This window comes from Mytilus edulis, chromosome 5, assembly GCF_963676685.1.
Source record: "Mytilus edulis chromosome 5, xbMytEdul2.2, whole genome shotgun sequence".
In the NCBI taxonomy this organism is placed as follows: Eukaryota; Metazoa; Mollusca; class Bivalvia; order Mytilida; family Mytilidae; genus Mytilus; species Mytilus edulis.
Window position 1 is genome coordinate 5,940,968 of NC_092348.1, and position 288,358 is coordinate 6,229,325.

General features: G+C 34.1%; 4 protein-coding genes across 4 annotated transcripts; 1 reads left to right on the top strand and 3 right to left on the bottom strand.

Moving 5' to 3' along the window:
• Nucleotides 1–1,731: 1,731 nt before the first annotated feature.
• Nucleotides 1,732–6,963, top strand: LOC139522673 (uncharacterized). The gene is made up of 2 exons (XM_071316141.1): nucleotides 1,732–3,114; nucleotides 3,472–6,963. The coding sequence occupies exons 1-2, from the start codon at nucleotides 1,732–1,734 to the stop codon at nucleotides 6,961–6,963; spliced, it is 4,875 nt and encodes a 1,624-aa protein (XP_071172242.1).
• Nucleotides 6,964–19,871: 12,908 nt separating this feature from the next.
• Nucleotides 19,872–39,996, bottom strand: LOC139525366 (E3 ubiquitin-protein ligase RNF213-like). Its single transcript, XM_071320598.1, has 9 exons — nucleotides 39,909–39,996; nucleotides 38,126–38,226; nucleotides 37,673–37,930; nucleotides 35,099–35,222; nucleotides 31,458–31,729; nucleotides 26,515–26,638; nucleotides 24,639–24,755; nucleotides 21,333–21,434; nucleotides 19,872–20,251 (listed from the first exon to the last, which is right to left on the bottom strand). Exons 1-9 carry the CDS (start codon nucleotides 39,963–39,965, stop codon nucleotides 20,183–20,185), a joined length of 1,224 nt encoding a protein of 407 aa, XP_071176699.1. The 5' UTR covers nucleotides 39,966–39,996; the 3' UTR covers nucleotides 19,872–20,182.
• A 2,647-nt stretch (nucleotides 39,997–42,643) lies between these two features.
• On the bottom strand, nucleotides 42,644–237,597 carry LOC139522674 (E3 ubiquitin-protein ligase RNF213-like). Its single transcript, XM_071316142.1, has 38 exons — nucleotides 237,483–237,597; nucleotides 236,075–236,267; nucleotides 235,065–235,296; nucleotides 234,046–234,198; nucleotides 232,855–233,285; nucleotides 232,232–232,400; nucleotides 231,214–231,341; nucleotides 230,208–230,405; nucleotides 229,271–229,393; nucleotides 227,891–228,011; nucleotides 225,442–225,680; nucleotides 225,021–225,103; nucleotides 222,327–222,460; nucleotides 221,556–221,648; nucleotides 81,033–81,212; nucleotides 80,090–80,247; nucleotides 77,428–77,650; nucleotides 75,965–76,135; nucleotides 73,421–73,483; nucleotides 72,514–72,623; nucleotides 72,010–72,147; nucleotides 71,480–71,636; nucleotides 69,584–69,660; nucleotides 66,753–66,885; nucleotides 65,725–65,832; nucleotides 65,230–65,315; nucleotides 62,468–62,665; nucleotides 61,911–62,037; nucleotides 61,113–61,286; nucleotides 58,631–58,770; nucleotides 52,524–52,728; nucleotides 50,092–50,544; nucleotides 47,872–48,301; nucleotides 46,998–47,142; nucleotides 45,526–45,860; nucleotides 44,822–44,988; nucleotides 43,830–44,051; nucleotides 42,644–42,859 (listed from the first exon to the last, which is right to left on the bottom strand). The coding sequence occupies exons 1-38, from the start codon at nucleotides 237,595–237,597 to the stop codon at nucleotides 42,644–42,646; spliced, it is 6,828 nt and encodes a 2,275-aa protein (XP_071172243.1).
• A 14,189-nt stretch (nucleotides 237,598–251,786) lies between these two features.
• On the bottom strand, nucleotides 251,787–278,276 carry LOC139522675 (E3 ubiquitin-protein ligase RNF213-like). The gene is made up of 22 exons (XM_071316143.1): nucleotides 278,106–278,276; nucleotides 276,527–276,668; nucleotides 275,203–275,240; nucleotides 274,534–274,686; nucleotides 274,111–274,301; nucleotides 273,479–273,786; nucleotides 270,717–270,967; nucleotides 269,278–269,511; nucleotides 268,705–268,894; nucleotides 266,092–266,153; nucleotides 265,184–265,457; nucleotides 263,594–263,695; nucleotides 262,298–262,390; nucleotides 261,627–261,813; nucleotides 260,886–261,173; nucleotides 259,499–260,091; nucleotides 257,778–257,931; nucleotides 256,990–257,210; nucleotides 255,603–255,755; nucleotides 255,004–255,168; nucleotides 252,857–253,355; nucleotides 251,787–251,902 (listed from the first exon to the last, which is right to left on the bottom strand). Exons 2-22 carry the CDS (start codon nucleotides 276,590–276,592, stop codon nucleotides 251,787–251,789), a joined length of 4,338 nt encoding a protein of 1,445 aa, XP_071172244.1. The 5' UTR covers nucleotides 276,593–276,668; nucleotides 278,106–278,276.
• Nucleotides 278,277–288,358: the final 10,082 nt, after the last annotated feature.

The window sequence follows — 288,358 nt, forward strand, 5'->3', positions numbered from 1 at the left end:
AATAAATATTATTATTTATTCTAACTGTCTTTCTGCTTTAAGCCAGTATGATTTGCTGAGACTATGTTTTGGTTTACACACAGAAACCCCTTATATTTGCCTTGTTTGCATTTTGTTTTGGAGCAGTTATTTGGTCTTTTTTGCTCATTTATGTGGGCTAGCTATCAAATTGCCATGCTGACTTTAATTGAGATTTGCTATATCAGGATCCCTCAACAGTTACACAAACAAAAGATTACACAACCTCCTACTGAAACTACAGAAATAATATTCCCACTATGAGACTACAAGAAATATATAATAGAACATTACAAGAAACTACAATATGAGACCACAAGAAAATACAATATGAGATAGCAGAATACAAACACCTTTGAAGTTTTGTATAAACCACGTGCTTGCCAAATTTAAATGGATTAGCCACGGAAGGTAGGGTTACATAATAATCTTGTTCTCATGAAGTCTTGAGCATAATTTGCATATCTTATGTATAATCTAAAGTTACAGTTTATAGATTAGGGGAAATAGTACATTTGTACTTTCACTTTCAAAACTCATTGAAAAAAACCATCTATCAAACAATTTAAGTACAAGGAGTTCTGTAAATTACACATAATATTGCAATATTGACAAACACGCTCTCAAATATAAGAGTATATCTTTTCTAGCATATTTCATAATAATGTTCATCATTAATTTTATATCCCCAGAGTAGATTTTTTCTCAGTGAGAATGTGTCTACCAATCGTAACTAATTCAAGTATCTTATATATTTTTCCCCAAAACTCATCTAAAAAGTGGCATGTTACAAAAAATGTTTATAGTCTTCTGTAACATTACAGAAATTACAACTAGAGGCTTATTCTCCATTGTTTTAATAATACTTTGTTTGGAAGAATATAGTTTAATAATTTCCAACTGCACATTTTAAGTTTATCATCTTTTAAGTAATTGTGAATAAATTTTGCACATATTGAGCTTCAATTAGAATGTTTTCACATTTTAAAATTCTATTCCACTTATGATATCCTATTGGAACTTCTTTATCATAGTCTATCAAAATTGAATAAATTTTCTTTGAATCTAATTTTTCTAGTTTATGTTGACAATTATTTTTTTCACTTATATATAGTGAGTTATTTATTAATAAACTAGTATTTATTGAACATTCTTCATTTAAAATTTTTAACCATTCTTTTGGAATTGCTTTTCTTAATCTTGAGAATTCAGCTATCCAGTTTGATTTATTTTTTAACTTTAAACTTTAAATTTTTTCTGAAAAGACTCCGTTTTCATCAATGATATTGTTGTGAATTAGTTTAAGTTTAGCACTTTATCACTTTTATTTGTTTAACGTTTTACCGCCATTTACGTAACAATAGGCCCGCAACGTCGTCACTTGCCAACGTCTCTCTTATATATTATAGACTAGTAAAGCATACGAAACATTGAAGACGCTTTTGTGTTTACTTATATCGATACGTCCAAAACATTGGTGCCGTGACCAGGAATGTTTTGGACGTATCGATATAAGTAAACACAAAAGCGTCTTCAATGTTTCGTATGCTTTACTAGTCTATAATATACAAGAGAGACGTTGGCAAGTGACGACGTTGCGGGTCTATTGTTACGTAAATGGCGGTAAAACGTTAAACAAATAAAAGTGATAAATAACATTGGTGCCGTGACAAAAACAGAAGAATACGAATTTAAAAGATGAGTACCGCGAAGATGAAGACCAGACGAGCTGGACATCGGGGAGTTCTTACAAAGTTACTGAAGAAAGTGGAACCGAGTTCCGAGGAACTTTTGCAGGAATTTGACGTTAGTGAACTTTCAACCATTCGAGGACTTATTGTGAAGAAGCAGGAAACGATCGATCAACTGAACGAGAAGATTGTGGAGGAACAATCGGAAGAGGAAGTGAGCGAAGAAATAGAGGAAGCCGACAGATACACATATGACACATATGACATAGAAATGAGTGTAACTAAACTTTCAAAAATCATTAAGGAATCGGAAATCACAGTCAAACAGTCAAGTAAGTCATTGCTAAACCCAAATGCACACGAGTTTATTAATTACACAAATCATCAAGAAAGTCAGCCACAACCCAGTTTCATGCACGCAAATACATCAGCGTCCGTTTTTTCAAACTCCAGCATGTACCACAAACTTCCCAAATTAAATTTACCAACGTTCGGTGGGAATATGTTAGAATGGCAACCCTTTTGGGATTCGTTTAGTGCTGCCGTACACGATAACCTGTCTTTAAACGATGTGCAGAAATTTAATTACTTGAAATCTCAACTGTTCGGAGAAGCCACCCAATGCATAGCAGGTCTACAAATAACTAACACAAATTACGGACAAGCATTACATGTACTGAAACAAAGATTCGGTCAACCACATAAGATAGTACAAACATACATGCAGAGTTTAATCAGCCTTCCTAGTCCAACGTCAAATATTACAAATTTGAAAAAATTCTACGACAGTATGGAAAACTACATCCGTGGCCTTGGAAGTATAGGGGAGTCTCACGAGTCGTTCGGAAGCCTTTTAGTGCCCATAATATTAAATAAATTACCTGGGAATATACGAGAAAACATGGTACGTGCCCACGGAGGTGACCACTGGAACTTGCCGTCGTTACGGCAAGCTATTCAACATGAGATAACGATTAAGGAAGCGGGTCAGTCGGTAAACGGTGATGATATGGAGCCAAATTACACACCCACATCAGCATTCTTTATGGGTACAAATCGCAACTACGCAAATCAGAAAGGGAAAAGAGACATAACCAAGAAGCCGTGCATCTTTTGTCAAGGAGTTCACGCCCCATTAGCTTGTAAAGCTGTTACGGAAATTGAAGCTCGAAAACGCATTGTTAAGGAGAAACAGGCATGTTTCAATTGCTTAGGAAATCACAGAGTTGCAGATTGCAAATCCGATAAAACTTGTAAAAATTGTAATAAACGACACCATACCAGTATTTGTTCAAAGAATGAATCACACCTGTATACCAAGTCTAAAGATAGCAGTACATCAAAACCAGATACCGATGCCGCAGTCGCAAGTATGCATTCATCCACATCATCAGTTAGATCGCAGGTATTGTTGAAAACCGCGATAGCGCCTATCACGTATGACAAGACACATTTTAAAACCGCCAATATACTATTCGACGAAGGAGCCCAGCGAAGCTTTATCACTCAAGAGATAGCCGATTTATTGAACCTGAGACCACATAGGAAAGAAGCGATAACGATATCCGGTTTCGGTGAATCCAACAAGAAGGTTAGAAATTTACAAATTGCTACTATATATATAAAAGGTCTAACGAATACGCTTATCCCTATTGAAGTTCTTATAGTACCACAGATTGCTTATCCAATACATACTTACGCAAGGAACCAGTCGAGCTTTCAGCATTTAAATGGATTGAAGTAAGCCCACCCAGCTTTACAGGACGAGGATTTTGAGATATCAGTCTTAGTTGGCGCCGATTATTATTGGGATATAGTTGGAGACAGAGTAATTAGAGGTTCCGGACCAACCGCTGTACAGTCCAAAGTTGGATACTTGCTATCAGGACCTATACAATTGAACACTAACAGTAATAATCAATCAACGTCATCGATTATGAACATTTTGATCCCACACAGACTAGAAGAATGTGAAATACATAAATTTTGGGAAATCGAATCCATAGGAACAGAAACAGACAGCGAAGTGAAAGCGAAAACGGACTTACAAGAAATGACCACTTACCAAGAGAATAACATTCATTTGAAAGACAATAGGTACATCGCCAAGTTTCCATGGAAACCAGAACATCCGGAGTTGCCTAGCAACGAGATGATCGCCAGAAAGAGAGCATACAACGTGATAAACCGACTTGCTAAAGAACCAGAGATGCTTAAGATATACGGTAACATTATCAACGACCAAGAAAATCGAGGTTTTATAGAGAAGGTTGAGACCCCGGATGAGACTACTAATCGAGTACACTATATTCCGCACCACCCAGTGAAAAAAGATTCATCGACTACACCGATACGTATAGTATATGATTGCAGTTGTCGTCAAGATTCAGAATCACCCAGCTTAAATGATTGCCTTTCTTCTACACCGCCGCAGCTTAATAAGCTAACAGATATACTGACAAGATTCCGCTACGGGAAATACGCCTTAACAACTGATATTGAGAAAGCATTCCTCCAGATTCGACTAGACGAAGAAGACCGCGATTCCACCCGATTTTTCTGGCTTAGAGACCCAAGCAACCCCAAGAGTGAACTTGAGACTTACAGATTCAAGGTAATTTTATTCGGAGCGACATGTTCGCCATTTATTCTTAACGCTACATTATTGAAACATTTATCAACGGTTACAAGTACCACAGCTGAAATACTCAAGCGAGATTTGTATGTAGACAACGTACTTACAAGTTTTAATACGGAAGAAGCCGCCTTAAATTTCTTTGAAAAATCTAGAGAACTCATGACAAATGCAGGATTTAATTTGAGAACATGGAAATCAAATAGCAATCAACTTAGCAACGAAGCTACAAAGGCAAACATACTTGATACAGATAGCGAGACGAAAATTCTTGGAATGCGATGGGATGCGAAGTCAGACATATTTACATTTGCGAAATTAAATGAAGATCGTAAAGATATTGATAATTCACAAGCGACAAAGAGAGAAATATTGAGTAAATCATCGTCAATTTACGACCCACTCGGAATTATTGGACCAGTGACCGTAAGAGCTAAGCTACTGGTACAAACGTTATGGAAAGAAGGATACGATTGGGACCAGGTGTTGCCTAGCAACATAGTTAAATCATGGTATGAAATTTTAGATGACATCCGAGATGTAACAGTTAATACGAAAATCGCACGACATTATTTCAACGATCAAAATGAGAACGAAAGCAACGAGAAAATCACTTTACATGTCTTTGTTGATGCCAGCCAACGCGCTTATGGAGCCAGTGCCTACTTATGTAAAGGAAACACTTCTTCACTCGTGATTGCAAAAAACCGGATCGCTCCGCTCGCAAAGATGACATTACCAAAGCTAGAATTGATGGCTGCAGTAATAGGAGCTCGAATGGCTAAAAACCTCACGAAAACCCTAAAACCACAACGCACAGTACTATGGAGTGACAGTCAGATCGTTCTGCACTGGATTTCGTCTTTAAAATCATTTGGAAGATTTGTTCAGACTCGTGGGATAGAAATTAAAGAATCGACACAAAATTACGACTGGAAATACGTACCAACAGACTCAAATCCAGCCGACCCTCAAACTAGAGAAATATCATCAACGCAATTCAAAGAATCGACTTTGTGGATGCAAGGACCGTCGTGGATATCGGATGAGAACAGTTGGCCTACATGGACCCCACAAGTTAAACAAGAGACTCTTTTGTTAACGACAACAGATGACAGCGAAAAGACAAAACCGTGTGAATTAAATGGAATTTCGAAAAAAATTGATCTATCGCGATTCTCGTCATTAAAGAAGTTACTACGAGTTACATGCTACGTGTTTAAATTCGTGAATATATGTAAAAGTAAGCGATCGTATAACTTGAGGAAATATGCTAGACACGGAAAAGATATTACGAAAGATGAAATCGACCGCGCAACTAGTACATGGATTACAGATATTCAAAATGTAAAATTCAGTAGTGAAAAGGAGCAACTCGTAAACCCGTCACGTGACAAGAATCTACCGTTAGTAAGACAATTGCGCTTATTCATAGATATAGAAGGTGTCATTCGATGCGCCGGGCGCATACACAATTCACAGTTAGACGACTCCGCGAAGTTTCCAGTGTTACTACCGAAGAAAAATCAATTTACGGACTTAGTTATATTGAACGCGCACCTGCAGATGTTACATTCTGGTGCTGGACAGACAATTACGCAAATCCGCCAATCATATTGGATACCTTCCATTAGACAATGCGTTAACCACATCGTACAGAAATGTGTAAAGTGCCGAAAAGTGACCGGAAAAGCATTTCCACAGCAAATTTCACCTCCGCTACCAAAGGATAGAGTCACCGATATGATACCGTTTACGACAACTGGTGTTGATTTCGCTGGACCACTATTCGTTAAAGATAATGAACTTGTTGCAAAATCGTATATTTGCCTATTCACATGTGCTTGTATTCGTGCCGTACACCTAGAACTTGTTACAAATATGACAATCGAATCATTCAAATTAGCGTTTAGACGATTCGTAAGTAGGAGAGGAATTCCGAGTACTGTGTATTCCGATAATGCACCAACCTTTGTTTCCGCCTCACATGACATTCCTAAGGAAATGAACATTCAAATTAATTGGAAATTTATTCCGAAAGCAGCACCGTGGTACGGTGGATGGTGGGAGAGACTAGTTGGAATTACGAAAACGACATTAAAAAAAGTGCTCGGAAAATCACAAGTAAATTCTGACCTATTACGAACAACTTTGATAGAAATCGAACGGGTAATCAACGATCGTCCGATTACGTATGTGTCGTCCGACATTCGAGATCCAGAGCCGCTAACACCGTCACATCTACTGCAGGGAAGAAGATTATCGCAAGACAACAATTCTGATTCAGAGGACAATAATTTAAATGTAGATTTCACAGAAGCAAACAAACGTTACAACCATAAAGTAACTTTAATTGAACACTTTGCAAAACGATGGAGAATGGAATACCTCACCGGATTAAGAGAATTTCATCGCGTCGCCGGAGACCAAAGCGCACATGTGAAAATCGGTTCCGTCGTACAAATCATGGACAATTCACCTAGAATGATGTGGAAACTAGCTGTTATAGAAGATTTGATCACCGGGAAAGATGAAGTCGTAAGAGCAGTCAAACTTCGGACATCAAATGGACTGATTACCACGAGACCAATTGTGAAACTGGTGCCACTGGAAATATGAACTTTAATTGTTAAAAGTGTTTTTTCAATACCCTTTTTATGACCAATACATGAACAGTAATTGCATTTTGCGGCCCCCAGAATGTTGTGAATTAGTTTTAGTTTCAGTTTAGCACTTTATCACTTTTATTTGTTTAACGTTTTACCGCCATTTACGTAACAATAGGCCCGCAACGTCGTCACTTGCCAACGTCTCTCTTGTATATTATAGACTAGTAAAGCATACGAAATATTGAAGACGCTTTTGTGTTTACTTATATCGATACGTCCAAAACAGATATCATTTATATGAATGATATCACTGTCTATTCAATTTTTGAAAAAGAAGTGTTTTCTTCTGAAATTTAATTAATTGATTTCCCCAAATAACTTCATGGCGGATAAGTCTGTAATTATTTGCATTTTTAGTTTTATTATTTTTATTTTTTAACCATACTTTAATCATATCAAGATAAAATTCTGGAAGCTCTTTAGTACCAGGTATAGAATATATATTATTAGTATTCATTCTTAAGATAAGTAGATTGCTACCAAATTTATTTAGATAAAATTTTGGTATTACTATTCAATTAAGTAATTTATCAGCAGTTAATCTTTTGATCCAACCTATCTTTATAGATTCTATATATTTATCTATATTTACCATTTTTAATCCACCATCTAGTTGGTTATAGCTTAATACGGTGCGTCTAACTTTTTCTGTCTTATTGTTCCATACAAATTTATATGATTTTTTTAAATTTGTCCAAGTATTTTTTGCCTAAGGTTGACACTGTAGCCAAATAAGTGATTATAGGAATAATTAAGGATTGAATAACTGTTATTCTTCCTATCATGGTTAAGTTTCTTTTATTCCAGTTTGATATTATTTTTACAGACTTTTCTAGCTGTTTATCAAAATTTAGTTTTTGACACTCTCTTTTATTATGCCCAAAATATATCCCTAGACTTTTAATTGTTTTTTTGTAAAGTTAATATTTTCATATTTTTCTTTACAATGTTTTTCTTCCCTAGCCAAAAACCCACTGTTTTAGATCTGTTAAGCTTTAATCCTTAAAGTGATCCAAATTTTTCAATCATGTTAAGAGCTTTTGAAATATCTTGTCAAGTTTTCTTTGATATGCCGAAAATCGATGAACCGATTGGCACGTGCTATATTACATTACAACTGAAAAAACAATCATTATCTTTTTATTTTAGATAATCAAAAAATTATCGAAAAGATTAATGCATTATTATTTATATTTAAATATGTTGTTCTAATTTAAAAAATTATCGAAAAGATTAATGCATTATTATTTATATTTAAATAATAACTTTTTACTTATTTCTCGACAAAGCTATTTGCCATTTGTACACGACTTTGACGTACGCAAACTTGTGTGGTCAGCTTGTTAAAAAAGAGGGACGAAAGATATCAAAAAGACAGTCAAACTCAAAAATCTAAAACAAACTGACAATACAATAGCTAAAAATGAAAAAGACAAACAGACAAACAATAGTACACATGACACAACATAGAAACCCAAAGAATAAACAACACGAACCCCACCAAAAACTAGGGGTGATCTCAGTTGCTCCGAAAGGGTAAGCCGATTCTGCTCCACATGTGGCACCCGTCGTGTTGCTTATGTGATAACAAATCCGGTAAAAAATCTAATTCGGTAGGTCATATTCATGAAGGGAAGGGGATTGTAGTTACGATGTAAGGAACATATCCGATATCATTTGTGAAACGGTTATTCCATACTCAACCAACTTGTGATGGCGTCCGTAAAATTTACGAGGGAATGATTTCAACTTCTCATTTGAAACTCTTGGTTTAATAGCTTCCTTGTGAGCAGCAACCCTCTATCAAGAAAATCATGATAGCCAATGCAAGCGCGGGAATATCGTATCAATTGGGAGATATATCCCCGCATGCAGGTGCTGCTGAAATGTTGCTACTTAGGAATGGAAATTTCACAATTGGAAAGCTGAAATCATCTCTTTTGTCGAACAGTTTCGTTTCCAACCGACCCTCATTGTCCATTTCTAGATGTAAGTCAAAATATGAAGCCGACTTAACTGTATCTGTAGGACCCTTTATCTCTAGTTCAATGGGATAGATGCGTTCCACATAGTCACCAAATATTGAATTATTTAGTGAAAGAACATCATCTATATAGCGGAAACCAGAGTTAAATGATATTGTTAACTTCTTATCATTCTTCTTAAGAAGTTCCTGCATGAAGACAGCCTCATTATAATAAAGAAATAAGTCGGCAAGTAGAGGGGCACAGTTTGTTCCCATTGAAATGGCGATAGTCTGTTGAAAAAAACGTCCCCCGAACGTAACAAATATGTTGTTAATAAAAAAAATCAAGCATCTTGATAATATCAGTTTCAGAGAATATTTTGTTTGAATCAGAGTGATCCTTTACAAAGTAGGATTTATTCCTTCCTAAGACAAGATACTGGTATCTACGTTGGCCATTTTTTTATGAAGCAAAGCAATACCAACTCTTTCAATTGTCTTTTAGTTTTGAACGTGGAATACTTGTGTAAAGAGGAGAAAGGTCAAATATTATAATACTGTTACAAGATGAAAGAGAGTTAGGTTGTATGTACTCTAAAAGATCTTTGGATTTTTTAAGTATCCACATCTGATTCACGCCACCTCTAGAATATGCAGTTTCACAATAACTTTGAAGCCGTCTTTGATTGCTGATAAAATAGATGTTAAAAATTTAGAAAGAGGTTTCGTGGAGCACTTGGAAGACCCAGCATTATACCGTTGTTTGTAAGGACACTTATGTAGTTTAGGTATCCAATACAGTGATGGAAGATCCAGTTCTTCATTTTTGGTTGAAATTCCAAAAGAACAAAGAACAGACCTATGATTATCCAGGATTTCCTCTTTGGTAAGTGTCATGAGAGTATATGTTGAGTTTCCAAGTGAATTGTCAATACCTAATTCGTTTAACAAGTAGTTAATGTATTGACTTTTACACGAAAAAAACGATGTTGTTTGGGGCTTTGTCTGCGGGGACAACAACATATTTATCATGGAGGTCAGATAGGTGTTTAGCAACATTTGGATCTTTGAAGATTGACGTAGCATGGGCATTGATGGACCCATTCAGTTTTTTTAATTCTGATTTGTATTAACGACCTCACTGCCTTAATCCATTCGGATAGAGTGTCTACGTCTTCCTACTCGCGCTTAGCCCATTATCTTGCATAATCCTCGACTGAATCCATTAAAATTTATAACTTTCCAATTGATGGATTTAGCACACGATATTTCGGACCTTTCGATAACACAATTCGTAAAGAAGTTGTATCAATAATGTTAAGGTTACCGATAATAACGAGGCCAGCAGGATTATATGTGAATTGGGAACTAGCACAAGTGCAATCAGGAGGTTTAAACTTGAAGTCGTCATGATCGAGATCCTGCAAAACGTGTTTTAATTGAATATTTTAGTTGCAATATGTTTGGTATAGGTATAAGAAATGATTGGTACAGACTGGTCTTTGAAATAAGGAGATATTTTCGATTGAACTAATTTATAATGAAGGATATTACCTAAGTTGACGCCATCGAGACCTTTGTTGGCAAAGGGGAGATTTAGGAAAGATCTTTTCGGACTGGCTTGAAAAGTCTGTGACTTGCAATATCCGAAATTATAGCTTCAAGTTTGAATTGGTTTGAATAAGGGTTTGTAACAGTGGATTCCATACATAAATTGAACAGAAAATGAAGTTTTGTAAGGGGTAATGAATAACGTTTCGTGCGAATGTGATAAATACCTAACGGCTTTTGTATAAATGGCAGCAGGTCATTAAAAGAGACATCATTCAGAGATAACGGTCAACCAGCAATTTTCAGGTCTTTGACTGTCCCTTTGGTGCGTTTGTTAACATGTAGCTTGCATTAAATAAGTTTTGTGTTACGTAGTTGATATTTTTTATCATATTGAATTCGTTGTTGTTCAGAAAAGTATTGCTCAAATGAATGAACCATAGCTAACGCATAAAATAAACTCTGGCCAAGCAGGTCATATATAAAATTAGTGTGGTTTCATGTAGTAAAGATTTATCATATAATTGTTAAATGTTATGTAATAGTCCGAAGTCATATTAAGAGATACCAAGACAAAAGGAATACATATATTTATAAGTCTTTTTTTGTTTTTATTTTAATACCGACAAAGATATGTATTTCATTAAAAATTTTGAGTAAATTATAAAAAATACCTGGTGTTGGCCTTCCCATTTTCTATTACTGCTTCAAACTTAGTACGAATTACGATTGAATTGAAAAAAAAATCATGTGACGTCCTTGATGATATGATCTTTCTAGTGTTTATATCAAATTAAAGTGTTGGCCCTAATTGCATAAAAAATTATAGTGCGAGGTTTAGGTTAAAGTTTTGGTTCAAGTCTTTGATCAAGGTTGTTTTTGATGAAGTTGAAGTCCATTCAACTTGAAACTTAGTACACATTCAAATATATAAAAGAGACATGTTGTTTTTTCTCATTGTTCCAGTTAAGCACATTATTTACAAAAACTATCCCGTATGTTAAGAGCTTTATTTTTATTTGTTTGACATAAAAAGGTTATGCCTCGTACGAATACGCTTTTTCGTGATGTGAAAATATGCTTTTTCCTATATAATACTTTATAGCTGACTATTTCTTACAGATATATAAATACGTCTGTTGACATGTAGCTTGCATTAAATGAGTTTGGTGTTACGTAGTTTATATTTTTTATCATATTGAATTCGTTGTTGTTCAGAAAAGTTTTGCTCAAACGTTTTCTTCAAATAATATATTTATATACTTTTTTAAATGAACCATAGCTAACGCATAAAATAATCGCTGCCCAAGCAGGTCATATATGAAATTTGTATGGTTGCATGTAGTAGTTTTTGTCTAGTAATACAACGTCTTCATATAAGAAAAATAAATTAAGATATATTGCTTTGGAAAAAAATTAATATTTGTTAAAATGATAACAAACTAGTATCTCAATTGTTTGTAAAACAATTGGAAGGTCTTTCCTGTGTAAGTGTTGTTTTTGTTATGTACTCTTTACGTACTTTCAATAAATATACGACAAGCATACCTTCTGACTTTTTTACATTTAATAACCTCTAACTTTTCTGAGATTCAAAGTATGAAATTTGTTATGTAGACTTGATTACCGTTCATTTGATATACGACAACACCATATTCCAGAAAGCTTGATTTTTTGCACTTAATCACCCCACCCCTCCTCATTTTGGAGGTCAGGAATTTGATATTTCAAATGTACACATCCTCACCTTTGTATTTGATATACAACAATCCTATCTTATTTTTATTTGCACTCGATGACCCAACCAAACCAATTTTCTGGGACGTCAATTTGAAATTTGAAATGTACGCTTTATTTTCTTTGATTTGATATGTGACAACCTTAGCGTATTTGGCACAACTTTTTTGAATTTTGAATTCTCAACGCTCTTTGTACTTGTTTGGTTTATAAGTTTTCTCGTTTGAATTGTTTTACATTGTCTTATCGGGGCCTTTTATAGCTGACTATGCAGTATGGGCTTTGCTCATTGTGAAGGCCGTACGTTGACCTATAGTTGTTAATGTTTGTTTCATTTTGGTTTTTTGTGGATAGTTGTCTCATTGGCAATCATACCATATCTTCTTTCTTCTATTATTAAAATATTTTGATATGAGCGTCACTGATGTGTCTTATCTAGACAAAACGCTTGTAATTCTGGTACTTTTGAAAACTATCATTATCATCAGAGAAATTTGAAAATTTGCACTAAATGACTCCACCCTTACCCCTGGGATGAAAAAGGGGTTTAAAATTTTAATTTCTAAGTAGAGTTTTTTTTAAAAGACCATCAATTTGATATATTAGATGACCTTATTTGATAAAGAGCAACTAATGATGCAATATCAGTTATATAAATAGAAGTTATGAAACTTACAAAGTCAATGCTGAACTTGAAAATTTCAAATTAATTCTTTGGTTTTTTTTTACCATGAAATGTTTTTGGCATTTAGCCAAACAAATAACTATGATAACCTCTTCAATTTCTTAAATAGTTTAAGTGGTAAAGCTTTCATTGATTTACAAAATGCATGCCTCCGCTCGCAAAATTTCAAACTGCATTATCTCTTTTAAATGATAAATGATCTGCAGTTGAAGGTCAACATTGTAGAAAAAAATGGGACAATTTCGAAATTCATCAAGGTCAAAATGAATCATCAAATATATCATGAAATACCAAATTTAAGAACCGGAAGTCGTAGAGACATGGGACTACCACCATTCAACTCAGGACCAATTGATATTTCAAGTATCACAAGGTCAAAGTCATAGTATACTGTGAGGGTAAAGGTGAAATTTAATCATGACCTGATATTGACCTCACATTGAAGGTCTTAAAGTGCTGATCGTTTTTGATACCAAAGAAGACCTGTTGGTAATCTTGTGCTGTTGTCTGTTCTTCTAAGGTCGGGTTGTTGTCTCTTTGACACATACCCCATTTTAATTCTCAATTTTATGATAAACGTTACCGTTTTTATGATATACACACAAAACTATATTTTTAAGAATGATCTCGTCGTAACTTTTAAATAGACGGTCGGACATATTTTAGCTTCATGTATAAAATGTACAGCTTGTCAAGAGAAACACTTCACACGCAGTTTGTATGCAGCAAACTTTTATCGTTTTCTTTATATGCAAGCTTGAAATTGCAGCGTAATATTTTTCCACTCGGTTATTGGCGAAGGTCTCAAGTCTCTACGACTTCCGATTCTCAAAATACAAATGAGAATTTAAATTGTGTATAATTTTTCCAGGGCATTAATTCTTAAAAAGGGTTGATAAAATAATGGATTATGTTTAATAACATTGCCATCTGTTCTTGTACATGCTGCCATTTTGAAATCGATTCTATTTTAAAAACTTTTTAAAGAAAAATGCAAATAAAAGAAATTTCTACAGGGGGATATAACTCTCAGAATGGATGATGAAATCCTACGCAAACTCATACGGTAATTATATTATAATGAAAGTTCCCTATCTTCCTAATAAGGTAATGATATTTTCAAAAACAATGAGAGGGGGCCATGTTTAAAAAAAATAATTGAAGGGAGATAACTTGTAAAAGGGATGATGAAATCCTTAACATGGTCATCTAGTAATACCTCATGATAAGGTCTATCGATGGTCCATATTTGGTCCTGATAACTTCGAAAGAAACACAGGGAGGCCATGTAAAAATAAAACATAAGAAAAACAATAAGGTTTTTCCTAAAGTAGTGGAAAGACCTTAAAAATCATTAAAAAGCAATATTGTCTGTCCTTACGTAGTGGAAAGACCTTAAATACTCTCGAGAATCTTAAATACATCATGAATAAAATTTCACAACTTATTTAGTGCGAATTTAAAAAATAAAAAATCATTTATTAGTAACTTACGTTTCCAATATTGTCAATAAAACACCTCAGATAACAGGATACCCGTGTAATCAGTTAAATAATTTGACCGAACTAACAGTTCATTGATTTCTGGCATATCAAAGAAAAACAGGCACATGTCTTAACAATGTTGAATAACCAATTTAATTGTTATTAATTTTCTATAAAGATTTTTAATTTATGTATTAAATATCAATATCTACCATAATATGACAAGACATAACCTGTATTGGCAACCATCTAGTCCTTAGTGGCATACCATATATCCTTAGTGAACTAAGGACTCCTTAACGGTGTTTAGAGGCACCCAATTTTTCTTAAAATGTCCCGTGCCAAGTAAGGAATATGACAATTATTATCGAACAGTTCATTTATATGTATGTTGGCGTTTGCTAGTGTTGCATTTAAGTGTTCATGTTCTTCTGTTGTGTTTCTCTCGGTTTGAGTTTGTAGCCCGGTTTTCTCTCAATCGACGTATGACTTATGAAGATCGCTATATTACTGTTAGCTTTATTGGACAGATGCAAACTCATGTAGTGGTTTTAAACGTTTTAACAAGTGACAACCCTCACCCTTACCTTACGTAGTAGTGTTATATAACAACATTTAAAGACACTCTATAAAATATCGACTGAAATGAATTTACTCTTTCAAAAGACATATCAATAAAAACAAGTAAACATACATTGAACAATTACGATTAATCTATCACTGGTGTAAAGCTGATGACCGTAACTGCATTCACGGTCATCCCAAGATGTCGGATGAAAAATTAGGTCAGTATTTGTATTGTCTGTTTAAGTGTTTTTATATTATTTTCTTTACAAAGAATACATTGATACGATGTAAAATTATAAAAGATTCACACGGAAATCGCAAATGACTACAGAGATATGTGTTTTTAACAGGAATAAAATCAACGGTACCAATTTTGTTGCACCAGATGCGCATTTCGACAAAACATGTCTCTTCAGTGATGCTCGTGGCCAAAATATTTGAAATCCAAAGCATATATAAACGATGAAGAGCTATAATCCAAAAGGTCCAAAAAGTATAGCCAAATTCGTAAAAGGAATCAGAGCTTTGCATGATGGAGATACATTCCTTAATTTATAATAATTCCTAATATTTTGTAACAGCAAATTTCAATAACACAAAAAATCCGTATTTTCATGCCAGTACCGAAGTACTGGCTACTGGGCTGGTGATACCCTCGGGGACTAATAGTCCACCAGCAGAGGTATCGACCCAGTGGTAGTAATAAAATCAACGGTACCAATTTTGTTGCACCAGATGCGTATTTCGACAATACATGTCTCTTCAGTGATGCTCGTGGCCAAAATATTTGAAATCCAAAGCATATATAAAAGATGAAGAGCTATAATCCAAAAGGTCCAAAAAGTATAGCCAAATTCGTAAAAGGAATCAGAGCTTTGCATGATGGAGATACATTTCTTAATTTATAATAATTCCTAATATTTTGTAACAGCAAATTTCAATAACACAAAAAATCCGTATTTTCATGCCAGTACCGAAGTACTGGCTACTGGGCTGGTGATACCCTCGGGGACTAATAGTCCACCAGCAGAGGTTTCGACCCAGTGGTAGTAATAAAATCAACGGTACCAATTTTGTTGCACCATATGCGCATTTCGAGAATACATGTCTCTTCAGTGATGCTCGTGGCCAAAATATTTGAAATCCAAAGCATATATAAAAGATGAAGAGCTATAATCCAAAAGGTCCAAAAAGTATAGCCAAATTCGTAAAAGGAATCAGAGCTTTGCATGAGGGAGATACATTCATTAATTTATAATAATTCCTAATATTTTGTAACAGCAAATTTCAATAACACAAAAAATCCAATTTTTTAATAACACAAGAAATTGGCTTTGAAAAAATCGCTAAAATGACCGTAAATCGCGATTAAAATACTTTCAAGATGATCGTTACATATAACAAGGATGACCGTGATTGGTAAATAAATGACCGTAATTTGTAAAAGGATGACCGTAATTTATAAAAGATTACCGTAACATTCGTATCTGTATTACATTTTTTGTATTAAATAGTAAAAAGTGTTGGTATAAAACGTATTTATAAGACTGCACTATCCTATAGGTAGAAGAAAAAATACATAGCTCACCATATGTAGCCCCAAAGTACGCGAACAAAGATTTTTTTTTATTTCTTGGATTCTTATTGAGGTAATATAAAAATGCCAAAGCCAAAGCATGTATACACTCATTGACATTATTACGTTTCAACTACCATTGCAAATGTTCTTTGTTTCAGATGAGGTACATGTCATAAAACCACCCCCAAATTCGCGTCATTTAATGTAGACAGCAATTTGATACACGTACACTATAGACAATCACGTTTGTTCACACACATTTAGCTGGCACTACGGTATGAACTTTGATCATTGTTGAAGACCGTACGTTGACCTTTAGTTGTTTATTTCTATGCCATTTTGGTCTCTTGTGGAGAGTTGTCTCATTGGCAATCATACCACATCTTCTTGTTTTATATTAATGAACTATTGCAAATATTGAGGCAATACTAAAAGAGATAGAGCGATACGAAGACTTCCTTTCCGTATTGCAATCCATTTATAATGGAATATATATTAACTGAACATATTGATTTTCAATTGTAACTGGATGTAGGAAGGTTTTATTCCCAGTAAACAATATACTCTACAAGATATGTTCCAGAAACGCTGGCATTCTGGATTACCATTAAGAAACTGTTCAAGGGTAAAAGGGTTAATTTTTTAGATGTTATAAAGCAAAAGGTCTGTCAGCTGAAAATGGCATACCAGTAAAACCAACTAAATGCAGAATAAATTTTGCAGTTCCATTGGATCCGGTGTTGTCAAGGGAATGTTGGTTTTTTTTGGCAGATTATATGATTTTATTATGCTTTCTCTGGAACCATACACATGGGTTCTATTACTGTATATTCATATGTTTAATTAATGGTGTTTTTTTCTTCAACTTTTCGTCGTATCGCTGTTAATGTGTATTCAAGTTTTACTGTCGTTATCAATAAATATTTAATTATTAGAAATATGCAATTTACTATCATTGTTATAACCTCCGGCAAAATACGGCAAATAGTTTAAAAAATTGATTAAAAATATTTATATCCGCTAATCGAGCCACTATTGAGACAAGCTAAACAAAAAGCTATGAATACAAGTATATTTTTCAGATTAAAGGGTCATCCTTTAAAAGTTACTGTCATCTTTTACAAATTACGGTCATCTTTTAGCCAATTACGGTCAACCTTGTTATGAATCGCTGATCCTGTTACGGTCATCTCGATTATGATTTATGGTCTTCTTAGCGATTTTATCAAATCCAATTTCCAGTTTAATACACATTTTTCGGTAATAATTTGTGATTTCCGTGTAAATCTTTTATAAATTTACATCGTACCAATGTATGCTTTGTAAAGAAAATAATATAGAAACACTTAAATAGAAAATACAAATACTGACCTAATTTTTCATCCGACATTTGGGATGACCGTGAATGAAGTTACGGTCATCAACTTTACCCCAGTGAATCTATGTTAACGCAATAGTATTTTTTTAAACTAGAGGCTCTAAAGAGCCTGTGTCGTTCACCTTGGTCTATGTGAATATTCAAAAAAGGACACAGATGGATTCATGACAAAATTGTGTCTTGGTGATTGTGATTTGTTTGTAGATCTTACCTTACTGAACATTCTTGCTGTGTACAATTGTCCCTATCTATAATGATTGGCCTAGTATTTTCAGTGAAAAATGTAAGTAAAAATTTACAAATTTTATGAAAATTGTTAAAAATTGACTATAAAGGGCAGTAACTCAGTAGGGGGTCAATTGACCATTTTGGTCATGTTGACTTACTTTTAGGTCTTACTTTGCTGTAAATTATTGCTGATTACAGTTTATCTCTGTCTATAATAATATTCAAGATAATAACAAAAACGACAAAATGTTCTTAAATTTTCCAATTCAGGGGCAGCAACCTAAAAACCATTTGTCCAATTCATCTGAAAATATTAGAGCAGATTGATCTTGACCTGATAAACAATTTCAACCCCAATCATATTTGCTCTAAATGCTTTGGTTTTTGAATTTTAAGCCAAAAACTGCATTTACCCCTATGTTCTATTTTTAGCCATGGTGGCCATCTTAGTTGGTTAACCGGGTCACCGGACACAATTTCTAAACTAAATACCCGAATAACACTTGTGGCCAAGTTTGATTTTATTTGGCCCAGTAGTTTCAGAGGTGACGATTTTTGTAAAAGATAACTAAGATTTACGAAAAATGGTTTAAAATTGACTATAAAGGGCAATAACTCCTAAAGGGGTCAACGGACCGTTTTGGCCATGTTGACTTATATGTAGGTCTTAATTTGCTGAACATTTTTGAGATTATAATTTATCTCTATCTGTAATAATATTCGAGATAATAACCAAAAACAGTAGAATTTCCTTAAAATTACCAGTTCAGGGGCAGCAACCTAACAGCCAGTTGTCCAATTCATCTGAAAATGTCAGGGCAATTAAATCTTGACCTGATAAACATTCTTTTACCTTGTCAGATTTGCTTTAAATGCTTTGGTTTTGGAGTTATAAGCCAAAAACTGCATTTTACCCCTATGTTCTATTTTTAGCCATGGCGGCCATCTTGGTTGGTTGGCCAGGTCATCGAACACAATTTTTAAACTACATACCCCAAAGATGATTATGGTATAGTTTGAATTAATTTTTAAGCATAGGTAGTATCAGAGGAGAAGATTTTTGTAAAAGATTATAAGATTTACGAAAAATGGTTAAAAAATTACTATAAAGGGCAATAACTCTTAAAGGGGTCATCTGACCATTTCGGTCATGTTGACTTTTTTTGTAAATCTGACTTTGCTGAACATTATTGCTGTTTACAGTTTATCTTTATCTATAATAATATTCAAGATAATAACCAAAACAGCAAAATTTCCTTCAAATTACAAATTCAGGGGCAGCAACCCAACAACTGGTTGTCTGATTCATCTGAAAATTTATGGGCAGCTAGATTTTGACCTGATTAACAATTTACCCCACTTTAGATTTGCTCTAAGGGCTATAGTTTTTGAGTTATAAGCCAAAAACTGCATTTTACCCATATGTTATATTTTTAGCCATGGCGGCCATCTTGGTTGGTTGGTCAGGTCACCGGACACAATTTGAAACTAAATACCCCAATGATGATTGTGACCAAGTTTGGTTTAATTTGGCCCAGTAGTTTCAGAGGAGAAGATTTTTGTAAAAGTTAACGCCGGACGCAGGACGACGACGACGGACGACGGACGTCAAGTGATGAGAAAAGCTCACTTGGCACTTCGGGCCAGGTGAGCTAAAAGAAATGAAATGTAAAACCTATCACCTTGCACAACATGGTGTTTAATAAACTTCAAACTAAGTTACTTCTTTATAACACAATATGATAAGTTATTTTTTTGAATCTGTTAACACAGTCCATTAACACGGGAGAACTGTATAAATATTACCTTTTTAAAACCTAAATTCACGCTGATGGTTGAACTATCAAGTATAACTAAACTTTAGGCTTAGGTTTTTCAAGTTCAAGTTTAAATCTTGTGTACCAGTCTTTGTGAACCTTTTATGCTAGTAGCTTGGCTTAGTTTCCTCTTTTTGCCGAATAATTTATTATATTTGTATATTTTACGTAAAATACTTAGACGTAATATACCTTATTCTTCATTATGGCATGATTTCTCAAATATCCTCTCAGAAACGATGTACCCTGAAAAATATATGATTATCATTCATTGCACAGATTTCCAAAGCCGAATTTGGCACAACTTTATTTTTTGGATCATCAATACTCTTCAACTTTGTACTTGTGTAGCTTTTTAACTATTTTTGATTTGAGCGTCAGTGATGTGTCCTATATAGACGAGGCACGCGCCTGGCATATTAAATCATAATCTTGGTACTTTCCATAATTATTTACACTACTTGGTAGATGCCACTCCTGGTGGAATTTTCGTCCCCGAGGCTATCACAAGCCCAGTAGCCAGCACTCTGGTGTTGACATGCATATCAATTATATGATCATTTTGTTTTATAAACTTCCTGTTACAAAACTTTTGTTTCGGATAACTAAGGATTTTCTTTCTCGAGTGATATATGACCTAGTCGTATTTGGCACAATTTTTTTGGAATATTGAATCCACAATAATCTTCAACTTTGTTCATGTTTGGCTTTATAAATATATTTTGATCTGAGCGTCGCTGATGAGTCTTATGTAGACGAAACCCGCGTTTGGCGATTTAATTATAACCCTGGTACCTTCAATTACTATTTGCACCACTGGGTTGATGGCACTGCAGGTGGACTTTTCGTTCCCGAGGATATCACCAGCCCAGTAGTCAGCACTTCGGAGTTATACATTATATGATCACTTTTTTATATAAATTTCCTGTTTACAAAACTTTTATTTTTTCGGGAAACTACGGATTTTCTAATTCCAGGAAAAAGATACGCCAAGTCATATTTGGCACAAATTCTGGAATTTTGTTTCCCCAATGCTCTTCAACTTCGTACTCGTTGGCTTATAATTTTTTTAAACTTAGCGTCACTGGTGATTCTGATGTAGCCGAAATGCGCGTTTGGCGTATGGCGTATTAAATTATAGTCACGGTACCTTTGATAACTTTCTATGAATAAATAATGCTGAAATTATGAATAAAGAATATTTCTTTAACTTAAAGATTACCGATGCAGATAGATAACCATAGATTTTGGTTTAGAAGTAAAAAATCAAAATCATATAAACTTGAAAAAGGTAATGAATCTATATGAAGACTATATTTTCACTAACCTTTTCTGAAAAAACCTGTTCACCTTTAATATTCTTGAGGCATATCTCTCTATGCAAGGCAAGAAGTAATTGTATTCTTTTCTGCCATCCGCAGTTCTCCTTCTGCAAATTTGTTGGGATTTTAATTATGTGTTTGATCATATTTATATGAAAATGATAATTTCATAAAAGGTTTATATATTCGATGCGCTTTTCTTGATTAGCCTTCATAAAAAAGTCACGTATTTGAACGGTTACAGAAACAGTTGAAGAGATAAATTACAAAAAATTACCAAAAACAATAGCATAAAATAAAATTGTGAATGGAAATAGGGAATGGGTCAAAGAAATGACAATCTGACCATTGAACAGACAACAGAAAAATGTCATCAACAGGTCTTCAATTAGAGAAAATGCCCCGCACCCGGAGGCCATCTAAAATCAACTTTGCCTGACTTGACGATACGACATCACAAAAGATAACATCCCTAATATAGTATTACTAAGAGGAACATTTCTTAGAGGAACTTGAATTCTAAACAATATTTTTGTTCTGCAATTGACAAAATCAAAAGCTCAAACACATCAAACGACAGAAAACCAACTGCCATACTCTGACTTAGTACATGCATTCTTTTCGTATGTAGAAAAGGATGTATTAAACCTGGTTTTATAGCTAGCTTATCTTTAACATGTAGTACAGTTTCATACAATTCATTATATTGACAACGAAGTTTAAATGATATTAAACAGAATTATATTTTTTTTTTTATTGTTTAATTCGTATTAATCTGAATCGTAGCATGTATATTTATATCGTGGGATATAATGAAGTGCAATTAAAATATTTTGTTGCATGTGTGGCTACAAGAAGACCCGTTGATGACCTTGAGCTTTTTTCTTAAATTGAAAATACTTTAAAACTAGAGGCTCTAAAGAGCCTGTGTCGCTCACCTTGGTCTATGTAAATATTAAACAAAGGACGCAGATGGATTCATTACAACTTTGTGTTTTGGTGATGGTAATGTGTTTGTACATCTTACTTTACTGTACATTCTTGCTGCTAACAATGATCTCTATCTATAATGACACGGCCCACTAGTTTTAGTGGAAAATGTTAGTAAAAAGTTACAAATTTTATGAAAATTGTTAAAAGTTGACTACAAAGGACACTAACTCCTTAGGGGGTCAATTGACCATTTTGGTCATGTTAACTTATTTTAAAGTATCACTTTGCTGTACATTATTGCTGTTTACAGTTTATCTCTATCTATAATAGTATTCAAAATAATAACCAAAAACGGCAAAATTTCCTTTCAAATTACCAATTCAGGGGCAGCAGCCTAACAACATATATCCATCCGAAAATTCCACGGCAGATAGATCTTCACCTGATAAACAATTTTCCTCAGCCAGATTTGCTCTAAATGCTTTGGTTTTGAGTTATAAGCCAAAAACCGCATTTTACACCTATGTTCTATTTTAAGCCGTGGCGGCCATCTTGATTGGATTGCCGGGTCATCGGACACATTTTCTAACTAGATACCCCAAAGATGATTATGGCTAAGTTTGAATTTATTTGGCCAAGTAGTTTCAGAGGAGAAGATTTTTGCAAAAGATTACTAATATTTACGAAAAATGGTTAAAAATTGACTATAAAGGGCAATAACTCCTAAAGGGGTCAACTGACCATTTTGGACATATTGACTTATTTGTAAATCTTACTTCGCTGAACATTATTGCTGTTTACCGTTTATCTCTATCTATAATAATATTCCAGATAATAACCAAAAACAGCAAAATTTCCTTAAAATTACCGAATCAGGGGCAGCAACCCAATAACAGGTTGTCCGATTCATCTGAAAATGTCAGGGCAGATAGATTTTGACCTGATAAACAATTGTTCTCAGTCAGATTTGCTCTAAATGCTTTGGGTTTTGAGTAATAAGCCAAAAACTGCATTTACCCCTATGTTCTATGTTTAGCCATTGCTGCCATCTTGGATGGTTGGCCAGGTCACCGGACACATTTTTTAAACTAGATACCCCAATGATGATTGTGGTCAAGTTTGGTTTAATTTGGCCCAGTAGTTTCAGAGGTGAAAATTTTTGTAAAAGCTAATGACGGACGACGACGACGACAGAAGACGGACGACGGACGCCAAGTGATGAGAAAAGCTCACTTGGCCCTTTGAGCCAGGTGAGCTAAAAAATAAGATTGTGTTGTGAGTGTGTATGTGCATGTGTGTATGTATATGCTCGAATTGGTTCGTTAGTCGGAATATCTTATATCTGAAGATATCCAACTATGGATAATTTTCAATGACATTTAATGCAAAGTTTTAAAAAAAAGACTGAACACAACATCTATATTTCTAATTTGGTACGGAAATGATGCTAAATTTTCTGATTCCAAATTCACCTTAATGCGTTGGTTAGTGAAACTTTTATTCAAATTAGAATGTATTCAAAGTCTACATTTCCCCCTTTGTATAATGAATCTGCTCCAAAGCAACAACACTTGTTCAACACCTCATTAGGAACATTCATGCCATTTTTCAATCATTCCATTCATTAGTTCTCTATAAGAAGACATATCTATGTGTTTCCCATAAGATCCTACGCTAAAACTCAGCCCCCGTTGGCGGCCATATTAAATGATGGATCTCATTCAAAGTAACAACACTTGGTCGGCACCTCATAAGGAACATTCATGCTATGTTTGATACAATTCCATTTAGTGGTTCTCTAGAAGAAGATCAAATGTAAAAAGGTTAACAAAGACGATGGACGACGGACGCGTACGCCAAGGGATGAGAATAGCTCACTTGGTCCATCGTTCATTGTGAGCTATTAAGGGAGACAAAACAGATATTCAAATTTGAAAACTAAAACGCAAACTGTCAAAATTATTGTAAAAACCGCAAAACGACGAAAAGACAAACAAAACACAAAACACTTTATAAAAAGAATTAGTAAAATAAGAACCATATAAACAACTGAGGTTATCTTAGGTCCGCCAGCAATGTATACAAATCATCCATTGGATTTTACACCCACAGAGCTAAAGCATCATTCTGGTGATAAAATAATAGACGTGTTTGCATGTCCTCCTCTTCAAAATATATCGATCATGTCGTAAGGTTATATGATTTCCAAACCTCATACAACAATTTGAAAAATCAAAATTTAGATTTGCAATGGATCTGATAAAAAAAAAATGTTAAATTTGTGACAACAATAAGTGATACCGGCCTCGTTACAAAACAGTTTTTGTCTTTTCGTCGTTTTTCGGTTTTTGCAACGTGCATGACCTAAAATAACATACTTGAAGCATCTGTTCTAATATTGCACTATTTTCAGTAAAAATTGTTTCACCAACAGCGTCTCTAAGCTCCTTGTAATCTTCGCCAAACATAATGTATCTGTCATTACATTCTTTTATCTTAAAAAAAAAAAAACAGTTGTGAACTTTTTTAATTCCGTAGCCTACTGAGATATATATCAACCATTAAATGTGTAAAGCCTTATTACTTGAAATGGCTCATAAAAAAAAGCATATGATATATAAAAAAAAGACGTAGTTTGAATGGCATGACAACCGTTCACATGACACAGAAAATAACATCTATGGATCAACATTTGGCCTTCAAAAACGTGCACAGAAAACGTAAACAGTAGTATACCGATGTTTAAAACTCATAAATCGATAGAAAAAACAAATCCGGGTCACAAATCAAAACCAAGGGAAACGCATTTAATATAAGAGAAGGATAAAGACACAACATTAAAATGTAACACATAAACGAACTTAGCATTAGATAAAATCCGATGAGAATAACAAATATAAAAAGTAAACTAAAAACATGAATTTGGGATAAAAAGTACCGTGACTTGTTACCTAAACGCTTATCATTATTTTAATCAGTTTTTCAAATTTTAACTATCCTAATTAATTTTACAATTTCCTCATAGACTTCAACAGTAAACCCGTCTTTCTTTTCAAGCCATGAAGACCATGTTGGTTGGATGACAGGATCTTCGGATAAATTTTACAATCCAGATACCCTATTGTGAAAATTGTTGCTAAGTTTAATTCTATTTCACTCAGTAGATTGAGTGTAGAAAATTTTTTCTTAAAGCTTACAAAAATTTACGAAAAATTGTCCGAAATCAACCTTAAGGGAAAATAACGTCTGAAGGGGTCTATTGACAATTTCGATCATTTGACTGATTTGTAAAGCTTACTTTGCTGACAATGTTCTCTGTTTCATTTTATCTCTATCTATTCAATGCATCAATTTGAAGATATTAATTTAAAACGGCAATAGCTCCTCAAAATTTAAAATCTATATGCAGCAACCTCACAACGTCTGAAATTTTTTAGGCAGATAGATCTTCACTTGATTAACATTTGTTCACTTTAAAAGTTTTTCTCTAAATGTGTATAAGCCCCATTGGTTATAAGCGGGGTCATTGGAAACATTTATTAAACTTATTATACCAAAAGAATGGTTGAGACCAAGTTTGGTTTTATTTGGCCTGACAGTTTCAGAGAAAATTTTTGTAAAAAAATTACGGGCGACGAAGACGGAAGACGGACGCAGAGAAGTGAGAAAAAAACACTGGTATCTCTTTGACCAGTTGAGCAAAAAATGAAAGAAAAACAATTATGTAATCGAACGTCACTGATGAGTTGAAAGTAGACGGAACGCGCGTCTGGCGTAAATATGCAATTTCAATCCTGGTATCTATGATGAGTTAATATAACACATCAACAAACAACAACCACTGAATTACATGCTACTGACTTGGGACAGGCACATACATACAGCGGAATTAAATATGTTAGCAGGATCCCAACCCACCCCTTACCTGGTTGTAATTAGCTCATTAGATGGATACAAATAGAAATGCATTTTACAAAAACACCAGATTACAAAATAATTGGCAATTTAAACGTAAAAATTTCTAATAACCTTATAAAGGTGGACTTTTTAACCATTTGAAACAACGAAACATTGAGTTCAATGTACGTCAAGGAACGTCATTTACTAATTGAAGTCAAAGATAAATTTCTTGATAGATGCTGGGTCCCTTTACAAATTGATGTATACCATTTATATAGTTACAAAAGTTAAATTAGATGATAGATATTTATACAAATGAAACAACAAAAAGTTGACTTTAATCCATAGATATACCTGAAGATAGTCTCCTCTAAGCTCTGGTAAACAAACCCAGTGGAAAGAAGTATCATCACTTTTCACAATAGCATGATACATATCAATGCCATGACATCTACATAACTGTTTCACCAGGAATTTTCTTGCGAAGATGAAATCAAATAGAAATAAAGCTACAGTTTACATAAACAAAGTATGGCAGGAGATTTATTTTTAACTAGTACTTGATCACGCCGTATAACCCCGATACAAATGAATCTGGACGTTGACGCGTTCGAAGCGATAATCAGGACAACATTTGGGATGACAACAATTTCGAATGCCTTTCTGGAACTTATTTGAGAATATATAAATATGTCAATGTGCATGTTAGTTTACTTATTCAATTATACAGTTGTTGTAAGTTTTAGATATTGTATAAAACGTTTGATAAAACTGCTAGATGCAAAACGCACAGACATGGTGCAATTTTATACGGTTTATGATATAAACAATGCTGAATATCTTTTCGTGCATACATCTTTGCGTATTGATATCTTAAGCAATACTAAGCAACTATACATTGAATAACTACGTGCCTTCAATTGTGCCTTAGAATTTAGAATAAACGCGATATTATACAAAATAACTTTTTTTCGTACTGTATTATTCGTTCCACCAAATGTGTCGCGTTCGTTGTGCGCTTTGAAATAATCACTGTACAGTTCGTTGACAAAAACCGTCACAAATCACTTTTTTGTCAAGGTTTTCGAGATGGTATCGGCGACCCATTTTCTGTATTTTATTGTAAATGTTTATCTGTTAACTTAGTCAAAGTAGTTGAACTTAAAATATATGTCAAACAAAGCCAAAATTGTAATATTTAACCAGCGTACATCTGCTGGGTATGTTTTTATTGGAAATTGAGACTTCCAATGTTATTCCAGATGAAATAAACAGTAAACAAATATATTCCAAAGGAAATAAAGTTTCAAAAAGTATAGTCATTAAAACTTTAATGACTTCCTTTTCACAATTTGAGGCTCTTCCAAATGCCGATGTTGGTCCAATTTTCCCTAGACGAAGGCAGACATACATGTAGGAGCTCGTTTAACTTAATTTGCCGAATGCCATGGATGGCATTCCAACTGCTATCTTTTAATTATTTTGTTTTTACATATAAAGCTTCGTAGATGTGGTATGATGGCCAGTGAGACAACTTTCCACCCAAGTTTAAATGAAGTGGGTGTATAAAGCAATCTTTATAGTCCAATGTACAACATTTAAAATGAGGAAAACCTATACCATACAGTTGGCTAAAAAAGGCCCCGATATAAAAAAAAAGAAGGAAAAATTAAAACGATAAAACTAACGGTTATTTATTTATCACTTATGAATTGTGTATTAAAGAAGAAAAATTACAAATCTATATAAGCAATGTACTATAGGATCATGACGTTGGACCGACGAAAAGGTGCGGCGGGATTAAACATGTAATCCCCAACCCTCTCCTTAACCTAGAAAACTGGTGTAACAGCACAACATGATAAAAAATATATCAGTTGCAATTGGCTAAACTCAAAATGTCGGTACAAGACACGTAGACCATATACATCAACTATCGACAAACGAGTAACTGTAGTACAAAAAAAATGTAACTGATAGTTATTTTAAAACTAATTACAACTAAGAAGTAAATCATGTATCTAAAGTGTTTTAAGGTAGATTCATGGTATACCGCCATCTTGGATTTGTACAATCATAGTACAAAATCGGTCTGGTTATTTTCTTAAATCAGCAAATTTGGAAACAGATTTGCAATTTAATGGTTAGACTGTTTATTAATATAAAGAAAACTTGTTGATTTATTGTATTATTTAAAATATTTTAACAATTATATACCATTTTTGTTTTTAAAATAATTTTTTTCTAATGAGCCATTTAAGGGGAGATAACTCTTTTAGTAGAAAATTTATACTAGGCTAATTGGGAATTTTTTAATTTTTACTCGTGGCAAGAAAACAAGCTCGGTGACACCATGTTTTCTTTTTATTTTCTTGAAAGATATTATGAACCCTATCTTCTCACAATTTATTTCAAATTTCTATTTCAAAGAATTTTTTTTATGCACTCTTATGTGTTTTTTCATGAACAAACTAACCAAAAATAGGCAATTTTCAATGACTCAAAGCTTTAAAAATAGCACAGTGACCCATAAGGTTTATTATATTTTTGAAAAAAGCATAGTGAAAACTTCATTTTGGAAACTTTTAAGAAAATTCTGTCTCAAAAAACATTTGTGTATGATCTACCTTAAATCAGTATATCCTACGCTTTTGGGTAAAGTGACGTAATAAAACGCATGAACTTGTGTAATGCCAAATATAAACAGTCTCGAGTGGGTGTTCGGTATTATGAGTCCTTATAAGTGTGCATATATTGTTATAATGCTAAGTGATGTTTTGATTTAACAGGTACAGCAAAACTCTCTTTATTGTGGCCAATTTTTTTTTATTTATGAAAGAATTTGGTGTAGGGTGACTGGGATTTAAGAGAGGTAAAGAAATAGCATGTTGAAATGCAACATTTGTGTCATTATTATGTGTTGCTACTTTGTGTTTATCCTGAACATGCATGACATATATGCAAGTGAGCGTTTAACAACCAACAATCAGCCATTACGTACGCGTGTCATAACCAAAAAAAAGGGTCCATAAATTGTTCAGTACCAACATGAAAGACGAAACACAGCAAATGTCTAAGGTTAGGTTAATGATTGATGCTTTGCTCAACCCATAATTTACCGATGACGCGAAGGGTAACTGGGGAATATAAATATGGTCCCTGTGGTCTTCTGTGAAATAAATCAAAATTTTGAATGAAATTCATATGGGTGGGTATGGACTTTAAGGTGCTTTTAATAACCAGAATTACCTGACCAATCATTTAGATTTTTGCACCACAGTAGAAAGACTGTAGAGTTCGAGGAATTTAAGTATAATCTTTATACCTTAAAAATTAAACAAACACAAAAACATAATTGAAGAAGGCAAACCAGTTAATATTAAGAATTGTCTCTTCGTCTTTATATCTATCTTCACATTAAAGTAACTAGATTACTATTGATGGCTATCAGTTACATGTTCATTCAATCTAATTAAAAACCGAGATCGGTTTTTAATTAGATTGATGTTTATTGTATACACATATTTATCATATTAGCCTTAATGCAACTCTATGGTAATCTATGACCCCCTAGGACCCGCCTCGGAGATTCAGGCCAAAAGGCTTAAACTATAATCCATTGATTGTTTTTCTATATCTTTCTATATAAAAAAAGAAAATGTGGTATTGAAACAGCTCTTCGCAAGAGACCATACAAAACAAATATGAACAACTATAGGTCACCGTACGGCCTTTAACAATGAACAAAGCCCACACCGCTATAAAACACACCGTAATGACAAATGCAGTAAAATTCATACGAGAAAACTAACGGCTAAATTTATGCACAAAATAGTGAACAAAAAATATATATAACTACTGAATAACACGCTCCTGGCTTTGGACAGGCACATACAGAATATGGCAGGATTAAACATGTTAGCGGGCACCAAACCCACCACCTAACTGTACATTGACCATCGTATGGTAAACACTTTCAAAAATGCTATCAAATTAGAAATCGGACCTGTGTATCTGTAAAAAGCACAGCCATAGTTGCATCTGTCCAGTTATTGTATTTTCCTACCAATCTACACTTTAGTTTAATCATATTTATTTAGAGTGGATTGGGACACATACATGAGGATATGTTTACATGTAAAAAATTTCCTCAAAGAGTTTTTCGACAATACAACGAACATTATGGATTGCTGTCTGCGTGTTATGGTGTTAAATTGTTATTTTCAAACATGCATATTGGTGTTAATCATATCAAAGCATAATATAATACATGCAAAATTCATTGTCAAACGCAATATTGTGTCAACGAAGCGTACAGTATAAAAAGGTGTAATGACAACGAAGCGTACACAACATGAAAATAAAGACACTTTAAAACGTGTATTTTTGTTTTGTTTCTAGATACAACATAAACAAACGACTTTTACAAGTTTGTTAATTTATACTATGAAGTTTTCAAAAATGTATGTTTTAAAAACTATGAGGAACGAGAAACATTAAGTTTTGAAAGTTTAAAAAATACCAAGCACGTTTTATTATTGATATCGTCGTACGTTTTTGATGTTTGTATATAAATATGTCACATTTTTGAAAAACCTTTTAGTAATTAATGAGTATTATGGCAAATAATATATTGGAGCAAAATATCCGAAGAATAGATATTGGATTGTCTTTAAAAGAATGAATTTCTTACTGTCTGAACTCAGTGTTACACGGTGCGTTCGATTCGAACGCGTCAACGTCCGGTTTCATCTGTATCGGGGTTATACGGGGTGTTGATGTGCGATCTTTAATATTTCTATACTTTTCTATCTCAATTTTTTATTATCTTTATTTCATTTTAATGGCAGTTGTCTTTCGTATTAGAGTGTTGTCAGTAATTTTTATTAAAGTCATCTGTCAAAACATTTGAATAAAAAAACAACTCATATTGTAACATAAATTGGTCTTCAAATAGAAATACACTAAACGATTAATAAATTTGTTTCTTCTTGTATTATTTCGACCACCACGAAAGGATGAAAACTAGAAGATATAATTTCTATAGCTTTTGTCTGTGTATTTAATGTATGAATGGGTCTGAATAACAAAGCGTTATGTTTTTTGCAGACTTAGATCTGTAGAAACAGGAATGGTATTGACATCTGTATATTTGTAAGGAAGAATTATTCCTTAATCCAAAATTTAGTAGAGTGAGCTTCTTTTCGTTATCCCTACGTTTTGTTTGCATGTATAACAGTGTATTAAATACGTTCTTTCAATAGCGATATATGGACTTCATTTTCAACAACTGTTACCTTGGCCATAGTGATTTACTATTTTCACATATGCATGAGGCTGCTTCTAACAGTCGTTTCTTCGTCTCATCAAGGGTTTTAAAATGTGACGTTGTGTAATTCATTTCATGTATCAGCTGTGCTACACAGACTAATGCAAACTTAACATTTGCAATATATTTTATCTTCTCTAAAATATTGATATCCATGCTTATTTTTTGAAGTGCGTCTGTCAACATCTGAGTTGCAATGTGTGTCTTGTCATTTCCTGTATGCCTTTGATGTAACGAATCCTGAAATAATTCAACTATATGCGTAGTAAAGATATTTATTCTTGAAAAGTATTTACAAAACAAACAAAAATAACATTGACAGTCTTACATTTCTACCTTAAAAAAGCGCTCTTTTTCAATATTACAAACCATCGCAACGGACTTAGACGTCGGAAATCACAGTTTCTTAGAAATTTTCCAACATCTACTTCTTTTAAAATAATTTTGTAAAAAAATATTTAAGGAATGACTGTAATATTTTTTTCTGTCTTTTAAGAAATAACATAAAAAAATTGGTGCACACTGAATAACGAGCGTAGCGGGTTTTTTAACAGTGTGCACCACATTTTTATGTTATTTCGAATAGACAGAAAAAAAAATAATACAGTCATTTCTTATAATTTAATTATAAATTCTATTTTTAACCGTAGAAAACCATGAAAAAACGTTGATAACGTCACGCTCACATGACTAAATTATGTGTATGGACTCATAACAAAATAACCGTCAGCCAATCAGAAGACGCTTTACATCCAAAATTAAATTATTAAAAGTTAATATCAATGATTTACAATAATTAATCTAGTCTCTAAACGATCAACATTTTATTTTAATTTCTGTGAACATTAATGTCACGTTTTCATTGTCCTTTAAAAAGAAATACTCAAGCATTGCCATAAAACCACGTTCAAACCACTATTTTTGTCTTTAGATATCCTTTACTAAACAGGAATATGGCATTGGTAATAATATAGACCGTTTCTATGTATGTTTGCGTTCGATTTTGTTACGCGGTAATGTTTTCCTTCTACAATTAATTATAGTTCGTTTCAATTTATGATTACGTTTGTTTTTGTTACACGGTGATGTTTTCCTTTTATAATTAATTTCCCTCAGTTTTAGTTTCTTCCCTGTGTTTGTACTCTTACAATCGATTTATGACTTCTTAGCAGCAAATGTAAGACTGTTGTCTTAATTTGAAATCGTGTATCAGGCAGAGATGGGTCCGATTACTTTCAATGTAATTGATTAAATTACAATTACTTTGTCATTTGTACGATTAAAAAGTAAAATCACAAAAATACTGAACTTAGAGGAAGACCAATTGGGAAAGTCCATAATCACATGGCAAAATCAAATAACAAAACGCATCAAAAACGAATGGACAAATTAAATTAATGATTACATCATTTCTGAAAGTGTCTGATTAAATTAATGATTTCATTGGCAAAATAATCATGATTACATCCGATTACAATGAATTAAAAAAACAACAAAAAATTATTTTGAATGATTTGAATGAATAAACGTTTAATACATGTAAATAAATCTATATTTATTTTTAGAAAGGATTTTGTTTATAAACTTCAAACTTCATCTATTTGATAAACCACAAAAGTTCACTAAATACATACATGAACATTGTGTCACCAATTACACTTTAACATCATTAATCACTGAATTATTTTGACCTCATGATCAATTGAATATGGCTTTATAAAGAGTATGCTGTTTGTCTTCTGACCTCTTTAAGACTTTATATGTATTTCAAGGGGAAGTTTTTGGAAGTTAAGATATGGATAAAGTAAAGTTACCAGATAAAAATTATGTGAAAATTTAATAGAAATTGTAAACAAAATACAAGTACTATCATGACTAAAAGTCAATGCATTTTACATGTCCAGTCCAATTACATACACACATTTGCTTATTTTAAACAAGATATTTGTCCAACTTTTAATTTAGTTTGTGCTAATTAGATAAACTTTCACATGTCTGTTTAATCTTTTATCGTGTATAATGTCCTACAGCTATCAAGCTATACTCAATTGGAAATTGTAATAAAAACAACCCTTAATTGATTTCCTACCTGTCAATTCAAAGTTAGCAATAATCACATTGTTAACAAAAGATTATAATTCAGAGTTAAAGAAAAGTATAATATTGCTTAAATATAACAGTTTATTTTTAACAAATATATATGTACATCTTTTAATTGTGAAAATATGTACAATAGTTTTTACTAAGGCCTTCTTAGGCTAATGATGACTTTTTAATATTGTAACATTCTATTTTTTACTGAAGTATATAAATCAATTAACATGCTTTTTAAAGTAAAACAAGCTATGTTAACTGTGAATTATTTATTAAATAAGAAAAAAAAAGGTTCATTTATTGACCATAAACACAGTTCAAGATTTTTTTCATTGTAATCAGAATGTAATCAAAATGTTATCAGGATTACAGGGCATTTTGAAAAGTAGTTGATTAAATCAAATTACATGTAACCAGATTTTTGGCTGATTAATGATTACAATGATTACTTGAATAACTGTAATCAATTACAGCTGACTAACGATTACAATTACAATTACCCCAAGTCTGGTAGCAGGCATAGAAGTAACAATTACAAATGAGCACATACTTATACATAGCGCATATAAATAAGGGAGTATTTCCCCTTCAAGCACTAAAGATAGGTACAAAACGCAAAATAAATAATATACGACACATTTCACAATGCAAATTCAAAACGTGAAGTCCCTTTTAAAATGGGAAAATATATAACGCATCAAAGAAATCAACGAGTCGATGTACAGCAAATGTTGCCTTTCACAAATATTTGTCGATTTTTCCATATAGACTAATCTTTACAGGAATTGATAAAATCATTTTTGTTTTACTTTCCTAATTGTTATTGAATAATTTCTTTGTTGTCTCAAAATCATCAAAAGGTCAATTACCAATGCAAAGGATTTTCCAACACCACCAAATGTTTTTAAATACAATTGATGAAACATAAGCCCAAAACTGAATGTTTAAGTGAGAGGTTTAGCGCTATAAACCACCGTTTTCTATATTGGAACAAGCCCGTTCCAAGTCAGGATTTAGACAGTTGTTGTCTATTCGTTTGATGTGCTTTATCAATCGGTTTAGACATTCGATTATCGACTTTCCGTTATGATTTTTTATTTTTTTAAGTTTCAGAGAAGAAGATGTTTGTAATGTAATTGGACGACAGACGTGATTAGACAAGCTCACTTGCCCCTTTGGACAAGGTAGTGTAAAAAGTATATGGAGCTGTCAGATTGACAGCAAACCGGTTGGATTGTCAAGCATGAAAAGGATATTCGAAAATATTGACACCTATACAGGACAACTGCAAAAAGTGATTATTTGTAAGTTTCGGAATAGAGATTTAGTCATAGGAGACACTTGGTCTAACAGATGTTGTCAAAGCGTTTCCAATGTATGTCATTGACACTGTTTGACAACCACCCGCCGTGCTACCGTCTTGCCTCCCGCGTTACATCAACAAATTAATAATCGAATATATTCCTTTGTAAATCAAGTAAATAAAAGTTATACAAATTAAAAATAATCACTTACTTCCAAACAATGGAGAAGAAGAATGCATAGTTCGATATACTGGTCAGGTTGTTTAGCTGTATTTAACAATTCTTTAGCATGTGTGAAGTATACAGACAAATATTCTTGCACGTCCTTGTCACTGCTATTAAATAAAAACATAATCTGTAATAATGGATAATTAAACTAGAGGCTCTTAAGAGCCTGTGTGGCTCACCTTGGGCTATGTGAATATTAAACAAAGGAAGCAGATGGATTCATGACAAAATGTGTTTTGGTGATGGTGATATGTTTGTACATCTTACTTTACTGAAATTCTTACTGCTTACAATTATCTTAACTATAATAAACTTGGCCCAGTAGTTTCTGTGAAATGTTACCGGTAGTAAAAATTTACAAATTTTATGAAAATTGTTTAAAATTGACTATATAGGACAATAACTCCTTAGGTGGTCAATAGACCATTTTGGTCATGTTGACTTATTTGTAAATCTTACTTTGCTGAACATTATTGCTGTTTACAGTTTATCTCTATCTATAATAATATTCAAGATAATAACCAAAAACAGCAAAATTTCCTTAAAATTACCAATTCAGGAACAGCAACCCAACAACGGGTTCTCTGATTCATCTGAAAATTTGAGGGCAGATAGATCTTATCCTGATTAACAATTTTACCCCCATGTCAGATTTGCTCTTAATGCTTTGGTTTTTGAGTTATAAGCCAAAAGCTGCATTTCACCCCTATGCTCTATTTTTAGCCATGGCGGCCATCTTGGTTGGTTTGGCGGATCACGCCATACATCTATTAAACAAGATACCTTAGAGATGATTGTGGCCAAGTTTGGATTTATTTGGCCTAGCAGTTTCAGTGAAGAAGATTTTTGTAACAGATATATAAAATTTACGAAAAATGGTTAAAAATTGACTATAAAGGTCAATACCTCCTAAAGGGGTCAACTGACCGTTTGGGTCATGTGGATTTATTTGTAAATCTTACTTTGCTGAACATTATTGCTGTTTACAGTTTATCTCTATCTATAATAATATTCAAGATAATGACCAAAAACAGCAAAAAAAAACCAAAATTACCAATTCAGGGGCAGCAACCCAACAACGGATTGTCGAATTCATCTGAAAATTTGAGGGCAGATAGATCTTGACCTGATAAACAATTTTACCCCTTTCAGATTTGCTTTAAATGCTTCAGTTTTTGAGTTATTAGCCAAAAAATGCATTTTACCCTATGTTCTATTTTTAGCCATGGAAGCCATCTTGGTTGGTTGGCCAGGTCACGCCACACATTTTTTAAACTAAATACCCAATAGATGATCGTGGCCAAGTTTGGATTAATTTGGCCAAGTAGTTTCAGAGGAAAAGATTTTTGTAAAAGATTACTAAGATTTACGAAAAATTGTTAAAAATTGACTATAAAGGTCAATACCTCCTAAAGGGGTCAACTGACCATTTTGATCATAAACCTTATTTGTAAATTTTACTTTGCTGAACATTATTGCTGTTTACAGTTTATCTCTATCTATAATAATATTCAAGAGAATGACCAAAAACAGCAAAAAATCCCTAAAATTACCAATTCAGGGGCAGCAACACAATAACGGGTTTTCTAATTCATCTGAAAATGTGAGGGCAGATAGATCTTGACCTGATCAACAATTTTACCCCATGTCAGATTTGCTCTAAATGCTATTGTTTTTGAGTTATAAGCCAAAAACTGCATTTTACCCCTATGTTCTATTTTTAGCCATGGCGGCCATCTTGGTTGGTTGGCCAGGTCACGCCACACATTTTTTAAACTAGATACCCAAATGATAATTGTGGCCAAGTTTGGTTCAGTTTGGCCCAGTAGTTTTAAAGGAGAAGATTTTTGTAAAAGTTAACGACGACGACGACGGACGACTGACGACGGACGCCAAGTGATGAGAAAAACTCATTTAGCCCTTTGGGCCAGGTGAGCTAAAAACACAAGAATTTTTAAGCTTTATACTTAATTTTACCTCTTTCTAAGAAAGGTCATGTACTAAATCAGGAAAATGGCAGTTGTTATCTTATAGTTCGTTTCTCTATGTGTGTTATAAAAATAAGAATGAAAATTGAGAATATGTGTAAAAATCAACAACCCGACCAAAGAACAGACAACACCCGAAGGCCACCAATTGGTCTTCAACACAGAGAGAACATCCCGCACCGGAGGTATCAGCTAGCCTCTAAATAAAATTTTGAATTATTCTAGTGAAACTGGACGTCACACCAAACTCCTACACATAAAAATGAAATATAATTAAAAAAATAACGATTTAAAAAGGCCAGAGCCTTCAGATCGAGACAGGCGAAAAAAAATCGTTTTATCCTGTTAAAGTTTGTGTGTTTCCCTCGATTTAAGTTTTTCACCCGGATTTTTTTTTTTCTATCGATATAGAACTTTTGAACACCGGTATACTAATGTTGTCTTTAATATTTAAACTCTACTTATATGACAACATCTCTCGCACTTAAATGCAGTGGTTGACATCATGTTTTACTATTTTCCATATGAAGCCATGGATTTTAACAAATGAGGTATTTGTTTTGTCTCACCATGAAGCAATTATTTGTTGCAACAAAAATGACCGTATAACCGGTGATTGATCCATAGAAGCATCAAATATAGTCAACTTCTTTGATCCGACTTTTTTGGCTCGTTCAGATTGATCAGGACCTGTTATGTATGTAAAAAGTTTATCAATGACTTCCACAGAAGGCGGTGTTCCAGTTCCAAAACAGAGCAGAGATATAACTTCCATAAAGAAACTGTTACATCTTCTTCTGAAATCTTGGGCTTCTTCGTTGTCTTTTCTTAAAAATGAAAAAAAAATAGATTTAAATGGAAATCAATTGAATACAATAAAATAAAAACGCAATATTTCATAATTTATCATAAAATTGTTTTAAAACAAATTGTGTTACATCTAGTGTTATCAGTTAAAAAATTTAAATACAACTAGTATTTAACCATTTCTTATTTGCAATACAAAGGATTTCAGAACTTACCCAGAGCACTGAGTAATTATATCTTGGTTGCAGTCTTTTAAATATTTCTCAATTTTCTCCAGGGATTTTACCTCGGTCATATTTGGTCCGTCTGATAAAGCCTGAAAATTACGTTTTTATATTACTTCCATTAAATATACCTGCTGCATGCACTTTTCTGGAGACTCGATTCACAAAACATAATTTTTCATTGCATCAACATTTACTCCAAATTATACAAGAAACTAAAATTTAAAATCATGCAAGATTTACAAAGGATAGAGGCTTCTGACTTGGCACAGGCAAAAATTTGCGGCAAGGTCAAACATGTTCTTTTTAATCTCAACCCCTCCCCTAATATGCACAGTTAAACTTAGTTTAAGAGAGGTCCGAGCACGATGTCAGTATATGAAACAAAAGACGATAAACCAAATGACAATAATATATAAACAACATCAGACTGCTAGCAGTTAATGACATGCAATCTCCAGACCTCAATTAAACTAATTGAAAGATTACGTCTTCATCATATGAATATCAGCAATCTCTATTGTTATGGTTTGTGTATTATACCATCATGAAATATATGAGAGGAATATAACCCGTGTCATGACAACAACTGATTTTATAATAAATGTGTTTATTTCCGATGCAAAAACCCTATAATTGAATCAATATTAAAGACCCAAAAAAAAGCAATCTTAATAAATGACATCGCAACAGTTTTGTAACTATATCCCTTCTTAATAAATATGTTTAACGGTTTTGCTAGCTTTTGAGGTGAATACTGACATTTGCGTGCTTTGTAAAGAATATTTTCATAGAAAATTGGATGTGAAATTCCTGAAAGTAGAAGATGTTTTCAAGAATAAACGTGTTATATAAAATACGAATAAAAGCTGTGGAAATTTTGACCATCTATTTGCGACGTCTGTCTTTTTATAAAGAAGTTAAAATCTTGTGTGTCAAAGAAAAAAATGCACCATATTAAAACAGACAACACTGCCGTGATCTAATTAATCCACAAGTTACAAATATCTATTGACTAGGATGTTTAATCAAACAACATGTTAGCGTTGCAGACCAACAGCTTTGTTAAATTTGAACAAAACAATATTTAAAAAAAAGTTTAAGTAGGTTGTGCTTGGACAAAACAACTTTAAAGAAACATTAATACTACGTAAGGCTTTAATTAACAGAAATTGAAAACCGGAATGTATGCAACGGATTAATTAGAAGCGAGTAGAAACAATTTAAATGTCCTTACAAATATACGATAAAATTACAGGGATTGAGAGTCTATTTAAATATTTAAATAGCAGAAGTCATATTCATGATTTCAGTATTTTTGTTAATAGAAATATAAGATGAGTGCAGAAAATAATATTTTGAGTGAGAATAATTCACGGTATCAAATTTGGTCAACAATTGAAGGTTACACAACCTAAATAAACGTAGAAATGACAAAACAAAATAATATAAAAAATACAAACAGCAAACTGCCTCAAGTATCCACAACTGCATACATTTTACCTAGACATTGATCAATCACTAATTCAATTTATAATGGAATTGCAGCCGATAACATTCGAAATTTGTGAGTAATTTTAATCATTTCTATAATAACAATTCACCATTTTTTGATTCGTCTACTAAAAATTCGATATCATTTTACACGATGAGATACTCTTTGAAGTGCAATAATTTTAGTGATTAGGAAAATAACAAAAAAAAATCTAACTAAAAAAATCACAATTGAAAGTTACTTATTGAATAAAATAATTTTAAGCTCAAACATACTTACACTCCATAGAAGCATAATATTAGTTGTGGAATTTGAATTTGTGCAGACATGGTCCATAAAAATCTTCACTATAAAGGCTCTATTCCACTTGAATCTAAAATCAAATACAAAAAAACATGAATAGTAAAATGAAATAAAAATAGTTTACCCAAATATAAAATTCAGATATCACAGAGTACGATTAAAAGAGAAGGTATACAGGCATGTATTACAGTTATTGTTTTATGAACAAATGAATTGAGGTCCAAATGGCCTAAAAGAGGGACGAAAGATACCAAAGGGACAGTCAAACTCATAAATCTAAAACAAACTGACAACGCCATGGCTAATAATGAAAAAAAAGACAAACAATATTACACATGACACAACATAGAAAACTAATGAATAATCAACACAAACCCCACCAAAAACTAGGGGTGATCTCAGGTGCTCTGGAAGGTTAAGCAGATCATGCTCCACATATGGCAACCGTCGTGTTGCTTATGTGATAACAAATCCGTTAAATATTCTAATTAGGTAGTTCACATTTATGAAAGGGAAGGGGATTGTAGTTACGACGTAAGTAACATATCCGATAATTATGATAGAAAATACAAGCACGGGAATATCGTTGCTGAACTGAAGCTGAATTATAAACAAAGTTCCCTAGAAAAGAGGTCTCAAATGCAATAAAGAATTTGACGGGCAAAGCAGGCGAGTGTTGCAATGCCCTGTGAACACATTTCGCAATGATACAAGCTTCAGCACATGCTCATTGATATACTTATTTTTCGTTATTGGATGGATATGAATTCTCCTCAATTTAAAATTAACATCATGTTTTTTTTGTGAACTGAACCTTACGAGGAAAAATGTGACTAAAAATATTTTTCAATTGTTATCTGTTCATGTCTATGTAACGAAATTTTCAATGGCATGTTCAAACAATGTATTATAAAAAAATACTTATATATATATGTAGGACTCTAAAGTGCGATGGGGACACTAAAGTACGATGGTCACGCTTAAGTGCGATGGTCTACGCTAAAGTCCGATGCCTCCATACGCTAAAGTGCGATGGTCCGGGAAAATATAGACGTAAGAAATGTAGTTTGATTATGACGTTAACAGTCAAATATACAAACCAAAAAATGGTCATGCCGGAAGATGAAATAAATAATGGAAGCGAACAGATGCATATTAATGTTTGCGTTTACGTTAAAAGATTTTCGATTTTTTTTAAGAGTATAAACGTTGGTAAAATAAAGGTACACGTGTTTACGCGTAAATTATAAATTAATTATCAGTGTGTACATTGTAGTAAAATATAACATGTATTAATACTCGCTACCAAAAAGGGGAAATCTCGAACAACAACCCCTTTCTAAAAGTTTCTCTTTTGTACCCTCGCACTTTAGCAAACAAACAACCATCGTACTTTAGCGTGAGACGCCATCGTACTTTATCGTAGACCATCGCACTTTAGCGTGACCATCGCACTTTAGAGTAACATCGCACTTTAGATTCCTACATATATATACATTGCCTAACAATGTAATTTTAACACACTATTTAGTATGTAAATATAAGAATGTTTAAAATATTTACAAAATGATTAAAATAAACGCAATATTTCGCTAGACCAACTAGCTTTATCAAGCGTGCATCTATCCAGGTGAAATCGGATGTAGATGATAAGAAACTTTTGCAGCTCAATGTATATGTTGAACTTAGCTGCCTTGAAAATAAGAACATTTTGCAGCTCAATGTCTATGTTGAATTTGGATTGAGCTGCCTTAAAAATAAAAAAAATATTTTAAACATTCTTATATTTACATACTAAATAGTGTGTTAAAATTACATTGTAAGGCAATCTATAATTTTATTTGTGTAATTGAATTAATCTCTGTACTGATTAATCCACACTCCCATAGATTTGTATGTCATGTGCTGCTATTTATAGCCACTTTCACTGTGTCTATTTCTCTAGACCTCGCAATCACCTAAACTGAACTAATAATTCAGCTTTCGGTGGTCTAGTGTTACATTTTCACGTCAGTAGAAAAGATAGGTGATACAACAAAATAATGTAAATTTATGAATCGAAAACAAACTGACAATGTAAGGTCATGTGATCTAGAAGGGTACATAAACTCTGCTCAACTAGAAACACATGTCGTGGTAAGTTCCTGACAATGACAAATACAAACTACAAATTATGTGACGAGTCTTATATGATGTTTCCACAAAATGATAAAATAAAACATCTAAATACCTAGGTGCCTTGTGACTTCAATAATTGTCGTTTGTTTATGCGACATTGGCTTTGCCATACGGTAACCTATAATTGTTAATTTCCGTGTCATTTTGGTCTCTTTTGGACATTTGTTTCATTGGCAATCATATCACATCTTCTTTTTCGTTTCACCTATTTTGGAATTAAATGAACATGCACTCATTATTCCAGTGAAAAAGTTATAAAAAAGGAGAAAAAGGATGGCAGATGATAGTATGCAACACTGGCAACAGATCACAATTTACTTGATTCATGAATTTTGTATATTTTCCTGATACTTTGATGAAATTTTGGTGATATTTCGTTTACAAACGTTATTAAATCAGAAAAGTATAATCATAAACAATCAAGAGATGAATTCTAAGAATTCAAAAAAACATATTTGATATGATATTATAAAAGCATTTTCAAATAGTGTTTATGCATTTTGACGTTCGCTTCTACCTTTTTGTTATAACATCTACCTAATTTCTTCTATTCCTTTTTGACTCCGCGGACCATAATTTTTCTCCTTCTTCTTCAAACCCTGCTGAAAATGTCCGAATATCCTTTCAACGACCGGTCTGTACTCACATACCTCTCGCAGCCATATCATTCTATTTTCTATGACTTCAAATGTACTTTTGCCTGGATCTAATTGTTCAACCAACATATGTAACGCAAAAATGTCTACTGTCTGCAAAAATAATAACAGTTTTAGTTAAAAATAAATTCTATCAATTCATATTTTATCATACTGCTAATTAATGAACGATAACAAAGGTAAATATCATGTTACATCATTTGTTTGATATAGACGACATTCAGAATGTTAAGAAAGGTCTTGTCAAATGCTCCATTAATTCTCTTTCTAATAGCTATTGTGTGATTTATTCAAAGCGGACTTTAGAATTACCATTATACTACCTTGTGGTTTTAAAAATTAGAAAGGTTTGTTCAAGTCAACTGACCAATTTACCAATAAAACTGACACCTGCATTAACATAAAACTATTGCATTTTCATCAGAAGAAGCACCTGTCATGCGTATCAACATTCAGTCGAAGAGTTGATGTACAATCTTATAGTATCAAATGTAAAATCCTTAAAAATAACAGGCTTATAATTTGGTATGCTAGACGAGCATTTGGTTTACTTAACAATCTAAGTAGAGCTAGAAACAAAGAAGTATGAAGGTAAACTCAAACCCATAAACGAGAACCGAAAATTTCTTCCAAAAAAACTAAGAGTAATTATGAATGAAAACCGTTGTGTTTGTTAAATCAATATTTTATTTTTCTTCAGAAAATAAAAGATTCAATGGAATTGCATGTCAACTCAAGATGCATATAAATAGCTAGTGACAAGCTTGCATTATCAATATGGAAAATAAATAACACTGTTGGTACTTTCTTGCGATTTATTTCATGTCTTGTCAATTCAATGTCTTTTATAGCTTAGTATATAGTACGGGTTATGTTCTTTTATAGAAGGTCGTATGGCAAAATGAAGTTATCCATATCTATGTGGTTTTGTCTTTGTTGGAAAGAAATTTCACTGGCATTCCACATCACCTTATTCTGAATAAATTCCATATTTGCTGCAATTGTTTCGACTAAATATGGTACATTAATAAATCATAGATACCCGGTGGTATAACAAACTTACAATTTCTTCATCAGTAATTAGATGAGAACTTGAATAATTCTGTTGCATATTCATTATTTCCTGTCCACGTTCGTGCAGTATACGAATAATGTGTGAAAAATGTTTCAACCGCACAGCATGACGAATAAAAGTCAAATGACATCCAAACATTGAAGGAACCAATTGTCCAAATTCTTCCTGAACTAGAGTTCTGCATCCGTTTATAACCTGTTCACTCAAAAGCTACAATAGTCAAATAAATTTTAGACTACATTTAAATTATATCTATTCATCATTTATAAAGAAGCTACCAAAGTGTTTGTGCCATGCAGGATCTTTACCACAATTATTAATACACATTTGTTTATTAACTGACAAAGTTGGAAGTTAACGAAATTGACTATATTAATATTTGATAACATGTGAATAAAATTTTGTCTTCGGTTTTTTTTCCATATTATAATTTTATGAATAAAGCTTTAAATTTTATTCTGAAACGATATTTGTATAAAATCTTTTTGTTTGATTTATCGTCGTTTTTGTAGGTTCAATGGCGATCATGCTAGTTCATGCAAGTAAACACAGATAGGAAAGACGTTAAACCTGGTAACTTTCGTTAGCTATTATTTGTGTGTGGTTCTCTGTCCGATATGTTCTTTCATTTGTTTGTATTGTAGATCTGACATGTAATGTTGTTATTTTATTGTTAGATTTGACGTGGCAATAAAAGCGAGAGGTTTGGCATGCCAAAAAACAGGTTAAATCCACCATTTGTTTTTCTTAAAATGTCCTGTTCCAGGTCAGAAAAATGGCCATTGTTTTATTATAGTTCTATTTTGTGTGTGATACATTTTGATGTTGTGTTTCGTTTGCCCTTAAACATGTTAAATTTGATACGTTTCCCTCAGCTTTAGTTTGTAACCAGCATTTGGTTTTTTTTCTTAATCGATTAATGAATTGCCTTATTCAAACTCAATTATATTAATACACTAATCTTCATTTGAATATTTTACTTTGCATTCTGTATCTGACGTCACAGGATGGACCATGCAAATCAAATCTTTAATGAAAGCTTGGAGTACTTCTTGGCGATATTTTTCACTGTAGGTTGTCAAAAGTTCACCCAATGGTAAAGACTGGAATATATCCGAGGACTTCATCACTATGTCAAAGTCATTGTCTGTAACAAATCATAAAACATTTGTAATGAAATCGTTTAATGAGTTATATGAACAAAGTAATCCCAACATCTATGTCGTTTATGTCTTCTTTCCAGCATTGAGTTGTCTGTGTGTTGTCTCTTTTGAGTTTCAATTCCCTGTTGATTCTATCAAATTTCTATTCAAGGTTTAAATTCAATCTTATAAAGAGATTGGAATCAATTACCACTTTTCATTTAAACTATATTTTTCAACTTTAAGGAAATCCCCTTTAATTTTTATTTTTCAAAACAAGTGTTGAAGGTGATGAAAAATTCCACACAATAGTATACATGTTCTTATTCTGGAATATTTTGTCGATTTAATGTTTTCGATTTCCAATTTATGATTCAGTTACTGGATGCTAAGAGAGGAAACTTAATGTTTGCGTTTCATAGGTTTACCTATTATATCACTTATGAATCGACTCAGGATGAGTTTCTAATTTCTAATCGTGAGTTAACAAAAGCTAAATTATATTTTTCCTAACGATAAGCACTTAAACCGTTTCAAGTTACCTTCTGCTTGACTAATATCCATAGTTTTTCGTAGAATGTCATCTACCTGCCGAAAAATCAACCAGGAAAAAGGCATGCAAGCTGTGAACATTTTTCCATCTAACGCTGTAGACTTGACAGGAATATCACCCATGTCCTGCTTCAAACTTGGCGGGACAATTGCAGAGTATTTCAGTTGCGTCAAAAATGGATTATTCATTATTCGTAACCAAAGGTCCGTCTTCCAAGTATCATCATGAGACAACATATCAAGATTATTATTTGTGTCTATAAAAGCGATGATACCAGCTAATACAGGAACAATCTTTGCCTCTAAACATCGAACAGCAAACTTTCTGTATGATTTAGATGTAATTTATAGGCAATACGTTCAATTAATTACGTTAAAACTTACTGTGTTCTTTTTAAAAACAAAATTATTGTAATAATATGTCTGATCCACCTGATGGAATCCCTTATGTTTTGAAATTCCATTATTTTAAATAAACCATAATAAGAATAAAAGTTTTCATTCACATGACGTCATGTAGTTTCATGAAATAAAATCATAATAATTATGTACAAAATCGTTAGAAACTTTTTTGATTTTTAACAATTTGAAAGGTCAATAGATTTTTTTACATAATGCAACAATGAAAAATCATTATTGCATTCTTATACTCAACGAAAATATACTAGACACGTTTTCCCTCTAAAGTAGTCTAATCATGAACTACCAAATAAAATAATACGAAGTTTAAGAGCTTTGAAAACCACAAATTGCAAAAGGTTTGCCAAAGATATGAGGGAAAATATTCCTGGGAAATGATATCGAAATAAACCCAAATATTAATAGGTTATGGCTTCTATTTTGCTTGCGGGAAAATGCTGACACTGACCTGACTCATAATAATATGTTCGAAAAAGTTAAAATTACTTTAAATACTAAGGATGTTCTTATCCCGGGAAGATTACCTTAGCTGTATTTGGCACATTTTTTTTTAAATTTTCGGCCCTGGTTGCGTTTCGAACTTTTTATTTGAGTGTCACTTTTGTGTCTTTTGAAGAAGAAACGCTCGTCTGGAGTATCAAATTATAAGCCTGATACCTTTTGATAGCTTTTTTTATGTGATTATCTGTCTTGTATGTTCTACAATTTATTTGTATTAAAGTCCTGTCATGAAATTTTGGCATTTCAATGTTACATTTAACATTGCTATAAAATCGGGAAGTTTAGCTAGCCACACAACCCGGTTCAACCAACCATTGTTTCTAAAAATGGCTTGTACCGAGTCAAGAAAATGACCATTGTTCGTATCTCTGTGTGTTGTGTTTTAGTGTTATGTTTCTGTTGTGTCATTGTTCTCCTCTTATAATTGATGTGTTTCCCCTCAGTTTTTCGTTTGTAGCCCGGATTTGGTTTTTTTTCTGAATCGATTTCTGAATTTCGAACATCGGTATACTACCGTTGCCTTTATCCGGAATATACAAACCTAAATGTCCCCGGTCTGTTAACGTTCTGGGGTCTTCTAGCTTCCTGTGTTAGCCAGTTTGTACTTAATGTACCTATTACCTGCTCTCTCTGCTTTAAGAGAATGGACAGATGTTTGTTTATTCCAGATAAAAGTGATAAGTCATCTGAAAAATAGAAATAATTAATCGGAAATTAAAAGTATACCGATATAGTGTGATGGGAGTATGCATTGCGCAGGCGCAGTTATAACGCCAATTATATAATGCATTAAAGTACGAAGATTTCACGTGAAACAAAATATAAAAGTATGACAGGAAAAAAACTCATGAAAAGAACCATTTGAATTTTCAGTAAGCTACCAGGTAGTCACTCAATTCATATTAGAATAGTTTGAGTCAAAACTAATTACAATTTGAACCATATAAAAACCAAAGCATAACAACACGTAGTTGATCATGCCAGGCGATTGATTAATCTTAGTTATTCAATGATATACATTTCAGCAGTTTCATGATGCGATATAAACATGTTGTGTAGTTCCTATGATGTTTAATTGACATTTTTTTTTCTTAAAATAGAGGTATAAACTGATTTGTAGAAAGACGTCGTTTCAAAAAGATTCAAACAAAACATTGTAAAACATTTAAAAGTAATCTCTAATGAATAATGATATAAAAAAAGCTCTCAATACTTGATTATGAAATTACTTTGAAGTATTTAAAAATTGTTCAATAAACAACTCATCAAAGATACTTGCATTTCATGATGGACTCAACCCGCTCATTTCGTCCACAAACTACTCATCAGTTATGCTTGTATGTAACATTCAAAGGCTATATCAAATACGAAATAAAAGGTCATTGCTATATTTAAACATATCTTTTCAGAAATACCTTCTTTTTTCTGTAGCCAATTCATGAGAATCTTCAACCTGTATAAAGCTTTAGGAGGATTAGATTGGGTGTCTTTCACAAAGCGAAGAGCAGGTTGAATACAGTTTTTTATAAGATTATTCATTTTAAAATGTTTTTTGAGGTTTTGAATTTTATCTCTGGCATAATCATTTTTTTCTGAATTTTGATCCTTCCGTTTTGGATTATCAATAATCTTTGTTGGTCTGACAGTCAATGAAGATTCCACAGTATGATTGTTTCCCTCTTGTAGTAAAATATCGGTGGTATCCCTCTTAAAATCAACATGCATTAACACTGAATGCTCTCTGGCGTCTTCGTGTTCATCCAAAGTGCTATAACCGTGATGGCTCAGATCAAGAAAATTTCGCTGTTGAACTCTGTTTTTCTTTACAGATCGACTACAACACCACTGAAAATGTTTAAAGACATATATATACACATATATATATATATAAATGACTGAATGAATAGTCAACGATAAATCTTACGGGGCGATGGATCATATAAACATGATGCAGTACACTACAAAATATAATATATAACAAGTCTAAAAGGGTACAACATCACCAAAAACACAATAAAACAAACAATATTCTAGATATTTCGGATAACAGATATCCTTCCTCGGTAATTGCACGATGACAAATGAATCATGTCAATGTATACATTCTTCAGTGTCGATGTGGCATGCAGTATGTTGGCGAGACAGAACAGCCATTTAACAAACGCATGAATGGTCATCGTAGTGACTACACCTGCAAGCCCGACCTCCCCGTAAGTCGTCATTTAAGATTTTATATATATATATATATATATATATACGAGTCTAAATTGAAAACTACGTTCAAACCTATGACTGCGTTGGATAAAAACCGCAGTTTTTATACGTGTGCATGTCAAACAAATTTCGTTGTAGAAGGGTCTAAAAACAGCACAAACAACATTTTCCAAAAGACCAAAAGAGTGAAAAAGTATATTTAAACAAAACGCATTTGACTAACAGGTCGAACAACTGATGTTCTTTAACCCTGCTGACTGCCATTGGCGATTGCCAAATAAAATTGATCACAAGATGTAACAAAATGGATCCTAATATAAATTTAATACGTCACAGAAAAAAAAATGTTAACTTGTGGACAGGATGATATATACAACTCGTCTAAACATCAACCCAACAATGTTAGATCTGTAAATTTGCTTTCGCAAATTTTTGGTTCTTCCCTCGCCGGGATTCGAACCCATGCTACTGTGATATCGTGACACCAAAACGCCTGCACTGCAGCCGTCCCGCTAGACCACACGACCACCTGGGCTCTACTAAAATAGAGCTTTCGCTGGCCATATGTTACCTTTCCTCGTCAGTTTAAATCTAGCGGCGTACTACAGTACATGATATATAAGGCATATTCAGAGAGAGAGAGAGAGAGAGAGAGAGAGAGAGAGAGAGAGAGAGATATAGAGAGATAGAGAGAGAGAGTTTACTTAATAAGCTATATAATAAGCTGTGACACAGGGATATGTCTCGACTGTTGGCATACATTCAGATGGATAGCAACATTTTTATTCACTCAGAGGTATCTGGGCTATAAAGGACTGTTGACAGTTTCGAAATGGGTAACACAATGAGATGTACAAACCACAATGTTGATTTTGAACATTTTCATTGTCTTTTGTGAGAATTTCCTTTCAAACTTATTTAAGCAGAAAATAAAACATTAAAAATAGCTAATTCATTAAAAGTTCCTGGACCATGTTCTTGGAAAAAGAGCCACAAATAAGTCAAACTGATACGCATTGATAGTAATGAAACCTCTTACTTTCCCTTCTTACTGAATACAAAATATCATTAATCTATCACAGGTAGTTCTTACCAAACTACCTTAATTTCGCTTTTCACGACTTTCATTGCAGTCGAGACAAACATTGAATGGTGCATTTCACCATATAGTATCACTTTTTTTATCAATGACGTTTTTTTCTGTTTACTACTTTCTGATAACAGACAAGACCCTTGGTTGTTTGTTCAACATCTTTATAATTTTGTCTCGATTCGAGATGTTACCACATCGCATTATCTTATACCAATAGATACGTTGTTCTAAACTAACCGTCTGATATTCGTGTAGGAAACATGTTACTGAAACAAGAATTCTATATTAATTTGATGCACAACATTATAAAGCAGCAACATATTCGTACCAGAAGTCCGTTCCAGCTCCCAGGAACCTCTGTTGTAGGTTTTGCTTCTGTATGTAAATCTCGATCTGCAATGAAATCAAGCACATTACTTCTTTTTTCCCTTTTTAATTGGTCTGTCTCTTGCTCTTCTGTGATGAATGTCTCTTCCTCATCTTTTGAACTATTACTGAACAATCCCTCATCAGCCGGAATGTCTGCATTTTCTTTATTGTCTAATTTTTCTTCAGATTCAATTATGACAGGATTTAAAAGATCACGGACTGAACTGTTACTGGACAATCCCTCACCAGCCTGAATTTCTACATCTTCTGTTTTGTCTGAATTATCCTGATATTCATTTATGACAGGATATAATAGATCACCGACTGATTGTATATGCATTTCTGCCACTGTAGGTATATCGTCGTCTACAGGATGAACATCGTCAATATGGACAGAATGCCAAGCCCCACACTAAAATAAACAACGATAAATATACAAAACAAATGCTTTTTACATTCAACTGTTATATAAAAAAAATCTAAATTATTCTGAACGACAGGCGATAACTACCTCGAATTCATATCAAATTCTTAACCCTTTATCATATAACATATTATGTGAAAACAAGTGTAATTAAATCCTGAACACTAAGGTAAATCCAAAAAAGGGTAAGTCGTTAAAAAAGTTGACACACATCAAACGTTAAACTACGTTTTAATATAAGCCAATGCCTTTTTACACTTCATTTCACTAAATTAGGCGAAGAACATTATCCATTTTTATTCAAAATTTCAGAATTCAAAGTAAAAAATACTCTTTTGGTTTATTTTTAATATATTTGTATCCATCTCATGAGTTAGGTCGTATTCGAATGATTTTTATAGTTCGTTCTTCAGTTGAACTGTAAAAAGTAAAGCACAAAAATACTGTACTCCCAGGAAAATTCAAAACGGAAAGTCCCTTATCAAATGAAAAAATCAAATGACGAAACACACCAAACGAATGGACAAAAATTGTGAACGTTTACGCCAGGTTAGGGAGGGTCGGAATCCTGCTAATGTGATTAACCCCGCCACATTATCTTTATATGTGCCTGTCCCAGGTCAGGAGCCTTTAATGAATGCAGTGTTTGTCGTTTGTAGGTGAGTTACATATTTGTTTTTTCATGTTTTTTTGGTACAAATTATGCCGTTGGTTTCCTCGTTTACATTGTTTTATATTTGTCATTTCGGGGTATTTATAGCTGGCTATTCGGTATGGGATTTGTTCGTCGTTTTTGGCCGTACGTGACCTGTTATTGTTTGGGGGGTTTTTTTTGCGTCATTTTGGTCTATTGCGGAGAGTTGTCTCATTGGAAATCAAACCAAATCTTCTTTTCTATAAGGACTCAAATAATTCCTTGTTCAGTCTTGATTTCTCTCACTTTATTTATTACTTTTGAGAAGCCGTAAACTACTTTCACCTTTGCTTTTTTATTATCTGTGATCTGTTAAGAATTATTTTTTTTGTGTGTCAACTCTTGATATATATCGCCTGATACTATCGGAATAGAATATACATTCCCGTTTCGCATGAAAATGCTTTGGTTAAAGATATCTACATTTAACCTATATGCTCTATTTTAAGCCATTCTAGCCATGTTGGTCGGTAAGCAGGGTCATTGTAAACTTTTTTTTAAACTAGATACCCCAATAGTGATAGTGGTCAAGTTTATTTGAATTTGTCTATGTAAATGAACGTAGTTTCAGAGGAGAAGATTTGTGTAAAAGATAGAATCCATCTGAACTTTCTAGTATTGTATACTTAAGAAATAATTCATGGGGGCTTGAAAATATCGTGATTTTCCCACGGGTTGGCCCATTATGACAAATATTTTACCCTGAGCGATAGCGAGGGGTAAAATATCGGCATAAAGGGACAACACGTGGTAAAATCTAGATATAATCAAGCCCCCATGAATTATTTCGATACTAAAAGGAAAAATACGGGGATTTATTTGGATCGAAGCGCTTTAAGTAGGGGCAAATCTTTGCCGTTCCCATAAATAAACGCACTGTTAAATTGGCGTAAAAGAACGTAGCAAACTGAATAAGTGACACGCTTAAGCTATTCACAATAACGTTATAAGATAGATTTTGATGAATTTAAATGATAATTTACTTAGATGTATTATCTGTATAAAAAATGGATTATACCACATTTTAGCATCGTTTGATTACATTTTCTTGATGTGATGATTTTCATAAGTTCATATTCTTACGTCATCGTTCTATGACATCGGTTACTTCATAAAAAAGCATATGACATGGGAGTACGATCAGAACAGCCCAAACAATATGTTCATATTTATCAACCGGTGTGTACTCAAAGCGTTTGCAGGACGTCATGTTAGAATGGCAAATAACATCGCATTGAATAATTATATAATACTTGTTTTTCAATCACATTACCTGAAATCCAGTGAATCGTCCACATGCTATGCCAGGTACTTGAATCAGTAAAACAACATGAATATTAGATGTCCTTTCAGAAACCTGTTGCAGTTCTCCTTTAATTGTGTACCTTGCACAAGCAATTAACTTGTCATTTTCATCACCAGAATCACATTGGACTATCAGCAGAAGGCCTGCAGTGTTTGTATGTTGAAAAAATGACCTGGGGAAAAAAAGTTAAACATATGGAACGGAATTAAGTAAAGGTAACAGTGAACTACCGAGTTCCAATTCTCATAAATCAATTAGAAATATACCAATCATGGTATATAAAAAAAGAATATGTAAATAAAGGCAACAGTAGTATACCGCTGTTCAAAATTTATAAATCCATGGACAAAAAACAAAATCGGGGTAACAAACTAAAACCGCATTAAATATAAGAGGAGAACAACGACACAACATTGAAATGTAACACCCACAGAAACGGACCAAGCATTAGACAAAGTCCCACGAGAGTAACAAATATAACATCAAAACCAAATACATGAATTTTGGATAGACAAGTACCGTGACACGTCTTATCGCAATTTGAATTTACACTAAAAAATAGGAGAAAACAAACGACACAACGTTAAAATGTAACACACATAGAAACGAACAATAATATAACAATGGCCATATTCCTGACTTCCTGACTTGTGTGGAAGTCTTATGCAATAATCATAAATAGTTTCTGAGAAAGTTATAAGCAATAACTATATATTGTTTTTGAGACACAGTGGGACGTGTGAAACCCTCACCCTGTTTTTTTTTACAAAAAACTAAATATTACTAAAATAATTTTTTTAATCAAAACCAAAAAGTATACAGAACTTTATATTAATATAACAAAGAAGTGTGTAAAGTTTTTGGCATAAATTATTTTTGAGATACGGCGCGACATGTAAAAAAAAACCTCCCCTGTTTAACAAAATACTCAATAACACAAAAAGAAAATTTTGAATCATCACCAAAAAGTATACAGAACTTTATATTAATATAACAAAGAAGTGTGTAAAGTTTTTGGCAATAATCATAAATCGTTTTTGAGATACGGCATTACATGTATAAAAAAAACACCTCCCTCTTTTTTTTTATAAAATACTAATAACTCAAAAATGAAATTTTGAATCATCACCAAAAAGTATACAGATCTTTAGATTAATATAAGATAGACATGTGTAAAGTTTTAAGCAATAATCATAAATTGTTTTTGAGATATGGCGCGACATGTAAAAAAAAACCTCCCCCTTTTTTTTTACAAAATACTCAAACACTCAAAAATGAAATTTTGAATCATCACCAAAAAGTATACAGATCTTAAGATTAATATAACAAAGACATGTGTAAAATTTTAAGCAATAATCATAAATTGTTTTTGAGATATGGCGCGACATGTAAAAAAACCCTCCCCCTTTTTTACAAAATACTCAAAAACTCAAAAATGAAATTTTGAATCATCACCAAAAAGTATACAGATATTGAGATTAATATAACTAAAAAGTGTTTATAGTTATAGTCATAATCAAGAATCTTTTTTGAGATACAGTGCGACATGTGAAAAAAAAACACCCCCCTGTTTTAGTAATAAAGTGCCGTAACTCAAAAAGTTGAAATCTTATTTTCACCAAAAAGTATACAGATCATTTGACCATCATAATAAACAACTATTTCAAGTTTCATGAAATTTGGATAAGTCGTTCTCAAGTAACGGTGCGACATGATTACGCCGGACAGACGGACGGACAGACGGACGGACACCGGTCATTTGTATACCATAACACGTCCCATCAAAATTTTAACGGGCGTATAAAAATGTGAAAAGAAAACTCTTTAGTGAGGAGTGTATATTAAGTAGCATTTGACATATTGAGATTTTGCTGATGATCAGGTTGGGAATCTCCACAGGTATCATTCAGTTGTAATCAAATCAAATAGACAGTTAAATAAACCTTAATAAATTTTGGTTATTATATATGGGTGCATACAGATTAAAATTAAAGATAAATTTTCATCTTTTTATTGTAAAATGAAATATTAAATGTACATAACCGTGGCAGAACAGAAGTCACTTTTTACTGATTTTTTACTGTGTATTCATAATTGGATTTGACATTCATTGTGTATATTATCATTGTGTGAGGATTACATATTCAACTCATTCAAAGGTGTGCCTACATTGGCAGAGTTTATATTGATACAGATACAGACTGCACAATCTCAAACTGAACAGGTAATGAGTAATACTAAATGTTTATGTTCAAGTTCAATATGTATGGAACAGGATTATAATTTAATACGCTAGACGCGCGTTTCGTCTACATAAGTCTTATCAATTAAGCTCATATCAAAATAGTTACCAAGTCACATAAGTCTAAAATTGAAGCGCATTGAGCACCTAAAATTCGGAAATATTTTGCCGAATACGGCTAATGTACTCAATTCCAGGGATAAGAAAATCCTTAGTTTTTCGAGAAAAAGTTTTTTTCAGAGGAAATTTATAAAAAATTACCATAACATTGATATTCATTTCAACAATGAAGTGCTGACAACTGGACTAGTGATACCATCGGGGACTAAACGTCCAACAGCAGTGACGTCGACCCAATTTTGTAAATAGTTATCAAAGGTAGTAGGATTATAATTTAAACGCCAGACGCGCGTTTTGTCTACATTAGAGTCGCCAATTACGCTCATATCAAAATAGTTATAAAGCCAAACAAACAAATACAACGTGAAAGAGCATCGAGGACCCGAAATTCCAAAAAGTTGTACCAAAGATTTTTAAAAAAGACCTTTAAAGAAATTGTGTTTTTTTATCAACAAGAGTTTTAAGCATAACATACAAGCTAAAATTAGTAAAATGAGGATATTATATTCCAACTTTTCACACTGTCATGAGTGATTTAAATTACACCATAGGGTACAGGCGATAAGTTGTTGGTATCCTATATAGTTAGATTGGTGATTCAAAAGAAAATTCGAATCGAGAAATTGCTAGTAAAACGGTCGAAAATACACCTACTTCATGTTATTGCAGTAATTCCGAATATATTTATTGACTCATTTCCCATGTTATAACAGGAGATCTTAACATCGTTCAAGACCGAGTGTTAAAATCATTCCTCAGTAAAGGACCTAAATATCGTCCCTCGTCAATTATTAATTGGAATGAGTGTCGTAATATCATCCACGACTCACTCCATACTTACTGTATGAATTGGATAAAACGGGAAAAAGCTGACAAAAAATCTTTGGACTCTTTTTTTTAATTCAGTAATGAAGATAGTTGATATACGTATTCAACCTTTTAAAGAACATTTTACTATTTACAATAACCACAATAAACCTATTTCTCGTATCAAACATAAACTAAAAGAACTAGCCAGAGAATTTGTTTTTTGTCCCGGCCGATAAAGCTGCTAATAATATTATTATTGTTTGACGTAAATTTTACATTGAGGTTCTGAAAAAGGAAATCACCAATTCACCAACATTCCAACTGACTCCATTTTCAGAAAACGAAATCTGTAACAAACATAAACTATTAGCCACCGCTTTACAAGTAGAGCCAAATACAATAAAAGTCCCAACTATGTATTGGCTTCCGAAGCTACACAAAACCCCTTACAAATATAGATTTATTTCGTCTTCAAGGCATTGTTCAACTACTAAATTGTCTATTCTTCTTACCAGCACACTTGGTACAATTAAAAACCTTATAATAAATTGTTCAAATAAGGCCTTCGAAAATAGCGGAATAAATTACTTTTGGAGTGTCAAGAACTCGTTGGAAGGACTTGATAAATTGCATGCTTATATTGGTGATTTTGAATCTGTTCAAAGTTTTGATTTTTCTACCCTGTATACCACATTGCCCCACATTCATATTAAGAAAAAAATCACACACCTAATTAAATGGCATTCCAAAAATCAGAATGTGAATATATATGTTCAAACTCTTTTAGGTCATTATTTAGTAGCAATAAACAAAAAAACTATGTTAATTGGACATGCTTTGATACTATATATGCCCTTGAATTTTTACTAGATAACATTTTTGTTCGCTTTGGGGATTCCGTATATCGTCATATTATCGGAATTCCATTGGGGACTAACTGTGCACCACTTATTGCGGACCTCTTTTTGTGTTGTTATGAGTTACAATTTATGACAAAAATAAGCAAAGACCCATCAAAACAACATCTGATAAACAAATTTAATAATACTTTTAGATATTTGGATGATATTTTGGCTCTCAATAATGACGACTTCATTATGTATATTAATGAAATTTATCCTGCTGAACTTACTTTAAATAAAGCTAATACTAACAATGACCACTGCCCATTCCTCGATCTTGATATCTATATCTCTAACGGAAAGCTGAATACTAAAATTTATGATAAAAGGGATGATTTTTCATTTCCTATTGTTAATTATAATAAAATTGAGAAAGGAAATGGTGAATATGTCAAAGCGACAACCACCCGACCATAGAGCAAACAACAGCCGAAGGCAACCAATGGGTCTTCAATGTAGCGAGAATTCCCGCACCCGTAGGTGTCCTTCAGCTGGCCCCTAAAATATGCATAATAGTACAGTGATAATGGACGTCATACTAAACTCCGAATTATACACAAGAAACTAAAATTTAAAATCATACAAGACTAACAAAGGCCAGAGGCTCCTGACTTGGGACAGGCGCAAAATTGCGGCGGGGTTAAACATGTTTATGAGATCTCAACCCTCCCCCTATACCTCTAGCCAATGTAGAAAAGTAAAAGAATAATTATCCGTTTTTAGATGGTGACGTTCCCTTGTCACCATCTTACGGTGTTAATATATCTCAACTTGGACGATTCGCTCGTGTATGTAACAATGTTTTAGATTTTAACGAGAGAAATTTATGTATTACTGAAAAATTATTACACCAGGGTTTTCGATATCACAAACTAGTCAAAACATTTACTAAATTTTATCATCGGTATAAAGACATCATTCGTAAATATAGCTCAACATGCAGACTTCTTATACGTTCAGGTATTTCACATCCAATTTTTTATGGAAATATTCTTTATAAAGCACAAAGATGTCATTATTCACCTCATATAATCATATGATTACGATACTGTTGTCAAGTCATTAAAGAATGCATATTTTGGCGTTAATATTGAGTCACTGATAAGGTCTTTGCGTCGGAACTAAACACATTTATTCTAAAAACGGTTGTTGGCATGACACGGGTTATGTTCTTCTCATATATGTTATGATGGGATGATACTAAACCCCTAACGGGAAGGATTGTGCCTGATGTTCATATGATGAAATCATAATCATAATCTTTCAGTCAGTTTAATTGAAGTCTGGAGCTGGCATGTCAGTTAACTGCTAGTAGTCTGTTGTTATTTATGTATTATTGTCATTTTGTTTATTTTCTTTGGTTACATCTTCTGACATCAGACTCGGACTTCTCTTGAACTGAATTTTAATGTGCGTATTGTTATGCGTTTACTTTTCTACATTGGTTAGAGGTATAGGGGAGGCTTGAGATCTCAAAAACATGTTTAACCCCGCCGCATTTTTGCGCCTGTCCCAAGTCAGGAGCCTCTGGCCTTTGTTAGTCTTGTATTATTTTAATTTTAGTTTCTTGTGTACAATTTGGAAATCAATATGGCGTTCATTATCACTGAACTAGTATATATTTGTTTAGGGGCCAGCTGAAGGACGCCTCCGGGTGCGGGAATTTCGCGCTACATTGAAGACCTGTTGGTGACCTTCTGCTGTTGTTTTTTTATTTGGTCGGGTTGTTGTCTCTTTGACACATTCCCCATTTCCATTCTCAATTTTTTCTAATTTATATAACTTAAATAAAAACAATTGTTTTTTCAAATATATTTCGACGTCTATTGAAATTCCTGACAGAATATATATCGAAGACCTATAACAAGCAATAAGTAAAATCAATTTTCTTTTCCTTAATAAAAACATACGTACAAATCAAGTTTCTTTTGTCGCACAATTCATATTCAAATTTTTCCTAAATAGAATTATCAAATAATTATTTGTAAAATTAGAATTACCTAATTTGACTCCTAAACTGTTGTTCTGTATCAAAAGACTGCAATGTCACCAATAACACATTTCTTCTTCGTAAACTAGTCATGGATTTACAAAGCATGTCTATGTCAGCATTTGAAAGCAATTTAGAATGAGTTGTTATCTGAGGAAAATGCAATGATTATTAAAACTAATGTAATTAAATGTTCACTATATATTTGAAAAGATAACGTAAATAAAGCAAAGGAGAATGTCAGGGGATTAAGTAAAGTCTGTTTATGCTAGTTCATAAATTGATAGAAATGAAAAAGTAGTATTTTATTTTGACATAACTTATAAATTAAAATGTTTAAACACCAGCTAGGATTAATATATTTCCTGCTAGGAGTTTACTTCCGTATTTAATGAAAAGAAAAGAAATCAGCATTCAAGCATTCAACTTTGTGTGGACTCAATTGAGTATGTCCTTAGTAACTGATCTCTTTTTCCAAACCAACAGAACGTATAATACTAACAAGTAACACACCTTAATATTTTATACAAATTAATATATTATACTTTGTATAACAGAGTTCAGTTTATTCCTTAGATTTAATCATTGTTGCTGTATATCTTTGGAAATCGAATCGCTAATACTACAATGTCAAATTATGCGAAACAATCGATAACGATAAGTGTATAACTGTTATGTGGAGAAAACTAGAGGCTCTCAAGAGCCTGTGTCGCTCACCTGTTACTGTATTTACTTATGTCGGTCATCTTGGTTGGTAGGTGGGGTCATTAGACACTTTTTTTAAATAGATACCATAGTGATGATTGTGGCCACGTTTAGTTTAATATGGCCCATAGTTTTAGAAAAGAAAATGATGAGTCTTATGTAGACGAAACGCGCGTCTGGCGTATAAAATTATAATCCTGGTACTTATTTACACCACTGGGTCGATGCCACTGCTGGTGGACGTTTCGTCCCCGAGGGTATCACCAGCCCAGTAGTCAGCACTTCGGTGTTGACATGAATATCAATTATATGGTAATTTTTATAAATTTTCTGTTCACAAAACTTTGAATTATTCGAAAAACTAAGGATTTTCTTACCCCAGGAGTAGATTACCTTAGCCGTATTTGGCACAACTTTTTGGAATTTTGGGTCCTCAATGCTCTTCAACTTTGTATTTGTTTGGCTTTTTAACTATTTTGATCTGAGCGTCACTGATGAGTCTTATGTAGACGAAACGCGCGTCTGGCGTATAAAATTATAATCCTGGTACTTTTGATAACTATTTGTACAAGTTACAAAAATGACGAAAATTTGTTCAAAATTGACTATAAAGGGCAATAACTCCTTAAGGGGTACTCTTACAATTTTATCATGTTGACTTATTTGTAGATCCTACTTTGCTAAACAAAATTGCTGTTTACAGTTTATCTCTATCTATAATAGTATTCAAGATAATAACCAAAAACTGCAAAATTTCCTTAAAATTACCAATTTTAGGGCAGCAACCCAACAACGAATTGTCAGATTCATCTGAAAATTTGAGAGGGGATAGATCTTATTCTGATGGACATTTAAATCTTGAAAGATTTGCCCTAAATGTCTTAGTGTTAAAGATATAAATCAAAAACTGCATTTTACCACTATGTTCTAATTTTAGCCATGTCGGCCATTTTGTTTGGTAGGCGATGTCATCGGACTCATTTTTCAAACTATATACCACAATGATAATTATCGCCAAGTTTGGTTTAATTTGGCCATGTAGTTTCAGAGAAGAAGATTTTTGTACAAGTTACAAAAACTGACGAAAATTTGTTAAAAATTGACTATAAAGGGCAATAACTCCTTAAGGGGTTGACTGACAATTTTGGTCATGTTGACTTATTTGTAGGTTTTACTTTTCTGAACATTATTGCTGTTTACAGTTTATCTCTATCTATAATAGTATTCAAGATAATAACCAAAAACTGCAAAATTTCCTTAAAATAACCAATTTAGGGGCAGCAACCTAACAACGGGTTGTCCTATTCATCTGAAAATTCTAGGGCAGATAGATCTCGACCTGATTAACAATTTTACTTCATTTCAGATTTGCTCTAAATGTTTTGGTTTCAAAGATATAAGCCAAAATATACATTTTACCCCTGTGTTCTATTTTTAACCATGGCGGCCATCTTGGTTGGATGGCCAGGTCACCGGACACATTTTTTAAACTAGATACCCTAAGGATGATTGTGGCCAAGTTTGGTAAAATTTGGCCCAGTAGTTTCAGAGGAGAAGATTTTTGTAAAAGTTTACGGACTACGGACGACGGACGACGGACGACGGACGACGGACGCCAAGTGATGAGAAAATCTCACTTGACCTTTCAGGTCAGGTGAGCAAAAAATGAAAAGTGTGTGATCTGAGGGTAAAAAGAATCCAGATAATATAAAATAATTCTTGTAGGTATTTATTGACTGTCAATGCATTTCCGTATTTTTGTAAAAACCACATTTCAATTGCCTTACCTGGACAATAAGATTTGGTTCCTTCAGATCATCCAATTTGAAATGTAGATAGTCGAACAGGTTTTCGTGATGATGATCGAGAAAATATTTAGCAAATATGATTTTGTCTTCCTTCAATAAAATTGCCGAAGGAGATGCACACCACAGTAGAATTTCTTTGGAAAAATCTAGAACCTTAAAATAAATAAATAAATAAAGCTCAGATGAACATATTTACGAAAGATGAAAATTTAATTTCTCAGTAATTGCTTCAGTATTTATTGCAAAATGAAAAATATTTGTTTGAAATTTGTCACTTGACAAAATTATCGTCTATGTTTGGTTATACAACCAGCTTTTATGAAGAACTGTGCTGATGTTTGAAAAGAAACGAAGATAGTAAAGAAACCTATAGTTTGAAATTTCTTTTTAGATATATATTTACAACTGATTACCAAAGGTCTTTTGGATTTTTGTGTCATTGCTTTGGCGCCAATAGTATGTAGACCAAATATCTATAGTTATTTAATAGCATAGAATAGAGATTAAAAAAAAGGTAAGCATTTCTTCAATGTCTTACCTTCCGTTACATGGCCCTTGGTCAAGCTGTCAACTACTGATTTAAACACACCAGGGTTGAATGCAGAATTAAAACAAAGTGGACCTACGACATTTTCATAATATCTTGCCTTTTGAGACAGTAATAATCGACAATTTAGTATTTCAAAATCTATATAGAACAGACAAACGAAATACTAAAAACAATTAACGTTTATTAAAACTCGATTTTGTTTTTTTGTAAGTAAGGGTGGTCAATACCTCTTCCTCCAACTCGAAAATATTTTCATCAGTGCAATTCTTTTTTTGACAAGCATGCAGAATAATGGCTGCACAAGCATCGGCATGATACCCAATAAAAGCTTCATTAATCTTTTTGGCGTCTTGCCTAAAATTAAATACACATATATACACACACTGGTATACAAATAAAAATGTAGTACAAAATGCAGTGTTTTTTCCATTCCGTTTAACAATTCTGTGATAAACATGAGTGAAACAATGGCTATAAGACTTATGGTTTTTGAAAGTCCGAAACATAATGTGATCCTTATATAAGATGCTAATATCTTGTCTATTACAGCTTTTTTTTTATAAACATGTTTTCATTTTTTTATCAGAAACGTTATATATATAAAGTTATAACTACATTTTTTTATATTCAACAATCTTTACATGCTACATGTAAGAACATCTTTTATTTATTAAAACAAATTCTTGCATCAAAATAAATTTACCGTTATGCGTAAGCATTATTTAGAAAACTGTGAAAAAACACCTGGTTAATAGTTTGATTATTGTTTGAAAAACTAACAAACCTTGGTCTAAGATGTCTCATATGCAAAGGTACTTTCACTTCACAAAATGTATGTGCCCATTCCTGTAATTTAAGTGTCAGTTGTAGTTGAGCTGATGTAAGCATAGTCTTGAGTGACAAGAAATGTTTCTCCAAACGATTAATTAGAGGTATTGGAAACTTGTCATACACAATCTGTTTCTCTGCTACGACAATCAGTCTGATAAGGAAAGTGAAAATGGAAGCAATTTAAGATCAGATTAAAGCTAAAGTACATAAGATGAAAACTTACCCTCTCTGTGAAAGGCTAATTAATAGAGATGTAAAACGTACAAATAAAAAAAAACTGATTTTCGCTTTTCATTAGAAAAAGACGATTTTATGAAAACAAAACTCTATCTGTTTTGGTAATTCAAGAGATAATTATCAAACAAAATAATAAAAAAATACCATTCTAAGGTGGTTTGGGTGTCTAAATTAAAAATGATAGAATTTGTTCATACTTTGCCAAAATATACCTTTTATTGATATAAGTTCAAAGATATAATGAAATTGATAGGTCACCGTGCATTTTTTTCAACCTACATTTTGTATGGATTATACAGGAAAAAACATCATTATGTGATTAAAAGCTTAACTAAATGATAGAATTTTAAAAGAAAACGAGAAGATAGCTTTCAGTAAATGCTTTGAGAATATCAAAAGAAAAGATAGGATCACCGTACGGTTTTTCTGGCGTGAATACAAATTTGCAAACTTCCATGTAGATTCCTTCAGAAAATGCACAATTTCAGAGTTATTTCCCCATAAAATACCAATTTCAAAAAATTAAAATCAAGTAAAAATAATCTTTACTTTTACCAATATTCATTTTTAAAAGTTATAACCATTTACATTTGCTCTTTTAAATGAAAATTCACATTTGTTATCTGCTTTTCTTCTTCAAAGTTTGCTAGCTTAATTGAAAATCGGGAACTTAGGTTTTCTGATTTTTACAATTCAAGATGGCGAAAGACACCCATACTTCCTTAATACAGTCAGAAACCAGGTTAAAATAGAACAAAAGAATCGAAGTTCTTTGTTAGAGAAGGCGATATATGTTTACATTAATGTTTACTATAGTGACCAAATTTTTTAAAAAATAATAGAAACAAACAAAACTGCAATGTTCTTCTCAATAACGAGGTGTTTTATTTTAAAAACACCATGTGCATGAGTTTTCAATTTATTTAGTGCATAGTTAAGCAGAACAATTAGATATCAAGTCGACGACATGGGTATTTTTCAAGTTGGTTGAGGAAAATGCATAACCTCCAATTTTTTGGAAAAAAATTAGCACGGACGTAAAACATATCAATCTATTAGTTCAGTAATTTTCGAGTCTGCCCTTCCATAATGTGACTGAAGAAAAAAATTTAAAAAATGGATAACAATTGTACTAAAAAGAGAAAATCGAGTGCACCTTTTTATATTAGGGCGTCTTTGAGTTGAGTATTTTGTCTTGATATCGTACAAAGTAAGAATATTTCATACATTGTCTCGCTTCAGATTCTATCATTTTTATAAATTAAAGCTACAGGTTGACTTTATAACACAAAAAAATCATAGTACTAAAAGATGAAATATATGGGTCAAGTGAAATACCTATCTAATTAGTCACAAAAACAGAGAAGGTGTGTTCGAATAGCTATCATTTTACTGAATACTTGACGACAGTCTTTAAAGTTGGATGATGAAAATGCATATCTTCGAAAAATTATATTTTTTTGTGTGTGTAAATTAGGGTTTATAGTCTTCATACACTTAACAAATCTAGTTTGCCCTTCCACGAAATTTTTAATAAGATTTTTTTTTAAATGTTTATGAATTTTCGAAAATTTCACCTGACAACCGATCAGACAATAATTTTAAGTTAAATCATTGCAGACAAGATTATTAACTGATGCTCATTAGCTAAAATTGAGAATGGAAATGAGGAATATGTCAAAGAGACAACAACCCGACCAAAGAACAAAACAACAGCAGCTGGTCACCAACAGGTATTTAATGTAGCGAGAAATTCCCGCACCCGGAGGCGTCCTCCAGATGGCCCCTAAACAAATATATACTAGTTCAGTGATAATGAACGCCATACTAATTTCCAAATTGTACACAAAAACCAAAATTAAAATAATACCAGACTTATAAAGGCCAGAGGCTCATGACTTGGGACAGGCGCAAAAATAGGGCTGGGTTAAACATATTTGTGAGATCTCAACCCTCCCCCTATACCTCTAGCTAATATAGAAAAGTAAACGCATAACAATACGCACATTAAAATTCAGTTCAAGAGAAGTCTGAATCTGATGTCAGAAGATGTAACCAAAGGAAATAAACAAAATGACAATAATACATAAATAACAACAGACTACTAGCAGTTAACTGACATGCCAGCTCCAGACTTCAATAAAAGTGACTGAAAGATAATGATTTCATCATATGAACATCAGGCACAATCCTCCCGTTAGGGGTTTAGTATCATACCATCATAACATATATGAGAAGATGATAACACGTGTCATGCCAACAACTGTCTGTTGTTGATACGTTTGTCTTTTAAAATACAACTGACATATAAGGATCGTACGGTGCAATGTGGAAAAATTTATCGGTTTCCAAGAGCAAAATTGATAGCGCGTCATCCCTACAATAGCTTCCATTTCTACGATTGTGAAAATGAACTGGCATAATGGGGAGATAATTTTGACGAAGTAGAGTCCTGACTGAAAATCTGTATATGAATACCTGAACTTTTTATGGACTCGACATTTTACCCTGTGTGTACCAAGACCAAGATCAACGTATCGCTCGCCACCAAATTCTACATAATACTGAAAGATAATTTTTAAATAGTAATTAGCACTCACATATATATAAAATCCAAATTTAAAATCTTAATAAAAATATTCACGAATCGTTTGTTTTCGCCATTCAAAAAATTAAAACCGTTTTTGATGTTTATCTATTTTTTTTAAATGTAAGTGAGAGGTTTTACGCTATGAAACAAGGTTCAGTCCACCATTTTCTACATTGAAAATGCTTGTACCGGCTCAGGAATATGACATTTGTTGTCCATTCCGTTTGATGTGTTTTCTCATTTGATTTTGCCATTTGATTGAAGACATTCCGATAAGAATTTTCCTCGGGGTCGGTATTTTTTATGATTTTACTCTTTTGATATTTTTAAGACTTATATTGGTGTTAATATATTAGTTGGTTGTTCTTATTGTGTGATCATACCTGATTCAATGCATCGTAGAGACTTTCATACAGGTTTTCCAGATTGAGCAATATAACTGTGCTACCTGTTTCCATACAAACTTTAATGCTGTTGATATTCCTACATATCTGTTGACATGAATAAAAAATAAAAAATAAGATTTTTATACCATTACAAAGTTTGTTGTTTATAATTTTCAAAAGCTATTGCAAGATATTTGTGAGATCGATTGTTATTTTTTGAACTTTGAAAATCATCAAGTTATTACAGATAGAATATGTTTTGATAAAATATTTTAATGACCTTTACTTTAAAGTCACCTTTTTGTCTTCGTAACATCAATAATGGGATTATGTCATGTATTCTTTTAAGAATGTGTATGCATGACTTGGTGCAATGAGGACGCTGAAGTGCGATAGTCATGTTGAGGTGAGAGCGTCCTCCATTTTGTCTTATACATGTCCAAATATATATGTTGCTTACCGTTTTATTTAATTCTGACTTAGCAAGAAATAAATAAATGGCTATACCGGTTTGAAAAGTACCAGGCTTATAATTTAATATGCCAGACATGGTTAAAATGAAGTTGCCTTAAAATGGTACCTTACACTACACGGAGATTACTCTGTAAATCAGCTAAACGTTTAATTTACGTTGCGTTAATAAGGATTTATTAAGCTTCTCAATGATCAAAATTAGTGTTTGTCAAACTGCTTTACAAGCAGTGTAATTTTTCTGATAAATTGGTTAGTTCAATTTTTTGGAAATTTTTATATTTTTGTCAAAGGGTCCATGTAAATACTTTTTCAAAATGTTATGAAAATTAAACGAGCCAAATTAATTTTGATGAAGGTTTTGGGTACCACCTCAATTTACGATAACAAACGAAATATGTATTGAAGTATAATTATTTACATACAGATGTATAAAACCTTGTTTTTACATTTAATGATAAGCTTGTGTTCAATCAATGTAGAAATTACATTATTTTCTTCTTTTTTATTTTGAATTTATACAATACAACTGTGTGTCTATAGATATAATAAACCTGTGTATATTCCTGGTCACTAGGAAAGCTACTACCAAATATAACCATTACATTCTCCATGGCAAATATTTTCTGCTGTAATATTGTCAGAGCACCATAATTCTCTGTCAGTAATAACAAGTATCTAGTCTCACTAAAATAAAATCTTACGTTTAGAATTTAATCTAAGAATATGTTATTTTCTCCTTCCTATAGATATAGTTAAAACATAAATAAATGACAAAAGGATCAGTCACAAGTATTACAACTTAGTAACGTCTTCTCCAAAACAAAAACAAAATACTTTGGATTCATTATTGTTCGTTGGATACCACCTTTCGTGGATTTCGTGGCAACAGGTAAACCACGAATTTAAATGTTCAACGAACACCGAATTTTTTAAAGGCTTGTATGTAGATTTTGGCAAATAAAGGCAACAGTATTATACCGCTATTCAAAACTCATAAATCCATGGACAAAAAACAAAATCGGGGTAACAAACTAAAACCGAGGGAAACGCATTAAACAACGAAATTAAATATCCACGAACATGTTAATTCTTCGCAATCCACGAAAATTGATACCCACGAAAATAAATGAATTCACAGTATACACATAAATTAATGAACACATCAAATATTTCATACTTACAAATAATTTAAGAATAAAGACATGAAAACAAAATAGATATAGATATAGGAAGGTATAGGAAGATGTATATATACAAATTTATATTAAGATCCATTTTGTTACATCTTGTGATCAGTTTTATTTGGCAATCGCCAATGGCAGTCAGCAAGGTTAAAGAACATCAGTTGTTCGTCAAATGCTTTTGTTTAAGTATACTCTTTCACATTTTTGGTCTTTTGGAAAATGTTGTTTGTGCTGTTTTTAGACCCTTCTACAACGAAATTTGTTTTACATGCACACGTATAAAAATTGCGGTTTTTATCCAACGCAATCATATGTTTGAACGTAGTTTTCAATTTAGACTCGTTTATATTTTTTCGTTTGGGTTCGTATTATATTTTCACTCCGGTTTATATGATCCGTTCATCCTATATTGACTCTTAAAATTTAAGAGTTTATCTAAAAGTTAGGGTACTTTTTATATGGCCTTCCCAATACCGTTTCGATCCCTAACATCACTGAAGAGACATGTCTTGTCGAATACGGATCTGGTGCTGTGAAAACATATTGACACCTTATGTTTGTGGCATAACATCGTGGCCACAAATAAATTTCTGTTAAGTATTAAATTTATATTAAGATCCATTTTGTTACATCTTGTGATCAATTTTATTTGGCAATCGCCAATGGCAGTCAGCAGGGTTAAAGAACATCAGTTGTTCGACCTGTAAGTCAAATGCTTGGTACTAATAAATCTCTAAAACGAATCTCTTGAAAATAGCAATTTTAATTGCTTCATTTTTTTAGGTATGTATAAGTACCAAGCCACGTTCAACTAGTTTACTTTAGTCAAAATTTATTATTATATTTTAACGGCCGTGTGTTATAAACATCACAGACTCTAATGTAACTACACTACCGTTGTAAAATCTGAAATATTTACAAATTTAGACCGTTCAGTGCTGTTAATTTGGAATTCTTATTGATGCAATCTTTCTTGTAACATCATAATTGTCGACATCGTTAAAGCTTTTGAATTGTGCTATTTCATATCGCACATTATTATTTTTATTTAAAGCATACATTTGAACTCTCTGATGTAATTAGTCATATAACCTATGTCGTGTTTAACAAATTTTAAGAATTGTGCAAGCGCCTTACCTGATGTTCGGTTTGACTTTTTTATTGTATAAATTTCAAGATTGTAACATCTTAATCTAAGTAGACTGAAAATTGATTCATTCAACATCACAATCATATATACCGATGAAGGTTATCTGTTATCCGAAATATTTATAAATAATTACATTTATAGTTCCTTTTTATGTTATTGGTGTTGTTATGTACACTTTTTATGCGTTTATATATATCCAGGTGGTCGTGTGGTCTAGCGGGACGGCTGCAGTGCAGGCGATTTGGTGTCACGATATCACAGTAGCATGGGTTCGAATCCCGTCGAGGGAAGAACAAAAAATTGCGAAAGCAAATTTACAGATCTAACATTGTTGGGTTGATGTTAAGACGAGTTGTATATACATAATGTACACAGCCATGTAACACCATCATTGATGGCGATCCGATGGATAAATCTGTTGTAGAGTTGTCACTGACTCAGGCGTACTTATAAATATAATTATTTTCTGTGACTGTATCTTACATTAATATGTAGGATCCTTTACTATAGATAATTGAGCTGATCTGTAACAATAACATTTCCATGCCTTATATATCATGTACTGTAGTACGCCGCTAGATTAAAAACTGGCGAGGAAAGGTAACACACGGCCACTGAAAGTTAAATTATTGAGCCCAGGTGGTCGTGTGGTCTAGCGGGACGGCTGCAGTGCAGGCGATTTAGTGTCACGATATCACAGTAGCATATGTTCGAATCCCGACGAGGGAAGAACAAAAATTTGCGAAAGCAAATTTACAGATCTAACATTGTTGGATTGGTGTTTAGACGAGTTATATATATATATTAAAATCAGTCTAAAGATTTGCACAACGGTACTGATATAAGGTGTTATTAAACGAAAATATTGTTATTAAATCGTGTTGACACACACACATATATATATACGACTCTTGAAAACAATATACAGAAAATATGATACATCTTTCCATTGTTTTATTCTTTTCCTTAAAAAAACTTAAACGTCTTGAGTGAATGTGTCGTGATTAGCAAAATTAAAAAGGTATGTCTATGTTATAATTATGATTACCTATTGGAAATTTTGTCTCCTATAAGACAAGCCTGGATCAGTCCTGGTGGCGAATTGTCAGGATCATCAACTTTTGGCTAGGTATAGAAATTTGATATAAAATTGAGAAAGGAAATGGTGAATATGTCAAAGCGACAACTGGATATACATATTCTATAAGCAGATAATACAATGCTGATGATTTTTTTTCATAAAAAAAAAGTCATGATAGACCCATAACCAATATGATGTCTATCTATAAGAATTGTTCGACAAGATAAATATAAAAAAACATGTGGTGTGATTGCCAATGAGATAACTCTCCACGAAAGACCAAAATGACACAGAAATTAACCACTATAGGTCACTATACAGCCTTCAACAATGAGTAAAGCAGATACCGCATAGTCAGCTTTAAAAGGTTCCCGAAATAACAATCTTAAAAGAGAAAGCTAACGGCCTCATTTATGTACAAAAAATGAACGAAAAACAAATATGTAACACATATACAAACGACAACCACTGAATTACAGGCTCCTGACTTTGGGCAGACACATACGTAGAGAGTGTTGTGGGGTTAAACATGTTAGCTGGATAGCAACACTCCCCTTACCTAGGACAGTGGTATAAACGCAGTTGATAAAGACTGAGCTTATAATACAACAAATAAGAGGTTACTTTAGATGCACAACATACATTCATTAAATATCTGAAAGCACCAGTAAAAAGTAGAATCACAAAAATACTGAACTTAGAGAAAAATCAATTCGGAAAGTCCATAATCACATGGCAAAATCAAATAACAAAACGTATCAAAAAACGAATGGACAAGAACTGTCATACTCCTGACTTGGATATTAATCCTACCAAAAATGCGTTTATCAAACAAATGGACACAACTGTCATATTCATCACATGGTAAATGCATTTTCAAATCTAGAAAAGTACGGATCAAAACTGATTTTAAAGCGCTTAATTTGTATGACAGTCGCATCAAATTCCATTATATTGACAAAGATTTGATAAACGCATTTTTGGTAGGATTATTATCATAGCATTATTTATCACACTTTACCATTTAATTGATTCGAAAATTGTTACACTTTTTTTTTTTTTTTTTTCTCTAATTGATTCTTTATTGCACATATTGCTGTTTAACAATTAAACTTGGTGTACAGCATTTCATCAAGTTTCCCTATTAGATTACAACTGAATACCCAGGGATAATATTCATATAACTTTTTATTGCAATAAGACAATTTAAAAAAGTTAAGTAACAAATAGGTAAAAATGATACAGTAGGTAAAAATGTCGCAAATAGGGGTACAACCGCAACACGAACCCAACTAATAACTGGAGGTGAACTCAGGTGAGAGAATAAGCAGATCCTGTTCAATACGCGACACCCGTCAAGCTCAAGTCTAAATATTAGTTTTGAGAAACTTACGAGTAAAGGCAACAGTAGTATGCCGCTGTTCAAAACTCATAAATCCATTGACAAGAAACAAAATCGGGGTAAGAAAATAAGACTTAGGGAAACGCATTAAATACAAGAGGAGAACAACGATACAACATTAAAATGTAACACACACAGAAACGGACTAAGCATTAGACAAAATCCTATGAGAATAACAAATATAACATCAAAACCAAATACATGGATTAAGGATAGATAATTACCGTGACACGTATTATAGCAATGTTAATTCACACTCAAAAATAAGACAAAACAAACGACACAACAGAAACACAACGTTAAAATGTAACATAAACAGAAACGAACTATAATACAACTATAATATGACAGTTTCGTCCATTCGTTTTTGATGTGTTTTGTTATTTATTTCTCCTCATGTATGAAGACATCCAACTAATCATTTTTACCCTATTATTAGTTAAACATCTATTTTTCTATACCTGTTCATATCTTTCTACAATAACTTTTCTACAAAAAATATCCACAGGTTTGATAGTGTCCAAGCCACCGAAATTTCTCAATATACAATGTTGCAATTCTAGCCATGTTGGTTTCTGTTCCGATTTTGATGCAAATGCATACAACATCTTGATTAAACTGAAAGATATACTAGTAGCATGAAATTTACTACTCAAATATATTCTATATGTTCATTTTCAAATATTGTGTAAGTGTAAGTTTAAAATTTTAGAAGTACAAGGCAAATTAATGTATATATGCTGCACAGTTTTGATATTTAAAAAAATAGTTTTATATTATCCTCTTTAAGATAAGAATTCGAACAGTTTTAGACAAAATAGGAAATCACATTGTCTATATTTACAGAAGTACAACCTATAGTACGTCATATATTATAATGTTATATTAATTACAAATGTCTTTTCATTCGCAACAAATAAACAGCTGATCTGGTGCATAACTGTTATATTTGATTCATTTAATATATCTTTAGAAATGGTAATTATTTTACCTATAAAAATCTCTGAGTCCAAAAAATTCTCTCATTTCCGCTGAGGCCAGCTGAAACAGATCTAAATACGACTCTGCAAGTGGCTGTATAAGTGGTTTTATACAGTTCAATACGTTTCTGTTTGTGCAACAAATCCCCCTGTCAATATAAAAATGCATATAGGAAGAAAATGCTAATTTGTTTCGTTTTCTTTCTTCCGGTTCAACATCTTGTCCTTTATATCACTTTCTTGTGCATTTATATGAAACCAAAACCATGAAGAGATTTCAAATAAAGAATCTGAGAGAATTATTCTTTTTTTTCTTTGGCTCGGGACAAGTTGAATAGCATTCGTTATTCTACTTTCGGCATTATAAATTCTTTATTCATATTGCCTAATGAAAATAAAGAAAACAATCAATGAACTTCATACTTTAATCGAATTTTCAATTTATATCATAGCACCTAATGCAATAAGTACACAAATTAATATCATAAAAACAACAATAAAATAATAAACCTTACTCTGCACTTTCAATCAATTCAGTTATATCAGGAACGTCACGTTGTACAAGTATACCACGGTTCATTTTAGCCGGATCAAGTGACCAATTTGATATACCAATGAAGGCAACCTATAGGAGAAACATTTTATTTTACACGAACGAAGTTATACTATATAGGCTCAGATATGTCTGCTTTAAACAAAATTTGAGACTCTGAATCAGATGTTCTTTTTTAGTAACAATCCAGTGCCAAATATGAAAAGATTGTTGAAGACCTAAACCATGACGACAGAAAATGTAACACTTGTGTATTCTTCCTCACAAACTCAATTTAAGATCGCATTAGAGGAAAAAGAGATATCGTCTTTTAAAAACTGAATGCAACAATGTTAATAATGTAACACGAATCAAAAATCTAGCTGGAACATCTTTTTGCCTGTTTCTTTTAAGTTTAACCAATTATTGGCAGCATCGTCCTCTTGGTTTCAACATCAATATAAGCGACACTTTTCAGGGCATATATATGGTGATATAGTATAATCAAAGATAAAGCCTTATAATGGAATAAATTAATGCAATACCTTCACGTATATATGAGCCATCAAAACATAACAAAATATATCTAAATAACACCAAATCAAATATAAATGACATTTACAAAAAGTTTATTAAAACACTTGACTTTTAAATGTTATATGTTGAGGCCACATAGCCATAATATAAATTAGTTTTTATATGAATACGTGTATACTCAATTGAAACTGAATAAACACCTTTACTTCCGATCAATATAAAGCAAAACTCTGTACAAAGGAATTTTCAAAATAAGAATAAAAAGACGTTAAAGCACAAAAATAATGAACTCCGAGGAAAATTCAAAACGTAAAGTCACTAATCAAATTGTAAAATCAAATGATATGTTTTACCTTTTTATATTTCTCTTGATTTTCGTCATCGATGCATCCATCCTCTAAAAGTGGGTGCAAAGTCTGCAAAAAAAGACATCCCACATTTGATCATTAGCAATGATATAGAGCATGTAATGGACTGGTAATATAATAATCTGTTTTACTAAAAAAAAATCGACATATATTTATTAAAAATGCCAATATTCTGTCAATAATCTGTTTTATCTCGGTAAGGCAAATGGTACAAGTTCTGAAAACTTATCTTTTGTGGTAGTTCATCTGTAACGATCTTTTGATAAACAATGTTTAAGTTTATACAGAGAAATCTCAACTAATATAAAGAGAAGCGTAGCCTTGACATTTCTTTTTTTTAATCTCGGAATGTTGTATACAACTATGCATACATCAGGAGAGACTATCGCTGATATGCAATTAAAAGTACAAGATGATCTCCAATGTGTTGAAAAATGGTGTCATGAAAATAGCAGGTTCATAAATTCGTATAAGACGAAATGTTGGTTATAGGTACAAGACAAAGGTTGCGTTTAAATCAAGCAGAACCAGTTCTAACTATTGAGAATAATATTCTTCAAAAATCATCTATTGAAAAACCGTTAGGTGTTAGAATTGACTCTTATCTGTCCTTGACAGGCCATATTAATTACCTATGTTCATCAATTTCATCTAGACTTTTTTTACTCTCTAAAATCAAGAAATTTCTGAATACTGATCTAAGAACATTATTTTATAATTGGTTATATTCTCCCACTGATAGATTATTGTTGTATTATTTGGAGTGGTTGTGCTAAAAATTAGTTAGTCAGAATAACAAAATTGCAGAAAAAAGCTGCAATAATTATTTAAGATGCTGATCCACTTTCATCATCAGCTCCACTATTTTAACAGCTTGGATGGATGACAGTAGAAAACAGAATCTCATACCACAAATCAGTTTTGATGCAGAAATGCCTGAAAAATGAAGCCCTGTATATCTTACTGAAAAAAATAAAGAAATGCCAGAAATAAACCAATATTGTTTGAGAAATTCCTCTTGCAAAAATTTACATGTTCAAAAGCCAAAACAGAGCTTTATAAGAAATCTTTTATATATTCAGGATCTATCTTATGGAATAATTTACCAATATTCCTGAAAAAATCAACATCAAGTACAAGCTCATTAAAAAAAAACGATTTAAAGAATTACTGGTTGGAATCATTAGAAAATTTGTGTTTTTTATATGTATGATAATTTTCCCACACTTACTCAAACTTGTTACTGTTGATGTTATTACTATATATATGTCATATATGAATTTGTAATTTTTACCTGTTTTAAAAATTTGTATACTTCATGACAATTTTTATTTCATTATTCATGTATGTGTGTCTGTTTGATATTTTGTAGTTGTTTGTTATATTTCATTGTATTTCATGAGGGCCCTCAGGGAAGATTAGCTTTATAGCTAACTGTGTAACCCACTTTAAATAAAGAATTATTAATATTATTATTATAATCAATAAAAAAAAATCATCTGTATAAAATAATATGTCTACAAAAGAGAGAAGAAGTCGAGTTAACAGAATCAGCCCTGAATGACAATGGAAAAACATCGGTTGAGCTTATGGAGTTTTACTAAGTATAGACTTTCTGTGTTGTTATTTTACACATTTGGTTCCTGTCTGGGTGCAGGTTGGTTCCAGTTAAAACATTTGTTTACAGATATCCTAAATCAGGAGCCTATTGTTTCGTGGTTTTCGTTTGTCAATATGATTCATAAGTATTTCTCTTTTTTCGTTTTTTTATATAGATTAAATCATTGTTTTCCTGTTTTATATGTTTTACACTAGTCATTTCGGATCATTCATAACTTTGTGTTTGGTGTGAATAAAGACCTATTAATGTTTACTTTTACATATTGTGATTTGGAAGACAGTTGTCCCATTAACACTTATATCACATTCTTTTAGTGGTTGTCGTTTATTAATGTGGTTCAGAAGTATTTCTCTTTTCTCGTTTTTTTTATTTAGATTAAACAATTGTTTTCCTGTTTCAAATGTTTTACACTAGTCATTTAGGATCCTTTATAGCTTGGTATTTGGTGTGAAAAAATACCTATTAATGTTTACATTCCATATTGTGATATAGAGAGTTGTCGTATAAGCACTTAAACCACATTTTCTTAGTTCTATTTTAACAAAATACGACGAACCACTGGTGTGAACAATAGCAAATAATGTTCTAAAAATATTCAAATTGGATTTTTTAAGAGGGTTTTCTCTATTATATAGTCATTTTATAGAATTAACTTTTTGCAAAACTATGTATTATTCTTAATAATAATGATGTTTTTGTCCCATGCGGATAACCCTGGTCGGTGTTGTGTGTCTGTTGTGTCGTATTTGATGCGTTTCCCTCAGTTTTAGTTTGTAACTCGCATTTGTATTTTTCTGTATCAATTTATGAATTTTGAATACTGTCTTTATTTCCAGATACTTAAATGTAAAATCATGTGCACAAGAATTAATTTAAAGGTGAATAATTTGATTTTATATATTGTTAACCTTCAATGGCATTTTTGGAGAGTCCTCAGCAAGACCAACTTCATCTAATACAACTACTGACACATATCTGTCAAGGTCTTTATCCCTTTGGTAAGATGCACACTGTCGAAATGCACCAATAATTCCTTCTGGTACTGATAAAGGACTGCATTGGTAAGATACCATCTGAACCTGAAAACAAACCAAAGTTTTTAAAATACTGAGTTCACAAATAAATAGATTTAAAAAAGCAAAAGGAAATGTTTATTCGATGCACACTTTTCGTTTTACATGTACTGTAAAGACATTTTATAGAAAAAAAATATATAAATCACTTGCATTAATGATCGATTCTTAAAGCTAGCTAATACGATTTTTACCATAGCTTTTGATAACAGAAACATTCTTCCACTTAAAAGATATTTGTTGCCACATATTCTTTTTTTTTATGATATAAACTAACATTGATTCAGAGAATACAAAAGTAAAAAGTTTGTCTATGACTTATTATGACACTTTTATCCATCTTATAGTTATTATCATTTCTTTGCATACTTTTTGTAAACCGCCATGACTTGTAACTCAATAAAGCTTATCAACTTAGCTTACAAGAGTAACTGTCAGGGTCTCGCATGTAAAACAGAATCTGTTAACCTTTTTTAGCACCTGAGATCACACTTGTGTTTTGTAGGGTTTGTGTTGCTCAGTTTTCTTTTGTTATGTTTTGTTTACTGTTTATCTTTTCATCGTTTGACATAGCATTGTTTTCGACTGAGTTTGAATATCCCTTTTAAATCTGTAGTTGCTCTTTTAACATTGACAATGTATGGATGATAAACCTAAAACATAACTGTAATAGTGGGTTTTGAAGTCATACCCTCATGATTGTATCTTCATGGTACCATCATGTTTCCTATTTAAAAATTACTTGAACCCTTGTTTGTGCCTAACTTTTGTGTTAAATACTCACGGATATGGTGTTCGAAACTGAGTGTCTTTATATTTTCTAAGTTATTTTGACAGAAAAATTTGTGAAAGGAATGTTTATAATCAAGCATAATTATACCCTTTCAATGACTACTAAGTAAATTGAGAGCGACATGTATTTCCAATTCACTGTCGCTTAAACGGTCATAAAGTATCTGGTATTTCTTCATAGTATTTTAAAATGATAGTTGTGATAGATGTGTTAGTTTGATTGACTTGAAACTACAATATAAGAACAAGAATGTGTCCATAGTACACGAATGCCCCACTCGCATTATCATTTTCCATGTTCAATGGACCGTGAAATTGGGTAAAAAATCTAATTTGGCCTAGATAGTAAAATGATCAACGAATAGGCCCCAAAAAAAACTAGTATAAAACTATTCAAACGGGAAAAACATCAGTCTAATCTATATAAAACATGGAAAACGAAACGAGATATGAGAAACACTTATGAACCAAACCAACAAACGACACTACTGAACATCAGATTATACCTGTTTATAGGTTTTGAAGATGTCATCCTGAGCAGCATTTCCCTGCATGGAATCAGAAACTATTGTCTTTGCTAAAGATTTAGAACTTCCAGGTTTACCAACTAAAAACATTGGTATTCTCATTTCAATGCACACTATCATCATAAACACATTCTCCTTTAAAGCCTGATTTCTTGCAATATTCGGAGCAAGCTTTACACTGTCTAAAAATACAGTTTGGCACCTATAAATAGAAATGCAGAAAAATAAAGTAAATAGTGAAAGTTGATTTTGGTAATACATATTGATTGCTTTTGGACCATTTTCAGCTCCAATACATTCATTTCATAAAAAAATCACTAATCTTATGAAAACATTTTTTTGGCATGAATTTTGAAAAAGAGGATTTATTTACTTAAAACAGCTGTTTTACTGCTCTTTGATATGATGTTTTTTCTCTTTGACATATTCCCAATTTCCGTTCCAAATTTTATGTTTTCATTGTAATGACTAATACAACAAGTATGTTAAAGCAGATAAAAACAGACGGTGTTGAAACTCGTCTGGACTGGTCATTTTTTTTTAACTATTGAAAATACAAAGGATTTTGGTATCTCAGACATAGATTACCTGAGCCGTATTTAGCACAACTTTTTAAAGTTAAGGTCTTTAACGCTCTTCACTTTGCACATATCTGGCTTTGACATTATTTTGATCTGCGTGTCACTGATGAGTCTTATAAAGACAAAACGCGCGTTTGGCATATCAAATTATAAACCTGGTACATTTGATAACTGGACACACCAGATAGATGTTTCACTGTGAAGAATAGTATGATAAATAACCAACAGCTGCTGTAACAATCATTATTATTGCCAAACAGATATATACACTGTTCGAACAAGAATGTATCCATAGTACACGGATGCTCCATCGGAACTCTCATTTTCTATGTTTAGTGGAACGTACAAACTGGGGGAAATCTCTAATTTGGCATTGAAATTAGAAAGATCATATCATAGAAATCATGTATACTAAGTTTCAAGTTGCTTGGACTTCAACTTCATCAAAAACTTTCTCGACCCAAAACTTAAACCTGAAGCGGGACAGACGGACAAACGGCCAGACTAACAGACGAACGAACGAATGAACGGACTGACGGTCGGACATACCAGAAAACTTAACGTCCATAAATGGTGCATGAAATGCATTCTAAGAAACCCAAATATCTAAATGTATTTAATTTGTATTAATATGTACTTTTAATAGATTATTTATATTTTCCAGGAAAGATAAAAACCCAGAAGACAATGATTTAACCATTATGAAAGAGCTAAAAAAAACACAGTTCCGACAAAACTACACAGAAAACCATGGTTGGTTTACCAGAACTTTAACAAACAAAAGGTAAAATAGTAAAATAGTGAGGAATGTTACAACCATTAAGACTTAATCAAATGACAAATTAAAAATCTTAAACACATCAAAGGAATGGTTAAGCACCAGTCCCACTAGACAACGATCTCAAATAAATTCAGATCGTGGTGATTGCGGTATACGCGGTATGCAAATGTAATTTTTGTTGCTTTCACGATGTAGCTACTTCTTGTTACGCTTCTACAGCGATCCCGCTACGATTATACACCGTTTTCACGCCGCTTATTCTGCTACCTTACTACGCTTATCAAAATCTTTCTACGTTCATCCGGTTCTCAATACGGTCATACCATATATCCGATTGCAACACGATCTTATCAAGCATCTACTGCGATTACAGAACGTTCTTACCAAGATTATACTAAGTTCATACTGCGATCTTACTACCGAACTCAGCAATAACGTCTACATTGTGTTCCATTTAAATATTGCTATACTCCTTATATTTCTGATTTATTAGTAGTAGAAACAACCCAATCATATTAAAAAAATCTACCATAACACGCGCGCGTGGTGGTAGGAGTAGCTGTAGAGGCAAATGAAGAGTGAACTCTAATAGTAAATAATCCTGACGAGATGTCATACCTACCAATGCATCCAATACAACCTGAATCACAACCTACTGCTGGTCAATCAAGCTCAATGACGATGTTTTAGTGAACGAAAGCAGGGATGACACAGATGTGTCAAGCATGGTTGAGCCGTTGGAGAAAAAGGACAAGAGGTCCAAATTATATACAGACAAAAATGTCAATTTTGCACCCAAGCCAGGAGCCTCTTGCCTTTGTCAGTCTTGTGTGAATTTTAAATTTAGTTTCTCATGTATAAATTGGATTTTAGTATGACTTCCATTTTCACTGAACTAGTATACATATGTGTGTGGTATTGCAATCTTTGGGATCTTACCAAAACCTTACAGCGCTCTAACTACGCTTCTACTACGACATGATTTCGGCACGACCACACCATGATTGGTTTGAAAATGTTCAAAGGTGGCCGCGTTCATCACGTTCTTGAAGACCTCACCACGACCGTAATACGACCTTACTGCGATCTACACGATCGCACTAAGATCGTCAAAATTTGCATTTTTTTTCACATATCGTAGTCTAATCGTGGCCTAGTGAATCTGCGGTATTAAAAAGTGGCACTTTCTTTAATGGTTAATAGTTCCTTAACATGGACACCTTGTCATTAAATTACATCTTAACTCGTATAAAAGCCATTATAAATATATCGTTTTTACTTTAAAATTTCCTGCTCTATTTCATCTGCTCCCTGTTTCAATTTCAGTGGAGATTTGAAATACTTTGCCACAGCTTTTCGATAGCCATCTCTGTTCTTTAAACAAGCGTGGTAACTCACTCCGATCGCAAGAATCAATGCCCTGGTTACATCATCAACCTATAAAATTATAACAGCAGCTGTAATATAATTGATTTTCTTGTTAATGTTAGATAAATAAAAAAATGACAGAAAGCTAAAGAAAAGCTATAGATAGAAGGCAGTAGAAAGATATTGGACATATATTGCGAATGGATAACAACTGGCATGTTAAAAAGGTTTTGACATGGACACCACAAGAGAACATAAAGCCTTGACGACCGAAAGGCACATGGAGAAGAGATATAGCAGCAGACATAAAAAGACATGGTTATACCTGGATTCAAATAGACAAAATCGCAAAAGATTGAACGAGTTAAAGGTCCTTTGTTGATGCCTTATGTGTTCAAGAAGAGGAAAAGGATTTAGTAGAGATAGTTAAAAAACAACAAAATTAAAAGTAAAGTGCATTGACATATAGATTATTGGTCAACCAAAAAAGAGGCGAAAGATACCATAAAATATTAAAACTCATTCGTCGAAAACAACTGACAACTGCCATGTATAAAAACGAAAAACGAGAAAATGCCATTCCAAAACATACATAAATCACGCATATAGAAAAAAGACTAACAGCACGAATCCCACAGCATATCGGAATGGTTCTCAGTCGCGCCAGATGGTTATGCAGACCCGGTCCCAAATATTGTATAGTCGTGGTGTGTGTACGTTCGAAACAAACGACAAGTGATTCAGGAAGTCATATTTGGGGACAATGGTACGTGATTGAGATTTGAAAAATTGGAACATATCCGTCTTCATCTGTAAATCAAACTTAATTTAAGAAATATATCAATAAAGATCACCTCCTGCTGCTGTTTGACTTCTTGTACTTCATCATCAGAATCTGATTCTGGATCAATATTTCCGCTTGTTTGTGTCATCTTACTAAACAGTAAGTTTTGCGTTTGACTTTGTTTTTTGAACCAACTCATCACTTGCAAAGTCCTTTCTACGTCTCGTAGACTAACAAAACTACATTCATCCTACAATGTAACCATATCATATTTGAAATACATGTATTGAACGCAAAACATTTACTATGTTTGGTTATCTAAGTTTTATCTTTTGAATGTCAAAATGAATTTGTGTTTTCTTGAACAAAAAAAATCAGAAAACAATAATGGAAATAATGTATAATAAGTAAAATAACAAAATACCGAACACCAAGGAAAATTCACTTCGAAAAGTCCCTTTTAAAATGGCAAAAATTAAAAAACGCTGAAACCTATTAAACGATGGAAAAAACAAACATCATTTTCCTGTTTAAATTGTGTTTTTTTTTATTATGGCACCCTCAACGGAGTTGGGATGACATATTGTTATTCTACGTTTCTTTTTTTTCCTATTATGGCACCCTAAACGGAGTTTGGGTGACATATTGTTATTCTACGTTTCTTTTTGTTTTTTTTATTATTTTTCTTCCACACATTTTTGTCCAGTCTGGAACTCTCATATGAATGGACCCAAGAAGATGGAACTGTACCATAATGTTAACCACCAAATGAAGATTTGCTTTTTGGGGGTGGCACTTTCAAAATGGCTGCCGTTACCATGGAAAAGAAACAAATGTGAAAAAATCCCGTTTTTTGTTTTGGTGAACTATTTGGATACTATTTAACTCAGAATCATTATATTTTAATACAATGTAGGTGCCCACTATATACAGGTGTTGGATGATTTTGGCACTCATTGGAACTACTATGTTGCCATGGAAACTACTCCAAAAAATTCAAAAATCTCAAAATGTTCCAAACTTAATGAAACTTCACAGTAACGATGAGCAACATCGGAAGATGTGAAATTTGGCGTTGGAATTTCCAAAATCGCTGTTGTTACCATGGAAACAATGCAAAAAGGTCAAAACTTTGAATTTTCACAGAACATTCTAGAACATCAATGTTTAATTTATTCTAGAGACATTAAATGGTATATGATTGTGGAGGGAAAAAATTGCAGCGGGGGTTTGACTTTGGAATATTCAAAATGGCCGCCGTTACCATGGAAACAGCAAAAATACAAAAAACTTCAAAATGCTTCAAATTTATTATAACTTATAACAAATGTTGCCCAGCTAATGTAGACTTGACTTTTGAGTTTGGAATTTCCAAAATGGCCGCCGTTACCAATGCTACCGCTCACCTGGCAATAGGGGAAGGGTGCCATCCGCTAATGCTTGCAATGGCAAATCTAGTTATTATTAAGGTAGATCATAAGTAAATATTTTTTGAGACAGAATTTTCTTATACTTAGCCAAAATGAAGATTTTACTATGCTCTTTTCAAAAATATAATAAAAAGTATGGGTCACCGTGCTATTTTTCAAGCTATATGTCGTTGAAAATTGCTTAAATTTGGTTAGATTGTTCATGGAAAAACACATTTGTGTGCATAAAAAAAATCTATGAGATAGAATTTTGAAATAAATTGTGAAAAGATAGTTTTTGTATTATATTTTAAGAAAAAAAAAAGAAAAAGTGGTGTCACCGAACTTGTTTTCTTGCTACAAGTAAAAAGAAAAAATTTCCCTATCAGTCCAGTATAATTTTTTTACTAAAAGAGTTATCTTCCCTTAAATGGCCCATTTGAAAAAAAATGATTCTAAAAACACAAAAAATGATATTTGTTTAAATATTTTGAATTATACAGAACAATACTAAGTTTTCTTTGTATTATTAAACAGTCTAACCTTTAAATTGCAAATCTGTCTCAAAATTTGCAAATTTAAGCAAATAACTAGACCCATTTTTTACTGTGATTGTACAATCCAAGATGGCGGTATACCATGTATCTACCTTAAGTCACCAAAAAGACTTTATGTTTTTGTCCCGTTTCTTATTAGGTCTTTCCACTTTTCTGTGGAAAGACCTATTGTTTTTCTTCTGATTATTTTTTTTTTTTTTTTTTCTTCCGCCTAATTTTGTTCTTGCGATAAACATTTGTTTCGCAATATGTCGCTTAGATATTTTGTATATGATATAGAACAGTTTATGCGCTTTTGAAATTTACCCTGCGTAAACGAATACTTTTCTTTGTAGGAGTTATCTCCCCAAACACTGTTTTCCTTGTTAGCGCATCTCCTTCGCAACCGTAAAAGATTATGACAAATTTATTTTACAAAATTGCTCGTTATATCCTTCGCATGATTTGTCCTTTTTTGACCGAAGCGATATGACCGCTCCATATGAGAGTTATTTCCCCTTATGCATCTCATATAAGTGATATGAATTTCTATCTTATAAATCATAAGTGATAGAGACCTAGGATCTTTTGATTTGAGGTCCTTGGTCCCAAAAAATGAAAATTAGGTCAAGGTCAAAGGTCAAGGTCATATTCTGATATTTGAATTTGGCTTATTTTCACTTATATCCAAAGACTGTATAAGATATCAACAAATTATTTTTACTAAATTGTTAGTTGTGACATGTCGTAAGATGTAAATTTTGATTGCAAGCGTACGTTGAATGTAAAAGGGAGTTTTCTCCCCTCTTGTATGTAAAAATACGCGTTTGGTGATATAACTCATTAACTAAATATAATTAAGACCTATGGTCTTTTGATTTGAGGTCCTTGGTTTATGACCTTGAAATTGATCTCAAGGTCATAGCTTAATTTGACGTTCTAGATTTTGACCTTTGCTTTTATTCTATATGTTTACATGATAAATATATACAACTTTTAGAAAAAGGTATCAAACCATTTAACCTTGAAAAAAAACAACCGGAAGTGACCTTTTGTTAACCGGAAGTAGCTATTTTTTTGTACTTTATTAATATAAAAGTATATTGAACCAGATATTTTTGGAATCAGTGTCAAGTAAATATTCAAATATAATCGTAAGTAAGATTTTTCAAACCGGAAGTAACAAATCATCTCCCTTATTTAAAAAAAAATGTATGGAAACAATATATTTTTGGAATCAGTTTACTAGGAGCTATCATTTGACGATTGAAATGACATTTTAAACTTAGTTTCACAACTTTTCATATCAAAATACATTGTTTTGATGGAAAGACCTTCAGAGAACAATTGGTTTTTAATTCTTATTAAGGTCTTTCCTTTTACAAAAGGGAAAGACCTTACTGTATTTCTTTTGTTTATTATTAGGTCTTTCCACTTTTCTGTGGAAAGACCTATTGTTTTTCTTCTTCTTTTGTTCTTGCGATAAACATTTGTTTCGCAATATGTCGCTTAGATATTTTGTATATGATATCGAACAGTTTATGCGCTTTTGAAATTTACCCTGCGTAAATGAATACTTTTCTTTGTAGGAGTTATCTCCCCAAACACTGTTTTCCTTGTTATCGCATCTCCTTCGCAACCGTTAAAGATTATGACAAATTTATTTTACAAAATTGCTCGTTATATCCTTCGCATGATTTGTCCTATTTTGACCGAAGCGATATGACCGCTCCATATGAGAGTTATTTCCCCTTATGCATCTGATATAAGTGATATGAATTTCTATCTTATAAACCATAAGTGATAGAGACCTAGGATCTTTTGATTTGAGGTCCTTGGTCCCAAAAAATGAAAATTAGGTCAAGGTCAAAGGTCAAGGTCATATTCTAATATTTGAATTTGGCTTATTTTCACTTATATCCAAAGACTGTATAAGATATCAACAAATTATTTTTACTAAATTGTTAGTTGTGACATGTCGTAAGATGTAAATTTTGATTGCAAGCGTACGTTGAATGTAAAAGGGAGTTTTCTCCCCTCTTGTATTTAAAAATACGCGTTTGGTGATATAATTCATTAACTAAATATAATTAAGGCCTATGGTCTTTTGATTTGAGGTCCTTGGTTTGTGACCTTGAAATTGATCTCAAGGTCATAGCTTAATTTGACGTTCTAGATTTTGACCTTTGCTTTTATTTTATATGTATACATGATAAAGATATAAAACTTTTAGAAAAAGGGATCAAACCATTTAACCTTGAAAAAAACAACCGGAAGTGACTTTTTGTAAACCGGAAGTAGCTATTTTTTGTACTTTATTGATATAAAAGTATATAGAACCAGATATTTTTTGAATCAGTGTCAAGTAAATATTCAAATATAATCGGAAGTAACATTTTTCAAACCGGAACTAACAAATTATCTCCCTTATTTAAAAAAAAAATGTATGGAAACAATATATTTTTGGAATCAGCTTACTAGAAGCTATCATTTGACGATTGAAATGACATTTTAAACTTAGTTTCACAACTTTTCATATCAAAATACATTGTTTTGATGGAAAGACCTTCAATTGTTCTCTGAACAATTGGTTTTTAATTATTATTCTGATTCTTCTTTTTGTGACCCCTTAAACTGTCCCACCTGGAACTAGGAAGCAGTAGAGGATGGAAATTTTATATTTTTTATGGGTATAGGTCTGCATCATGGGGGTTGCAGAACCCAATGTCCGTGATACCAGGGTGTCATCTTGGCATAATTAGGGGGGCTCAAAGATGGGTGGGGTCAAATTTTTTTTACATTTCTTAAATTTCCTACTGTATGTAGAGTAGATGGAATAATGATTACTTCTATGAATATTTACAGACACATGTCTGCTTCAACATGGAACTTTTTTTATTTCAGTAGGGGGTCTCCTGGCATAATTTTAGGGGGGTGAATTTTCATGGAACATTCCAGAACATCAAAGTTAAATTTATTTTAGACACATTTAATGGTATATGATGGTATATGATTATGGAGAGAACAATTTGCAGCAGCAATTTGTCTTTGGAATATTCAAAATGGCCGTCGTTACCATGGAAACAGCAAAAATAAGAAAAAAATCAAAATGCTTCAAATTTCATGAAACTTATAACTTATGTTGACTAACTTGTGTTGAATTGACTTTTGAGTTTGGAATTTTCAAAATGGCCGCCGTTACCATGGAAACAGCAAAAATATGAAAAACTTCAAAATGCTTCAAATTTAATGAAACTTATAACTAATGTTGCCTAACTTATGTAGACTTTACTTTTGAGTTTGGAATTTTCAAAATGGCCGCCGTTGCCATGAAAACAGCAAAAATGTAAAAAAAATAAAAAAATTTCATATTGATTAAAACTTTACACACACCTTATTTGGCATCAATGATACTGCAGAACAATGATGTGGGGTCCGTTTTGGTGACTTTTGTGTTAGCATCCTAACACAGGATTACTTGTTATTATGTCACCCTGACGGAGGTCGGGCTTTTTTTTCTTATTATTATTTTTCTTGCAACAAATTTTGTCCAGGCGATTTCTCGAAATCTAAAGGACCAAAGTTGATGGAACTTTACTATATTAAGGACCCCCATGTGCAGAGTTGCAGGAAGCATGGACTGGTTCAAGATGGCTACCGTTTCCATGGAAACGAAACAAATGTGAAAAAATCCAGTTTTTTGTTTTAGTGAACTGTTTGGATATGCTTTAACTCAGAATCATTATATTTTAATACAATGTAGGTGCCCACTATATACAGGTGTTGGATGATTTTGGTACTCATTGGAACTACTATGTTGCCATGGAAACTGCACCAAAAATTTCAAAAATATCAAAATGCTCCAAACTTAATGAAACTTCACAGTAACGATGAGCAACATTGGAAGATGTGGAATTTGGCGTTGGAATTTCCAAAATATCTGTTGTTACCTTGGAAACAATGCAAAAAGGACAAAACTTTGAATTTTCACAGAACATTCCAGAACATCAATGTTAAATTTAGTCTAGAGACATTAAATGGTATATGATAATGGAGGGCAAAAATTGCAGCGGGGGTTTGACTTTGGAATATTAAAAATGGCCGCCGTTACCATGGAAACAGCAAAAATATGAAAAACTTCAAAATGCTTTAAATTTAATGAAACTTATAACAAATGTTGCCTAGCTTATGAAGACTTGACTTTTGAGTTTGGAATTTTCAAAATGGCCGCCGTTACCATGGAAACAGCAAAATTATCCAAAATTTCAAAATGCTTCAAACTTAATGAAACTTTGCAAAAATGTTACTAGACATCTGTAGATGCACTATTTGACTTTGGAATTTTCAAACTGGCTGCCGCTCACCTGGCAATGGGGGAAGGGTGCCATCCGTTATTGCTAGCAATTACAAATCTAGTTATGGCACCCTCAACGGAGTTGGGGTGACATATTGTTATTCTACGTTTCTTTTTTTTCTTTTTATGGCACCCTAAACGGAGTTTGGGTGACATCTTGTTATTGTTCGTTTCTTTTTTTCTTATTATGGCACCCTCAACGGAGTTGGGGTGACGTATTGTTATTCTACGTTTCTTTTTTTTCTTATTATGGCACCCTCAACGGAGTTGGGGTGACGTATTGTTATTCTACGTTTCTTTTTATGGCACCCTCAACGGAGTTGGGGTGACATATTGTTATTCATCGTTTCTTTTTTTTCTTATTATTTTTATTTTTCTTCCACACATTTTGTCCGCGCGAGTTCTCAGAATTGAACGGACCAATGTTTATGGAACTCAACTATAATGAAGAACCCCATTTGAAGTTGTGCACCTTGCTATGGAATGGTAAAAGATGGCCGCCGTTTCCATGGAAACAGCACAAATGCGAAAAAAATCAAAGTGGTCCAAACTGGAAGAAACTCCACAGGAATGTTAACTGGCATGTGCTGATTTCCAGTTTGACTTTGGAATTTTCAAAATGGCTGCCGTTACCATGGAAACAGCTAAAATATCAAAAATTCTAACTCTTTCGTTATAACATCCAACTGGATGAAACTTTATGAAAATGTTCTCCAGTATGCCAAGATGTCAAGACAATATATGGATAGTTCAAAATGGCCGTCGTTGTCATGGAAACTGGGGCCAAGTTTTGCATTGACCCTATGGAAAAATGCATAAAATCAGCATTTTCTCAGAGAGTAGTGCACCAAAGTCAATGAAACTGTATTGATATAAAACATGACATGTGGCAATGAGATGTACGCTTTTAGAATTTTGGAATTATCTACTGTAACCATGGTTGCAGCACAAATGTTCAAAATTTCCAAAAAAAAATAAAGTGCTGCAAACTGGATGAAACTTTACAGGAATAGTAACTGACATCTGCAGAGTTGCATTTTGAAGTTGGAATTTTCAAAATGGCCGCCGTAACCATGGAAACAGTAAAATTGTCCAAAATTTGAAAATGCTCAAAACTGAATGAAATTTTACAAAAATGATAACTTGCATGTGTAGATGCGCCCTTTGACTTTGGAATTTTTAAAATGGCTGCCGTTACCATGGAAACAGCTAAATTATCAAAAATTCTAACTCTTTCGTTATAAGATCCAACTGGACGAAACTTTATGAAAATGTTCTCCAGTATGCCAAGATGTCAAAACAATATTTGGATAGTTCAAAATGGTCGCCGTTGTCATGGAAACTGGGGCCAAGTTTTGCATTGACCCTATGGAAAAATGCATAAAATCAGCATTTTCTCAGAGAGTAGTGCACGAAAGTAAATGAAACTGTATTGATATATAACATGACATGTGGCAATGAGATGCCTGCTTTTAGAATTTTGGAATTATCTATTGTAACCATGGTTGCAGAACAAATGTTCAAAATTTCCAAAAAAAAATTAACTGCTGCAAACTGGATGAAACCTTACAGGAATAGTGACTGACATGTGCGGAGTTGTATTTTGAGGTTTGAATTTCCAAAATGGCCGCCGTAACCATGGAAACAGTAAATTTGTCCAAAATTTCAAAATACTCAAAACTTTACAAAAACGATAATTTGTATGTATAGATGCACACTTTGACTTTAGAATTTTCAAAATGGCTGCCGTTTCTATGGAATCAGCAAAAATGTCCAAAATTTAAAACCTAATCAATGTACGCAGCCACGTCAGATAAGAAATTGCTTTGATCTTCAATTCAAGGATAGTTATACTCTTACCAATTCAAGGATAGTTATACTCTTACCAATCCAAGGATAGCAAAACTCTTACCCAGCCGAACATTTTAAAACCCATCCATTACGTTTTCGGGTCTGTGCGTCCGTTAGTTCATTCGTTTGTCCGTCTGTCCAGTTGCAGTCCAATCAGTAAGAAACTTACAGCACAAACAAAAAAATAATCCGATAAAATACGTTAATAAGGGTTGAACTATGGTGAGTTTAATAGAACAAAATAATGTCCGATAACTTTTTTTGAATGTAAACGATATCACCCTCCAAAGTCGTATATATTTTAGAACTAACTGTACATTATGCATGATGTAGGAGTACGCAGCCACGCGCACTCAGATTTTCCTCGTTCTCTTTTTCTCAACAGACAGTAACACATTTTTAACAAACCGAAAGCGTACTGCACAGTGTGTGTGTAGGATGTATAAGTACCTAGCCACGTCCAATCAGAAGTTTATTTAATCTTTTTTCAACTCAAAGAACATTACATATCATGTCTCTTGTTAAGAATGTAACAAACTGTGCTGCACAGTATGCATAATGTATAAATACGCAGCCACGCTCACTGAGATGTTCCTCATTCTCTTTTTTCAACAGACAGTTACAAAGTTTTCTCAAACCGAAAGCGTACTGCACTATGTTTGTGTGTGTGTAGGATGTATAAGTACCTAGCCACGTCCAATCAGAAGTTCATTTAATCATTTTTTCAACTCAAAGAACATTACATATCATTTATCTTGTTAAAAGTGTAACAAACTGTGAATAATGTATAAATACGCTGCCAAGTCAGATTATACCCAACCTGATCTTCTTTTCATGGATAGTAATACCCTTAACAAGCCAAGGTTAGTAAAACCCATACCAAGCCGACGAATGTTATGCCCCACCTACGATAGTACAAGGGCATTTTGATGTCTGGTATGTGCGCCAGTTCGTTAGTTCGTTCGTCAGTCCGTCCGTCTGTCCCGCTTCAGTTTAAAGTTTTTTGGTAAAGGTAGGTTTTTAATTTACATTAAATCAAAATCCTCGTGTAAGAAATCTTACAGTCAAATTCTGGTACCCAATCAATGTACACAGCCACGTCAGATAAGAAGTTGCTGTGGTCTTTTGTTTAAGGATAGTAATACTCTCACCAATCCAACATTTTGTTTGCCCTACCTACGATAACAGTGGGGCATGATGTTTTCTGGTCTGAGCGTCCGTTAGTTCGTTCATCATTAGATTTAAGTTTTAAACGAAGTTGCAGTCCAATCAGTTAGAAACTTAGATCACATGTTCCCTTTGATGTGAACTTTCTAATTTAAATGCAAAATTAAAGTTTTGATTAAATTTCACGGTCCAGCAATCACGTAAAATGATAGTACGAGTGGGGCATCCGTGTACTATGAACTCATTCTTGTTTTCAACTATTACTCATGTTGAGAGCTTACTGCACAGTATGCATGATGTATATAAGTACACTGTTGAGCAACGTTCACTCAGAAGTTCCTCACTGTCTTTTTATCAACAGACAGTAACACAGTTTTCTCAAAGTGAAAGCGTACTGCACTGTGTGTGTTGGATGTATAAATACCTAGCAACGTCCAATCAGAAATTTATTTAATCTTTTTTTCATTTCGAAGAACATTACATATCATATCTCTTGTTAACAGTGTAGAAAACTGTATAAATACGCAGCCAAGTCACATTATACGAAACCACGTCAGATAACAGGCTACTCTGACCTTCTGATAAAGAGCAGTATTACGGTATAACCCAGACCTAGCAGACGTAACTTTCACCAATTCAACATGCGAAAGGGCACTGCACTCGTTGCAGGATATAAAAGTAAGCAGCCACAACGACTCAGTAGTTCCTTTTATCTGTTTTCAACAGACAGTAATACGCATGCCATATGCATATAGGTTTGCGCCATGTTTCATGTCAGAGCTCGCCACACTATAAACAAGTCCAAAGCAACGTCCATTCAGAAGTTGCACATTAAATAAGAAGCCTCGTGTAAGAGTCTTCATAGTCAACCCCTTGTACCCAATCCATGTAATTGAAGCTCCACAGTTTGTAATAATACACAGCGAGGCTTAATAAAAAAAACCTTATATTATAAGCCTGGTACCTTTATAAATAATTATATTACATTTAATGCCTAGTGTTTAGAGTGTACCACGCTGTGTAGTATGCATGCAAGCAGCCCTGTCATATTAAAACTTCCTTTGATCACTCGTCAATGTAGAGTTATACCTTCGTCGTCAAGTCGCAGTCGTTTGACTTATTTCTCGTACTGAAAGAGTACTGCGCTGAGTATTAGTAGGATGTATAAGTACCTAGCCACGTCCAATTAGAAGTTCATTTTATATTTTTTTAAACTAAAAAACATTACATATAATGTTTCTTGTTTAGAGTGCACTTCACTGTGTTAAGTGTATAAATTCACAGCTTAGTCATGTCACAAGTCACTGGAACTGTCAATTTGAAGTAAATCTTGAATGTCATACAATTTATATGCCTTATAGTCTCTTTAAGATTTACCACCATTTTAATCTACGTATTTGAACAAAGTACAGCCATTTAACACAATACTCTTACACAAGTTACACGTGTTATTTATCAGTGTCGAAAGATATATAAACTCAACTACAACAGTGAAATTTCTATGATCATAATATTTTATCATGGATTCACACGAACAGCACGTAGACAATTATAAATTGCAAAACGCTGTTTCATCTCTTTTGAATGAAACACGCTACCGGTGCTCTGTTATAAGTGATTTCAATCTTCCATCAGATTATCTAATGGCTGATATCAAATTACCTGCTAAAAAGAAAAAAGGTCGAACTGGTTCTAGTTCTAGATCCAAAAGAAATAAAGACAAAGAGCGCAAAAGAAAGCAGAGAGCACTATTAAAAAACGAAGTATTGAAAGATGATCCAGTGAAAACTTCAGCTACCCGATTTCAAACTTTATATAAAACCAGTTTAACTTACAGAGAGAAGAAATTGGCATATAGCAAAGACAAATACAACATTAATGTACCATATAAAACAGCAAAGAAACTTGCTTTAAAGAAAAAATATAAATCCGATATCCAATTTAAAGAATCACGAAAAGATTGTATTAAGAATAAATACAAATTAAACAGTCTATTTAAACAAGAACACAAAGACAGAATTAATAAGAAATATCATACAAGTGTTCTATATCGAAAAGCACGTACAGACTATATTAAGAATAAATACCAGTCAAACATTTCATTTCGACAATATCAGAAAAATTACATTAAGAACAAATACAAGGCAGACATTTCATTTAAGCAAGGGCAGAAGGATTACAGTACGAATAAATACAGATTGAACAATCAATTCAAATTAGCTATTAAAAAAGCCAGGGCTGAAAGGTATGCTTGTGACATTGACTTTAAACATAAAGTTAAAGCATTAAATCTTCTCAGATATAGACAAAATGTATTAGTCAGAGAGAAGTGCAAGAGAAGGCAGCTTGAACTATACAGACGGGAGTTACAGTATAGAGAAAAGAAAATTTCTCTAGCACAAGCGAGACGTTTAAAAAGTGGAAATAATATTGCTGCATGGTTTAAACAGCAAGTACGAGATGGTCCGATATACATTTGCTCTGTGTGTATCAAGATAAAGTTCAGAAAGCAAGTTGTTCAATTAGACACGCAAAAATATTTAAAGAAGGGCAAAGAAAGTGCTGCATTGGCGAATCGGTGTATCACTTTTGAATTTAAATCTGCTTGTACACCTGATTGTCCAATCAAATGTGAAACAATAAACCACAAACTATGGATATGTTACACTTGTCACCATCATCTCATTAAGAGTGAAGTCCCAGCAGATGCAAGAGCAAATGGCTTACAGCTAACGCCTATTCCAGATGTATTGAAAGCTCTGAATTTATTGGAAAAACAGCTAATTTCTCAACGAATACCGTTTATGAAACTTGTGCAACTGCCAAAAGGGAATCAGAGAGGCATTATTGGCCCATGTGTTTCAATACCAACAGACATTCAAAAGACGGTAAATATACTTCCTCGTTCTGAAGATGAAACACAGCTTGTCCGGTGTAAACTGAAAAGAAAGCAATCATATGTGGGTTATAGTCAGTATGCATTTATCAGTACCAAAAAGATATGCAAAGCTCTGGAATATTTGAAAGAATGCAACCCATTTTACAAGGACACATCAGTAAATAACACATGGCAGGATGGATTTTCTCAAGATTTTGAAGAGTTGACAACGGCCGATGAGGATGATGAAAGTAATCCTCAATTTTTTGAAAGACCGGACATCAAAATGCAACAAAGTGAAGAAGACCCACAAGCTGAAGAAGATCAGAATGTAAAAGACAGAGGCTTTCCATCAGACACGTGTCTACAGCCTGTAGACATAGGACAGGAGATATTGGACCAACACTTTGATGACATTTTTTGTGTTGCTCCAGGTGAAGGTAGTACCCCAGTTAGCATGATGCAAGAAGAAGGCAATGAGGCGATGTCTTTCCCTGCACAGTTTCCAAAAGGATCTTTTGGATCATATGATAACAAAAGACAGGTTCACCTCACAAGATTAAGGTACTTTCATACTAGACTCCTTAGTGGAGACAAGAGATTTTCCAGTGATTCGGCATACATTTTTTATGCACAATACCTCTCCGAACTGGAACAAGTCATCTCCAAAGTGTCCATAGCGCTTCGAAAGAGTACTGTGAAAGATATAACCGGTAATGCCATAACAGCAAGCAGTTTAACCGATAGAAATCAGCTGAAAAGTCTGTTGAGTTCAGATCAAGGGTATAAGTTTTTAACTCCAATTCGAGGAACCCCACCATATTGGCAGAGTGCATTGAAGGATCTATTGGCTACTGTTCGTCAACTTGGGATTCCTACGTGGTTCGCAACATTTTCAGCTGCAGATATGAGATGGACAGAAGTTCTACAATTACTCATTGAGCAACAGAAAAGTGAGCACAAGTTGGAAGATCTTGACTGGACTGGTAAATCAGAAGTATTGAGGAATAATCCCGTAATGAATGCCGTCATGTTTGACCACAGATTTCATACCTTCCTGAAAGATATCATAATTAAACGTAAAATAATTGGAAATGTAAAAGACCATTTCCATAGGATAGAATTTCAACAACGTGGCTCTCCTCACACTCACTGTCTCTTCTGGATTGAGGATGCACCAGTGATTGATACGGATGATGACAAGACAGTGTGTGATTTTGTAGATAAATATGTCACTTGTCAAATACCAGATAAAACAGTTGACCCAGAGCTCCATTCAATAGTAAGCAGTGTTCAGCAGCACAGTAAAAACCACTCAAAGTCTTGTCAAAAAAAGGGAACCACCTGTAGGTTTAATTTTCCCCGCCCCCCTTCAGAAAAAACTTTTATATCTAGACGTCAAAGCCTAACAGATCCATCAATAAAAAAGTCTCCGCAACAAATGAAGGATTATGCCCAATTTATTTTACACAAACTTTGGACCGTTTTACATGACGAGCATTTGGAAAATGTAACAACTCAACATTTGTTTCATGCTGCTGGAATCACACAAGAAGAGTTTGAGGATGCCTCAAATATTCTAACCAAGAGGAACAGTGTCACTTTGGTACGTACCCCGTCTGACTTATGGATAAACCAGTACAATCCTGATCTCCTACGTTGTTGGAATGCTAACATGGATATACAATTCATCACAGATGTTTATGCATGTGTCGTATATATTATTTCGTATATTTCCAAAGCAGAGAGAGAGATGGGAGTAGTTTTGCAAAATGCAAGCAAAGAGGCAGCTGAAGGCAACTGTGATGCACAGCAGGCAATGAAAAAGATCGGGGGAGCGTACTTTAGACAACGTGAAGTCAGTGCACAGGAAGCTGTTTATAGAGTGTGTGGTCTTCATCTAAAAGAATGTTCAAGAAAGGTACAGTTTGTTCCTGTTGGTGACAATCCAATAAAAATGAGTCTTCCGTTACATGTTATTCAAATGAAAGCTAACCAACTTGATGAGAACAATATTTGGATGCCGTCTCTATATGACAGATATAAAGCAAGACCAGCTGAAATTGTCTTTGAAAATGTCTGTTATGCATCATTTTGTTCTGAATACTATGTTCTATCTGCCTCCCAAATACCTAAAAATCCTAAAAAATCTCAAGTTTATAAGTTACAGAATGATTTAGGTTCAATCAAAAAACGTTCCAGGACTGATTCGGCAGTTATTAAATATCCCCGATTTTCATCAGAAAAATACCCCGAATTGTTTTTTCAGTCTAATCTTCAGCTGTTTCTTCCTCACAGAACAGAAGATCAATTAAAACCACTGCAGTTCAAGACATATGAGGAAATGTATTTAAATGGAGCGGTATTAATACCACCAGAAACAGAACTGAAAAATGTTAAATCCATTGTTGATGTGAACAGACAAATGTTTGAAAAAGAGGCTGAAGCCTTGGATGAAGCAGAGGAGATGTTACTAGCTGATGGACCCCAGGAAGATGCGTGGGCTCTGATTGCTCCTGAGACAGAGGCAGAACGATTAGAAGGACAACAGGACAGACAACAGATAAATGAAGAAGACAGTGTTGAAATTCCCGAATTAGACATTGCAACCAAAAAAAGTCAACAAGGCAATGATATTGAAATAAGACAAACCGTATGTCCTGCTCCCCAAATAAAAACTTTCATGCAACAACTTAATAAAGAACAAAAAGACGTGTTTTATAGAACAAGGCAATGGTGTATAGACAAGGTGAATGGCAAAAACCCTGAACCATTCAAAGTCTTTATTAATGGAGGTGCGGGAACAGGAAAGAGTCACTTAATAAAATGCATGTTTTATGAAATGACTAAAATTTTATCGACAATTTCCACCAATCCTGATGATATTGTTGTCCTTTTAACTGCTCCGACAGCAACTGCTGCCTTTAATATTGGAGGTACTACACTACATCAAGCTTTTGCACTGCCACAATCATTACCATTTCCGTATATGTACCTGCGAGATGATTCAGTTAACAAACTTCGTTCAAAGCTGCAAAGTCTGTGCATTTTGATAATTGACGAAATCTCTATGGTTGGTCAGCGAACACTCTTGTATATAAATGAGAGATTGAGACAAATCAAACAGAGCGGAAATTCACCTTTTGGCAATATATGTTTAATTGCAGTGGGAGATTTTTTCCAGTTGCCACCGGTTAAACAGAAATGCCTTTATGATATAAGACCAGAAAGCTCCTTTCCACTTTGGAGTTCTAACTTTTCCTTAGTAGAGCTTAAACAGGTCATGCGTCAGAAAGACGATTTGGTTTTTGCCAATTTATTGAACCGCTTGAGAGTAAAAACAAAAGATCAGCATATATCTTTAAGAGACGAAGCCCTCTTAAAATCGTGTGAACATCATACAATTCCCCCTGAAACGCTTCATATTTTTGGAACTAATAAGGAGGTTGATTTACACAACAACCAACTTATCGAATCAATTTGTAAATTCACTCAAACTATATGTGCACAAGATTACGATAGACATCCTCAGACAGGTAAACTAACACAGAAAGAGCAGCCATATGATACATCACATGATTATTTACCAGCACATTTAATTGTAGGACCGAAAGCAAGGGTAATGCTCATCAGAAATGTGGACGTGGCATGCGGTTTAGTAAATGGAGCAATGGGAACTATAACTGAAGTTTTACCACCAAAACGGGGTTTGTCTATGCCCCAAGGAGTAATGGTTCTTTTCGACAATGAGAGTATTTGCCCAGATAAAACATCATTCAGACCTAAACATCAGCCTATCATGATTACCAAGTTTGAGGAAAATCTCCCCAAAAAAGCTGTCAGGTTTCAGTTTCCACTCCGATTGGCTTGGGGCTGCACCATTCATAAAGTACAAGGTTTAACTACTGATGCAGCTGTTGTGTCTCTCAAGAACATATTTGCTCCTGGTATGTCCTATGTTGCTCTTAGCCGTGTGACATCAATGGCAGGACTAACCATAAAAGATTTTGATGAAAAACACATCTACTGTAATGAGCAGATCTGTAAGGCTCTCAAACTAATGCCTCTATATTTGACAGTTACAGACCAACCCATACAGCAAAATAATATGGTAATACTCCTTCACAACATACAAGGGTTAATCCCGCATATTAATGACATTAGATCCAATTCAGACATTTTATCTGCAAACTTTGTTTGTTTGACAGAAACATGGCTGGAAAAGGAAACGCAACCATGTTTGAAAGGTTTTAACTTTTTGCATAAGGACAGATTTTCATCATATCCATCACAGAAAAATGTTTTCAAACAATTAAAACGCAAAACACACGGTGGTGTCGGAATTTATATTGGAAACGACCAACAGTGCTGTCCAATCACACTTGAATCGGTGAACATGGAATGTATAGTGATATTCATCAAGGAGATTAATACAAATGTAGTCCTTATTTATAGAACGGAAACCTACTCTTCATCTGTGTTTCTAGAGGAATTACATGAATTGCTTTTTTCTCTACCTCAGGAAAATGAAAATACTTCAACAATAGTTTTAGGGGATTTTAATCAGGATATTCTGAAGAAAAATTCCTCCATAGAACAGTTTATGGCAAAACAAGGGTTTGCACAAATAGTTACCAATCCAACAACAGATGGAGACACACTTATTGACCATGTCTACCTCCATGGAAATTTACAGATTTCTGTAAAAGTTATTCAGACTTACTATAGTTACCATAACATAGTGTCATTGAATATTAAAATGCCCATGTAAATCAACTCCCAAAATCGGCAGGTTTCTATTGTTTGGTTGCAAAAAAAGTACTTAAGTTTTAGAAAGTTTGTTGAGTACCGTGGTAAAACTAATACAAGAACAGTGAATACATTGTTCCCTTTACCATCTCCAGGATTGAAATGTAAATGTTTTACCATGTTCTGAACGAAACCAATATATTTGTACTTACCTTTGATGTATCTAATGTTTTTGACATCCTTTGTATATACTTTACCATCTTTTAACGGCTACAACAGTAAATACATTGTTCCCTTGACCAAAATGAGGTTGGGTATGTAAATAATGATTTCCTTATGTTTTACCATGTTCTGAATGAAACCAGTTTATTCGTACTTACCTTTGATGTACATAATGTTTTTGACATCCTTTGTTTATACTTTACTATCTTTTAACGGCTACAAGAACAGTAAATTCATTGTTCCCTTGACCAAAATGAGGTTGGGGATGTAAATAATGATTTCCTAATGTTTTACCATGTTCTGAATGAAACCAGTTTATTCGTTCTTACCTTTGGTGTACATAATGTTTTTGACATCCTTTGTTTATACTTTACTATCTGTTAACGGCTACAAGAACAGTAAATACATTGTTCCCTTGACCAAAATGAGGTTTGGGATGTAAAAAATGATTTCCTAATGTTTTACCATGTTCTGAATGGAACTAGTTTATTCGTTCTTACCTTTGATGTACATAATGTTTTTGACATCCTTTGTTTATACTTTACTATCTTTTAACGGCTACAAGAACAGTAAATACATTGTTCCCTCTACCAACAAGGTTGGGGATGTAAATAATGATTTCCTAATGTTTTACCATGTTCTGAATGAAACTAGTTTATTCGTACTTACCTTTGATGTATATAATGTTTTTGACATCCTTTTTATATAATTTACCATCTTTTAACGGCTACAAGAACAGTAAATACATTGTCCCCTTCACCAAAATGAGGTTGGGGATGTAAATAATGATTTCCTAATGTTTTACCATGTTCTGAATGAAACAAATATATTCGTACTTACCTTTGATGTACATAATGTTTTTTTTTCTGTTGGCTATATTTTACCATCTTTAAACGACTGATTTGACATCTAAATGAATTGTTCTCTTTACAAAATCAAGGTTTGAAATGTAAATAACATTTTTAAAACTATTTACCAAGTTGAATGTCTTCATTGCGTTCAGTGCCCGGTGGATCTCTTCGTACTCACTTTTCATGTAAATAATGTTTTTGATTTCTTTTGTTTATATTTTATTTTACCATGTTTGAACGGCTACCAAAACACTGACGACATTGCCCCCTTCATCAAATGATGTTGGGGATGTACATAATGATTTCCTAATGTTTTACCATATTCTGAATGAAACCAATATATTCGTACTTACCTTTCATGTACATAATGTAGTTATTTTCTGTTGGCTATATTTTAACATGTTTAAACGACTGCTTTAACAACTAAATGAATTGTTCTCTTTACCAAATCAAGGTTTGAAATGTAAATATTATTTTTGATACTATTTTCTAAAGTCTTCACTGCGTTCAGCGCCCATGGTATCTCTTTGTACTCAGTTTTGATGTACATACTGTTTTAGATTTTTTTGGTTCATATTCTACCATGTTTTAACAGCTACAAGAACAGCTACTACAGTGTTCCCTTAACCAAATTGAAGTTGGGGATGTAAATAATGATTTCCTTATGTTTTACCATGTTCTGAACGAAACCAATATATTCGTACTTACCGTTCATGTACATAAATTATGTTCTTATTTTCTGTTTGCTATATTTTACCATCTTTTAACGACTGCTTTAACACATTACTTTATTGTTCTCTTGGTCAAATCAAGGTTGCCAATGTAAATATCATTTTAGAAACTATTTTCTAACGTCTTCACTGTATTAAGTACCCTGTGGATTACTTCGTACTCCGCTTTGATGTAAATAATGTTTTTGTTTTCATTTCCTAATGTTTTACCATGTTCTGAATGAAACCAGTTTATTCGTACTCTAATACCTTTGATGTATATAATGATTTTGTTATCATTTCCTAATGTTTTACCGTGTTCTGAACGAAACCAATATATTCATACTTTCCTTTGATGTACATAATGTTTTTCACATCATTTGTATATTTTTTACCATCTTTTAACGCTACAACAGTAAACACATTGTTCCCTTCACCAAATTGAGGTTGAGGATGTAAATAATGATTTCCTAATGTTTTACCATGTTCTGAATGAAACCAGTTTATTCGTTCTTACCTTTGATGTATATAATGTTTTTGACATCCTTTTAATATAATTTACCATCTTTTAACGGCTACAAGAACAGTAAATACATTGTTCCCTTGACCAAATTTAGGTTGGGGATGTAACTGATGATTTCCTCATGTTTTACCATGTTCTGAATGAAACCAGTTTATTCGTACTTACCTTTGGTGTATATAATGTTTTGACATCCTTTGTTTATACTTTACTATCTTTTAACGGCTACAAGAACAGTAAATAAATTTTTCCCTTCACCAAAATGAGGTTGGGATGTAAATAATGATTTCCTAATGTTTTACCATGTTCTGAATGAAACCAGTTTATTCGTACTTACCTTTGGTGTACATAATGTTTTTGACATCCTTTGTTTATACATTACTATCTTTTTACGGCTACAAGAACAGTAAATAAATTGTTCCCTTCACCAAAATGAGGTTGGGATGTAAATAATGATTTCCTAATGTTTTACCATGTTCTGAATGAAACCAGTTTATTCGTACTTACCTTTGATGTATATAATGTTTTAGACATCCTTTGTTTATACTTTACCATCTTTTAACGGCTACAAGAACAGTAAATACATTGTTCCCTTCACCAAAATGAGGTTGGGGATGTAAATAATGATTTCCTAATGTTTAAGGTTCCATGTTCTGAATAAAACCAGTTTATTCGTTCTTACCTTTGGTGTATATAATGTTTTTGACATCCTTTGTATATACTTTTCCATCTTTTAACGGCTACAAGAACAGTAAATACATTGTTCCCTTCACCAAAATGAGGTTGGGGATGTAAATAATGATTTCCTAATGTTTAACCATTTTCTGAATGAAACCAGTTTATTCGTTCTTACCTTTGATGTACATAATGTTTAGGACATCTTTTTTATATAAGTTACCATCTTTTAACGGCTGCAAAAACAGCCAACACATTATTCCCTTCACCAAAATGAGGTTGGGGATGTAAATAATGATTTCCTTATGTTCTGAATGAAATCAATATATTCGTACTTACCTTTCATGTACATAATGTTGTTATTTTCTGTTGGCTATATTTTACCATCTTTAAACGACTTTTTTAACACATAAATGAATTGTTCACTTTTCAAAATAAAGGTTTGAAATGTCAATGACATTTTAAAAAATATTACCAGTTGAATGTGTTCAGTGCCCGGTGGATCTCTTCGTACTCACCTTTTTAATGTACATAATGTTTTTGACATCCTTTGTATATACTTAACCATGTTTTAACGGCTACAAGAACAGAAAATACCTTGTTCCCTTCACCAAATCGAGGTTTGGGATGTTAACATAATGATATCGTTTTCATATTCTAATGTTTAACCATGTTCCGTACGAAACAAGTATATTTGTACTGACTTGATGTAAATAATGATTTTGATTACCTTTGTATATACTGTACAATCTTCTAAAGGCTGTTACAACATTGAATACATGGTTCATTTCACTAAATTGAGGTTCCTAATATAAATGATGATATCGTTTCAATTTCCTAATATTTTTTTGTAGTTACAAAGATGATAATTTGCATGTGTGGATGCACTCTTTGACTTTGGATTTTTCTAAATGGTTGCCGCTTGCCTGGCAGTAGGGGAAGGGTGCCATCCGCTATTGCTTGCAATGGCAAATCTAGTTATGGCACCCTCAACGGAGTTGGGGTGACGTATTGTTATTCTACGTTTCTTTTTTTTCTTATTTTTCTTGCAACAAATTTTGTCCGCGCGATTTCTCTAAATCCAATGGACCAAAGATGATGGAACTTTACTATATTAAAGACTCCCATGTGCTGTGTTGCAGGAAGCATGGAATGGTTCAAGATGGCTACCGTTACCATGGAAACAGAACAAATGTGAAAAATTCAAGTTTTGGGTTTTGGTGAACTGTTTGGATATGCTTTAACTCAGAATTATTATATTTTAATACAATGTAAGTGCCAACTTTATACAGGTGTTCGATGATTTTGGCACTCATTGGAACTACTATGTTGCCATGGAAACTACTCCAAAAATTTCAAAAATCTCAAAATGTTCCAAACTTAATGAAACTTCACAGTAACGATGAGCAACATTGGAAGATGTGGAATTTGGCGTTGGAATTTCCAAAATATCTGTTGTTACCATGAAAACAATGCAAAAAGGTCAAAACTTTGAATTTTCACAGAACATTCCAGAACATCAATGTTAAATTTATTCTAGAGACATTAAATGGTATATGATGGTATATATGATTATGGTGAGAACAAATTGCAGCAGCAGGTTGACTTTGGAATTTTCAAAATGGCCGCCGTTACCATGGAAACAGCAAAAATACGGAAAACTTCAAAATGCTTCAAATTTATTGAAACTTATAACAAATGTTGCTTAGATAATGTAGACTTGACTTTTGAGTTTGGAATTTCCAAAATGGCCGCCGTTACCATGGAAATTTCAAAAATTTCAAAATGCTCCAAAATTGATGAAACTTTACGACAATGTGAATAGACATCTGTAAATGCGGTATTTCACATCGGAACTTTCAAAATGGCTGCCGCTCACCTGGAAATAGGGGAAGGGTGCCATCCGCTATTGCTTGCAATCGCAAATCTAGTTTTTATTATTTTTCTTCCACACATTTTGTCCAGAAGATTTCTGGAAATCCAATGGACCAAAGTTGATGGAACTCTACCATATTGAGGACCCTTAGATAAGGAGTTGCAGGCACCATGGAATGGTTCAAGATGGCTGCCGTTTCCATGGAAACTTCAAAAATGTGAAAAATTTTCAAAATTCAAAATTCTTCATTATAAGACCCAAGTGGATGAAACTTTGTGGAAGTGTTACCTGATATGCCTAGATGTGCATGCAATATCAAGAGGTTCCAAAATGGCCGCCATTGTCATGGAAACAAGGCGAAAGTTTAACATTGACCGTATGGGAAAACACATAAAAGCTACATTTTCTTGAAGAATATAGCATCAATCCCAATGAAACTGTATAGATATGTAACATGGCATGTACCAATGTGGCACCTGTCTTTGGAATTTTGGAAATGGTAACTGTTACCATGGAAACAGCAAAAATTTCAAAAATTTCAAAATGCTCCAAACGAGATGAAATTTTGCAACAATGTTAATTGGCATGTGTATATGTTATCTTTGACTTTGGATTTTTCAAAATGGCTGCCGCTCACCTGGCAATGGGGGAAGGGTGCCATCCGTTATTGCTAGCAATTACAAATCTAGTTTTTCTTATTATTATGGCACCCTCAACGGAGTTGGGGTGACGTATTGTTATTGTACGTTTCTTTTTTTCCTTATTTTTATTATTCTTCTTCAACACATTTTGTCCACACAGTTTCTCGGAATTGTATGGACCAATGTTGATGGAACTATACCATAATGTGGACCAGCATATGAAGTTGTGCACCTGACTGGAATGGTCAAGATGGCTGCCGTTTCCATGGAAACTGCAAAAATCCGAAAATATTCAAAGTGTTCCAAACTGGAAGAAACTCCACAGGAATGGTAATTGGCATGAGATGATTTGCAGTTTGACTTTGGAATTTCCAAAATGGCTGCCGTTACCATGGAAACAGCTCAAATATAAAAAAATCTAACTCTTTCGTTATAACATCCAGCTGGATGAAACTTTATGAAAATGTTCTCCAGTATGCCAAGATGTCAAGACAATATATGGATAGTTCAAAATGGCCGCCGTTGTCATGGAAACTGGGGCCAAGTTTTGCATTGACCCTATGGAAAAATGCATAAAATCAGCATTTTCTCAGAGAGTAGTGCACCAAAGTCAATGAAACTGTATTGATATATAACATGACATGTATATAACATGACATGTGGCAATGAGATGTACGCTTTTAGAATTTTGGAATTATCTACTGTAACCATGGTTGCAGCACAAATGTTCAAAATTTCCAAAAAAAATTAAGTGCTGCAAACTTGATGAAACTTTACAGGAATAGTGACTGACATGTGCGGAGTTGCATTTTGAAGTTGGAATTTCCAAAATGGCCGCCGTAACCATGGAAACAGCAAAATTGTCCAAAATTTCAAAATATTCAAAATGCTGCAAACTCGATGAAACTTTACAGGAATGGTAATTGACATGTGCGGAGTTGCATTTTTAAGTTGGAATTTCAAAAATGGCCGCCGTAACCATGGAAACAGCAAAATTGTCCAAAATTTCAAAATAATCAAAATGCTGCAAACTGGATGAAACTTTACAGGAATGGTAATTGACATGTGTAGAGTTGCATTTTGAAGTTGGAATTTTCAAAATGGCCGCCGTAACCATGGAAACAGCAAAAATGTCAAAATTTTAAAAATGCTCCAAACATAATGAAACTTTACAAAAATGATATTTTGCATGTGAAGATGTACTCTATGACTTTGCAATTTTCAAAATGGCTGTCGCTCGCCTGGCAATGGGGGGAGGGTGCCATCCGCTGACTTTGGAATGGTCAAGATGGCTGCCGTTTCCATGGAAACTGCAAAAATCCGAAAATATTCAAAGTGTTCCAAACTGGAAGAAACTCCACAGGAATGGTATCTGGCATGAGATGATTTGCAGTTTGACTTTGGAATTTCCAAAATGGCTGCCGTTACCATGGAAACAGCTATATATCAAAAATGCTAACTCTTTCATTATAACATCCAGCTGGATGAAACTTTATGAAAATATGACCCAGTATGCCAAGATGTCAAAACAATATTTGGATAGTTCAAATTGGCCGCCGCTGTCATGGAAACTGGGGACAAGTTTTGCATTGACCCTATAGAAAAATGCATAAAATCGGCATTTTTTCAAAGGGTATTGCTTCAAAGTAAATCAAACTGTATGGATATATAACATGACATGTGGCAATGAGGTGTGTGCTTTTAGAATTTTGGAATTATCTACTGTAACCATGGTTGCAGCACAAATGTTCAAAATTTCAAAAACATTAAAGTGCTACAAGCTGGATTAAACTTTACAGGAATGGTAACTGGCATAGGCAGACTTGCATTTTTAAGTTGGAATTTTCAAAATGGCCACTGTAACTATGGAAACAGCAAAAATCCGAAAATATTCAAAGTGTTCAAAACTGGATGAAACTTAACAGAATAGTAACTGCCTTAGGGAGAGGTGTATTTTGAACTTGGAATTTTCAAAATGGCTGCCGTAACCATGGAAACAGTTAAAATGTGAAAAATGCTAGATCTTCCACTATAAGGCTCAACTGGATGAAACTTTATTGTAATGTTACCAAAATTCGTTCTTATGTTGTACTGTTACAACACTGTCTAAGGTTTAGGGAAGGGTTGATATCCCACCAACAAGTTTAAATCCAACATATTTCTGTATGGACGTGCATGTACAAAGTCAGGAGCCTGTAATTAACTGGTTGGTTGCCGTTCGTTTGTGTATTAATAAGACCGTTGGCCTTTAGTTTTGTCGTTAAACTTTTGTATATTTATTAGGCCGTAAGTTTTCTAGTGTGCTTTGTTTCAAAATTGCTCTTCACTCACCTGATCACCTAACGTTAACATTCCTGGTCAACACATACATGTCTGTTATTTTAGAAATTGAAAATTGCTCTTCACTCACATGATCACCTAAGGTTTACTTTCCTGGTCAAAATCATCTTCGCTAGCCAAGGGTTACGATCCACTCCCGCTCTCTTCACCCTTTGCGGATTGAGAAAATATTTCGGAGACACAAGGTAAGGATTTTTATTGGTTGCAGTAGAAACTCGCTGCATCCAATCAAAAGGCGCCTATAACATGATCACGTGTAAATGTAGAAAGTGTTTGTAAACAATTGCCACGTGTTTATTGTGCAACAAGTCTTTACATCACTAAACATACGACTATATTTAGTGACAACTTGAATGTTTTTAATCAACTAATAGAAGTTCCTGTGTATGTTTCATGCACAAATGCATGAATGTTGACGTATATTTTCGTTTCCGGCTTTGCCAAGTGGGTAGAATCTAGACTCTACCGTGTTTTACCTCCAAATTGAAGAGTTCAAGTGCTACCATTGGTCAAGAATAATGTATTCGGAATGGGCGTGACTTTAATCTTCCGATAGATGGCGCAACATTGATATCACAAATGTTGGCTCAATCTGCCAAGGGTGAAGAGAGCGGGAGTGGATCGTAACCCTTGGCTAGCGAAGATGGGTCAAAATTTACCTGCCTGTAATTTTAGAAATTGAAAATTGCTCTTCACTCACCTGATCACCTAAGGTTAACTTTCCTGGTCAGAACTTACGTGCCTGTAATTTTAGAAATTGAAAATTGCTCTTCACTCACCCGATCACCTAACGTGAACTTTCCTGGTCAAGACTTACATGCCTGCAATTTTCAAGACCGGTAGGCTAAGAGTTTTACATTCAGCTAACACAAGTGGTTGAAGATCTTCTGGTGACTTTCTGTAAAACCCTTTAAATCAGTTTTTAAGTGCAGGATGTATAAGTACTAAGCCACATTCACTCAGATACTCGTCGATTTGCAGTTCGTGTTAACTTGACTCTTAATACAATTTGAAACTCTTGAGATATTGAAATTTGTTCGAGATCTGAACCCCTTTCATGCCTGTCATTTAAGAAATTGAAAATTGTTCTTCACTCATCTGATCACCTAACGTTAACTTTACTGGTCAAACCTTACATGCCTGCAATTTTCAAGACCGGTAGGCTAAGAGTTTTACATTCAGCTAACACAAGTGGTTGAAGATCTTCTGGTGACTTATTGTAAAACACTTTAAATCAGTTTTTTAGTGCAGGATGTATAAGTACTAAGCCCCATGCACTGAGATACTCGTCGATTTGCTGTTCGTTCTAGCTTGACTCTTATCACAATTTGAAACTCTTGAGATATTGAAATTTGCTCGAGATCTGAACAACTTACATGACTGTCATTTTAGAAATTGAAAATTGCTCTTCATTCACCTGATTAACTAACGTTAACTTTCCTTGTCAAAACTTACATACCTGCAATTTTAGTAATTGAAAACTGCTCTTCACTCACCTGATCACCTAACTTTAATTTTCCTGGTCAAACCTTACATGCCTGCAATTTTCAAGACCGGTAGGATAAGAGTTTTACATTCAGCCAACACAAGTGGTTGAAGATCTTCTGGTGACTTTCTGTAAAACCCTTTAAATCAGTTTTTAAGTGCAGGATGTATAAGTACTAAGCCACATGCACTCAGATACTCGTCGATTTGCAGTTCGTGCTTGTTTGACTCTTAACACAATTTGAAACTCTTCAGATATTGAAATTTGCTCGAGATCTGAACCCTCCTAACATTAAAGACTATTAAAGTTCCTGCTCAAAATCTACCTGCCTGTAATTTTTAAGACCGACAAGCTCATAGTTTTACGATAATCTATAACGAGAGGTTGATTTTTATCTTTAAATGAAATCCGTTCGAGTAGTTTTTTTTTAATGTACAGGACGTATAAATACAAACCCACATCCACTCTGAAACCTGAATATTTTGAATTCGTGTGAGTGGCACTGTTTGATCTCAACAATAATTTGTTAAACTTAAGAAAATAAAACTTGCTCCTAACTCATCTTAATACGTCTACGTTCCTGGTCAAATCTTACATGCCTGTTATTTTAGAAATGGAAAATTGCTCTTCACTCACCTAATCACCTAACGTTAACTTTCCTGGTCAAAACTTACATGCCTGTAATTTTAGAAATTGAAAATTGCTCTTCACTCACCTAATCAACTTACGTTAACTTTCCTGGTCAAATCTTACATGCCTGTAATTTTAGAAATCGAAAATTGCTTCTCACTCACTTGACGTTAACTTTCCTGGTCAAATCTTACATGCCTGTAATTTTAGAAATCGAAAATTGCTCCTCACTCACCTGACGTTAACTTTCCTGGTCAAACCTTACATGCCTGTAATTTTAGAAATCGAAAATTGCTCCTCACTCACCTAACGTTAACTTTCCCGGTCAAACCTTACATGCCTTTAATTTTCAAGACCGGTAGTCAGAGAGTTTTACATTCAGCTTACACAAGTGGTTGAAGATCTTCTGGGGACCTTCTGTAAAACCTTTTAAATCAGTTTTTAAGTGCAGGATGTATAAGTACTAAGCCACATGCACTCAGATACTCGTCGATTTGCAGTTCGTGTTAGCTTGACTCTTAATACAATTTGAAACTCTTAATACAATTTGAAACTCTTGCGATATAGAAATTTGCTCGAGATCTGAACCACTTACATGCCTGTAATCTTAGAAATTCAAAATTGCTCTTCACTCACCTGATCACCTAACGTTAACTTTTCTGGTCAAAATGTACATGCCTGTAGTTTTAGAAATTGAAAATTACTCTTTACTTACCTGATCACCTAACGTCAACTTTCCTGGTCAAAACTTACGTGCCTGTAATTTTAGAAACTGAAAATTGCTCTTCACTCACCTGATTATCTAACGTTAACTTTCCTGGTCGAAACTCACATGCCTGTAATTTTAGAAATTGAAAACTGCTCTTCACTCACCTGATCACCTAAGGTTTACTTTCCTGGTCAAAACTTACATGCCTGTAATTTTAGAAATTGAAAACTGCTCTTCACTCACCTGATCACCTAACTTTAATTTTCCTTGTCAAATCTTACATGTCTGTCATTTTCAAGACCGGTAGGCTAAGAGTTTTACATTCAGCTAACACAAGTGGTTGAAGATCTTCTGGTGACTTTCTGTAAAACCCTTTAAATCAGTTTTTAAGTGCAGGATGTATAAGTACTAGGCCACATGCACTCAGATACTCGTCGATTTGCAGTTCGTGCTTGTTTGACTGTTAACACAATTTGAAACTCTTGAGATATTGAAATTTGCTCGAGATCTGAACCCTCCTAACATTAAAGACTATTAAAAGAGGGACGAAAGATACCAAAGGGACAGTCAAACTCATAAATCTAAAACAAACTGACAACGCCATGGCTAAAAATAAAAAAGACAAACAGAAAAACAATAGTACACACGACACAACATAGAAAACTAAAGAATAAACAACACGAACCCCACCAAAAACTATTAAAGTTCCTGCTCAAAATCTACCTGCCTGTAATTTTTAAGACCGACAAGCTCATAGTTTTACGATAATCTATAACGAGAGGTTGATTTTTATCTTTAAATGAAATCCGTTCGAGTAGTTTTTTTTTGAATGTACAGGACGTATAAATACAAACCCACATCCACTCTGAAACCTGAATATTTTGAATTCGTGTGAGTGGCACTGTTTGATCTCAACAAAAATTTGTTAAACTTAAGAAAATAAAACTTGCTCCTAACTCATCTTAATACGTCTACGTTCCTTGTCAAAACTTACGTGCAATTTTAAGACAGATAATCTTATAATTTTACGCTAACAGGAACAATATAGGCTCAAGATCATCTGTCAAATTAGTCTAAAACTCGTTCTTTTCTTACAGTTGTTTTTAAGGGCAAGATGTATAGATACCAAGCCACATTCACTCACATGTATGACAATTTAGAATTCGTGTGCGTGACATCTTATTTGACTTTTAAAAACGATTATATATAAAATTAACTTGAGATATTGACTGATTGTGTTTTAATTGCGTTCATTTCAAGTTTGCATTTAAAAAGCTATTACCATACTGCCATAAATTTAATCCCATTCTTATTTTTTTTTTTTTTATCTACTTATTTTTACCTTTCACCCTTGGATTTTATCATTTTAATCCTTTAATTTATTAAACATTTGATAGAATTGTCTCATAAAAAAGGATCAAAACTGTTTTTTAAATCATAAACTCTAACCTAGGTAGAATCATAAATGATGTAAAAAGCACATAATTTTAAACAATTGTTTTTAAAATTCAGTTTTACCTGTATATAAGGTTTTATAAACTCGAACACCACACCATACTGTAAATATTTTAAAACCATATATCCCCAAGTGGGAGTGCTCCGATATATAACGGAGGAAACTACCTGAACAGAACAGAACATCTACAAGGATTTGCCACAGGAACCTTTAACTAATCTTGAAAAGCATACAATTTATAAATCGAAATTTCCAGGTAGAAAATTTAGCTATTTTATTCTATATTCTTCAGTAGATAAGCGTCATTTAAGCCAATGAAGTTGAACAAGATGGAGCCATTTTATTATATACAGTATATAACATGATATCCTGCAGTTTTTACATTAAAACCAAATTTGAATTTTGATTTTTTAAATTAAAAGACAATTTTTAACATGGAGTCACATGAACAAAACGCTGATAAATTTAAATTGCAAAAGGCTGTTGCAGTTTTATTGGACGAAACACGATACCAATGCACCCTTATTCGTGATTTCGATCTTCCATCAGACTTTTGTATGCAAGATATCAAAATACCAGCAAAGAGGAAATCACGGAAAGCTAATTATAGATCCAAAAGACAGAAAGATAAAGAACGAAAGAGAACGGAGAGAGCTGGAATTACACACAAAGCGTCAAAGGAAGATGTTGAGCACACATCATCTACACGATTTCAAACATATTACAAACAAAATTCAAGATTCAAGGACAATAAATTGGCTTACAGTAGAGAACAATACAGCAGTAATATTCCATATAAAACAGCAAAGAAACTTGCTTTTAAAAAGAAATATAAATCTGATCTTCAGTTTAGAGAAGCACGTAAGGATTTAATCAAGAGCAAGTACAAATCAAGCACTCTGTTTCAAAAAGCACAAAAGGATTACGTAAAGAATAAATACAAATCCAACAAACAGTTTCGAGAAGAACATAAAGATAAAATTAATAAAAAATACCAATCTATTATTCCATTCCAACAAGCGCGTAAAGATTACATTAAAAACAAATACAAAGCAAATATTTCCTTTCAACAAGCACAGAAGGATTACAGTAAGAAATACAGATTGAATTATAAATTCAAACTAGCCGTTAATAAAGCCAAAGCAGAAAGATATGCTAGTGACATCGCCTTTCACCTAAAAGTGAAAACATTAAACCTTCTGAGGTATAGACATAATGTTTTATTCAGAGAGGAGTATAAGAAAAAGCAGCGTGAAATATACAGACTTCAGTTACAGTATAGAGAAAAGAAAATTTGTCGAGTCAAAGAAAGACGTTTAAAGAGAACAGACAATATTGCTACATGGTTTACACAGCAAGTAAGGGATGGCCCGAGATACATTTGCTCCGTGTGTACCAAAGTAAAGTTCAAAAAGCAGGTTGTCCAATTAGATATAGATAAATATGTAAACAAGGGCAAACAGAGTGCAGCAGTTGCAAATCGGTGTATAAGTTTTGAATTCAAATTGGTTTGTACAGTCAGTTGTCCAATCAAATGTGAAACTATCAATCACAAATTGTGGATATGTTACACATGCCATCGTCATCTTCTTCAGAGTAAAATTCCTGCAGATGCTACAGCTAATGGGTTACAGCTGACAGTTATCCCAGAAGAGTTAAAATCTTTGAATGTATTGGAGAAGCAGTTAATATCTCAACGAATACCATTTATGAAACTTGTACAATTACCAAAAGGCAAACAGAGAGGCATAATCGGACCGTGTGTTTCAATACCAACAGATATCCAGAAGACGGTAACTACGCTCCCTCGTTCTTATGATGATACACAGCTTGTCCGATGCAAACTTAAAAGAAAACAGTCATACATTGGTTATAGTCAGTATGAGTTTATCAGTACCAACAAGATATACAAAGCTCTCGAAAGTTTGAAAGAAAGCAACCCATACTACAAGAATACACCATTAAATCACAATTGGCATGACGAATTTCCTCCAGATTTTGAAGAATTAACAGTGGCAGAGGACGATCATAAAGAAGTTAATTCTAAAATTTTAGTAAAACAGGACATCTTAACGCAACAGAGTGACGACTACCCAAAAGAGGAAGATCAGAATGTAAAAGACAGAGGCTTTCCTTGTGACACATGCTTGCAGCCTGTAGATATAGGACAGGAGATGCTAGATCAGCATTTTGATAATATATTTTGTGTTGCTCCAGGTGAAGGCAGTACACCTGTCAGCATGATGCAAGAGGAAGGTAATGAAGCTATGTCTTTTCCTGTGCAGTTTCCAATAGGATCGTTCGGGTCATATGAAAGCCAAAGACAGGTTCACCTCACAAGATCAAGATACTTTCATTCGAGACTCCTTAGTGGGGATAAAAGATTTTCCAGTGATTCATCTTATATATTTTATGCCCAGTATCTTTCAGAATTGGAGCAAGTAATGTCCAAAGTGTCTATAGCGCTTCGCAAGAGTACAGGAAAAGATACAACAGGTAATGCTATAACAGCTAGCATGTTGACGGATAGAAACCAGCTGAAAAGTCTGTTAAGTACCGATCAAGGTTTTAAATTTTTGACTCCAATTAGAGGTACCCCTCCATATTGGCAGTCAGCGTTACATGATCTTTTAGCAACTGTTCGTCAGCTTGGAATTCCTACATGGTTTGCAACATTCTCAGCTGCTGATATGAGATGGACAGAGGTTCTCCAGTTTCTTTTGGAACAACAACAAAGTACACAATCGTTGGAAGATCTTGACTGGACTGGTAAATCCGAAGTATTGAGAAACAATCCCGTCATGAGTGCTGTCATGTTCGACCACAGGTTTCACACCTTTCTGAGAGAGATTGTCATCAAACGTAGAATAATTGGAAATGTCAAAGACCATTTTCATAGGATAGAGTTCCAACAACGTGGCTCTCCTCATGCTCACTGTCTTTTTTGGATAGAAGATGCTCCTAAACTTGACAAGGATGATGACCAAACAGTGTGTGACTTTGTTGATAGATATGTAAGTTGTAAATTACCAGATAAGACAGTTGATCCACAGCTCAATGAAATTGTTAGTAGTGTCCAGCAGCATAGCAAAAACCACTCAAAATCTTGCCTTAAAAAAGGAACCAGCTGTAGATTTAATTTTCCTCGTCCCCCTTCACAAAAAACTTTTATCTCAAGACGTCAGAGCCTATCAGATCCATCAATTAAAAAATCTCCGCAACAATTGAAGGATTATGCTCAATCTGTTTTACACAAGCTTTGGACTGTATTAAATAATGAGCATTTGGATAATATCACAACTGATAATTTGTTTGCTGCTGCTGGAATTACACAACAAGAGTTTGAAGATGCATCAAAAATTCTCACCAAAAGGAGCAGTGTCACTATGAAACGTGCTCCATCTGACTCATGGATAAACCAGTACAATCCAGATCTTCTGCGTTGTTGGAATGCTAATATGGATTTGCAATACATCACAGATGTTTATGCATGTGTGGTGTATATTATATCATATATTTCCAAGGCAGAGAGAGAAATGGGAGTAGTTTTACAAAACGCAAGCAAAGAAGCGGCTGAGGGCAACTGTGATGCACAACAGGCAATGAAGAAGATTGGGGGAGCATACTTTCGACAGCGGGAAGTCAGTGCTCAAGAAGCTGTTTACAGAGTGTGTGGCCTTCATCTTAAAGAATGTTCAAGGAAAGTACAGTTCGTGCCTGTTGGTGACAATCCAGTAAGAATGAGTCTCCCATTGAGTGTAATTAAGAAGAAAGCTAACCAACTGGAAGACAACGACATTTGGATGCCGTCTTTATACGACAGATATAAAGCAAGACCAGTCGATGTCATATTTGAACATATCTGTTATGCGTCCTTTTGTTCAGAATACTATGTTCTGTCACCATCTCAGATACCTAAAAATCCTGAAAAATCTCAAGTCTTTAAGTTGCAAAATGATCTGGGATCTGTCAAAAAACGCTCTAGAACTGATTCAGCAGTTATAAAATATCCAAGGTTTTCGTTAGAAAAGAACCCAGAATTATATTTTCATGCAAATCTACAGTTGTTTCTACCTCACAGAACAGAAAGTCAGTTAAAGCCTTTACGGTTTAAAACATATCAAGAAATGTACTCGACTGGAGCAGTAATAATACCCCCAGACATAGAACCAGCCAATGTGAAATCCATCGTTGATGCCAACAGAAATATATTTGAACAAAATGCTGAAGCTTTGGATGAAGCAGAAGAGATGTTACAAACTGATGGACCGCAAGAAGATGCCTGGGCTCAAATTGCTCCAGAGGCAGAGGCAGAGCGATTAGAGGCAGAACTGGATAAAGTAAAGTTAAATGAAGAAGACGTATTTGAAATACCAGAATTGGATTCTACAACACGAAAAAGTAACCAAGGTCAGGCTATTGAAATCAGGCAAACCTTATTTCTCGCTTCACAGATGCAAACCTTCATGCAGCAACTTAACAAAGAACAGAAGGGTGTATTTTACAGAGTAGGCAGTGGTGTATTGACAAGGTGAATGATAAAAACCCTGAACCATTCAGAGTCTTTATCAATGGAGGTGCAGGAACAGGCAAAAGTCAGCTCATTAAGTGCATGCATTTTGAAATTTCCAAAATTTTATCTACTCGTTCCGCTAATCCTGATGATATAGTTGTCCTTCTAACTGCCCCGACAGCAACTGCAGCCTTTAATATTGGAGGTACTACGCTACATCAAGCTTTTTCACTGCCACAATCTCTTCCACTGCCGTACATTTACCTCCGGGATGATACAATTAACAAACTACGTTCAAAACTTCAAAATCTGAGCATTTTGATAATTGATGAGATCTCTATGGTTGGTCAGCGATCACTCTTGTATGTAAGTGAGAGGTTGAGACAGATCAAACAGAGCGGAAATGCACTTTTCGGCAATATTTGTGTAATTGCAGTGGGAGATTTTTACCAGTTGCCACCGGTTAAGCAGAAATGCCTTTATGATTTAAGGCCTGAAAACTCCTTTCCACTTTGGAGTTCTAACTTTTCCTTAGTAGAGCTCAAACAGATAATGCGTCAGAAAGACGATTCGGTTTTCGCCCATCTGTTGAACCGCTTGCGAGTGAAAAGAAAAGATCAGCAAATATCGCTACAAGATGAAGCCGTCCTAAAATCATGTGAAAATCATACAATTCCCCATGAAACTCTACACATTTTTGGAACTAATAAAGAGGTTGATTCACACAACAACCAAATTATCGAATCTGTTTGTAAAAGCACTCAAGCTATTTCTGCACAGGATTACGATAAACATCCTCAGACAGGAAGACTCACACTGAAAGAGCAGCCATATGATACATCACATGATTATCTATCACCGCATTTGATTTTAGGGGCGAAGGCAAGGGTTATGCTCATCAGAAATGTGGACGTGGCATGCGGTTTGGTAAATGGAGCAATGGGAACTATAACTGAAGTTTTAGCACCAAAACGGGGATGCTCTGTGCCCCAAGGAGTCATGGTACTATTTGACAATGAGAGAATTTGCCAAGACAAAACATCAAGATCTAAACATCAGCCTATCTTGATTTCCAAGTTTGAGGAAAATCTCCCCAAAAGAGCTGTCAGGTTTCAGTTTCCACTCCGATTGGCTTGGGCCTGCACCATTCATAAAGTACAGGGTTTAACTACTGATGCAGCTGTTGTGTCTCTCAAGAACATATTTGCTCCAGGTATGTCCTATGTTGCTCTTAGCCGTGTGACATCAATGGCAGGACTAACCATCAAAGATTTTGATGAAAAAAACATCTACTGTAATGAGCAGATCTGTAAGGCTCTCAAACAAATGCCTCTTTATTTGACAGTTACAGACAAACCCGTACAGCAAAATAATATGGTAATAATCCTTCATAACATTCAAGGGCTAATCCCACATATTAATGACATAAGATCAAATTCAGACATTTTATCTGCAAACTTTGTTTGTTTGACAGAAACATGGCTTGAAAAGGAAACGATACCATGCTTAAAAGGTTTTAACTTTTTGCATAAAGATAGGTTTTCATCATATCCGTCAAAGAAAAAAGTTTTCAAGCAACTAAAACGCAAAACACACGGTGGTGTCGGAATTTACATCGGAAACGATCAACAGTGTTGTCCAATTACACTTGATTCAGCGAACATGGAATGTATAGTGATATTCATCAAGGAGATAAATACTAATTTAGTCCTTATTTATAGAACAGAAACTTACCCTTCCTCTGTGTTTCTAGATGAATTATATGAAGTACTTATTTCTCTACCACAGGAAAATGAAAATACTTCAACAATAGTTTTGGGGGATTTTAACCAGGATGTTCTGAAGACAAAATCATCTATTGAACAGTTTATGGCAAAACAAGGATTCTCACAAATTGTTTCCCATCCTACAACAGACGGTGATACCCTTATTGACCATGTCTACCTCCATGGCAATTTACAGATTTCTGCGGAAATAATTCAGACCTACTACAGTTACCACAATATGGTGTCATTGAATATTAAATTGCCAACTGTGTAAACCATTTGAATATGAAAATATTGTGTTTCCATTCCCTTGTCCATATTTAACCAAGGCTTCCTAATGTTTTTACCATGTTCAGTACGAAACCACTAAATTCGTACTTACCTTTGATGTAAATAAAGTTTTTCTTTTCTGTTGGCTATTGTTTATCAGTTTTAACGGGTACAAGAACAGTTAATACATTGTTCCCTTTAAAAAATGAGTTGCGGGATGTAAATAATGAGTTCCTAATGTTTTTACCATGTTCCGTACGAAACCACTATATTCGTACTCACCTTTGATGTAAATAATGAGTTCCTAACGTTTTTACCATATTTAGTACGAAACCACCATATTCGTTCTTACCTTTGATGTAGATTATGATTTCCTGATGTTTTTTACCATGTTCCTTACGAAACCACCATATTCGTACTTACCTTTCATGTAAATAATGATTTCCTCATATTATTAACATATTCCGTACGAAACCATAATATTCCTCCTTACCTTTGATGTTAATAATGAGTTCCTAATTTTTTTACCATATTCCATACGAAACCACTATATTCGTACTTACCTTTGATGTAAATAATGATTTCCTGATGTTTTTTACAATGTTCCTTACGAAACCACTATATGCGTACTTACCTTTCATGTAGATAATGATGTACTAAAATTTCTTAACATGTTCCGTACGAAACCACTACATTCGTACTTACCTTTGATGTAAATAATGATTTCCTAATGTTTTTATCATGTTCAGTACGAAACCACTATATTCGTACTCACCTTTGATGTAAATAATGATTTCCTAATGTTTTTATCATGTTCAGTACGAAACCACTATATTCGTACTCACCTTTGATGTAAATAATGATTTCCTAATGTTTTTATCATGTTCAGTACGAAACCACTATATTCGTACTCACCTTTGATGTAAATAATGATTTCCTAATGTTTTTATCATGTTCAGTACGAAACCACTATATTCGTACTCACCTTTGATGTAAATAATGATTTCCTAATGTTTTTACCATGTTCCGTACGAAACCACTATATTCCTACTTACCTTTGATGTAAATAATGTTTTTCTTTTCTGTGACCTATATTTTAACATGATTTAACGACTGCTTCAACACATAAATGAATTGTTCTCTTTACCAAATCAAGGTTTGAAATGTAAATATCATTTTTGAAATTAATTTAACGCTTTGATGTCAATAATGATTTCCTGATGTTTTTTACCATGTTCCATACGAAACCACTATATTCGTACTTACCTTTCATGTAAATAATAATTTCCTTCTGTTTTTTACCATGTTCAGTACGAAACCACTATATTCGTACTTACCTTTCATGTAAATAATGATTTTCTTTTCTGTTGGCTATATTTTACCATGTTTTACCGACTGCTTTAACACATAAATGAATTGTTCCCTTTACCAAAACAAGGTTTGAAACTATTTTCAACGTCTTCACTGCGTATAATTTCCGGTTGATATCTTCGTACTCAGCTTTGATGTAAATAATATTTTTGATTTCTTTTGTTCATTTTTTACCTTGTTTAAAGGCCTACAAGAACACTTAACACATTGTTCCCTTAAACAAAATGAGGATCGGGATGTAAATAATGATTTCCTTCTGTTTTTACCATGTTCCGTACGAAACCATTATATTCGTACTTACCCTTGATGTAAATAGTGATTTTTCTTTTCTGTTTGCTATATTTTAACATGTTTTAACGACTGATTAAACACATAAATGAATTGTTCTTTTTACCAAATTAATGTTTGAAATGTAGATATCGTTTTTATAATTATTTTCCAACTTCTGTGTTCAGTACCCAGTAGATCTCTTCGTACTCACCTTTGATGTAAATAATGTTTTTGATTTCTTTTGTTCATAATTTACCATGTTTTAACTGGTACAAAAACAGTTAATACAAAGTTCACTTAATCAAAATGAGGTGCGGGATGTAAAAAATGGTTTCCTAATGTTTTTATTATGTTCCGTACAAAACCACTATATTTGTACTTACCTTTGATGTAAATAATGATTTCCTGATGTTTTTCACAATGTTCCTTACGAAACCACTATATGCGTACTTACCTTTCATGTAAATAATGATGTACTAAAATTTCTTAACATGTTCCGTACGAAACCACTACATTCGTACTTACCTTTGATGTAAATAATGATTTCCTAATGTATTTATCATGTTCAGTACGAAACCACTATATTCGTACTCACCTTTGATGTAAATAATGATTTCCTAATGTTTTTATCATGTTCAGTACGAAACCACTATATTCGTACTCACCTTTGATGTAAATAATGATTACCTAACGTTTTTACCATATTTAGTACGAAACCACCATATTCGTTCTTACCTTTGATGTAGATAATGATTTCCTGATGTTTTTATCATGTTCAGTACGAAACCACTATATTCGTTCTCACCTTTGATGTAAATAATGATTTCCTAACGTTTTTACCATATCTAGTACGAAACCACCATATTCGTACTTACCTTTCATGTAAATAATGATTTCCTCATATTATTAACATATTCCGTACGAAACCATAATATTCCTCCTTACCTTTGATGTTAATAATGAGTTCCTAATTTTTTTACCATATTCCATACGAAACCACTATATTCGTACTTACCTTTGATGTAAATAATGATTTCCTGATGTTTTTTACAATGTTCCTTACGAAACCACTATATGCGTACTTACCTTTCATGTAAATAATGATGTACTAAAATTTCTTAACATGTTCCGTACGAAACCACTACATTCGTTCTTACCTTTGATGTAAATAATGATTTCCTAATGTTTTTATCATGTTCAGTACGAAACCACTATATTCTTACTCACCTTTGATGTAAATAATGATTTCCTAATGTTTTTATCATGTTCAGTACGAAACCACTATATTCGTACTCACCTTTGATGTAAATAATGATTTCCTAATGTTTTTATCATGTTCAGAACAAAACCACTATATTCGTACTCACCTTTGATGTAAATAATGATTTCCTAATGTTTTTATCATGTTCAGTACGAAACCACTATATTCGTACTCACCTTTGATGTAAATAATGATTTCCTAATGTTTTTATCATGTTCAGTACGAAACCACTATATTCGTACTCACCTTTGATGTAAATAATGATTTCCTAATGTTTTTATCATGTTCAGTACGAAACCACTATATTAGTACTCACCTTTGATGTAAATAATGATTTCCTAATGTTTTTACCATGTTTCGTACGAAACCACTATATTCCTACTTACCTTTGATGTAAATAATGTTTTTCTTTTCTGTGACCTATATTTTAACATGATTTAACGACTGCTTCAACACATAAATGAATTGTTCTCTTTACCAAATCAAGGTTTGAAATGTAAATATCATTTTTTAAATTATTTAACGCTTTGATGTCAATAATGATTTCCTGATGTTTTTTACCATGTTCCATACGAAACCACTATATTCGTACTTACCTTTCATGTAAATAATAATTTCCTTCTGTTTTTTACCATGTTCAGTACGAAACCACTATATTCGTACTTACCTTTCATGTAAATAATGATTTTCTTTTCTGTTGGCTATATTTTACCATGTTTTACCGACTGCTTTAACACATAAATGAATAGTTCCCTTTACCAAAACAAGGTTTGAAACTATTTTCAACGTCTTCACTGCGTATAATGCCCGGTTGATATCTTCGTACTCAGCTTTGATGTAAATAATATTTTTGATTTCTTTTGTTCATTTTTTACCTTGTTTAAAGGCCTACAAGAACACTTAACACATTGTTCCCTTAAACAAAATGAGGATCGGGATGTAAATAATGATTTCCTTCTGTTTTTACCATGTTCCGTACGAAACCATTATATTCGTACTTACCCTTGATGTAAATAGTGATTTTTCTTTTCTGTTTGCTATATTTTAACATGTTTTAACGACTGCTTAAACACATAAATGAATTGTTCTTTTTACCAAATTAATGTTTGAAATGTAGATATCGTTTTTGTAATTATTTTCCAACTTCTTCACTGTGTTCAGTACCCAGTAGATCTCTTCGTACTCACCTTTGATGTAAATAATGTTTTTGATTTCTTTTGTTCATAATTTACCATGTTTTAACTGGTACAAAAACAGTTAATACAAAGTTCCCTTAATCAAAATGAGGTGCGGGATGTAAAAAAGGTTTCCTAATGTTTTTATTATGTTCCGTACAAAACCACTATATTTGTACTTACCGTTGATGTAAATAGTGTTTTTTTTTCTGTTGGCTATATTTTACCATGTTTAAACGACTGCTTTGACACATAAATGAATTGTTCATTTACCAACTTAAGATTTGAGATGTAAATATCATTTTTGAACTATTTTCCAACGCACTGCGTTCAGTGCCTGTTGGATCTCTTCGTACTCAGCTTTGATGTAAATAATGATTTCCTGATGTTTTTACCATGTTCCGTACGAAACGACTATACTCGTACTTACCTTTCATGTAAATGATGATTTCCTTCTGTTTTTTACCATGTTCAGTACGAAACCACTACATTCGTACTTACCTTTCATGTAAATAATGATTTCCTAATGTTTTACCACGTTCCGTACGAAACTACTATATTCGTACTTACCTTTCATGTAAATAATGATTTCCTTCTGTTTTTTACCATGTTCAGTACGAAACCACTATATTTGTACTTACCTTTCATGCAAATAATGATTTCCTTCTGTTTTTTACCATGTTCAGTACGAAACCACTATATTCGTACTTACCTTTCATGTAAATAATGTTTTTCTTTTCTGTGACCTATATTTTATCATGATTTAACGACTGCTTCAACACATAAATGAATTCTTCTCTTTACCAAATCAAGGTTTGAAATGTAAATATCATTTTTGAAAATATTTTCCAACGTCTTTACTTCGTTCAGTGCCCGGTGGATCTGTTCGTACTCAGCATTTATGTAAATAATGTTGTTGATTACCTTTGTATTTTCTTTACAATGTTCTTTAGGCTAATATTTCTTTGTAGTTACCTTTGATTTACATAATGTTTTTATTACCTCTGTCCCCCTTTTTTAGTATGATTAAGCGTATGCTTAAACAAGTGAATGCGTATTTCTCTTTTTAACAGATAGAGGTTTACAATGATAGTGTACTCATTTTACAATTGATATTGAATGGGATGTGACGAACTATTGTTTGACTTTTGATTTTTCAAAATAGTGCAAAGATGTGAAATTAGATACATGCCCTAAACTTCCAGAAACATTTACAGACAGACGTGTTGTTATTTCGTAATGTGCATTAACTGTTTAAACTTTTGAAAATGGCTGCAGTTAAGTGGCAATATGAGCAGGGTGCCATCCGCTATTGCTTGCAATGGCAAATCTAGTTATGGCACCCTCAACGGAGTTGGGGTGACATATTGTTATTGTTCGTTTCTTTTTGTCTTATTATATTTATTCTTCCACACTTTTTTGTCCATACTATTTCTCAGAATTGGCTTGAACAATATTGATGGAACTATACCATAATGTAGACCACCACATTCTATAGTGCAGTGGGGTATGGCACCATCAAGATGGCTGCCGTTGCCATAGAAACGAAAGAAATGTGAAAAAATCTAGTTTTTTGTTTTCTCGAACTGTTTAGATAGACTTGAACTCAGAAACATTATATTTTAATACAATGTAGGTGCCCACTATATACTGGTTTTGGTATGATTTTGACACTCATTGGAACTACTATGTTGCCATGGAAACTACTCCAAAAAATTCAAAAATCTCAAAATGTTCCAAACTTAATGAAACTTCACAGTAACGATGAGCAACATTGGAAGATGTGGAATTTGGCGTTGGAATTTCCAAAATCGCTGCTGTTACCATGGAAACAATGCAAAAAGGTCAAAACTTTGAATTTTCACAGAACATTCTAGAACATCAATGTTTAATTTATTCTAGAGACATTAAATGGTATATGATTGTGGAGGGAAAAAATTGCAGCGGGGGTTTGACTTTGGAATATTCAAAATGGCCGCCGTTACCATGGAAACAGCAAAAATACAAAAAACTTCAAAATGCTTCAAATTTATTGAAACTTATAACAAATGTTGCTCAGCTAATGTAGACTTGACTTTTGAGTTTGGAATTTCCAAAATGGCCGCCGTTACCATGGCTACCGCTCACCTGGCAATAGGGGAAGGGTGCCATCCGCTATTGCTTGCAATGGCAAATCTAGTTATTATTATTTTTCTTGCAACAAATTTTGTCCAGGTGATTTCTCGAAATCCAATGGACCAATGTTGATGGAACTCTACTATAGTAAGGACCCCCAGGTGCAGAGTTGTTGGGGTGACATATTGTTATTCTACGTTTCTTTTTTTTCTTTTTATGGCACCCTCAACGGAGTTGGGGTGACATATTGTTATTGTTCGTTTCTTTTTGTCTTATTATATTTATTCTTCCACACTTTTTTGTCCATACTATTTCTCAGAATTGGCTTGAACAATATTGATGGAACTATACCATAATGTAGACCACCACATTCTATAGTGCAGTGGGGTATGGCACCATCAAGATGGCTGCCGTTGCCATAGAAACGAAAGAAATGTGAAAAAATCTAGTTTTTTGTTTTCTCGAACTGTTTAGATAGACTTGAACTCAGAAACATTATATTTTAATACAATGTAGGTGCCCACTATATACTGGTTTTGGTATGATTTTGACACTCATTGGAACTACTATGTTGCCATGGAAACTACTCCAAAAAATTCAAAAATCTCAAAATGTTCCAAACTTAATGAAACTTCACAGTAACGATGAGCAACATTGGAAGATGTGGAATTTGGCGTTGGAATTTCCAAAATCGCTGCTGTTACCATGGAAACAATGCAAAAAGGTCAAAACTTTGAATTTTCACAGAACATTCTAGAACATCAATGTTTAATTTATTCTAGAGACATTAAATGGTATATGATTGTGGAGGGAAAAAATTGCAGCGGGGGTTTGACTTTGGAATATTCAAAATGGCCGCCGTTACCATGGAAACAGCAAAAATACAAAAAACTTCAAAATGCTTCAAATTTATTGAAACTTATAACAAATGTTGCTCAGCTAATGTAGACTTGACTTTTGAGTTTGGAATTTCCAAAATGGCCGCCGTTACCATGGCTACCGCTCACCTGGCAATAGGGGAAGGGTGCCATCCGCTATTGCTTGCAATGGCAAATCTAGTTATGGCACCCTCAACGGAGTTGGGGTGACATATTGTTATTCTACGTTTCTTTTTTTCTTATTATTTTTTTTCTTCCACTTTTTTTTGTCCAGCTTATATCTTGGAATTTTATGAACCAATGTTAATGGAACTTAACCATAATGTTGACCAGCATGTGCAGATTTGCAATCGGGGTATGGCATTTTCAAGATGGCCGCAGTTACCATGGAAACGGAACAAATGTAAAAAAATACAGTTTTTCGTTTTGGTGAACTGTTTGGATATGCTTTAAGTCAGAATCATTATATTTTAATACAATGTAGGTGACCACTATATACAGGTGTTAGATGATTTAGGCACTCATTGGAACTACTATGTTGCCATGGAAACTACACCAAAATTTTCAAAAAAATCAAAATGCTCCAAACTAAATGAAACTTCATAGTAATGATGAGCAACATTGGAAGATATGGCATTTGGAGTTGGAATTTCCAAAATGGCTGTTGTTACCATGGAAACATTGCAAAAAGGTCAAAACTTTGAATTTTCACAGAATATTCCAGAACATCAATGTTTAACTTATTCGAGAGACATTAAATGGTATATGATTATGGAGAGAACAAATTGCAGCTGGGGTTTGACTTTGGAATATTCAAAATGGCTGCCGTTACCATGGAAACAGCAAAAATATGAAAAACTTCAAAATGCTTTAAACTTAATGAAACTTATAACAAATGTTGCCTAGCTTATGTAGACTTGACTTTTGTGTTTAAAATTTTCAAAATGGCTGCCGTTACCATGGAAACAGCAAAATTATCCAAAATTTCAAAACGCTTCAAACTTAATGAAACTTTGCAAAAATGTTACTAGACATCTGTAGATGCACTATTTGACTTTGAAATTTTTTAAATGGCTGCCGCTCACCTGGCAATGGGGGAAGGGTGCCATCCGTTATTGCTAGCAATTACAAATCTAGTTTTTATTATTTTTCTTCCACTATTTTTGTCCGGAGCGGTTCTCAGAATTGAATGGACCAAAGTTGATGGAACTATGGTATAATGTTGAACACCATGCAAAGTTGTCCCTCTGACTTTGGAATGGTCAAGATGGCCACCGTTACCATGGAAACAGCAAAAATGCGAAAAACATTAAAGTGTTCCAAAGTGGAAAAAACTTCACAGGAATGGTAACTGGCATGTGCTGATCAACAGTTTGACTTCGGAATTTCCAAAATGGCCGCCGTTACCATGGAAACTGCAAAAATGTAAAAAAATTTAAAAAGCTCCAAAATTTATAAAACTTTTAAAAAATGTTAATTTGCAAGTGTAGATGCACTCTTTGACTGAGGAATTTTCAAAATGGCTGCCGTTACCCTGGCAATGGGGGAAGGGTGCCATCCGTTATTGCTAGCAATTACAAATCTAGTTATTATGTCACCCGATCGACAATGTCGGGTGACATATTGCTTTTCCTCTGTTTCTTTTTCTCTATTATTATTATTATTATTTTTCTTCCACCTAATTTTGTCCGCTCGCTTTCTCAGAGCCAAAGGAACCAATCTGAATGATGGTGCACTATAACAAGGAACCCTGACTTTCCTGTTGCTTTTCAATATTGGCACTAAAAAAATGGCTGCCATCACCATGGAAACGGAAAAATGGTGAAAAAATATAATTTTGGAGAAAGGTGAATTGTTTGAGAATGCTTAACCTTAAAATCTTTAGATTTTAATACAATGTAGGTGCCCACTATATACTGCTTTGGGATGATTTTGGCAATCATTGGAACTGCTATGTTGCCATGGATACTACACCAAAAATTTCCAAAATATGGAAATGCTCCAAATTTTATAAAACTTCACAGTAACGATGAGCAACATTGGTAGAGGTGGAATTTGGCGTTGGAATTTCGAAAATGTCTGCCGTTACCATGGAAACAATGCAAAACAGGTCAAAATGGTCCAAAAACCTTAAAGTGGCATTTACTTTCTTAAAATGGTAGGTCAAATTTAACGAAACTTTGATGGTATGGTCGCTCCCATGTACCAATGTGGTATATGCCATTAAATTTTGGGAATGGTCTCTGTTGCCATAGGAACCATCACAAATGTCAAAAATTTCAAAAATTTCAAAATGCTTCAAAATTGATGAAACTTCATATCATTGTAGACTGTCAAGTCTGCATGAGACTTTTGAAGTTGGAATTTCCAAAATGGCTACCGTTGCCATGGAAACTGGAAAAATGTCAAAAATTCCCAAAATGCTTTGAACTTAATGAAACTTGATATTATTGTTACCTGACAAGTAAAGATGAGACTTTTGACTTTGAAATTTTCAAAATGGCTGCCGTTGCCATGGAAACAGCAGAAATGTGAATTTTTAAAAATGCTTTGAATGTACTGAAAATTTACAGAAAAATGTATTGCCATGCATATATGTGCATTCACTGTTAAACAATTTTGAAATGGCTGCCGCTTAGTGGCAATTGGGGGAAGGGTGACATCCGCTATTGCTTGCAATGGCAATTCTAGTTATTATTATTTTTCTTGCAACACTTTTTGTCCATGTGATTTCTCGTATTCCAATGGACCAATGTTGATGGAACTCTACTATAGTGAGGACCCCCATGTCAAGTTGTGCACGAAGCATGGAATGGTTCAAGATGGCTGCCGTTTCCATGGAAACGGAACAAATGTGGAAAAATCCAGTTTTTTGTTTTTGTGAACTGTTTGGATATGCTTTAACTCAGAATCATTATATTTTAATACAATGTAGGTGCCCACTATATACAGGTGTTGGATGATTTTGGCACTCATTGGAACTACTATGTTGCCATGGAAACTACTCCAAAAATTTCAAAAATCTCAAAATGTTCCAAACTTTATGAAACTTCACAGTAACGATGAGCAACATTGGAAGATGTGGAATTTGGCGTTGGAATTTCCAAAATATCTGTAGTTACCATGGAAACAATGCTAAAAGATCAAAAATTTCAAAAAAAAATAAAAATGCTGCAAACTGGATGAAACTTTACAGAAATGGTCACTGGCATGCGCAGAGTTGACTTTTGAAGTTGGAATTTTCAAAATGGCCGCCGTAACCATGGAAACAGCAAAAATTGAAAAAATTAAAAAATGCTCCAAACGAGATGAAATTTTACAACAACGTTAATAAACATGTGTAAAAGCGCTCTTTGACTTTGAATTTTTTAAAATGGCTGCCACTCGCCTGGCAATGTGGGAAGGGTGCCATCCGCTATTGCTTGCAATGGCAAATCTAGTTATGGCACCCTCAACGGAGTTGGGGTGACGTATTGTTATTGTACGTTTCTTTTTTTCCTTATTTTTATTATTCTTCTTCAACACTTTTTGTCCACACAGTTTCTCGGAATTGTATGGACCAATGTTGATAGAACTATACCATAATGTGGACCAGCATATGAAGTTGTGCACCTGACTTTGGAATGGTCAAGATGGCTGCCGTTTCCATGGAAACTGCAAAAATCCGAAAATATTCAAAGTGTTCCAAACTGGAAGAAACTCCACAGGAATGGTAACTGGCATGAGATGATTTACAGGTTGACTTTGGAATTTCCAAAATGGCTGCCGTTCACCTGGCAATAGGGAAAGGGTGCCATCCGCTATTGCTTGCAATCGCAAATCTAGTTATGTCACCCGATCGACAATGTCGGGTGACATATTGCTTTTCCTCTGTTTCTTTGTTATGGCACCCTCAACGGAGTTGGGGTGACGTATTGTTATTGTACGTTTCTTTTTTTCCTTATTTTTATTATTCTTCTTCAACACTTTTTGTCCACACAGTTTCTCGGAATTGTATGGACCAATGTTGATAGAACTATACCATAATGTGGACCAGCATATGAAGTTGTGCACCTGACTTTGGAATGGTCAAGATGGCTGCCGTTTCCATGGAAACTGCAAAAATCCGAAAATATTCAAAGTGTTCCAAACTGGAAGAAACTCCACAGGAATGGTAACTGGCATGAGATGATTTACAGGTTGACTTTGGAATTTCCAAAATGGCTGCCGTTACCATGGAAACAGTTCAAATATCAAAAATTCTATCTCTTTCATTATAACATCCAGCTGGATAAAACTTTATGAAAATGTGACCCAGTATGCCAAGATGTCAAAACAATATTTGGATAGTTCAAAATGGCCGCCGTTGTCATGGAAACTAGGGCCAAGTTTTGCATTGACCCTATGGAAAAATGCATAAAATCAGCATTTTCTCAGAGAATAGTGCAGCAAAGTAAATGAAACTGTATTGATATATAACATGACATGTGGCAATCAGATGTATGCTTTTAGAATTTTGGAATTATCTACTGTAACCATGGTTGCAGCACAAATGTTCAAAATTTCCAAAAAAAATAAAGTGCTGCAAACTGGATGAAACTTTACAGAAATAGTGGCTGACATGTGCGGAGTTGCATTTTGAAGTTGGAATTTCCAAAATGGCCGCCGTAACCATGGAAACAGCAAAATTGTCCAAAATTTCAAAATGCTCCAAACTTAATGAAATTTAACAAAAATGATGACTTGCATGTGTAGATGCACTCTTTGACTTTGGAATTTTCAAAATGGCTGCCGCTCGCCTGGCAATGGGGGGACAAGGGTGCCATCCGTTATTGCTAGCAATTACAAATCTAGTTATTATTATTATTCTTCCAACTATTTTGTCCGCCACTTTTCTCGGAGCCAATGGAACCAATCTTAATGATAGTTAAGTATAATAGGGAACACAAAATTGCGGGTTGCAGTAGGGTCTAAGACCATAAAAAATGGCTGCCGTTTCCATGGAAACGGAACAATTGTGAAAAATTCCACTTTTTGTTTTTTTGGAATAATTTGGAGATGCTTAAACTCAGAATCATCATATTTTAATACAATGAAGGTGCCGCCCATATACTGGTTTTGGATGATTTTGGCAATCATTGGAACTACTATGTTGCCATGGAAACTATACCAAAAATTTCAAAAATATGAAAATGCTCCAAATTTTTTGAAACTTTAGCATAACGATGAGCAACTTTGGTAGATGTGGAATTTGGCGTTTGAATTTCGAAAATGTCTTGTGTTACCATAGAAACAAGGCAAAAATGGTCAAAACGCTTTAAAAACCTTAAAAAGTGGCATTTACTTCCTTAAAATGGTAGGTCAAATCCAGTGAAACTCTTATGGTATGTTCCCTCCCATGTTCCAATGTGGAATCTGCCATTAGAAATTTGGAATGGTCTGTGATACCATAGAAACCAGCCAAAATGTCAAAAATTTCAAAAATTTCAAAATGCTCAAAAGGTAATGAAACTTAGTATGATTGTTGACTGTCAAGTCTGCATGAGACTTTTGGAGTTGGAATTTCCAAAATGGCCACCGTTGCCATGGAAACTGCAGAAATGTCAAATATTTTCAAAATGCTCCAAACTTAATAAAACTTTATATTATTGTCAACTGGCATGTATGGATGAGACTTTTGACTTTGAAATTTTCAAAATGGCTGCCGTTGCCATGGAAACAGCAGAAATGTGAATTTTTTTAAAATGCTCAGAATGTACTGAAAATTTACAGAAAGATGTATTGCCATGAATACATATGTGCATTCACTGTTAACTTGTTTTGAAATGGCTGCCATTTAGTGGCAATGGGGGGAAGGGTGACATCCGCTATTGCTTGCAATGGCAATTCTAGTTATGGCACCCGAAACGGAGTTTGGGTGACATATTGTTATTCTACGTTTCTTTTTGTTTTTATTTTTATGTCACGCTGACGGAGGTCGGGTGACATATTGTTATTGTACGATTCTTTTTTATGGCACCCTCAACGGAGTTGGGGTGACATATTGTTATTCTACGTTTCTTTTTTTCTTATTATGGCACTTCCACTTATTTTGTCCAGCTTATATCTTGGAATTGGATGAACGAAATGTTATGCAACTATACCATAATGTTAACCGGCATGTGCAGATTTGCAATCGGGGTATGGCATTTTCAAGATGGCCACCGTTACCATGGAAACAGAACAAATGTGTAAAATAAAATTTTTGTTTTTGGTGAATAATTTGAGTATGCATGAACATAGAATCATCTAATTTTTATATATTGTTGGTGTCAACTATATACAAGTTTTAGGGGATTTCGAGAATCTTTGGAACCACTATATTGCCATGGAAACTAAATACATTTAGCATTAAACCCTATGGGAAAACCTTAAAGTATCATATACTCCGTTAACAAGGAAGGTCAAACTCAATGAAACTACATGGATATGTAATATGGCATGTTTCAAAGTGGCACCTGTCTTTGGAATTTTGGAATTAGTAACCGTTACCGTGGAAACAGCAAAAATTTCAAAAGTTTCAAATTGCTCCAAACTTTATGAAATTTTACAACAATGTTGATAAACATTTGTAGATACGCTCTTTGACTTTGGAATTTTCAAAATGGCTGCCGCTCACCTGGCAATAGGGGAAGGGTGCCATCCGCTATTGCTCGCAATGGCAAATCTAGTTATGTCACCCTGACGGAGGTCGGGTGACATATTGTTATTGTACGATTCTTTTTTTTATGGCACCCTCAACGGAGTTGGGGTGACGTATTGTTATTCATCGATTCTTTTTTTCCTTATTCTTCTTCCACACATTTTGTCCACGCAGTTTCTTGGAATTGAGTTGACCAATGTTGATGGAAGTATACCACAATGTGCACCAGCATGTGAAGTTGTGCACCTGACTTTGGAATGGTCATAATGGCTGCCGTTTCCATGGAAACAGCAAAAATCCGAAAATATTCAAAGTGTTCCAAACTGCACGAAACTTCACTTAAACATTAACAGGCATGGCTTGAGCTTCATTTTGATCTTGGAATTTTCAAAATGGCTACCGTTACCATGGAAACAACTAAAATATCAAAAATTCTAACTCTGTCGTTATAAGACCCAACTGGATGAAACTTTATAAAAATGTTACCCAGTATGCCAAGATGCCAAGACGATATTTGGAAACTCCAAAATGGCCGCCGTTATCATGGAAACTGGGGACAAGTTTAACATTGACCCTATGGGAAAATGCATAAAATCAGCATTTTCTCAAAGAGTATTGCACCAAAGTAAATGAAACTGTATTGATATATAGCATGACATGTGGCAATGAGATGTCTGCTTTTAGAATTTTGGAATTATCTACTGTAACCATGGTTGCAGCACAAATGTTCAAAATTTCCAAAAAAAAATAAAGTGCTGCAAACTGCATGAAACTTTAAAGGAATAGTAACTGACATGTGCAGAGTTTCATTTTGAAGTTGGAATTTCCAAAATGGCCGCCGTAACCATGGAAACAACAAAATTGTCCAAAATTTCAAATTGCTCCAAACTTAATGAAATTTTACAAAAATGATAACTTGCATGAGTAGATACACTCTTTGACTTTTGAATTTTCAAAATGGCTGCCGCTCGCCTGGCAATGGGGGAACGAGGGTGCCATCCGTTATTGCTAGCAATTACAAATCTAGTCTTATTATTTTTATTCCACACTTTTTGTCCGGCTTAGTTCTCGGAATTGAATGCATCGATGTTGATGGAACTATAACATAATGTTTATCACCATGTGCAGTTTTGCACATTACCTTGGAATTAATAAAATGGCTGCCATTGCCATGGAAACAGCAAAAATGTGAAAAATAGAAATGTGTTCCAATTAATATGAAACTTCTATGATATGAAGAGACTCGTGCACACTTCAACATGGTACATTTTTTTTCAACTGGGGGGTCTCTAGACATAATTTGAGGGGGGTACATTTTTCATGGAATATTCCAGAACATAAGTGTTAAAATAGTTCTACAGACATTAAATGTTATATAATTGTATATTATTACGGGGAGAACAATATGCAATAGTAGTTTGACTTTGGAATTTTTTAAATGGCGGCCGTTACCATGGAAACAGCAAAAATACAAAAAATATCAAAATGCTCCAAATTCAGTGGAATTGAAAACAGAAAAATCTGTTGTCATGCAAAAATCTGCATTCACTGATGGTCATTTTCGAAATGGCTGCTGTTTAGTGTCAATTGGCAGACCAGGGTGACATCCGCTATTGCTTGCAATGGCAATTCTAGTTTCTTATTATTCTTATTCCGCACTTTTTGTCCAGCTTAGTTCTTGGAACTGAATGGACCAATGTTGATGGAACTATAACATAATGTTAATCACCATGTGTAGTTTTGCATCTAACTTTGGAATTAAAAAAATGGCTGCCATTGCCATGGAAACAGCAAAAATGTGAAAAATAGAAATGTGTTCTAATTTATATGAAACTTCTATGATATTAGGAGACACATGTACACTTCAACATGGTACATTTTTTTTTTCAACTGGGGGGTCTCTAGACATAATTTGAGGGGGTGAATTTTTCATGGAACATTCCAGAACATAAGTGTTAAATTTATTCTTGAGACATTAAATGGTATATGATGGTATATAATTATGGAGAGAACAATTTGCAGAAGAAGTTAGACTTTGGAATTTTCAAAATGGCAGCCGTTACCATGGAAACATCAAAAATATGAAAAACTCCAAAATGCTTCAAATTTAATGAAACTGAAAACAAATGTTGCCTAGCTAATGTTGACTTGACTTTTGAGTTTGGAATTTCCAAAATGGCCGCCGTTGCCATGGAAACGGCACAATTGTTGAAAACAGAAAAACGTACATAAAGCTATGAAAACTGACAGAAAGATCTTTTGTTATGGATATATCTGAATTTACTGATGGAACATTTCGAAATGGCTGCCGTTTAGTGGCAATTGGGGAACCAGGGTGACATCCGCTATTGCTTGCAATGGCAATTCTAGTTATTATTATTTTTCTTCCACACATTTTTGTCCAGTCTGGAACTCTAATGTGAATGGACCCAATAAGATGGTACTATACCATAATGTTAACCACCAGATGAAGATTTGCTTTTTGGGGTTGGCACTTTCAAGATGGCTGCCGTTACCATGGAAACAGAACAAATGTGAAAAAATCCAGTTTTTTGTTTTGGTGAACTATTTGGATACTATTTAACTCAGAATCATTATATTTTAATACAATGTAGGTGCCCACTATATACAGGTGTTGGATGATTTTTGGCACTCATTGGAACTACTATGTTGCCATGGAAACTACTCCAAAAAATTCAAAAATCTCAAAATGTTCCAAACTTAATGACACTTCACAGTAACGATGAGCAACATTGGAAGATGTGGAATTTGGCGTTGGAATTTCCAAAATCGCTGTTGTTACCATGGAAACAATGCAAAAAGGTCAAAACTTTGAATTTTCACAGAACATTCTAGAACATCAATGTTTAATTTATTCTAGAGACATTAAATGGTATATGATTGTGGAGGGAAAAAATTGCAGCGGGGGTTTGACTTTGGAATATTCAAAATGGCCGCCGTTACCATGGAAACAGCAAAAATACGAAAAACTTCAAAATGCTTCAAATTTATTTAAATTTAAAACAAATGTTGCTCAGCTAATGTAGACTTGATTTTTGAGTTTGGAATTTCCAAAATGGCCGCCGTAACCATGGCTACCGCTCACCTGGCAATAGGGGAAGGGTGCCATCCGCTATTGCTTGCAATGGCAAATCTAGTTATGGCACCCTCAACGGAGTTGGGGTGACATATTGTTATTCTACGTTTCTTTTTTTTATGGCACCCTCAACGGAGTTGGGGTGACATCTTGTTATTGTTCGTTTCTTTTTTTTCTTTTTATTATTATGGCACCCTCAACGGAGTTGGGGTGACGTATTGTTATTCTACGTTTCTTTTTTTTCTTATTATTATGTCACCCGATCGACAATGTCGGGTGACATATTGCTTTTCTTATGTTTCTTTGTTATTATTATTATTCTTCCACCTTTTTTTGTCCGACAGGTTTTTTGGAGTAAAATGGAACCAATCTTAATGATAATTCACTATAAGGAGGAACACAAAATTTCGAGTTGCAGTAGGGTCTAAGACCATAAAAAATGGCTGCCGTTTCCATGGAAACGGAACAATTGTGAAAAATTCCAGTTTTTGGTTTTGTGAATAATTTAGAGATGCTTAAACTCAGAATCATCATATTCTATCACAATGTAGGTGCCAGCCATATATTGGTTTTGGATGATATTGGCAATCATTGGAACCACTATGTTGCCATGGAAACTACCCCAAAAATTTCAAAAATTTCGAAATGCTCCAAATTTTTTGAAACTTCATAGTAACGATGAGCAACTTTGGTAGATGCGTAATTTGGCGTTGGAATTTCCAAAATGTCTGCCGTTACCATGGAAACAGTGCATAAGTGTCAAAATGCTCTAAAAACCTCAGGGTTTGGTAAATAATTTTGGTATGCTAGAATTTGAAATCATCCAATTTTTACACAATATAGTTGTCCACTACATACAGCTTTTGAATGATTTTGACAATCATTGGAACTCTTCTGTTACCATGGATACAGGACCAAATATTTCAAAAATTTCAAAATGCTCCTAAATTGATCAAACTTAATATGATTGTTGAATGGCAAGTCTGGATGAGACTTTTGACTTTGGAATTTCCAAAATGGCCACCGTTGCCATGGAAACTGCAAAAAAGTCAAAAATTCTCTGAATGCTTTGAACTTAATGAAACTTGATATTATTGTTAACTGGCAAGTAAAGATGAGACTTTTGACTTCGAAATTTTCAAAATGGCTGCCGTTGCCATGGAAACAGCAGAATTGTGAATTTTTTTAGAATGCTCTCAATGTACTGAAAATTTACAGAAAGATGTATTGCCATGCATATATATGTGCATTCACTGTTAAACAATTTTGAAATGGCTGCCGCTTAGTGGCAATTGGGGGAAGGGTGACATCCGCTATTGCTTGCAATGGCAATTCTAGTTTTTATTAATCTTCTTCCACACTTTTTGTCCACGCCAGTTCTCGGAATCTAATGGGTCAATGATGATGGAACTCTACTATAATAAGGACCCCCATGTGAAGTTGTGCATCTTCCTATGGAATGGTCTAAGATGGCCGCCGTTTCCATGGAAACGGTAAAAATGTAAAAAAAAATCAAAATTCCAAATCTTTCATTGTTAGACCCAACTGGATGAAACTTTATGGAAATGTTCCTTGGTGTGCCCTGATATACCGACAATATTTAAAAATTCCAAAATGGCCGCCATTGTCATGGAAACAAGGCGAAAGTTTAACATTGGCCCTATGGGAAAATACATTAAAGCTGTATTTTCTAAAGGAATATAAGATCAAATATATTCAAACTTTATTATATATATTACGTGGTATGTCCCAAAGTGGTACCTGTCTTCGGAATTTTGGAAATAGTAACTGTTACCATGGAAACAGCAAAAATTTCAAAAAATTGAAAATGCTCCAAACCAGATGAAATTTTACAACAATGTTGATAAACATGTCTAAAAGCGTTCTTTGACTTTGAAATTTTCAAAATGGCTGCCGCTCGCCTGGCAATAGGGGGACGAGGGTGCCATCCGTTATTGCTAGCAATTACAAATCTAGTTATTATTTTTATTCTTCCACACATTTTGTCCATACTATTTCTCAGAATTGGGCAGACCAATGTTGATGGAACTATACCATAATATGAACCGCCATGTGGAGTTGTGCAAGAGACATTGGAATGGTAAAAAATGGCTGCCGTTACCATGGAAACAGAACAAATGTGATAAAATACAGTTTTTAGTTTTGGTGAACTGTATGGTAATGTTTTAACTCAGAATCATCATATTTTGATACAATGTAGGTGCCCACTATATACAGGTGTTGGATGATTTTGGCACTCATTGGAACTACTATATCGCCATGGGAACTACACCAAAAATTTCAAAAATCTCAAAATGCTCCAAACTTCACGAAACTTCACAGTAACGATGAGCAACATTGGAAGATGTGGCATTTGGAGTTGGAATTTCCAAAATAGCTGTTGTTACCATGGAAACAATGCAAAAAGGTCAAAACTTTGAATTTTCACGGAACATTCCAGAACATTAATGTTAAATTTATTCTAGAGACATTAAATGCTATATGATTATGGAGGGAAAAAATTGCAGCGGGGGTTTGACATTGGAATATTCAAAATGGCCGCCGTTACCATGGAAACAGCAAAAATATGAAAAACTTCAGAATGCTTTAAATTTAATGAAACTTATAACAAATGTTGCCTAGCTTATGTAGACTTGACTTTTGAGTTTGGAATTTTCAAAATGGCCGCCGTTACCATGGAAACAGCAAAAAATTCAAAATTTTTAAAATGCTCCAAACTTAATGAAACTTTACAAAAATGATGTTTTGCATGTGTAGATGCACTCTTTGACTTTGAAGTTTTCAAAATGGCTGCCGCTCGCCTGGCAATGGGGGAAGGGTGCCATCCGCTATTGCTTGCAATGGCAAATCTAGTTCTTATTATTATTATGGCACCCTCAACGGAGTTGGGGTGACGTATTGTTATTCTACGTTTCTTTTTTTTCTTATTATTATTTTTCTTGCAACACATTTTGTCCAGGCGATTTCTCCAAATCTAAAGTACCAAAGTTGATGGAACTTTACTATATTAAGGACCCCCATGTGCAGAGTTGCAGGAAGCATGGAATGGTTCAAGATGGCTGCCGTTTCCATGGAAACAGAACAAATGTGAAAAAATCCAGTTTTTGTTTTTGGTGAACTGTTTAAATATGCTTTAACTCAGAATCATTATATTTTAATACAATGTAGGTGCCCACTATATACAGGTGTTGGGTGATTTTGGCACTCATTGGAACTACTATGTTGCCATGGAAACTACACCAAAAATTTCAAAAATATCAAAATGCTCCAAATTTTTTGAAACTTCACAGTAACGATGAGCAACATTGGAAGATGTGGAATTTGGCGTTGGAATTTCCAAAATATCTGTTGTTACCATGGAAACAATGCAAAAAGGTCAAAACTTTAAATTTTCGCAGAACATTCCAGAACATCAATGTTAAATTTATTCTAGAGACATTAAATGGTATATGATGGTATATATGATTATGGAGGGAAAAATTGCAGCGGGGGTTCGACTTTGGAATATTCAAAATGACCACTGTTACCATGGAAACAGCAAAATTATGAAAAACTTCAAAATGCTTTAAAGTTCATAAAACTTAAAACAAATTTTGCCTAGCTTATGTAGACTTAACTTTTGAGTTTCGAATTTTCAAAATGGCCGCCGTTGCCATGGAAACAGCAATAATTTTCTGAATGGCTGCCGCTGGCCTGGCAATGGGGAAAGGGTGCCATCCGCTATTGCTTGCAATCGCAAATCTAGTTATTATTTTTTTTCTTGCAACAAATTTTGTCCAGGTGATTTCTCGAAATCCAATGGACCAATGTTGATGGAACTCTACTATAGTAAGGACCCCCAGTTGCAGAGTTGCAGGAAGCATGGAATGGTTCAAGATGGCTACCGTTTCCATGGAAACAGAACAAATGTGAAAAAATCCAGTTTTTTGTTTTGGTGAACTGTTTGGATATGCTTTATCTCAGAATCATTATATTTTAATACAATGTAGGTGCCCACTATATACAGGTGTTGGATGATTTTGGTGATCATTGGAACTACTATGTTGCCATGGAAACTACACCAAAAATTTCAAAATTCTCAAAATGCTCCAAACTTCAGGAAACTTCACAGTAACGATGAGCAACATTGGAAGATGTGGAATTTGGCTTTGGAATTTCCAAAATATCTGTTGTTACCTTGGAAACAATGCAAAAAGGTCAAAACTTTGGATTTTCAAAGAACATTCCAGAACATCAATGTTAAATTAATTCTAGAGACATTAAATTGTATATGATTATGAACGGAAAAAATTGCAGCAGGGGTTTGACTCTGGAATATTCAAAATGGCCGCCGTTACCATGGAAACAGCAAAAATATCCAAAATTTCAAAATGCTTCAAACTTAATGAAACTTTGCAAAAATGTTACTTGACATCTGTAGATGCACTATTTGACTTTGGAATTTTCAAACTGGCTGCCGCTCACCTGGCAATGGGGGAAGGGTGCCATCCGTTATTGCTAGCAATTACAAATCTAGTTATGGCACCCTCAACGGAGTTGGGGTGACGTATTGTTATTCTACGTTTCTTTTTTTCTTATTTTTATTTTTCTTCCACTTTTTTTGTCCAGCTTATATCTTGGAACTGTATGAACCAATGGTCATGGGACTGTACCATAATGTTACCCAGCATGTGCAGATTTGCAATCGGGGTATGGCATATTCAAGATGGCGGCTGTTGTCATGGAAACTGATAAAATGTGAAAAAAAATCAAAATTTTAAATCTTTTATTATAAGACCCTTGTGGATGAAACTTAATGGTAATGTTCCTTGGTATGCCTAGATGTTGTGACAATATTAGGAAATTCCAAAATGGCCACCATTGTCATGGAAACAGGGCGAAAGTTTAACATTGGCCCTATGGGAAAACACACCGAAGCTGCATTTTCTGCAGGAATATTGGATCAAACCTCCTACAACTTTATAGATATGTAACATGGCATGTCCCAAAGTGGCACCTGTCTTTGGAATTTTGGAAATGACACCCGTTACCATGGAAATAGCAAAAAATTCAAAAATTTGAAAATTCTCCAAAACTGATGAAATTTTACTACAATGTTAATAGACATCTGGAGATGTGCTCTTTGACTTTGGAATTTTCAAAATGGCTGCCGATCACCAAGCAATGTGGGAAGGGTGCCATCCGCTATTGCTTGCAATGGCAAATCTAGTTATGGCACCCTCAACGGAGTTGGGGTGACGTATTGTTATTGTACGTTTCTTTTTTTCCTTATTATGTCACCCTGACGGAGGTCGGGTGACATATTGTTATTGTACGATTCTTTTTTTCTTATTATTTTTATTCCACACTTTTTGTCCGGCTTAGTTCTCGGAATTGAATGCATCGATGTTGATGGAACTATAACATAATGTTAATCACCATGTGCAGTTTTGCACATTACCTTGGAATTAATAAAATGGCTGCCATTGCCATGGAAACAGCAAAAATGTGAAAAATAGAAATGTGTTCCAATTAATATGAAACTTCTATGATATGAAGAGACTCGTGCACACTTCAACATGGTACATTTTTTTTCAACTGGGGGGTCTCTAGACATAATTTGAGGGGGGTACATTTTTCATGGAATATTCCAGAACATAAGTGTTAAAATAGTTCTACAGACATTAAATGTTATATAATTGTATATTATTACGGGGAGAACAATATGCAATAGTAGTTTGACTTTGGAATTTTTTAAATGGCGGCCGTTACCATGGAAACAGCAAAAATACAAAAAATATCAAAATGCTCCAAATTCAGTGGAATTGAAAACAGAAAAATCTGTTGTCATGCAAAAATCTGCATTCACTGATGGTCATTTTCGAAATGGCTGCTGTTTAGTGTCAATTGGCAGACCAGGGTGACATCCGCTATTGCTTGCAATGGCAATTCTAGTTATGGCACCCTCAACGGAGTTGGGGTGACATATTGTTATTCTACGTTTCTTTTTTTTCTTATTTTTCTTCCACACATTTTGTCCGCGCGAGTTCTTGGAATCCAATGGACCAATGTTGATGGAACTCTACTATAATGAGGACCCCCATGTGAAGTTGTGCACCTTGCTATGGAATGGTAAAAAATGGCCGCCGTTTCCATGGAAACAACACAAATGTCAAAAAAATCAAAGTGTTCCAAACTGGAAGAAACTCCACAGGAATGTTAACTGGCATGTGCTGATTTCCAGTTTGACTTTGGAATTTTCAATATGGCTGCCGTTACCATGGAAACAGCTAAAATATCAAAAATTCTAACTCTTTCGTTATAAGATCCAACTGGATGAAACTTTATGAAAATGTTCTCCAGTATGCCAAGATGTCAAGACAATATTTGGATAGTTCAAAATGGCCGCCGTTGTCATGGAAACTGGAGCCAAGTTTTGCATTGACCCTATGGAAAAATACATAAAATCAGTATTTTCTCAGAGAGTAGTGCACCAAAGTAAATGAAACTGTATTGATATATAACATGACATGTGGCAATGAGATGTCTGCTTTTAGAATTTTGGAATTATCTACTGTAACCATGGTTGCAGCACAAATGTTCAAAATTTCCAAAAAAAATTAAGTGCTGCAAACTGGATGAAACTTTACAGGAATAGTGACTGACATGTGCGGAGTTGCATTTTGAAGATGGAATTTCCAAAATGGCCGCCGTAACCATGGAAACAGCAAAATTGTCAAAAATTTCAAAATGCTCCAAACTTAATGAAATTTTGCAAAAATGATAACTTGCAGGTGTAGATGCACTCTTCGTCTTTGGAATTTCCAAAATGGCTGCCGCTCACCTGGCAATGGGGGGACGAGGGTGCAATTGTATGGACCAATGTGGATGGAACTATACCATAATGTGGACCAGCATATGAAGTTGTGCACCTGACTTTGGAATGGTCAAGATGGCTGCCGTTTCCATGGAAACTGCAAAAATCCGAAAATATTCAAAGTGTTCCAAATTGGAAGAAACTCCACAGGAATGGTAACTGGCATGAGATGATTTGCAGTTTGACTTTGGAATTTCCAAAATGGCTGCCGTTACCATGGAAACAGCTAAAATATCAAAAATTCTAACTCTTTCGTTATAAGATCCAACTGGATGAAACTTTATGGAAATGTTCTCCAGTATGCCAAGATGTCAAGACAATATATGGATAGTTCAAAATGGCCGCCGTTGTCATGGAAACTGGGGCCAAGTTTTGCATTGACCCTATGGAAAAATGCATAAAATCAGCATTTTCTCAGAGAGTAGTGCACCAAAGTCAATGAAACTGTATTGATATATAACATGACATGTATCAATGAGATGTACGCTTTTAGAATTTTGGAATTATCTACTGTAACCATGGTTGCAGCACAAATGTTCAAAATTTCCAAAAAAAATAAAGTTCTGCAAACTGGATGAAACTTTATAGGAATAGTGACTGGCATGTGCGGAGTTGCATTTTGAAGTTGGAATTTCCAAAATGGCCGCCGTAACCATGGAAACAGCAAAATTTTCCAAAATTTCAAAATGCTCGAAACTTAATGAAATTTTGCAAAAATGATAACTTGCAGGTGTAGATGCACTCTTTGACTTTGGAATTTCCAAAAATGGCCGCCGCTCGCCTGGCAATGGGGGGACGAGGGTGCCATCCGTTATTGCTAGCAATTACAAATCTAGTTATTATTATTTTTCTTCCACCTAATTTTGTCCGGCAGTTTTCTCAGAGCCAAAGGAACCAATCTGAATGATGGTGCACTATAACAAGGAACCCTGACTTTCCAGTTGCAGTGCAACTTTGGAACTAAAAAATGGCTGCCATCACCATGGAGACCGAAAAATAATGGAAAATTACAGTTTTTGGTTTTGATGAATTATTTGGAAATGCTTTAACTTAGAATCATTATCTTTTGATACAATGTAGGTGCCGGGCATATACTGCTTTGGGATGATTTTGGCAATCATTGGAACTGCTATGTTGCCATGGATACTACACCAAAACTTTCCAAAATATGGAAATGCTCCAAATTTTATGAAACTTCACAGTAACGATGAGCAACATAGGTAGAGGTGGAATTTGGCGTTGGAATTTCGAAAATGTCTGCCGTTACCATGGAAACAATGCAAAACAGGTCAAAATGGTCCAAAAACTTTAAAGTGGCATTTACTTTCTTAAAATGGTAGGTCAAATTGATCGAAACTTTGATGGTATGGTCCCTCCCATGTACCAATGTGGTATATGCCATTAAATTTTGGGAATGGTCTCTGTTGCCATAGGAACCATCACATATGTCAAAAATTTCAAAAATTTCAAAATGCTTCAAAATTGATGAAACTTCATAGGATTGTAGACTGTCAAGTCTGCATAAGACTTTTGAAGTTGGAATTTCCAAAATGGCTACCGTTGCCATGGAAACTGGAAAAATGTCAAAAATTCTCAAAATGCTTTGAACTTAATGAAACTTGAAATTATTGTTACCTGACAAGTAAAGATGAGACTTTTCACTTTGAAATTTCCAAAATGGCTGCCGTTGCCATGGAAACAGCAGAAATGTGAATTTTAAAAAATGCTTTGAATGTACTGAAAATTTACAGAAAAATGTTTTTACCATGCATATATGTGCATTCACTGTTAAACAATTTTTAAATGGCTGCCGCTTAGTGGCAATTGGGGGAAGGGTGACATCCGCTATTGCTTGCAATGGCAATTCTAGTTATTATGGCACCCTCAACGGAGTTGGGGTGACATATTGTTATTCTACGTTTCTTTTTTTCTTATTATTTTTATTCTTCCACACATTTTGTCCACGCTATTTCTCGGAATTGAATGGACCAATGTTGATGGAATTATACCACAATGTGGAACACCATGTGAAGTTGTGCAGCAGACTTTGGCATGTGCAAGATGGCCGCCGTTACCATGGAAACAGAACAAATGTAAAAAATATTTTTTTGGTTTTTGGTGAATAATTTGAATATTCCTGAACTGAAAATCATCAAATTTTTATATATTGTTGGTGTTCACCATATACAGGTTTGAGATGATTTTGAGAATCTTTGGAACTACTATATTGCCATGGAAACTAAATATGTTTAGCATTAAACCCTATGGGGAAAATCTTAAAGTAGTATTTAAACTCTTAATATGGTATATCCAACCATTGAAACTTTAATGGTATGTTCCTTATCATGTGCCAATGTGGTAGGTGTCTTTGGAAATTTGGAAATGGTCACCGTTACCATGGAAACAGCAGAAATGTCCAAAAATTTCAAATTCCTCCAAACTTTCTGAAAATTGACAGACATGTTGAGTGGCACATCAAGAGTTGGTATTCAACTTTGGAATTTTTCAAAATGGCCGCCGTTTCCATGGAAACAACACAAAATTCAAAAAATTCAAAATGCTCTAAAATTGATGAAATTTTACAACAACGTTGATAGACATCTGTAGATGCGCTCTTTGACTTTGGAAATTTCAAAATGGCTGCCGCTCGCCTGGCAATTGGGGACGAGGGTGCCATCCGTTATTGCTAGCAATTACAAATCTAGTTTTTATTATTTTTCTTCCACACATTTTGTCCAGGCGATTTCTCGAAATCCAAAGGACTAAAGTTGATGGAACTTTTCCATATTAAGGACCCCCATGTACAAAGTTGCAGGAAACATGGAATGGTTTAAGATGGCTACCGTTACCATGGAAACAGAACAAATGTGAAAAAAATCCAGTTTTTTGTTTTGGTAAACTGTTTGGATATGCTTTATCTCAGAATCATTATATTTTATTACAATGTAGGTGCCCACTATATACAGGTGTTGGATGATTTTGGTGATCATTGGAATTACTATGTTGCCATGGAAACAACACCAAAAATTTCAAAATTCTCAAAATGCTCCAAACTTCAGGAAACTTCACAGTAACGATGAGCAACATTGGAAGATGTGGCATTTGGCGTTGGAATTTCCAAAATATCTGTTGTTACCATGGAAACAATGCAAAAATGTCAAATATTTCAAAAAAATGAATATGCTGCAAACTGGATGAAACTTTACAGGAATAGTAGCCAGCATAAGAAGAATTGCATTTTGGAGTTGGAATTTTCAAAATGGCCGCCGTAACCATGGAAACAGCAAAAATATCCAAAATTTCAAAATGCTTCAAACTTAATGAAACTTGGCAAAAATGTTACTAGACATCTCTAGATGCACTATTTGACTTTAGAATTTTCAAAATGGCTGCCGCTCACCTGGCAATGGGGGTAGGGTGCCATCTGTTATTGCTAGCAATTACAAATCTAGTTATGGCACCCTCAACGGAGTTGGGGTGACGTATTGTTATTCTACGTTTCTTTTTTTTCTTATTATGGCACCCTCAACGGAGTTGGGGTGACGTATTGTTATTCTACGTTTCTTTTTTTTTTCTTATTATTTTTCTTCCACCGATTTTGTCCAGCTTATTTCTCGGAATCCAATGGACCAATGTTGGTAAAACTCTACCAGAATATGGACCACCATGATAAGTTGTGCAGTGGACTTTGGCATGTGCATGATGGCTACCGTTACCATGGAAACTAAAAAAATGTAAAAAAAAATCAAAATTCCAAATCTTTCATTGTAAGACCCAACTGGATGAAACTTTATGGAAATGTTCCTTGGTATGCCCTGATGTACCGACTATATTTAGAAATTCCAAAATGGCCATCATTGTCATGGAAACAGGGTGAAAGTTTAACATTGGCCCTATGGGAAAAAACATTAAACCTGCTTTGTCTTAAAGAATATGATATTAAACCCATAGAAACTTTATTGGGAGGTAACATGTAATGAGTCAAAGTGGAATCTGTCTTTGGAATTTTCAAAATGGCTACCGTTACCATGGAAACTACAAAAAAATGAAAATGCACCAAACTTAATGAAACTTTACAGAAATGTTCACTGGCATGTGCAGAGTTGAAATATAATTTAGGAATTTTCAAAATGGCCGCCGTAACCATGGAAACAGCAAAAAATCAAAAATTTTCAGAATACTCTAAATTGTCTAAATCTTTACTGTAATGACAAATGGCATGTCTTCATGTGATTTTCCGACTTTGAAATGCTCAAAATGGCTGCCGTTCACCTGGCAATGGGGGAAGGGTGCCATCCGCTATTGCTTGCAATGGCAAATCTAGTTTTTATTATTTTTCTTCCACTATTTTTGTCCGGAGGGGTTCTCAGAATTAAATGGACCAAAGTTGATGGAACTATGGTATAATGTTGAACACCATGCGAAGTTGTCCCTCTGACTTTGGAATGGTCAAGATGGCCACCGTTACCATGGAAACAGCAAAAATGCGAAAAACATTAAAGTGTTCCAAAGTGGAAAAAATTTCACAGGAATGGTAACTGGCATGTGCTGATCAACAGTTTGACTTCGGAATTTCCAAAATGGCTGCCGTTACCATGGAAACTGCAAAAATGTCAAAAAATTTTAAAAGCTCCAAAATTTATAAAACTTTAAAAAAAATGTTAATTTGCAAGTGTAGATGCACTCTTTGACTGAGGAATTTTCAAAATGGCTGCCGTTACCCTGGCAATGGGGGAAGGGTGCCATCCGTTATTGCTAGCAATTACAAATCTAGTTATGTCACCCTGACGGAGGTCGGGTGACATAATCGCAAATCTAGTTAAGTCACCAAAACGGAGTTTTGGGGACTTATTGTTTTTGTATCGTTTCTTATTATTATGTCACCCGATCGACAATGTCGGGTGACATATTGCTTTTCCTCTGTTTCTTTACTATTATTATTATTATTCTTCCAATGATTTTGTCCGGCAGTTTTCTTGGAGACAATGGAACCAATCTTAATGATAGTTGACTATAATGAGGAACACAAAATTCCGGGTTGCAGTAGGTCATAAGACCATTAAAAATGGCTGCCGTTACCATGGAAACGGAACAAATGTGAAAAATTAAATTTTTGGGTTTTGGTGAATAATTTGGAGATGCTTAAACTCAGAATCATTATATTTTGATACAATGTAGGTGCCGGGCATATACTGGTTTTGGATGATTTTGGCAATCATTGGAACTACTATGTTGTCATGGAAACTACACCAAAAATTTCCAAAATATCAAAATGCTCCAAATTTTTTGAAACTTAAGCATAACGATGAGCAACTTTGGTAGATGTGGAATTTGGCGTTGGAATTTCGAAAATGTCTTGTGTTACCATGGAAACAAGGCCAAAATGGTCAAAACGCTTTAAAAACCTTAAAAAGGGGCATTTACTTCCTTAAAATGGTAGGTCAAATCCATTGAAACTCTTATGGTATGTTCCCTCCCATGTACCAATGTGGAATCTGCCATTAGAAATTTGGAATGGTCTGTGTTACCATAGAAACCAGCCACAATGTCAAATATTTCTAAAATTTCAAAATGCTCAAAAAATATTGAAACTTAGTATGATTGTTGACTGTCAAGTCTGCATGAGACTTTTGGAGTTGGAATTTCCAAAATGGCGGCGGTTGCCATGGAAACTGCAGAAATGTTAAATATTTTCAAAATGCTCCAAACTTAATCAAACTTAATATTATTGTTAACTGGCATGTATGGATGAGACTTTTGACTTTGAAATTTTCAAAATGGCTGCCGTTGCCATGGAAACAGCAGAAATGTGAAACTTTTGGCAAATGCTGTTATTGTATTGAAAATTTACAGAAAGATATATTGCAATTCATAGATCTGCATTCACTGTTAAGTTGTTTTGAAATGGCTGCCGCTTAGTGGCAATGAGGGGAAGGGTGACATCCGCTATTGCTTGCAATGGCAATTCTAGTTATTATTATGTCACCCGATCGACAATGTCGGGTGACATATTGCTATTCCTCTGTTTCTTTTTCACTATTATTATGGCACCCTCAACGGAGTTGGGGTGACATCTTGTTATTGTTCGTTTCTTTTTTTTCTTTTTATGGCACCCTCAACGGAGTTGGGGTGACATCTTGTTATTCTACGTTTCTTTTTTTTCTTTTTATTTTTATTCTTCCACACATTTTGTCCACGCTATTTCTCGTAATTGGTCAGACCCATGTTGATGGAACTATACCATAATATGACCCGCCATGTGAAGTTGTGCAAGAGACATTGGAATGGTAAAAAATGGCCGCCGTTACCATGGAAACAAAAAAAATGTAAAAAAAAATCCAAATTTTAAATCTTTCGTTATAAGAGGCAAAGTCTTGAAAGTTTATGTAAATGTTGGCAGTGGTGCCCCGAGGTACCAACAGTACTTGGAATTTTCAAAATGGCTGCCATTGCCATGGAAACTAGACAAAAGTTTAACATTGACCCTATGGGAAAATGCGTTTTAGCTGCATTTTCTTGAAAAATATAACAACAATTCCACGGAAATCGTAATTAGGAGTGTGTGCAAATGGTCACATGCAATTGCTGTACTGCTAACATGTACTAGAATATTCTAGAATAAAAATATGTATTTTATTTAATGTGCTTTAAAGAGAAAATCGCCACCGAGAGAACGAGAAACACTCAGAGTACAAATTACTGACATTTCTGCACTTGAGTTAAAGTACATATCCGTGAATGACACACCTGCTAAAATATACACATTAGCTGAAATCAATCGATAAACATGTAATTAAATTGTACACGATAAGTTACATGTATTGTATGATACGCGAGCTATTGAAGAATAAATTGAACAGTTAATACGCCGCTCCGTCAATATATACACATGTTGTCTGTCCTACGTCCCCTCTAAAAAGAATATTAATATGCTAAGTCCACGATAATATACTTGAGTATCACGTGACACCACCTTCCTACTTGCGCGCGTGTCTAATTTTACATTTAAAAAGGATTCCCAAACTATGTATAGAACTGAAACGTATTCTACGGAAGAGGAAAAAAAAGGGGGGGGGGTTGTTTAGACATACTGATTCCGACATGTATAATAGATATGCCATTTGACTTTTGTACACTCATAATTGTTGATGCTACTGTGACAATGTGCAGTACGGGGTGCCATCGTCCGCTATTGCTTGCAATAGCAAATCTAGTGTTATAATAACTCATTCGCAATTCTTTTTTTTTTTCGGATGTAAGAAAAGCAAATAGAGTATTTTTCTCAATACTACATGCAAAATTGTGCGTCAGATATTTGTCACTGAACAGTATGAAACGTATAGACAATAAATAAACCTATGCAAAATGTGTCATTTTAGGCAATACAACGTATTGATCAATCGATCAATCAATCAATCAAATCATGATCAGAGTGATCAAATCATGATCACATTGATCAAATCATGATTAGAGATCGATCAATCGATCAAGTGTTGATATCAATCAAGTGCAGAATCCGAAATAAACGTCCCATCGCTATTTTTACGAACTGTCAATCATTCGATCAATCAATCAATCAATCAATCAAACGATCGATCAATTGATTGATTGATCAATCATGATCACAAACCTTCAATCAACCAATACACGTATCTTCTCCGTTGAATTCATGAAAGAAAAAACCTTTAATTCGCTTCGCGTATCATTATGGCACCCTCAACGGAGTTGGGGTGACATCTTGTTATTCTACGTTTCTTTTTTTTCTTTTTATGGCACCCTCAACGGAGTTGGGGTGACGTATTGTTATTCTACGTTTCTTTTTATGGCACCCTCAACGGAGTTGGGGTGACGTATTGTTATTCTACGTTTCTTTTTTTTCTTATTTTTCTTGCAACAAATTTTGTCCGCGCGATTTCTCGAAATCCAATGGACCAAGGTTGATGGAACTTTTCTATATTAAGGACCCCAATGAGCTGTGTTGCAGGAAGCATGGAATGGTTCAAGATGGCTACCGTTACCATGGAAACAGAACAAATGTGAAAAATTCCAGTTTTGGGTTTTGGTAAACTGTTTGTATATGCTTTTACTCAGAATCATTATATTTTAATACAATATAGGTGCCCACTATATACAGGTGTGGGATGATTTTGGCGATCATTGGAACTATTATGTTGCCATGGAAACTGTACCAAAAATTTCAAAAATCTAAAAATGCTCCAAACTTAATGAAACTTCACAGTAACGATGAGCAACATTGGAAGATGTGGAATTTGGCGTTGGAATTTCCAAAATATCTGTTGTTACCATGGAAACAATGCAAAAAGGTCAAAACTTTGAATTTTCATAGAACATTCCAGAACATCAATGTTAAATTTATTCTAGAGACATTAAATGGTATATGATTATTGAGGGAAAAAATTGCAGCGGTGGTTTGACTTTGGAATATTCAAAATGGCCACCGTTACCATGGGAACAGCAGAAATATGAAAAACTTGAAAATGCTTTAAATTTAATGAAACTTATAATAAATGTTGCCTAGCTTATGTTGACTTAACTTTTGAGTTTGGAATTTTCAAAATGGCCGCCCTTGCCATGGAAACAGCAAACATTTTGTAAATGGCTGCCGCTGGCCTGGCAATGGGGAAGGGTGCCATCCGCTATTGCTTGCAATGGCAAATCTAGTTATGGCACCCTAAACGGAGTTTGGGTGACATATTGTTATTCTACGTTTCTTTTTTTCTTATTATTTTATTTATTCTTCCACACATTTTGTCCATGCTATTTCTCAGAATTGGCTTGAACAATATTGATGGAACTATACCATAATGTAGACCACTATATGAAATTGTGCAATCGGGGTATGGCATCATCAAGATGGCTGCCGTTGCCATGGAAACTGATAAAATGTGAAAAAAAATGCAATTTCTAAATCTTTCATTATAAGACCTAGCTGGATGAAATTTTATGGTAATGTTCCTTGGTATGCCTAGATGTTGTGACAATATTAGGAAATTCCAAAATGGCCACCATTGTCATGGAAACAGGGCGAAAGTTTAACATTGGCCCTATGGGAAAACATATTGAAGCTGCATTTCCTGCAAGAATATTAGATCAAACCTTCTACAACTTAATGAATATGTTACATGGCATGTCCCAAAGTGGCACCTGTCTTTGGAATTTTGGAAATGGTACCCGTTACCATGGAAATAGCAAAAATTTCAAAAATTTCAAAATGCTCCAAAATTGACGAAACTTTACAAAAATGTTAATTGGCATGTGTATATCATGTATATGTTATCTTTGACTTTGGATTTTTCAAAATGGCTGCCACTCACCTGGCAATGGGGGAAGGGTGCCATCCGTTATTGCTAGCAATAACCAATCTAGTTATTATTATTATTATTATTTTTATTCTTCCACACATTTTGTCCATACTATTTCTCTGGATTGGTCAGACCCATGTTGATAGAACTATACCATAATATGAACCGCCATGTAAAGTAGTGCAAGAGACATTGGAATGGTAAAAAATGGCCGCCGTTGCCATGGAAACTGATGAAATGTGAAAAAAAATGCAAATTTTAAATCTTTCATTATAAGACCTAGCTGGATGAAACTTTATGGTAATGTTCCTTGGTATGCCTAGATGTTGTGACAATATAAGAAAATTCCAAAATGGCCGCCATTGTCATGGAAACAGGGCGAAAGTTTAACATTGGCCCTATGGGAAAATACATTAAAGATGCATTTTCTTGAAGAATATAGCATCAATCCCAATGAAACTTTATAAATATGTAACATGGCATGTCCCAAAGTGGCACCTGTCTTTGGAATTTTAGAAATGGTACCCGTTACCATGGAAATAGCAAAAATTTCAAAAATTTCAAAATGCTCCAAAATTAATGAAACGTTACAACAATGTTAATACACATCTGTAGATGCAATCTTGGACTTTGGAATTTTCAAAATGGCTGCAGCTCACCTGGCAATGGGGGAAGGGTGCCATCCGCTATTGCTTGCAATGGCAAATCTAGTTATTATGTCACCCGATCGACAATGTCGGGTGACATATTGCTTTTCCTCTGTTTCTTTTTCTGTATTATTATTATTATACTTCCACCTATTTTGTCCGGCATGTTTTTTGGAGTGAAATGGAACCAATCTTAATGATAGTTCACTATAAGGTGGAACAAAAAATTTCGGGGTGCAGGTGGGTCTAAGACCTTAAAAAATGGCTGCCGTTTCCATGGAAACAGAATAATTGTGAAAAATTCCAGTTTTTGGTTTTGGTGAATAATTTGGAGATTCTTAAACTCAGAATCATCATATTTTGATACAATGTAGGTGCCAGCCATATACTGGTTTTGGATGATTTTGGCAATCATTGGAACTACTATGTTGCCATGGAAACTGCACCAAAAATTTCAAAAATATCAAAATGCTCCAAATTTTTTGAAACTTCATAGTAACGATGAGCAACATTGGTAGATGTGCAATTTGGCGTTGGAATTTCGAAAATGTCTGCTGTTACCATGGAAACAAGTCGAAAATGGTCAAAATGCTTCAAAAACCTTAAAGTGGCATTTACTTTCTTAAAATGGTAGGTCAAATCCATTGAAACTTTGATGGTATGTTCCCTCCCATGTACCAATGTGGTATCTGCCATTAGAAATTTGGAATGGTATCTGTTACCATAGAAACCAGCCAAAATGTCAAAAATTTCAAAATGCTCCAAAATTGATGAAACGTAATATATTTGTTGACTGTCAAGTCTGCATGAGACTTTTGAAGTTAGAATTTCCAAAATGGCCACCGTTGCCATGGAAACTGCAGAAATGTCAAATATTTTCAAAATGCTCCAAACTTAATGAAACTTAAAACCAAAAATTTCCAAAATATGGAAATGCTTCAAATTTTATAAAACTTCACAGTAACGATGAGCAACATTGGTAGAAGTGGAATTTGGCGTTGGAATTTTGAAAATGTCTGCCGTTACCATGGAAACAATGCAAAACAGGTCAAAATGGTCCAAAAACCTTAAAGTGGCATTTACTTTCTTAAAATGGTAGGTCAAATTTAACGAAACTTTGATGGTATGGTCCCTCCAATGTACCAATGTGGTATATGCCATTAAATTTTGGGTATGGTCTCTGTTGCCATAGGAACCATCACAAATGTCAAAATTTTCAAAAATTTCAAAATTATCCAAAATTGATGAAACTTAATATGTTTGTAGACTGACAAGTCTGGATGAGACTTTTGAAGTTGGAATTTCCAAAATGGCCACCGTTGCCATGGAAACTGCAGAAATGCCAAATATTTTCAAAAAGCTCCAAATTTTATGAAACTTAATATTATTGTTAACTCGCATGTATAGATGAGACTTTTGACTTTGGAATTTTCAAGATGGCTGCCGTTGCCATGGAAACGGCAGAAATGTAAATTTTCTAAAATGCTCTGAATGTACTGAAAATTTGCAGAAAGATGTATTGCCATGTATATATGTGCATTCACTGTTAAACGATATTGAAATGGCTGCCGCTTAGTGGCAATAGGGGGAAGGGTGACATCCACTATTGCTTGCAATAGCAATTCTAGTTATGTCACCCGATCGACAATGTCGGGTGACATATTGCTTTTCCTCTGTTTCTTTTTCTGTATTATTATTATTATACTTCCACCTAGTTTTGTCCGCCTGCTTTCTCAGAGCCAAAAGTGCCAATCCGAATGATGGTGCACTATAACAAGGAACCCTGACTCCCCAGAGTCTGTGCAAAATTGGAACTAAAAAATGGCTGTCATCACCATGGAAACGGAAAAATGGTGAAAAAATAAAATTTTGGAGTTCCTTGAATTATTTGTGAATGCTTAAGCTTAAAATCTTTAGATTTTAATACAATGTATGTGCCCACTATATACAGGTTTTGGATGATTTTGGCACATTTTGGAACTGCTATGTTGCCATGGAAACTACACCAAAAATTTCAAAAATATGGAAATGCTCCAATTTTTTTGAAACTTTAGCATAACGATGAGCAACTTTGGTAGATGTGGAATTTGGCGTTGGAATTTCCAAAATGTCTGTCGTTTCCATGGAAACAATGCAAAAAGGTCAAAATGCTCCAAAAACTTCCAGGTTTGGTGAATAACTTTGGTATGCTTGAACCTAAAATCATCAAATTTTTATGCAATATAGTTGTCCACTATATACAGGTTTTGAATGATTTTGATAATCATTGGAACTACTATGTTACCATGGATACAGGAGCAAAAATTTCAGAATGCTTCAAAATTGATGAAACTTGATATGATTGTTAACTGTCAAGTCTAGATATGACTTTTGAAGTTGGAATTTCCAAAATGGCCACGGTTGCCATGGAAACTGCAAAAATGTCAAAAATTCTCAAAATGGTTTTAACTTAATGAAATTTTATATTATTGGTAACTGACAAGTTAAGATGAGACTTTTGACTTTGAAATTTTCAAAATGGCTGCCGTTGCCATGGAAACGGTATAAATGTGAAATACTTTAAAATGCTCTGAATATACTGAACATTTACAAAAAGATGAATAGCCATGCATATTTGTGCATTTACTGTTAAACAAGTTTGAAATGGCTGCCGCTTAGTGGCAATAGGGGGAAGGGTGACATCCGCTATTGCTTGCAATGGCAATTCTAGTTATGGCACCCTCAACGGAGTTGGGGTGACATATTGTTATTCTACGTTTCTTTTTTTCTTATTATTTTTTTTCTTCCACTTTTTTTTGTCCAGCTTATATCTTGGAATTTTATGAACCAATGGTAATGTAACTTAACCATAGTGTTGACCAGCATGTGCAAATTTGCAATCGGGGTATGGCACTTTCAAGATGGCCGCAGTTACCATGGAAACGGAACAAATGTGAAAAAATACAGTTTTTCGTTTTGGTGAACTGTTTGGATATGCTTTAAGTCAGAATCATTATATTTTAATACAATGTAGGTGCCCACTATATACAGGTGTTGGATGATTTTGACACTCATTGGAACTACTATGTTGCCATGGAAACTACACCAAAAATTTCAAATTTCTCAAAATGTTCCAAACTTCAGGAAACTTCACAGTAAGGATGAGCAACATTGGAAGATGTGGAATTTGGCGTTGGAATTTCCAAAATATCTTTTGTTACCATGGAAACAATGCTAAAAGGTCAAAACTTTGAATTTTCACAGAACATTCCAGAACATCAATGTTAAATTTATTCTAGAGACATTTAATGGTATATGATTATGGAGGGAAAAAATTGCAGCGGGGGTTTGACTTTGGAAAATTCAAAATGGCCGCCGTTACCATGGAAACAGCAAAAATATGAAAAATTTCAAAATGCTTTAAATTTAATGAAACTTATAACAAATGTTGCCTAGCTTATGTAGACTTGACTTTTGAGTTTGGAATTTTCAAAATGGCCGCCGTTACCATGGAAACAGCAAATTGTCCAAAATTTCGAAATGCTTCAAACTTAATGAAACTTTGCAAAAATGTTACTAGACATCTGTAGATGCACTATTTGACTTTGGAATTTTCAAAATGGCTGCCGCTCACCTGGCAATGGGGGAAGGGTGCCATCCGTTATTGCTAGCAATTACAAATCTAGTTATGGCACCCTCAACGGAGTTGGGGTGACATATTGTTATTCTACGTTTCTTTTTTTTCTTATTATGTCACCCGATCGACAATGTCGGGTGACATATTGCTTTTCCTCTGTTTCTTTACTATTATTATTATTATTCTTCCAATGATTTTGTCCGGCAGTTTTCTTGGAGACAATGGAACCAATCTTAATGATAGTTGACTATAATGAGGAACACAAAATTCCGGGTTGCAGTAGGTCATAAGACCATTAAAAATGGCTGCCGTTACCATGGAAACGGAACAAATGTGAAAAATTAAATTTTTGGGTTTTGGTGAATAATTTGGAGATGCTTAAACTCAGAATCATTATATTTTGATACAATGTAGGTGCCGGGCATATACTGGTTTTGGATGATTTTGGCAATCATTGGAACTACTATGTTGTCATGGAAACTACACCAAAAATTTCCAAAATATCAAAATGCTCCAAATTTTTTGAAACTTAAGCATAACGATGAGCAACTTTGGTAGATGTGGAATTTGGCGTTGGAATTTCGAAAATGTCTTGTGTTACCATGGAAACAAGGCCAAAATGGTCAAAACGCTTTAAAAACCTTAAAAAGGGGCATTTACTTCCTTAAAATGGTAGGTCAAATCCATTGAAACTCTTATGGTATGTTCCCTCCCATGTACCAATGTGGAATCTGCCATTAGAAATTTGGAATGGTCTGTGTTACCATAGAAACCAGCCACAATGTCAAATATTTCTAAAATTTCAAAATGCTCAAAAAATATTGAAACTTAGTATGATTGTTGACTGTCAAGTCTGCATGAGACTTTTGGAGTTGGAATTTCCAAAATGGCGGCGGTTGCCATGGAAACTGCAGAAATGTTAAATATTTTCAAAATGCTCCAAACTTAATCAAACTTAATATTATTGTTAACTGGCATGTATGGATGAGACTTTTGACTTTGAAATTTTCAAAATGGCTGCCGTTGCCATGGAAACAGCAGAAATGTGAAACTTTTGGCAAATGCTGTTATTGTATTGAAAATTTACAGAAAGATATATTGCAATTCATAGATCTGCATTCACTGTTAAGTTGTTTTGAAATGGCTGCCGCTTAGTGGCAATGAGGGGAAGGGTGACATCCGCTATTGCTTGCAATGGCAATTCTAGTTATTTTTATTATTCTTCCACACATTTTGTCCATCGTGTTTCTAAGAATTGAGTGATCCAATATTGTTGGAACTATAACATAATGAGGACCCCCATTTGAAGTTGTGCACCTTGCTATGGAATGGTAAAAGATGGCCGCCGTTTCCATGGAAACAGCACAAATGCGAAAAAAATCAAAGTGGTCCAAACTGGAAGAAACTCCACAGGAATGTTAACTGGCATGTGCTGATTTCCAGTTTGATTTTGGAATTTTCAAAATGGCTGCCGTTACCATGGAAACAGCTAAAATATCAAAAATTCTAACTCTTTCCTTATAAGATCCAGCTGGATGAAACTTTATGAAAATGTTCTCCAGTATGCCAAGATGTCAAGACAATATTTGGATAGTTCAAAATGGCCGCCGTTGTCATGGAAACTGGGGCCAAGTTTTGCATTGACCCTATGGAAAAATGCATAAAATCAGCATTTTCTCAGAGAGTAGTGCACCAAAGTCAATGAAACTGTATTGATATATAACATGACATGTGGCAATGAGACGTACGCTTTTAGAATTTTGGAATTATCTACTGTAACCATGGTTGCAGCACAAATGTTCAAAATTTCCAAAAAAAATTAAGTGCTGCAAACTGGATGAAACTTTACAGGAATAGTGACTGATATGTGCAGAATTCTATTTTGAAGTTGGAATTTCCAAAATGGCCGCCGTAACCATGGAAACAGCAAATATATCAACATTTTCAAAATGCTTCAAACTTAATGAAATTTTGCAAAAATGATGACTTGCATGTGTAGATGCACTCTTTGACTTTGAAATTTTCAAAATGGTTGCCGCTCGCCTGGCAATAGGGGGACGAGGGTGCCATCCGTTATTGCTAGCAATTACAAATCTAGTTATTATTATTATTATTATTCTTCCACCTAATTTTGTCCGGCAGTTTTCTCAGAGCCAAAGGAACCAATCTAAATGATGGTACACTATAACAAGGAACCCTGACTTTCCAGTTGCAGTGCAACTTTGGAACTAAAAAATGGCTGCCATCACCATGGAAACCGAAAAATAATGGAAAATTCCAGTTTTTGGTTTTGATGAATTATTTGGAAATGCTTTAACTTAGAATCATTATATTTTGATACAATGTAGGTGCCGGGCATATACTGGTTTTGGATGATTTTGGCAATCATTGGAACTGCTATGTTGCCATGAATACTACACCAAAAATTTCCAAAATATGGAAATGCTCCAAATTTTATAAAACTTCACAGTAATGATGAGCAACATTGGTAGAGGTGGAATTTGGTGTTGCAATTTCGAAAATGTCTGCCGTTACCATGGAAACAATGCAAAACAGGTCAAAATGGTCAAAAAACCTTTAAGTGGCATTTATTTTCTTAAAATGGTAGGTCAAATTGATTGAAACTTTGATGGTATGGTCCCTCCCATGTACCAATGTGGTATATGCCATTTAATTTTGGGAACGGTCTCTGTTACCATAGGAACCATCCCAAATGTCAAAAATTTCAAAAATTTCAAAATGCTTCAAAATTGATGAAACTTAATATGGTTGTACACTGACAAGTCTGAATGAGACTTTTGAAGTTGGAATTTCACAAATGGCCACCGTTGCCATGGAAACTGCAGAAATGTCAAATATTTTCAAAATGCTCCAAACTTAATGAAACTTAATATTATTGTTAACTGGCATGTATAGATGAGACTTTTGACTTTGGAATTTTCAAAATGGCTGCCGTTGCCATGGAAACAGCAAAAATGTGAAATTTTCTAAAATGCTCTCGATGTACTGAAAATTTACAGAAAGATGTACTGCAATGCATATATATATATGTGCATTCACTGTTAAACAATTTTGAAATGGCTGCCGCTTAGTGGCCATTGGGGGAAGGGTGACATCCGCTATTGCTTGCAATGGCAATTCTAGTTCTTATTCTTCTCTTTCTGACCCCTTAAACTGTCCTACCATTTTTTTGGAAGCAGTAGGGGTTGGAAACTTTATATTTTTTCTGGGTATGGGTCTGCATCATGGGGGTTGCAGAACCCAATGTCCGTGATACCAGGGTGTCATCTTGGCATAATTAGGGGGGCTCAAAGATGGGTGGGGTCAATTTTTTTTTACATTTCTTAAATTTTCTACTGTATGTAGAGTAGGTGGAATAATGATTACTTCTATGAATATTAAGAGACCCATGTCTGCTTCAACATGGAACTTTTTTTATTTCAGTAGGGGGTCTCCTGGCATAATTTCAGGGGGGTGAATTTTCATGGAACATTCCAGAACATCAAAGTTAAATTTATTCTAGACACATTTAATGGTATATGATTGTATATAATTATGGAGAGAACAATTTGCAGCAGCAGTTTGTCTCTGGAATATTCAAAATGGCCGCCGTTACCATGGAAACAGCAAAAATATGAAAAACTTCAAAACGCTTCAAATTTAATGAAACTTATAACTAATGTTGACTAACTTGTGTAGAATTGACTTTTGAGTTTGGAATTTTCAAAATGGCCGCCGTTACCATGGAAACAGCAAAAATATCTAAAAATTCAAAATGCTTCAAATTTAATGAAACTTATAACAAATGTTGCCTAACTGATGTAGACTTGACTTTTGAGTTTGGAATTTTCAAAATGGCCGCCGTTGCTATGTAAACAGCAAAAATGTCAAAAAAAACAAAATTTTCCTATTGAATAAAACTTTACACACACATTATTTGGCATCAATGATACCGCAGAACAATGATGTGGGGTCCGTTTTGGTGACTTTTGTGTTAGCATCCTAACACAGGATTACTTGTTATGGCACCCTCAACGGAGTTGGGGTGACGTATTGTTATTCTACGTTTCTTTTTTTTCTTATTATTATTATTATGTCACCCGATCGACAATGTCGGGTGACATATTGCTTTTCCTCCGTTTCTTTGTTATTATTATTCTTATTCTTCCAATGATTTTTGTCCGGCAGATTTTTTGAAGGCAATGAAACCAATCTCCGTGATAGTCAACTATAATGAGGAACAAAAAATTTTGGGTTGCAGTAGGTCATAGAACCATTAAAAATGGCTGCCGTTACCATGGAAACGGAACAAATGTGAAAAATTCCACTTTTTGGTTTTGATGAATTATTTGGACATGCTTTAACTTAGAATCATTATATTTTGATACAATGTAGGTGCCGGGCATATACTTGTTTTGGATGATTTTTGGCATTCATTGGAACTACTATGTTGCCATGGATACCACTCCAAAAATTTCCAAAATATCAAAATGCTCCAAATTTAATGAAACTTCACAGTAATGATGAGCAACATTGGTAGATGTGCAATTTGGCGTTGGAATTTCGAAAATGTCTTGTGTTACCATGGAAACGAGGAAAAAATGGTCAAAACGCTTTAAAAAACCTTAAAAGTGGCATTTACTTCCTTAAAATGGTAGGTCAAATCCATTGAAACTCTGATGGTATGTTCCCTCCCATGTACCAATGTAGTATCTGCCATTAGAAATTTGGAATGGTCTGTGTTACCATAGAAACCAGCCAAAATGTCAAAAATTTCAAAAATTTCAAAATGCTTCAAAATTTATGAAACTTAATATATTTGTTGACTGTCAAGTCTGCATGAGACTTTTGAAGTTGGAATTTCCAAAATGGCCACCGTTGCCATGGAAACTGCAGAAATGTCAAATATTTTGAAAATGCTCCAAACTTAATGAAACTTAATATTATTGTTAACTGGCAGGTATAGATGAGACTTTTGACTTTGGAATTTTCAAAATGGCTGCCGTTGCCATGGAAACAGAAGAAATGTGATACTTTTGACATTGCTTAAATGTATTGAAAATTTACAGAAAGATATATCGCAATGCGTTCATCTGCATTCACTGTTAAATTGTTTTCAAATGGCTGCCGCTTAGTGGCAATAGGGGAAGGGTGACATCCGCTATTGCTTGCAATGGCAATTCTAGTTATGGCACCCTAAACGGAGTTTGGGTGACATATTGTTATTCTACGTTTCTTTTTTTCTTATTATTTTATTTATTCTTCCACACATTTTGTCCATGCTATTTCTCAGAATTGGCTTGAACAATATTGATGGAACTTTACCATAATGTAGACCACTATATGAAATTGTGCAATCGGGGTATGGCATCATCAAGATGGCTGCCGTTGCCATGGAAACTGATGAAATGTGAAAAAAAATGCAATTTCTAAATCTTTTATTATAAGACCTAGCTGGATGAAATTTTATGGTAATGTTCCTTGGTACGCCTAGATGTTGTGACAATATTAGGAAATTCCAAAATGGCCGCCATTGTCATGGAAACAGGGTGAAAGTTTAACATTGGCCCAATGGGAAAACATGTTCAAGCTGCATTTCCTGCAAGAATATTAGATCAAACCTTCTACAACTTAATGAATATGTTACATGGCATGTCCCAAAGTGGCACCTGTCTTTGGAATTTTGGAAATGGTACCCGTTACCATGGAAATAGCAAAAATTTCAAAAATTTCAAAATGCTCCAAAATTGACGAAACTTTACAAAAATGTTAATTGGCATTTGTATATGTTATCTTTGACTTTGGATTTTTCAAAATGGCTGCCGCTCACCTGGCATTGGGGGAAGGGTACCATCCGTTATTGCTAGCAATTACAAATCTAGTTTATGTCACCCTGACGGAGGTCGGGTGACATATTGTTATTGTTCGATTCTTTTTTATTATTCTTATTCCACACTTTTTGTCCAGCTTAGTTCTCGGAACTGAATGGACCAATGTTGATGGAACTATAACATAATGTTGATCACCATGTCTAGTTGTGCACCTGACTTTGGAATTAAAAACATGGCTGCTATTGCCATGGAAACAGCAAAAATATGAAAAATGTCATGGAACATTCCAGAACATTAGGGTTAAATTAATTCTACAGCCCTTAAATGTTATATGATGGTATAATATTATGGTGAGCACAATATGAAGCAGCAGTATGACTTTGGAATTTGTAAATGTTGCCATGGAAACCGTTCAAAAATAGCAAAATTTTGAAAATTCTTCAAAAATGAATGAAACGTTACAGAAATGTTAACTTGTAAATCTAGATGTGGCATTCAACTTTGGAATCTCCAAAATGGCTGCCGTTACCATGGCTGCTGTTTAGTGGCAATTGGTGGACCAGGGTGACATCCGCTATTGCTTGCAATGGCAATTCTAGTTTTTATTATTTTTCTTCCACACATTTTGTCCAGGCGATTTCTCAAAATCTATAGGACCAAAGTTGATGTTACCTTACTATATTAAGGACCCCCATGTGCAAAGTTGCAGGAAACATGGAATGGTTAAAGATGGCTACCGTTACCATGGAAACAGAACAAATGTGAAAAAATCCAGTTTTTGGTTTTAGTGAACTGTTTGGATATGCTTTATCTCAGAATCATCATATTTTAATACAATGTAGCTTCAAAATTGACGAAACTTTACAAAAATGTTAATTGGCATGTGTATATGTTATCTTTGACTTTCGAATTTTCAAAATGGCTGCCGCTCACCTGGCAATGGGGGAAGGGTGCCATCCGTTATTGCTAGCAATTACAAATCTTGTTATGTCACCCTGACGGAGGTCGGGTGACATATTGTTATTGTTCCATTCTTTTTTTTATTTATAATTATTATTCCACACTTTTTTGTCCAGACTATTTCTCAGAATTGCATGGACCAATGAAGATGGGACTTGACCATAATGTTAACCCCCATGTGCAGATGTGCAATCGGGGGTTGGCATTTCCAAGATGGCTGCCATTGCCATGGAAACAGCAAAAATATGAAAACTTTCATGGAACATTCCAGAACAATGTTAAATTAATTCTACGGCCATTAAATGTTATATAATGGTATAATATTATGGGGAGCACGATATGAAGCAGCAGTATGACTTTGGAATTTTCAAATGTTGCCATGGAAACTGTTCAAAAATAGCAAAATTTTGAAAATTCTTCAAAAATGTATGAAACGTTACAGAAATGTTAACTTGTAAATTTAGATGCGGTATTCAACTTTGGAATTTCCAAAATGGCTGCCGTTACCATGGCTGCTGTTTAGTGGCAATTGGTGGACCAGGGTGACATCCGCTATTGCTTGCAATGGCAATTCTAGTTATTTTTATTTTTCTTCCACACATTTTGTCCGCGCGAGTTCTCAGAATTGAACGGACCAATGTTTATGGAACTCAACTATAATGAGGAACCCCATTTGAAGTTGTGCACCTTGCTATGGAATGGTAAAAGATGGCCGCCGTTTCCATGGAAACAGCACAAATGCGAAAAAAATCAAAGTGTTCCAAACTGGAAGAAACTCCACAGGAATGTTAACTGGCATGTGCTGATTTCCAGTTTGACTTTGGAATTTTCAAAATGGCTGCCGTTACCATGGAAACAGCTAAAATATCAAAAATTCGAACTCTTTCGTTATAAGATCCAACTGGATGAAACTTTATGAAAATGTTCTCCAGTATGCCAAGGTGTCAGGACAATATTTGGATAGTTCAAAATGGCCGCCGTTGTCATGGAAACAGGGGCCAAGTTTTGCATTGACCCTATGGAAAAATGCATAAAATCAGCATTTTCTCAGAGAGTAGTGCACCAAAGTAAATGAAACTGTATTGATATATAACATGACATGTGGCAATGAGATGTACGCTTTTAGAATTTTGGAATTATCTACTGTAACCATGGTTGCAGCACAAATGTTCAAAATTTCCAAAAAAAATTAAGTACTGCAAACTGGATGAAACTTTACAAGAATAGTGACTGGCATGTGCGGAGTTGCATTTTGAAGTTGGAATTTCCAAAATGGCCGTCGTAACCATGGAAACAGCAAAATTGTCCAAAATTTCAAAATGCTCCAAACTCAATGAAATTTTGCAAAAATGATAATTTGCAAGTGTAGATGCACTCTTTGACTTTGGAATTTCCAAAATGGCTGCCGCTCGCCTGGCAATGGGGGGACGAGGGTGCCATCCGTTATTGCTAGCAATTACAAATCTAGTTATGTCACCCGATCGACAATGTCGGGTGACATATTGCTTTTCCTCTGTTTCTTTGTTATTATTATTATGGCACCCTCAACGGAGTTGGGGTGACATATTGTTATTCTACGTTTCTTTTTATGTCACCCCTTTGAAAAAGGGGGGATATATTGTTATTCTACGAATTTTTTCTTCCACACTTTTTGTCCAGCCGATTTCTCGGAGATGCCTTGACATATATTTATAAAACTGCACCATAATGACAATCCCCATGTGCAAAGTTGCAGTTAGCATGGAATGGTTCAAGATGGCCGCCGTTTCCATGGAAACGGCAAAGATGTAAAAAACCGAAAAATGGTCCAAATTTAATGAAACTATCAGAACTAATAACTCATCGTTAGAAGGCGTGACATCCATCTTAAGAACTTTTAAAATGGCTACCGTTGTCATGGAAACGGTCCAAACGTGAAAAAAACGAAAATAAATCCTGAATTAATTCATAGAAAATAAACCGCTACAGATACGGCAAAAAAAACCGTAAGTAGAAAACAGCAGTATAAACTGTAGAATTCATTGCCGTTGGAATTTTTAAGATAGCTGCTGTTACCATGGAGATAACGTTAAAAGTGCACATTGGACCCATATGGTAAAAAACGTCAAAGTAACATTTTCGTACAAATTTTAAGCTCATTCCCGTTTAAATGCTATTGTATTGTCATCTGTCTTCGAAATTTTCAAAATGGCCGCCGTTGCCATGGAAACAGCCTTACAAAAAAAAAAAAAAAAAAAAAAAAAAAAACTCGAAAATTTGAGACAAAATTCTGTGATGAAGACTATGTGCAAAACATCTTCTAGAATATGCTAGAAGAAAACGAATATATAATTTAACGTGCTTCTTTCTATTCTATACAAAAATCGTGCTCTGAAGAGAAAATCGCCACTGAGAGAGAGAGAGAGAAACATGAAGAGTACACATAATTGACATTTCTGCACTTGCATTAAAGTACACATCCGTTAATCGAACACCTGCAAAAATATACACATTAGCTGAAATCAATCGATAAGCGTGTAATTAAATTGTACAAGATAAAATACTTGTATCGTGTGATACGCGTGATATTGAAGAATAAAATGAACAGTTAGTATGCCGCTCCGTCAATATATACACATGTTGTCTGTCCAAGGTCCCCTCTAAAAAGAATAGTAATGTACTAACTCCACGATAATATACTTCAGTATCACGTGACAGCACCTTTCTTCCTCAAGCGTGTGTCTAATTTAAGATTTTAAAGAGTTCCCCAACTATAAATAGACATCACTCTTTGTCTCCGAGAAGAGAAAAAGGGGGGGGGGGGTCAAAGGCATGTATACTAGACGTGCCATGTGACTTTGATACACTCAAACTGGTTGCTGCTACTGTGACAATGTCAAGAACGGGGTGACATCCTCCGCTATTGCTTGCAATGGCAAATCTAGTTTTTCTTATTATTTTTCTTCTTGCAACAAATTTTGTCCAGGGGATTTCTTGAAATCCAATGGACCAATGTCGATGGAACTCTACTATAATAAGGACCCCCACGTGTAGAGTTGCAGTAAGCATGGAATGGTTCAAGATGGCTACCGTTTCCATGGAAACAGAACAAATGTGAAAAAATCTAGTTTTTGGTTTTGGTGAACTGTTTGAATATGCTTACACTCAGAATCACCATATTTTAATACAATGTAGGTGCCCACTATATACAGGTGTTGGATGATTTTGGCACTCATTGGACCTACTATGTTGCCATGGAAACTACACCAAAAATTTCAAAAATATCAAAATGCTCCAAACTTCATGAAACTTCACAGTAACGATGAGCAACATTGGAAGATGTGGCATTTGGCGTTGGAATTTCCAAAATATCTGTAGTTACCATGGAAACAATGCAAAAAGGTCAAAACTTTAAATTTTCACAGAACATTCCAGAACATCATTGTTAAATTTACTCTAGAGACATTAAATGGTATATATGATTATGGAGGAAAAAATTGCAGCGGGGAACAATATATGGATAGTTCAAAATGGCCGCCGTTGTCATGGAAACTGGGGCCAAGTTTTGCATTGACCCTATGGAAAAATGCATAAAATCTGCATTTTCTCAGAGAGTAGTGCACCAAAGTTAATGAAACTGTATTGATATATAACATAACATGTGGCAATGAGATGTCTGCTTTTAGAATTTCGGAATTATCTACTGTAACCATGGTTGCAGCACAAATGTTCAAAATTTTCCAAAAAAATTTAGTGCTGCAAACTGGATGAAACTTTACAGGAATAGTGACTGTCATGTGCGGAGTTGCATTTTGAAGTTGGAATTTCCAAAATGGCCGCCGTAACCATGGAAACAGCAAAATTGTCCAAAATTTCAAAATGTTCCAAACTTAATGAAATTTTGCAAAAATGATAAGCTACAGGTGTAGATGCACTATTTGACTTTGGAATTTCCAAAATGGCTGCCGCTCGCCTGGCAATGGGGGGACGAGGGTGCCATCCGTTATTGCTAGCAATTACAAATCTAGTTATTCTTCCAACTATTTTGTCCGCCACTTTTCTCGGAGCCAATGGAACCAATCTTAATGATAGTTAAGTATAATAGGGAACACAAAATTGCCGGTTGCAGTAGGGTCTAAGACCATAAAAAATGGCTGCCGTTTCCATGGAAACAGAACAATTGTGAAAAATTCCACTTTTTGTTTTTTTGGAAAAATTTGGAGATGCTTAAACTCAGAATCATCATATTTTAATACAATGTAGGTGCCACCCATACACTGGTTTTGGATGATTTTGGCAATCATTGGAACTACTATGTTGCCATGGAAACTACACCAAAAATTTCAAAAATATGAAAATGCTCCAAATTTTTTGAAACGTTACCATAACGATGAGCAACTTTGGTAGATGTGGAATTTGGTGTTGGAATTTCCAAAATGTCTGCTGTTTCCATGGAAACAATGCAAAAAGGTCAAAATGCTTCAAAAACTTCCGGGTTTGGTGAATAACTTTGGTATGCTTGAACTTAAAATCATCAAATTTTTACACAATATAGTTCTCCACTATATACAGGTTTTGATTGATTTTGGCAATCATTGGAACTACTCTGTTACCATGGATACAGGATCAAATATCTCAAAAATTTCAAAATGCTCCAAAATTGATGAAACTTAATATGATTGTTGACTGGCAAGTCTGGATGAGACTTTTGACTTTGGAATTTCCAAAATGGCCACCGTTGCCATGGAAACTGCAAAAAAGTCAAAATTTCTCAAAATGCTTTGAACTAAATGAAACTTGATATTATTGTTAACTGCCAAGTACAGATGAGACTTTTGACTTTAAAATTTTCAAAATGGCTGCCGTTGCCATGGAAACAGCAGAAATGTGATTTTTTTTAAAATGCTCTGAGTGTACTGAAAATTTACAGAAAGATGTATTGCCATAAATATATGTGCATTCACTGTTAAACCATTTTGAAATGGCTGCCGGTTAGTGGCAATAGGGGAAGGGTGACATCCGCTATTGCTTGCAATGGCAATTCTAGTTATGTCACCCGATCGACAAAGTCGGGTGACATATTGCTTTTCCTCTGTTTCTTTTTCCCTATTATTATTATTATTATTATTATTATTATTATTTTTCTTCCACCTAATTTTGTCCGGCAGTTTTCTCAGAGCCAAAGGAACCAATCTGAATGATAGTGCACTATAACAAGGAACCCTGACTTCCCTGTTTCTTTCCGGTATTGGAACTAAAAAAATGGCTGCCATCACCATGGAAACGAAAAACTGGTGAAAAAATATAATTTTAGAGTTAAGGGAATTGTTTGAGAATGCTTAAGCTTAAAATCTTTAGATTTTAATACAATGTAGCTGCCCACTATATACTGCTTTGGGATGATTTTGGCAATCATTGGAACTGCTATGTTGTCATGGATACCACACCAAAAATTTCCAAAATATGGAAATGCTCCAAATTTAATAAAACTTCACAGAAACGATGAGCAACATTGTAAGATGTGGAATTTGGCGTTGGAATTGTGAAAATGTCTGCCGTTACCATGGAAACAATGCAAAACAGGTCAAAATGGTCCAAAAAACACCTAAAAGTGGCATTTACTTTCTTAAAAGGGAGGTCAAATCCATTGAAACTCTGATGGTATGTTCCCTCCCATGTACCAATGTGGTATCTGCCATTAGAAATTTGGAATGGTCTGTGTAACCATAGAAACCAGCCAAAATGTCAAAAATTTCAAAAATTTCAAAATGCTTCAAAATTGATGAAACTTACTATGATTGTTGACTGTCAAGTCTGCATGAGACTTTTGCAGTGGGAATTTCCAAAATGGCTACCGTTGCCATGGAAACTGCAAAAATGTCAAATATTTTCAAAATGCTCCAAACTTAATGAAACCTAATATTATTGTAAACTGGCATGTATAGATGAGACTTTTGACTTAGAAAATTGCAAAATGGCTGCCGTTGCCATGGAAACAGCAAAAATGTCATGTTTTTAAAAATGATCTTAATGTACTGAAAATTTACAGAAAAATGTATAGCCATGCAAATATGTGCATTCACTGTTAAAAGTTTTTGAAATGACTGCCGCTTAGTGGCAATGGGGGGAAGGGTGACATCCGCTATTGCTTGCAATAGCAATTCTAGTTATTATTCTTATTCCACACTTTTTTGTCCAGCTTAGTTCTCGGAATATAATGGACCAATTTTGATGGAACTATACCATAATGTTCACCACCATGTGTAGTTGTGCACCTTACTTTGGAATTAAAAAAATGGCTGCCATTGCCATGGAAACAGCAAAAATGTGAAAATGTAATGGAACATTCCAGAACATTAGGGTTAAATTAATTCTACAGCCATTAAATGTTATATGATGGTATAATATTATGGGAAGCACAATATGAAGCAGCAGTATGACTTTGGAATTTTCAAATGTTGCCATGGAAACTGTTCAAAAGTAGCAAAATTTTGAAAATTCTTCAAAAATGTATGAAACGTTACAGAAATGTTAACTTGTAAATCCAGACGCGGCATTTAACTTTGGAATTTCCAAAATGGCTGCCGTTACCATGGTTGCTGTTTAGTGGCAATTGGCGGACCAGGGTGACATCCGCTATTGCTTGCAATGGCAATTCTAGTTATGGCACCCTCAACGGAGTTGGGGTGACGTATTGTTATTGTACGTTTCTTTTTTTCCTTATTATGGCACCCTAAACGGAGTTTGGGTGACATATTGTTATTCTACGTTTCTTTTTTATGGCACCCTCAACGGAGTTGGGGTGACATATTGTTATTGTACGTTTCTTTTTATGTCACCCTGACGGAGGTCGGGTGACATATTGTTATTGTACGATTCTTTTTTTTATTTTCATTATTATTCCACACATTTTGTCCATACTATTTCTTGGAATCGTATGGACCAATTGTAATGGAACTATACCCGAATGTTGATGACCATTGTCAGAAGTGCAGTCGAGGTTGGCACCTCCAGGATGTTTACTGTTACCATGGAAACAGAAAAAGAGTGAAAAAATAAAGTTTTAGTTTTTGGTGAATAATTTAACTATAACAAAACATCTAATCGTCATATTTTTATACAATGTAGCTGTCCTCTATATACATGCTGTGGATAATTTTGTGGAACTACAATGTTGCCAATAGGAACTGATCAAAAATATCAAAAATTTGAAAATTCTTTAAAAATATATAAAACTTTTCCAGAAATGTTGCCTGGCAAATCTAGATGTGGCATTCAACTTTGGAATTTCCAAAATGGCTGCCGTTACCATGGAAACAAGGCAAAAAACATCAAAATGAGAAAATGTGATGGAAAATTTCAGAACATTAGTGTTGTACAGCTATTAAATTTTATATGATTGTAAAATATTATGGGGAGTACAATATGAAGCAGAAGTATGACTTTGGAATTTTCAAAATGGCCGCCGTTGCCATAGAAACAGTAAAAACATCAAAATTTTAAAAATGCTTTAAACTTTCTAAAAATTTGCAAACTGATGCAGTGTAAAGTAAATTAGTTAATTTAATGTTAAAATTTCGAAATGGCTGCCGCTTAGTGGCAATTGGTGGACCAGGGTGACATCCGCTATTGCTTGCAATGGCAATTCTAGTTATGTCACCCTGACGGAGGTCGGGTGACATATTGTTATTGCTCGATTCTTTTTTTTATTATGTCACCCGATCGACAATGTCGGGTGACATATTGCTATTCCTCTGTTTCTTTTTCACTATTATTATTATTATTATTATTATTATTCTTCCACCTAGTTTTGTCCGGCAGTTTTCTCAGAGCCAAAGGAACAAATCTGAATGATGGTGCACTATAACAAGGAACCCTGACTTTCCAGTTGCAGTGCAACTTTGGAACTAAAAAATGGCTGCCATCACCATGGAAACCGAAAAATAATGGAAAATTCCAGTTTTTGGTTTTGATGAATTATTTGGAAATGCTTCAACTTAGAATCATTATATTTTGATACAATGTAGGTGCCGGGCATATACTGGTTTTGGATGATTTTGGCAATCATTGGAACTGCTATGTTGCCATGGATACTACACCAAAAATTTCCAAAATATGGAAATGCTCCAAATTTTATAAAACTTCACAGTAACGATGAGCAACATTGGTAAAGGTGGAATTTGGCGTTGGAATTTCGACAATGTCTGCCGTTACCATGGAAACAGTGCAAAACAGGTCAAAATGGTCCAAAAACCTTCAAGTGGCATTTACTTTCTTAAAATGGTAGGTCAAATTGATTGAAACTTTGATGGTATGGTCCCCCTCATGTACCAATGTGGTATATGCCATTCAATTTTGGGAACGGTCTCTGTTGCCATAGAAACCATCCCAAATGTCAAAAATTTCAAAAATTTCAAAATGCTCCAAAATTGATGAAACTTAATATGATTGTACACTGACAAGTCTGAACGAGACTTTTGAAGTTGGAATTTCCAAAATGGCCACCGTTGCCATGGAAACTGCGGAAATGTCAAATATTTTCAAAATGCTTCAAACTTTATGAAACTTAATATTATTGTTAACTTGCATGTATAGATGAGACTTTTGACTTTGGAATTTTCAAAATGGCAGCCGTTGCCATGGAAACAGCAAAAATGTGAAATTTTCTAAAATGCTCTCAATGTACTGAAAATTTACAGAAAGATGTACTGCAATACATATATGTGCATTCACTGTTAAACAATTTTGAAATGGCTGCCGCTTAGTGGCCATTGGGGGAAGGGTGACATCCGCTATTGCTTGCAATGGCAATTCTAGTTATTATTATTCTTCCAACTATTTTGTCCGCCACTTTTCTCGGAGACAATGGAACCAATCTTAATGATAGTTAAGTATAATAGGGAACACAAAATTGCGGGTTGCAGTAGGGTCTAAGACCATGAAAAATGGCTGCCGTTTCCATGGAAACGGAACAATTGTGAAAAATTCCACTTTTTGTTTTTTTGGAATAATTTGGAGATGCTTAAACTCAGAATCATCATATTTTAATACAATGAAGGTGCCACCCATATACTGGTTTTGGATGATTTTGGCAATCATTGGAACTACTATGTTGCCATGGAAACTACACCAAAAATTTCAAAATTATGAAAATGCTCCAAATTTTTTGAAACTTTAGCATAACGATGAGCAACTTTGGTAGATGTGGAATTTGGCGTTGGAATTTCCAAAATGTCTGCTGTTTCCATGGAAACAATGCGAAAAGGTCAAAATGCTCCAAAAACTGTCGGGTTTGGTGAATAACTTTGGTATGCTTGAACTTAAAATCATCAAATTTTAATGCAATATAGTTGTCCACTATATCCAGGTTTTGAATGATTTTGACAATCATTGGAACTACTATGTTACTATGGATACAGGATCAAATATTTCAAAAATTTCAAAATGCTCCAAAATTAATGAAACTTAATATGATTGTTGACTGTCAAGACTGCATCAGACTTTTGAAGTTGGAATTTCCAAAATGGCCACCGTTGCCATGGAAACTGCAAAAATGTCAAAATTTCTCAAAATGCTTTGAACTTAATGAAACTTGATATTATTGTTAACTGTCAAGTAAAGATGAGACTTTTGACTTTGAAATTTTCAAAATGGCTGCCGTTGCCATGGAAACAGCAGAAATGTGTATTTTTTTTAAAATGCTCTGAATGTACTGAAAATTTACAGAAAGATGTATTGCCATAAATATATGCACATTCACTGTTAAACCATTTTGAAATGGCTGCCAGTTAGTGGCAATAGGGGAAGGGTGACATCCGCTATTGCTTGCAATGGCAATTCTAGTTTATAATTATTATTCCACACTTTTTTGTCCAGACTATTTCTCGGAATTGCATGGACCAATGATGATGGAACTTTACCATAATGTTAACCCCCATGTGCAGATGTGCAATCGGGGGTTGGCATTTCCAAGATGGCTGTCATTGCCATGGTAACAGCAAAAATATGAAAACTTTCATGGAACATTCCAGAACATTAGTGTTAAATTAATTCTACGGCCATTTAATGTTATATGATGATATAATATTATGGGAGCACAATATGAATCAGCATTATCACTTTGGAATTTTCAAATGTTGCCATGGAAACTGTTCAAAAATAGCAAAATTTTGAAAATTCTTTAAAAATGTATGAAACGTTACAACTTGTAAATCTATATGCGGCATTCAACTTTAGAATTTCAAAAATGGCTGCCGTTACCATGGCTGCTGTTTAGTGGCAATTGGTGGACCAGGGTGACATCCGCTATTGCTTGCAATGGCAATTCTAGTTTTTCTTATTTTTATTCTTCCACACATTTTGTCCACGCTATTTCTCGGAATTGGTCAGACCAATGTTGATGGAACTATACCATAATATGAACCGCTATGTGAAGTTGTGCAAGAGACATTGGAATGGTAAAAAATGGCCGCCGTTACCATGGAAACTAAAAAAATGTAAAAAAAAATCAAAATTCTAAATCTTTCGTTATAAGAGCCAACCTAATGAAACTTTATGTAAATGTTGGCAGTGGTGCCCTGAGGTACCAACAGTACTTAGCTTCTGCAAAATCTCTACCATTGCCATGGAAACTGGAGAAAAGTTTAACATTGAACCTATGGGAAAAAAATCAAACCAGTCTTTTCTTAAGGAATATAAGATCAAATTCAAAGAAACTTTATGAATATATAACATGGCATAAGTCGATGTTGAAACTGTAGTTGGAATTTTCGAAATGAACACTGTTACCATGGAAACTGCAAAAATGTAAAAAAATCTCAAAATGCGCCAAACTTAATGAAACTCATTATAAATGATCAATGTCAAGTAAAGATAACACATTGGACTTCGGAATTTCCAAAATGGCCGCCGTTGCCATGGAAACTACAAAAAATTCAAAAATTTCAAAATGCTCCAAAATTAAGGAAACTTTACAACAATGTTAACAGACATCTATAGATGCGGTCTTTGACTTTGAAATTTTCAAAATGGCTGCCGCTCACCTGGCAATAGGGGAAGGGTGCCATCCGCTATTGCTTGCAATGGCAAATCTAGTTTCTTATTATTTTTCTTCCACTTTTTTTGTCCAGCTTATATTTTAAAATTGGATGAACCAAATGTTATGACACTATACCATAATGTTAACCAGCATGTGCAGATTTGCAATCGGGGTATGGCATTTTCAAGATGGCCACCGTTACCATGGAAACAGAACAAATGTGAAAAATAAAATTTTTGTTTTAGGTGAATAATTTGAGTATGCATGAAAATAGAATCATCTAATTTTTATATATTGTTGGTGTCCACTATATACAAGTTTTAGGGGATTTCGAGAATCTTTGGAACTACTATATTGCCATGGAAACTAAATACATTTAGCATTAAACCCTATGGGAAAACATTAAAGTAGCATATACTCCGTTAACAAGGAAGGTCAAACTCAATGAAACTACATGGATATGTAACATGGCATGTTTCAAAGTAGCACCTGTCTTTGGAATTTTGGAATTGGTAATCGTTACCATGGAAACAGCAAAAATTTCAAAAGTTTCAAATTGCTCCCAACTTTATGAAATTTTACAACAATGTTGATAAACATTTGTAGATACGCTCTTTGACTTTGGATTTTTCAAAATGGCTGCCGCTCACCTGGCAATAGGGGAAGGGTGCCATCCGTTATTTCTAGCAATTACAAATCTAGTTATGTCACCCGATCGACAATGTCGGGTGACATATTGCTTTTCCTCTGTTTCTTTTTCCCTATTATTATTATGGCACCCTCAACGGAGTTGGGGTGACGTATTGTTATTGTACGTTTCTTTTTTTCCTTATTATGGCACCCTCAACGGAGTTGGGGTGACATATTGTTATTGTTCGTTTCTTTTTTTCTTATTATTATTATTATATTTATTCTTCCACACTTTTTTGTCCATTCTATTTCTCGGAATTGGCTTGAACAATATTGATGGAACTATACCATAATGTAGACCACCACATTCTATAGTGCAGTGGGATATGTCACCATCAAGATGGCTCCCGTTGCCATGGAAACGAAACAAATGTGAAAAAAATCCCGTTTTTTGTTTTGGTGAACTATTTGGATAGGCTTTAACTCAGAACCATTATATTTTAATACAATGTAGGTGCCCACTATATACAGGTGTTTGGATGATTTTGGCACTCATTGGAACTACTATGTTGCCATGGAAACAACACCAAAAATTTCAAAAATCTCAAAATGTTCCGAACTTAATGAAACTTCACAGTAACGATGAGCAACATTGGAAGATGTGGAATTTGGCGTTGGAATTTCCAAAATATCTGTTATTACCATGAAAACAATGCCAAAAGGTCAAAACTTTGAATTTTCACAGAACATTCCAGAACATCAATGTTAAATTTGTTCTAGAGACATTAGATGATATATTGGTATGCCTACATGTTATGACCATATTAGGAAATTCCAAAATGGCCGCCATTGCCATGGAAACTGGACAAAAGTTTAACATTGACCCTACGGGAAAACACTCTTAAGCTGCATTTTTTTTAAAAATATAACAACAATTCCACGCATATCGTAATCAGGAGTATGTGCACGTAATGCTGTACTGCTAACCTGTACTAGAATATGCTAGAATAAAAATATGTATTTTATTTAACGTGCTTCTTTTCTATACAACAATCGCGCTTTTAAGAGAAAATCGCCACCGACAGAATGAGAAACACTCAGAGTACATATTACTGACATTTCTGCACTTGCGTTAAAGTACATATCCGTGAATGACACACCTGTTAAAATCTACACATTAGCTGAAATCAATCGATAAACATGTAATTTAATTGTACACGATAATTTACATGTATTGTGTGATACGCGAGCTATTGAAGAATACATTGAACAGTTAGTACGCCGCTCCGTCAATATATACACGTGTTGTCTGTCCAACGTCCCCTCTAGAAAGAATATTAATATGCTAAGTCCACGATAATATCCTTGAGTATCACGTGACACCACCTTCCTACTTGCGCGCGTGTCTAATTTTAGATTTAAAAGGATTCCCAAACTATGTATAGAACTGAAACGTATTCAACGGAAGAGAAAAAAAAAGGGGGGGGGGTTGTTGTCGTGTGTGTGAAGAAATGCTGATTCCCACATGTATAATAGATATTTGACTTTTGTACACTCATAAGTATTGATGCTACTGTGACCATGTGCAGTACGGGGTGCCATCCTCAGCTATTGCTAGCAATAGCAAATCTAGTTTTTATGGCACCCTCAACGGAGTTGGGGTGACATATTGTTATTCATCGTTTCTTTTTTTTCTTATTATGTCACCCTGACGGAGGTCGGGTGACATATTGTTATTGTACGATTCTTTTTTTTTTCTTTATTATTCCACACTTTTTTGTCCAGACTATTTCTCGGAATTGCATGGACCAACAATGATGGAAGTGTACCATAATGTTAACCCCCATGTGCAGATGTGCAATCGGGGGTTGGCATTTCCAAGATGGCTGTCGTTGTCATGGAAACAGAAATAATGTGAAAAATCGGAAAGTGTTCCAAAATGAATAAAACTTTGTGGAAATGTTACTTGGCATGCAAAGACTTGAAATCTATCTTTGGAATTTCCAAAATGGCGGCCGTTGCCATAGAAACAGTACAAACATCCAAATTTTCAAAATGCTTTAAATTTTCAGAAAATTTGCAAAATGATGTATTGTAAAGTGAATTAAGTTAATTAAATGTTAAAAGTTTCGAAATGGCTGCCACTGAGTGGCAATTGGCGGACCAGGGTGACATCCGCTATTGCTTGCAATGGCAATTCTAGTTATTTTTATTTTTCTTCCACACATTTTGTCCGCGCGAGTTCTCAGAATTGAACGGACCAATGTTTATGGAACTCAACTATAATGAGGAACCCCATTTGAAGTTGTGCACCTTGCTATGGAATGGTAAAAGATGGCCGCCGTTTCCATGGAAACAGCACAAATGCGAAAAAAATCAAAGTGTTCCAAACTGGAAGAAACTCCACAGGAATGTTAACTGGCATGTGCTGATTTCCAGTTTGACTTTGGAATTTTCAAAATGGCTGCCGTTACCATGGAAACAGCTAAAATATCAAAAATTCGAACTCTTTCGTTATAAGATCCAACTGGATGAAACTTTATGAAAATGTTCTCCAGTATGCCAAGGTGTCAAGTCAATATTTGGATAGTTTAAAATGGCCGCCGTTGTCATGGAAACAGGGGCCAAGTTTTGCATTGACCCTATGGAAAAATGCATAAAATCAGCATTTTCTCAGAGAGTAGTGCACCAAAGTAAATGAAACTGTATTGATATATAACATGACATGTGGCAATGAGATGTACGCTTTTAGAATTTTGGAATTATCTACTGTAACCATGGTTGCAGCACAAATGTTCAAAATTTCCAAAAAAAATTAAGTACTGCAAACTGGATGAAACTTTACAAGAATAGTGACTGGCATGTGCGGAGTTGCATTTTGAAGTTGGAATTTCCAAAATGGCCGCCGTAACCATGGAAACAGCAAAATTGTCCAAAATTTCAAAATGCTCCAAACTCAATGAAATTTTGCAAAAATGATAATTTGCAAGTGTAGATGCACTCTTTGACTTTGGAATTTCCAAAATGGCTGCCGCTCGCCTGGCAATGGGGGGACGAGGGTGCCATCCGTTATTGCTAGCAATTACAAATCTAGTTATTATTCTTCTTCAACACTTTTTGTCCACACAGTTTCTCGGAATTGTATGGACCAATGTTGATGGAACTAAACCATAATGTGGACCAGCATATGAAGTTGTGCACCTGACTTTGGAATGGTCAAGATGGCTGCCGTTTCCATGGAAACTGCAAAAATCCGAAAATATTCAAAGTGTTCCAAACTGCAAGAAACTCCACAGGAATGGTAACTGGCATGAGATGATTTGCAGTTTGACTTTGGAATTTCCAAAATGGCTGCCGTTACCATGGAAACAGCTCAAATATCAAAAATTCTAACTCTTTCGTTATAACATCCAACTGGATGAAACTTAATGAAAATGTTCTCCAGTATGCCAAGATGTCAAGACAATATATGGATAGTTCAAAATGGCCGCCGTTGTCATGGAAACTGGGGCCAAGTTTTGCATTGACCCTATGGAAAAATGCATTAAATCATCATTTTCTCAGAGAGTAGTGCACCAAAGTCAATGAAACTGTATTGATATATAACATGACATGTGGCAATGAGATGTACGCTTTTAGAATTTTGGAATTATCTACTGTAACCATGGTTGCAGCACAAATGTTCAAAATTTCCAAAAAAAAATAAGTGCTGCAAACTGGATGAAACTTTACAGAAATAGTGGCTGACATGTGCGGAGTAGCATTTTGAAGTTGGAATTTCCAAAATGGCCGCCGTAACCATGGAAACAGCAAAATTGTCCAAAATTTCAAAATGCTCCAAACTTAATGAAATTTTACAAAAATGATGACTTGCATGTGTAGATGCACTCTTTGACTTTGGAATTTTCAAAATGGCTGCCGCTCGCCTGGCAATGGGGGGACAATGGTGCCATCCGTTATTGCTAGCAATTACAAATCTAGTTATTATTATTTTTCTTCCACCTAATTTTGTCCGCTCGCTTTCACAGAGCCAAAGGAACCAATCTGAATGATGGTGCACTATAACAAGGAACCCTGACTTTCCTGTTGCTTTTCAATATTGGCACTAAAAAAATGGCTGCCATCACCATGGAAACAGAAAAATGGTGAAAAAATATAATTTTGGAGTTAGGTGAATTGTTTGAGAATGCTTAACCTTAAAATCTTTAGATTTTAATACAATGTAGGTGCCCACTATATACTGCTTTGGGATGATTTTGGCAATCATTGGAACTGCTATGTTGCCATGGATACTACACCAAAAATTTCAAAAAAATGAAAATGCTCCAAATTTTATAAAACTTCACAGTAACGATGAGCAACATTGTAAGATGTGGAATTTGGCGTTGGAATTTTAAAAATGTCTGCCGTTACCATGGAAACAATGCAAAACAGGTCAAAATGGTCCAAAAACCTTAAAGTGGCATTAACTTTCTTAATATGGTAGGTCAAATGGATTGAAACTTTGATGGTATGGTCCCTCCCATGTACCAATGTGGTATATGCCATTAAATTTTGGGAATGGTCTCTGTTGCCATAGGAACCAATCAAAATGTCAAAAATTTCAAAAATTTCAAAATGCTCCAAAATTGATGAAACTTAATATGATTGTAGACTGGCAAGTCTGGATGATACTTTTGAAGTTGGAATTTCTAAAATGGCTACCGTTGCCATGGAAACTGTAAAACATGTCAAATATTTTCAAAATGCTCCAAACTTAATGAAACTTAATATTATTGTAAACTGACATGTATAGATGAGACTTTTGACTTTGAAAATTTCAAAATGGCTGCCGTTGCCATGGAAACAGCAAAAATGTCATGTTTTTAAAAATGATCTAAATGTACTGAAAATTTACAGAAAAATGCATAGCCATGCAAATATGTGCATTCACTGTTAAAAGTTTTTGAAATGGCTGCCGCTTAGTGGCAATTGGGCGAAGGGTGACATCCGCTATTGCTTGCAATGGCAATTCTAGTTATGGCACCCTCAACGGAGTTGGGGTGACGTATTGTTATTGTACGTTTCTTTTTTTCCTTATTTTTATGGCACCCTCAACGGAGTTGGGGTGACGTATTGTTATTGTACGTTTCTTTTTTTCCTTATTATGTCACCCTGACGGAGGTCGGGTGACATATTGTTATTGTACGATTCTTTTTTTCTTATTCTTATTCCGCACTTTTTGTCCAGCTTAGTTCTCGGAACTGAATGGACCAATGTTGATGGAACTATAACATAATGTTAATCACCATGTGTAGTTTTGCACCTTACTTTGGAATTAAAAAAATGGCTGCCATTGCCATGGAAACAGCAAAAATGTGAAAAATAGAAATGTGTTCCAATTTATATGAAACTTCTATGATATTAAGAGACTCATGCACACTTCAACATGGTACATTTTTTTTCAACTTGGGGGTCTCTAGACATAATTTGAGGGGGTGAATTTTTCATGGAACATTCCAGAACATAAGTGTTAAATTTATTCTAGAACATTAAATGGTATATGATGGTACATAATTATGGAGAGATCAATTTGCAGCAGAAGTTAGACTTTGGAATTTTCAAAATGGCAGCCGTTACCATGGAAACAGCAAAAATATAAAAAACTCCAAAATGCTTCAAATTTAATGAAACTTATAACAAATGTTGCCTAGCTAATGTAGACTTTACTTTTGGGTTTGGAATTTCCAAAATGGCCGCCGTTGCCATGGAAACGGCACAATTGTTGAGAACAGAAAAAATTACATAAAGCTATGAAAACTGACAGAAAGATCTTTTGTTATGGATATATCTACATTTACTGATGGAACATTTCGAGATGGCTGTCGTTTAGTGGCAATTGGGGAACCAGGGTGACATCCGCTATTGCTTGCAATGGCAATTCTAGTTATGGCACCCTCAACGGAGTTGGGGTGACGTATTGTTATTGTACGTTTCTTTTTTTCCTTATTTTTATTATTCTTCTTCAACACTTTTTGTCCACACAGTTTCTCGGAATTGTATGGACCAATGTTGATGGAACTAAACCATAATGTGGACCAGCATATGAAGTTGTGCACCTGACTTTGGAATGGTCAAGATGGCTGCCGTTTCCATGGAAACTGCAAAAATCCGAAAATATTCAAAGTGTTCCAAACTGCAAGAAACTCCACAGGAATGGTAACTGGCATGAGATGATTTGCAGTTTGACTTTGGAATTTCCAAAATGGCTGCCGTTACCATGGAAACAGCTCAAATATCAAAAATTCTAACTCTTTCGTTATAACATCCAACTGGATGAAACTTAATGAAAATGTTCTCCAGTATGCCAAGATGTCAAGACAATATATGGATAGTTCAAAATGGCCGCCGTTGTCATGGAAACTGGGGCCAAGTTTTGCATTGACCCTATGGAAAAATGCATTAAATCATCATTTTCTCAGAGAGTAGTGCACCAAAGTCAATGAAACTGTATTGATATATAACATGACATGTGGCAATGAGATGTACGCTTTTAGAATTTTGGAATTATCTACTGTAACCATGGTTGCAGCACAAATGTTCAAAATTTCCAAAAAAAAATAAGTGCTGCAAACTGGATGAAACTTTACAGAAATAGTGGCTGACATGTGCGGAGTAGCATTTTGAAGTTGGAATTTCCAAAATGGCCGCCGTAACCATGGAAACAGCAAAATTGTCCAAAATTTCAAAATGCTCCAAACTTAATGAAATTTTACAAAAATGATGACTTGCATGTGTAGATGCACTCTTTGACTTTGGAATTTTCAAAATGGCTGCCGCTCGCCTGGCAATGGGGGGACAAGGGTGCCATCCGTTATTGCTAGCAATTACAAATCTAGTTATGGCACCCTCAACGGAGTTGGGGTGACATATTGTTATTCTACGTTTCTTTTTTTTCTTATTTTTCTTATTCTTCTTCCACACATTTTGTCCGTCGTGTTTCTCGGAATCCTATGGACCAATGTTGATGGAACTTTACTATAATGAGGACCCCCATGTAAAGTTGTGCACCTTGGTATGGAATGGTAAAAGATGGCCGCCGTTTCCATGGAAACAGCAAAAATGCGAAAAAAATTAAAGTGTTCCAAACTTGAAGAAACTCCACAGGAATGGTAACTGACATGTGCTGATTTCCAATTTGACTTTGGAATTTTCAAAATGGCTGCCGTTACCATGGAAACAGCTCAAATATAAAAAATTCGAACTCTTTCGTTATAACATCCAACTGGATGAAACTTTATGAAAATGTTCTCCAGTATGCCAAGATGTCAAGACAATATTTGGATAGTTCAAAATGGCCGCCGTTGTCATGGAAACTGGGGCCAAGTTTTGCATTGACCCTATGGAAAAATGCATAAAATCAGCATTTTCTCAGAGAGTAGTGCACCAAAGTTAATGAAACTGTATTGATATATAACATGACATGTGGCAAAGAGATGTACGCTTTTAGAATTTTGGAATTATCTACTGTAACCATGGTTGCAGCACAAATGTTCAAAATTTCCAAAAAAATTAAAATGCTGCAAACTGGATGAAACTTTACAGGAATAGTAACTGACATGTGCGGAGTTGCATTTTGAAGTTGGAATTTCCAAAATGGCTGTCGTAACCATGGAAACAGCAAAATTGTCCAAAATTTCAAAATGCTCCAAACTTAATGAAATTTTACAAAAATGATGACTTGCATGTGTAGATGCACTCTTTGACTTTGAAATTTTCAAAATGGCTGCCGCTCGCCTGGCAATGGGGAGACGAGGGTGCCATCCGTTATTGCTAGCAATTACAAATCTAGTTTTTATTATTCTTCTTCAACACTTTTTGTCCACACAGTTTCTCGGAATTGTATGGACCAATGTTGATGGAACTATACCATAATGTGGACCAGCATATGAAGTTGTGCACCTGACTTTGGAATGGTCAAGATGGCTGCCGTTTCCATGGAAACTGCAAAAATCCAAAAATATTCAAAGTGTTCCAAATTGGAAGAAACTCCACAGGAATGGTAACTGGCATGAGATGATTTGCAGTTTGACTTTGGAATTTCCAAAATGGCTGCCGTTACCATGGAAACAGCTCAAATATCAAAAATTCTAACTCTTTCATTATAACATCCAGCTGGATGAAACTTAATGAAAATGTTCTCCAGTATGCCAAGATGTCAAAACACTATTTGGATAGTTCAAAATGGCCGCCGTTGTCATGGAAACTGGGACCAAGTTTTGCATTGACCCTATGGAAAAATGCATAAAATCAGCATTTTCTCAGAGAATAGTGCAGCAAAGTAAATGAAACTGTATTGATATATAACATGACATGTGGCAATGAGATGTCTGCTTTTAGAATTTTGGAATTATCTACTGTAACCATGGTTGCAGGACAAATGTTCAAAATTTCCAAAAAAAATCAAAATGCTGCAAACTGGATGAAACTTTACAGAAATAGTGACTGACATGTGCGGAGTTGCATTTTGAAGTTGGAATTTCAAAAATGGCTGCCGTAACCATGGAAACAGCAAAATTGTCAAAAATTTCAAAATGCTCCAAACTTAAAGAAATTTTACAAAAATGATCACTTGCATGTGTAGATCCACTCTTTGACTTAGAAATTTTCAAAATGGCTGCCGCTCACCTGGCAATGGGGGGACGAGGGTGCCATCCGTTATTGCTAGCAATTACAAATCTAGTTATTATTCTTCTTCAACACTTTTTGTCCACACAGTTTCTCGGAATTGTATGGACCAATGTTGATGGAACTATACCATAATGTGGACCAGCATATGAAGTTGTGCACCTGACTTTGGAATGGTCAAGATGGCTGCCGTTTCCATGGAAACGAAACAAATGTGAAAAAATCCAGTTTTTTGTTTTGGTGAACTATTTGGATACTATTTAACTCAGAATCATTATATTTTAATACAATGTAGGTTCCCACTATATACAGGTGTTGGATGATTTTGGCACTCATTGGAACTACTATGTTGCCATGGAAACTACTCCAAAAAATTAAAAAATCTCAAAATGTTCCAAACTTAATGAAACTTCACAGTAACGATGAGCAACATTGGAAGATGTGGAATTTGGCGTTGGAATTTCCAAAATCGCTGTTGTTACCATGGAAACAATGCAAAAAGGTCAAAACTTTGAATTTTCACAGAACATTCTAGAACATCAATGTTTAATTTATTCTACAGACATTAAATGGTATATGATTGTGGAGGGAAAAAATTGCAGCGGGGGTTTGACTTTGGAATATTCAAAATGGCCGCCGTTACCATGGAAACAGCAAAAATACAAAAAATTCAAAATGCTTCAAATTTATTGAAACTTATAACAAATGTTGCTCAGCTAATGTAGACCTGACTTTTGAGTTTGGAATTTCCAAAATGGCCGCCGTTACCATGGCTTCCGCTCACCTGGCAATAGGGGAAGGGTGCCATCCGCTATTGCTTGCAATCGCAAATCTAGTTAAGTCACCAAAACGGAGTTTTTGGCGACTTATTGTTTTTGTATCGTTTCTTATTATTATTATTCTTATTCTTCTCTTTCTGACCCCTTAAACTGTCCTACCATTTTTTGGGAAGCAGTACAGGATGGAAAATGTATATTTATTCTGGGTATAGGTCTGCATCATGGGGGTTGCAGAACCCAATGTCCATGATACCAGGGTGTCATCTTGGCATAATTAGGGGGGCTCAAAGATGGGTGGGGTCAATTTTTTTTTGCATTTCATCAATTTTCTGCTGTAAATAGAGTAGATGGTATTATATTTTCTTTTATGAATATTTAGAGACACATGTCAGCTTCAACTTGGAACTAATTTTATTTCAGTAGGGGGTCTCCTTGGCATAATTTTAGGGGGGTGAATTTTTATGGAACATTCCAGAACATCAATGTCAAATTAGTTCTAGAGACATTAAATGGTACATGATTGTATATAATTATGGAGGGAACACATTACAGTGGGGGTTGGACATTGGAATATTCAAAATGGCCCCCGTTACCATGGAAACAGCAAAAATATGAAAAACTTCAAAATGCTTCAAAATTATTGAAACTTATAGCAAATGTTGCCTAATGTATGTAGACTAAACTTTTGAGTTTGGAATTTTCAAAATGGCCGCCGTTGCCATGGAAACAGCAAAAATGTCCAAAAATTTCAAAATGCTTCAAAATTGATGAAACTTAAAACAAATGTTGCCTACCATATGTGGACATTACTTTTGACCTCAAAATTTCCAAAATGGCCGCCGTAACCATGGAAACGGCAAAAATGTTAAAATATCAAAATCCATTCGAATTAATGAAACTTTACACATAGGTAATTTGGCATCATTGATACCGCAGAACAAACGATTTGGGGTCCGTTTTGGTGACTTTTGTGTTAGCATCCTAACACAGGATTACTTGTTATGGCACCCTCAACGGAGTTGGGGTGACATATTGTTATTCTACGTTTCTTTTTTTCTTATTATAATTTTATTCTTCCACACATTTTGTCCACGCTGTTTCTCGGAATTGAATGGACCAATGTTGATGGAATTATACCACAATGTGGAACACCATGTGAAGTTGTGCAGCAGACTTTGGCATGTGCAAGATGGCCGCCGTTACCATGGAAACAGAACAAATGTAAAAAATATTTTTTTGGTTTTTGGTGAATAATTTGAATATTCCTGAACTGAAAATCATCAAATTTTTATATATTGTTGGTGTCCACCATATACAGGTTTGAGATGATTTTGGGAATCTTTGGAACTACTGTATTGCCATGGAAACTGATTATGTTTAGCATTAAACCCTATGGGGAAAATCTTAAAGTAGTATTTATACTCTTAATATGGTATATCCAACAATTGAAACTTTAATGGTATGTTCCTTATCATGTGCCAATGTGGTAGGTGTCTTTGGAATTTTGGAAATGGTCACCGTTACCATGGAAACAGCAGAAATGTCCAAAAATTTCAAATTGCTCCAAACTTTCTGAAAATTGAGACATGTTAAGTGGCACATCAAGAGTTGGTATACGACATTGGAATTTTCCAAAATGGCCGCCGTTTCCATGGAAACAACACAAAATTCAAAAAATTCAAAATGCTCCAAAATTGATGAAATTTTACAACAATGTTGATAGATATCTGTAGATGCGCTCTTTGATTTTGGAAATTTCAAAATGGCTGCCGCTCTCCTGGCAATGGGGGACGAGGGTGCCATCCGTTATTGCTAGCAATTACAAATCTAGTTATGGCACCCTCAACGGAGTTGGGGTGACATATTGTTATTGTACGTTTCTTTTTTTTCTTATTTTTATTCTTCCACACATTTTGTCCACGCTATTTCTCGGAATTGGTCAGACCAATGTTGATGGAACTATACCATAATATGAACCGCCATGTGAAGTTGTGCAAGAGACATTGGAATGGTAAAAAATGGCCGCCGTTACCATGGAAACTAAAAAAATGTAAAAAAAAATCAAAATTCTAAATCTTTCGTTATAAGAGCCAACCTAATGAAACTTTATGTAAATGTTGGCAGTGGTGCCCTGAGGTACCAACAGTACTTAGCTTCTGCAAAATCTCTACCATTGCCATGGAAACTGGAGAAAAGTTTAACATTGAACCTATGGGAAAAAACATCAAACCAGTCTTTTCTTAAGGAAAATAAGATCAAATTCAAAGAAACTTTATGAATATATAACATGGCATAAGTCGATGTTGAAACTGTAGTTGGAATTTTAGAAATGAACACTGTTACCATGGAAACTACAAAAATGTAAAAAAAATATCAAAATGCGCCAAACTTAATGAAACTCATTATAAATGATCAATGTCAAGTAAAGATAACACATTGGACTTCGGAATTTCCAAAATGGCCGCCGTTGCCATGGAAACTACAAAAAATTCAAAAATTTCAAAATGCTCCAAAATTAATGAAACTTTACAACAATGTTAACAGACATCTATAGATGCGGTCTTTGACTTTGAAATTTTCAAAATGGCTGCCGCTCACCTGGCAATAGGGGAAGGGTGCCATCCGCTATTGCTTGCAATGGCAAATCTAGTTATGGCACCCTCAACGGAGTTGGGGTGACGTATTGTTATTCTACGTTTCTTTTTTTTCTTATTATTTTTCTTGCAACAAATTTTGTCCGCGCGAGTTCTTGGAATCCAATGGACCAATGTTGATAGAACTCTACTATAATGAAGACCCCCATGTGAAGTTGTGCACCTTGCTATGGAATGGTAAAAAATGGCCGCAGTTTCCATGGAAACTGCACAATTGTGAAAAAAATCTGGATTTTGGTTTTGGTGAATTATTACGTTATGCTTCAACTTAGAATCATTATATTTTAATACAATGTAGGTGCCCACTATATACTGGTTTTGGTATGATTTTGGCAATCATTGGAACTACTATGTTGCCATGGAAACTACACCAAAAATTTCAAAAATATCAAAATGCTCAAAACTTTATGAAACTTCACAGTAACGATGAGCAACATTGGAAGATGTGGAATTTGGCGTTGGAATTTCCAAAATATCTGTTGTTACCATGGAAACAATGCAAAAAGGTAAAAAATTTGAATTTTCACAGAACATTCCAGAACATCAATGTTAAATTTATTCTAGAGACATGAAACTTTATGAAAATGTTCTCCAGTATGCCAAGATGTCAAGACAATATTTTGATAGTTCAAAATGGCCACCGTTGTCATGGAAACTAGGGCCAAGTTTTGCATTGACCCTATGGAAAAATGCATAAAATCTGCATTTTCTCAGAGAGTAGTGCACCAAAGTTAATGAAACTGTATTGATATATAACATGACATGTGGCAATGAGATGTCTGCTTTTAGAATTTTGGAATTATCTACTGTAACCATGGCTGCAGCACAAATGTTCAAAATTTCCAAAAATAATTGTGTGCTGAAAACTGGATGAAACTTTACAGGAATAGTGACTGTCATGTGCGGAGTTGCATTTTGAAGTTGGAATTTCCAAAATGGCCGCCGTAACCATGGAAACAGCAAAATTGTCCAAAATTTCAAAATGCTCCAAACTAAATGAAATTTTGCAAAAATGATAACCTGCAGGTGTAGACGCACTCTTTGACTTTGGAATTTCCAAAATGGCTGTCGCTCGCCTGGCAATGGGGGTACGAGGGTGCCATCCGTTATTGCTAGCAATTACAAATCTAGTTATTATTATTATTATACTTCCACCTGTTTTGTCCGGCATGTTTTTAGGAGTGAAATGGAACCAATCTTAATGATAGTTCACTATAAGGTGGAACAAAAAATTTCGGGGTGCAGGTGGGTCTAAGACCATAAAAAATGGCTGCCGTTTCCATGGAAACAGAATAATTGTGAAAAATTCCAGTTTTTGGTTTTGGTGAATAATTGGAGATTGTTAAACTCAGAATCATCATATTTTGATACAATGTAGGTGCCAGCCATATACTGGTTTTGGATGATTTTGGCAATCATTGGAACTGCTTATGTTGCCATGGAAACTGCACCAAAAATTTCAAAAATATCAAAATGCTCCAAATTTTTTGAAACTTAATGATAATGATGAGCAACATTGGTAGATGTGGAATTTGGCGTTGGAATTTCCAAAATGTCTGCCGTTACCATGGAAACAGAGCATAAGTGTCAAAATGCTCTAAAAACTTCAGGGTTTGGTGAATAATTTTGATATGCTTGAACTTGAAATCAACAAATTTTTACACAATATAGTTATCCACTATATACAGGTTTTGATTGATTTTGACAATCATTGGAACTCTTCTGTTACCATGGATACAGGACCAAATATTTCAAAAATTTCAAAATGCTCCAAAATTGATCAAACTTAATATGATAGTTGACTGGCAAGTCTGGATGAGACTTTTGACTTTGGAATTTCCAAAATGGCCACCGTTGCCATGGAAACTGCAAAAAAGTCAAAAATTCTCAAAATGCTTTGAACTTAATGAAACTTGGTATTATTGTTAACTGGCAAGTAAAGATGAAACTTTTGACTTCGAAATTTTCAAAATGGCTGCCGTTGCCATGGAAACGGCAGAAATGTGAATTTTTTTTTAATGCTCTGATTGTACTGAAAATTTTCACAAATATGTATTGCCATGCATATATGTGCATTCACTGTTTAACAATTTTGAAATGGTTGCGGCTTAGTGGCAATTTGGGGAAGGGTGACATCCGCTATTGCTTGCAATGGCAATTCTAGTTGTTCGTTTCTTTTTGTCTTATTATATTTATTCTTCCACACTTTTTTGTCCATACTATTTCTCGGAATTGGCTTGAACAATATTGATAGAACTATACCATAATGTAGACCACCACATTCTATAGTGCAGTGGGGTATGGCACCATCAAGATGGCTGCCGTTGCCATGGAAACGAAACAAATGTGAAAAAATCCAGTTTTTTGTTTTAGTGAACTGTTTGGATATGCTTTAACTCAGAATCATTATATTTTCATACAATGTAGGTGCCCACTATATACAGGTGTTGGATGATTTTGGTACTCATTGGAACTACTATGTTGCCATGGAAACTGCACCAAAAATTTCAAAAATATCAAAATGCTCCAAACTTCATGAAACTTCACAGTAACGATGAGCAACATTGGAAGATGTAGAATTTGGCGTTGGAATTTCCAAAATATCTGTTGTTACCATGGAAACAATGCAAAAAGGTCAAAACTTTGAATTTTCACAGAACATTCCAGAACATCAATGTTAAATTTATTCTAGAGACATTAAATGGTATATGATGGTATATATGATTATTGAGAGAAAAAATTGCAGCGGGGGTATGACTTTGAAATATTCAAAATGGCCGCCGTTACCATGGGAACAGCAAAATTATGAAAAACTTCAAAATGCTTTAAATTTAATAAAACTTATAACAAATTTTGCCTAGCTTATGTAGTCTAACTTTTGAGTTTCGAATTTTCAAAATGGCCGCCGTTGCCATGGAAACAGCAAAAATTTTCTGAATGGCTGCGGCTGGCCTGGCAATGGGGAAAGGGTGCCATCCGCTATTGCTTGCAATGGCAAATCTAGTTATGGCACCCTCAACGGAGTTGGGGTGACATATTGTTATTCATCGTTTCTTTTTTTTCTTATTATGGCACCCTCAACGGAGTTGGGGTGACGTATTGTTATTGTACGTTTCTTTTTTTCCTTATTTTTATTATTCTTCTTCAACACTTTTTGTCCACACAGTTTCTCGGAATTGTATGGACCAATGTTGATGGAACTATACCATAATGTGGACCAGCATATGAAGTTGTGCACCTGACTTTGGAATGGTCAAGATGGCTGCCGTTTCCATGGAAACTGCAAAAATCCGAAAATATTCAAAGTGTTCCAAATTGGAAGAAACACCACAGGAATGGTAACTGGCATGAGATGATTTGCAGTTTGACTTTGGAATTTCCAAAATGGCTGCCGTTACCATGGAAACAGCTCAAATATCAAAAATTCTAACTCTTTCATTATAACATCCAGCTGGATGAAACTTTATGAAAATGTGACCCAGTATGCCAAGATGTCAAAACCATATTTGGATAGTTCAAAATGGCCGCCGTTGTCATGGAAACTAGGGCCAAGTTTTGCATTGACCCTATGGAAAAATGCATAAAATCAGCATTTTCTCAGAGAATAGTGCAGCAAAGTAAATGAAACTGTATTGATATATAACATGACATGTGGCAATGAGATGTCTGCTTTTAGAATTTTGGAATTATCTACTGTAACCATGGTTGCAGCACAAATATTCAAAATTTCAAAAAAAAAATAAAGTGCTGCAAACTGGATGAAACTTTACAGAAATAGTGGCTGACATGTGCAGAGTTGCATTTTGAAGTTGAAATTTCCAAAATGGCCGCCGTAACCATGGAAACAGCAAAATTGTCCAAATTTTCAAAATGCTCCAAAACTAATGAAATTTTACAAAAATGATGACTTGCATGTGTAGATGCACTCTTTGACTTTGGAATTTTCAAAATGGCTGCCGCTCGCCTGGCAATGGGGGGACAAGGGTGCCATCCGTTATTGCTAGCAATTACAAATCTAGTTATGGCACCCTCAACGGAGTTGGGGTGACATATTGTTATTCTACGTTTCTTTTTTTTCTTATTATTTTTATTAATCTTCTTCCACACTTTTTGTCCACGCTAGTTCTCAGAATCTAATGGGTCAATGATGATGGAACTCTACTATAATAAGGACCCCCATGTGAAGTTGTGCATCCTGGTATGGAATGGTCCAAGATGGCTGCCGTTACCATGGAAACGAAACAAATGTGAAAAAATCCAGTTTTTTGTTTTGGGGAACTATTTGGATACTATTTAACTCAGAATCATCATATTTTAATACAATGTAGGTGCCCACTATATACAGGTGTTGGATGATTTTGGCACTCATTGGAACTACTATGTTGCCATGGAAACTACTCCAAAAAATTCAAAAATCTCAAAATGTTCCAACCTTTATGAAACTTCACAGTAACGATGAGCAACATTGGAAGATGTGGAATTTGGCGTTGGAATTTCCAAAATCGCTCTTGTTACCATGGAAACAATGCAAAAAGGTCAAAACTTTGAATTTTCACAGAACATTCTAGAACATCAATGTTTTAATTTATTCTAGAGACATTAAATGGTATATGATTGTGGAGGGAAAAAATTGCAGCGGGGGTTTGACTTTTGAATATTCAAAATGGCCGCCGTTACCATGGAAACAGCAAAAATACAAAAAACTTCAAAATGCTTCAAATTTATTGAAACTTAAAACAAATGTTGCTCAATTGATGTAGACTTGACTTTTGAGTTTGGAATTTCCAAAATGGCCGCCGTTACCATGGCTACCGCTCACTTGGCAATAGGGGAAGGGTGCCATCCGCTATTGCTTGCAATCGCAAATCTAGTTATTTTTATTTTTCTTCCACACATTTTGTCCGCGCGAGTTCTCAGAATTGAACGGACCAATGTTTATGGAACTCAACTATAATGAAGAACCCCATTTGAAGTTGTGCACCTTGCTATGGAATGGTAAAAGATGGCCGCCGTTTCCATGGAAACAGCACAAATGCGAAAAAAATCAAAGTGGTCCAAACTGGGAGAAACTCCACAGGAATGTTAACTGGCATGTGCTGATTTCCAGTTTGACTTTGGAATTTTCAAAATGGCTGCCGTTACCATGGAAACAGCTAAAATATCAAAAATTCTAACTCTTTCGTTATAACATCCAACTGGATGAAACTTTATGAAAATGTTCTCCAGTATGCCAAGATGTCAAGACAATATATGGATAGTTCAAAATGGCCGCCGTTGTCATGGAAACTGGGGCCAAGTTTTGCATTGACCCTATGGAAAAATGCATAAAATCAGCATTTTCTCAGAGAGTAGTGCACCAAAGTCAATGAAACTGTATTGATATAAAACATGACATGTGGCAATGAGATGTACGCTTTTAGAATTTTGGAATTATCTACTGTAACCATGGTTGCAGCACAAATGTTCAAAATTTCCAAAAAAAAATAAAGTGCTGCAAACTGGATGAAACTTTACAGGAATAGTGACTGACATCTGCAGAGTTGCATTTTGAAGTTGGAATTTTCAAAATGGCCGCCGTAACCATGGAAACAGTAAAATTGTCCAAAATTTGAAAATGCTCAAAACTGAATGAAATTTTACAAAAATGATAACTTGCATGTGTAGATGCGCCCTTTGACTTTGGAATTTTTAAAATGGCTGCCGTTACCATGGAAACAGCTAAATTATCAAAAATTCTAACTCTTTCGTTATAAGATCCAACTGGACGAAACTTTATGAAAATGTTCTCCAGTATGCCAAGATGTCAAAACAATATTTGGATAGTTCAAAATGGTCGCCGTTGTCATGGAAACTGGGGCCAAGTTTTGCATTGACCCTATGGAAAAATGCATAAAATCAGCATTTTCTCAGAGAGTAGTGCACGAAAGTAAATGAAACTGTATTGATATATAACATGACATGTGGCAATGAGATGCCTGCTTTTAGAATTTTGGAATTATCTATTGTAACCATGGTTGCAGAACAAATGTTCAAAATTTCCAAAAAAAAATTAACTGCTGCAAACTGGATGAAACCTTACAGGAATAGTGACTGACATGTGCGGAGTTGTATTTTGAGGTTTGAATTTCCAAAATGGCCGCCGTAACCATGGAAACAGTAAATTTGTCCAAAATTTCAAAATACTCAAAACTTTACAAAAACGATAATTTGTATGTATAGATGCACACTTTGACTTTAGAATTTTCAAAATGGCTGCCGTTTCTATGGAATCAGCAAAAATGTCCAAAATTTAAAACCTAATCAATGTACGCAGCCACGTCAGATAAGAAATTGCTTTGATCTTCAATTCAAGGATAGTTATACTCTTACCAATCCAAGGATAGTTATACTCTTACCAATCCAAGGATAGCAAAACTCTTACCTAGCCGAACATTTTAAAACCCATCCATTACGTTTTCGGGTCTGTGCGTCCGTTAGTTCATTCGTTTGTCCGTCTGTCCAGTTGCAGTCCAATCAGTAAGAAACTTACAGCACAAACAAAAAAATAATCCGATAAAATACGTTAATAAGGGTTGAACTATGGTGAGTTTAATAGAACAAAATAATGTCCGATAACTTTTTTTGAATGTAAACGATATCACCCTCCAAAGTCGTATATATTTTAGAACTAACTGTACATTATGCATGATGTAGGAGTACGCAGCCACGCGCACTCAGATTTTCCTCGTTCTCTTTTTCTCAACAGACAGTAACACATTTTTAACAAACCGAAAGCGTACTGCACAGTGTGTGTGTAGGATGTATAAGTACCTAGCCACGTCCAATCAGAAGTTTATTTAATCTTTTTTCAACTCAAAGAACATTACATATCATGTCTCTTGTTAAGAATGTAACAAACTGTGCTGCACAGTATGCATAATGTATAAATACGCAGCCACGCTCACTGAGATGTTCCTCATTCTCTTTTTTCAACAGACAGTTACAAAGTTTTCTCAAACCGAAAGCGTACTGCACTATGTTTGTGTGTGTGTAGGATGTATAAGTACCTAGCCACGTCCAATCAGAAGTTCATTTAATCATTTTTTCAACTCAAAGAACATTACATATCATTTATCTTGTTAAAAGTGTAACAAACTGTGAATAATGTATAAATACGCTGCCAAGTCAGATTATACCCAACCTGATCTTCTTTTCATGGATAGTAATACCCTTAACAAGCCAAGGTTAGTAAAACCCATACCAAGCCGACGAATGTTATGCCCCACCTACGATAGTACAAGGGCATTTTGATGTCTGGTATGTGCGCCAGTTCGTTAGTTCCGTTCGTCAGTCCGTCCGTCTGTCCCGCTTCAGTTTAAAGTTTTTTGGTAAAGGTAGGTTTTTAATTTACATTAAATCAAAATCCTCGTGTAAGAAATCTTACAGTCAAATTCTGGTACCCAATCAATGTACACAGCCACGTCAGATAAGAAGTTGCTGTGGTCTTTTGTTTAAGGATAGTAATACTCTCACCAATCCAACATTTTGTTTGCCCTACCTACGATAACAGTGGGGCATGATGTTTTCTGGTCTGAGCGTCCGTTAGTTCGTGCGTCCGTTAGTTCGTTCATCATTAGATTTAAGTTTTAAACGAAGTTGCAGTCCAATCAGTTAGAAACTTAGATCACATGTTCCCTTTGATGTGAACTTTCTAATTTAAATGCAAAATTAAAGTTTTGATTCAATTTCACGGTCCAGCAATCACGTAAAATGATAGTACGAGTGGGGCATCCGTGTACTATGAACTCATTCTTGTTTTCAACTATTACTCATGTTGAGAGCTTACTGCACAGTATGCATGATGTATATAAGTACACTGTTGAGCAACGTTCACTCAGAAGTTCCTCACTGTCTTTTTATCAACAGACAGTAACACAGTTTTCTCAAAGTGAAAGCGTACTGCACTGTGTGTGTTGGATGTATAAATACCTAGCAACGTCCAATCAGAAATTTATTTAATCTTTTTTTCATTTCGAAGAACATTACATATCATATCTCTTGTTAACAGTGTAGAAAACTGTATAAATACGCAGCCAAGTCACATTATACGAAACCACGTCAGATAACAGGCTACTCTGACCTTCTGATAAAGAGCAGTATTACGGTATAACCCAGACCTAGCAGACGTAACTTTCACCAATTCAACATGCGAAAGGGCACTGCACTCGTTGCAGGATATAAAAGTAAGCAGCCACAACGACTCAGTAGTTCCTTTTATCTGTTTTCAACAGACAGTAATACGCATGCCATATGCATATAGGTTTGCGCCATGTTTCATGTCAGAGCTCGCCACACTATAAACAAGTCCAAAGCAACGTCCATTCAGAAGTTGCACATTAAATAAGAAGCCTCGTGTAAGAGTCTTCATAGTCAACCCCTTGTACCCAATCCATGTAATTGAAGCTCCACAGTTTGTAATAATACACAGCGAGGCTTAATAAAAAAAACCTTATATTATAAGCCTGGTACCTTTATAAATAATTATATTACATTTAATGCCTAGTGTTTAGAGTGTACCACGCTGTGTAGTATGCATGCAAGCAGCCCTGTCATATTAAAACTTCCTTTGATCACTCGTCAATGTAGAGTTATACCTTCGTCGTCAAGTCGCAGTCGTTTGACTTATTTCTCGTACTGAAAGAGTACTGCGCTGAGTATTAGTAGGATGTATAAGTACCTAGCCACGTCCAATTAGAAGTTCATTTTATATTTTTTTAAACTAAAAAACATTACATATAATGTTTCTTGTTTAGAGTGCACTTCACTGTGTTAAGTGTATAAATTCACAGCTTAGTCATGTCACAAGTCACTGGAACTGTCAATTTGAAGTAAATCTTGAATGTCATACAATTTATATGCCTTATAGTCTCTTTAAGATTTACCACCATTTTAATCTACGTATTTGAACAAAGTACAGCCATTTAACACAATACTCTTACACAAGTTACACGTGTTATTTATCAGTGTCGAAAGATATATAAACTCAACTACAACAGTGAAATTTCTATGATCATAATATTTTATCATGGATTCACACGAACAGCACGTAGACAATTATAAATTGCAAAACGCTGTTTCATCTCTTTTGAATGAAACACGCTACCGGTGCTCTGTTATAAGTGATTTCAATCTTCCATCAGATTATCTAATGGCTGATATCAAATTACCTGCTAAAAAGAAAAAAGGTCGAACTGGTTCTAGTTCTAGATCCAAAAGAAATAAAGACAAAGAGCGCAAAAGAAAGCAGAGAGCACTATTAAAAAACGAAGTATTGAAAGATGATCCAGTGAAAACTTCAGCTACCCGATTTCAAACTTTATATAAAACCAGTTTAACTTACAGAGAGAAGAAATTGGCATATAGCAAAGACAAATACAACATTAATGTACCATATAAAACAGCAAAGAAACTTGCTTTAAAGAAAAAATATAAATCCGATATCCAATTTAAAGAATCACGAAAAGATTGTATTAAGAATAAATACAAATTAAACAGTCTATTTAAACAAGAACACAAAGACAGAATTAATAAGAAATATCATACAAGTGTTCTATATCGAAAAGCACGTACAGACTATATTAAGAATAAATACCAGTCAAACATTTCATTTCGACAATATCAGAAAAATTACATTAAGAACAAATACAAGGCAGACATTTCATTTAAGCAAGGGCAGAAGGATTACAGTACGAATAAATACAGATTGAACAATCAATTCAAATTAGCTATTAAAAAAGCCAGGGCTGAAAGGTATGCTTGTGACATTGACTTTAAACATAAAGTTAAAGCATTAAATCTTCTCAGATATAGACAAAATGTATTAGTCAGAGAGAAGTGCAAGAGAAGGCAGCTTGAACTATACAGACGGGAGTTACAGTATAGAGAAAAGAAAATTTCTCTAGCACAAGCGAGACGTTTAAAAAGTGGAAATAATATTGCTGCATGGTTTAAACAGCAAGTACGAGATGGTCCGATATACATTTGCTCTGTGTGTATCAAGATAAAGTTCAGAAAGCAAGTTGTTCAATTAGACACGCAAAAATATTTAAAGAAGGGCAAAGAAAGTGCTGCATTGGCGAATCGGTGTATCACTTTTGAATTTAAATCTGCTTGTACACCTGATTGTCCAATCAAATGTGAAACAATAAACCACAAACTATGGATATGTTACACTTGTCACCATCATCTCATTAAGAGTGAAGTCCCAGCAGATGCAAGAGCAAATGGCTTACAGCTAACGCCTATTCCAGATGTATTGAAAGCTCTGAATTTATTGGAAAAACAGCTAATTTCTCAACGAATACCGTTTATGAAACTTGTGCAACTGCCAAAAGGGAATCAGAGAGGCATTATTGGCCCATGTGTTTCAATACCAACAGACATTCAAAAGACGGTAAATATACTTCCTCGTTCTGAAGATGAAACACAGCTTGTCCGGTGTAAACTGAAAAGAAAGCAATCATATGTGGGTTATAGTCAGTATGCATTTATCAGTACCAAAAAGATATGCAAAGCTCTGGAATATTTGAAAGAATGCAACCCATTTTACAAGGACACATCAGTAAATAACACATGGCAGGATGGATTTTCTCAAGATTTTGAAGAGTTGACAACGGCCGATGAGGATGATGAAAGTAATCCTCAATTTTTTGAAAGACCGGACATCAAAATGCAACAAAGTGAAGAAGACCCACAAGCTGAAGAAGATCAGAATGTAAAAGACAGAGGCTTTCCATCAGACACGTGTCTACAGCCTGTAGACATAGGACAGGAGATATTGGACCAACACTTTGATGACATTTTTTGTGTTGCTCCAGGTGAAGGTAGTACCCCAGTTAGCATGATGCAAGAAGAAGGCAATGAGGCGATGTCTTTCCCTGCACAGTTTCCAAAAGGATCTTTTGGATCATATGATAACAAAAGACAGGTTCACCTCACAAGATTAAGGTACTTTCATACTAGACTCCTTAGTGGAGACAAGAGATTTTCCAGTGATTCGGCATACATTTTTTATGCACAATACCTCTCCGAACTGGAACAAGTCATCTCCAAAGTGTCCATAGCGCTTCGAAAGAGTACTGTGAAAGATATAACCGGTAATGCCATAACAGCAAGCAGTTTAACCGATAGAAATCAGCTGAAAAGTCTGTTGAGTTCAGATCAAGGGTATAAGTTTTTAACTCCAATTCGAGGAACCCCACCATATTGGCAGAGTGCATTGAAGGATCTATTGGCTACTGTTCGTCAACTTGGGATTCCTACGTGGTTCGCAACATTTTCAGCTGCAGATATAAGATGGACAGAAGTTCTACAATTACTCATTGAGCAACAGAAAAGTGAGCACAAGTTGGAAGATCTTGACTGGACTGGTAAATCAGAAGTATTGAGGAATAATCCCGTAATGAATGCCGTCATGTTTGACCACAGATTTCATACCTTCCTGAAAGATATCATAATTAAACGTAAAATAATTGGAAATGTAAAAGACCATTTCCATAGGATAGAATTTCAACAACGTGGCTCTCCTCACACTCACTGTCTCTTCTGGATTGAGGATGCACCAGTGATTGATACGGATGATGACAAGACAGTGTGTGATTTTGTAGATAAATATGTCACTTGTCAAATACCAGATAAAACAGTTGACCCAGAGCTCCATTCAATAGTAAGCAGTGTTCAGCAGCACAGTAAAAACCACTCAAAGTCTTGTCAAAAAAAGGGAACCACCTGTAGGTTTAATTTTCCCCGCCCCCCTTCAGAAAAAACTTTTATATCTAGACGTCAAAGCCTAACAGATCCATCAATAAAAAAGTCTCCGCAACAAATGAAGGATTATGCCCAATTTATTTTACACAAACTTTGGACCGTTTTACATGACGAGCATTTGGAAAATGTAACAACTCAACATTTGTTTCATGCTGCTGGAATCACACAAGAAGAGTTTGAGGATGCCTCAAATATTCTAACCAAGAGGAACAGTGTCACTTTGGTACGTACCCCGTCTGACTTATGGATAAACCAGTACAATCCTGATCTCCTACGTTGTTGGAATGCTAACATGGATATACAATTCATCACAGATGTTTATGCATGTGTCGTATATATTATTTCGTATATTTCCAAAGCAGAGAGAGAGATGGGAGTAGTTTTGCAAAATGCAAGCAAAGAGGCAGCTGAAGGCAACTGTGATGCACAGCAGGCAATGAAAAAGATCGGGGGAGCGTACTTTAGACAACGTGAAGTCAGTGCACAGGAAGCTGTTTATAGAGTGTGTGGTCTTCATCTAAAAGAATGTTCAAGAAAGGTACAGTTTGTTCCTGTTGGTGACAATCCAATAAAAATGAGTCTTCCGTTACATGTTATTCAAATGAAAGCTAACCAACTTGATGAGAACAATATTTGGATGCCGTCTCTATATGACAGATATAAAGCAAGACCAGCTGAAATTGTCTTTGAAAATGTCTGTTATGCATCATTTTGTTCTGAATACTATGTTCTATCTGCCTCCCAAATACCTAAAAATCCTAAAAAATCTCAAGTTTATAAGTTACAGAATGATTTAGGTTCAATCAAAAAACGTTCCAGGACTGATTCGGCAGTTATTAAATATCCCCGATTTTCATCAGAAAAATACCCCGAATTGTTTTTTCAGTCTAATCTTCAGCTGTTTCTTCCTCACAGAACAGAAGATCAATTAAAACCACTGCAGTTCAAGACATATGAGGAAATGTATTTAAATGGAGCGGTATTAATACCACCAGAAACAGAACTGAAAAATGTTAAATCCATTGTTGATGTGAACAGACAAATGTTTGAAAAAGAGGCTGAAGCCTTGGATGAAGCAGAGGAGATGTTACTAGCTGATGGACCCCAGGAAGATGCGTGGGCTCTGATTGCTCCTGAGACAGAGGCAGAACGATTAGAAGGACAACAGGACAGACAACAGATAAATGAAGAAGACAGTGTTGAAATTCCCGAATTAGACATTGCAACCAAAAAAAGTCAACAAGGCAATGATATTGAAATAAGACAAACCGTATGTCCTGCTCCCCAAATAAAAACTTTCATGCAACAACTTAATAAAGAACAAAAAGACGTGTTTTATAGAACAAGGCAATGGTGTATAGACAAGGTGAATGGCAAAAACCCTGAACCATTCAAAGTCTTTATTAATGGAGGTGCGGGAACAGGAAAGAGTCACTTAATAAAATGCATGTTTTATGAAATGACTAAAATTTTATCGACAATTTCCACCAATCCTGATGATATTGTTGTCCTTTTAACTGCTCCGACAGCAACTGCTGCCTTTAATATTGGAGGTACTACACTACATCAAGCTTTTGCACTGCCACAATCATTACCATTTCCGTATATGTACCTGCGAGATGATTCAGTTAACAAACTTCGTTCAAAGCTGCAAAGTCTGTGCATTTTGATAATTGACGAAATCTCTATGGTTGGTCAGCGAACACTCTTGTATATAAATGAGAGATTGAGACAAATCAAACAGAGCGGAAATTCACCTTTTGGCAATATATGTTTAATTGCAGTGGGAGATTTTTTCCAGTTGCCACCGGTTAAACAGAAATGCCTTTATGATATAAGACCAGAAAGCTCCTTTCCACTTTGGAGTTCTAACTTTTCCTTAGTAGAGCTTAAACAGGTCATGCGTCAGAAAGACGATTTGGTTTTTGCCAATTTATTGAACCGCTTGAGAGTAAAAACAAAAGATCAGCATATATCTTTAAGAGACGAAGCCCTCTTAAAATCGTGTGAACATCATACAATTCCCCCTGAAACGCTTCATATTTTTGGAACTAATAAGGAGGTTGATTTACACAACAACCAACTTATCGAATCAATTTGTAAATTCACTCAAACTATATGTGCACAAGATTACGATAGACATCCTCAGACAGGTAAACTAACACAGAAAGAGCAGCCATATGATACATCACATGATTATTTACCAGCACATTTAATTGTAGGACCGAAAGCAAGGGTAATGCTCATCAGAAATGTGGACGTGGCATGCGGTTTAGTAAATGGAGCAATGGGAACTATAACTGAAGTTTTACCACCAAAACGGGGTTTGTCTATGCCCCAAGGAGTAATGGTTCTTTTCGACAATGAGAGTATTTGCCCAGATAAAACATCATTCAGACCTAAACATCAGCCTATCATGATTACCAAGTTTGAGGAAAATCTCCCCAAAAAAGCTGTCAGGTTTCAGTTTCCACTCCGATTGGCTTGGGGCTGCACCATTCATAAAGTACAAGGTTTAACTACTGATGCAGCTGTTGTGTCTCTCAAGAACATATTTGCTCCTGGTATGTCCTATGTTGCTCTTAGCCGTGTGACATCAATGGCAGGACTAACCATAAAAGATTTTGATGAAAAACACATCTACTGTAATGAGCAGATCTGTAAGGCTCTCAAACTAATGCCTCTATATTTGACAGTTACAGACCAACCCATACAGCAAAATAATATGGTAATACTCCTTCACAACATACAAGGGTTAATCCCGCATATTAATGACATTAGATCCAATTCAGACATTTTATCTGCAAACTTTGTTTGTTTGACAGAAACATGGCTGGAAAAGGAAACGCAACATTGTTTGAAAGGTTTTAACTTTTTGCATAAGGACAGATTTTCATCATATCCATCACAGAAAAATGTTTTCAAACAATTAAAACGCAAAACACACGGTGGTGTCGGAATTTATATTGGAAACGACCAACAGTGCTGTCCAATCACACTTGAATCGGTGAACATGGAATGTATAGTGATATTCATCAAGGAGATTAATACAAATGTAGTCCTTATTTATAGAACGGAAACCTACTCTTCATCTGTGTTTCTAGAGGAATTACATGAATTGCTTTTTTCTCTACCTCAGGAAAATGAAAATACTTCAACAATAGTTTTAGGGGATTTTAATCAGGATATTCTGAAGAAAAATTCCTCCATAGAACAGTTTATGGCAAAACAAGGGTTTGCACAAATAGTTACCAATCCAACAACAGATGGAGACACACTTATTGACCATGTCTACCTCCATGGAAATTTACAGATTTCTGTAAAAGTTATTCAGACTTACTATAGTTACCATAACATAGTGTCATTGAATATTAAAATGCCCATGTAAATCAACTCCCAAAATCGGCAGGTTTCTATTGTTTGGTTGCAAAAAAAGTACTTAAGTTTTAGAAAGTTTGTTGAGTACCGTGGTAAAACTAATACAAGAACAGTGAATACATTGTTCCCTTTACCATCTCCAGGATTGAAATGTAAATGTTTTACCATGTTCTGAACGAAACCAATATATTTGCACTTACCTTTGATGTATCTAATGTTTTTGACATCCTTTGTATATACTTTACCATCTTTTAACGGCTACAACAGTAAATACATTGTTCCCTTGACCAAAATGAGGTTGGGTATGTAAATAATGATTTCCTTATGTTTTACCATGTTCTGAATGAAACCAGTTTATTCGTACTTACCTTTGATGTACATAATGTTTTTGACATCCTTTGTTTATACTTTACTATCTTTTAACGGCTACAAGAACAGTAAATTCATTGTTCCCTTGACCAAAATGAGGTTGGGGATGTAAATAATGATTTCCTAATGTTTTACCATGTTCTGAATGAAACCAGTTTATTCGTTCTTACCTTTGGTGTACATAATGTTTTTGACATCCTTTGTTTATACTTTACTATCTGTTAACGGCTACAAGAACAGTAAATACATTGTTCCCTTGACCAAAATGAGGTTTGGGATGTAAAAAATGATTTCCTAATGTTTTACCATGTTCTGAATGGAACTAGTTTATTCGTTCTTACCTTTGATGTACATAATGTTTTTGACATCCTTTGTTTATACTTTACTATCTTTTAACGGCTACAAGAACAGTAAATACATTGTTCCCTCTACCAACAAGGTTGGGGATGTAAATAATGATTTCCTAATGTTTTACCATGTTCTGAATGAAACTAGTTTATTCGTACTTACCTTTGATGTATATAATGTTTTTGACATCCTTTTTATATAATTTACCATCTTTTAACGGCTACAAGAACAGTAAATACATTGTCCCCTTCACCAAAATGAGGTTGGGGATGTAAATAATGATTTCCTAATGTTTTACCATGTTCTGAATGAAACAAATATATTCGTACTTACCTTTGATGTACATAATGGTTTTTTTTCTGTTGGCTATATTTTACCATCTTTAAACGACTGATTTGACATCTAAATGAATTGTTCTCTTTACAAAATCAAGGTTTGAAATGTAAATAACATTTTTAAAACTATTTACCAAGTTGAATGTCTTCATTGCGTTCAGTGCCCGGTGGATCTCTTCGTACTCACTTTTCATGTAAATAATGTTTTTGATTTCTTTTGTTTATATTTTATTTTACCATGTTTGAACGGCTACCAAAACACTGACGACATTGTCCCCTTCATCAAATGATGTTGGGGATGTACATAATGATTTCCTAATGTTTTACCATATTCTGAATGAAACCAATATATTCGTACTTACCTTTCATGTACATAATGTAGTTATTTTCTGTTGGCTATATTTTAACATGTTTAAACGACTGCTTTAACAACTAAATGAATTGTTCTCTTTACCAAATCAAGGTTTGAAATGTAAATATTATTTTTGATACTATTTTCTAAAGTCTTCACTGCGTTCAGCGCCCATGGTATCTCTTTGTACTCAGTTTTGATGTACATACTGTTTTAGATTTTTTTGGTTCATATTCTACCATGTTTTAACAGCTACAAGAACAGCTACTACAGTGTTCCCTTAACCAAATTGAAGTTGGGGATGTAAATAATGATTTCCTTATGTTTTACCATGTTCTGAACGAAACCAATATATTCGTACTTACCGTTCATGTACATAAATTATGTTCTTATTTTCTGTTTGCTATATTTTACCATCTTTTAACGACTGCTTTAACACATTACTTTATTGTTCTCTTGGTCAAATCAAGGTTGCCAATGTAAATATCATTTTAGAAACTATTTTCTAACGTCTTCACTGTATTAAGTACCCTGTGGATTACTTCGTACTCCGCTTTGATGTAAATAATGTTTTTGTTTTCATTTCCTAATGTTTTACCATGTTCTGAATGAAACCAGTTTATTCGTACTCTAATACCTTTGATGTATATAATGATTTTGTTATCATTTCCTAATGTTTTACCGTGTTCTGAACGAAACCAATATATTCATACTTTCCTTTGATGTACATAATGTTTTTCACATCATTTGTATATTTTTTACCATCTTTTAACGCTACAACAGTAAACACATTGTTCCCTTCACCAAATTGAGGTTGAGGATGTAAATAATGATTTCCTAATGTTTTACCATGTTCTGAATGAAACCAGTTTATTCGTTCTTACCTTTGATGTATATAATGTTTTTGACATCCTTTTAATATAATTTACCATCTTTTAACGGCTACAAGAACAGTAAATACATTGTTCCCTTGACCAAATTTAGGTTGGGGATGTAACTGATGATTTCCTCATGTTTTACCATGTTCTGAATGAAACCAGTTTATTCGTACTTACCTTTGGTGTATATAATGTTTTGACATCCTTTGTTTATACTTTACTATCTTTTAACGGCTACAAGAACAGTAAATAAATTTTTCCCTTCACCAAAATGAGGTTGGGATGTAAATAATGATTTCCTAATGTTTTACCATGTTCTGAATGAAACCAGTTTATTCGTACTTACCTTTGGTGTACATAATGTTTTTGACATCCTTTGTTTATACATTACTATCTTTTTACGGCTACAAGAACAGTAAATAAATTGTTCCCTTCACCAAAATGAGGTTGGGATGTAAATAATGATTTCCTAATGTTTTACCATGTTCTGAATGAAACCAGTTTATTCGTACTTACCTTTGATGTATATAATGTTTTAGACATCCTTTGTTTATACTTTACCATCTTTTAACGGCTACAAGAACAGTATATACATTGGTCCCTTCACCAAAATGAAGTTGGGGATGTAAATAATGATTTCCTAATGTTTAAGGTTCCATGTTCTGAATAAAACCAGTTTATTCGTTCTTACCTTTGGTGTATATAATGTTTTTGACATCCTTTGTATATACTTTTCCATCTTTTAACGGCTACAAGAACAGTAAATACATTGTTCCCTTCACCAAAATGAGGTTGGGGATGTAAATAATGATTTCCTAATGTTTAACCATTTTCTGAATGAAACCAGTTTATTCGTTCTTACCTTTGATGTACATAATGTTTAGGACATCTTTTTTATATAAGTTACCATCTTTTAACGGCTGCAAAAACAGCCAACACATTATTCCCTTCACCAAAATGAGGTTGGGGATGTAAATAATGATTTCCTTATGTTCTGAATGAAATCAATATATTCGTACTTACCTTTCATGTACATAATGTTGTTATTTTCTGTTGGCTATATTTTACCATCTTTAAACGACTTTTTTAACACATAAATGAATTGTTCACTTTTCAAAATAAAGGTTTGAAATGTCAATGACATTTTAAAAAATATTACCAGTTGAATGTGTTCAGTGCCCGGTGGATCTCTTCGTACTCACCTTTTTAATGTACATAATGTTTTTGACATCCTTTGTATATACTTAACCATGTTTTAACGGCTACAAGAACAGAAAATACCTTGTTCCCTTCACCAAATCGAGGTTTGGGATGTTAACATAATGATATCGTTTTCATATTCTAATGTTTAACCATGTTCCGTACGAAACAAGTATATTTGTACTGACTTGATGTAAATAATGATTTTGATTACCTTTGTATATACTGTACAATCTTCTAAAGGCTGTTACAACATTGAATACATGGTTCATTTCACTAAATTGAGGTTCCTAATATAAATGATGATATCGTTTCAATTTCCTAATATTTTTTTGTAGTTACAAAGATGATAATTTGCATGTGTGGATGCACTCTTTGACTTTGGATTTTTCTAAATGGTTGCCGCTTGCCTGGCAGTAGGGGAAGGGTGCCATCCGCTATTGCTTGCAATGGCAAATCTAGTTAAGTCACCAAAACGGAGTTTTGGGGACTTTATGTTTTTGTTCGGTTTCTTATTATGGCACCCTCAACGGAGTTGGGGTGACGTATTGTTATTCTACGTTTCTTTTTTTTCTTATTATTATTATTTTTCTTCTTGCAACAAATTTTGTCCAGGTGATTTCTCGAAATCCAATGGACCAATGTTGATGGAACTCTACTATAGTAAGGACCCCCAGGTGAAGAGTTGCAGGAAGCATGGAATGGTTCAAGATGGCTACCGTTTCCATGGAAACAGAACAAATGTGAAAAAATCCAGTTTTTTGTTTTGGTGAACTGTTTGGATATGCTTTATCTCAGAATCATTATATTTTAATACAATGTAGGTGCCCACTATATACAGGTGTTGGATGATTTTGGTGATCATTGGAACTACTATGTTGCCATGGAAACTACACCAAAAATTTCGAAATTCTCAAAATGCTCCAAACTTCAGGAAACTTCACAGTAACGATGAGCAACATTGGAAGATGTGGAATTTGGCGTTGGAATTTCCAAAATATCTGTTGTTACCTTGGAAACAATGCAAAAAGGTCAAAACTTTGAATTTTCACAGAACATTCCAGAACATCAATGTTAAATTTATTCTAGAGACATTAAATGGTATATGTTTATGGAGGGCAAAAAATTGCAGCGGGGGTTTGACTTTGGAATTTTCAAAATGGCCGCCGTTACCATGGAAACAGCAAAATTATCCCAAATTTCAAAATGCTTCTAACTTAATGAAACTTTGCAAAAATGTTACTAGACATCTGTAGATGCACTATTTGACTTTGGAATTTTCAAAATGGCTGCCGCTCACCTGGCAATGGGGGAAGGGTGCCATCCGTTATTGCTAGCAATTACAAATCTAGTTATTATTATTCTTCCACCTTTTTTTGTCCGACAGGTTTTTTGGAGTAAAATGGAACCAATCTTAATGATAATTCACTATAAGGAGGAACACAAAATTTCGGGTTGCAGTAGGGTCTAAGACTATAAAAAATGGCTGCCGTTTCCATGGAAACGGAACAATTGTGAAAAATTCCAGTTTTTGGTTTTGTGAATAATTTAGAGATGCTTAAACTCAGAATCATCATATTTTATCACAATGTAGGTGCCAGCCATATATTGGTTTTGGATGATATTGGCAATCATTGGAACCACTATGTTGCCATGGAAACTACCCCAAAAATTTCAAAAATTTCAAAATGCTCCAAATTTTTTGAAACTTCATAGTAACGATGAGCAACTTTGATAGATGCGTAATTTGGCGTTGGAATTTCCAAAATGTCTGCCGTTACCATGGAAACAGTGCATAAGTGTCAAAATGCTCTAAAAACCTCAGGGTTTGGTGAATAATTTCGGTATGCTAGAACTTGAAATCATCAAATTTTTACACAATATAGTTGTCCACTATATACAGCTTTTGAATGATTTTGACAATCATTGGAACTCTTCTGTTACCATGGATACAGGACCAAATATTTCAAAAATTTAAAAATGCTCCTAAATCGATCAAACTTAATCTGATTGTTGACTGGCAAGTCTGGATGAGACTTTTGACTTTGTAATTTCCAAAATGGCCACCGTTGCCATGGAAACTGCAAAAAAGTCAAAAATTCTCTAAATGCTTTGAACTTAATGAATCTTGATATTATTGTTAACTGGCAAGTAAAGATGAGACTTATGACTTCAAAATTTTCAAAATGGCTGCCGTTGCCATGGAAACAGGAGAATTGTGAAATTTTTTAGAATGCTCTCAATGTACTGAAAATTTACAGAAAGATGTATTGCCATGCATATATGTGCATTCACTGTTAAACAATTTTGAGATGGCTGCCGCTTAGTGGCAATTGGGGGAAGGGTGACATCCGCTATTGCTTGCAATGGCAATTCTAGTTATGGCACCCTCAACGGAGTTGGGGTGACATATTGTTATTCTACGTTTCTTTTTTTTATTATTATTTTTCTTCCACTATTTTTGTCCGGAGCAGTTCTTGGAATAGAATGGACCAAAATTGATGGAACTATGGTATAATGTTGACCACCATGTGAAGTTGTCCCTCTGACTTTGGAATGGTCAAGATGGCTGCCGTTGTCATGGAAACGGGTAAAATGTGAAAATTTTCAAAATGCTCCAATCTTTCTAAAACTTTACAAAAATGGTAAATAGCATGTGCTGATGTGCTCTTTGACTTTGGAATTTCAAAAATGGCTGCCGTTGTCCTGGCAATTGGGGAAGGGTGCCATCTGTTATTGCTAGCAATTACAAATCTAGTTATTATTATTTTTCTTGCAACACTTTTTGTCCAGGCGATTTCTCGAAATCAAAAAGACCAAAGTTGATGGAACTTTATTATAATAAGGACCCCCATATGCAGAGTTGCAGGAAGCATGGAATGGTTCAAGATGGCTGCCGTTACCATAGAAACGGAACAAATGTGAAAAAATACAGTTTTTGTTTTTGGTGAACTGTTTGGATATGCTTTAACTCAGAATCATTATATTTTAATACAAAGGAGGTGCCCACTATATACAGGTGTAAGGTGATTTTGGCACTCATTGGAACTACTTTGTTGCCATGGAAACTACACCAAAAATTTCGAAATTTTCAAAATGCTCCAAACTTCAGGAAACTTCACTGTAATGATGAGCAACATTGGAAGATGTGGCATTTGGCGTTGGAATTTCCAAAATATCTGTTGTTACCTTGGAAACAATGCAAAAAGGTCAAAACTTTGAATTTTCCCAGAACATTCCAGAACATCAATGTTAAATTTATTCTAGAGACATTAAATGGTATATGATTATGGAGGGCAAAAAATGCAGCAGGGGTTTGACTTTGGAATATTCAAAATGGCCGCCGTTACCATGGAAACAGCAAAATATGAAAAACTTTAAAATGCTTTAAATTTAATAAAACTTATAACAAATGTTGCCTAGCTTACGTAGACTTGACTTTTGAGTTTGGAATTTTCAAAATGGCCGCCGTTACCATGGAAACAGCAAAAATATCCAAAATTTCAAAATGCTTCAAACTTAATGAAACTTTGCAAAAATGTTACTAGACATCTGTAAATGCACTATTTGACTTTGGAATTTTCAAACTGGCTGCCGCTCACCTGGCAATGGGGGAAGGGTGCCATCCGTTATTGCTAGCAATTACAAATCTAGTTATTATTATTATTCTTATTTTTCTTTTTCTAACCCCTTAAACGGTCCTACCATTTTCTTGGAAGGAGTAGAGGATGGAAATTTTATATTTTTTCTGGGTAAGGGTCTGCATCATGGGGGATGCAGAACCCAATGTCCATGATACCAGGGTGTCATCTTGGCATAATTAGGGGGGCTGAAAGATGGGTGGGGTCAAATTTTTTTTACATTTCCTAAATTTTCTGATGTATGTAGAGTAGATGGAATTATATATTCTCTTATGAATATTTAGAGACATATGTCTGCTTCAACTTGGCACTAATTTTATTTCAGTAGGGGGTCTTCATGGCATAATTTTAGGGGGGTGAATTTTCATGGAATATTCTAGAACATCAATGTTAAATTTGTTCTAGAGACATTTCATGGTATATGATGGTATATAATTATGGAGTTAACAATTTGCAGCAGAAGTGACACTTTGGAATTTTCAAAATGGCCGCCGTAACCATGGAAACAGCAAAAATAAGAAAAACATCAAAATGCTTCAAATTTAATGAAACTTAAAACTAATGTTGACTAACTTGTGTAGAATTGATTTTTGAGTTTGGAATTTTCAAAATGGCCGCCGTAACCATGGAAACAGCAAAAATAAGAAAAACATCAAAATGCTTCAAATTTAATGAAACTTAAAACTAATGTTGACTAACTTGTGTAGAATTGATTTTTGAGTTTGGAATTTTCAAAATGGCCGCCGTTACCATGGAAACAGGAAAAATATGAAAAAATTCGAAATGCTTCAAATTTAATGAAACTAATAACAAATGTTGCCTAACTTATGTAGACTTTACTTTTGAGTTTGGAATTTTCAAAATGGCCGACGTTACCATGGAAACAGCAAAAATGTCCAAAAAAAAATCTGCTTATTGATTGAAACTTTACACACACCTTATTTGGCATCAATGATACCGCAGAACAATGATGTGGGGTCCGTTTTGGTGACTTTTGTGTTAGCATCCTAACACAGGATTACTTGTTATGGCACCCTCAACGGAGTTGGGGTGACATATTGTTATTCTACGTTTCTTTTTTTCTTATTATTTTTTTTCTTCCACTTTTTTTTGTCCAGCTTATATCTTGGAATTTTATGAACCAATGGTAATGTAACTTAACCATAGTGTTGACCAGCATGTGCAAATTTGCAATCGGGGTATGGCACTTTCAAGATGGCCGCAGTTACCATGGAAACGGAACAAATGTGAAAAAATACAGTTTTTCGTTTTGGTGAACTGTTTGGATATGCTTTAAGTCAGAATCATTATATTTTAATACAATGTAGGTGCCCACTATATACAGGTGTTGGATGATTTTGACACTCATTGGAACTACTATGTTGCCATGGAAACTACACCAAAAATTTCAAATTTCTCAAAATGTTCCAAACTTCAGGAAACTTCACAGTAAGGATGAGCAACATTGGAAGATGTGGAATTTGGCGTTGGAATTTCCAAAATATCTTTTGTTACCATGGAAACAATGCTAAAAGGTCAAAACTTTGAATTTTCACAGAACATTCCAGAACATCAATGTTAAATTTATTCTAGAGACATTTAATGGTATATGATTATGGAGGGAAAAAATTGCAGCGGGGGTTTGACTTTGGAAAATTCAAAATGGCCGCCGTTACCATGGAAACAGCAAAAATATGAAAAATTTCAAAATGCTTTAAATTTAATGAAACTTATAACAAATGTTGCCTAGCTTATGTAGACTTGACTTTTGAGTTTGGAATTTTCAAAATGGCCGCCGTTACCATGGAAACAGCAAATTGTCCAAAATTTCGAAATGCTTCAAACTTAATGAAACTTTGCAAAAATGTTACTAGACATCTGTAGATGCACTATTTGACTTTGGAATTTTCAAAATGGCTGCCGCTCACCTGGCAATGGGGGAAGGGTGCCATCCGTTATTGCTAGCAATTACAAATCTAGTTATGGCACCCTCAACGGAGTTGGGGTGACATATTGTTATTCTACGTTTCTTTTTTTTCTTTTTATTATTATTTTTATTCTTCCACACATTTTGTCCACGCTATTTCTCGTAATTGGTCAGACCCATGTTGATGGAACTATACCATAATGTGAACCGCCATGTGAAGTTGTGCAAGAGACATTGGAATGGTAAACAATGGCCGCCGTTACCATGGAAACTACAAAAATGTAAAAAAAAATCCAAATTTTAAATCTTTCGTTGTAAGAGGCAAAGTCTTGAAAGTTTGAGTAAATGTTGGCAGTGGTGCCCCGAGGTACCAACAGTACTTGAAATTTTCAAAATGGCTGCCATTGCTATGGAAACTGGACAAAAGTTTAACATTGACCCTATGGGAAAATGCATTTAAGCTGCATTTTCTTTAAAAATATAACAACAATTCCACGGAAATCGTAATTAGGAGTATGTGCATAGGGTCACATGCAATGCTGTACTGCTAACATGTACTAGAATATTCTAGAATAAAAATATGTATTTTATTTAATGTGCTTTAAAAGAGAAAATCGCCACCGACAGAACGAGAAACACTCAGAGTACAAATTGCTGACATTTCTGCACTTGCGTTAAAGTATATATCCGTGAATGACACACCTGCTAAAATTTACACATTAGCTGAAATCAATCGATAAACATGTAATTAAATTGTACACGATAAGTTACATGTATTGTGTGATACGCGAGCTATTGAAGAATAAATTGAACAGTTAATACGCCGCTCCGTCAATATATACACATGTTGTCTGTCCAAGGTCCCCTCTAAAAAGAATATTAATATGCTAAGTCCACGATAATATACTTGAGTATCACGTGACACCACCTTCCTACTCGCGCGCGTGTCTAATTTTAGATTTAAAAGGATTCCCAAACTATGTATAGAACTGAAACGTAGTCTACGGAAAAGAAAAAAAAAGGGGGGGGGGGGGGTTAAGAAATGCTGATTCTGTCATGTATAATAGAGATATGTCATTTGACTTTTGTACACTCATAAGTGTTGATGCTACTGTGACAATGTGCAGTACGGGGTGCCATCCTCAGCTATTGCTAGCAATAGCAAATCTAGTTATTTTTATTTTTCTTCCACACATTTTGTCCGCGCGAGTTCTCAGAATTGAACCTACCAATGTTTATGGAACTCAACTATAATGAAGAACCCCACTTGAAGTTGTGCACCTTGCTATGGAATGGTAAAAGATGACCGCCGTTTCCATGGAAACAGCACAAATGCGAAAAAAATCAAAGTGGTCCAAACTGGAAGAAACTCCACAGAAATGTTAACTGGCATGTGCTGATTTCCAGTTTGACTTTGGAATTTTCAAAATGGCTGCCGTTACCATGGAAACAGCTAAAATATCAAAAATTCTAACTCTTTCGTTATAACATCCAACTGGATGAAACTTTATGAAAATGTTCTCCAGTATGCCAAGATGTCAAGACAATATTTGGATAGTTCAAAATGGCCGCCGTTGTCATGGAAACTGGGGCCAAGTTTTGCATTGACCCTATGGAAAAATGCATAAAATCAGCATTTTCTCAGAGAGTAGTGCACCAAAGTTAATGAAACTGTATTGATATATAACATGACATGTGGCAAAGAGATGTACGCTTTTAGAATTTTGGAATTATCTACTGTAACCATGGTTGCAGCACAAATGTTCAAAATTTCCAAAAAAATTAAAATGCTGCAAACTGGATGAAACTTTACAGGAATAGTAACTGACATGTGCGGAGTTGCATTTTGAAGTTGGAATTTCCAAAATGGCTGCCGTAACCATGGAAACAGCAAAATTGTCCAAAATTTCAAAATGCTCCAAACTTAATGAAATTTTACAAAAATGATGACTTGCATGTGTAGATGCACTCTTTGACTTTGAAATTTTCAAAATGGCTGCTGCTCGCCTGGCAATGGGGGGACGAGGGTGCCATCCGTTATTGCTAGCAATTACAAATCTAGTTTTTATTATTCTTCTTCAACACTTTTTGTCCACACAGTTTCTCGGAATTGTATGGACCAATGTTGATGGAACTATACCATTATGTGGACCAGCATATGAAGTTGTGCACCTGACTTTGGAATGGTCAAGATGGCTGCCGTTTCCATGGAAACTGCAAAAATCCGAAAATATGTAAAGTGTTCCAAACTGGAAGAAACTCCACAGGAATGGTAACTGGCATGAGATGATTTGCAGTTTGACTTTGGAATTTCCAAAATGGCTGCCGTTACCATGGAAACAGCACCAATATAAAAAATTCTAACTCTTTCATTATAACATCCAGCTGGATGAAACTTTATGAAAATGTGACCCAGTACACCAAGATGTCAAAACAATATTTGGATAGTTCAAAATGGCCGCCGTTGTCATGGAAACTGGGGCCAAGTTTTGCATTGACCCTATGGAAAAAGGCATAAAATCAGCATTTTTTCAGAGAGTAGTGCACCAAAGTAAATGAAACTGTATTGATATATAACATGATATGTGGCAAAGAGATGTACGCTTTTAGAATTTTGGAACTATCTACTGTAACCATGGTTGCAGCACAAATGTTCAAAATTTCCAAAAAAATCAAAATGCTGCAAACTGGATGAAACTTTATAGGAATAGTAACTGACATGTGCGGAGTTGCATTTTGAAGTTGGAATTTCCAAAATGGCTGCCGTAACCATGGAAACAGCAAAATTGTCCAAAATTTCAAAATGCTCCAAACTTAATGAAATTTTACAAAAAATGATGACTTGCATGTGTAGATGCACTCTTTGACTTTGAAATTTTCAAAATGGCTGCCGCTCGCCTGGCAATCTAGTTATTCTACGTTTCTTTTTTTTTCTTATTATTATGTCACCCGATCGACAATGTCGGGTGACATATTGCTATTCCTCTGTTTCTTTTTCACTATTATTATTATGGCACCCTCAACGGAGTTGGGGTGACATATTGTTATTGTTCGATTCTTTTTTTCTGCTTATTATGGCACCCTCAACGGAGTTGGGGTGACGTATTGTTATTGTACGTTTCTTTTTTTCCTTATTATGGCACCCTCAACGGAGTTGGGGTGACATATTGTTATTCTACGTTTCTTTTTTTTCTTTTTATTATTATTTTTATTCTTCCACACATTTTGTCCATGCTATTTCTCGGAATCGGCCAGACCCATGTCGATGGAACAATACCATAATATGAACTGCCATGTTAAGATGTGCAAGAGACATAAGACTGGTAAAAAATGGCTGCCGTTACCATGGAAACTGCAAAAATGTGAAAAAATTTCAAAATTTTAAATCTTTTGTTATAAGAGCCAGCCTTATGAAACTTTGTGTCAATGTTGCCAGTGGTGCCCCGAGGTACCAACAGTACTTAGCTTCTGCAAAATCTCTACCGTTGCCATGGAAACTGGACAAAAGTTTAACATTGATCCTATGGAAAAATTCATTTAAGCTGCATTTTCTTGAAAAATATAACAACAACTCCACGAAAATCGTAATCAGGAGTACTGTGCATATGGTCACATGCAATGCTGTACTGCTAACATGTACTAGAATATGCTAGAATAAAAAATATGTATGCTTCTTTTCTATACAAAATCGTGCTTTAAAGAGAAAATCGCCACCGAGAGAAGGAGAAACACTCAGAGTACATATGACTGACATTTCTGCACTTGCGTTAAAGTACATATCCGTAAATGACACACCTGCTAAAACATACACATTAGCTGAAATCAATCGATAAACATGTAATTAAATTGTACACGATAAGTTACATGTATTGTGTGATACGCGAGCTATTGAAGAATAAATTGAACAGTTTAATACGCCGCTCCGTCAATATATACACATGTTGTCTGTCCAAGGTCCCCTCTAAAAAGAATATTAATATGCTAAGTCCACGATAATATACTTCAGTATCACGTGACACCACCTTCCTACTCGCGCGTGTGTCTAATTTTAGATTTAAAAGGATTCCCAAACTATGAATAGAACTGAAACGTATTCTACGGAAAAGAAAAAAAAAAGGTGGGGGGGGGGGGAGGGGGTGTTAAGAAATGCTGATTCTGTCATGTATAATAGATATGTCATTTGACTTTTATACACTCATAAGTATTAATGCTACTGTGACAATGTGCAGTACGGGGTGCCATCCTCAGCTATTGCTAGCAATAGCAAATCTAGTTATGGCACCCTCAACGGAGTTGGGGTGACGTATTGTTATTGTACGTTTCTTTTTTTCCTTATTTTTATTATTCTTCTTCAACACTTTTTGTCCACACAGTTTCTCGGAATTGTATGGACCAATGTTGATGGAACTATACCATAATGTGGACCAGCATATGAAGTTGTGCACCTGACTTTGGAATGGTCAAGATGGCTGCCGTTTCCATGGAAACTGCAAAAATCCGAAAATATTCAAAGTGTTCCAAATTGGAAGAAACACCACAGGAATGGTAACTGGCATGAGATGATTTGCAGTTTGACTTTGGAATTTCCAAAATGGCTGCCGTTACCATGGAAACAGCTCAAATATCAAAAATTCTAACTCTTTCATTATAACATCCAGCTGGATGAAACTTTATGAAAATGTGACCCAGTATGCCAAGATGTCAAAACAATATTTGGATAGTTCAAAATGGCCGCCGTTGTCATGGAAACTAGGGCCAAGTTTTGCATTGACCCTATGGAAAAATGCATAAAATCAGCATTTTCTCAGAGAATAGTGCAGCAAAGTAAATGAAACTGTATTGATATATAACATGACATGTGGCAATGAGATGTCTGCTTTTAGAATTTTGGAATTATCTACTGTAACCATGGTTGCAGCACAAATATTCAAAATTTCAAAAAAAAAATAAAGTGCTGCAAACTGGATGAAACTTTACAGAAATAGTGGCTGACATGTGCAGAGTTGCATTTTGAAGTTGAAATTTCCAAAATGGCCGCCGTAACCATGGAAACAGCAAAATTGTCCAAATTATGGCACCCTCAACGGAGTTGGGGTGACGTATTGTTATTGTACGTTTCTTTTTTTCCTTATTTTTATTATTCTTCTTCAACACTTTTTGTCCACACAGTTTCTCGGAATTGTATGGACCAATGTTGATGGAACTATACCATAATGTGGACCAGCATATGAAGTTGTGCACCTGACTTTGGAATGGTCAAGATGGCTGCCGTTTCCATGGAAACTGCAAAAATCCGAAAATATTCAAAGTGTTCCAAATTGGAAGAAACACCACAGGAATGGTAACTGGCATGAGATGATTTGCAGTTTGACTTTGGAATTTCCAAAATGGCTGCCGTTACCATGGAAACAGCTCAAATATCAAAAATTCTAACTCTTTCATTATAACATCCAGCTGGATGAAACTTTATGAAAATGTGACCCAGTATGCCAAGATGTCAAAACAATATTTGGATAGTTCAAAATGGCCGCCGTTGTCATGGAAACTAGGGCCAAGTTTTGCATTGACCCTATGGAAAAATGCATAAAATCAGCATTTTCTCAGAGAATAGTGCAGCAAAGTAAATGAAACTGTATTGATATATAACATGACATGTGGCAATGAGATGTCTGCTTTTAGAATTTTGGAATTATCTACTGTAACCATGGTTGCAGCACAAATATTCAAAATTTCAAAAAAAAAATAAAGTGCTGCAAACTGGATGAAACTTTACAGAAATAGTGGCTGACATGTGCAGAGTTGCATTTTGAAGTTGAAATTTCCAAAATGGCCGCCGTAACCATGGAAACAGCAAAATTGTCCAAATTTTCAAAATGCTCCAAAACTAATGAAATTTTACAAAAATGATGACTTGCATGTGAAGATGCACTCTTTGACTTTGGAATTTTCAAAATGGCTGCCGCTCGCCTGGCAATGGGGGGACAAGGGTGCCATCCGTTATTGCTAGCAATTACAAATCTAGTTAAGTCACCAAAACGGAGTTTTGGGGACTTTATGTTTTTGTTCGGTTTCTTATTATTATTATTATTCTTATTTTTCTTTTTCTAACCCCTAAAACGGTCCTACCATTTTCTTGGAAGGAGTAGAGGATGGAAATTTTATATTTTTTCTGGGTAAGGGTCTGCATCATGGGGGGTGCAGAACCCAATGTCCATGATACCAGGGTGTCATCTTGGCATAATTAGGGGGGCTCAAAGATGGGTGGGGTTAATTTTTTTTTACATTTTCTAAATTTTCCACTGTATGGAGAGTAGATGGAATTATATATTCTCTTATGAATATTTAGAGACACATGTCTGCTTCAACTTGGCACTAATTTTATTTCAGTAGGGGGTCTCCATGGCATAATTTGAGGGGGGTGAATTTTCATGGAATATTCTAGAACATCAATGTTAAATTTGTTCTAGAGACATTTCATGGTATATGATGGTATATAATTATGGAGTGAACAATTTGCAGCAGAAGTGACACTTTGGAATTTTCAAAATGGCCGCCGTAACCATGGAAACAGCAAAAATAAGAAAAACATCAAAATGCTTCAAATTAAATGAAACTTATAACATATGTTGTGAAGCTAATGTAGACTTCACTTTTTAGTTCGAAATTTCCAAAATGGCCGCCGTTGCCATGGAAACTCCAAAAATGTGAAAATTTTCAAAAAGCTTCAAAATTGATGAAACTTAAAACAAATGTTGCCTGCCATATGTAGACATTACTTTTGACTTTAAAATTTCCAAAATGGCCGCCGTAACCATGGAAACGGCAAAAATGTGAAAAAAATCAAAATCCTTTAAATTGAATCAAACTTTACACACAGGTTATGTGGCATCATGGATACCGTAAAACAATGATGTGGGGTCCGTTTTGGTGACTTTTGTGTTAGCATCCTAACACAGGATTACTTGTTTTTCTTATTTTTCTTCCACACATTTTGTCCGCGCGAGTTCTTGAAATCCAATGGACCAATGTTGATGGAACTCTACTATAATGAGGACCCCCATGTGAAGTTGTGCACCTTGCTATGGAATGATAAAAAATGGCCGCCGTTTCCATGGAGACAGCAAAAATGCGAAAAAAATCAAACTGTTCCAAACTGGAAGAAACTTCACAGGAATGGTATCTGGCATGTGCTGATTTTCAGTTTGACTTTGGAATTTTCAAAATGGCTGCCGTTACCATGGAAACAGCTAAAATATCAAAAATGCTAACTCTTTCGTTTTAAGACCCAACTTGATGAAACTTTATGAAAATGTTACCCAGTACCCTAAGATGCCAAGACAATATTTGGATAGTTCAAAATGGCCACCGTTGTCATGGAAACTGGGGCCAAGTTTTGCATTGACCCTATGGAAAAATGCATAAAATCAGCATTTTCTCAGAGAGTAGTGCACCAAAGTAAATGAAACTGTATTGATATATAACATGACATGTGGCAATGAGATGTCTGCTTTTAAAATTTTGGAATTATCTACTGTAACCATGGTTGCAGCACAAATGTTCAAAATTTCCAAAAAAAATGAAGTTCTGCAAACTGGATGAAACTTTACAGGAATAGTGACTGACATGTGCAGAGTTGCATTTTGAAGTTGGAATTTCCAAAATGGCTGCCGTAACTAGGAAACAGCAAAATTGTCCAAAATTTCAAAATGCTCCAAACTTACTGAAATTTTGCAAAAATGATAACTTGCAGGTGTAGATGCACTCTTTGACTTTTGAATTTCCAAAATGGCTGCCGCTCGCCTGGCAATGGGGGGACGAGGGTGCCATCCGTTATTGCTAGCAATTACAAATCTAGTTTTTATTATTCTTCTTCAACACTTTTTGTCCACACAGTTTCTCGGAATTGTATGGACCAATGTTGATGGAACTATACCATAATGTGGACCAGCATATGAAGTTGTGCACCTGACTTTGGAATGGTCAAGATGGCTGCCGTTTCCATGGAAACTGCAAAAATCCGAAAATATTCAAAGTGTTCTAAATTGGAAGAAACACCACAGGAATGGTAACTGGCATGAGATGATTTGCAGTTTGACTTTGGAATTTCCAAAATGGCTGCCGTTACCATGGAAACAGCTCAAATATCAAAAATTCTAACTCTTTCATTATAACATCCAGCTGGATGAAACTTTATGAAAATGTGACCCAGTATGCCAAGATGTCAAAACAATATTTGGATAGTTCAAAATGGCCGCCGTTGTCATGGAAACTAGGGCCAAGTTTTGCATTGACCCTATGGAAAAATGCATAAAATCAGCATTTTCTCAGAGAATAGTGCACCAAAGTCAATGAAACTGTATTGATATATAACATGACATGTGGCAATGAGATGTCTGCTTTTAGAATTTTGGAATTATCTACTGTAACCATGGTTGCAGCACAAATGTTCAAAATTTCCAAAAAAAAATAAAGTGCTGCAAACTGGATGAAACTTTACAGAAATAGTGGCTGACATGTGCAGAGTTGCATTTTGAAGTTGGAATTTCCAAAATGGCCGTCGTAACCATGGAAACAGCAAAATTGTCCAAATTTTCAAAATGCTCCAAAACTAATGAAATTTTACAAAAATGATGACTTGCATGTGTAGATGCACTCTTTGACTTTGGAATTTTCAAAATGGCTGCCGCTCGCCTGGCAATGGGGGGACAAGGGTGCCATCCGTTATTGCTAGCAATTACAAATCTAGTTATTATATTTATTCTTCCACACTTTTTTGTCCATTCTATTTCTCAGAATTGACTTGAACAATATTGATGGAACTATACCATAATGTTGACCACCACATTCTATAGTGCAGTGGGGTATGGCATCATCAAGATGGCTGCCGTTACCATGGAAACGAAACAAATGTGAAAAAATCCTGTTTTTTGTTTTGGTGAACTGTTTTGATATGCTTAAACTCAGAAACATTATATTTTGATACAATGTAGGTGCCGGCCATATATAGGTGTTGGATGATTTTGGCACTCATTGGAACTACTATGTTGCCATGGAAACTACACCAAAAATTTCAAAAATATCAAAATGCTCCAAACTTCATGAAACTTCACAGTAACGATGATTAACATTGTAAGATGTGGAATTTGGCGTTGGAATTTCCAAAATATCTGTTGTTACCATGGAAATAATGCAAAAAGGTCAAAACTTTGAATTTTCACAGAACATTCCAGAACATCAGTGTTAAATTTACTCTAGAGACATTAAATGGTAAATATGATTATGGAGGGAAAAAATTACAGCTTGACTTGACTTTCGAATATTCAAAATGGCCGCCGTTACCATGGGAACAGCAAAATTATGAAAAACTTCAAAATGCTTTAAATTTAATGAAACTTATAACAAATTTTGCCTAGCTTATGTAGACTTAACTTTTGAGTTTCGAATTTTCAAAATGGCCGTTGTTGCCAAGGAAACAGCAAAAATGTTCTAAATGGCTGCCGCTGGCCTGGCAATGGGGAAAGGGTGCCATCCGCTATTGCTTGCAATGGCAAATCTAGTTATGGCACCCTCAACGGAGTTGGGGTGACATATTGTTATTCTACGTTTCTTTTTTTTCTTTTTATTATTATTTTTATTCTTCCACACATTTTGTCCATGCTATTTCTCGGAATTGACCATACCCATGTTGATTGAACTATACCATAATATGAACCGCCATGTTAAGTTGTGCAATAAACATTAGAATGGTAAAAAATGGCCGCCGTTACCATGGAAACTACAAAAATGTAAAAAAAAATCCAAATTTAAAATCTTTCGTTATAAGAGGCAAAGTCTTGAAAGTTTATGTAAATGTTGGCAGTGGTGCCCCGAGGTACCATCAGTACTGGCAATTTCCAAAATGGCTGTCATTGCCATGGAAACTGGACAAAAGTTTAACATTGACCCTATGGGAAAATGCATTTAAGCTGCATTTTTTTTTTTTAAATATAACAACAATTCCACGGAAATCGTAATTAGGAGTATGTGCATAGGGTCACATGCAATGCTGTACTGCTAACATGTACTAGAATATTCTAGAATAAAAATATGTATTTTATTTAATGTGCTTTAAAAGAGAAAATCGCCACCGACAGAACGAGAAACACTCAGAGTACAAATTGCTGACATTTCTGCACTTGCGTTAAAGTACATATCCGTGAATGACACACCTGCTAAAATTTACACATTAGCTGAAATCAATCGATAAACATGTAATTAAATTGTACACGATAAGTTACATGTATTGTGTGATACGCGAGCTATTGAAGAATAAATTGAACAGTTAATACGCCGCTCCGTCAATATATACACATGTTGTCTGTCCAAGGTCCCCTCTAAAAAGAATATTAATATGCTAAGTCCACGATAATATACTTCAGTATCACGTGACACCACCTTCCTACTTGCGCGCGTGTCTAATTTTAGATTTAAAAAGGATTCCCAAACTATGTATAGAACTGAAACGTATTCTACGGAAGAGAAAAAAAAAGAGGGGGGGGGGGTGATGTTTAGACATGCTGATTCCGACATGTATAATAGATATGCCATTTGACTTTTGTACACTCATAATTGTTGATGCTACTGTGACAATGTGCAGTACGGGGTGCCATCGTCCGCTATTGCTTGCAATAGCAAATCTAGTTCTTATTATTCTTATTCCGCACTTTTTGTCCAGCTTAGTTCTCGGAACTGAATGGACCAATGTTGATGGAACTATAGCATAATATTAATCACCATGTGTAGTTTTGCATCTTACTTTGGAATTAAAAAAATGGCTGCCATTGCCATGGAAACAGCAAAAATGTGAAAAATAGAAATGTGTTCCAATCTATATGAAACTTCTATGATATTAAGAGACTCATGCTCACTTCAACATGGTACATTTTTTTTTCAACTGGGGGGTCTCAAGACATAATTTGAGGGGGGTGAATTTTTCATGGAACATTCCAGAACATAAGTGTTAAATTTATTCTAGAGACATTAAATGGTATATGATGGTATATAATTATGGAGAGAACAATTTGCAGCAAAAGTCAGACTTTGGAATTTTCAAAATGGCCGCCGTTACCATGGAAACAGCAAAAATATGAAAAACTCCAAAATGCTTCAAATTTAATGAAACTGAAAACAAATGTTGCCTAGCTAATGTAGACTTGACTTTTAAGTTTGGAATTTTCAAAATTGGCCGCCGTTGCCATGGTAACGGCACAACTGCTGAAAACAGAAAAACGTACATAAAGCTATGAAAACTGACCGAAAGATCTTTTGTTATGGATATTTCTGCATTTACTGATGGAACATTTCGAAATGGCTGCCGTTTAGTGGCAATTGGGGAACCAGGGTGACATCCGCTATTGCTTGCAATGGCAATTCTAGTTATTATTTTTCTTGCAACCAATTTTGTCCAGGTGATTTCTCAAAATCCAATGGACCAATGTTGATGGAACTCTACTATAGTAAGGACCCCCACATGCAGAGTTGCAGTAAGCATGGAATGGTTAAAGATGGCTACCGTTTCCATGGAAACAGAACAAATGTGAAAAAATCCAGTTTTTTGTTTTAGTGAACTGTTTGGATATGCTTTATCTCAGAATCATTATATTTTAATACAATGAAGGTGTCCACTATGTACAGGTGTTGGATGATTTTGGCTCTCATTGGAACTACTATGTTGCCATGGAAACTACACCAAAAATTTCGAAATTCTCAAAATGCTCCAAACTTCAGGAAACTTCACAGTAACGATGAGCAACATTAAAAGATGTGGCATTTGGCGTTGGAATTTCCAAAATAGCTCTTGTTACCATGGAAACAATGCAAAAAGGTCAAAACTTTGAATTTTCATAGAACATTCCAGAACATCAATGTTAAATTTATTCTAGAGACACTAAATGGTGTATGATGGTATATAAATATGGAGGGGAAAATTGCAGCGGGGGTTTTAACTTTGGAATTTTCAAAATGGCCGCCGTTACCATGGAAACAGCAAAATTATCCAAAATTTCAAAATCCTTCAAACTTAATGAAACTTTTTAAAAATGTTACTAGACATCTTTTAATGCACTACTAGTATTTGACTTTAGAATTTTCAAAATGGCTGCCGCTCACCTGGCAATAGGGGAAGGGTGCCATCCGTTATTGCTAGCAATTACAAATCTAGTTTAAATTGTACTACAAAATTATGTCTAGGAAATACATTAATGTGTGCTAAATAACCGAAATGATTGCGTTACATTTGATTCAAACACACTGATGATTCTTTTGATCATGTACTTTTGGGGGGAGAATGCATTTACAACATAGGTATTAAAATATTCGGCTATGTCCCGTTTCTCTGAGAGAAAATCCAGGAAAAAATGCATGAAATTCATAAGTTGTTGTTGTTCTTTTTAACAGCGATGGGTATATACTTTGGCTTGGGGACCATTAGCAGCCCATGATGGTCAGAACAGTAGTCAGTAGGTTGGTACTGCCATGATTTATAACGAACATTTCTATAACAGTCCGTTTATACTTAAATTGAAGATTTCACCTTCCTCATGCAAATTTGAAATCAGATGAGTGGGACTATTTTGTATGTCTTTATTTTTTGTCATAAAGCTCTTCAGCTTCATCTATTGCTTTCAAATATTAGAATTGGACCGTTCTGAATGAAGTTTATTGAAGAAAAGCGGATGATATTTATAACGTTTTGTTTTCTTTTTATGTAGAACAAATGCGTGTCTGGTTTTCCCAATTCTTAATCCTGGTATCTCTAAGATGTATAAGACTAAAATCCTATCTTTAGCTTATAAATATTTTGTTCATTTTATAACAAATTAAGACTGTATAAAAAAAAATTAAAAACACCCTTTTCCATAAATCATCATTTAAAAGTTCTTACTTTTTGATTTCTCATATAATTTTGAGATGCAGTCAAAATGTCACTCAAAACTCCATCAAGGTTTCGTAATGATGGCAACTCTCTGTTCTTGATCTGTAATTCAAATTTATATGTACATATAGACAATACTTTTGTTAAGTTGATTAGAAAGGAATCAATTTATACTGTATTTTTCTACCTTCTTCTAGCAGCATTGAATTTAGAAACTTTACTGTTCTAGATTATGAGGTTTTGTTAGAGTAACCTCTTTGTACTAAACCTATGATATGATCATATACTGCCGTTGATTTTGCCACTTAAAAGTTTATATCTAATCTTAATTAAACCATATATTCATTTGTTGTTATTTTTTGTTTTGCATTTCCTTATATATTCAATAACATATTTCAAATCATTAAGAGCAACTTTTGATGGCAATCAAATGCCACGTACTGAAGCACAGACGTATCTTGGTTAAAGGAAATATCAGACACTACAGAATATGCAAAACGAATTATCAAAAAACTGGTTATGCATGGTGGACGGTAGTATTCCTTGTTCCATTAGTGCCATCCGTGATTTTGCTGAGTGATATATCACATAAATATTCGGGCACTTGATAATTTGATGATATTTCCAACAAAAGAGATCACTGCAAAAGGGGGATATTTTATAAAAGGAAGTACATGTGTGGTCATAGAAAGACTGTAATGTTGACGCTATTTTTTACAGTTCAAACATTGTGAAAGGCTATTGCCTCAAAGATATAAAAAATAAATGTTCAACACCTACATATCTCAGTACCATCTGGCGTATATACTTTTTCTCTACATCAGCTGTCAATTGTCCGAAATCCCAGACCAATGGAAGCATGCTTTGTGGGAGTGGCTGAACTCGATAAACTAATCTTCTCATTGGAACACGACCTACAAAGATTTCAATGATATATATTTTTATCCTGCAATTGGGCGTCCTACTATACAGATACAGCCCTACAGATATCGCTATGCTGTATCTGTAACTTCTACAGATATCGCTTTAAGGCTCCGCCCACTGCCGGACTGAGTATTGTTTGAACCTGTGTGACCTCAGAATGTGTATTCCAGTTGCATTCCTATCACGATGACAATTATCGATTTCAAACCTTGAATGTGTATGATTGTGTTACAAAATAAACCATGTCAATTTCAGCATGCATGTTTAATGAATGCCAAGTCTGAAGCGTAGGACAACTCGTACACTTCTGTTTCAAATTTGACCATGTTTTGTTATTTGTTTTTACTTTTGAAATTAGTTGTTATGTTGAAGATAATTATTCTCCTTGAGCGATGTATTATTGTTGACCATTCGAGATTATTTTTTGCTAACCCGTCCACAGCGTGATGTGTGATTTTGATTTTACTACGAGGGCCTCAAGGGATTACAAATCGAAAAATAAATTGCTAAATATGTTAGTTTTTGTGTTTTTCAAAACACAAACAATATACAGAATTAATTGCAGGATAAAGACAATAATTGTTTAGTGTCTTTAAATATCAGCCGTATTTGTACTCGGCTCGAAACAGGTGTAATAGCTCGATAAAAGCTCGCATACACCTTGTTTCCTAGTCTCGTACAAATATAGCTGATATTTCAAGACACTAAACAGTTATTGTCTATATATTTTTGAAACAGTAAAACTGTGAATTTTTTACAAAATGGTAACTACATATACAAATAGATAAGATGCGGTTCCCCTTAAATATTATGTTCTGAAGACGAACTATTTCTATATATGATTTTTTTTAAATAGTTGAGCTACATGATTAAAAATGAAAAATGGCATTTTGTTATTATAAAAAATGTCATTTAACTTTTCATTGTTTAAAAAGGACAAAAACTCTTTTTTTTTTAGTTCAAATAGATTACATTGTGGTTTTATTTGCTATATGGAGCTTGACTTTTATCACAAAATAAACCAAAATTAAAATCTGCAGTATCCCATAACACATTAATAATTGAGTGATGGTGCGTTTGTTTGCCTTAGAGGGGAACAGATCGACAATGAATTAATTATTCTCAGATGATATTGGAAAAACAACAATCATGACAATGTAGCTGTGTTAACGAAAATATCTGGAAAAGTTGGTATGATGGTGAAATAGAAGTATCAACAATTACGTGGAAGATCAATGCCGGTGCGAGATGCACTTTCATAACCAAAAAAAACAACAGAAATATTTTGCATGATGCTAGAAACAGGGGATACCAGATTCATCACGGCTAGTGCAGGTGAATTAAAAGCGTCAGAAACCACAGTTATGACATTAACATTTGATGAAATTTGTGTTCAATTTCCAATTATTGTTGGAGGAGTAAGAAATAATTAACTTGGTGAAGATTGTATCAAATCATTTCGATGTCAATGGGATTGTGATTCCTTAACTTTAGAAATAAGTGTTAGAAATATTCCATTTCACGAATAAAATGAATGTGCAAGCTCTAGAAGGATTGTTTAACAGTGACAGTACCAGCTAAGCCGAAATAGTTGGAAGAGTAGGTTATCCGAGGAAAGATAATACAAGTTCTGCAGATGAAAATGCTGTCTTGTCTCCTGATAGAAGTTTCATAACAAATATGGACTATTGCTAACAATATGACTAGTTAATGCATCACAATGTATAGTGAATACCACTCTAGTATAGACACTATATTGTAAAAAGGAATACATACTGATGTGTAACAGTATTAAATTTTAGCAATTCTGTTGAGGTATACAAGATATAGAGGATGATTATTTAGCTGATAACATATTGCCTCAATATATGGAAAAGATGTACCAAAGCGGGTTACAGTATCTGTCAAATAAAGAATCCGATGATTTTAAATGGGTACTGCTGTAAAATTGTAGTGTATTTGCTGATCCTGATTGGTAAGCTGGCCATACATTGTAGGAAATGCATGAAAACAAACTGGAAAAACAGATACCAATCAAGGAATCCCAAGTAGAGTTCCATTATTTAAGAAGAAAATATAAGAAAAACAGATTCAGAAGCTGGAAAAGAAAGGAATTATTGAAAACTCGTGCAGTCCTTGGTCAGCACCAGTTTAAACTTCAGAAAAAGAATCATCGTGGAGACTAAGTGTTGACTATCGAAAGTTTAATGATAGAACAATTGAAAATGCTTATCCGATTCCGAGAAAAGAGGACAATTTAGATGCACTGAACGGCTCAACGTGGTTTTCGTCGTTCGACTTATATATAGCGTATCATCAAATTCCAAACACCTTTTGGAAGATAATATCAATATACTGCCATGCGCTTCGGGTTGTGCACTGCGCTTAAACATTCCAAATGATAATAATATGTGCCTTGCATGTGTTACAATGGCATACAGCAGTATTATACATGGATATATTTGTGATAAGGAAAACGTTTTATGTTAAATTATGGATAAAAACAATAACATTGGAAAATAAGGAAAATATCAAGTACATTAACTTTACCAATTGTATCAGTAGTTTTGTCAGAGGCAACATGATATCCAAGTCCTGCTTGTTCTAATCTCTGAATTAACTCGTCAGAATGTCTGAAATATATCAGATATCACGCACTGAGTAAACTTTTGAATACATATATGGTCAAGGGGTTTAAAATATTTTTTATGATAGATTAAACCAGGTTTTACTGCTTGTCAAACCTTCTATGTGTATTATAGACAACATTGACTCAAAATATGCCTAAAATATTGATTCATACTACGTCGTCAGTTTTTCATTTATAGAAATAATTTCATTGGTATAAAATAAAAAAGGCTGGTGTTTAAAAAGATATCGAATTCAAAATGATCTACAGGTAAGAATTTTAAAAGTAAAATAGTTATTTTTCAAAATATAAGTACAGGAAGAACATTATGGAAGGTCTTACTTTCTATATGGGTTACACGCTGCAACTACTTTCAAACTTTGATTTAATTTCATTGGTTTTCCATTCAAGGACATATCACACATCATTTCTTTAATCACACCAATAGCTTCTGTTGTGTTTGCCTCATCAAAAAATAATACAGTAAACATAGTTGGGTACATGTCTGTATTTCTGCTTGCAATGTCTTCAGCATCTCGAACTTTTCTAATAATGTCCGACGATTTTGTACCGCCATGAACCTACAACATAAATAGATAAAATATTAAATTTGTGCTACATTGTTTTAAAACAGTTTGTAGTGTTGTAGTTATTAATATAATATTTGTTAGACTCGACGTCCGTTACTCAAACGTCCAAAACTGACGTCACATTCTCAAAACAGTTTCCAACAACTTTAACATTTAATCGACGTCCAATGTAGCGTTTTGTATTGTCAAAAACAACGTCCGAACGATTGTAATCTTCTCTTATCGATGTCTAATATTAATAAATATAATAAATTACTTTCATTGGGGTTAGCATATTCAAATACGAAACAAATGATTGTTGGTCAGTTTTGAAGGGTTCTTATTACGTCTCAATTTCCAAACAGTTAAAAGGGTTCCATTGAGAATCAGATTAGCTCAATACGAAATAAGATGTATTGATATTGAGAAAGATCGAATACTATCTGACTAAGCATTATTGTTATTATCGTTTTGGCTGTTTTTAATGCTGCATAAAGAAACGAATTCTTGTCTTATATCTTTTTAAAAATATAAGGACAAAAATGAACAAGAGGCTCTAAAGAGCCTGTGTCGCTCACCTTGGTACATGTGAATTAAACAAAGGAAGCAGACAGTTCATGACAAAATTGTGTTTAGGTGATTGTGATGTGTTTGTTCATCTTACTTTATTGAACATTCTTCCTTCTTACAATTATCTCTATCTATAATGAACTTGTCCGTGTAGTTTCAGTGGAAAATATTAGTAAAAATTTACAAATTTTTAGAAAATTGTTAAAAATTGATTATATAGGACAAAAACTTCTTAGGAGGTCTATTGACCATTTTGGTCATTTTGACTTATTTTTGAGTCTTAAATTGCTGTACATTATTGCTGTTTACAGTTTATCTCTATCTATAATAATATTCAAGATAATAACCCAAAACAGCAAAATTTCCTTAAAATTATCAATTTAGGGGCAGCAACCCAACAATGGGTTGTCTGATTCATCTGAAAATTTCAGGGCAGATAGATCTTGACCTGATTAACAAATTTACTTCTTGTCAGATTTGCTCTAAATTCTTTGGTTTTGGAGTTATCAGCCAAAAACTGCACTTAACCCCTATGTTCTATTTTTAGCCGTAGCGGCCATCTTGGTTGGTTTGCCCGGTCACAAAACACAATTTTATTAACTAGATAGCCTTATAATGATTCTGGCTATATTTGGTAAAATTTGGCCCAGTAGTTTCAGAGGAGAAGATTTTTGTGAAAGTTAACTAAGATTTACGAAAAATGGTTAAAAATTGACTATAAAGGGCAATAACTCCTAAAGGGGTGAACTGACCATTTTGGTCATGTTGACTTATTTGTAAATCTTACTTTGCTGAACATTATTGCTGTTTACAGTTTATCTCCATCTATAATAATATTCAAGATAATAACCATAAACAGTAAAATTTCCTTAAAATTACCAATTTAGGGGCAGCAACCCATATGGGTTGTTTGATTCATCTGAAAATTTCAGGGCAGATAGATCTTGAACTGATAAACAGTTTTACCCAGATCAGATTTGCTCTAAATGCTTTGGTTTTTGAGTTATAAGCCAAAAACTGCATTTTACCCCTATGTTCTATTTTTTAGCCATGGCGGCCATCTTGGTTGGTTGGCCGGGTAAAAAAACACAAATTTTAAACTAGATACATCAATGATGATTGTGGCCAAGTTTGGTTTAATTTGGCTCAGTAGTTTCAGAGAAGAAGATTTTTGTAAAAGTTAACGACGGACGACGGACGACGGACGACGGACGACGGACAACGGACGCCAAGTGATGAGTATAGCTCACTTGGCCCTTCAGGCCCGGTGAGCTAAAAAGGACAATAAGAAAACCAACGACATGTCAATGAAAAATATCTCGGGGTTTGGATCTTTGCTTATTCCTTTTTTTCAACTTTTCTCTCCAAAACATATCCTTTCTCAGATACTGGGTCATGTTCCATTGTTGAAGCTTTCAACGACGTCATTTTTTGTAATTTTGAGCTTTTCAACTTAGAAACGTTTCTTTACATTATAAAATTTTATTGAAAAATATTGAAGCAATACTTATGCCATCTCTTTCGTGTCATGGAATTCAAGATTCGTTTTTAAAATGCTGAACAGTTTATCCCCTACTTAATCATGTTTACCTAGTTAACAGTAAGCTTCCGTATTGATGCAAAAGGACTGATATGCAAATTATTACTCTTACCTTCATGAGGATCATATTTTCTACATCAACACCGGGAGGTTGTTGCAAGGAGCACATAAATTTTACAAGTCGAGTTTTTCCACATCCTGTTTCTCCCATGATTATTACTGGTATACCGCATCTATAATTTCATTCAGCAAAAAAACAAACATCATACAGTATGTTTTCTTAATAATGCACCGGGCGTCAAAGATTTATAGGTTTTTGTTTGTCTTTTTAGAAATATATCTTTTTTGTATAAGAAGCTTAATTAAGAAAGATATTTATGTTTTGATCACAATATTAAAAAAATTGAATTTTTAACAACTTAAAACTTCATACAAAAACGGGTGTTTCATGTCGTTAGATACTTGTGTTTAATTTATAACAATCTCATCATAGGGCTAAATGAAGGGGCAATAATTTATCTATATTCAAATCCCACTACTAGAAAAGAAAAAAAAGTAACTATGAGAATCATGCATTAAATGAGGAAGATACAGGGTGTGTCCAAAAGGTAAGAGTTTGTTGCTGCACTTACTAATAAAATTGATAAAATTGAAAATCATTCATAGATGATTTACATGTGCAAGTCTACGCGAGATGAAAATACAGTTAAATCCTTCTGATTTTTCTCGGACCCAATGTTTAACGTTGATTCTGCTAAAGGGTAAAGTATTATATGCTGCCAAGTCTAGTAGGAAATGAAACATTAAATTCTGAAGCATCGTTGGGGATATGGTACTTATCTCTGAACGTAAAATATCTATTGTAACATCATCTTTTTCATTCGATCAACCTTAAAGGCAGAACATACTAATTTGTGTATTGTTTATTTGTTCTCGTCTTGAAAATAAACGCAATAATTGCCACTGATTACTAAAGATGCAACTATCAATCAATAAAAAAAATATTTTCAAAGCTTTTCCTAAATCAGGAATATAGATAAGTACGTATTAAATAAGCATAAACAGAACCTTTATCGATTCACTATATACACATTTCGATAAACAAAATATAATACAAATATGGAAGAGCGAATCAAACTTTAATGGTCTAAAGTATAACCAAATCCACGCAAGGAAACAAAGCTTTGCATGAGAGAGATCTTTTCTTTCATTTTTAATTAATTTCCAAAACTTTATAATACAAAATGTTAATCAAACAATATCCTTGTCAATACTACAAAATTAGGTACTGGGTTCATGTGACCATCGGGGACTATCAGTCCACCAGAAGAGGTATAGAGCAAGTGATAGTAATAATGCAAACAGAATTGATGTCTATGCACCATATGCGCCATCGATCAATTAATGTCATATCAGTGATGATTGAGGCTAAAACCAATTTGAATATCTAAATCTGATAATGATTCATAGGTGTACAACGCAACAAACTTACCTGAACCTCATGTATATTGCAAGGATCTTTTTCACGTTGTCCGTAGTCAACTCGTATGTTTCATCTGGATCATGCGCTGTCTCTAGTCCCAAAACTTTACAAAGTTTTGCAATTTTTTCTGACCTGATAAAAGTTTAATGATTTGTTTCACAAGCATCTTAACGTAAGATTTAAGGTTAAGTGCATTGAGAAGCAAGAAACATAAACAAAATGTAAATCTTATCGGAATAATTGACATTATTTCAGATTTTCCCTCGTAACATTGATTTTACAATAGAATAAAACAGATTCTAATTCTCCATAAAGCAACAGCAAATAATGTCATTTTAAGCGTGATAAACTACAAAACAGACGAATGTATTGCAAATAAATGCTCTGAACCGCTTCTTAGGTCATGTACATTTCTTAATGAATCAGATTGACTAGAATACTTTTAAATAAACCTGAGGATAATATAAGTTATATGGTTCGCTACTGACCCCCTACGGATCCATAGAGGGTTGGTAAAATTCATAGCGGGTTAAACCGGCGGTCAAATCCCCTATTGATTTTATTCGCCCTCTATGGTCCGTAGGGGGGCAGTAGTTAACAGTATATCGAATTCATCGCACGCTCGGCTTTTACTGCTGTGCCATGTTGAAAAATAAACAATAAAACACAACAACATTAATAGATGACGTCACCATTAACGCGTCATGAAATTTACTAACCCCCTTCGGTCTCATAATTGGTCACCACATGACGGCGTTACTCCAATGACAATGTGATAAATGACCCGCGTTGCGATAATGCAGTTAACTTGCATTACAAGAAAACTTTTTTTTAAACAGGTGTTTAAGAAATGTGTAACCTTTTTCATAGTTTATATCAGCATATTTCTGTGATATTTACAAAGTACTGATATAAATGTATACTATTGTTTTTACTTTAATATTACCTTTTTAAATTATCAAAGTTTTCAGCTAAATTGACATCATTTTTTTCTAGTGCATCAAACAATTCAGGAGTCATGATTTGTTGCTCTAACACTTTTCTGGTTTGGTGATCTATCAAGTTCCCGGATCGTCGTTCGATGTTAAATCCTAAAAATGTCATACTGTGATGATCCGGATTAAAAAACAGGTATGGATGGGGACTGAAAAATAAAACTTCTATTTAAATCTATAAGCTTTTGTTGGTTCCATATTAAAAATTAAATAGTGCTTCATTAACATTCAGACATTATTGAAACACATTTGAAATATGAATGAATTAATAATACAACTTCAATCTATATAAAGTCTTTCTCATACATTGTATTGTTTTTCAAAAGCATTTTCTTGGTGAACTAATTGCTTCATCTGGTCTTTCTTAGTTTATGTTTAGCCAATCAGAACAAAACAACATACGCTTTAATCGAGCTATGCAATTAGTAACCTTTTTTTCGTAGGACCCAGAGGTATGCGAGGCGAGCAATGATAATACATGTAATTTGCACTTCTGAGGAGGTAATATCAGAGTCTTTCCTCAGCTCTGAATTTTTCAGAATGTATCTATATTTTAGGTCTTACACTTCTTCAACATATTTTAGGTATTATACTTCTTCAGCATAGTTAGTATATTTTTGACTGAGCATCAAAGAAGAGACATTATCTGTTTTGCTATTTGATTTTGCCATGTGATTATAGACTTTCCGAACTGATTTGTGTGATTTAACTTTTTCCTTTCATGTCATTACTACGTTACATCATTTCAGAAATTATCTTTTGTTAAAGAAACACATATTTCTATCTTGTGCACCTAATTGTTTGCCCTATTCAATCGTCTATGTTGCTCTATGTTCATTTAATTCTTTTGTAAGGAGGGGTTGTTTTAAATTCTTTGGTGTGGTCTTCATCATAATGTGTTTGAGTTTTCCTGATTATTACATTTTTTTGTTGTTATGAATTATAGATCAGTATCACCTTGTCTCCCATGTTCGTCTCATTTGATACTGTTGTATGATGTCGATATCATTTTCATTCTTTTGATGAAGCTGCAACATCTGAATTGGTGTCTCTTCACTGACTACCAAAGATCTGGTTGCAAAATCCTGTAAAAAAAAAATAATATCTAAGACAATGCAAGTTTCTGACAATTTCTCAACGAGCAGCCGTACTCCAAATACTGTACCTTGAACATTTCAGTACAATAAACAATACACGATAACAATAATTTGCATCGAAAGATTAATTGTGATAGACCAATAGGACACAAGAGTATCAGTATAACAACATTTCAAAATGGAAACTCTTATGTACTGATTAGTTTATCCAAGTTTTGCAAGAACAACAACACAAATCTTCAAGCGCTGTTTATCGTATGAATGTGAATGTAAAATGTCAGTCTTATTGAACATACAACAGTAAGCTTGTTAGAAAAGCATATTAAAAGACAAAGGTGGCAAATATAAATCTTAAAACATACCCTCGGTTACGAACGCCCTCGTCAATTGATGGCCCGTTATCACATATATGTGTCAATAATGACGACAGATATATTCCTATTTTTGTAACAATTGCAGAGTCCGTTCTTTCAGGTTTTCCTCTTGAAATCTTGTTATTAATTGTAACAACTATATTTCAAAAAAATACCACATATGGAACATGAGATCGACAGTGCTTTTTGGGTCTTTGCGCCTAGTAGATATTAACAACCACTAGCTGAGTTTGATGCCTATTTTCGCTGAACTAACACACGGTTTGTTTTGGGGCCAACCGAAGCCCGCCTCGGGGTGCGGTATTTTTTCACTGAGTTGAAGTCATTTTAGTAGCATTGTGTTGTCGTTTGTTCTTTGGTCGGGTTGTTGTCTCTTAAACTCATTTCCAGGTTCCATTCTCATTTTTATAAAGTATATACAGATATACATTAATGTCAACACTATAGAATTCGAGCAAAAATAATTAACAATATGAGATAACAATGAACATTGTGATAACTTACCCTAGACATTTGCAAAAGACAGGTAAGAACAAAATCAGAAAACCCTGGTAAATCTTCCTGTGCTGCTGTACCACAAAAGGCTGAAGCCTCAAAATCTTCCAATTGTCTGTTGAGAAAGCTTACAAAATGGTATACCTCTGACCATGATGGATCTTTAATACCACAATGACTAAAAAACAGTTTCAAAATTATATTCATATAGTGAATAAATAAACTAAAAATCAACATAGAAAATATGATCTGAATACTCAAGTGCAGAATTATCAGTGGTACTAGTAATAATCAACCTTTGGTTATTTAATTAACAATCATTTGTGTTTGTACCAATCAATGAAGAGTAATTGGGGTACATAATATATTTCTAATTCCTAAATTGATAATACGTAAAATTTGATAAGTTAAAAAAAAATACAGGAGCAATCTATTCGCAGAAAATGTGACAGTAATTACTATGCATAGTTTTGTATTGAAACATTGTTATTTACTGTTTGATGTTAATATGAACACAACAATGGTTTGTTAAATTCAGATAAATTTCCAATCAATTCAGTTTTTGTTTTATTTTCTCTCATTTTTCGATAAAGCCAGACAGGAGCTTTACATTACTTCAAAAAAAAAACTACCTTAGTAATGTTTCTAAACAGTTCGTATTGTCATCTACATGGTTAATGACTGTTTTCACTGGGACACTGGAGAAGGTAGAGTTTTCTGGTTTCATAATTGTCTCATATGTCTCTAATCTTCTTCGATATCTAGATGAATGTAGACCAACCCGATCAGTTTCTGTTTCGATTTTTCTCGCACGTCCCTTTACCCCTGTGAAGGAGGCTTCATTGGCTGGCTTTGGACTGGTCATCAATTTCCTGAGATATCTATATGGTCTCTGGATTGTTTGACTACTAAATATTTGTGAATCAAACAGTATATCATGTTCAGTCAATTCATCTTCCTTGTTTTGAGGGTTTAATATTATATCCAAACATTCTCTCGGTGACCTACATGTCACAGATGGCAAAATGTCTAAGCAGCTATGGATATATTTCAGTTGTCCTCCCTGAAAGAAGTACTGAAAACCATTGTATAGCCTTCATGGAATTGATATTACTACAATCCCGTCTTCTTTACAAAATGATCTATTCTGAATCTTACAAAATTTATAAATTCCATTAGCAACACAATAAGCTTTTGTTGTTTTCAGGGTTTTGTTGCTCAGTCTTAGTTTTTGTTAAAGTGTTTTCGAAACTGGTGATTAGCGTTTTGTTTATTCGTATATTTGCAAAGGTGTTGGCATTTTTGCTTCGACTTTAGTATTTAACGTCTCATTAAAAGTTTTTTTTAAATTCAATTCAATGTGTGAGTTTGGTTTAAAAAGATTAGCAATTTAACACAATTTGTAAACCAATGATTAAAGGATTAATGGAGGCACACATGCACATGCTTAAAATAAGGGTTTATCTGCTTTATATATCAACGAGGTTTGATATAAGTTTGTTTTTTTTAAATTCAGCTATACATCAATACACAATAGGAATTTCAATCTATAACATAACATAAATTGTCAATGGAAAGATCTCTCAATGTTATATTTGTTATTCTCATCGGATTTTGTCTAATGTTAAGTTCGTGTCTATGTGTTTTACATTTTAATGTTGTATTTCTGTTGTGTCGTTGTTCTCCTCTTATATTTAACGAGTTTCCCTCAATTTTAGTTTGTAACCCAGATTTGTTTTTTGTCTATCGATTTATGAGTTTTGAACAGCGGTATACTATTGTTGCCTTTATCTTTCAAATCGTGAAATAAATAAACAAACAACCTTTCTGTGTAAAGCGTTATCCATATCTAAGAGTGGCATAGCTTCAATTATGTAATAGTCCATATCAGACCTTCTCCAATTATATCCTGAACTGTGACGATGACATCCCAATACCAATAGCTGGAACAGGAAAGTGTCAACGCCTTCTTGCACCTAAATAATAATCATATACAATTAAAAATGAAATTATATGTATTATCTATGTTAACTTCTTGAGGCATATCTTAGTTTCAAACGCTGAATTTTTCTCATTCATAAAATCCTGTCTGTAAAATAAATATCCTAGATAAACGTGTGTGTCCTTAATGACATTCGTTTGATGTGTTTTATCATTTGATTTTACCATTTGATTATGGACTTACCGTTTCGAATTTTCCTACGAGTTTAGTATTTTTGAGATTTTACTTTAGTCTTCATCTTCGTTACTTGGACTTTTTTTTAATTATACGAAAGTTACTGTGGAGTCATTTTTTTATATACGAAACCTGCATCGGAGTTCATATTTTAATCATGGTGTGCGGTGATGAGAACAGCTCACGTTGTATACTATCTTTCATCTTACAGTTCAAATTTATAACTGAAATGTTCTAATAGATTTATGTCTAAATGAAAAAGAAAACGAACATATTTTAGTAGCAAATCAAAATCAATGATTTATAGAAGAGAAAACGTTTTTGCAGGGAGGAACAATCATAAGGCCAACCTTAGTGTCACATAGCAAAGAGTAATGTAAAATCACAAAAATAATGAACTCAGAGAAAATTTATTCGGGAAGTCCATAATCACATGGCAATATCAAATAACAAAACACATCAATAACGAATGAACAAGAACTGTCATATTCCTGACTTGGTGCAGGCATTTTCAAATGTAGAAAATGTAGGACACTAGTTGTCACTTGCGATTTTTTTCAATATAGCCTGTTGTCTCATTGGCAATCAATCCATCTTCTTTTTATATGTAACCAAAAGTTATTTTCAGTTAACACTAAATAAGAAATAAAGTAAATATTAAGATACCTCATGGGAAATATCTATATGAAATATTCTCAGACTTTGCTTCTTTTTAGATAATGTTTCCTTTTTCAAAACCTCCATGATTTCATCACTGTTCAAGATCTTGTGGTGTACAGGAATGCTTATGCTTTTAACCTCACCACCGACCATCTGTGACAAACCTTCAATCATTCGGTCTTTAAATAACGTTTTACCTACTCCTGCTCTCCATGATTTCACAACGCGCACACTGCATCTATAAAATTAGTATATAATCTATCAAATTTAATTATGCTATTTAGGCGTGTGTTATATAATGAATATTTTAAAGGCTAACAGAAAAACGCAAATCTATCAAATCACTGATGAACATATATTGTGCTGATGAGCATTATTTGCTAAAAGTAAAAAAATAATTGAAATTATATCACGCTCTCAAACGAATGTATGCAACGCGGTAGCCTTTTGTTGAGCCATGTTCGTTGGAAAGGCAAACTACACAGCATCATTACATATTTTCAAAACTAAATATATTCTCAATAAACTTGTTGATTATGGTAGATCTCTTTTTAAGCTTTTTGTTAAGATTTGCGCAATGGACTTTATTTGAAAATATTTTTTTGCATAACTATGGAATTTAGTCTTCCATTTCAGCACATTTTTATTTGTCTTTCCGTTATATCTTTTTTTTTATCCAAACATTTTAGAATAAAGCGTTTTCTGCGCTGCATACAAAATGTTCTCCGGAAAACACTTCTAACCCCAATAATACTACATCATTACAGAATCTGCTTTCCCGTCCGTAGCATCTGACATTAACCCAAGTTTTTGGTGTTGTTTGTGTTGATAAGTCTTTACTTTTCTATGTTGTGTATTTTTATTCGTCTGTTTTCTTTTACTTTTTTAGCCAAGGCGTTGTCAGTTTATTTTCGATCTATGAGTTTGACTGTCCCTCTGGTATATTTTACCCCTTTTTGACGAAATGAAGCTATAATTTTTTAATTGATAATTCGACACAACATGTTGATTCATACCTATCAAAATCAACTGCACATGCAGGTGTTCTTTTACTTTCTGACTCTACTTGAAACTTAGTAAAAAGGTATGTTCTTATCAAACCAACATCTGTATACAATGCCGGTCTATGATATTTATCAAGAGCAGCAACTATCCTCGACTTGTATTCGTTTTCACTACTACATATAACCACTAGTCTGTACTGTATATCTAACAAAGAAAAGGTCAGAGTAAATAATAGCGTTGAGAGAAAATAATTAACGTTATACATGTCATCTTATAATGCAATTTTATTTCACTCAGAGTTGTATCCGTTAACCATCAAATTGAATGTTTCGTAGATCAAAATGGCATATTTGTTAATACATGTATACATATTTATTACATGTTATAGACTGTGTATCAAGTAATGCAAAGACACTTTTAGATTTAGACTGTTCGTGTTAGTCATTTGGCTGTTGTCTCATTTACGTATATCTCTTAATAATTATAATAATAATAATAATAATGATAATAATAATAATAATAATAATAATAATAATAATAATAATAATAATAATAATAATAATAATAATAATAATAATAATAATAATAATAATAATAATAATAATAATAATAATAATAATATCTTTATTTAGAGAGAGTAACTCATTTGGATTACACCAATTTTCAATTAGACTCTCTTAATACAATAATAATTACATTAAAAATAAACAATTCATCAATAATAATGATAAATGATAATTATATACAATTTAAAGTACAATAAACAATTATGATAGAGCATACAGTACAAATATGATGGTAAAGTTAAAAGTACATAGATTTGTATTTATGTTTAAATTCAGATACTGTATTTGATTTCTTTTTTGAATTAGGAAGAGCATTCCACACTTTTGGTCCAGTGTACGAGAAACTAGACTTATACAACTGTGTATTTGGTTTTGGAATAATAAAATATCAGAGAATGAAAATCTTGTATTATATTTTTGATTTGCAGAAGCTGATACAATAAGACTGGACATATATTTTGGAGCTAAGCCATGTTTTGCCTTATACATTAGTAATGATTTGTGGTATATTATTCTTTGCATGATTGGCACAGTGTTGCATTCGTGAAATAATTCTCTTGAAGGTTTGGTGTAATCATGCTTGTCTAAAAAAAAATTCTTGCTGCCCTTTTTTGCAGTTTTAGTAAACTATCTAATAGAAAGTTATTACAGTTTCCCCATATTGAACAACAATAATCTAAGTGAGATAAAACGTAAGCGTTATAGTACATTTGTCTAGCTTTGTGATTTAAATATTTCTTTATCCTTTTTAGTAAAGCTAAAGAAGAGTTAACTTTTTTGATTATGTAATCGATATGAGGAGACCAAGATAGAGATGCATCAATAAAAACACCTAGAACCTTTTCACATGTACTTTCTATAATTTGTTGTCCATTTAAAGTAAGATTAATGTTTTCATTTGATGTAACGGAAAGCTTTTGTTTAGATCCAATGCATAAAGCTTTTGTTTTAGATACATTTACAGCCATTTTATTGTCATCACACCAGCGTAAAATATCTTGTAACACCGTATTAATTTTTTGACTGATGCAATTTTTGTTTTGTCCAATGACTGATATGGTGCTATCATCAGCAAATAAATCGGTGTTATGATTAGGATTAGACAAAGGAAGATCTTTAATAAAAATTAAAACAAACACCGGTCCTAATACGGATCCTTGAGGTACACCCGTTTTTTTTTGTTTTTGTACGTCTGATAACACCCCCGTATAACCCCGATACAAATGAATCCGGACGTTGACGCGTTCGAAGCGATAATCAGGACAACATTTGGGATGACAATAATTTTGAATGCCTCTCTAGAACTTATTTAAGTATATATAAATATGTTGATGAGCATTTTAGTTTATTTATTCAATTTTATAATTGTTGTAAGTTTTAGATATTGTATAAAACGTCTGATAAAACTGCTAGATGTAAAACGCACAGACATGGTGCAATTTCATACGGTTTATGATATAAACAATGCTGAATATCTTTTCGTGCATACACCTTTGCGTATTAATACCTTAAGCAATACTAAATAACTATACATTGAACTACTACGTGCCTTCAATTGTTCCATAGAACTTAAAACAAACGCAATATCATACAAAATAAATTTTCTCTTACTGTATTGTTCGTGCCACCAAATGTGTCTCGTTCGTTGTGCGTTTTGAAATGATCACTGTAGAGTTCGTTGACAAAAACCGTCACAAATCACTTTCTTGTCAAGGTTTTCGAGATGGTATCGGCGACCCTTTTTCTGTATTTTATTGTAAATGTTCATCTGTTAACTTAGTCAAAGTATTTGAACTTAAAGTATCTGTCATACAAAGCCAAAATTGAAATATTTAACCAGCGTACATCTGCTTGGAATGTTTCTTTTGAAAATTGAGACTTTCAATGTTTTTCGAGATGAAATGAACAGTTAATAAATATATTCCAGAGGAAATAATGTTTCAAAAAATATATATTGACTTCCTTTTTACAATTTGAGGCTCTTCCAAATGCCGATGTTGGTCCGAATTCGCCTAGACGAAAGCAGACATACATGTAGGAGCTCGTTGAACTCATTATTTATTTTACATATGAAGCTTTGTAGATGTGGTGTGATGGCCAGTGAGACAACTTTCCACCAAAGTTTAAATGAAGTGGGTGTATAAAGCAATTAGTATAGTCCAATGTACAACATTTAACAATTAGGGAAACCTATACCACCATATTAAACCTATATAATGTCTCGTGTAAAGAGAGTACCACGCAGCAAACTACACTGTACGAACCCATGCAAAAACTTCAAGATAGGTCATAAATAGCCTGTTGAAAGGCATCATTTGGTGATCTTATAAAATATACATCATTTTATCCAGTGGCAGTCCAAACGTCTCTGACGTAATTCCGGAGGGTCTCCTTCCAGGACTTGCATGTAGTATGTCTTGCTACTTTGTGCTTATCCTGAACATGCATGTCATATTTGCAAGTCAACGTTAAGCAACCAACAATCAGCCATTACGTACGCGTGTCATAAACAAATAAAAGGGTCCATATATTGTAAAGTACCAACATGAAAGAAGAAACACAGCAAATGTCTAAGGTTAGGTTGGTGATTGATGCTTTGCTCAACCCATAATTTACCAATGACGCCAAGGGTAACTGGGGATTATAAATATGGTCCCTCTGGTGTTCTGTGAAATAAATCAAAATTTGAATGAAATGCATATGGTTGGGTATAGACTCTAAATGTGCTTATATTAACCAGAATGACCTGACCAATTAATCATTTAGATTTTTGCACCACAGTAGAAAAACTGTAATGATCGAGGAATTTAAGCAGAATCTTTATACATGTACCTTAAAAATTAAACAAACACAAAAACATCATTGAAGAAAGCAAATCAGTTAATCCCTTCATCTTTATATCTTAACATTAAAGTAACTGTATTACTATTGATGGCTATCAGTTACATGTTCCTTGCATACACCTATTCTTTAGCCTTTAATAGTGTGACTCTATGGTAATCTATGACGCCCCCCCCCCCCCCCCCCCCCATAGGACCCGCCTCTGAGATTCAGGTCAAGAGGCTTAACCTATAATCCATTGATTGTTTTTGATTGCTTTCTATATCAAATAGCAGATTCGGTATTGAAGCAGCTCTTCGCAAGAGACCAAAGGACACAAAAATGAACAACTATAGGTCACCGTACGGCCCTTAACAATAAACAAAGCCAAGACCGCTATAAAACACACCGAAATGACAAATGTAGTACAATTCATGAGAAAACTAACGGTCCAATTTATGCACAAAATAGTGAACCAAAAAATATATATAACTACTTAATTACACGCTCTTGGCTTTGTACAGGCACATACCGAATATGGCAGGATTAAACATGTTAGCGGGCACCCAACCCACCACCTAACCGTACATTGACTGTTGTATGGTGAACACTTTCACATATGCTATCAAATTAGATATTTGGACGTGTGTATCTGTATGCTTAGTCATAGTTGCATCTGTCGAGTTATTGTATTTTCCTACCAATTCACACTTTCGTATACATGAGGATTTTTTTTACATGTAAAAACTTCCTCCAAGAGTTTTGCGACAATATAACGGACATTATGGGTTGCTGTCTGCATGTTATGGTGGTAAATTATTATTTTCAAACATGCAATTTGGTTATAGTCATATCAAAGCATAATTTAATACATTCAAAATTCATTGACAAACGCAAAATTGTGTCAACGAAGCGTACAGTATAAAAAGGTGTAATGACAACGAAGCGTAAACAACATGAAAATAAAAACAATTTAAAACGTGTATTTTTTTGTTTCTAGATACAACATAAACAAACGATCTTAATAAGTTTGTTAATTTATACTATGAAGTTTTCAAAAATGTATGTTTTAAAAACTATGAGGTACGAGAAACATTAGGTTTTGGATGTTTAAAAATACCAAGCACGTTTTATCATTGATATCATCGTGCGTTGTTTGATGTTTGTATATAAAAATGTCACATTTTTGAAGAACCCTTTAGTAACTAATGAGTATTATTGCAAAGAATATATTGAAGCAAAATATCCGAAGAATAATTATTGGATTGTCTTTAAAAGCATGAATTCCTTACTGTCTGAACTCAGTGTTACACAGTGTGCTCGACTCGAACGCGTCAACGTCCGGTTTCATCTGTATCGGGGTTATACAGGGTGGATAATGTATTTGAAAAAGATACTTTTCTGATATCTGTCACCCAAATATGATGTAAACCAACGTAATGAAGTATAAGCAAATTTGTATTTATTCAATTTTTGAATAAGCAATTCATGATTGAGAAGATCAAAGGCTTTTGCTAGATCTAGAAATACTGCTCCAACAAGATCGCCATCATCAATGGCTTTAAGCCACTTATCTATCAATAAAATTGAGAATGGAAATGGGGAATGTGTCAAAGAGACAACAACCCGCCCAAATAAAAAAACAACAGCAGAGGGTCACCAACAGGTCTTCAATGTAGCGAGAAATTCCCGCACCCGGAGGCGTCCTTCAGCTGGCCCCTAAACAAATATATACTAGTCCAGTGATAATGAACGCCATACTAATTTCCAAATTGTACACAAGAAACTAAAATTAAAATAATACAAGACTAACAAAGGCCAGAGGCTCCTGACTTGGGACAGGCGCAAAAATGCGGCGGGGTTAAACATGTTTGTGAGATCTCAACCCTCCCCCTATACCTCTAACCAATGTAGTAAAGTAAACGCATAACAATACGCACATTAAAATTCAGTTCAAGAGAAATCCGAGTCTGATGTCAGAAGATGTAACCAAAGAAAATAAACAAAATGACAATAATACATAAATAACAACAGACTACTAGCAGTTAACTGACATGCCAGCTCCAGACTTCAACTAAACTGACTGAAAGATTATGATTTCATCATATGAACATCAGGCACAATCCTTCCCGTTAGGGGTTTAGTATCATACCATCATAACATATATGAGAAGAACATAACCAAGCTGTTAACGCAGTTTGACAAGAATGGTTTGCACGAAAGCCTGACTGCATTCTATACAATAACTAAGATATTTTACTAAGTGTGTTTTCACATGTTTTTTCAAGGATTTTAGAAATGAGTGGTAAAGTTACAATTGGTCTATAATTACAAACATCTTGTTTTGAGCCTTTGTTCTTATAAACTGGAATGACTTTTGCCAGTTTAAATGAGGATGGAAAAATACAATTTTTGATACTCAAATTAAAAATATGACAAAGTGGTAGTGATATAGCATGAGATGACATCTTTAACAAATTTGCACTAATGGTATCAAGGCCTGTTGCTTTTGATTCATCTTAGTGTTATTGTCTTCATAAATACCAACAATAATATGTCTAGCTTCTATATAAATAAGGCATAGTCACGTTGATTTATTATTCTGATTATGTATGAATATTTCTGACGTAGAAACAGGCAAACCTTATTTTTAAATTCCTCAATCAAATTATATATATACACTCCGCCATAAGTTAAGCACCAACCATATTTTTATCAATAAGAAGTTTTCAAATCCCAAAATTCAATATTTTTTAATAAGAGTTAATCGTGTTTACATTGGTTACATAAAATGTAAATATTGTGCAGTATAACAAAAATAAAAGTTAGGGTTTTTAATGCTTTCTGCTGTGAAGGGAACTTCAATTTTACGTTAAAAACAACAAGTTAATATCCCTATAAAATGTTTTAATTTGTTGATCATTTTCATTAATTTTAAATAATGATACAGTTTTGAACTTTTTGGAAAACAATGAAGTATACATTTACTGTCAATTAAGGTTCATAAAGTCAATATCGTGTATAGCTTCCGCGCTTCCGGTAGAGATTCAATACACGTCTCCTCATTCCTTGCACAAGTCGTCGTAGCCTATACTGTGGAAATCTCTGCCATTCCTGTACCACAGCGACAGCGACCCTCAATTCTGGTATTGTTGTACATTTTGGATGTCTCTGGTTATGTTTACGGCCAATAAAGTCCCATACATGTTCAATTGGGTTCATGTCAGGTGACATGGCCGCCAAGATAAAGTGTCTATTGATTCCGACGTTAGGTATGCTTTGACAATTCGTGCACGATGAGGTCTCGCATTGTCATCTTGAAAGACCGGTCAAAATGAGGCGATACAATGGTGTTCAGGATGTAATCCCGTTACCTTTGTCCATTCAGGGTACCGTGAAGAACATGCATATCAAGCTTACAGTCATGGGAAAAACATCCCATACTGTTACTACGCTGCCACCGAAAGCTGTTGTACCAAGAAAGTTATTGTCCCGATATGCGGTATTTTTTTCCCTCCCAACACGTGTTCTGCCGTCGACGGGCTTCAGCAAGAAACGACTTTCATTAGACCAGTGAATTCTTTTCCAGCTGCGTAAAGTCCATCGGCGATGTTTCCTAGCCCACTGTAGTCTTGCTCTACGGTGTCTAAAAGTTAATTCCGGGCGCTTTATTGGCCTCCGAGCCCTTAGACGGAAACTATGCAACCTACGTATCACAGTCCGCACACGTACTCTGTCCCCAATAGGCCAAAGTCTACGAAGCTGATCAGCAGACGAGAAAGGTTTCAATCTTGCTTGCTGGGAAAGATTTCTGTCTTTTCGTGGTCTGCCTGCTCTAGAGCGGTCTTCAACTGAACCTGTCTGTCGGTATCTCTGCACGAGCCTGATAATCACAGTGTGGTTAATACCAAAATGGACCGCTATTCTACGCCAACTTACGACCTGTGTTTGCCATACCTACAACTTGCCAGCGTTCCGCAATACTCAGTTTTCGTCTTGCCATCTTAAAAGTTTGATGTCAATGGCTAATTCAAGTGCGAAATGCACGTGCTAAAATCATTTGTGTTTAGTCAAAAACAGTAACGCGAAAAACACACAAGACAGGTTGTTAAAACTGGTTTGAACAATCAAAATGTAATCAATTGACATTTTACCTGTATCCAAAAGTTACCTATTGTTTACAGGCTTAATATATAGTATTTCTTTTGTGAAAAAAATAATTAAGAAAATAATTATTTCGAAATTAAATTGGGTGGTGCTTAACTTATGGCGGAGTGTGTATATGTTGAACATTAGTTTCGTTTGAAACTGTTGTAAAATGCATATGGACGGTACGAATTTAAAATTGGGATACATAAAATAAAGTATTCGTTCATAAAGCATGTATAATCTTATGCCCTGATGATTTAGTTTTGTTCTTTCTCATTTCCTTGTTGTTGAACGTACGTTTCGAGCAGAACGTATACCTTTAAAATTGTGACAGATATATGCTTCGATATAATTCTATATTAATACTTCTGTGAACAAGCAACCTCTTTTTAAAGGTACTTTGAAACGGAAACGGTGAAGAAAAGTACAATAGTATAAATTTGACATTAGATTCTCGACTTCCGCTCACAATTTTTTTCAATTTATCGTAAACTCGATCTGTAAAGCGTTTTTAATAGTACATTAACCCTGCAAGTTATTATGATTTATCAAAGTGTAATGTTTATTGGTCGTTAAAGTTACTAGTACTTAAAAGAAGGATTTTATTGTAGCAATGCATGGTTTACGCTAGAGAAAGAGTAAGACAGATTTAGACGTTTGGCGGGAAGGTCGGTGGTTAGGTTCAAGCGTATGGGGGTGTTTAAGATGGATTGCTGTGTTCGGTGTCGGGAAAATTTAGAGAACACCCCTATTCAGAAAATATTATATTCGCCCTGGGGTATATAAGAGAGAGAGAGAGAAACGGCACTCGAGGCTGTCAATGAGCCGTCATCAGTCAACAGAGCGTACGTTAGTAATATTAAGACTCTTAGGAGAGCTTTAATATTCAGGAGACACTTTGTACTGGAAACAAGTGAACGAGGCTAAGCTGTACTAGCCCGAACTTTCTGGTAGTGACAGACTGTCCCACTCGGAGGACAAGTTGTACCAGCCCGCTCTGTCTGGTATTGACAGACTGTCCCATTCGGAGGACAAGTTGTACCAGCCCGCTCTGTCTGGTATTGACAGACTGTCCCACTCGGAGGACAAGTTGTACCAGGCTGCACTGTCTGGTAGTGACAGACTGTCCCATTCGGAGGACAAGTTGTACCAGCCCGCTCTGTCTGGTATTGACATACTGTCCCATTCGGCGGACAAGTTGTACCAAACCGCACTGTCTAGTAGTAACAGACTGTCCCATTCGGAGAACAAGCTGTACCAGCCCGCTCTGTCTGGTATTGACAGACTGTCCCACTCGGAGGACAAGCTGTACCAGCCACATTGTCTGATAGTGACATAATGTTCCATTAGGAGGACAGGCTGTTCTATTGTATAAACTTGTATATATAAGAGTTCATACTTACTATGTATCGGCAAAGAGCCCGTTTATATATTTTGGTTCATTGTGCATAATGGAGATATTTGTAGTTTTTAGTATTGACGTATCTGTGGACAACTTCGATCCAAGTATTTACTGGAACGGACGTTTGAGATATAAACGTCTGGTTACACGTTATAGAAATTTTCCTTTTTGCACCGTGTTTTAGTAAAGCATCGAAACAACTATAATTGAACAAGTATCATGTAAAAAGAATTCTATGTTGTTCTTAAATAAAATGTTTACCTTTGCTATCAGCCGTAGTCATGTGCTTCTCTAAAGAGTTCTCTGCCTTATCACTGACGTCATAGTCTAACAGATCAGCATTGACCAGACAGAAAATTTTACCTCCCTCGGAATGAAACACCCTTTTCCAAAATATTTGAACCTACAAAAATCCTCATAAAGTCAGGAAGAAACCTCACTAAACTGTGCTGCTATGTGTTTTTATCTATAGTACTTCCCAGTTAACCATTTAATCACAATTATTTCATTGATCTGACATGACTCTTAGTTTTGTCATTAAAACAATTCAACATTTCCAATAACATTTGACAGTACGGCATGTGCAAGATATCAAAACAAACTGTATAAATCCGCATGAATTTGCGTGATTCAACAGGGGTCCGTAGGTGACCGGTTGCCTGTCCCTATTCAATATACCTTTATTTTCCAGTGACAGTCTACCCGGGCTTTATCCTGGATGGCCCCTATTATTACAAGACCTACCAATTATATTTATTATTTACTTGTTCTCGTCCTGAGTTTGCATGTAATATTAACGAGACATTAAGCAACTAACAATCAATCAATCATAATTCATCAAATAAGAGGAACTCGTCATACATTATGCTCGAGTGGCTAACGAGGTAAAAAAAATGATATATATGTCTTGCATAAAAAAGATATAACAAGGATTAGTAGAATTTAAGTACGAACCATATCTAGAGTGGTATTTGAAGTACAAATAAGAACTTCATCCGCCTGTGGTAATGGACTGTTTTCATCGTTACTGTACACAGATAATGTTGTCTTATATATTTCACCTGTAATAAGATTTATTTGAACATATTACTACATTGTGATATTGTCTGTGTTTCATCAAGCTGATTCTCCAATCACATGAGCATGATGAGTTCACATTTACTTTCGGATTTATTTGTTTCTCTTGATTGTTATTTTCAATTCGAACGACAATCACTCTGAATAAAGTACAAATCTTGAATTAAAGTTTTGTTAACAAGGATCTAGAATCACTTCGATTTACTTTAACTATTTATAATTTTACAAAATCCAATGACATTTCAGCCTTTGAAATTCCGAAAAATGTTTATTCATCCGTCAAAACCAGAGAATCCCGCATGGTCTTATAACAAGAAGTTGAATGAAGATACGATAACTTAATTGAAATTTAACAAGTTTTTGTTACTGAATTTCTCACATTGTAAATCTTTAGTAACTTACTTTGTGGACAAATCAATAAATTAGGCTCTCCACTTGAGAAACAGTTTTCAAAAACTCTTTGAATATTGACATTTTCTAAAAAAATAAAAATAAATTATATATCAAGTTTTAAATTAAAGATATACTATTGAAAATATTCACATTGTTTATGTCGATGTTTTTATAGTTTATTATACGATATGGATTTGTATGCCCCACCTACGATAGTGGAAGGGTATTACGATTTCTAGTCTATGCGTCCTTTCGTTCATCAGTTCGTCCTTTTGGTCGTTCGTCCGTCTGTCCCATTTCAGGTTAAAGTTTTTAGTTAAGGTAGTTTATAATGAAGTTGAAGACCGAACAACTTGAAACTTATAACATATGTTCCCTATCATATGATCTTTCTTTATGCCACATAAGATATTTTGTTCCAATTTCACGGTCCACTGAAAGTTGCAAATAAAAGTGCGAGTGGGGCATCCGTTTACAATGGACACATTCTTGTTAAAACTGTTAAAGGTCTTACTTTGTCTTGTAATATCTTTCATCTTCGTCAAATGATATCTTGTGGATTGTTGTCTCATTGACGATGTTACCAAAGATTGTTTTTATAATCATTATTATATTTCAAAATCCCGTTAATTTTTGAGGTTTTGATTTGCAGTGCCTTCCGAAAGATTTATATTTGAGCGTTCGTGATGAGTTTCGTTCAAACAAAATGTGCGGATTGTCAATTGAAATAAATACTTGGAACATTTGATGAAAAAAAGTTCAAAACGGAAAGACCTTTATCAAATAGCAAAATAAAAATGTATGTTACAAACATTTCCTAATTTAAAAAATGGAGGAAAAAACAGGTTTAATAGCTAGCTTGACCGATTTTTAATTATCATGAATTAAGTAAGAAACAAAACTGAGGATCGCACAAATTCCAAAGACAAGGTTATTCGACAATGTAGGCGCCCTTTGCTATATACATGCATCAGTTACATTTTTGCGCTACGGTTGGCAAAACAATAGCAATTGCGAACGTTTGATCTGCAAATGACAACGGCGTCGCATACAACACAGGCTAGCTATATCATGATAAAAATGTTATTTATAGTCTATGTTGATTTGTGGTCTAGTATACATTCATCAATGATAAGAAAATGTATGTATGCAACAAGGAGGGAAAATGTAAGGTATGAATTGGATCTCGTTACGTGTAACACCGCGAATCTTACAAATAAGATGCTTGGTAGGAAAACACATAAAACTCTGCTGCATAGTTGCTCGTACATATGCGATTCAATAATTAAAGAAATGCCAGTATAAGGCACACAGGAATTATATAATTTATGGAAAGGCGAAAGATACTATTCAGTCGTAAGTAATCTGACAACGCCAAGGCAAATTTTTCCTCCTAAGAAGTTCCTGTATGAAGTCAGCCTTATAATAATGAAGAAACAAGTCGGCAGGAAGAGGGGCACAATTGTAAACCCATTTGAATGCCGATAATCTGATGAAAAACTCGTCCTCCAAATGTAACAAATATGTTGTGAATCAAGAAATCAAGCATCTTGATAATGTCAGTTTCAGAAAATAAAATTGTTTGAATCAGAGTGATCCTTCACAAAGTAGGATTTATTCCTTACCAAGACAAAATAATTGAATTTACGTTCGCCTTTCTTTCTTATGAAACAAATCAATACCAACTCTTTCAATTTGTCTTTTAGTTTTGAATGGGGAATTCTTGTTTAAAGTGTAGACAAGTCAAATGTTTTAACACTATTGCAAGATGAGAGAGTCTTAGATTGTATTTACTCTAAAAGATCTTTGGAATTTTTTATATCAACATCTGATTTTAAACGATCTCTAGAATAGAAAGTTTCACAACATTAAAGCTCGGCTTTGATAGCTGATAAAATTCATTTTAATGATAGAGATAGAGGTTTCGTGAAGATTTCGGAAGAGACAACAATATACCGTTGTTTTTTGTAAGGACACTTATGTAGTTTATGTATCCAATATAGTTATGAAAGATCTAGTTTCTTGTCTTTGGTTGAAATTCCAAAGACACACAGACAGACCTGTGATAATAAAGGATTTACTTTATTGTCTCGTGGGGTTATTTTTTTACTTTCTAAGTGAATTGTCAATACCTTGCGACTGTCATAAAAGTGATAGATTTAGCTAGCTATAAAACCAGGTTCAATCCACCATTTTCTACATTAGAAAATGCCTGTACCAAGGCAGGAATTTGACAGTTGTAATCCATTCGTTTGATATGTTTGGATTTTCCTTTTTGAATTTTCCTCGGAGTTTAGTATTTTTGTGTTTTTACTTTTATAGGCATATTTAGCAGTTAAATGATTCGAAAAATAATTCTTGAGGTAAAGTTTTATATTTTAAACATTATTCTGGAAAAAAATGAAAATTTATATGATTATCATCAAACCTTGTTCAGTAAGATTGTTCAAAATAATCCCCAGGCGTTCGATACTTAGATAGTCAGATACACCAACTGAAAAAGTTGTTAAAAATGTTTCCCATACTTGTTCGAGTATTTTCACTACGTTCGTTGCCTCAGCTTCTCTGGAAAAAAAATCATATTTAAATCAAAAGCTTATTCAGAAATATTAATCTTATAATCATCTTTTTCACATTAAAAATATTGCCCGACGATATAATGTTTTACAAATAAATGGAAAACATAAAACACTCGCGTTGTGCTGTAAGGTTAATCATGACGCTTTTATGAAAAAATAAAAAAATCTTTTTTTTCACCTGCATTTCTGTAATAAAATTAACGGTACCAATTTTCTGGCATCCAGATGCGCAAATCGACAATACATGTCTCTTCAGTGATGCTCGTGGCCAAAATATTTGAAATCCAAAGCTTATATAAAAGATGAAGAGCTATAATCCAAAAGGTTCACAAAGTATAGCCAAATCCGTGAAAGGAATCAGAGGTTTGCATGAGGGAGATACATTCCTTAATTTAAGGCTCATTTTCCTTGTTATTCGTAAAAAGTAAAATCACTAAAAAAACTGAACTCCGAGGAAAATTCAAAACGGTATGTCCCTAATGAAATGGCAAAATAAAAAGAGAGAATAAATCATACGAATTGACCATAACTGTCTTATTCCTGACTTGGTACAAGCATTTTCTTATGTAGAAAAGGGTGGATTGAACTTGGTACAGAGCGCTGAACATCTCACGTGTATGACAGTGGCATCAAATTCCATTATATTGACAACAATTCGTGAACAAAACCGACATAAAAGGTAAAATTTTCAAAATAGGGGTACACAAGTCATCACCGTATCACAATCTCAATTAGAACAATAACAAACAATATTCAACAAAAAGGCAAAACAAGCATATATCAAATTTAACAACCACGTATGCTTACTACTTTTTGTATTTTATTTATGTAGGTTCAATCAACCTATAAAGGATTAAAATATTTTGAGTCCTGTGACCAAATGGTAAGGTTTACACGCTGGTGTAGAAGTAGAATTGCGTGTAGCCGTCAGAATATAAACGTTACACATATAGAAATATAAATTAATTTTGTCAAAATATGCCAAAAATATAATAGAACAATAACATAATGGCGGGGTGCTTTAAGTACCGAGCCACGTGATATGTATCTAAGAAACACAAAAAGTCACACAGACAAATCACACTAGCAAAATGAAAGACACATTCACGGGATGCATAAGTACCGAGCTATTGACAAATACAAATAACAGAACAATATGACACCTTATTAAAATGATAAACAACGTTAGTACGCAGAATCTATTCATCAATACCATCATGTATTATTTGTGAAGTTGATACGGAATATTTATCAACAAGGTGTTGGTACCTTCCTATGAACTTTTTTTTAAAGGAAGAGGCGTTCTTTGACATCCCGTTTGGGATGAAAATTTCAGGAACTCAATTTTCGGCTCTCCCTTGACACCATTTGCGAGTATGGTCTTGAGGAAACGATGATAGTCCATCGGAAAGGGACGATTAAAGCTGACCCGTGTTAAGAGAGAGTCATATCTCTTGAACGTTAAAGACACCCTTGTAGCCCTTGTAGAGTATGATAATGCCGGTACAAGGCAGCACTCGCACCCGCAAAGTGGAAAGGGATTACTATTAGTTGCAAAACTTGTTTCCCAATCCACTATAAATAAATATGTTTAAACTAAACTGAGATGACTGTGTTTGTCAAATTCGAGGTATAAGTCTTTGTAAATTACCTGTGAAAAATTGCTGACATAATAATTCTTTCTGTTGCTAAACTAACTTGCCTGACGACTATGAATTGCGTCGTAACATTTTTGCGTATTTGTACATTAGTATTAATATAATATGTTGGTCATATTTTTTATTTAAGTTACTTGAACGCTTCCCTGTGACTTATAAATACAAAATCGATTTTCCGTTGTGTGTATATAAAAGAATTTCGTACATAATGTTCTCCTCTCTTTCCGACGGGAATATGGACAGCGGTATGCTACTGTTGCCTTTATATGTGTATTAGTATTTCCATGGAAGGTTAATAAAATTGAGAATGTAAATGGGGAATGTATCAAAGAGACAACAACCCGACTATTGAAAAAAAAACAGCGGAAGGTCACCAACAGGTCTTCAATGCAACGAGAAATTCCCGCACCTGGAGGTGTCCTTCAGCTGGTTCATAAACAAATATATACTAGTTCAGTGATAATATACGCCATACTAATTTCCAAATTGTACACAAGAAACTTAAATTAAAACAATACAAGACTAACAAAGACCAGAGGCTTCTGACTTGGGACAGCGCAAAAATGTGGCGGGGTTAAACATGCTTATGAGATCTCAAACCTCCCCCTATACCTCTAGCCAATGTAGAAAAAGTAAACGCATAAAAATATGTACATTTAAAATTCAATTCAAGAGAAGTCCGAGACTGATGTCAGAAGAAAATAAACAAAATGACAATTATACATAAATAACAACAGACTACTAGCAGCTAACTGACATGCCAGCTCCAGACTTCAATTAAACTGATTGAAAGATTATGATTTCATCGTATGAATATCAGGCACAATCCTTCTCTTTAGGGTTTTAGTATCATACCATCATAACAATATGAGAAGAACATAACCCGTGTCATGCCAACAACTGGTTTTTGAATAAATGTGTTTTGTTCCGATGCAAAGACCCTATAAGTGAATCAATATTAACGCCAACATATGCAATCTTTAATGACCTGACAGCAGTATCGTAAATATATCCCTTCTTAATAGGTTAATATATATGTCAAAATTACTTTTCTGACAGTAAAAGTATTGTTCATCTGTTTACCTGGCCTTAATGTCAAGTCTTCTAAAAATACTTTCTGTGATAGTAACTAAAGTGTCGTCTGTCTGTGTCTGAGCCATTTCCTTGTGTGGCTTCTTGGGATAGTCTTCTTTTCCTAATCAATATGAAACAAAACATCTGTATGCGAAAATTTTACTACACTGGTTTGTTCAATGAAGTTTATAAAGGCGGCATTAGATTTTAAGGGAGAGAGACAAATTATATGTTTTAGACATGTTACGTCAATTATTTGTCCTCTCAAATACGTTTTGATTGTGATGTTCTTAGGAGGTTTGGAGCTGACTTGTCAGTTAACTGCTAGTAGTCTGTTGTTATTAATGTATTATTGTCATTCTATTTTTTTTCTTTTGTTACATGTTTTGACATCGGACTCCGACTTCTCTTAAACTGAATGTGCGTATTGGTATGCGTTTACTTTTCTACATTGGCTAGAGGTATAGGGTGAGGGTTCAGATCTAATAAATATGTTTAATCCAGCCGCAATTTTGCGCCTGTCTCAAGTCAGGAGCCTCTGGCCTTTTTTTCTCTTGTTTGATTTATAATTATAGTTTCTTGTGTATAATTCAGAGTTTAGTATGACGTCCACTATCACTGTACTAGTATACATATGTTTAAGGGGCCAGCTAAAGGACACCTACATGTGCGGGAGTTTCTCGCTACATTGATTACCCATAGGTGGCCTTCGGCTGTTGTTTGCTCTATGGTTGGGTTGTTTTTGCTCTGACACATTCCCTATTTCCTTGCTCAATGTAATTGTTTTAATAGTGATGATTTTGTTAATTAAGATACTATGGTTATTTAAATGTGATAAGAAAATCTTTAGTTTTTCGAAAATTGGAAGTTTTGTAAACAGGAAATTTATAAAAAAAAATGACCACATTATTGATGTTCATGTCAACTCCAAAGTGTTGACTACTGGACTCTCGGGAACGAACCAACACAGATATATATAGCCCGACTGTAATGTATCTTTCATTTAGTGTTGTGTTTGTAGAAGTAAAGTTTTCTATTGATTTTGCGTTTTATCACACTCGACGCATTAACTCACCTCCTTGAATATGCCTTGATTTCGTCCCTTTTGTTACAGTTTTGATGGCATTTGTTTTAGCAGACGATACCGCAATTGTCAAATCATCTTTTGTACAACCTCGTTTCACAGCAGAAAGTAATGAATAAACTAGAGGGGATGGTCCTGCTTCAAATCCTACTTTCACTAGCTCTTTTTGTAGAATTACCATCTGGTCTACTGTGAAATAAGTCAAGCCGAAATATTTGTCTCTTGTTTGGTCAATGTAGTCTAACCATTTGATATGGCATTGTTCAAGAAATCTTGCTAGCTCTTGTATCACTAAACTAACGTCATTAATTTTCTCATCAATACGTGTTCTAACTGCTTGGCTTTCTTCGTCAGAACCAAATAATACGAATGCACAAATAGTGTTGTCTGGATCACAGACAATTCTTATTCGCCAATGTGAGAAAAGTACACACCCATCAGATATAAGTTTTACATAAATGCTGCCTAGCCTCACTATCGAATCTAAAATCTGAAAAATATCATAACAGTGTATTAAATGACGTCACCTAAATTAATACAATTTAGTAAAAAAAAAAATGAACGGTACCTAATTTCTTGCACCAGATGCGCATTTCGACAATACATATCTCTTCAGTAAAAGTAGATTTAAATCAAAACAGAAACCCTAATAATGATTGAGGCCAAATTTGATTTAATAATGACCCCGTAATTTAGTCGTCATGAATGATGGATTGGCTTCAAAGTAACACTAGGTCAGCACTTTATAACGAGCATTCATACCCTATTATGTTTCAAAGTAACACCAATTAGTCAGCATAAAGAATATCATGCAATGTGTTGTTTCATTCAATTCAGTGGTTCTCTAAAACAAGCTCAAAGTGTTAACATAAAATGACGACGACCGACGACGACGTTATCTTTTATTTGGCTATCTGAATATTTCTTTTACTGTTCACTTTGTTTTTGGCGATATTAATGACGCTCTGAACTTTAACACTTTCATTTTTGCTAATGTATTTTGTATATATGCCTTTTTTGTATTTCTTTTTTACATATGACGTGTCTCTGTTTACTTTGTTTTTGATATCTATAAGACATGGCTCTGAACTTAATTATCCAGTCATTGTGTGATAAAGAAAAGTGAGTATTCTTGTCTTTCCTTTTTGCTTATGTGATTATGCGCTTTGTCTATTCCTTTTTGTGTGATTTGTTACACAATATTTACTGCTCTATCCCAATTTTTGACATGTTTACCTATTATGACTATATAAAAAAGATGTGGTATAATTGCCAATGACACAACTCTCCACAAGAAACCGAATGACACAGACACTAACAACTATAAGTCACTGTACGGCCATTAACAGTGAGCAAAGCCCATACCGCATAGTAAGCTGTAACAGGCCCCGAAATGACAAATGTAAAACAAATCAAGAGAGAAAACTAACGGCCTAATATAAACACAAAAAATGAACGAATATGTAAAATAAAGGCAACAGTAGTATACCTCTGTTCGAAATTCATAAATCGATTTAGAGATAAAAACAAATCCTGTGGGAAACGCATCAAATATTAGAGGAGAATTACGACATAACATAAACACAACATTAAAATGTAACACACATAGTTAGTTTACTTTTTGCAAGAAAATATTTTCATATGTCGCGACCACTTTGACACACCCGAACAAAAGTACCGTTAAACTTAATGCAAGATTAGAATCGAATTTAATGTATGCTGCTCCAGAAATAACCGCTTGGGGGTATGATAAGGACTTTTTAGACTCGAACAATTTCCCATTGTACTAATGATTTTAATTTATTACCCACTTATAATAGACCCCTTAGCGTTCTTTTGCAACTTCTTTAAGTGCGTAATTGGTTTGTTGTTCTCGATTTTGAAAGTTAATCAGCTATTATTATTATGAAAAAATGTAATTTTCAAATTGTAAATTGTGGTGCATCAAATCAAATCCTGTGCTGTGTACATTTTTCGGTCAGGTCTTTTTTCAAAACTGGTCATACTTGGGAAAGGATGTTATACAAAATATCGTCTATAACACATCTTTTGGGTCACTTAGAATCTTGAAACTATCAATAAAACTGGCTTCTGTACGGTGAAACAATGACAGTTTGACATTTTTTCATTCAACTTACCAACATAAATCTTTCAACATCATCTTTGCCTTGTTCAGCTTTTCCTGCTACTAACATGAGTCGTGATTGAAGATCATGTAGCTGTTCATATCTGTAATACTTATCCTTCTTTGACGTCCTGTCTTCTTTGTGACGAACTTGTAAATCTATCACATCCGATAATGGCTATTTTGAAATATAAATAATTTTATAAATATTTATTTATTCAATTTAAAAAATATTGCCTTAATTGCATGATATCTTATTCAGGTGACAAATTCATCATTCAAAGCTAAGGGAGCATTTGTTGTTGTTGAACTTCAGATTTCAATTTGCATTTTCTGAAAGAAGTCGACGGAAACTCGTTCCCCGAAATAAAACAAATCAACAATCAATCATGTCAGTCTTCAAATGTTTTTTTTTTTAAAGTTATTGACCTTCAACTCATTCTCCACATGTTCTCACCGCCTACTTTGTTCAAGTTCAAATAATTAGTTTGATGTGATGAAACGTTGGTCCGCTGAACCTAATTTAAAGCCTGTTCTCACTGATTATGCATATTTTTAATTTTATGTTTTTTTTTTCTTATTGGGCACTAAAATAAAAAAAAAATCACCTACTGGATTTTCTACAAATGGAATCTTAGTCAAGTTTCCAATTTGGTACACACCCCTCTTATTTATAGCTTCAGCCTGCGCAAGTGTTGTAACCTCAGCAGCACCGTGAAACTCCTCCACAGACTTAAGCCACCTAATTTGTCTTGATGTATCCCGCTTAGAAAAATCAAGTTGATATTTAATTAAAATTTTAGCTTTAGATGATGCAAATATAATATAGGATACATTAATTGATTGAATTGTGTTATTCTATGAATAATCTACAACCAAGAAAAATGTTCCCCTTGGAAGCTGTTGTCGATATATATATATAGATTCTTACATTGATACCAGTGGATTATCGGATTTATCCAATCAAGATAGTTAAATTATCAATTTTAAAGTCCGAGTCACCAAATCTCTATAATAGAGGAAATAAAGTTATATATATGTAAGAATCTGTTTCTCTAATGATAAAAAAGACATTTTTTTTTTTGTTAACCAAAAATCCTCTTCGAGTGCCTTTCACATTGCACGAAGTTGTCAATTTCATTAACACCTGTTATCATATTTTGATTCTTTCAGTTAGCTAAAAAGGTCATGACCCTTAAAATCATCCAATGATCTTTTGAGATCATTAGCAACCACACGTTGTTTAAATTTTTTTAAACAATGGGTTCGGAAAGGGATAAATTTCCATAGAGTTAGAGAAAGATATATATACATGTATTATATGTCATGCAATATTCTGTGATATTTCTCGGCTCGCTATTTTTCATATATACCACTAAGTATTTAAAATCACAACAATTTTTAAAATTTTGTTCAGGTACTATGACAAAATTATTTATATAATTGTATAAATAAACCAATTGTTCATTTATACAATTATAAAAGATATGTTCCCTATTGGAATTTTGAAAACAAGGAAAATTATTTATGTTGTAAAAAAAAACAGTACTCCTTATACTCCTTAAAGGAAATTTTCATATTCACTTGTGAATGCTATGTTATTTAACGCCAATTTTGTATCACAATTGTATTCGTATTAATATTGTGTCATATATAGGTCTTTGTTTAGCGTATGTTTTATACTTGTTTTTGTTAATATATATTTTTGATTTAGTGATTGATATTTTATATTGCGTCTTTCTATGATGTTATGTTACACACCTACTTCAGGACGCGTTTGTCGTTTTTCGTTTTTCAAATAGATTGGTACAATAATCGAACAAATATTACTTTCCATGATTCAAGGGCAAACAAAATTATGACATTGGTACATTATTTAATCATTTGTAGGGGGTATTTTTTTCAGTGGAAAAGCCGTTAATTTGGTATCATGCCGTACAATAAATCTATCTTTATGGTGCTTAAACATCAACAACTCTTATTTGACTTTAGCACTCACCAGCTTTTGAGGGAGTTGGGGATTTGAGTCTAAATCATTCCAGACATCCTGACATTTTTGCAAGAATTCTTCAATGTCACACTCTTGTCTTAAATTAAAGATCAATGGTGCATAACCAGTTGTAGCAGAATGTAAACAGTTGACCTTGGCAATCTCCATGTCACCTTCACCGGCTGATATACTGGCCAAGTCGACAAAAACCTGGAGTTCTTTTAATCCACCTGGAAATAAAATCTAACTTATTATATAGTATATAGATGTTACTTACATCAGCTGAAATCATATTATAATACAATTTGTATGTAACAATTTTTTTCAATGGCTAAAAGTTGCCGTCATATCCACAGTTGACCAAGCGTAACTAAGGAGGAACAACCATTTTGAAATGAGTAAATCAACAAATGTTCGATTACTTCTATGTAATTTGAAGCGTACATATAAAAGATACCGATTGAATTCAATTCATTACGTCAAAGTTGATTACTTTCAATTTGAAAAGAAGAAATGAATATATAATAGAAGATTCTGCATGTTATTTTAATAATATAATACCCAGAACTGAAAGGTCGCTAGAGCAGATTGTTTTCCCTTGAAAATATGTTTTTTAGTAATAATATGGTACATCACTCTTTCAAAGTGCAAACGCAACACATTTATTAAGTGTTATTTTATTTTTTTCCCTCAAAGCACGCCCTATTCTGAAACATGCACATGCTACCAATAAAAGCATGCACAATATACCAATAAATAAAAAGATGATATCTGAATAATTTTAATCATATAAATACCTTTCATTGTCCTTTGTAGCCATTGTACTAACGATTTACAACTGATCAACTCATGCAAACAGTCAGCTCTTTCTTTTGTGATCTCTTTTAGAATCGAACATGTATTCAATAAACCTCTGTCTAGTCTTTTCATGGGAGTATCTTCAACATTTGTCTGAAGGATAACAAAAAAGTTAAAACCTTTGCATCTTCATAACAACATTACATGTTTGTTTCATTAGAATCCGTTAGATTGAGTGGCTGACAACAATCCCGCGTCATTTGAAAAATAACCTTCAGATCAAAATGAAATTTTACATTCGTGATGACACCTGCTTTTACAAAAAAAAAGTACATAGGTATGTGAAAGGTAAACTTTATTCCTGGTCTTATAAGCATACAATGTAACTATAAGAAATGAATGCTTTTTTTCAATTTGGGTTTTAATTTGTTGATCATGGACACATTTTCAGGAAAAAGCTTCTAGTGCTTCTTCAATACTTTATTACATTTCAATAAAAATTACAAAAAGATGCATTTGAATTACATGGTTATATCCTTAAATTTGACTCACTAAAATATTTGACAGTATCTTTGAGAAAGATCTGTAAACGCGTGATTCATATTTAACGAATGTCACCAGTAATGTAATTTTAACAGCAGGTTCTTATCTTTTAAAATACAAATAATGTTCGGGTATTGACGATTGCTTTGCGTTTGGTTTATAAATATGAGAAATATTTAAAAACATTTTTTTTTTTAAATATTCACAACCCAATTCTCGTTTATGATATTAACGATGCCATTTATGTTCTTTAACACTTCTGTTCACTTGTCCTGTATAACACGACAAATACCATCGTTCAATTCCTATTCTATTGTTTAACTGTTGGGTTTTAAGTTATTGTATTGTCAGATAATTTAATTTTGGATGAAATGCGTTTTCTGATTGGCTGACGTTATTTTGTTATCAGCCCATAGACATAATTTAGTCATGTGACCATGACGTCATCCACATTTTTTTCATGGTTTTCCACAGTTTAAAAAAGAATTTAGAATTAAAGAAGAAGAAATAACTGTAATATTTTTTTCTGTATAAGAAGAAATAACATAAAAAAATTGGTGCACAACGAATAACAGTAAATGTTCATCTTATAAGTTTGAGAGTGCCTAAGTTATTTTCGCATGTATATAATAGTTACATTACATCCCAAGTTTGTTTTTTAGTGGTGTTTTTAAAACTCTTTTTTTTTTGGGGAGAGGGTGTAAAGTTTGTATATCTATTTGTATGAACACGGTTTAAAATACGATATTAAAGCCAATTATACTTTTAGTGCTATCAAATGAATAAAATCATGAAAATAGATATCCAATAGTTTGGGGTGGGGGAAAGGACACATGCAATTTTATGGTCCTTTTCTCCAATTTTTTTTTTTACTTTTTAAAATTTCCAGCTCAAATGACTATGAAGATAAGGAACTAATTTTTAGTCTCGATATTGGAATTCTATATATAATCTTAACAATGCAGGCCAATCGGATTCTCTGGTAACTTCATTATGTATATTTTAGTAAAATATTGAACAAAAAAAACATTCAATGTAAGTTTCTACACATGTTTGGTCTTCCTACTTTCAGCTTAATGACTATATCTCAGATTTGTATAGTTTGATAAATGATGTGAACATCCTATTGGATAAAGGATTGCAATTATGTGGTAAATGAGAAAAAAACATATCTTACCACTCTAGAAATATCAAAGATTTGACTAAAATTTTCTTCTTTCAAATCAAATTCATTAATGACTTCAATTATGACTTTAGCTCCATAAATGCAGTTTTCTAAAATTTCGAAGTTTTTAATCTGGTAAAGTCTTTCGTCAATCCATTGTGTATTTTTATGAATGTCGAGAAACATAAGTTCTTTCCTAATTTCATCGTGATCTCTAGTCTTGAACCACTTATTAAACTCAGTGAAAGTCAAATCGCCCGATACAAACTTTTTGCAAAGGATTTTCCAATCCAGCAGGGTTTGGTGCCAGACATAATTGAAGACCTCATTAATAGTTAACTTTCGACCTAAATTTTTCTTCATCTCTTTTCCTTTCCTTTTCCAGATTTTCATAAACAAGGAACCTTTGCAGTAATTGACAATGTCTGGTACCACTTGAATATTTTGAAGACTGAGAAGTCTGAATGCAATTATTATAGGTCGGTAGTTTTCCAGGTCTCTCTGTTGGTGTAGAATGCTTGTATCCACCAGTGTATCCAGGCTAACTGTGTTTATATCACCTGTGCTTACAGTCTTTAGCTGATATTTCAGAGGTTCAGTATCCGCTATATAAGTAATAAAGAGAAAATAATATTTAAAAAGAACAAAAAGACTTGGAAATACCATTTAAAGCTAGGTTCACAATACCGATCAGATCAACTCGATGATCCCGATTGTCCAAATGTCCACGACCAAGCGTAATCAAATTTTTTTTATCGGGCCTGTGAACCACTTCTACACGACTGCTGTCGGACTGTACACGACTTGTTTTCGACCATTAACGATTCCTTAACGACTCAATCACGACTCAAACCTGACCACTAGTTGATCACTACACGATCTTTACTCGACTAGCTAGACCAAATCAACTATACTCGATCTAAGCCTGATCTCGAACAGACCAGATCGATCTCATCGTAAAGGGGTTGTCGGGATGTCGGAAATTGGTCGGATATTTAAAACAAAACAAATCAAAATGTTGTTTATTCTTAAAATTGAGAATCAACAGAAAATGATTTAAGATGATAACAGCCAGGAAGCTCAATAATAATTAGCTGTCTTAAAATGAAAAGTAAACTCAATATTTCTAAATAAGAAAATCATAAAGACTACTCGTATTCTACTTCTTTTGCAATGTAAAATGCACTTCTCGTAGATACCAAGCTAAACATTTTGTACGCCAAGCAAGATGTGGAGTTTCGTCTAAATATAAAAAGTAAAAGTAACACTCAAATGAAAAACCCAAAATGGACAAATAAAGAAAGAAGTTGAAGAGCGGTTTTGACTCGAATTTCCGAATCTGCAAATGCAATATACAGTCAAAACCTTTTAACAGTTGGGGTTTAGTTTTTACTTTTACCTTTACATTTTGAACACAAATGTGTGAACTCTTGTACAATCTCGTACGTGTTTTCAAATGCCTGCAGCTCTAAATGTCTCCCATCTAGGGTTTTTAAAATGGTGTCTGGTTTGGAAATTTTGATTACAGGAACAATCTTTCGAAATTGCTTTTTTCTGGACATCAACATTCTCAATGATCCAACGCAAATGCTGCCTTGTAACAAATCTTCGATTAAATCCTTTGTGATACCATGAAACTTTGCCATGATTCTTTGACAATTTAAATTCACTGCTTCTGGGTTCTCACCTAAACAAAGGAAAAAAAGTAATATGGTAAGTCAACCCGCTCTTAATAACTTTCTCCGCTGGAAGTGTCCTGTTAATATTTCTGTCTAGGAGAACAAGTTATTCAGTCAAAATTAAGCTTTGTTCTCGTAACTCATAGTTCGGAATTTTAGTATTATGTAACTTAATTATTCTATTCTGATAAGTCATGAGTCATACGAAGACCCTTGTACTTGGATATATCTTCATTGATAATCATGCTACGTTAAGTGTTTTCTTAAATTGTATTTTTTATTTAAGATCATCTTAACCTCTCACATTCAATTAAAAAAATAAACATCCTGCCCAAAATTAACATTTATACTAGAAAATGTATCGGCCTAACGTTGAAATAAATAGCCTGTATAACGCAGTAGTGTTTAACATTTAAGCTATAAATGTAGTTTAAAGATTATCCTCGCTTCCTAAAACTTACAAAACAGTTCCATATATATATGGAAAGGCTCCCACATCAATGCATGTTCAAGATCTTGAATAGGATTATCTAGACTCTTTGAATCCCATTCTTTTTCAAATACTTTAGACAAAAGCTCCGACAGACGCAAGTTAGATTTTCCATCTTTGTTTTTCCTCCAGTCAAAACTGCTACAACTTTCTATTGCCTAAGTAGTAAATAAAGGCAACAGTAGTATACTGCTGTTCGAAATTCATAAATCGATTGGGGAAAAAACTAATCCGGGTTACAAACTAAAACTGAGGGAAACACATTAAATGTAAGAGAAGAACTACGAACAGAAATACAACATTGAAGTGTAAATGTGAATTGATACTAAGATTGTTATTCGTGTAGGATATCTACCTTAAAAACCTAGAGTTATGCGTGTTATTTAATGTGTTTATCATGTATTCATTCACGTATGCGATAGAAATACATTAAGTTATATAGTTTGTAAAATGTTTTCATAAAGCAACATTACACCTTTTCAATTATGATCAATTTTGCAAACAAAACTTTTGACTAAATCTAGATATACTTTTATATACTTAAGTCAATGTCCATAACATTTTCTGTAGAGAAAGATGGATAAGTATTAAGAAAAAAGTATAGAAGTAACTTATGAAGAGTATGCAAAATTGATTACAAACCTGTAAAACAGCTTTACTTAGAATTTCCTGTACAGTTTCTTCAAAAGTGTCTGCATGTGAACAATAAATCTGAACCAATTTTTCAGGTGAAATCTGAAAATTTGTTGGGAGTCAATTGTTAATATACCTATGATCAAATTCAATCTCGTGTTTTCTCTGTCTTTACTATGTTATTGATTGAATGAAAAATCGACTAATTTCAGGAAAAATGGAAAGTCATAATTGTTAAATAAACGGTCAAAAGAACACTTACATAAAAATCAGAAAATATCACCACGAACCCTATAAACAATCGGGCTTTATATCGTGTTCTCCGAAAGAAGAATACTTTGACTACACGAAATATTATGCCATCATAGAAAAATGGAAAAAGGAATTAATAAGAAAATATTCCACAAAAGATTCACAGAAAATATTGGGCAATGCAAAAACATATAAAAGTAAAAAAAAAAAAAAACGAACTCCAAGGAAATTCAAAGCGGGGAAAATCTTAACAAATGACAAAATCAAAAGTTCATACACATAACAAGTATGGAAAATAACTGTCATATTCCTGTCTTGGTACATGCGTATCCTTCTGTAGAATATGCTGGATTTAAACTTGGTTGTATAGCCAGCTTAAGCTCTCACTTGATGTGTGAAAAAAACAAAACAGACAATAGCTTTTTATTTCTGTGTCTTTTTGTCTCTTGTGGAGATGTGTGTCATTGGAAATTATACCACATCTTTTCTACATAGACATTACAGAAAAAAAATTGTCAGAAAATTGGGATTGACCACTACACAAACACACAACTAAATTAACAAAGAAAAACAAAACAAAATTGCATGTATACATTCTATAGACATATCACAAAAGAATGAATGAAAGACAAGAATACAAAATATGTACAATTCCGCAACACCATAACGGCAGGATGTATAAATACTTATCTAAGCCTAAAAGATATTCATACCAAAAATGAAATAAACATTATAGGTTCAGACAATATACAATAAAAATAAAAATAACACTTAAACACTAGGGCATAAGTGAACGATTATATGTCTATAATATTGATGTGTGAATTATGTGTTATTTTGTCACATAAGGTTTAGCACACAAAATAAATACAAAATACAGGTAAATGACATAATTTCCTGTCTAAGTGGTCACTTTCATATCAAAGGGTATAAAGCTGAATTACAGACAGGACATACGTTATTAAATTTTTCATTTTTACTATTGGTAAACTGATTTCGGAATTTGAAAAAAAAAAAAAAAAAAATTATTGTTAATAAAGACTAGTTCTTTACCTTTTCTTCGACAGTTTGACGAAATCTGACTTTTAAAAAGTCTGTAAAAGAAGACTGTATTCCTCCTTCTGGGAGATTAAGCTGAAAGGCTGCATTCCAGAGCTACAAAAAAATATCGATTATAAAGGCATCACTGTATTCCTGTCCGTTCGTCTTTGTATTATAGTTGATTCATTTGTTATATTACGTATTTTTTTCCTGTGTTTAAAAAAATTTGCTATGCATGTTCATTTTTCTTTGAGAAAGCAAGAATGATTGAAACAAGATTTCAGAAAAGCATATTGAAAATTATGAACGTGATACTGAAAGTATCACAGCCCCTTAAAATCATCAATAACCCATGTTAATGAGTTGACATATTGATGAACCGTGAATTGTACAGACATTTCCTTTGTATAAAATGGTAGTTTAAACTTGGTTTTATAGCTAACTAAATCTCTCACTTTGATGAACGTTGCACACTATTCCAATATATTGGCAAACTTGTGTCAACAGAACAAGCAGACAAAAAAGGTAAAATGTAAAAAATAAGGGTACATCAGTCAAAATTGTGCTATAATCGTTAATCACTATTAAAACAAACAAATATGTCAACAAATATAATAAATAGCATGTAGTAAAGCAGTTAAAAAATAAAAGACAAATATACACAAAAAGACCAAAAAACAACAATAACACATTGGCGGGAATTATAAGTACCAAGCCACGGCAAAAGAGTTTTATCCAAAAGCGGACTCAACCGTAAGGGTCTTTGTTGTCACAGATAAAAAAAAAATAAAAAAAAGCACTATAACACGTAATTGAGATGATAAACAACGTCATTACCCAGAATCTTTTCATCAAAATCATCATGTGATATTTGTAAAGTTGATAAGATATATCAACAAGGTCTCTTCTGATGATTTTGTTTTGGAAAAAAAAACCTTGACGTTCTTTGAGATAACCCTTATTCAGAAACTTTCCGTTAAACACTGGTGACGTTTCATAAAATCAGGAGTAGCAGTAGTTATCAAAGGTACCAGGCTTATAAAATAAAATATCCAAGACGGTCGTTTTGTGTACACAAGACTTATTAGTTACGCTCAGATAAAAATAGTTATAAAGCCAAATAAGTACACAGTTGAAGAGCATTGAGGACCCAAAATTTCAAAAAGTTGTTCAAAATATGGCTATTCCTCGGATAATACTTAGTTTGTCAAGAAAATCAAAGTTTTGTAAACCGAAAATTTATAAAATGACCATGTAATTAATATCCATGTCAACACCGAAGTTCTGACTACTGGGCTGGTGATTCTTTCGTGGACAAAACGTCCACCAGCAAAGGCATCGACGTAGTGGTCAATAGTTATCAAATGTACCAGGATTATAATTTAAAACGCCAGACGTGCGTTTCGTCTACATAAGAGTCATCTGTGACGCTCCGAATATAAAGGCAACAGTAGTATACCGCTGTTCAAAATAGTCATAAAGCTGCGAGCTCTCATATACCGAGTGAAATGGCAAATGTATTACCCATATGCTGGTGAGGTTGTATACCTTCACTAAGGTGGGGAAATTGAATATAATTAACCAGAAATATGACTGCCTTACTTTAAATTCTTTGTTGTCGAACAGATCATTTTCAAGCCAGTGAACAATTCTCTCTCTGTAGTGTTTATAATCCCTCCACAGATCATCAGGTTTATAATTGTGATTTTCTGGTTTTTCTACTTTATCGGATATTTTCTGGAAATTATGTAAACTAGTAAGATAAATTTCAATAGCTAGAAATAGAACTTTTGTTTCTTTGATCTGTATCACATTATTCAAAAGGTCAGTTGCAATTTTGTGCGTTCTAAATGCAGTGTTAAGACTAGAGAGTGACCTGAAATTGAAAAGATTATATTTATACATTGTTTCAATCAATTACATTATTAATGCCAAATCCAGGTCAAATAATGAAGTTTCGATATGAAAAATACTTTTAAACCTATTTCTTTCTTGTCAATCTTTTCCCCATATCGGACAGAATGTCGTTGTTTGAAATTACCCCCATTGAATTATATATCCGACACTTGCAAAATTTGATTTCAAATTCTAAATTTTATTCTCATATAATTAAAGAAATCTTCAGTGTAAAAGTTGATCGCGAAGAGAGCATCAAAAATATATTATAATGTTAAAAGTGACTATTCCGTTTCGCACGATGAAAGCATCATAGAAAGAGGCTTTGTTTGTAAAAGTACAAGTCAGGCAAGCATTTGTTCGTTTGTCCGTTATTTGTACAACAGTATAACCGATAAAAGGTTGAAAATAAATAACCATTTGACTGAAAACAAATATTATAGATTAAACATAAAATATTGGATGCAGAATATTATTTCATCCGCAAAGGTTTTTCCCATTGCTATTAATATGCAATTGAGTTATGTTATACTCAATCTTTTGGGAGTATCGCAAATAAAAAAACACGATATTGAATTTACATTTTACGGTATAATCTTTAAAACAAATCTTACATGTTCATGTCACTCCCAATGATCTGTGAAGCCACATGTTCCAACACATTTTTCAAAAGATCCTACAAAACATATCATTGTTGTGAATAGAGATACTGTGACATGATACGTTTGTAATTAAACTCATCATAGATACAAGGACCAAATTTAGCATATTCGCAAAACGAGCGTTTCGTCTACAAAAGACTCATCAGTGACGCTCGAATCCAAAAAAGTTTAAAAGGCCAAATAAAGTACGAAGTTGAAGAGCATTGAGAACCAAAATTCCTAAAAGTTTTGCCAAAGACAGCTAATATAGTCTATGTCTGAGGAAGAAAAGCCTTAGTATTTAAAAAAAAATCAAAAATTTGTAAACAATATTTGGTTTAATTCTATAAAAAAAGGAATAGATAACTGAATGACATATTATAACTCAGTTCTAACAAGAAAAAATAGATGATATGATATAAATATAACCGTATCATATCATCTATTTTTTCTTCGCACGATGATGATTTATAAATATAACCGTATCATATCATCTATTTTTTCTTGTTAGAACTGAGTTATAATATGTCATTCAGTTATCTATTCCTTTTTTTATAGATAAACCAAACATTTGCAGTCATACATTTGACTGTCCCTCTGGTATCTTTTGCCCAACTTTTAGACCCAAATACCTTTATTTCAATAAGCTGCAATTGCAAATGTGACAAATGTTTGATATAGATTTAATGTGATCAAAATCAGCATTCATTTGTGACATTCTATTTTTTTTTTCATATTTTAAACATTTGATATCGGCATTTCATGTTATAAAACGAATGCTAAAAATTAGAATCTTGATATCAAATGAAAATTCAGGATAATTTGAGATTATTAAAACAAAACACAAAAAATAAACACAAATTGAATATTAAATCAACTTAACATCCGTTTTCAAACCTATGACAAACACTATCTGTTTTCATAAAAATGCCCTGTACCAAGTCAAGAAAATGGCCATGGTTACTTCTTTTAAATTCATTTGATAAAATTTACTGTTTGCAATAGCATAACTTGTTCTAAATAATAAGAATGTTCTTATCCCAAGCAGAAAACACTACTCGTATTTGGCACAACCTTTTTGAACTTTTGATCCTCGGTGCTGTACAACTTTGTACTTTTTTGACTTTCGAACTTTTATATCTGGGCGTCACTGGTGAGTCTTGTGTGGGCGAGGCGCGTTTCTGACGTAACCTGATGCCTCTTGTTAGCTATTATTCATGTGTTTCTTTGTGTAATATGTTCTCCTATTCATTTGTATTGAAGTCCTGTAATATTATGTTGTCATTTTAATGTTATATTTAACATTGCCATTATAGTGCGAGGTTTTGGATGCCACAAAACCAGGTTCAACCCACCATTTGAGTTTTTTTTTAAATGTCCTGTACCAAGGCAGAAATATGGCCATTGTTTAATAGTTCGTTTCTGAGGGTGTTACATTTTAACGTTGTGTTTCCGTTGTGTCGTTTATTTCTTTTATATTTGACTGTGAATTCACTTTACCAAAAGACGTATCACGGTACTTTTCAAATTCATGTATTGAGTTTTGATGTTATATTTGTTTTTCTCATCGGATTACATTTCAATGTTGTGTCGTTGTTCTCCTCTTATAATTATTGCGTTTCCCTCAGTTTTAGTTTGTTACCCCAAATTTTTTTTTTTTTTAGATTTACGAGTTTTGAACAGCGGTATACTACGGTTGCCTTTATTTACATTATAATTCGTTTTTGTGTGTTAGACATTTTGATGTTGTGTCTCTGTTGTGTCGTAGTTCTCTTATTTTTGATACGTTTCCCTCAGTTTTAGTTTGTAACCCGGATTTGTTGTTTCTCTGTAGATTAATGAATTTTGAGCACTGTATATTACTGTTGCAACTTTGATTCGATCGGTTTTGTATTTGTTACCTTGGTCTGTCTTTTCATAATTGTTTGAGCAGCGGTAAAGTACTGTTTTAAACCAAGTATTGAAATATGTGTGCAGCTGTCTCTATAAACAATAATGCACCTCTTTCCTAACCAGCATAAAATCGGACTTTCAAAAAAAATGTATAGGAACTTATTGCTAAGTATCAAGTCAATCATTGCAAAAAAAAAAAATTTATTCATTTAAAGCTGGTTTAAATATATTGTGTCCCTCACTCTATCTTTCATATCCAGAAAACATTACCCCCTGAACCACTGTAAATTATACATCAGCCCCAAACCCTGCATTTTGTCATTGTTTTTAACAAAACAAAACAAATCTAAATTATCCCAAATCTAGCTAAAAAGGATTTAAAAATAATTTAAAATGATTTAAAAATAATTTAAAATGATTTAAAAATAATTTAAAATGATTTTGAATAATTTCAAATGATTTCAAATGAAATGGTTTGAATTTGAACGATTCTCGCATTCCCTCAACCATATAAAATATGATAATTGGTTTGCTTTCTTTTAAATGCTATCAAATTGACATCATGCATAAAAAATATGATACTTAACTAATCAATTGTATAAACATGATTTTGTAACATTATTAAAAGGTAATAGAATTTTTTTTTAAAACAGCTAAATTTTTTTCAGAATATGCATTCATAATAAAACTTACTAGTTCTTGGCTGTCTCGTAAATCACAAAAGTGAGAATGAGATGCAGCCAATGTTATGTCAGCTGGAAACATGTTGTTCATTAAAACTTCATGAAACATCTGTAAACTCAGTGATGCCAAAACAGTGCGTGGTAAAAGATAATCTACTTCGAAGTACGGGGTCAGCATTTGCACAATTTCAGAAGAAGGTCTGTAAATTATAAATTTTAGCTTGATGATATATGCATACCTTTGGGATAAACGATAATAAGTTGTGTTAATATCTTATTTATTTTTTGGCTGGTCAGAGTATGAAATCAAACAATTTTTTGTTTTATAAATGAAGGCGTTTTTTCAAAATGTCATTAAACAAAAAAAGTGCATGGCATTTTGCGCTTTTTGAATAAATTCATCAATATTTCTGATTTTACCACCGAAAACATAAATATAAAATAATCATTTCAGACTGACCTTCACAGTTTTAAATTATTTGTATCAGTTGAGAAACATTATGCGGAATTAACTGAATAATGACAAAAAAACTTAATTTACTGTTCATAGCGACATGTCTTATCTTTTTCTTTTGAATAATACCTGTTCCATTCTAAGCATTTCTTGAATTTTTTGGTAGCCTCTCGAATGTTAACAATTCCCCACCATTTGTTCTTTTGTTCAGCATCATTGTGGTTTACTTCAAGAGGTACATCTTCAAATGGTTTGCTGTACTTCAACATGAAATGAATCAACGGAACACAAAAAAGCCAACTTGGATTATCTGCCTTTCCTGCAATCTTTCTCGCAAATGTTATTATTGACACTATAATTTCCCTAAAAGTACAATACCACAAAAGTGTTTATTTTCTTTTTTGCTGAGAACACAATTGACATATGTAGCTCTTGTGTTGTTCTGTTGTTGTCATATGTAACTCTTGTGCTTTTGTTGACGTGTTTGCTTTAAACATTTCTATTTAGTAACTACACTTTTCAATAAGAACTGAAGTTGAAATATTGGTGTTGAAATCGATATTTTCATTACCATATCTACCAGAAGAGGTAAACTTGCATAGAAAAGTGATGTTCCATTTGTTTTTGCTCGTCATAGTATTTTATTTATTTAAGTTTTCAAAACAAAAGCTAAAACGCAAAAAAGAGAAATAACTCAAATTGATTTTTTGGTCCAAGTATCACAGTTAAAATTAGAAATCAAATTCCGTTAAGAAATAAAATTGAGAAAGGAAATGGTGATTGAGTCAAAGCGACAACAACCCGACCATAGAGCAGACAACAGCCGAAGGCCATCAATGGGTCTTCAATGAAGCGAGCATTCCCACATCCGAAGGTGTCCTTTAGCTGGCCCCTGAAAATATGTATACTAGTACAATGATAATGGACGTCATACTAAACTCCGAATTATACACAAGAAACTAAAATTAAAAATCATACAAGACTAACAAAGGTCAGAGGCTTCTGACTTGGGACAGGCGCAAAATTGCGGCGGGGTTCAACATGTTTATGAGATCTCAACCCTCCCCCTATAACTAAAGAAATTGCTCTGGGTTGGCCTAGTGGTTCACATGGGGAAATTTTGAGGGAAATGTTAAAAAACGACGACGTATGCTGTTTATCTTGCAAAACAAACAAAAAAGTATGCATATTGTGAATAGTGTACATCGATTAATGTGAAAGTAAGATAGAAAGAAAATTTGAAATGTCCTTTCAATTATACCGACAACTAGGCAACGATTCAACGAATTAACCTCTGGCCTTTGTTAGTCTTGTATTATTTTTTATTTTAGTTTCTTGCGTACAATTTGGAATTTAGTATGTCGTTCATTATCACTGAACTAGTATATATATTTGTTAAGAGGCCAGCTGAAGGACGCCTCCGGGTGCGGGAATTTCTCGCTGCATTGAAGACCTGTTGGTGACCTTCTGCTGTTGTCTTCTCTATGGTCGGGTTGTTGTCTCATTGACACATTCCCTATTTCCATTCTCAATTTTAATTGTAAAGAAAACCATCTAGAATATATTACCTCAATATTGAAGGCATGGTTTGTTTTATCTGATCAACATCTGGGCTAGTCCTGGTAACATAGTCTGGACTAGGTAAAAGAGCTTTACATAACATGTTTTTCTCTGTTTTAGCTATCTTAAGATCATATGAAACAACAAAGTACACTGCAATGGCTGCTTTTGTTAAATGTAACAGGTCATTGTAACCTAGCCCCTCTTTGTTTACTCCGTCTAAATGATCTATCAGCTTTTTCATGTGACGTGATAAAACCTACAAAAGGTAATGTACATCATCATACACAAGTTATACATGTGATATAACGTTTGCATAGGATAAACAACTGGTGTTTTGTCATTAATGTCTTAACATTTTGATTTCCAATATAGCAGCGGGAACGTTATTAATGCACGTAAATAAAATGTTAACATCGGTCCAGCAAGATTGTTTGGCTCAATTTACATGTTGCACGTTATAAATCAGTACTAGTTGTGTGTTAACATCTTATAGATTAAACTTTGCAAATACGGCTGTTTCTCAAATGACTCTTATGGGGAGACATTAAGGTGGTATGGGTGTCCTCCTCCATCTTGGATTGTAAAAAACAGAAGTTAGCAAAATGTGATGCAGGAATGCAGATATTTAATGTGATTTTCATATAAAAGAACCAATTTATAAGAATATAACTTACAAATATTAATATTTTTGCAACTGTTGATTTGTTTTGGTTGTTTTTAAAAAATGTTTTGCAAAAACGTAGTATCTATTGATATATGTTGAAAAATATAATAAAAATAATAGGTCACCGCGCTACAGGACGTGAAAAAATTACAAATTTTGTATGGATTGTACAGGAAAAAACACCAATTTGTGATTAGAAACTAAACAAAATGATAGCATTGTTAAATACTTAAGGAAAAGATAGCTTTCAGACAATGCTTTGCGAATATCAAAAGAAAAGACAGGGTCACCGTACGTTTTTTCCCGCTAAAATACAAAATAGGAAATTCCATGCAGAATCCTTCAGAAAATGCACTGTTTTATAGTTACCTCCCGTTAAAATGCCAATTTAAAAAAAATAAAAACAACCAAAAATGATTAATATTTGCAAAAATAAAAATATTTATAAGTAATATTCTTATAAATTGGTTTCTTTTAAATGAAAATTCACATTATATCTGCATTCCTGCATCAAATTTTGCTAACTTAATAGAAAATCTAGACCTTTGGTTCTCTGTTTTTTACAATCCAAGATAGAGGAAGACACCCATACCACCTTAATGTGACTTATTACACAATTAGAAACCACTTTCATCTTTTTATAAATTTATCTATAGAGGCTGAAAATCTAATAATAAAAGACGATGTGGTATGATTGCCAATGTTTTGTTTTTGATATTTGAAAATGAAAAACGAATGGACCCAAATATACACGAAACCGGTTACCTGTGATTGCTCACATCCACTTCATTTGAAATATGGAGGACATATAAATAGAAGATGTGGTATAATTGCCAATGAAACTACTCTTCACAAGAGATCAAATGGCCGAGAAATTTCACCTAAAGGTACGGCTTTCAACAATGTGCAAAGCCCATACCTCATGGTCAACTATGAAATGCTTCGAAATGACAATGTAAAACAGTTCAATTGAGATAACAAACAGCCTTTTTTTATGTACAAAATGAACGTAAAACAAATATGTAACACATCAACAAACGACAACTACTGAATTCCTAACTTAAGACAGGCACATACATACTGTTGGAACAGTGGTGTAACAGTACAACATAAGAACGAACTATAAAGAGCAGTTTTTAAAAAGGCTTAACTCATCAGATGGATAAAAAAAACAAATACATAGAACACAAGTAGAAGTGGTCGGGTACTTGTAAGTTGAGTCAAAATGATGATGATTATACGATTGCCAAATTCGTAATGTTTATGTTATTACTCGTGTAAGGCTTAGACGTAACAGTACATAAATGCATCTTCCAATGATTGATCTTGAAATTTAAGATAACAAAATGTTAGCTGGATTTGAAAATTTGATTCTATGAAAGCATGCCAACTATGTCTACACAGTCTTCGACTAGAATTCCAACTAGTATACTATGCTTCTATATATCATAGATGATAAACAACACAATTGATGTACTGTTTCTATGGTACCACAAATTTTTTTTCAAATTAAAGTTTGAAAGTAGAAAATATATTAGAGCAAGCTTTTAAAAAGCTTCTGAAGATAATTGGCACTTTATATTATAGCGGCAACATTGAATAGAAATATTTATAATAAAGAGCAATCATATCGAATAAAATTGAGAATGGAAATGGTGAATGTGTCAAAGAGACAACAACCAAACCATAGAAAAAACAACAACAGCAGAAGGTCACCAACTGGTCTTCAATGTAGCGAGAAATTCCCGCACCCGGAGGCGTCCCTCAGCTAGCCCCTAAACAAGTATATACTAGTTCAGTGATAATGAACGCCATACTAATTTCCAAATTGTACACAAGAAACTAAAATTAAAATAATACAAGACTAACAAAGGCCAGAGGCTCCTGATTTGGGACAAGCGCAATAATGCGGCGGGGTTAAACATGTTTGTGAGATCTCAGCCCTCCCCCTATACCTCTATCCAATGTAGAAAAGTGAACGAATAACAATACGCACATTAAAATTACGTTCAAGAGAAGTCCGAGTCTGATGTCATAAGATATAACAAAAGAAAATTCGCATGTGCATCACTGTATTATAATAACAGACAAACATGTACTTACATTTGCAAATAAAAGGTCAAAGGGCGTCCCAATGAACTTGCATATTCCATGATATAGTTGTTTGAGTGAACCATTCATTTGATTTAAATCTATGACAACTGCTTCAAAATTACTGTCTCTGTCAGTAAAATAATCCAGAAGCTGCTTTGGTAGAAATGCTGACACTGCAAGCTCAATATCTTCTTTGAGAAATTTCTTATACTCGTCTTCTGCTCCAAACATTTTTTTCACGTTGTTCCACCAGTTTTTATACTTTCCTATGAGTTCCTCTTTCCCCCGAATAATACCATCGTAATAATGGCAAATATCTATTCCGAAAGTATAAACGATGATTAGCACTAATTATATAAAGCTTTTTCTGTGTGCATGTATCGATACCACCGAAATTTAAAATATTCCAGCGCGTCCTTTATTGGGTACACTTTAACAGATTTGAATTTTCCTTTTTCATTGGGTAAATTTATTTTGTTAATTTGCGGATTAAATATTTTACTTTGATTTTTTACTGTTTGATTAAACATTCATTTAGTAATTATGTGAACTATTTTTTTGGATTTTATTGGAAATAATGCCACAATTTTTTTTCACAGTTTTGATTCGTTTCTAGAACATCAACAAGGAAGAAATTATACCTTTAGACGAGGATTGTTGGTGTACTGGAAGTCTTCTCACAGATCCTTTTTCCTTCCATTCTCCCGAAGAAACAAAATACTCAAAGGTACAAGTGGAATCATCATGTAAAACGACATAGTTGTAGCTCAGTCTACATGATACTGGTACCTTAACTATAACTGATCCAACAACATACCCATCTGGTCTTGGCCTAAAATGTGTTCGCCTATTATACATTGCAAATGAAAGCTAAAAATCAGTAAATCATATGTCTAAATTTACGATGAATAAACTGATGATGATACCACTGTTTAAATCGCTTTGCTAATAACATCATACATCATTGTTTTTTGGTGGGTTTTTTTTATATTTAAATGAATCTTTATGAGGAGTAACAATGAATTGAGAAAGTTATGATACTTACATGCAATATAATTATTTACCTGTCCATTTTCAGCTCAAAGTTGTCTGTCATACCAAAACGAACATCGAACACAACAGCTACACGATCTGTGTGAAAATTTGTGAAGAAGGTTGGTGAAATGACCGAATGAAAACATACATCGATAAAGTCATCATCTTGTACTTGTGGGAATCTATAAAAAAAAAAAATAACATCCTACTTTTTTTTATTATTTGTTCGACACTTGATCATGAAATCATTATACTATTGAAGACAAACGTCATGTTTAAATGAACTCAAAGGTTACATTTAAAAATCGATTTCTTAAAAAGTGACAGTGTAAGGATATGCATGTGCCAAAGTTGAAAATATAATATTAAAAAACAGCTACTTTCTACCCTAGATCCTAATGGCTACTTCATGGAATTCCAACCGATGAGTGATGTTTCAATCAATGGATACTGAGCTCAACATACAGTCTTCAAATACTAGTATGTAGAAGAGCATGCATACCTACATACGTTATAGTTTAAACAGTAAATTGATTCTATTTATGTTTAGTTCTGTAAAAAGTAATGAGATTGCAAGCAATGAAAAATTTAAATGTGACAAGATAATTGCAATAATTTTGTGAGTTTTTTTTTAAATGTTAAAAAAAGGTTAATGATTGAACCTAACTCATTTATTCTAAAACTTTTAAATTACTTACTCTGCAATTCTGTTTTCCGTTGCAGGGTTAAGATTCCACTGAAAATGCATTTTATTTTATTGATTATAATTATTTTATCGAGAATAATTGATTTCTACCGAACAAATAAAAAAATTGGTAACCCCTAATATCGTCACATCATTACAACATAAATGTTTACAACGATAAAACAGATGAGAAAGACAAAATATAATTTTTGAAAGAAAAAAAAACTGAGAGACTTTTTCTCTTGAGAAAACGCTATTTAAGTCACTTTTTCTGTTTTTTCAATTTTTGAAGTCATTTGTATACATATTTTACGCCTTCCACCAATTTTTTCTCGTATTTCGCACTTGAAACTATTTAATTTTATTTATTACATTATTTCCTTCTTATCTGAAATAGATAGTGTAGTGTCTTTATATGACTACAATCATTGTGTCGTTACTATAATTCATTCCCTTTATCACCACGAATGTGACCTACCGAATTATACCATTTACCGTGTTTGTAATAACATGAGCAGCAACACGACGGGTGCCACATGTGGATCAGGATCTGCTTACTATTCTGGAGCCCATGAGATCAATCCAATATTTGATGGGAATTCATGGTCCTTAGTCATAATTGTTCTCTGTTGTGACTTGTGTACAATTATTTGTCTTTTTGTCTTTTTTATTTTTTAGCCACGGCGTTGTTAGTTTATTTTCGGTTTATGAGTTTGACTGTCCCTCTGGTATCCTTTGTCCCTCTTTCAAACATATTTTATTGCCTAAACTTAAAACTTATAGGATAAGACCTTACTTCGCATTTTGTGTTAGGTGAGCCTAAAAAGGCAGTTTTTTATAAAACACTTGACGCGAATTGATATTGAAAAAGGGAGAAACTTCTATGCGTCTCACGGTCTGACGTATTAAATTACAATCCTGGTACCGTTAATAACTATTTACACAACTAGGTCGATGCCACATCTGGTAGACGTTTCGTCCCGAGGGTATCACCAGCCTAGTATTCAGCACTTCGGTGTTGACATGAATATCAATTATATGGTAATTTTTATAAATTTCCTGTTACAAAACTTTAAACTTTTCGCAAGACTAAGGATATTGTTATCCTAGAAATAGGTTACCTTAGCCGTATTTGTCACAACCCATTAGTAATTTTGGTCCTCAACGCTCTTATTATTGTTAGGTCTTATAACTATTCTGACTTGAGCGTCACTGGTGAGTTTTATGAAGACGAAACGTGCGTCTCGCGTATTCAATTATAATCCTGGTACTTTTGATAACTAATTCCAAATGTTAAATTTTGTGTTTGCGAACACGGGAAACAATTTCACACTTACTAAATATTCAATGTTTTCAGTATCCTCCCATTCATTGTCTTCGGATAAAGTTGTTGACTGCGACATGTTATACTCAACTTGTTGTCAATGGGTGACAACACTACCTCTGAGTTGGTGAAATTTTCCTTCTGATCATTTTACACTTTAATTCAAAGGTTCAGAAAAAAAATGAAAATTAAAACTAATTTTTATTATATCAAATATTGTTTTAAATAAATATAATATATTTGTTGTCATTAGAATTAACAGTGTTTGTGGCAATACAAATTTAAACAAACAACTAAACAAAAACAAAACCGTATACGAAAATTATTCAAAAAGACACAAAAACATAAGTGATAAATTTACAATATTCAATATGTACATATTAAAATAAGACCTCGGTCCTTAGTTCGAAGTACCTTTTAATAAAAAGCCAATAATTCTTACATGTAGTAAGGAAGTTGGGTTTACTATACAAAATGTTAGGTTATCAGGGAAATGAATAATATGTTCTTCATCTGATTGCCATTATATAAATGTTGTCTGAAATAAACAGTAAGTTTAACTTAATAAGTCGGCTTCATATCTTGACTTACATTTAGAAATTGACAATGAGGGTCGGTTGAAAACAAAACTTTACGACAAAAGAGATGATTTCAGTTTTCCAATTGTGAATTTTCCATTTCTAAGTAGCAACATTCCAGCACTACCTGCATACGGGATATATATATCCCAATTGATACGATATTCCCGTGTACAACAAAAAAAAGTTCTGTCCATTTTCACAGGGATGTTAAGCACCTCCATTTCAAATCTTGCGCTTAGATATTCGAGTAATAAAAATTCACGCATTCAATAACACTCAATTACATAAACAAAATATAGTCATAATTGAAAGACAACGTGTTAGCAACAAATTGATATCTAAAAAAAAATATTTCCAAATAATCAGGCAGACACATCTCGACTTCATGGATGAAAGTATACTGATAGTCTCTCTTGGTACAACAGTTCAATTATCAAACCCGTCAAACGAAATAGTATAAATAGTATAAAAAGTGTTCCTGTAGAACAACAAGTCTAGCTTTATTTAGAAACCAATAAATATTGAAACAACTCTTTACAGCATAACTGAATCATAACTCCTTTTTGCAAGAATGAACGTTAGATCGTCGACGCTTAATTGCCAGATAAAAAATACTATTACTTAAAAAAAGTTCTGCTAGGCTGTTTCCGAACTTTTAAGCAATTTAAATCTTACGAAAATGTGCATAAATTCACCAAATCAATTGAAATACGCACAATTAATATATATATATATAAAGACAAACTGCATGCAAGACAACGTTATGTATTCAAACTTTGATTATTTAACCTTTCACAAATTCAAGATAGATTGGTATTTACTAATAAATAATATGAACTTGATAATCTACAATATATTTAACTTTTTTCGCAATTTAGAGTGTTTATTATTTTCCCAAGGGTCGTGTCATTTTTTTTCCATTTTTTTTCATAACTCAAATCTTCTTAGATGGCATAGTTGGTCGTCTAACAAATTTTTGTCCTATTTTACGGACAATAAAAATCTTCTTACCTGATTGTAAACATGTAGGTCTCACAAAATATGAAGTCTGCAAAATTTTACGCGAACTAACTTTTATATCCAAAGTAGTTTCTGTCATGAACCGATCATGTGGTTACTCTTACCAATTTCATTGGTTTATTCATTTTTGCAGGGTGTTGACAGTCATTTCTATATTGATCTGCAATTTAATTAATGATAGGTATATATATATATATATAAAAAAATGAAAATGGTACTTCAAACGTTTTAAATTGTAATAGACCAATGCATTTATTGTTTTGTGTTTGTCATTTCTACGTGTGTTTATATCATGTTGAAGTTGTTTAAATATAAAACTGTCCATAAATTTATCGTAACTTTATTCACATATTATTCAGATTGTGTATTTGTTAAAACTTTAAGTGTACAAATTCGGGTTAGGTTATTAAACGTAAAACGTGTGGGTCACTTCAAACTATAATGTTCACGCGAAAATGTTATGCACCATTTTAAACCGCCTTACCATTATTTGTAAAGAATTTTAAAATAACATTGATGACAATGATAAATTGGTAAGGTAAACAAACCACTAAAATTCGAAGATCGAAAAATACCAGAAAGAAAAATAAACCCTTGTGCATGAAGACTTAGACCATAAAAACAATTGTATAATTTATTAAAATGTCTGGTTTACTTCAAAGTGTAATTAAGTTACTATTATATGGTTTAGATCCTCAATTTCATCCCAGTTTTGTGACCAAGTCAAAGACCTGAGAATTGTAATGTATAGCTTTTCTGCTTGTCAAGCAGGTCGGTTCAGTGTTATATATAAATATATTTATACTCCTTATTATTGAGAGGGAATGTAGAAATGGTCGGTTCTTTTATCATATTTTTCTTAATGAAATAAATCATGAATTGCTAAAATGCTAAGGTGATTCAAATTTCGGCTCTTATCTGAACTTCCGACCAAGCTATCTTGTACAAGGTTTTGTTACTCGGAATCACGATATTTTTAGACCTCTTAATCGTTTATATTTTCTTCCTGTTACCAATAGCATTGAAAATCCAGAGATAATACAAATCGTCTCTTCTATTTGGCACGTTAACAATCTTTATGATTTGACAAATTTATTGGCTTTTAATAAACACTATATTGTTGAATTACATGTACAGTACATACGTAATAGTCTTTTTAATCGATATACATATTTTGATCTTTGACTTTTAACGGATTTATTTTATTTTAATCACATTATCATCCGATATCGAACCTCTCGATTTCTTTTGTACATCGTCCCAATAACTTGTACAAATATATTCCCGCTAGTCATGTCAAAAATTGACTCCGACCTTTGAACATCTTAAAAAATGAACAACTGATTTAGAGAGATTTGTTAGCCAGATTCTCGAAACACCAAATTTTCGAACCAATCCACTGAAAGAAGAAGAACGTCGAGGACGGAGTTAATAAGTATACTATCAAAATGCAGGACTTTTTCATCGACAATAACATATATGTTTTGGGGGATGGATATTTCAACAGACAGTCGGATTTCATATGTGTACAACTTTGTCGATTTGTGTTTATACTGACATGAAGCAGAATTCGTAGTCTTCCCTAATACATTTTTAAAAGTGAATAACAGACCTCTCAACGTGATTTTTCTTTTGTTACAAAAAGAAAAATCATATTGACAGGTCTGTAATTCACTTTCAAAAAAAACTAATATAATAGTTTTGTTTTACGGGGGTTCGTTGACATCACTTTATCATAAAAGTAAATATAGGGAAATTATAACCCTGCAATTACAGTAGCATATGATTATCACATTTTTCACCGTCTAATCAAAGTCTTAGTTCTAGTTGATCGTCTTTTTTGTGGTTCTTGTGTATCATCAACGTTTTCTTCGTCATCCTCAATGTTCTCATCTTCCCTGCAATCATCATCTGTTACATCATGCAAAGCATCTGTTGCCCAATCATGTACTTGATCATCTAGGAATGAACCTCCTGATTCCTCCTCTAATTCAGAATACTCCTCGGTGCGGTCATCAGTGTTACCTGGAACAGAAGCCTCCTCATCAACCGATTCTGTTTTATCATCTGTTTGGAAAACGTCATCCGGCTGAATATCTTGATGAAAATCTTGTTGAGGCTCTTCAACCACGACATACACCATTGGTTCATACTCACTGTCTGTGTAGTAGTCTGTTGAAACTTCCACTTGCGCAGGTGTCGTCTTTGGTAATGCTGGTTCAGTTGACACTTATCAACGCACATGCGGAGTTTCCCATCTTTCTTCCGTACTAAGACGACGTTAGACGACCATGGTGAATGTGAACGCCTAATAATGCCTACTGGCAGTAATTGCTGAAGATGATCTCTAGCTTCTTCTATCATTGACGGTGGAATTCATTTGTGTCGTTGCTTAATGAAGTGCTATCTGTTAAGTCTATCCGGTGTTTCACTAACGAAATATAACCAATGTATGTGTCGCTCTTGGGGAATATGCCATTGTATCGGTTTATCAAGTTCTTTTCTCGATGAAGTTCGTCTGGTTTCATATCTTCTGGCAAGTGTATATCTTTGAAGATATATATCTGATTGTTGTCATCTGGTTTTACTTGTTCTGTTGTTATGTTTACTGGTTGAAGTTCACATAAAAGAGCTCTAGGTACAACTGTTACTTCAGATGCCAGATATATAAGCTGGTGCCAAAAATCTTGTTATTGTTTCCCTATGTTTAATTGTATAATAAAGTGATGTCAGAGAACCCGTAAAACAAGACTATTGTATTGGCACCCAACGTGCTGTTAAATCACTAAATTTTTAACATATCAATAATGGTACATTTCATATACTAGTAACCGAAGCGACTTGATTTTTAGAATACAACATAAGTTTCCCATTCCTCAATGTTAAAACAAGTAGACGACTTAAATGTAGAATCTTTGACAAACGTGATGATTTCCGCTTGTCAACGTCACATTTCTAAGTAGAACAATAGCCTCTTCTCCTTCATATGGCTTTAACATATCTCAGTTGATAATTTTATCTAGTGTATATTTGAAGTATACAAAATTACTGTTAGTGATAGGTTGTTTTTTTGTTTATGCATAGTTATGTCTTGTGGTGTACTGTTACATCACTGTCAATGGTTAAGGGATAATTTGGCTGATAAAAGCTAGTTCAAATCCGCTACATGTATATGCACCTGTTCTAAGTTATGTTATAGGTTATATGGTTCGCTACTGACCCCCTACAGATACATGGTGAGGCCGGAGGGGGTCAGTAGTTAACCGTATAACGAATTTATCGGACGCTGGACTTTTTCTGCGGCGTTTTGTTGAAAAATAAAGAATGAAACACAACAACATTAATAGATGCCGTCCCCATTAACGTGTCATGGACCCCATATGAAACTTACTAACCCCATAAGGTCGCATAGGGGGGCACAACGTGATAACTCGTCTGTGGTCCGATTATGACTGATATTGTGTTATTGTTTAAATTCATCATGCTTCGCGATCTTCGCGATCTTCGATCTTTAGATACCAGTACAGTTAATCTTTTGATGTGCAATTTATCCGCTTTGGATATTTTGACTGAGTGTTGATCCGCATATGGCAGATATGTTTGCATTTCAAATAAACTTATCATAGATACCAGGACTGAATTTTATATTTACGTCAGACGCACGTTTTGTCTGCAAAAGACTCATCAGTGATACTTGAATCCAAAAAAGTTCAAAAGTTCAAATAAAGTACGAAGTTGAAAAGCATTGAGGACACAAATTCCTGAAAGTTTTGCCAAATACAGCAAGAGACACCCTTTCAACGCATTCGATCTCGCTTTTTTAGGAGTTCATGCAATCCCCTCAGTTTTTGTGTGTTACTTCAATTTGCTTTGTCTTAATCGATTGGGTAGATTTTAACATCGGTAAACTAATGTCGTCTTAATTATATACGCAGAACTTTATAGATTAGTTTTTCAATTAAACATGCATTCCAAACAAATTGTTAACCGATGTACAAATTTCCAGCTGTCAAAATAAAGAAAAAACTTAATCAAGATATTTATTTTCTCAAGATCTATTCATGACCTGTTTTTGCAATTGCGAATAACAAATTGTGTCTGCAGATGATTCGTTTGCCACTGTGTACAGCAGATCTACGGATAGCATCTACATTACAGAAAATTCAATTTTCAAGTGATAGCCAAATATTTCCAAAAAGCAAACGTAGGCTCAGCATCCCACTTTACGTAGCATACCTTTCAAATATATTGTTAATTTTATTTCGCCATGAATATGTATGAATTGTTTGTAACCAAACATCCGTCAATCATGCGATAAAAAAACACAAAGTCAAGTCAATAAAGGCAACAGTAGTATGCATACCGCTGTTCAATAGTTATAAATCCATTTAGCGAAAACCCCTTTAAAAGACTAGTGTGTATATACATCTGCTTCAAGGTCGTGTTAGTCTAGATGTCAATATCACAACGTTTGACAAATATATGATTGTCTACCTTAACAGAAACGTGCAGAATAATATAGAGGTTATCTTGTGGATTTTCAATCCTACATGTGTATAGGTAATAGGAGATAGTAATAAACCGTAAACTGTCAAAAAAAATCTTCGTACCAACATCATTTTATTGAGAAAAAAAACACTTAAAAATGAGAGTGTTGAACTAGATGGCGGAACCCAAAAAGAAAAAGATTGTTACTTATATTTTATTTTTCTAGTAATTTTCAAAATATCATATATATTCAAAATGACATATGACATTTTATTGTGGATAAGGATGTTGAAAAGATAAATCAAATACACATGTTCCTAATGACTAGACAATTGAAATATACTTTTTAAATAAATGTCATGCGTCCGAAGCGTTTTTCTAAAATTTCCTTCATTAATTTTATTGTGAAAGCTCAAAGTCAAACATTCGTGAAACACATGAAGAGCCATATGACCAAAAGGAAGCCTTAAAACATTGGTTTCTAAATAAACCCATCATAGATACAAGGTTAAATAATTGTGTACGCCAGACATGCATTAGATCTTAACAAAAAATGACGCTCAAATTAAAACAGCTGATGCGTACTACTACTACACTGGCGTACTAAAAAAATACTTCACTTATCTGAAAACCATTTCTCATTGTATTGGAAATAGGTAAATTTATTTTAGGACAAAGCTAAGGAAAACACTAGCTCCAGTATTTCATGATAAATGGTTGATATACTTTCAAAAAAAATAGGGAAAGTTACGAAAGAAATATCTTCTGGTAATGATAGTATGACAAATTTTGGAGTGTCATGTAGTAAAAAATTTGAACATATGTGTTGATTGCTCTTCAACTTTGTACTTGCTTGCCTTAAAAATATTTTGATCTGAGCGTCACTGATGAGTCTTATGTAGACAAAACACTTGTCTGGGGGTATTGAACTATAATCCTTGTACCTTTGATAACCGTCAATACCACAGGGTCGATGTCATTGATGCTGTACGTTTCGTCCCTGGGGGTATGACCAGCCCAGTAGTCAGCATATCAGTTTTGACATGAATATAATTAATATGGTCATTTTTTTAAGTAATAGATTACCTCAGTCGTATTTGGCACAACTTTTAGACATTTTGGGTTCTCCATGGTCTTCAACTTTGAACTTGTTTGGCTTTATAACTATTTTGATTTGAGCGTCACTGATGAGTCTTATGTAGACGAAACGCGCGTCTGGTGTATCATATCATAATCATGGTACCTTTGATAACTTCTTATGCATTGAAATGCGGCAGATAAAAACATTTTCACAAGCTTCACTCTAACCTGAGACAGTTGTGTAACCTTACAACATAAAAGACACACTATAAATATCTTATGGCTTATCTCGATTAAAAAGACATTTAAACAAATACAAGTAAACATATACAATAGGTATAGTTTTTAACCATCTGGGTCTTTTATAACAGCAATAAATCAGATATCTAAAAGGCTAGAAAAGCTGTATTTTAAATGAAGATTTTTTTTCTTTTGAAAAATGATAAATCAACTACCACATTTAACGCATTTTGATTTATGTGTGAAACCTATTTTACTAAATATTATTGAAGTTTAGACTACTTATAGTTTAGTCAAACAAGGTCGGACCGTCAACTGAAACTATGCAAACCTTATTCCAAATATATATTATTTGAGTATAAATAATAATGCCATGCTTTCTGGATAATGATTATTACTATTTTTCATTGTCAGCTCTATAACAAATTAATTATTTGCTTCGTATTATTGATATGAATAGTGAAAAGTAAAATAACAAAAATAGCGAACTCCGAGGTAAATCCAAAACGGAAAGTCCCTAATCAAATGATAAAACACATCAAACGTCATATACAACTGTCTTATTTGGCACAGGCATTTTTTCATGAAAACAAATTATGACAGTATGATAAAGAATGCATACAATGAAAACAGTGAATTCAAAATACAATGTAAACGAAAATAACACTTGAGGAGGAATTCAGTAAATCTTGAAAACAATATAAAAATAAGGAGATATGCTACGGATCACGAATGAGACAACTATCTAAAAAAGTTCAAATGTGATCAAATGTAGTGGATGTAATTTATTATAGAAAAACATAGGGCCTACAACAACAAGAAACCCCATATCGTATTATCGAAAAGGCACCGACATCTATTTTAAAATATGAAACTATTCAATAAAAAAAAACTAAAGTTATGATACTGACATGAGTGTTGTATATGGTATGCTGGAATAAAAAATTTGTATAAAATTAACATTCATGTATGTATGTGCCTGTCCAAAGTCAGGAGCCTGTTATTCAGTGGTTGTCGTTTGTTTATGTGTTACATATTTGTTTTTCGTTCTTTTTTTTTTATATAAACAAGGCGCGTTTTTGGCGTATTGAATTTTAAACCTGATGCTTTTTGTTATCTATTAATCATGTTTTTCTTTGTCTAATATGTTCTCCTATTTATTTGTATTGTAGTCCTGTAATATTATGTTGTCATCTCAATGTTATATTTAACTTTGCCATTAAAGTGCGAGGTTTGGCATGCCACAAAACCAGGTTTAACCCACCACTTGTATTCCCCTTTAAAAGTGTCCTGTACCAAGTCAGGAAGATGGCCATTGTTATATTATTGTTCGTTTATGTGTGTGTTGCATTTTAACGTTGAGTCGTTTGTGTTTTCTCTTATTTTTGAGATATTGAGATGAGACGTGGCACGGTACTTGTCTATCCCAAATTCATGTATTTGGTTTTCATGTTATATTTGTTATTCTCGTGGTGTTTTGTCTGATGCTTGGTCCGTTTCTCTGTGTGTGTTACGTTTCGGTGTTATGTCGTTGGTCTCCTCTTATATTCAATGCGTTTCCCTCGGTTTTAGTTTGTTACCCCGATTTTGTTTTTTGTCCATGGATTTATGAGTTTTGAACAGCGGTATACTACTGTTGCCTTTATTTATGTCTCATTGGCAATCATACTATATCTTCTTTTTTATATTTAACCTTTTATGAACGTCAGTGCTTATTCTAGGGGGGATACAATCACCTGCAAAGATTTTTGATATGAAACACCGTTGCCTACAAATGGATTGGTAAAAATAGTTAAGTTAATTTCGCACAGTACTTTCAACGGCAGATGGGTGTGTTAGTATCATTTTTAAAAGGAGCATATAAACTCATAGTTCATCGTTAAAATTTAACTTGCGCGAAATTTGAGATTTTAGAATTATGCAAACGTGGTTTGGTTATTTTTTGTTAACCTACGACTTATTTACTCTTCCAAACATAAAACAGAAATGTGTAGTTTTTATACAGAGAATTCTGATTTCGTTATACTTTATACGACTATGAAGTTTAACGAAATCAGAATTCTATATAAATAAGATGGGTAAAGTTTTTGCTTGGTATCCCTTTAAAGTTTGTATACTGGTATGAAGATGCCACTATGACATGTTTTGTCTTTTTCAAGCATTTTTGCTATTTCTTTTTACACTCAACATTTTCTTACCTGGTTGTGACGAGTAGCTCTGCTTAACATATTATATTAAGTGTAATATAGTTTGTATATCTCAAATAGTTTCTACTGGCATTGTGAATCGATTTCATTGGCTAGTGCATATAAAAGGTGTAAATGACGTGATGATAGAAATCTTCATTTTATGTATGTTATTTGTCTTAGTACAAATGTAGTAGTATTTGGATCACGTTTCTATTGTGCTTCGTCCAATAAAATATTGAATTCAATCCAATTGTATTAATTAAAAAAAATATACAGTATCTAGTAGGAAGTTTTGCATACAATTCCTGTGTCATTTGGTCTCATGTGAAGAGTTGTCTCATTGGCAATCATACCACATCTTCTTTTTAATATTATTTATATGAGGTTTTCGTCATTTTTATTTGATATTGGAACCAAACCAACTTTTCAAAACGACATACGGAAAATCACAAAGGTTTTACATCATTTTTATTAAATTATGTTACCCTTATGTCTGTGGTCTAAACTCCAAAAAAATGTTTGAAAATCATAAGGTTATATGATTTATTTGTGCTAGTCGTAAGACAAACCAAGAAATGGGTGCTTATTTTACGACTCAGATGGACCGCCAGATGCAGACATAAAATGACTCGCCTTTTTTCCCCGGTTGTAAAATTCCCACTGGGTTTTTTTTCATCGTCATAAAATTAAAAAAAAGAAGCCATTGTGATTGCTGTTCAATATAGATCATTAAACCAAATGTACTTCTTAAAATGTCACCATACTAAGTAGAAAAAAATCTAAAAGTTCACAAAAATCTCCTTTCCGGAATTTCAAGCGTAACTGATGAGTCTTTTGTAGACGAAACGCGCGTCTGGCGTATATACAAATTTTAGTCCTTGTATCTATTATGAGTTTATTCACAAGTTTCTTCATAAAATCAACTAAGTTTCTCTGATTAAACGATATACACAAATGATTGAAAAGAGGGAAGAAAGATACCAAAGGGACAGTCAAACTCATAAATGCAAAACAAACTGACAACGCCATGGCTAAAAATGAATAAACAGAAAAACAATAGTACACATGACACAACATAGAAAACTAAGGAATAAACAACACGAACCCCATCAAAAACTAGGGGTGATCTCAGGTGCTCTGGAAGGGTAAGCAGATCCTGCTTTACATGTGGCACCCGTCGTGTTGCTTATGTGATTACAAATCCGGTGAATAGTCTAATTCGATAGGTCACATTCATGAAAGGGAAGGGGATTGTAGTTACGACGTAAGGAACATATCCGATATCATTTTTGAAACGGTTATTCCATAACGGTCAACCAACTCATGATGGCGTCCGTAAAATTTACGAAGGGATGATTTCAAATTCACCATTTGGCACTCTTGGTTTAATAGCTTCCTTGTGAGCAGCAACCCTCTATCAAGAAAAGCATGATAGAAAATGCAAGCACAGGAATATCGTATCAATTGGGAGATATATACCCCGTATGCAGGTGCTGCTGGAATGTTGCTACTTAGAAATGGAAAGTTCACAATTGGAAAGCTGAAATCATCTCTTTTGACGTAAAGTTTGGTTTTCAACCGACCCTCATTGTCAATTTCTAGATGTAAGTCAAGATATGAAGCCGACTTAACTGTATCTGTAGTATCCTTTATCTCTAGTTCGATGGGATAGATGAGTTCTACATATTCACCAAATTTTGAATTGTTTAGTGAAAGAACATCATCAATATAGCGGAAAATAGAGTTAAAGGATATTGCTTACTTCGTATCTGTCCTCCTAAGAAGTTCCTGCATGAATTCAGCCTCATAATAATAAAGAAACAAGTCGGCAAGTAGAGGGGCACAGTTTGTTCCCATTGGAATGCCGACAGTCTGTTGAACCATTCAGTAGGGACTTTTAAAAATGTTCTGAAGTAAACTAACACCTTTATATAAATATATCAAATGGCATCAGAATAAATGTACTAATGCATAAAACAGCATGGTGCGTGCAAACTACATGCAAGTACTTTGTGTAATTTGTCATTTTGTTATTTGTTTTCAATGATGCTTGATCCGTTCCAAGGATTTGTATAGTCTAACTATACAAATCCTTGTCCGTACTGAGCATTTCACATTGATAGATATTGGAGTCACTTTGTATAAAGTCAATGTTTACTTCTGGAAAAAGCACCAAGAAATGCTTAGTCCCACCAAGAAATACTTAGTCCCCAAGGGAAAATTTTTATTAAATATGATCTTAACCTA

Bases quoted from the DNA above. Each gene is read 5' to 3' on its own strand.
- LOC139522673 (XM_071316141.1), top strand. From the start codon at position 1,732: ATGAAGACCAGACGAGCTGGACATCGGGGAGTTCTTACAAAGTTACTG. The intron at 3,115-3,471 runs GTATTGTTGAAA...CCAGCTTTACAG, and splicing joins CATCATCAGTTAGATCGCAG to GACGAGGATTTTGAGATATC.
- LOC139525366 (XM_071320598.1), bottom strand. From the start codon at position 39,965: ATGGACCATGTCTGCACAAATTCAAATTCCACAACTAATATTATGCTT. The intron at 37,931-38,125 runs GTAAGTTCTGAA...TTCATTTTTAAG, and splicing joins ATAATTACTCAGTGCTCTGG to AAAAGACAACGAAGAAGCCC. The intron at 20,252-21,332 runs GTTAGTGAAAAT...TATATTTTTCAG, and splicing joins AACAGGTTTTTTCAGAAAAG to GGTACATCGTTTCTGAGAGG.
- LOC139522674 (XM_071316142.1), bottom strand. From the start codon at position 237,597: ATGGCTGTAAATGTATCTAAAACAAAAGCTTTATGCATTGGATCTAAA. The intron at 229,394-230,207 runs GTAATATTAAAG...AACTTTTATCAG, and splicing joins AACTTTGATAATTTAAAAAG to GTCAGAAAAAATTGCAAAAC. The intron at 61,287-61,910 runs GTATTGACCACC...ATTTATTTTAAG, and splicing joins TTTTCGAGTTGGAGGAAGAG to GTTCTAGATTTTTCCAAAGA.
- LOC139522675 (XM_071316143.1), bottom strand. From the start codon at position 276,592: ATGTCGCAGTCAACAACTTTATCCGAAGACAATGAATGGGAGGATACT. The intron at 263,696-265,183 runs GTAAGGCAGTCA...ATTTTTTTGTAG, and splicing joins TCGACAACAAAGAATTTAAA to CTCTGGAATGCAGCCTTTCA. The intron at 257,932-259,498 runs GTAAGATATGTT...GTTATCCTTCAG, and splicing joins TCTTTGATATTTCTAGAGTG to ACAAATGTTGAAGATACTCC.